Source organism: Polyodon spathula, chromosome 10 (assembly GCF_017654505.1).
Source record: "Polyodon spathula isolate WHYD16114869_AA chromosome 10, ASM1765450v1, whole genome shotgun sequence".
NCBI classification, from domain to species: Eukaryota; Metazoa; Chordata; class Actinopteri; order Acipenseriformes; family Polyodontidae; genus Polyodon; species Polyodon spathula.
Window position 1 is genome coordinate 37,031,369 of NC_054543.1, and position 288,358 is coordinate 37,319,726.

Here is a 288,358-nt window from a genome sequence, read left to right on the forward strand (position 1 = left end):
CATTTCCTTCAGTCAGGTGACAGAATCTACCACGGTGCATTTATGCAGGTGTATATATACTAGTTATATTATGATACAGCATGATGCCACATATGGCCACAGGGGGCACCACTGAAACATGCTCAGGACACTAAAGCATGTGCAGTCAACCAGCCCATTCCACTGCAAGACTTTCTAGCCAGTTTCTTCATTTTTTTAAATTAAAGAAATGTCTGGGTCTCCTGTTCCTGCATTAGAGCAACACACTGTCCTGGAGTCAGCACCCTGAACATGTGTTAGTGGCACCCCCTATGGGATTTAACTTTCTGTGTGACCCTTGTTGACCTTTTGGAGGTTGTACGTTTATATGGTCAATCCATGGTTATGGTCAGTTGCTATGCCATGCTAAAGGAAGAATGCTGGGGGTGCACTGCCATTTTACCAAAAAGCTTAAGAGCCTGGTGACTATGTGCACTCCTTTCTTGTTACATGCTTTACTTAAGATTTTTCAGAAAATCAGTACAGGTGGCAGTACATTTTTGCCTTTAAAGCATACTGATCTTCAAAATGTCTTTGCAGTTTAAAAAAAATAATACAAATAGTTTTAGGACAGCAAATGATTCCAATGACAGCAGCAGTACAATTTCTGTCACAAAGCATAATGCATACCCTGTTTCATGCTAGGCACCTGTGTTAATACCACCATGCTTTCTATCTGATGGAAGCTGAGAACACCTGTGCTGCCATGTGTCAGTATCTGACAACTCCTGGGGCACAAGGATTCTATTACTGTGCTCCCTCCAGCTACGTTCCATTCATTACAATCTTTTGTGATTTCCGTCTGGTTGTGACAGGTGCTTGAGGAAAGCCTAAAAGAAAACAGCTTAACCTCTATTGTTAATATCAATTTTCAGTGCAAAGGCGCTATGCCTAAACTAACTTACAAACCTAAAACCAATCCGCAGCAGCAGCAGGCCGTTTCAATCTAATAGATTATAAAAAAAATGTCAACGCGTTTATAAAGAGAAAGGAAATAGATTTTAAGCCTTTGTTTATTATGCATTTAATAAATGCAAATGTATTACATTTATTTATTTTTTAGATTGACATCTTTGGCTTATCTTTTGAATTGTCTATGTGTCAGTATCTGACAACTCCTTGTGCAAAAACAGTCTAGCAGTCTCCTCCTAATCATTTATTGAAGGCACTGCAAGGTGTGAGATCTCCAAGCAGTTGGGTTTCAGCTCTCTGCATGAGTATAAATAGCTTGGCTATCACCTGCAAGTGTGAGAAATCAGTATTTGGGTTTTCATTTTCACCAGTTAATATAGGGCTACATGATCAATAATAGCCCCACTATGATAACAAATAGATACAAGTAGCAAATCAGTGGTTAGTTAAATTAGTTACATTATGTAACTACTTGGTCACATAATAATATATATATATTTAGGTATGACAAACCACTCGTGGTAGGACGGCATAGCAAAATGTGTCTACAGAAGGTTTATAAAACAGTTAAGTGCTGTATGATGGGACTGGTGCATTTTTGCTGATACCAGGGTGAGTACTCACAGAAACTTAATGTTTTACAGTAAGGCTCAGCTTTGAGCGTACACTGGCCCACTTGAAGGAGTGGGAGGAGGGTTGGATGAACTGCCTTCCTCAGTGACAGACTCCACAGCTGACAATAATTTGTAGTACTCATCCTCTCCATCCAGTACTTTGATTTGGCTGTAATGAAAAACGAAAAGTTACTACTGGGACTGGCACATTAGGCTACAAAACAAGTCTACTGGTTTCCACCGTGTAATCACTATTGCACAACTACAATACAACATTTCAGTTCCAAAACTTAGTTCACTTAGTTCATCCAGATGATTGTGTTTCCAGATAAAGTCCCACACAATTGCAAATCTGAGAGGTTCAGACATGCTTGATTTTACAAACAGGGCTCGAGACTTTAACACTGTAATGTCATATGCATATAATGCAATAACAGTAGTCACAGTCATTCAAAGCAGCATTTAAAACATATTTTATTTCTGTGATCACGTATTTACTCAGATGAAAATGAAACAAGTTTTCATATTTTCAGAAGTTCACAGCAATCTGTAACACCAAAAGGGCCTGTTCTGTTTATAGTTGCTAAAACTAGGAAAGCAGCTATTTACCCAAGTTTTCTTGGCTTCCTCTTGCTCCCCTGAGTCCTCTGTGGAAAGGGCCAAGAGCACACAGTCAAAAGATGAGCAGCAAGTCATTAATTTTTAATTCAAAGTGATTTTGTGTTGCATGCAAGCAGATGCTGATAATATCAGAAGTCACAGCATAATTTTTTTTGATCAAAGGGTTCAAGTGAGCCTGATGAAACATGCATCTTGCTCAGCTTTGATAAACCACATCAATTATTCACCGTGAAGGCAGATATCCTGACATGAAAGCAACAGATAAAGAGCGTAAGCACATGTTCAAGACAAGAGGCAGAAAAGCATGGGGGTGGGGCTGGAGGGGCCGGCACAGGTATATTTAATTGTATTATCATCTGGAAACAAAGTCAGACAAAGAGCTTTATCTCTACTTTGAACTCACATTTAGCTGGTTATAGTACATGCTGTCCTCGGGGCTATTGAGCAGTTTGGGTTGCTGGCAGCGTCGTCGAGGTGTTCTCTGCTGCTTCTGTTCTACTGGCTTCTTCTCTGGACCTGCACAAAGGGTCACACTGTGAAACCAGCCAAACAGCACACGACAGTAATGGAGCCCTAATGCTAGTATTGCTGATGTCTTTCATATTAGATGAGGTCATCTGCAATAAAATAAAAGGGCATTTTTTTTGAAAATTATATAATATAATAATAATAATAATAATAATAATAATACATTTGGGTCTTACTGGGTCTAATACAAAGAAGGTATACAAATGGTTTATACATACAGCATTTGTAGTGTCAGGCATTTTTCTTTGTATTGTAAAAAGGTATTTATATTTTATAAGCTATATTGGGGGGATTTTCAAAAGCCAGTGTTACTGTATCAAACTTGTGGTATAGTAACGACAGCTTCAAAAGAAATGTGTTAATCAGATCAACCCGTTAATGCAGCAGCCAACTGGAAATAAAAAACAATGGGAATATCTATTGTGTGTGTGTAACTTGTAAACTTCATTTAAAATTGTGCATTTTGTATCCCAGAATGTATATTTATTTAGAACACTTCACATATAAAATGCTGATTTACGATTATCTGGTGTGTGGGTAAAAATCGGACAGCGCGGATTTAAAAAAAAAAACAAAAAAACTACCCTCATTCGGGGGGATATTTTGCCACAGCTACTATATACAACTTTTTTAATGCGCATTTTGCAATCTTTTTTTGGTTGCAAAGAAAAAAATACCTTTTTTTTTGGATGAGGTAAGCCATCTATGTAGGCTTCATTGGAATTAATTTTTTTGACATCTAATTTTCTATGTATTTTAGTATGTACTGTTATAGGCTATAAATCAATACGTTTTAAGTGCCATTTGTATTTGAAGTTTCTTATTATACACGTATACCATGTATGTAACACTTCATTATATATGTATTAAGCTTTTAAAATTACCATAGAACATTTGTTTATAATTAATTGTTCGGTGAATTCCTCTAATCATGCATTTTCTTTTTGTGATGAATAAACTCAACATGATTAGAAGTGGCCACTGAACACTTACAGTATTATAAGAACATTTTATGTGAATACAAATATGGAATATGTGGAATACTCTGAGGAGGCTCCAATGGTTCAAGACGAGATGCTTCTTCCTCCTGGATACAACATGCCATGAAGGTCGACGGTTTGGGGGTCACATTGAACAACCTGATTTTTAGTAAACCAAAGGTCTGCTTGATCACATTCCTAGTGGATCTGTGTGCCTTTGCACGCCTGTTCTTCATTCTTGTATGGATTAGACACAGGTGTTAAAAGGCAAGGACGCATTGCAAATACGTAATCACCTAAGGAAACAGTATATCATTTTAGCAATACAACAATTGTTCCGTAAGGTTACAAATGGTTAAAAAAGTGAATAAATCTCATTGATACCTAGAAAAGGCGAAAATGTTTTCATAACCACAAATACTGAATTATCATGGTAGTCTTGCAATACTGACCTACTAATATGCCTTCTGGTGTACTGGGTCTCTGAAATGATTAAACACAGCAAATTGTGTCAAAATGGAAGTTATGACAGGAGCCAGGGAAATTTGCACATATGCTCCAGATGTTAGAGGATGCATCACAAATCACTTGCACATTTAGTAAATGGAACCCCTTCCTGTTCACATGTATACATGCTGCTGCGGCGATTTAAATGCAACGTGTGAGATTGTTGGCTCCCATTACTCTGGGAAATCCAGCTGTCATACAACTCCCTTTTAATATTTTGTAGCTGCTTCTGATTAAGTGGGATACTGATATCATTGTTAATCCTCTTCATCAAGTCACCCATGACCCTTTGAAACGACCCAGAGGCATCAAAGGACAATACTGCCAACACCTTCATATGCAAGGGCACGGGCCCTTTTCATAGGCAATTCAAGGTCCTCCCACAGTCTGACAGAGGTCGACAATAGCCTATCCAGACACAACTGAGTTTTTAGATTGTCATCTGGTAAATCTAAGAAATGAACGCTGGTCCTGTACACATTCTCTCTGTATCGTCGGCATCACATTTGCTGCTACTGCTGCTGCAACTGCTGCTACTTCCAGCAAACCCATACACCAAGGAACTTAAATACTGTTTCAAGGTGAGTTATACACTTTTTCATTAATTAAAACCCTCATTTTCCATGTGCAAATTAACTCCTGATAAATTGTGACACAAGTAAAACACAAGAAGCACTGCTCGTTAAGACAGTTAACAACAACATTTCGGAAATCACATTAGCACAATTATTTAATAATGAAAAAGACATTACGACCGCTGGAAAATGTCAAAATCAATGCTACACACCGATTTGTTGATTAAACCTGGAATTATTGTTTCTGACCTTTTGAAAATCACCCCCATTATGTTTTAATAACAATATTGCAACTGGATATACAAACTTAAAAATAAAATTGAAATTTGTGATTTTGTGAACAAAAATGACACAAATGAAAATTAAACAGTTTGTTTTGACTGGTAATGGAACTTAACCGATTTTTACCAAATATGAATATAACAACTCAAAGTGTACAGTCTCTAGACCAAAGAAAGATATGAGACAGGAGACTTTGACACTGTGGCAGAGGTACATTTGCACTTTTCTTGTACAATCGAACTTGACCTAGAGAATCACAGTTGTGTAACGAGCATGAAACCAATATCTCAAAGTGTTAGGCCTTCATCATCTGGAAGCCAAAAAGTTATGTGCCCTAAAATGGCAACCATCTTAGTTCCCAGGTCAAAGTGAGGGGTACTGTTGAATTTTGCCAGATCTGAAAAGGTTAATGACATATTAGCAGTAGAGATAGTTAACCCCTACATAAAGCTTAAGCAACATCTTAACACAGACAGAAAACTGGCCACAGTTGCTGTCCCTCTAATAATATTTGGAAGGTCATTCCACCAAGAGATTTCTAGAAGACTGCAGGAATGGCCTCCAAAGTCGCAGCAGTGATAAAGTGGACTGCTGAGAATTTGCAGAACATAAAACTTGACGGTGACACATTAATCACCAATAACCTTGGTTCTGCAACATCATCTGAGAAATATCAAAATGCAAAGATGCAGCCAGGTCATTTTTCTTTACAGAGGACAGTGTTCTTATTGTCCTTTGTTGTTGTTGCTGGTGTTGTATTTCTCTCAGCTGGGCAGTTTTGCAATTGTTCTAAAACAACAGGTGCATGATGCTCAGCTAAAGGATGACAATGCTGCAGTGCGATTGGTTGAAACATTTTCAACATAACACAATAATCATCACAAAAACAAAAATGATATGATTTCAAACCGCAATACTTGGCTCTCTAGCATTTAGAAAGGTCACTTTATTATCCTTTTCCTCTTCTTTCTAACCTCCACTAAAACTGTGCATTTACTTCCCAATGCTTGAGACTACTTTGAACAGACCTCATCATATCTCAATCCTAAAACATCAAAGCTGACAAGATTTTTTTTTTTGAGGGGGGGGGGGGGGGGGGGTTATTTAACACCAAGTAGATTTTGCAAATCCTAGCTATGGATTGCTCAGGGAGTTCCCTGGTCCCAATAGCTCACACAGTAATAATAGTTATGTTTTATTTATTCACGATTATAGAATAGAGCACCCTTTATCTCTATTCATACATTTTTCCTTCTGATTTGGTAAAGCAAACCAACTGCCTTTAGTGTTAAAACTGCAATCCTTTTTTAAACTGTCATTGTTCAAAAAAGTATAACTTTCATCTAAAAAAGTGACTATTGTGCATAGTAAGAGTTTAAGGCAATCACAAAAATAAATAGAATTTAGAATTCTGGAAAAATATGAAATATGCACAAATCACAGAAAGTGGGATTACTGCGTATATGTGTTTTTTTTTTTGCCTGTCTGTCTGTTTGGGAATATTATCATAAAGTAGAGAGAATACCATCAAAATTTATATCCACCGTATTTAACACTATAGAAATTGACAAGGATTCATAAAGAGCTGCTGCTGAGATGCTGGATTCCAGTTTTATTAACAAACTACATATTCCCATGAAATCACATCAAAACACTCAATCACCCATAGGTTTACACGATCATATGAAACGTGTCTTCTTCTTGTGAACATTCTTGGTGTTTAGTCAAAACCTGTTTCTTTTTTATTGGACAGGAGAAAACGTGACTATTGTGGCTGGTAAAAAGGGCAGTGAACATTTTTAATTATGTATGTTTTTTTTTTTTTTTTTTTAATTTTGTTTGGACTTGACTTGTTTTATTCATGTTTTGTGAAATTATTCTTACCAATCAAAATAACATTTTCTTGTTGACTTCTTAAATAAATTGCTTTAACATGGAGGCACTTCTTATTTACTGTAACCAAATTTGACACTATACCAGTTTAATGTAGATGTCGGAGGGCTCTATTGGCTACATGTAGACATACATTTATCTCTAGGTGATCAAAAATATTCACACAGGCAAACTCAACTCTATTCAAGGCTTAACAGGTAAAGCACTAGTGTACACAGTAAAAATTCTAATCCACTGTTTTACTGTTTTACACTGTGCATATATTTTCTTGATGTGTGTACGTTGTGAAAAGCAAGCAACTGACAGCTCTGACTGAAGCACTCTCTCTAAAATCAAGTTGAGCACAGGCATATATAAACGCTGGACTTTCCCAGCTAGTTATCAAGAAGCTTCTAGTTTGACCTGTGTAGGGGTCCTCATATCATGGCTCCTGTTTCAAAATGATTTTCCTCAGTGCAAATCAACTTTGCATTAATGTGAAAGGGCTAAATCCACCAAACTTTTAGTCACTGTTTATTGCAACTTTTTATTTTTTTTATGACACTCCTTCAAAGTCATCTTAGCCTAGATTATTCAGGGTAGCAAGCTGGATACAAAAAAAAAAAAAAAAAAAAAACCAGCAGTGTAGCACTTTAATCAGAAATCCAGACTTCTGCAGTACTGTTTTATTAATGCAAAATTGATCTTCTTTGGTAGAAAAATAAACCTGCTGTATTTTGTCAGCCCTCACAAACACATAATGTAAATGTTTGCATTTCAAGATTTTTTAAAAAAGAAGAATTAATTCTTTTAAGATTTTCTTTAAGGTTTTCTTTCATTTTCAAAGAAAAGCAATCATTTAGAGTACATCTCTAAATACCATTTCTAAATCAGAACTCTCCTCAAAAACAACATAAAAGAGCTGCTGAAAGCAGACGTGGAAGCTATATTGATTTTCTTTAACAAACTATGTACTCAGATCACCTGATTTCTCCCAGACCACAGTTAACCGCTTGGGTTTTGTTTATTCAGATGGAGTAGGGCATTGCACCAAAAGGAATGGATTATAAGGAAACATCATCAGTGTAAGTCTTTGATGTCTAAATGAGGCATATGCAGCCCAGAACTCTCTTCCTCTCTCTCTCTCTCCCACTCCACACACACACACACACACACACACACACACACACACACACACACACAGTGGTTGTTTATTATTGCAAACAGAACTATTTACATGCATAAAAAGTTGAAAACAAGCAAACAAACAAACAATATCCACCAGAACAAACATCCTTCTCTGGCTCTCTGATTCATTACTCATGTCTTCATTTTGGACATTATTGTTAAACGGTAAACCCATATGTTTTAAATTATACAGCACACTAGGAAAAGCAAAAGGTTCTCAAGATAATGCTCAACAGGGCAGTCCCTGCATCTGTTTTGCACTAAAGCAGACACAGGATGTTGTTACTTAACAAGCAATATTTTACACTGAAATCAATCATCTCTCTGACTCGAGTTCGCAGTGACTTTGAAATCAATCATCTCTCTGACTCGAGTTCGCAGTGACTTTGAAATCAATCATCTCTCTGACTCGAGTTTGCAGTGACTTTGAAATCAATCATCTCTCTGACTCGAGTTCGCAGTGACTTTGAAATCAATCATCTCTCTGACTCGAGTTCGCAGTGACTTTGAAATCAATCATCTCTCTGACTCGAGTTCGCAGTGACTTTGAAATCAATCATCTCTCTGACTCGAGTTCGCAGTGACTTTGAAATCAATCAACTCTCTGACTCGAGTTCGCAGTGACTTTGAAATCAATCATCTCTCTGACTCGAGTTCGCAGTGACTTTGAAATCAATCATCTCTCTGACTCGAGTTCGCAGTGACTTTGAAATCAATCATCTCTCTGACTCGAGTTCGCAGTGACTTTGAAATCAATCATCTCTCTGACTCGAGTTCGCAGTGACTTTTCAACAATCCTTCATGTTGGAGAACGTATAAAACATTCCAAACATTCCCTCTGGCCCCCTGTCATGTTTCTTTGTAAAAAATTTGTATGCCTGAGAATGAAATTGGATGTATTTATTATTTGGAGGTGTTTTACATTGAAATAATGCTCTGATTGTCTGATTATCCACATGATGATAAGGATTCAAAATCAGCGGCTTCAAGTTAAAGGCATGCAATTATACTAACTTTGTTCCCACTTACTTAGTGTATCTTTCTAGAAAGGATTCCAATCTTCCAGACTGTGCTGACCAGGTACCAGGTGTTTGTAGTATAATGCCTCTCTTCAGTTCTATACTGTTTATGGGGTAGATTCACTATTCTGTGGTGACAGTGGTAGATTATATGTGCAGAACACAGAATGTATATGTTGGTAATTACAGGTTTATCAGCAATATATATATATATATATATATATTATATATATATATATATATATATATAATTTATTTTTTGTGTCCTTATAAAAAACAGGAAGGCCTCCAAACTAAACTATTTCAGTTATTTGTCTCTTTTTTACGTGTTGAACCTTGTGGTGTGTGTGTGATTTTTGGCTGCCAAAGGTGCACCAAATCTAAAAACCGACTTAGGTCTGGATGCAGGAGACAGTATAAATGATGAAGAATGAATTATTTTTTGTACGACACCACCAGAGAAGCACATTTACAATAAGATTGTGCAGTGAGTGAAAAATTTCCTTCAGATACCTGGTGAGCTGATCCATTCATTTCAGGGGTATTTATAGACTTCATGTTCAGCTCCTCAAAGAGGGGCAGAGAGACAGTAATACATCAACCCTAATTCTGCACTTAGATTGGCAAAGATGTTGTGATATGATTTCATATAAACATTTTACGGGAGACATTATGGCTAGCATCTCTCATCACACAATCATATTCAAAGCTGTGTTTACGTACACAGATTTCCATTCTCATTAATTTTAATGTTATAGAGTTGTCTGTTAATGATGCACACTGAAGACACACCAGCTATAAGCACAGTAACTGAATGTAAGCCTGGCTATTCCATGTCTTTGAAGAAACTCAGTATTTTAGATGTTGTATTCTTTGGTCATCTTTTGAATATCAATAAGAATTTTACGTACTTTAGCTATTTAAACCTGCTTCTAAAAAAACAGTCAGTTCGACATAGGGTTTTACCTAGGTTTGTTATTTTGAAGTCTTTTGGAATACTTGGAATTATTTTGGAACAGATGCAATTAAAAAGCTTGAAAGTGGCACGGCGGCTAGACATACTGAAGGAAATGCAACAGGTTGCTGCATAGTTCATATAATGTACTGTGAGTGGGTGAAAAGCCCAAATAAATGGCAAATTAATCTCACAATTAATCTCTCAAAAGGAAGGAAGTCTGACACCTAGCCAATTAAAGTCATTTAATTTACATAAACATTGGCTGTCGTACCCAGTATTATATTTTTCACAAAAACACATTTAACCAATATCTTTAGAAACGCTGAAGAATTTTAACAGGAATGTCTGATTTCAAAGCCTGTGGTCCTGAAAGGGTTAATTACACATTCTCTAGTGGTTCCTGTAGTCTCTGTGTGTGTGTGATGTTACAGCTGGGGGAGGGGAGGGGCTGACACCCTTCTAATTTCACATCTCAACACTGTGTAAATCAGCCTTATAGCTGTCTTCATTTATTCTGATTTACTATTTGTAAAGATCACTAGATCTTACATAAAGTTCCTCAATTGATGAAAAATGTAGATTTTTAAAGAACATATTATATCCAAGATGTTTGGTTATGGCAATGTTTAAAAAAAAACAAAAACAAAAAAAACATGCACACACATATTTGGAATTCCACTGCAAAGGTTTTTCGTTTCATAAATGCCCTATAGCCTGTACGGTACAGGTGGTGACAACAATTATCGCTATCCACACTCAGCCAATCGGAGGATCGCTCAGTACAGGGGCATCCAATCAGAATACAATATTAAAACAAATTATATAATAATGTGGCAGCCATGGAAACTGCTCTGCAATGCATTTTTTTTGGTCTCTAAAAACCTCAACAGGCTATAATAAATATCCTTTAACGCGGTCTAAAAAACCCTATTCTTTGATTTCAGTTATACCTTGGTTCAAATTTACTATCAAAAAAAAGATTGAAAGGGTTAAATTCCGGAACACGATTCCATTTCTGTAAACTCCTCTACACAATCCCATCTCCTTTTATCTGTACTGCGTGATCCCCAATGACTTATCTCTTTGTGAAGCAAGGTCTATCACAGTCCCTTTAGGTTCATTTTCTAGATAATTATGTTTAGGGGAGATTAGCAAAGTTCTGTTTGAATTATTATCATTAATGATAAGTAGTTCAGATGTATATCCTGTTAACTTCTGAAGCAGACATTAAGTGGATTAAGAACACTGTAATAAACCCAACTCCACACTTCCACACCCTTAAGTTTAAATCTTGCTATCCATTTGAAAGCAGATTCCTTCCCTCTCCCCTTCCTATTGTCCTTTCATGTAACTATTTATTCACCATTGAGCTTTCAATGCATAGAGAGTTGTACCTTCCTATCTATTCCAGACAAGAGGCCAAAACAGTCAAACCCTAGAACTGTCTTTGTCAGGCTTGTCCAATTTGCTTGCCAAAGACAAATTTACTGCCTTGAACATCATGCACAGTACTTCATATAGTGACATGAAAGGCGACCAATGAGATTCAGACTAATAATGCACCACTTTGTTTTGTAAATGCAGTATCAAAGAATGTTGATTTAAATCAATACTTAATTTACACAGATAAGTTAAAAAATACATTGACAGACAGATAAACACATCTGTCATCTTCCCAGTAATGAGGGTGTCATTCCAGTAGCATGAGAAAATTAAGTGCTTTACAGTCTGCTATTATGATGCCAGCAATCAGGACCCTGAGATGCTCCTGCTGTGATTTAAGGTAAAGTGCTAGGTTTGTCAGGCTTCCTGCCCAGAGACAGCTATAGGGCAACTGTACGCTAACCAGATACATTTGTTCTTTTGAAACATGTTGGATAGGGGCTGGTGCCTGTCTTGTTTAAAAGCCACAGGACAGAGTGATCTTCCATTGATCTCACCATCCTAGATATGCTTACAAGTGTCATTAATTGCATTAATAGTAAATGTAAACAAAACATTTATGGGTATGGGTCTCTCTGCTGAAATGCACTGATATCAGCTGTACTATTGAAACCAGGCCATTTTTTAAATAATTCATACTATATAATAATAAAAAATTAAATAAAATAGTACGCTTTGTTTTTATGGAATTGTTGTTTGGGTGATCTGACACTAAATGAGTGTTTATTTATTTATTTATTTTTTAAAGTATAAACTGTTTCTCAAAAGTAACCATGTATGTTTCATACAGATGGGAAACAATGATAAATCGTCACTAGTATACCCACTGTTGTGTTAAGAACTAGTAAAAGATTAACGTTTTACTAAAATAGCCTGGAGATACTGTAATTGTATAACTAAAAAAAAAAAAAATTTAATTTATTGCAAACATAGGAGGTTGTGTGTGTGTTTTTTTTTTTGTTTTTTGTTTTGGACCCTCACTATTTCGCAGCCTCACTTATTGCCCGTTTTTGCCCACGACCCTTATATATATATTGGACTCAAAACAACAGTGTTTTTCACTTGTAAACAAAGAAAACAATGATGTCCATGTTGAAATATTTATAATATTTATAGCAGAGGGCCAGTACAAGGTTACACAGAAGGCTTTGTTGTCACCAAATAAATTATTCACTTCGCTGAAAAAAAAAAACCCTACTATTTAACCTGAATAACATCTGCTGTGCCTCAGTCAAGCACAGCGTCGTTCAGTTAAAACTTACAAACAGGCTGCACAAATAAGTACTTCACTGATGTTTGCTGTATGGCATTTTATATTTATTATCTGTAAATATGGCTTCTTTTTTAACTATATTAATATTGTTGATTTTTCAGTTACAAGAATAATAAATAGACGTTAAGGCCTGTCACTGTAGCCCAAGGGAGCTATTATTTTTAGTATCTGATCATTTCATTCTGGAAACTAAAACTTGGCTATTTTGGACTTTGTTCATTAATTTCTTATACAGTGTTAGAGTAAACATTGGAATACAAAAAAAAAATAACAGTATACACTGCTTATGGTAATCATTTAGCATATACCATTTTTGCAAATGTAAAACATGACGCCTGTAACTCTGTAAGCTGTAGGCCCTGTTTCAACGACCTAAACAGAAGCTTATCCTTTTAACATCATTACAACATTCCTAAAATGAACAGCTTATAAATACATACATACATACATAACATTTGAGTGTAATAGTTTTGTTCATTTTTTCACTTTAATTATTGTGGAATCTAGGTTTTACAAGTAATCTTAATTAAGGACTTTAATATTAGTGGTAAAAACAATAGTGTTGTCTTTACATTTCCTTAAAACAGTTTCAAGACACTCTCTCTTCATAAAGGGTTAAAGCCTGTCGAAAATAGAAAACAGAAGCACATGATCGGATTTCGTCCACAGCCATCTATTTAATGGCAGCTGCTATTTTTAAGAGATAACGCAGATGTGTCGTTAAGCCCGAACAATTCTCGTCTATGAAGGCATGTTTTTAACGAATTGAGAGAAAGGTTAACCCTCATTAGCATAAAGTTTCCATCAGTCCTGAGCATCAACCTCAGAGTGAATGACAGCAAAATGCTGTGGATAACTAGGAGTTATTGAACGCTTTCTACAGTCAAGTCTAATATAATAACAGCCTCAGCAGACTATTTTTTTAAGGCATATTTTATTACTACACCTGCTCTGTTATACAGGTTGACATACCTGTGATATTTTGAAAACAAAAAAACAAAACAATCTGTAGCTTTATATGAAGGAACATATTTAATATAAATATATAGTCACACAAGAACATATTCTCTGGCATAATCATTTTGAGACAGCGCTGTGAAGCGGCGAGCAAGTGAGAGAATAGACAGTTATTTTATTATTATTATTTCTTTGCCGTCAGCTGACAGCGGTCCTTTTCTTTTTATTTCTTTTACCTGTGTCACAGTAACAGTTTAGAAGGATACTGTCTGTGTGAACCTGTTTATTTTCATGGAACGTTACAATATACAATATTCCAGTGCTGCTGATGCAGTCGGTGGGAAATTTGGGTTTGCGTGGAAGTTTTTTTTTTTTTTTTTGGTCCTGCAATTAAGAATGTAAATCTTCTGTGTGTATATGGAAATGTGTTTACTAGCGTTGCCAAACAAAACACAAATACAAAGTATTTATTTAAAAAATACTTTAATACTATTTTATTAAAGTATTATACTACTATACTCATACCATCTCCCAAGACTGGCTTCTCGGCCACTGTTGGTATCACTTCACCATTAATGCAGAAACTTTTATCTACTACTTTACCTTTAATTATAGAGATGCTCCTTGATTTAGTGGGCTTGAATTGCATTCATGCCCATTCAATGTTACTGGTTAATTAGCCCAATAACTGATTAGTGCAGGCTAATGTTGTAGTCTTTGTTGTCATGTCATCCATGTATGCTTGAATTGGTGGTAGTCTCATTCCAGAAGCCAAGCACTCTCCTCCCACTACCCATTTTGACGCCCTAATAATTATTTCCATTGCCATGGTAAAAGCCAGTGGAGAAATGGTACATCCTGCCATTATTCCAACTTCTAGGCATAGCCATGTAGTGCTGAATTCTGAAGTTGAAAAACTAAATGGCAAATCTCCAAAGGAGGCTTTCACTAAATTTCTTATATCTTACAACTTGTTTTTCCCATGCCACTTCCATCAATTTCCACAGGATTCGTAGAACTCTGAAGCACTCTTGTATACTCTGTACAGAACTCCATTAGGCCCCGGAGATGATGACGCCCTTGTTTTTTTCACAGCTTGCTCTACTTCTTTCCACTTAGGTTCACAGTCCTCCATTTGGTATTCTGGTGGACTGATAGGTGGGATGTCTGAAGGAATAGACAGAGGCTCCTGTCTTTTTTAATCTGTATGTGTTTCCTCCAAATATCTCTCCAGCTCAAACTTAGATGATTTTAGTGTGCCATTTTTCTCAATGGTGAATATCTTCTTTACAAATCTGAATGGATCTTTATAAAAGATAGTTCTTGCATGCTCTTTCTTTTTGTATCTTTCTATAGGCACTCAGCTCTGCGCAATGTTGCAAGCTTATCTTTTATGACCCGTTGTAACAGACTGAGTCCCTCCTTCTGACTTTGTTCTGATCTTCTCCACTGCTTCCTCAGCTGCCTCCTTTCTCTAACTAAGCGTTCAATCTCATGCTGCCGTCTAGACTTTCCAGGAATAGTTTGAACTTTTTCCTTCCTTTTTTCAACTCCAAACCTATCGCTTCCACATGCGTAAATGATGTCCCCAAATTTATCCAGCTTCTTTTCAACTGTTCCACTTAACCTTTACAAAGTAAAACAGAGATATGTGTTTACTGTGTCCCATGCAGTTTTCTCACAAGTTCTTGGCCATTTAACTCCAGGCTTGTGCCCGTTGAGGTTCTTTTCTCTCTCATGCTGGTTAGTCTGACCGGATTCACAAGGACTATGAGGTTCATCACTAGTTGTATCCACAAAAGTCCTCCTCACGTCTACGACAGGGGTGCTGATATCCTGCAAACTGTGGTTTGCTTCCTGTCACTGATTTAATTTGACTCACTTGGTAAGAAGTACTGATCAATGCGATACATGAATGACAAAACAGAACATTTCTCAGACATCTCCAGTATTAATATGCATGAAGAAAATAATGAAACAATCGTGAAGCATCTCTCTGTTTTTTTAATAGCCTGAAAGTGGATTCAAAATGCTTGCTTTTTCAGTGATACCCATACAAAAATGTTTATTACTATTACAATACACAATATTTCATTATTTTCACATTTATTAAACTGCTAAACTAAACCTGATTAGCACTCTGTCTACTTCCTTACAGTTTTTACCCATAAAAGAATGTAGTCATTAGGCTGTATTACAAAATCTACCCAGCGCTACACCCAGTAGCACAGCATTACCTCACTTTACTGCATTAATACTAATCCTGACCTATCCAGTCACTGCAACATTCACCCTCAGCACAGGGATACCTGTCTGTAATGCATTATACTTTCTAATCCAGATAATCCCATATGTATTGTTTAATACAATCCCATCTTGATCTCTCACCTTAAATCCTAATTGGCACAGACTTCTGACTAGTTTATTCAGCAACCGTGATCATCATCCAGGCAATAATGGAATGCAATGCCTTGGGCAAAACACAAACTAAACATATATTTTAACAAATCAGGGCTTGTATACTTGCATGCCACTGTTATTATGAATGTCTATTATAAGTGGTGATCAGATCTTTTGCAATAGGCATTCGTGCAATAGACTATGCTTGGAAAGCTGGTGCCATGTTAAACCTAGCTAAGACATTAACAAGGAGGAGACCCATCCTAATAAAGCACTATGAAAATGATCCCTCATAGTGCAATCGGTTGTTATTTTAAAACACTTTGAAGGCGGAAACATTTAATTAATTGATGAGTTTGGCTTATGGCTTCCTTTCTTAAGCCTAGATGTATCCTGTTTTTGATTTTACTGAACATGTTTAGTTCAAATGTGAATTTACCTTGTCTCAACTGTGGATTATGTATCTCTTCATAAACCATTACAGTCTCTTCAGTTTTTCTTCTGTTTTGGCTGCGTACTTGAACCTGCTGGTCTATGTTCTCTGGGGGATCCTTCAAAATAATAATAATACATTTTGCATGCAACTTTCAGTCAAACATGTTGAAGCAATTTTTTGAGGCTAGCATGCATTTTTGTCTAGCATTTCATTAATAACCACTAATGTGTTTTAGAGTGATAATCACATGCAAATGTATCAGCGCAAGCTTTCTTTTTGTATTCTTACCTATATGCATATGAAAATAACAGTATCTGCTGACTTCCTCTCATATTAAATGTTATCTTTGAATAAAAGAGCTATAGGAAAGTACTAATCTGCTTAAAATTTCTAAGTACATCCTCCAAAGGAATTAGCTTTTTTATTCTTACATATGCTCAGCAGAGTTACTGGCAAAAACTGTACATTTTCTTAATTTCATCCTTTCAACATCAAATGGTGAGCAGCAAAAATTGGATCAGACTTCAAAGACCACAATGTGCTCCAAGTCACAGAGTGACTCTTCTATTTCACATATTGAATTCAAGCAGGATATCAAAGTACTGCCAAAGAACCTCAGGTCTGTACTAAAAAAAAGGGGCTCTAACATCTGTAGAAAAAGAAGCGCAAAGACAAATCACCTTAGGGAACTGCTAGCATTTATTCTCAGCCATGAATTTCCAGCCTTTTGATTCTCTTATTCAGTGTACCACCCTGTCTCTCCACAGAACTTTTTTTTTTTTTTTTGTCTTTTGTCTCAAGGACTTCAAAACACAGCTCTAGCAGTCTCAAGTTGGAATATTTTGTCCAGACTGTAGCAAAGCTCAGCAGCATCCCACACTACAGATTCAATGTACTCTAAGTTAAGGTGTGAAGTTAAATTTAAAATGAATTTTACCTTTTCCGTTTGCCTGCTGTGACGGTCAGCTAAGGAATTGGTTCTGTTAAGGGTGTCAGGGCTGAAGAGTAGATAAAGACGCATGAGATTAGTTTCAATAGCTGTTACATTATATAGATGCTTTGTCACCAAACAAGCTGAAAGCGGTTACAGCACTGCCACTGATAAATAAATAAATAAAAAACAAATAAGGTACGGATAGTCCTACTTCAAATCAATGAGAAAATTACATTTAACAAATAGGTAAATGGTAATACAAGAATGCATTGAACATAGTAATACATTCAGAACGGTTCCTTTAAAAGATAATAAATAAATAAATAAATAAAATAAAATATGGTTTCGATGGTTGGTTTTGCAAATAGTATTACATTAGCAAAGTCAGCAAAAATAGCATTAAATACAATCACCTGAGCCAACAGGAAGTACCTTTATTTAGCTTTCAGATGTTCCTGTGTTTAATTCTAGTACTAAAAGATGTATTACAAGTCCTGATGCCAACAAGTATATTCTGAAGACAATGCAAATGGTTTATACAATACTTATTTTTGGCTGTTATAAGATTTTTTTTTTTTTTAAAGTATAGTACAAGTTGGCAGCATAAAACAGCAAAGCCTTGTACAAGTCAGTTGACAATTAATAAACAGCAGGCTGCTTTGTACTGTGAGGAATGTTCAATATTGTGTTCATAGATTTTGAGTCCCCCCTGAACATGAAGAAACACAAACTACAAGACCTCAGCAAGGTAACTAAGACAACGCTAAATGGAGTGCCGTCCACAATGTGATCCAGAGTGCACATCTGCACTACTGTTCATCTGTTGCCCTGCTTTCACATAGTGTCTTAATGACTACACAGCCCCATATGCTGAGAAAATAGACAATGAATTATGCTTTGACATCTGTGTTCTACAATTAAGCGGAGATAGTATTTATCAGTGAAGCAGTTCATGGAGAAATAATTTAACCATGTTATGTTAACCAGGAGATTTTCAAAAATAAAATTAACACACTTCTTTGCCTGCTTACTAATTAATGTTACAGCATCTAGTTTATCGAAAAAATGCAATTTAAATAGTTGAACATTGGTGCACTTCCCATTGGTATTAACAACTCACCAAACATATTGAATACTGGCTTCACTGGTTCTGTCCAAGCAGTGTGAACTCGCGGGTGTGTTATTACTTTGCTTCAGCAGCTCATAGTTTTTCCGAGCAAGGTGTCCCCTCATAGCTGTAAAATGACAGAATACAGTAATCAGATAACCTTAACAACACTAAAAAAGAATGAAACAGACAGGCGGCAATATATTTAAAATGCTAGTGACAGGTAAAGATCCAGTTTATATATATATAATATATATATATATATATATATATATATATATATATATATATATATATATATATATATATATACTGGGGTTTTTTAGCTTTAATCTATATATAAATATATATATATATATAATTTCACTGTTGTTCTGTCTTTTTTCATCAGTCTTGTGATAATTGTTACAACTGATAAAACAATTGAACAGCCTGGCCAACGTAATTAGTGAAACATCTAAACCTTGCGCCAAATAAAATCATTTATCGTGATTCGGTGAAATGTTTCATAAAATGAAATATAATTATTCAGTTTCTGCACTCTAAGTTTTACAATGGCACAAGTTAATTGAGGTTTCTGCTTGGCAAAGTCCATAGATAATAAAAAAAATATATATTTAAAGTTCAGTGAAAATATTAATATTTAGTGCGGTAAATAAATATTAATAGTCTCTTGAACATCACTTTTTTAGAATGAGCTTCTTGTGATTTTTTTCTCTCTTTTTCTATGTACAAGTAAATAAGATTGTTAAAGGGCTTTGTAGTATTATGTTTGAAATATTATACACACAGGAAGATAAATTTAAAGTACATTGTTATAAAAAAAAGAGACTAGTTTATCTGCTTTAATCTGATCGATGGTGTGTGAGCTCCCCGAGTCCACAGAGATCTTCAGGCCACCAGCTCATGTATCTGAAAGGCGTCTGTTTATTTTTTAAATGCAAATCCGGCCTGCCTCAAAGTAACAATTTGAACGAGTTTTCCATCAGGAGCAAGGCTTCTCTTTTTTTCTCAGATCTGTCAGTGTCACTTTAACAATACCCTGAGCATCAAATAAAGCCTCTCGGAAAGAAACACAATTTAAAAAAATAAAAAAATAAAAAAGCTGATTGAGAGCAAGTCATTACATAATATTCAGGTACTTGGTTTTTCACACTGTTTAGTGTCTGAATAAGGTAATTTACAAAAGGAACGAGTGCTTCTGAAATGTTTACTCTTCTAGACAGGGGAGGCCTGGAGCAGACCCACAGAAAACAGCTCAGGTCGGCCTTCTAACACTACCTAGCAGTCTTCGGAGCTCAGCACGATGAAGGGAAGGCCTGCTAAGGTTAATATGTCCACTTTGATCTCTGTCAAAGTGTACCGAGTAAGAATTAATTTACATTTCAGATGAAAAGGTTGACAGTATAAAAAGGCATTTTGTTTCTGGTATGCGAAAGCGCTATAATAGACCGGGAATTCGGAGAGGAAGTTATGAGGAAACAGAAGGGATAAGCCCCACTGCTGCCTATATTGGGAAAGAGATGAAAGGAAAAGGGATCTCAATATGCGCTGTTCTACTGAAACATGTACACCAAATGCTGCCCGTACTTTCAAAAGCTTTTCTTCTTACATAAGTAATTAATTATTACTGTTCTTTTTTTTTTTTTTACGGGAGGTTTATAGAGATCAAAAAAGCATTTTATCGAACCTCAAACTTTACAGCCCTTTACGCGTTTTCCTTTTAAGTTTGGGTTACTGTGAAATCAGATGTATGCTATATAGTTTTGTACGTTTTTAGCTCATTTATTAAGGTTTTATGTAATCAAACTTTTATTGTTGTTTCAGGTGTTTAATTACCTGCTTGTATGCGAATAGCAGCATCTTCTCTTTCTCTTTTCAGCTGTTTGAGAATTTGACGAGCAACAAATCCTCTCCAGACTATAGGGAAAACAAAAGGCTTTAGATGCACTTGTAAGTGATATGAACAGTAGTTCAATTAAATAAGTGATGCTACAAAACAGAAGCATATTTATAAAAAATACATGGAACAGCATTGCTACAACACATCGGAAGGCTCAGATTGAAGGTCACAATATTTTGCACGCTGGAGAATTTATTATTATTATTATTATTATTATTATTATTATTATTATTATTACATTCAAAATAACAACTTTGCTTTAACAAAAAGCTTGTAGCAGTCTGCCTTGTACCTGACTGAATGATGATGGCACAGCGTGTTCTTTTCTCTTTTACTCTCCTGTATCTTCTAGCCCCAAGCCAACCTTTTGTGTACGCCTGCATCACAACAACCCTGCCGATGACTTCTCTGAGCAATAAATTCAGCTGTTCAACATGGTAATATTTTAGAAAGACCTAATGCAAAAGATAAGCATTTGTTTTTTTTAAAAAAAGAGAACGTTTTAAACCCTACGTTGCATGCTGTACATTCATGTCCACTTAATATGAAATACAATCTATCAATAAAGGTTACCGTTTTATATTAAACTCCATTATATTAGATCAAGTAAATACAGGTTAAAATCAATGGACGGATTTTTGTTTAAAATAGTCTTCAAATAACTCTTGTTTATTTTTTTTTCATGGGAGAAAACACCAGTTAATTTTGAAATTACCAGAAGCAATTCAATTAGTAATATAATTAAGGAACTCTTGAACTTTACACTTGAGATTAAGACAGTTTGACTGTCAAGCCCCAACTAAACCATTTCCAGATACTGGTAATTATCTTTTGTTCAGATTCTATGCCCAGGATGATAATACTGTTCAGTCGATAAACTTATATGCAGTACATGAAAAAGACTGCGGAAAATAAAAGAAACAGAGCTTATAATATTTAGAAACAATACAGATTGAAAGATAAAATTGAAAAGAATGAAACAGCTCATCTCATTATAAACACTATAAAAACAAATCCGGGTCTCGTAATTTAGGGTCTAGTGTTCTGAATGCAATGGCATACAGGGTTTAGCCATGCAGCTCCCCTAAGAATTCAAGTATTGACAACAGCATGCACATACTATTGAAATAGCCAGGCTTAAAAGCAATGTCAGCAATTTGAAAATCTTAACAGACACTGATTCAACACCAGCTTGTACTGTTATGTGATAATTTTTTAAAAAGCGCCAACGTATTTACTGACTTTTACAAAACTTTTTTTTTTTTTTTTTAAGTGGACAGCAGATATGAACAAATCCCCTGAGATGTCACCACAGAAGAATGAATGACACTGAACAATGCCCCTAAATTGCTTTTACCTTTGTTTTTCCAAGCACCCATTTGTCTAGTCTTGCTTTCTCCAGAATGGCAGCGCAGTTTTCCTTGGTTGTTGAAGGCATCTGGTGTGCCCTAAAGGCAAGATAGTAATACCTAACAGACAGGAAGAACAAAGTTGGAATGGGTTTACTGCAGATGTAATAAAGGTTTTCCTAATTAAAAAGCAGGCCACCATCATTCTGACATTCATTTCTATCCCAAATACCTCATCAGCTTAAAGAAAGAATCAAGCAGTTGGATACGCTGACAAGCATCTTATTAGATGGCCATATTCTGATATTCAATGTGTTAAAGAATGTACTTCCCAAGTTTCTTCAAAATGGAATGACCAATTCTAACTGTATATGTAAAGCTACATATATTCTCAAGATATACGAAAAACTATATGTAGAATGCGATAATCTTGAATGTATGTGGGTGCCTCCACTTTATGCATGGACAGTCTAATTCCAACCCTTTTCCGTATGCCATTTATTGGAGCGTATCACTTTATTGTAATACTATTGGGCAGGGGGGGTGAATAGTGAACTGTTTATTCACAAACCAAAAATGTAAGTGAGTGAAGACATTACGTACAATGGACAGCAATGTGATCTATACGTCTTTAAATTACTCATGCAGGAACCAATGCCCTTCTTGTCTACAGAAAATTAAAACCACAGACCCGTCAAAAACCAATGGAAATAATTGGGTTCAGCAGTACTTGATTTAGCATGTATCATTCTACCAGTTTTCTTCTGATCTTGAAATGAATTTTTAAACTTGAGGGATATTAGATGATGGGGGATTCAACTTCACTGATCAAATTAATTCTCAACAATGTACAGTGTAATTCATTAGGGAGCTGATTCATATGAGCCAGCCAAAGATTCTGCAATAAAATGTTCATTATGATGGCTAGCATGTAAAATAGACGAACAGAGCCCCTAATGACATACAGACCCATAATATCTTTGGTTGGATTACTTTTTTTACAACTTAGTTTTTTTTTTAAACTGCTAAAGTAAAGTATTCTCAGTTAAGCCGGTGTAATTTCAGTTCTTAAGAGACTTAGTGAAGCAGCAAGACCCAATGAAGCAGGCACACTGTTTGCTATCTGTTCTACACTATTGTTTTTCATTGAAGTTTTTATTCAAACTTTTCCTGCAGGACAACACATTACAAAGAAGTTGGAACAGCTAGCTTAAAAGCTTGCTTTGATGACATACTGACTTTGTTTTTTAAATCTCCAGATTGCCTTTTATCTAAATGTATACAGGTGCTTCTGCGAAAGTTGCTTCACCATTATTTTTGGGAACTCTGCTACCTAATGGTAACAGTAATAGAAACCTGAAAGTCACTTACAACAACATCTCACCCAAAAGACGTTACACAAGGAGGTTAAGCGACTTGCTCAGGGTCATACAATGAGTCAGTGGTTGAGCTGGGATTTAAACTGGGGACCTCCTTGTTATAAGCCCGTTTCTTTAACCACTAGACCACACAGCCTGTGTGCATCAGGCAAAACCAAACAGCTTAAATCAGGAGATCTTCAAAGTCAAGAAAAGTTAAAAACAACTTGATCACGGAATTCCCCTCCTTCAAGGAACATGACATATCTTGTGAAGTTTTTCTGGCAGCATTGTTTAAGATGTTAATAGCTGCAGAGGTATAGTTCATTTAAAAAGTATGTGCATTAAATAATGGCACACAGTTAAAAGCATACTTTTGGTTATTTGCTACTTTACTGTTAATTTAAGGTCACAGACAACTGCGCACCTGCCAGGCAGCAGATTCCAGCATTTTAAAAGGCTAATTGAATGAAGAGACAGGTCTAATCACAGCTAAACACATTGTGGACTGGTACATAAAAATAATCACATATGTCAAAACATTCCCAACATTCCCACAAAATTCCCAAAGTTGCTGGTGGAAATTTACCACTCTTAAAATTCCCAGGAATTTTGCAACCCTAGTCTCAATGGTTGCAGGCCATGGAAAAATCCACTCTTAGGAAAAAGTCACAAGGACAATCGCTTAAAGTTTGCAAAACGGCATTTGAATGATGGATATGAGTTCTGGTGGAGTGATGAAACAAAAAATCTAGCTATTTGGTCACACTGATAGTCATTAAATTTGCAGAAAGTCTGGTGAGGCGTACAAAGAAAAGAACACCATACCTACTGTCAAGCATGGAGGTGGTAATGCCCTTCTATTGGGGTGCTTTGTCTCTAATGGCACAGAAAATGTACTTGATCCCATACATGGTAAAATGGATTCCATAGCATCCCAAAAGATACTGGCCAATCATCTGAAACCCTCTGTTACAAAACTTGGTTTAAAGCGCAACTGGGCGTTCCAGACAACGATCCAAAGCACACATCAAAATCTATTTCAGAATAGTTAAAGAAGAATAAAATCAAGGTTCTGGAATGGCCTAGTCAAAGTTCTAAATCCAACTGAGAATCTTTGGTATGCGCTGAAGAAGGCTGTGCACAAGAGAAATTCTCGGAATTTGAATGAATTGGAACAATTTTGTGTTGAAGAATGGTAAAAAATCACTGAAGAATCATGCCAAAAGCTCACTGATATGCATTTTTATTTACTTTATCAATGTGGAGTAGTTTGTGTAGATTCTACATGTAAAGTCTAATTTGAAAGCGTTGTGAGGTGCCAACAATGTGAAAACTTTGCAGGGGGATGAATACTTCTGCAAACCAGTGTGTGTGTACACACACACACATAAAACATAAACACATTATTTATGACTGTAGATCAGCTGCAAACACCAGTCTTCTTTGAATTTGTAAAAAAAAACAAAAAAAAAACACAAGAAACTTAAACCCTTTCATCCATTAATTTCTTCGGGAAGATTAAAATGATTTAGGAACTCAACTCTTAGCAGACTATCTTTGTAGAAACAATTTTGCTTATATTGTTCTAGGAGTTACAGTGATAGTAACAAATAATACATTTAGGTGCAACACAGACACTTCAAATGCTTTTTCATGTCTATGAAGAAAATCTAAATAAACAAAATTAAGAAGAAAGAAAGAACAGAAGGAGAATTAAAGTACGACTACAACAAAGAGATGAACTTGAAGTGAATTGAAGCTGATTTTAACTGTGGTGCTCAATTAAGGCTGCCAACTCAAGGGTTGCTCACACTGTCCTGCTGGCTGATAATGATTCCTAATGGTCACAACGGTGTTCAAACATTTAATTATTAACCAGCATGGATTTTGAAGTTAAATTTCTTCCAAAAGGATACAGTAGATTGTTATTCTATGCTGTTTGAAGCTTGACACATAGTCCATTTTTACTCATCCCATAATACTCACTGGTGAGGCTGCTTCCTATTGACTACATACTGTGATTTCATTAGCAGTGCCGGTAAACAGAGGATTGAAGAGTATCATCTTCGCTACACCTAATGTTTCTAAATCATTGTTAAGTTCATTCAATTGTCTTACTCTTCCTTGTAGTGTTATACAAAATACACCTGTATAGAGCAGGCTGGTGTGAATATTTGTTTAAGAACATCAAGGCTAAAAAAAGTGCTGGTTGATCCCCTTTGTTAAGTAAGTCAAAAGACAGAAAAACAATAATGGCTCAGGCTATGAACGTCTTTGATATTCCAAAGAGTTACTGTCTTTTCTATTAATTCCTGTTGATACCCGTTGGTCCTTTGATGATGAATACAAAGTGTAAATCTTGGCAGCATCAGAAGTGCCTTTTGAAATATGTGTATAATTTTAAAACGCATTACATTTAAAAACAGTTTAACTATTGCATGTGTCTCAGGCTGCATAGAAAATGAATAAATGCCACCATTTCATTAAAAAGGAAGCAGCAATGCTGACTGGATCAGTCATATCAAATCTTAGTTCTGTGTGATAGGCAAGAGATAACACACGACAGGGCATGGATTGTGCTGGATTAACATATGACTGTGGATTGGTTGGAGGCACAAAGTGAAGCTGAGCCCTAGAGTGTGTTATCTCACTTCTAAAACAGACACAATAAAACGTAGCTCCATGTAGCTTTTTTTTTTCCCCCAATAGGTTTTTCTTCAAATTCTAACTACTTGTCTACTGACATTCCTCCGAAAAGAACAAATGTGATGAAAGGAATCTCACTCATATTTAAAAGCTTTAAGAGACCTTTCATAACAACGTACAGATACTCATAGTGAGTTTAATATATCACATATTGATAACTTATTAATCAAACTGTAATTAGACAAAAAAAAAAGTTCCACCGTGCATTAAGCTATATTTACACACAGTTTAAAACCCCTCAGCAGCCAATCAGCATGCATCATCTGAACATTCTTTTTTTATAAGATGTAGGTAACATTTTTCAAGTAAAGTGCTTTGTAAATTAAAGCATGGCATAATTTAACATAGACATCTGGTGTCACAGACCCTGATTAACACTAGTCTTGGACTACCTTACATAAAATAACATCACTTAGTCCAAGATTAGTGATAATCTGGGTCTGTGACACCATACACAGGGTTAGAAATCTAGTATAATAGGGTCATGAATGTCCTACCAACCTACTATATATCTATATATATCTATATCTATATATATATATATATATATATATATATATATATATATATATATATATATATATATATATTAGAGAGAGAGAGAGAGAGAGAGAGAGAGAGAGAGAGAGAGGAGAGAGAGAGAGAGAGAGAGAGAGAGAGAGAGAGAGAATATAATTAAGAAAAAAGTTTAAAAGTCTAAAAGGTCACTCAGCAGCACAGGAGCAATAGTAGCAGTGGCAGGCAACTAACCAATACAAGAAAGGTCCTGGGAAAAGAAAGGTTTCAATGAGCAATCCAAAGAGAAATGTATTTGATTGATGCTTTGTGTATGCTTGTCGTTGTATCTCTGGGCTATTCGTTGTGTTGACTTGGAAGGCCAATAGTGTGTGCTCCAAAACTGAACTTCAAATTTCATTGAGAAATGACTCATTCTACAAAGGTGTGCTGATTCGATTTTGGAGATGATCTGATCCAAAGTGACTTACTGTTTACTGTCTTTGGCTTTTTATTTGGCAGATGGGTTCATCATTTTGTTTGCTGCTATCTATATTTCATACAACTGGAAAAAAAAAAACCCAGGACACGCTAACTAGTCTGGAGTATAAAAGTTCACACTTCAAATGTAATGCCTCTTTCCAATAAAATCATATCATGCTTTTCCTACTCCCAGAATACTTTGCATTTCTCAAAATGGCATGCAGTCTTGGTTGTCAAATGATTTGCAATTGGTAGTTAATTTATTTTTCTTCAAACTGACTTTTCAGACCAATTAAGAAATCTTTTATATTGTCACACAAAACATGCAAGTGGTTTGTCAGGCTCTCCAGAGGTATTTCAGAGTAAAGCAGCTGTCTTTCTCATTCTAACACAGTAGTACCTTGTAATACACAGCATTACCTTTTAACAAATTCTTCAAACGGGATGCGATGGGAATACCCTTGTCTCCGGATGCTCACTGTTTCCAATATGCCGGTGTAACGCAGCTGCACCAGCACTCTTTCCCTGGAAAATGTCAACGCCTGTCGATCATCGTTGGGTTTTATACAGCGGACAAAGTGAGGCTGTCCAACCACCATCTTAGACAGGAGATCCATGAGGGAATACTGTGAGAGAAGTGAAAGATGTGTTTCAAAGATTCTTCTGCTTCCTGTTGAAATGTTTTCTATCGTAAATGTTATCTTTGTCTCATATCTGTGGTGTCATGTGACATAAAACATTACATTTCCTCAAATCACTTCCTCATTAGTGTATTGTATGAAGTATTCAGTGTATTTTTGAAGACTTCTGTTGAAGTTATTAGTTTAAAAAGCTGGAACTCAAAAATGGTGTGTTGCAAGTCCAGGGCAGCTGCAGCTTTATGAAAGTTTAGAATTGTAAAAGCACAGCATAATGTAATAAAGCAGAGAAAACACAGTAAAACATAGGCAAGCATTGTAAAGAATACCGAGGTATGGTAAAGCATATTAATATAAACATGGTAAAACAAGGTAAAACCATGGGAAAAGCATTGTAATACAGAATACTGTTCCTCCTCTGCAAAGCTGTAAGGAATCTTCAATAATACTTTTCAGCCTTTTCAATTACTGCAATAATGTCAACTTCACAATCCACACCATCAAGCTCCAGAACATGTAATAGCAGACATAAGCACTCCAATCTCTCAGGGCCAGAATTAGTAAAAGGACCAGTATTAGTAAACCGGTGTTAAAGGAACACCAGTTTGTGTGTATACAGTACTTCACTCCAGGGTAAATGACATGTCGTCAGGAAGTGCTTCTTTTCTTTATTTTACCAGGAATGACTCACGGCTCCTTTACAGGAGTGCTTTAGTAAAACAGGGCTTGATTTTTATTTTTTTTTCTCTGTAAGCCTTTCATATCTTAAACTTTTCCAAGAAAAAGTAACCACATTATTTGTAGAATAAAACACTGCTGGGTTTTATTATAGTATTTTACAAAACAGAGGAATCCCCCTAGATTGCAAAATAACATCTGCCCGTGGTTTTCGTGGGATTACACCTAAAATAGGTGGTCACTGTAATCCAGAACAATTCTGCAGTGCTATAAGATGCTGTAATACAATTCAGAGATGGCTTATTTCAGCAGGGTATACAGTTTTCAAATCAACCACTATGTTACGTGTACTGTAAATGGTGGAAATATACACAAGGAATTGACTGTTAGATATATTACTTGATGCAACCAAAACAGTAGTGCACAGCTACGTTCGTATATGCATTCCAGTATAAAGTTCACAAATAAATAAATAAATACCCTGAAATAGGAGGCAACGGTCTGTCTCCGCATGTTAGTGGTTTCCTCAGGATGCCGCATGACCTCCATAGTGTCCACCTAAAAATATACCAGAATCACCAGTTACTTGCATGTATAAACATGCCCAAATAGTACACATTGCTGCCTCAGTGTGATTGTTCAACTTGATACAAATTCACCCAGACGTCAGGTGTCACCACTCAGTTGCCATGAGGTTGGGGGCTGTGTACTGTCGGAATTGGGAAAAATCATATTCTCTCCTATGTATACAGTTCTATGCGTTGGTGTTTGTTTCATCCCCAAAAGCTCCGCTGGCACATTTTTATTGAGCTATTTATATCACCACATAGCTAATGTATACTTGAAAGCTTCAAGGCATTTATAAAGTAGCAAAATAGACCATAACTGGGATTTGCCATCTTAAACTTCAGACTTGGCTCATACATAGTTTTAAAGAGGATACAATATTATCATTCTAATGATTTTTCCAGCTCATAACTTCATCAAATTTAATGAAGCAATTCATATTTTAGAGTCTATTCAGCAAAGTGCACATCTTTATATTGTATCTAATTCATCATTTGGGGGGGGGGGGGGGGGGGGGGGGGGGGGGGGGTTGTAAAGTAAAAACAATAATAACAATAACTGCAGTATTTATGTCCCACCTGGAATAAACTATAACTTGAGGCAGTAGAGGCTGGGGAATTTAATAGTGTCTAAGAATGATCCTCAGATGGAAAAACATAAGAGGATCGTTTCTAATGAGCGTGTGTCCACATCTGTTCTTTTTAAATGATTTGTTTGTTACTGGGTCACCTCACTTGCTTCACCCAGCTAAAGGTTTCAATATTGAAACTGCTCTTATTTGAAATCATTCTTATCCATTTATTGTACTTGCTCTTAATGGAATTTACTCTTATAACCAAATATTTTTTATGTTTAACTGCTCTTAGTCGTAATCACTCTCAAACATAATTATTTACTGTATTTTTTATTTTCTCTCATCTGAATTTGCTTACTACTGATTGTATTGTATTTTATAACAGCTCTTATCTACAATGTGATATGTTGTATTGTGATACTTTGTAATGTTATGCTTTCTAACAAATGTCACCCTGGATAAGGATGTCTACGAATTAATAAATAAATAAATAAATAAATAATCATCTACTATCATATAACACATTCAATACTGTATGCACATTTTTTATTAAGCTACTACAATGTAAGTGTAAATTCCCATCGGAGAAAACACTCTGGAATTGGTCAAAAATAGGATCATTAATAACAGTGATGACACAGCCTAAAAATACAAAGAGCTGACATATACCAACCTTGTAGCGTCCTGCACTGAGCTGAGGGGGTAGAGACCGAGATGCTGCGGTTACTCTTATTCTTGATGTAGCCAAATTACCTGTCCAAAACACAATACACATTCATCAGCATCATTGTGTAAGCTGGCTTTACCATAGATCTGGTGTAAAAGAAAAAGAAAAGGCAGAAAATCTACTTTGTATATACAGTGTGCAATTGTGTTAAAGCAGTTTCTATGACTGCGTTCATAATTTACTGTGCATTGTCTTTGGGAAGTGATACGAACTAAGCATGTGCAAAACATGCCGAACATTTCAAAGTTTTAGCAAGTATAGCACAAGAGGTCCAAATGTTTTCTCTGGCTATATCTTCTGAGGCTAAACTGTGATTAATAGCACTGAAAGAAGCCTTTGAAGCAGGATTGGTGACATCAAAGTCCTAATCCATGGGTGGCAGGGTTTTTATAATGAAAAGGAAGCATTTTAACACATTTCAAAGGGTTTATAGCATAAATAAACAAGACTGCTGCAGATGTGCCACACACCTTTACGAAAAACAAAACTGTAAAAATAGGGTATCCATATAATCCGCGGAAGGGGCTGTGATCCGTAAAGTGGGCAGAAAACCTTTTTGCTAACTTATCTTGACAGACCTGAAAGATGCGATACTACCCCACCATGCTTGTTTGCACCGTAAAGTGTTCATTTAAAAGTGCCTTCCCCCCCGATCACATATACATATATGTATTTAACAAAATGTACCCTCAACGCAATAACTGTCTTATTGAAGTCATTAAAGAAACGGAACTCACCCAGCACAATCAAAGATTTTTGGTTTTGCTCCTGGGGGTCACTTAATGTGTTCATCTACGTGTTGAGCTTCCTCTTGCATCTATTCTGCCCCACTCCTTTTCTGTATGTGCTTAATCAGAACACTATCCTGAAAATTGTTCTGTCATTCCCCACTTAGCTAAAACATGGAAGTATGTCATGTAATAACCAAAACCGAGCATGTTATTTTTCTTTATCTTTACATGGATCATTTCACAGAGGTACCAGCTGGAAACCGTGCAATTCTTTACAGTTATCCAGTAAGGAGAGAGGCAACATGCTATCTGTCACTTGTTTATTATGTTACAACAAGGACCTGAACAAGGCTCTGCTGTAACTTTTAGTTCTTTCTTCTTTGTGAATACTTTATTGTCAGAAGATGTTTCAATTTGCCTCTGGACAACAAGTATACCCGTTGTACTATTTGAGAACCTCTTGTTCATTTTGACAGAAATCCCTTAGATCCTAAATTCTGCAGGGGTGTCGTCTCTAACTTGAATCCTTGTGTAATCTGATAGTTCAACAGAAGCCTCATCAGCACATAGTTTAGTAAAATACAGGGCCCTTTATTTAATCTGCTTGAAAAAACTGAGTGGAAAAAAATATATAGAAAAACAAGAATGGGGAGTCTTATTAAGCTGCCAAGCCACTATTTATTTCTTTTGGCAAGGTCCTTTTCTATTAGAAATTCAAATTGATTTCTAAATTAGACTGGTTCCAAGTAGGTATATTAATCATATCGGAAGCACAGCAGGTGCTTTTTCAGCTTGCCACAGGATTTGTTTATAATCTCCAGGAAGTAAAGTAAAAAATAAAACCCAGAATGCTAACAACACAAAGATGAGGGAGATACATTTTCCTTAGCTGCTGTGAAATACCTATTGGAGGCCATCAAAACATGACATGCAGTCTAGCTATGGCTGGGGTCTTGTATATTTAGGGCCTGGTGTACACATATAGGGTCGTATTTAAGTTGGTTTTGATGAATAAAATATGCAATAGATTGATATTCATTCAATTTTATTTATTTGTAGCTCAAAAATGAACACGTCTTGTTTACATGTTAGTAAGATTAGTCACAAGTTAAAACACTTTTTTTTTTTTTTTTCATGACCACATGTCAAAACATTCACCTGCTTGACTTTTTATGGTCTTATCTTAACTATGTATGTTATAAACAGCATTGTTTCCCTTTTCGTTTTTTTTTCTACTGCATTTTGGGTCCTTATAACAAGCAAGGAAAATATGTAATGCATTTTGATGGCAGTCTCATTAAGAATAGGGCTCATAAATGTGTCAGGTGCTTCATTTGAATTATTCTAATTATCCAAAGTCTGGTAGGTTAATTGGAATCTTCCTTATTTTATCAAGTCAGTAAAAATATCAACACCAGTCTGACTCCTATTAGCTATTCAAGAGAATATATTATTGAGAACACTTGTCATGATGAAATAATTTCTTCGTACTATACATTTTATCTTCTGTGTTTTCATGGTGTTCTCACGAAAATGCAATCATAATGACAGAACAACTCATCTCTCTTGAACCGGCACTGGTAGCATTTTCTACTATTCCTAAAGGGGAAATTGATTACATGAGACCGAAATGATAACGCTAACTAGATTGTGAATCTCTTTCAATATGCAGTAGCAATTTCATTTTAAAATGAATAGTCTCTCGTCTAATCCCATTAAAGCACATTATCTTTAAGAATCTTGATTTAATTGATATTTGGAGGTTTGTATCCCAGACTGATACTAAGCAGTGCAGGCACAATTCTCAAAGTGTTTGCTCCAGTCTTTAAAAACTATATTTTTTGAAGGGACAAACTGGAGTGCTAAAGATACCTCAAGTCGATTTTAATTAGCTTAAAAGTGACTGATCTTAATGCTTCCACTCTTTATATCAGTACAGCTGGGATTTTCTCCCTGGGTCGATTTATTAATCCACTTCATTACAACATATAATAAAAATACAGAAATATGAGATACTTTTAAGGGTGGTGGTATTAAGATCGGCCGCTGTTAAGATCTTTAAAATACCCCCACTTTGAGTGGTATTTTAGTTGCCTGGTATGACTGAGATCAATAAACAAAGTCTCACAGAACAGTTTCATTTCAGTGTTTACAAATGCTGCTGTTGCCCCACAACACTTAAAACAACTACGATCATACTATATTTACAACTAACATCTAAAAAAGCAACCATTTGAACGATATTGGGCACATTTAGCAATGCCCTTTGTAAATACACACAATATTGCATGCAGGTGCACTGCATACTGAATCAGGACACACTTATTTTTAGATTAATTTCATCTTGAAACTCTGCAACCTAGCAAATAAGATCATTGCGGGATGAAATCTGTCTTTGTGTACTAATACTTAGCAAGTCTAGGGGCTGTCAGTTTAGTTACCGTCTATTACTGTCATGAGGGATCCATCATATAAAGAGCCATGGTATAAAAAGCTTTTGAAGAAACAACATACGCATGAATTATGCAATTTTAAGCTACTGGAGAGTGCCTTCTCAGTAAATTTAGTGGCCTGAACTGGTATTTTTTTTCACCCTGTCGGTGGGTGCTGGGGTAAGATTTTAAGTTTAAAATTGTAGATTTCTAGGCGTATCCTGCTTTTGAATACTGGAATAAATTTTTAGTTAGTGCTGCTGGCCTCTACTAAAATGGCTACAGAGCATGAGAAAAGATGAATAATTGAAGTTTTAAATGTTATCTGGGCATCATCTAATGAGTGGCTGTATGTGCAAGTTGATTTACCTGTTGTATCCTGGGACAAGTGGAGTCTAAGCAGTCGCAGATTAACTTTAGAGGACATAATTGGCAAGGACGATCCAAAATGTTTTTTTTTTATATTTCAGAGTAATTGTTACTCTTGCAAAGCACAGGCAAAGTTAAAGGCAAAGGGTAATCCTGACAATCTCCAATAAAGCGTACATCAAAGTCCTTTAACAAGAGCAACACAAAATAATAAGGGATACTTATTCTCTATCCTAATAAGGTATGGGTTATTATTGTATTGATGTGCAAATACTGGTGTTTTACACTGTATACATACCTTTTATATATCTATTTGCAAACTGTATTGCCCCACATTTATATTCCCAAATTCTACTGCTTAATATCTAAATCTAAATTAAGTTTGGAATCATCATTAAATGCATGCCATAAAGTATCAATGAATGTTTCACTGTTTTGTTACCTGAATAACGCTCTTTATTTTAAAGGGGTTCACTAGAGGTAATCTCTTCCCATCTGAAACATTGCATTTGTTAGACATACTTCACTGCAAATCTTTAATAAAGTCACTGCCCTTGAGGTAATATTTGCTGTGGATTGCTGTGGTAACAATTGCTGAAGATGTCTCCCCAGTTCCTAATTCATTCTCTGCATTCTACATAGCCACCTTGAGTGATGCTTCTTCCACGTGACATGAGTGACTCCTGATCATCACTGGGACTCGAAGAAGGTCTGTCTAGCCTTTAAATTGGTATAAGTTAGAAAAGGTTGAATTGTCCTCTGGCCTTCATATTCCCCTAAATTAAGAACTGAAACAGTTGGCCAAATGTAACACACTTATACAAGCATATTCTACAATTAGGCATGTTTTTATATTTAGAAATGGTATATAGGTATGGGTAGGCAAAGTGTTAAATTTAATTTATAGCACTAGAACACATACTGTGACTTTTTATAACATTCTCAGTACTTTAGTCCTGGGTACCCCATGTTCCCAGTGTAAATAAAACCAGAAAAACAATGTAACCTAGTGGCACTAGGTACACAACAGTGTGATCAACACGAAGTTCAAACTGTCAACCTGGGTTTATCTCAAAACAGTTCAGTCGTGGGGTAGCATTATGACTCAGAACATTTAGGTACAAAATATAATGTAATATCATTTAAAAATAAATGTACAAAAAAAAAGCACAGTTCATCGGACAAGTAATGGGAATGTTACAAAAATCACATGGTGTTATTAAACATCCCAGATATGTCTCCCCACTTTATAGACCTGAGAAAGCAGTAGTATATTCTGGATCTTGCATACCTTTTCATTTTAAAATGTGACATGACCTTGGGTTCCAGCCAAGACCTTATTACACAATTAGAAAGGCAAATAAGGCAACGAGGTATGTTTCTAACTGTGCCAAGAAACCCCAAAAAGATCTCTACCACAGCCTAAATATATATTTAATCCATGAATTCCCTGCATTTGATATCTGGACAAGCTGTACAATTTACACTGATGTACTGTGAGCTTAACAGACAGCTCCCTCGCTGGCATAAAATTGAATTTGCCTGATTTAAAATTTTTACAGCATATGCTATTATTAAATCATATTAATTAACGAACAACTTCGTACTGGTCTGAAATATCAGAGTTATCACAACTAATGTATTCATCTTATTGTTAAGAATGACTTTGTATATCATTCTGTTTAAGGCATCACATCTGTAGGTTTTAAAGCAGCTCTGTTGCTCTCACACATCTTCTCTTCACCAGAGTGACCCGTTAACCTGTCACCCTGTACACCCTGCCCAGAGGGACGTAAAAAACACATCTGTAAGAAACACCACATAGAAGAAATCTGGTACTTCTTATAACCACTGGGGGCAGTGTTGCTGGGTCAGGTTAATGGTTGCACTCTGGTGTCCTGGCTGCACTTGTGGGGAAGACATTTTGAGGTCTGCCTCATGCCTCTCAACAAGGCGTGCACCAATTATCCTTAATGCATACTCTGTTATGCATTCTGTTAAATTTCCGATTCAAACCAGCCTTGCAATGTTGGTTTTTATAACATAAACAATTAAATATCTGCCTGAGCATAAATCTTACCAACCGTAATCTTTACAATCTGCATTAAAATCAATGAGTTAGAACTAATCTCCTATCTTTACATTTCACTTCTAACAGTATGTGAGGTCATCTGCCCAGATCTCAACATTCATTTGAATGAAATTTACATGACGTTTGTTTCTCCCGGATAAGAGCTGTTGAGTTGATTAATTATGTGATCCAGATTCTGCACCAAGAGACAGTTATACATACAGTTTGCAAACCAAGCAAAGTTAAAAATTGTTTTAAAAATGCAGTAACTGAAACCACTTGCTGCTTTCATTATTTCTCATTTTTTGTTTACTGTTTTGTTTATTAATATATAAAAACAGATTCAGCTACTGGTGTTCATTAAATCTTTGAGGAAAGCATGTACAGTTGTGTATTAGATTACATATATTAAGGTCACTGTGTGATACTCAAGGCACTGAAATTAGTCCAGTATACTGTATATATTGTATTTGTACATGTAAACAACTTAAATAAAACATAAAGTAGTACACAAGACTAATATAATACTGGAACTCAACATCTGCTAATCATTTAAAAATGCAATTGTTACTTTGCCCAGCTGTGGGCCTTTTAGCACAGAACTCCCTGGCAGGAGAGCTACAAAGACCATTAACTTTTATGTGCTTCTGGCAGATGGACCATACTGACACAAATAATGCAATACTTCTTTGTGGAAGAAAGACTATAAACACTCGTAAGTCCCTTCCTGGCTTGCTAGTTAAAATATTTAAGATGAAATATTTAAAGGAAACTCCATCTTTCTACTGTCTATTAATTAAGCGGGGAAAAAAAAAAACACATCTTCACTGTGAACTGGTGTTTCTTTCAATAGAGACGTGACAATACTGGAGCCACTATTGTTAAGCCCTCATACTATAATGTGTCACCCAATAATGTGCCTGCCACCTGCATGCAACATATTTTGCAAATTTCTTTTAATCGTCAGAGGCCTTGCTTCAAATATAATTTCACTACCTCATCATTCATATAGCAGTCAAATAAATGTTCTGTTTTCCCATCTGAACAGCATATTAATGTGCGCTTATTTCCAAATATAAGTCCCTTCTAACCACTTCTATCGCTGAAATGGCAGGAAAAAAGAGCAACAGGCTTATTACCAAAGTAACCACACTCCACAACAGGGCCTTCAAATATGGTCCTGAAGTGTGTTACTGCGCTTATAAACCACCACGACAATACAAAGTGAATCTGTTGTCAAGTGAATCAGGCAGAGTGGTTCTTAAATTTCCAAGTTATGCTGCTATGGTGACATATGCACCCGTTGGAACACTTGTTAGCAAATGAGTTTTCTCCCATTGTTCTTAGCCTTAGCGTTGGAGTCAGAAGATTGTGAGTTCATATTCTGACATCCCCCGTGCAAAGTTGCAGTAGTGGACCACGTAGGAGTGGGATACCTAACCCGCCTCAGAAAAGCGGCTCTAAGCTGTAGAGAGTGACTATGAGATGAGGTGCTGTAAAGAGGGGAGGGAAATGTAACCTCCTGAGGTCACTGTATTTTGTATCTTGCTCTTAATTGTACTGTAATTCTTGATACGTATTTTATTTTGTATACAACTGTAAGTCGGCCTGGGTAAGGGAGTCTGCTAATAAACAAATAATAATAATAATAATAATAATAATAATAATAATAATAATAATAATAATAATATACATAAATGTTATTGTAAGTAGGAGACCTCTTGCATGTTAAATCACATTTGTTTGTTTTTGCATAAAAACTGTTTAAGATTTTTGATAAGAGATCATTTGATTGACAGCAGACTCCATAACCATAATTAAGTCCTGCAATAACTGATGGTTGCTACCATCCCCTTTTCATTCTGCAACTGTCTACTTAGAAAATATTTTAATTAAAGATATTACATTTGAAAGGACTAAAAAGAAATGGATTGTGTCATCTAAACATTTGGTTACATATGGCTCCCCCTATACCCACAGTCTGCACACATTCCTGATTCAGAGAAGTTACAGGAAAACACCAGTAAAACCAGTGCTGGTAATTATCCATGTCCATGAAGTAGCCTTGTTTCAGTCTCTCATTCACACACACACACACACACACACACACACACACACACACACACACATACTTTCTATTTATTTATTTCCATTTTCATCAGCTACTGTATGCAGTAAATGATAATGTAAACAACCGTGGGTCGATTAAATGTCAAAAAATAAAACTCAGACTCTGGAAAGTGCTGTTCTTTAAAAGACACCTGGAAAATGACAACCTGTAATATATCATACGCAGTATAATGTGTGTTAAATGGTCTACAAAGCACAAAAACCCCCCAAAAAACAATGCATGCTTGTTTAATAGATCAAAGCCAGGCTCTTCAGCTTCTTCAGTCTCATAAAATTGTCATAAAATCACACCTTCGGCCTCTTTAAAGACTCTTGTTTCTTCAAAAGGTATTAAACAGAGTCTTGTTTACCATGGCAGGAGCCAGCAGGTAGTGGGTTTTTCCTGCACAGTCCCACAGTGGGGGCTGCTGCAATTGTATCACAAGAACCCCAGACTAACATGCTGTGTAAAATTACACAGATTCCCCATTTCTTATTTTAGCAGGCCACCTTTTCTCTAAATATTGGAAGTTACTATACAGTTTTTGTTTTCGTATACCAGTACTTCCCAATACATTTAGAACAGTATATTATTTTTAGTAGAACATAATACAGATGTTTACTGGTACTTTATCTACAAGACTGCCATCTAATGGTTACACAAACACATTTACACTTCGAACACAGTGTAGTATCTGTTGGGAGATTTGCAGACAAAAACCACAAGGGATCGATTAATTTTAAACCTCAGAGTCATCTGTTATTTGGTAAGAAAACAGACAATTCATATTATATAAAAATGTATGCAAATTACAATATTCATATTTTACCCTGAAGAATAAAAATGACCAATTTCAGTAATTATTTCACATTTTAACAGGGTAATTTAGCCATTCCATCTTAATATGCAAAATGACATCTTAAACTTTATCAAGTGTCACTAGCACAGCAGGACACTGAAATCATCGGTGCATGTGACAGAGAGCGTTAGCAGTTATTTTGACCTGAAGTTGTAATTGAGGACCAAGCAGCTCACTCTAAAAGAAATTAAAACGTGACTTGAATAATATGGTTTACATATAAAAGTACAATAAAATGTAAATAATATTGCCACTTTACTGTTTTCTGTCTGCAATTTTAATAACAGAGTGTGGGCAAGTAGCCCAGTGCTGCTTTTTAAAATACATTTTTTTTTATTATTTTGAACAATATGTATTACAACAGCCACTTTGCTAAAAATGTACCTCATATAATGTTTAAGAACCTTGTTCGGGATTCCGTTTGTTTATAAATAACAGCCATTCCGAGCCTTCCTAAATATCGTTCGATGGAACCTGCCTTTAGCTGACATCAATTTAGAAACATCACTCCTTTGTAACCAAAAAGGACTGAATGATAAAAGTGAACATGTACAGCTAATGAAAAATACAGTGTTGTAGCCAGCTGGTTTGCAGTCAAGACAGCCATTTTCTGTCAGACCTTTAGCATTAGGTCTTTCACCCTGATAAGGACTTAATACAAATGCATGTGAAGAAAGATCGGCTGTACAGCTAGATGTTATGTGCTATGCACTTCAGAATCTGTGCTTGGAAAACACATTTATATCTATTATATTCAAATAATAGATACTCGGTTGCTATTATAAAACATAAATGCCTACCTGTTTTTGTCAAAGGATTAGAAAACAGCTGCAGTAGCAGCTTATTCTCTGATGTTCTCAAGACAACCATGATATCTGCTGGGAGAGTGTCTCGGTTCTTTTCCAGGAAACCATCAACATTGTACAAAACCTGGAAGAACAAACATTTAAAGCACTTGGGAAAGCAACTTCAACAATGGTAACATAAAATCATTAGGGTGGATATAACAAAACAGTGGCTTGATCTGACAAAAGAAGAGCTATTGAAAATAACAGCTAAGTGAAGAACACAACTTGTGTTGAGGGACACAAAAACTGCATGCAATTAACCTGCTTTTTATTGATGGGACTCGGGTAGTCGTTGTAGTGAAAACCAAGGGTGAGGAGTCACCCACCATCCAGCCATCAATGTAGATGACAACATACATACAAACATAATAGTTATTGATGGCTACATGGTGAAGCAGGTCAAATGAAATTACCTTTCCCGCATAATGCTGGATTCCAAAACAAAGCTCCACACGTTTTGGTCTCCAAAAGTACTTGTAGCGTAGATTGACCTCAAATTTATCTGTAATGATACATTTCAAAACTTTATAAAAGCTCATATAAAAAATAATAATAATAATAATAATAATAATAATAATAATAATAATAATAAATCAGAAAAAAACAAAAAATCCACTGCAAGTATTGTTTAGAAAGATTTTATTCTGGTTATGTTTCATGACAAGAGGATTACTTAGGTAATTTAATTCCTACCCACTAAAGTCTGGTCAGTCGCTTGTGGAAAGCGACTTTCTTCATCAAGTAGAGACAGAAGTCCCATGGGTTTCTGAAGAAACATATCTAAGATTGGTCGGTTGTCTTCATACTTCACCAGACTGGCATCAATTTCCTCATTTTGGTATTCAATCTATAAATAAAGTTATTATGAAAAAAAAAAAAAAACATGCAAATCAACTGTTCTGAATGCTAGCCCCTAACTCATGGGGCAGGTAAAAATGACTAGCGCAGTTTCCCATAATAAAATCATAGCCATGTAATAAAGCACAGGTAAACATTGTAAAGCACAGAGAGGTACGGTAAAGCATATTAAAAATCATGGCAAACCAGGGTAAACTACGGTAAATGCATAGAATAACCAAACGAAAAGCATGGTAAAAGTGCCAAAACACTGTGCAAAAAATGTTGTGGGAAACCTTTGTAAGGATCCTTCAAAGTGTTACACTTTTAGTAGAGTTTCAGTGTCATCTCTAGATTTAATAAAAACAAACGTTTCTCAATTCTTGTGTTCAATATAAAACAAACAGTGGTGAGATGCGAGCCTTTAAATAGCGTTAATAGATATTAGTGTTCATGTGTAATGTAATTTCCTGGGATTAAAAGGGAAGTGGTACATTATTTCAAAATAAAAACCATCATTAAACAGCCCATTGTAAAAATATATATATTTTTAAAAACGTTCTTTAATCCTAAAGGCAATATTCAAGATTGATTATAACTTCTCAAGGGGAAACAAGGCGACACTGCGCGACAGATAACAGTCGATTCATTTGCGGGAAGGCAGTGATTAAGAGAAACTATAATGTGTGGACATTACAATGTAAATAAGACTTTAAATAAGAAAAACAGTATGTAAAGTAGCAGTCTGATCTTAACCTCATAAAGAGAGATGGATAGTAAAAAGCAACTTGGTATGGATATAAATTATGACAGTTATCACAACCAATGTGTTCTTCACAGATTGGTGGCAACTATCGTGAAGTTCAAGTACATTTGGTACACCAAATGTTAATCACTGACCTATTCGCCAGTGGATGCAAGAAATATATCCGTAAACAGCAGGTAAAACCAATGAGGTATTTTTAGTGTTTCAGAGGGACAGGTCAACGGTTACACTCTGGTGTATCAACTGTTCTTGGAATTAGACATAATTCAGAGATCTCTTAAGAGAGTTCTCCTCAGAGTCACCGGGATGAGATGACAGAAACACAATTAATCTAAACAACAAGATGAATGGATTAGTTAAGATATCTCTTTCATTTTGCACCCATACCAAGTTGTCTTTAAGCTCCTTTAGTTTATTTTACCTGCTCCAGAGCAAAGATGTGTTGGTTGAAGTAGAACTGGATCTGTTCATTGGCAATGTTAATGCAGAGCTGCTCAAATGAATTCTTCTTGAAATTCTCAAATCCAAAGATGTCTAGTATGCCAACATTCATTCCACTCTCTGCAGCGCTTTAAAAAGAGAAAAAAAACACACACACAATAAATACGTTATATCACCCCTCGTTATATCGCCCCTCGTTATATCGCCCCTCGCTATCGCCCCTCGCTATACTACGGATTCGGATATATCGCGGTCCTGGAGTTGGCTCCCAATTTTTACTGTCTACCTGCGTATGCCTTAGCTGCAATACACACACAGGCACTTTGAATTACTGTTCAATTATTTCGTACTGCACATCACAAGCAACAATATGATTAAAATGGTGTTTTGCTTTTTATACGAACAATGAGAAAAAGCAGGTTGCGTAGAGGATTTATACTGGACCCTGAAGCACCCGGTAAAATGAGGGAGTGGTTGTACAGTATTTATTTGTTAGCCTACTTGTTTCTCTATGGGTCTCTCGCTATATCGCGGCTCTCGATATATAGCAGGTTTATAGTGGACCCCGACACCCACGATATATATCGAGTGGGGGGTGTATTTTACTTTTTTGCAAAAGACAAATCCAGAAACATGGAATATCTATTCAGTAGTGAATCAGATGAAACGTGAATGTGGGGAGCAGGGTAGAAATCACTCTGCACAGTGTGAGCAGCCACAAATGCAGTCCTATTGCCAAAACTGCATTATATGGCATATCTTTTAACAATAAGAGAAACCCTACACATAACGTATTAACACAATAAAATATTCACATAATCAGAGCCATCTCAAACCGGGAGAACCGAAAAACCTTACTTCTCTGGGGGTAGTAGTAGAGAAAATGTTGCTTTTGGTTTCATTGTCTAAGTCGTATATTTTAAACACCTACCATATATTTTTATCAGGCTGCAGCAGGGTATTGATGCGGTTTACTATCCAGCTGAAAAGCCGCCCATACAGGGCCTTGGACATGGCATCTCGCACGTCTGCAGCCTTGTCCACAGTGTTGGTGCGGATGATGGTCTCTCCTCGAGTCACCACACATTGTGAGATCAGGGCCTCCTGCAGCTCGTCTGCACCAATACTGAGGAGGGAGGCAGCTGGAAAACAGACACGTTCACCGGGAGCATGTTAAACCAATCGTTCCTGACCTCTGTCATCACAGATACACTTGTAATGCTAGATTTAATCTAGATGCAGTTGATTTTCATAAAAACTTGTAGCAAATACACCAACATTTATAGAATTTTTTTTTAATTGCCTGAGCAAGTATGAAAAGCACACTTGGTTCAGCTCAGCATCCTCACTGCAACACACAGCAGTCTGTAACTTTCTGAAAACAGATTTAACCAGGTGAATCTGAGGATTTGAACTCACTGCTATGTCATTTTACTGTTCCTTCAAGAATACATTCTCCACATTCTTGTACAATGGTTTACGCTATTTTTTTTTAAATGGCTTTGTGCCTGTTTTCTTTACCATTTTCTAAGGCTTCAGCATTAGGAACTTCACTTTTATCCGTCTGGTGTTGAGAAGTAATAGCTGCAAATTCAATGTTTCCAGTATTTAAGATGGCAGAAAGAATTCTATACACAGAATTGACTTCCTGTAAACAAGAAAACATACCAGTTAACATGCATAATTTATAAAATAACACTGGCAGGAAGTTACAAATAAAACTTGCATGTGTCAACCTCATACCTGCTCAGTGAACCCAATGATTCTGAAACAATGCTGGATGGCTTCAAACTGATCCTTGTATGAATTGTTGGAGATGATATCCTGCATCACTTTACCATTTTCATTGTCGATGTATCTATAAAAAAAAAAGACAAAAAACAGAAAAAACTGTTGACACATTTAAGATGTTTTTTTTTTTTTCCACTTCTAAGAATAAATAGTGCCAAGGTTGAACATATAATAGGAAGCTGAAGGGAGTCATTATATTCTGAGAGAAAGTAATGAAGTTTCAATGAAAATGTCTCATTAAAGTGACTGATAAAAGGACACGGTTCAATTCCAACAACATATGCAACATTTATGCAAAAATGGAAAAATATAAATGCAAACTTTGATGTTTAACATTCCATTTTCTCCATGTTATATAGCCTCCAATTTGATTTCAATTTGCAAAAGTAAATATCAACTAATGTGGTCTCGCTTCTAAAACAGAATGCATCAGATCTTAAACTAAACATGTACCTCGGAGGGTTCTTCTCCGATAGCCTGTATTCTGCCAGTTGTTTCTGATGATAAAGACCAGCATACATGTAATAAAATATGTGGAAACTTTTCTCTGCTCTGAAAAGAAAAGAATAAAAAAAACACATTTTAATCAATAAGCCACTGACTCAAATGCACCAAAACATGAATAAAACAGCCTGTAAAACAGTTCCTCCTGTTTTTCAGTTACATCCATTTGTAGACATTGATAAATATTTCTACCATTTCAATAAACAGGACCTCCCCATGTGTTTTATGTGTTTTAGTAAGGTTCTGTAATTAATATTATATTCAAAAGAATGAAACTGAATAAAAAGGCTCCACCCACATCGCTTGTTTAATTACTCTGGACTTTTCCAGTAGATACTCGGAAATCTTGGCTCCCATCACTGCCCCAGTTGGCGTGAACTTCATCTCCAGATACTTCCCAAACCGACTCGAGTTGTCATTTATAGCAGTGCAGGCGTTGCCAAAGGCCTCAACCAGAGGATTGACCTGGAGAATTTTCTCTCGTAATGTACGATTGTTTGCCTAAAAAAATCACACAGAAACCTTTCAGTAAACAGCATTTGCATTTGATCACGTAGACACATTAACCCTTTTAACCATTCTCTTTATTCTGATATATTCAATTAGTTTTGATACACGTATTTCATATGGCATACTTTAATATTATGAAATGCTGCAATTCAACCTCCAGTAATTCATATTATGGGCTCAAACCAATAAGAGAAAAGAAAGTTTAAGATTCTTGTCTTTGGTCAGTAACTCTTAATATTTCCAATTTCAATACTATAAAGAAACTTACCCAAGCATTATATTTTAATAATGGTGTCGCTATCCTTAAAGCACCTTTAAAAAGTGTTTTGTTATATGGCACATTTGAAAATCAGCTACATCCATAACGCATACATAACTTCTAGAACTGATGTACATACACTTATACTTTGGGGGAAAATCAAAATCGATGATGCACTACAATTTTAAGGAAAAACAAACGCTAATGGGCTTTTATAGTTAAAAGACTAAAATGCATTTTTGTGAAGAGAGTCCAGTAATGGAAAAAAAAAAAAAAACAGGAAGTGCAGCTTCAGTCAGCAGTCTTTTGTATCTTCTCCTTCCCACTTATATACAGACAACATCCTAATGAATACAGTACCTTTCCTAAGAAGGTCAAATGTTGAACAATCAAATGTGCGCTTTCTGTCTTTCCCGCTCCACTTTCTCCACTTATGATGATACACTAGACAAGAGAAATGAATAAAAAAAGAACACACACACACAGGTGCATTTTTTGAATATCGGAAACAAAATAAAATGTAAATTGTGAGCTGCTTTCTATTGCTATTATATGAGTCGATATAAAAAAAAAAAATTAATTGGTATATTATCAAAGAGGAACTGTAATGCAAATGAATATATAATCATTTCAATAGAAAACATGTTAGCTAAAACTTTTGATGCATTTTCAGCCTCTCCTTCAGCAGTATATCACATAAAAACCATTAAAACAAATTAACATCGAATGTATTGGAGCTCTCTTCCGTCATGCTTTGTGTGCCGTCCTGTCACTGACTCGCTCTATAGTCACAGTATTCTACTGAGTGGCTGTCCCGTTCCTATATTATGTAGCCATTGTTTTGTTATGGCCGCCTTTTGTTGGTTTAAAGTCTTAGACACATAAAAATACTTTTTGTTACTGTTTTTCCTTTTGTTATTTTTGCACCCAAACGTTCACTGCTGCGTTCACTGGTGTGGGTGGCTGTCAATGATATGACTTAACAGCGGCGCCAGAAAGGTTCCAATATGGCAACAGCCTGCATTTCCAGCTGACCCAGAAAGCTGACCAAAAAAATACTGGCCAAACGCTTGACTTTTTAACAAAATTGTCATAGTGAGATGCATTTGCTATGTATACAGAGCATTTAGAGAGCCTGGTTATTTTGAGTACAGTTCCCCTTGTTCTTGAGATTAGTAACTAAAAAAGAAAGAGCTACAGTTTTTATTTTTAGTAGAAACACTCAGTAATAAAAGTGTAATCTATAAGATTACTCTAAAAGCCACAAGTACAGTAGAGATCAAGCTTTGAAAGAGGCAAGGTGTGTAATCGTAATGTGTTTCAAAATTACAAATCGCTGGATGCAATTGACAAAAAGTCTGTTGTCTTCAAGGTGTACGAGTCTCTGGAATTAGACAATTAGATATTTGCTGTGTGTATCTAAACCATGGTGGCAGTGCCTCTCTGTCTTTGTTACCTGGTCTTTGCTGAAAGTTACCATTCCTTGGTAAGCAGCATCTGCCGTTGCAAAGATATGTGGAGGATTTGACGATCGCCTTACTCCATGGTACAACTTAGAAAACTGTATACAAAAAAAGTAAATAAATAAATGACAGCAGAATTGCTTCCAATTGTTTTCATTTTTAGCTATGTCAGTAACATTATATATATATATATATATATATATATATATATATATATATATATATATATAGAGAGAGAGAGAGAGAGAGAGAGAGAGAGAGAGAGAGAGAGAGAGAGAGAGAGAGAGAGACACACACATATATATCTCCCCAGAGGGTGAGTCATAAACAGCGCACCACAAGAAAAAAACATCATCATTACAAAACATGTCATTTTCATTTTGTTTCGTGGTGGACATGATCACATTCAGTGTTTATAAATGTGTGGACTTAATAAATGTGGGCAAAGTGCTCATAGGACAAAGGAGGCCTTCCCTGAAAAGTATTCAGACTATAACATTGTATAGAAGGGTTTTACATGACTATTGCAGACAGACTTACAGTATACTAGACCATACAAAGTACAACATTCATTCGGAGGTCACAATCATACTGCAATCTACCCCAGATGCCTTTTCTCCAAACCAGCCTCCAGCTATGTGTGTGTACAGGGTATTTCCACAGCAGTGTTATACAAAATCATGGAAAAACATATTGACACCAATGGAGTATACAAGGATCAATTACTCTCGCTTTTAAAAGTAACATGAAACCTCCTGAACTCTTTAGAATGAAACTAGAATGTGGCTATCGCAAAATGTGATCACATTCTGCCCCAGTGCCCTGCTTTTACACAAGCACGTAATAATTTAGCTATTCAACTCCAAATTTATCACAGGAAGTTTCCCAGTGACGTAATTTGTATAGATATGATATTTATTTTCACTAATAGCATTTGGGTATGGTGATATTAGTACATGCCGTATTAAAAAAAATGTACATGCTTCTATTAAATTTATTAAACTTACCTGTGGTGAGTAGATGTTAAGATTCTGAAAAGGGTTTAAAGCAATCAGAATGTCTCCAACATATGTGTAAATCTGAAGGGCTGCATACCGCTTCTGCAGATGAGCAATGAGAGTTTCCTACACAACAATAAACAAGGACCTGGTTTAGTAAAACATCCCACCTCCCCACCCCTTCCAGATATACAAAAAAAACCACTCGCTCACCTCATCTAAAACTTGGAGACTGACCAAGTCATCGTCTGGACAGCTTTCCACTGCATTTTCTTGAGTTTTTCTGGTATTGATTCGTTCATGTCTAAAGGGATTTGAAAAAGAAAAAAAAGTTTTACTTTATACGCTGTAGTTCCTTAGTCTCATGGTACATGTACAACAGAAATTCAAGAAATTCCATTTAAAAAAACAGTTAATCTGTATGTCAGGGTGCACACAACACAATTAATCTAATTTTTAACACTTCCCCAGGATTTTATTGATTATACCAGAACCCTTATTTACTACAGTGTAGTTTTCATTTGGCCAACAATTGACCTTTTATTCTCCTGTGTGGATTCACAAGTCACCGGGTCAGTGCAAAGGCAGCTGCACATTATGAATTTGTTCACGTTGCACCTCGATAGAATACACCAATACAGCTTGTCAAATACACCCTCAGGGTACAACAGTGAATAAAAGAAAACTATTGAATATTTGTTAGTGGTTTAGAAGTTTTGGTTTCAGGGGTATTTGTGTTGCAGTTGATGCAGAGTCCATTTAGATCCCTATGGTATGCTAGGATGTTTAGGTTTTCAGTAATGCAAATAGTAAAGTTAGGACTCCTATAGTAATATTACTGCAGTGTATTTTAGCGACTCTACAGTGACCTATATTGTATGACCACACTGTTGCATATACACACCAGCAACAAGTTTATTATTATTTATTTTTATTAGTGTATTTTTTATTGTTTTTTAATGTGCTCCATTATTTTCCCCCTAATTTTCTCCCCAATTTGGAAAGTCCAATTATTGTTTCTCCTCACCGCTAGTGGAGTAACGGACATAAGAAAATAAAAAAAAAATGCCAAATTAAGAAAACATTTCTTAAATACATCAACACTGCTACAACCAAAGCACAACATACATATTTCTCTAAAACTGATGACAAATTGAATCAGGGGTGCTGCAGTACAGTAGCACTGGCTTTGATGCCTTCCATCATATACAGGGCTTTCAGCACCTCCACTTTAAAAATTGTTCCAGTGCCACTAAATTGAATTGTAGCAAACACAAACTTGGCACATTAGTTTTTGTTTGCTTTGTAAAGGAGATGCACGTTAAACACATTAGCATTCACAATCAGAGTCCACCAGGTGTCCACAGGCAAAGACATGAAAGAGTTAAAATCATTTAACAGCAGAGGTATTATCTGCAGTGAGCTGCCTATCTCTTATCTCCTGCTGTGTTACAATTATCGCTGATCCCTAATGACCGCAAGTGTGTCGCATGAGCATTCCCACTCTGCAATAATGTAATAGGAACACCATAAAACAGATCGTTGTTGATTGCACACTATTCAGAGAATGTCTAGGATATCACCCCTCCCTCCCAACCACACAATAGAAACATTTTGTTTCACCTTTTGAAGGTTTATATTTTTAATGTCTACATTTCATTGCAATTTATCAACAATAACAACAAAACGCCACCCATGGTTAGGTAATTGCTTTTTGTGCTTATCGTGCATCAATGTCAAATGTATTGACAAGGCTGTAACAGACTACCGAACTATATTTTGCAATGTAGGATATTAAAATGTATCAACTTATACAGTGCAAGGAGCTTTTAATTGCATAAATTGCATAACTACTGTAGAGAGTAAGGTAAAATATTGTACTTAATTTAATTACGTTTAATCTCCTAGGTGAACGCACACAACACTGCTGCATTTATTACCTATTATAAACAATCTGGCATTCACTCAACTCACATCAGATTTCACATTAGGACTGTACGAGAACAGCAGCAGTGAAATATTGCCACCCACTGGACACTCATTGTTTATGTTTTTGAAGACAGCTGTAATGTGTACTGCTTCACTGAATATTTACAGTAAACAGTATATATATATATATATATATATAATATATATATTATATATATATCTATATATAATATATATATATATCATATATATATATACTATAGGCAGACTGAAGTAATATCGTTTAGGAAGAATATTGTTTGTGGGCAAAAATTTGTTAGGGTTTTCGTTCTTGCAAAAAAAGTTACGTTTAATGCAAATGTCCTGTTAGTGCATGTCGAGTACAGCCTATGTTGCTAGAGATCTCAGTTCCAGTGAGTCGTGAGAGCAGGTCACAGTTGCACAAATAAGAGAGTCACACTTTTATTCCGGTACCAAAACTGAATTCAGTTTCTATTGCGATCAAGTTTCTACGATAACATCATGCCTAGATACGTACTACTTACGTTAGCAACGGAACAGCATAGAAGTGTGTTTGACGTTGGCTCGTTTCACACCGTACTCCTGTTAGATGGCGGACACAAGTCTCAGAGAAAGTTTTTTTCAAGAGAAAGGACATCTAATTACTGCATTCAGCATGTAAGTGTACATTTTTTTCTTTTTCATTTCTTTACTGTTTTCTTTTAAACAGGGTGATTGCCCTGCACTGAGCATGGCCTTGGGATACATATCAGTGTTTGTGCTCCATAAACTGGCATCACATTGTTTTAGACAGTAAGTCATATATTGTTGTTATTCCATTAAAGTTGGTTAAAGACGTGTTTATCTCAGCCTAGTGAAATCATTTAGACTCCAACCAGCTTGTTAGCAGTATGCAAAGCTGTACAAAAACAACAACACAAATTCTAAACTAAAGAAGCACTAAATTAGAAAGTTTCAATAGAAATGGAAGTGGCCTCCCTCTCACAACCCAGAGTAAAACTTGCATCACAGAAACGTACTTGGCTTTGGATATACATCCTGACTCTTTCTGTTCCTGGATGAGTCTGGCCAGCTGATTTTGGAGAGTCATGACTTTACTATGGGTCTGTTTAATGAAGGGATGCTCCAAGAGGTGTGTGACCGAAGGCCGCCTTTCAAAGTCCTTGATCAAACACCTGCAAACAAACAGACACAAATAAACCAGATTAAAATCTAAACAAAATTGTTTTCTTAAATCCATACATTAAAGGAAATTGTCAAAAAATGAATTTAGACATTTGTACATTATATATATGTATATAATTGTACTTTTATATATGTACACACACACACATATATATATATATACACACACACATACACACACACACACTGTATATTACTATATTATTATATCCCTTTCACAGTATTGTAATGACTTATTTTTTATATAATCAACATATTATAATGTTGCCAAAGTCCCAGTAAGTGTAATACATGAAACAGGCAGAAATTGTACATTATTTCAATGGTTTTGTTTATCATATTACACTTTCAAGTGATGTGCACAACAAATACAGGAATCAAACAGTTTGTTCAACCTCTTAAAGTACACTCTGGATCCCTTTTGGATTTCAGAATCAGGTAACACTAGACATATTTGGTTTCTTGCTTTTAAGAATAATACAGTAGCCAGTAGAAGTTTTCTTCAGGGAGGTCCTTAACTCTCTTGTGTAATGGATGCTGGCGTACAAGTTTATCTTCTCTGCTCACCTTAATGATGCAGTTATCTCCAGAGAGCGCTGGTTCTACAGAGGCTGTGCCGTATGGGTTGTTATTGTAGTCTGGTCTCACTCCTGGGAGTAGTGGCCACCCAGAGCAGAAGCAACACCAGAACTATTTACATCACCTCTGTTCTCTTTCTCTCTCTCCAAGACTATAAATATCAGCTTGCCACGCTGGGCTATAAAATAAGTGTATCTCTGCCTGTCCAGCAGCACACTCTTCTACTCAAATATAGAAATGCTCGTTTCAGGTTAACATTGATTAACCTTTTTTTTTTTATTTATTTTTTTAATTTATCATCTGGATACAAAAATATAGCTATTCAAGTTAGAATTTTGTTTTTCTTCCACAGTAACATATAATTATATGAATGGTATCAATTACATTAAACCATTTAAAATGTTAAGTTTGTTTATGTTGCTATAAATTTCTTTATCACACGACTTTGAATTATCAATCAATCAATCAATCTATTTTATATAGTGCCTTTCATAGTGGACCCCCATCACAAAGTGCTTTACAAGATACAGTAAAAAGCAATGCATAATACATTAAATACAGTGAAAAACAATGCACAATACATTAATAGACTAAGATGTGAAAATTCTAAAACACTGTGTATGTCATATAGAATCATCAGAAGATGCCGTGAAAGATCAGAAGGAGCAGAGACACAACAGCTAATAACAGATACCAGAATTAAAGAGTATGGTAAGAAAGAGAGAACAAATGGGTCTTGAGGGTTGATTTAAAGCGAAGGCGCAAGATCAGAAGCACAGAGACGGAGAAGACTAGTCAGCCAGGGGTACAAGGGGCGTGTGGCAGTAGTTTACTTCAACAGTAGGCTGGAGACATCAGTACTGGAGAGAGGAGAGAAAGAGGAGAGAGCAGGAGGGGCAATTGGAGGCAAGTCAAGATGGCCAAGCAGTAAACTGGGTTTGTGGCAGGACAGCATACAATATATGTTGTCACTTACGGCATTATATTGTGTCTCATGGTGCATCTGTTTATCTGTATAGACAACAGACACATGTAGACAGACAACTAAATAGATCTGTTACACACAAACTGGTCCTCACATAAAGATAAAGCAAGCAGCCTGGACAGTCTGACAAGCAGTGCCTTATCTAGTCAGAAATTCTGGTACCTTCTATCAGGACTTCTTAGATGGAAATTAATTCCCAGAATTCATTAGTGTCACTACATTAACCAAAGGTTGCAGCCATTACTGCAATCGCACAGCCAGGCTTCTAACACCATTTCCATTTTGTCACAAAGAGCAGCTATTTGCTGCCACAATTACAGGCAATGATGAAGCATTTATTACCTGAGAACAACAGCAGACACCCACACATGCCGGTCTGCCTGAGAGGTCTTTTGAAATGTCTCAAGCAGCTTGCACAGCTTGATAACATTGTTCGCATTTCACCGCCACCGTGTTAGAAAATGTCTTTTTTTTTTTTTTTTTTTTTTTCCAACTGTTAATCTGATGGACAAAATAGGAGACTTTTAGACTAACACATTACAGTATGCAGCCATAATTTAATAAAACAGTTAAACACACCCCATCTCAATGGCTATGTTAAAAATAAGCACTATAACGAAATGGAAATCTAATAAAGCTGTTTTTGCTAATGTTCATCACAGCTGTGTTGGCTGTATTGGTTTCTATACTTGCTCAGAGGTTAACTGAAACAATTCCAATAATTGTGAAGTATTTTAGAATCTATGATATTCCTTATTAGATAATGAAATGATTGATTTGGGCAGCATGGTCGATTATCATGCTCCTAATAGAAATTCTACTTGGCAGAACACATTTATATCATATTGACTTGCCTTTAGCAGACTGCATCATAAATTACTAATCCTTTATTGCATGGTTTCTGCGCTTTCTCTTCTTTAACTGAAATAAAACACACTTAAACTGAAAATGTAACCAGGATACTAAGTAATTATTCTAATGCCCTGTTTGCTGCAAATTGTCCCTTGAAGTAAATTTATTTTAAAGAGCTATGTTACCTAAATTGTGAGAGTGGAAGAAGGAAGCTATTGACTTAATTCTAGATTAAATCACACAATAAAAGGTATTGTTTTGTAAAATAACGAACACTCCTAAAACTGTAGAGTAATGTGCTGTTAGTGGCAGTAAAGCACTTACATAATCTTGAAAGTTTCCATTAACAAAGTGTTTGTTGTAATGCTGTCTTTTTATGCTATAGTTTAAACACTTTTAATATCAGTTCAGTTGACATCAGGCAGAAAAAGTACAAAATTCTACAATAAACAGCACTACAGCCAATGATCACCAGTAGCAAGATTACTGATTTAATTATCAGAGATGAAAAGCAAAACAATAAGCATAAAATACACGACGTCAATAATAATAGATCATAATATTTTTTACATTAACATATCCCTTTTCCCACCCTTTCCAATGCAAGCACAACGACAGAGCCAAGGGCAGTGACCAGCAGGCATACACCACAGCCATTATCCTAAATACATAAACATTACAGCAATAATTCTAAATAAATAAACATTACAGCAATAATCCTAAATACATAAAATGGTGGTTGTGTAACATGGACCAAACATCGTCACAGATGCACTGAAACGGTGGTACTAGTGGGGTGGTTAGGATTAGGGTTAGGGTTAGGATAGTTAGTTCTCCCTCCTCTTGGTTTAAGCTGCATTGTAACCACTTGATAATAGAATTGATAGTAAAAGCCAGGATATGAAATGTCATGAAAAAAATGATTCACATTGTATTTTTATTCACATTTTTTGTCTTATTTTTGTTACTTTCAATCTCAGTCCTTGTGTGTTTTTTGAACCAAATATAACAAGAATGAAAGTAGCTGTGTCAGTTCACGGGGTGTTTATAGGGAAGTGTTCCAAAACACACCACACTGTTCCATATTTAACATGTCAAGCATTAGATAGTGAATGGACTGAGAGCATTTAAGGAGTGGATTGATTTAAATCCAAAATAAATTAAGATTATGTGTGCTTTAAACCCAACCACTAATGGATTTAAAGATGTTGGACTAACATCACAACTGTTCTCAAAAGGCTTTGAATTAAAGATAACATATTTATTGACCTTTTTAAATTCAGTATAATTAAATGCAATGCTCATTCCAAAGTGTACTGTAAATATACTTAGAACTATTAAATAAACACTTAGTTCAGTAGTGGGGACTAATTACATAATGTAAATGTTTCATGCTGTGGACCATCTATTACATTACTATATTATATAACATTACTATGGTGTTCCTTAAATGCAAAAATGCCATATATTAGCACAGTGCATCCTGGAGAAGCTCACGAATTTAGTCTAAACTAATGACCATTTGCACTTAGGACACTTATAATGTTTACTGTCAACCAAATAACTAAATGCCATCAAAGATATGAAAATAAAGCATGTAAAGAAAGGGTTACAACAGCATACGGCCACTGGGGGAATGTAAAAGTAAATTAATGAGTTTACATTGAGCTTTGTTATCAAACCAGAATTCCTGAGCATGGACGCGAAATGCTGGTAATGCATTGGAATGCAGGCATTATAACTATTCCAAGTCGTAAATATGAATAAAAAAATATGGCTGATGTAATGTATGGAGGAGTATTATAATTCAAAGTGGAGCACAATTCAACAAAAATGCTACCGATATAAAGTGTTTCAGAAAACATGCATCACAGGAAAACAAATGAAAATTATCTTATATAGAGCACTCACATTGTCCACGTCGGTCAAGTTTACTCCACTACTCAAGAAAATTTCATAGAACGTCCGGAGTCTTTTTTGCGTAAAATTAAAGTGATTTATCAGTAGTGCTCAAATTTAATTTAAGAAAAAAATTATACAATAAAAAATGTAGTCAATCAATCAATAAACCTAAATATTTATTTTGTGGCCAATATAAATAAACACAGTAGAGTATCACGTGTATTATACGAACAGTATGTAGTTATATCTTTTTCAGCTTTAAAACTAAAAGAAACACCTGCTTTTTTTGATGTCTGTCTTTGCTCCGAAAGCACTTACATAGTCATGTCTATTACTGTGCTACACTAAATGGTCACAATTAAGATGAAAGAGTTGAAGCAGACCCAGTGCAGCTAAGGTGCCTTAATGCTAATGGACCATAATGCCATGAGCATCAGCACTTGACAGAAAGATACAAGGATGACGTTAAGGCAGCATTGCCCTGCATGTGAGAGCAGAGAAGCAGAGGAGGGTTTTGCAATTCTGATCATGTCATCTGTCTGGGTCTCTGTAGGTGCAGTGATTTAATGCCATGACACAGAGGTAATGCACAACCACTCATGCATGTGCCTGAGGAACAGCAAACCAGAGAGACATTGAATAAAGGAAGTCAAAGAGGGAAGGAAGCATGTTGCCACTGGATACAGATGGTGTGTTAACAGGCAGGAGTCAGCAACTTCTCCATGCACGCATGTCCATGGCAAGAGTTATCTGTGTCTGTGGCAGTGAATAAGTCTAACACACACGTGCATGTAATTGTATATAACTTCAGTTCTGTTTTTGTCCGCGGACACATTTTTTTTTAAATGTCCGTCACCACTTGATATAGTGCCGACCCATATTAACAGGAATTTAAACAATGGAAAATGAGTCATTGAATTAGATGGATAGGAGATTTGAATGAACTAGCTTGTACAGTGGTTGGACACAGTGTTGAAGAATTCTGCAGTTAAGTATCAGAGATGAGTGTGATGTGTTGTATTTATTGCAAGTGCAATTTCCATCAAAGTACCGTACCGCTCCTTTTAGAAGACATTAACAAAAAGGATAACTGCCTGCCTGAACTGAACTAAAGTTTATGGCTGCCATTGATATATTTTACAATTATAATGACTATGGGAATGCTTTGTTTAAATCAAGGTCCAAAATTGTTTGTCGATCCCCCCGATCCCCCCCACACACACATACAGGTACAAAAGGGAAAATTTGATTCACATGCCCTTTATATGTATAAAGTAATCTCTTAGGTCTCTTAGCTCCAGTATCTACTGCATTTTCAGAAATTAAAATTACAGTGAGCAGTTGGTAACACTTAGAAATCATACTGAATTTATAACCCATGGTAATAACTTAAGTAAAATATAAAAGTGCATTTATTCCCTGTAAAATCAAAATGAGAGCTTTTAAATAAATGAGAAAGACTCCCCTTTCATTTAAATGGCCAACAGCATAAGGAAGGAGGTATATAATGAAATGACTGAGAAAATGACTAGATAATGAGATGACTATGCATGCAGCCACTCATCATACAAAATTGACATACGCCTACAAAAAAGGTTCAACCATATGGATAATAGATGGTATGGATTTTATGCATCCATTGCGTTTAATTTATCACAATAAAACCGACATGCTCTCTGCACTGACAAATGCACAACTAACACAAATAAATGAGCCAATTACCTCTAATGGCTGAAGGTTCACCGCTGTAAAGCCTGATGTTTTCATTATAAATAATGAAAAAAGAATTTGTTAATTTCAGTTCTGCAGGTCTATAAAATGTGCACTGTTGGTCCAGGCAAAAGTAGAAGCTCCAGCATCCACAAATAATCAGGTTAAAATTGAGTATTCCCTTCACTTCAAAAGCCCATTGCACAACAGGCTTAGCACTAAGAATATTTATTTTGTGCCCCACTTCATTGTCGAATACTCATTCTTTTTTTAAACAGTATGGATACATTGATTCTGAACTGATTTCTCATCTGCCTACATTAACTGTTGCCTCAATGTGGGACAAATATTTTCTTTTGACAAATTAAAGCTTGCAACATTCATAGTATATTTTGGATGCTGATGTTATCTTTAAATCACACTGATTACGTTGTTCCTTCAATACAATCCAAACCAACGAGAAAAAAAAAAAAAAAAAAGTCTTAAATTTATAAAGTTTACACAAGCTTGCACTGGAATACTTATCTGATTTGGTACAGATTGAATATAAATGGTGGTGTGATACACAGGACAGCAGCAATAGTATTTACAGTATAATCATAAATCTCGAAAAACTACTCACTTCTAAATCTTTTGTAGTCATTTTTGTATTACTTTTGTATAAATACATGTTAATTTGGATTCATATGCTGTTTTTTCTGACTTTATGTGAATGAAAGGATACACATTTGCCCGTTTTCCCATTGGAAATAGTGATATTTTGAAATATCACTGTCCTGGTCACAAAAGCAAAGTTTGTGGGGAATAATAGCCATTTTCTGTACTTCTGAGGCATAAGCAATTAGGAAATAACACTTACTACCCAGGAACAAAAATTGTGTTACATAGTGTAGTTTATGCTTATATCAAAGTTAACATGAAACCTGTAAAAGATAGCAATATTCTAACAAGGAGGTTTTTTTGATCTTGAATCTTTAACTTTAATATGTACCTCAGATTCCTGGTTTCACGGGAGAATCACCAGCTTGGGCCAAAGACTGGCCATTACCATAATGTCTATAAAACATAGAGACTAATAGGAAAGACCATAAGGTAAGTGCATTGTTTAAAAATACACAGTTTTTAAAATATAATAAACGTGGAAGGAAATGCAAAGTGACATCGGAGGATGTTCTTTTAGATGATAGTAAGCATAACCCTTAGGAATAAAAAAAACACATTTTATAAATCACCTTTCTAACAATATCATTTGTATACTTATTTCTTAGTATACAAATGATAGCTCTGTTTCAGAAACTGAAGATCACAAGATATGAAAAATTCTCCAGAAACTACCGTTTCCTGTCCGAAATACGTATTTTATTACAGCACCTAAATGTGGCAGTTAAAAACTATACAAAAGATATTTTCATTTGACCTACCTCTGTTATTGACAGTGCTATAATTAATGGAGTCCATACCTGTTCTCATTAGCATGTATGTATGAATGTATTCATATTATGTATTCTGTTCAATGGACTGTTCAGTTCATGACTATTTACGAAAGCTCAATGCAACAATAATTTTTAAAAAAAAATAAAAAAATCATAAATATACAGTACACAGAAACACATTAACATATCTTACATATATAAATATTTTACCAAAATTGTGTTGAAACTGCCATGGCTGAGACAATAAAAACTATTTTAAAACATACAAGGCAAAAATAAAAATATATACTGTGATAACTTTTTTCCATCTTTCATATAGTTTTTCTATAGTTTTTATGACCTTATTCTATGTTATTCACCAAATGTTTTAAAACATTAAAAAATGAACTCTATGGTTGATTAAACACATTATAACTGAAAATTACAAATTGAAATGTCTACTCTTCCCCTACGCTATTCAGCCATGTTTCACTGAGTCAATAAACTCCATCATTTTTCCATGTCTATAATGGAAGAACGTTTACTAATATGAATGTTTCTCTGTGACTGCATACTCTGAACAACCATTTTCTAGTGTACCTGTCTCAGGTAAACTTCAACCATGAAGTAGAATATGAAGTACTCACTGTGAGATGAAATGACTGAATCCTCGACACCACTGTTCTGGATTACGTAAGGTAGGAGAGGGGTTTCTGAAGTAAAAGAAAACAAAATAGAAATAAATCCGAGAAATAAGTGAAGGGCTGAAATAAGAAGAATCATCTTCATCACAAAAACATATGCAATGCATTATTCATTTTATAATTTGTTTAGTTCTGCAGTGAAACCAGGAAATCGCTCACTGCTGCTAATTTATTATTTTAGTGATGGTTTTGGAGAAAGATGAATTTCTGCGATATGCTCTCATCTTATTTTCCTGTTTGATCATGTGACACAGGAAAAAACTCCAGTAGACACAATCTGCATTAGTTAATACAGTCAAAAAAAAGAAACTTAAAGAAAATAATACTGAGTACTATAAGCATTGCGGTCCAAAACTGCTCAAAAAGATGATGGATGGTGACAGTGCCAAAGAGTTTCTAGAGACAAAAATATGGGAACAAATAACCCCTCTGTTGTCAGGATTTAATGCAATATAATTTATTTAAAAAAAAAAAAAATAATACGTTAGGTCAAAACTATGAGGGTTCAGCAACAGGCAACAATAAAAAAAAACTCCAATCTGTAGTGCATGTAACTATGGTAACGCCAGAGCATGACATCACCACATGAGCACTCACCAGTACAGTTTGAAAGCAGTCAAGGCTTAACATTGATGAAGAGATTGAAAGTGCAAGACCTATCTTTTAATTTCTAGCCTGCTGATTTTAATCTGTTACAGAAGTCTGGGATTATAGAATACTTTCGTAAGAAGATGTAAAAGGGTATTATTTATCAAGGGTTAAACTCAGGGATAATTAGTGATGGAGAGTATTACATATCACTGTATTTTACTTCATTTTTGTGAACTCCCTTACATTCCAAATAAATATGCAAAATTTATCAGAAATACAGTGTTGCTATATTTCCTATATTTAAGATCATAAAGCTTGCACCATAGTACAATTATGTTTTATTTTTGAAAAGTTGTAAATAGGCTTAGTAACATGAAAATGGTACTTGAAAAAAGAGAACTGCCATCCTGTACTACACAAAGACACAAAGCCACTAAACTCTTTGACAGGGATTCAAACAGACAATCCTTTCAGAAGCTAAAGATCAAAGTGAAACCCATTCACTTCCACGCGGAGTGTAATACGAGCACAATGCTTGCCTTGATGTTATATTGCAGTAATGTTTAAATGTTATAAAGTCAATGCACCATCACTGTAGTATCTGTGCTGTCAAATACCCCTTTGTACTTGGCAAACAGAAGCCATTTCTTATTCCATTTTAAAGGTTTCTCTGGCTTAAACTTTCTAGTTTTAACACTTTTTTCCAGCTGTTTTCCTCCTGTTGATGAAGTACTTTGTCTGATACAGGCTGATCTGCTTGCAGCAGAGTCTGTTTCACCAGTTCAAGGCTGTTTAGATTTACATCCTAGATGCTGTAGCGGACACTGCCCATCATTGACATTTTCAGATTCAAAACCTTTTTTTTCAAGATTAAATACAAACCAACAATAAACCTTCTCTTCTGAAAATAAACATTACATTTCAGCTGATTTGTGTAAATGTTGTTGCTTTTTGTTGCTAAATGTGTTTTTTTTTTTTTTAAGTATCTGACCTTTGCACTAAACAAAAAAAAAAAAACAATATATTTAAACACAGGTTGAAGCCTGTGTTCTGTTTTTAGACATCTCTTAGAATGTGACTAGATGAAGGATTTTGCTGCTAAAAGGGGGTTGGTGAGACTAACCAAATCCTAATGTGACCATTGTAAAATAATGCATATAAAAAATACAAAATAAACTGAATATACATCAAATATGTTAATTATACAAAATGAAAAATCAACATTATTGAAAAATTGACTACAGTCAAACAAAAAGTATTCCTGAAAAGTGTAAAATAATCTGCATATTGAAATATATTCCCCTACAATTGTATTGTATCACCTACAATGCCCTTCATCACATAGGTCCTGAGTACCTCCTCAACCTGCTGACCTGCTATGTCCCTGCCAGAAAGCTGAGGTCTTCTGACTCTGGCCTGCTTGTTATCCCCAAGCAAAAGCACACCACACTTGGAGAACGCTTGTTTAGCTTCATGGCTCCGACTCTTTGGAACTCTCTCCCAGCTTTGGTGTGTGATGCTCCCACCGTTGCTCGCTTTAAATCAACTCTCAAGGCCCACCTGTTCTCTCTTGCTTTCCATGCTCTTTAAGCCTGATATCTGCTATTAGCTGCTGTGTTACTGCTACTATTTCACGTATTATGTTACTATCATGTATTATACAATTTCCACTATATTTAATGTATTATGCTTTTATTTATCATGTATAATGCATTTCTCTGTATTTGAAGTATTATGGATTTTCTTGTTACTGCACCTTATAAAGCGCTTTATGATGGTGGGCCACTATGAAAGGCGCTATATAAAATAAAGATTGAATGATTGACTGATATTATCATTGTTGAAAAACACATGTTAAATGGAAATGTTATAAATGTTCAATGACCTTCTTAAAAAACATACTTATAACTTATCTTGATTGAAATGCTTCAGTTACTGTACTTAGTGTGTAATCTATTCACTATGGCATTTAAAAATGATACAAATGTGAGTAAATATGACTGTACCAATACACACCAGTTAGTTAAAGATGATGTGGTACTGTGACGCACAGCTATTATGTTAAACTAATAAGTAGTAAGTGACAACATTTCCATTCCAAAGTACTTTATTTAACTTGCCTATCTTGTGTCACACAGCCAGTCTCCAAAGTCACAGCTGGTAAAAATGAAATGGCTCATTCTATTCCAATGAGATCAGTAACACGGTTCAGTACCCAGCATTTTACTTCCCATTTATTCTGTGGCTTTAACTGTGCAGCAATTACACTAGTCTATTAAAAGTCTACAACAAGAATATACAAACAAAAGAAGAAAATATTTTAACAATTAACTTTCCTTTTCCCAAAACAAGAACCTGACAACCCTTCACAGTAACCTCTTTTATATATATATATATATATATATAATATATATATTATATATATAGATATGATATATATATATATGTCTAAAATTAACTGACTATACTGATGTCTAAAACTTTATGATTGACTATATACTATATATATATATATATATATAGATATATATATATATATATATATATATAGTATATATATATATATATATATATGCTAGCGATCGGAAAAAAAACCCTCTCTTTTGGAAAAAGGTGATACAGATTTCCGGTCCCAATTAAGTCGTAATGTACATTCTTATCGAGCTCCATTTACAAAGTGAGTGTCTTTTGCTGAATTTGACAGTATTGGGTAGGGTAAGAGTACAGATAGAGACAGAGCAAGCTGTTTTTTGTGGGGTTACCCCTCCAGGAGCAATGATTTTCTCCTCAATTAAAGAATTGCATCTCAATAACAAATTCAAACTTGTGCAGCCCAATCCTTTTGGAAATTATCTTGATACACAGAGAGCAAAAAAACATTTCTTAAATCCAAAGAACATCAAAATGCAAACTATAAAGAACAGCAGTTACACACTGGAGTCAATAAAAAGGATTTAGATGGGAGACCAGATATCAGCAGTTGACATTTCGGCTATAAAAATCTGTAGTATAGTAAAGAGTAATTGAGATATTTCTAAAAAATACCTTAATATGCGATCATGAATGAAAGAACACTGAGGCATCAGTCAGTGTTAGTCACGACCAAGACGGTGAAAAAAACTTCAAAGAAAACCAAAATTGTGAAGACATGTGCAACTGGAGATAAGAGTCGATGTATCAGAAAATCACTAGACAATGCAGTCTTGTGAATAATTTCAACGTTGATGGAGGAAAGGGAAAAGCCTTTGGACATGTCTGTATGTAATATTCTAGCAACAACAGGTTTAACAATCTTTGAAGAAGTGACCAGGGTAAACTTCTGAATGCTAAAACTACCAAAACATTGACACGTACAAAACTGCTCTAACTAATCAAAAAAATGTTTTTTTTTTTTTTTTTTTTTTTGACAAAACATAAATTCAGGTGCACTACAAGTGTACAACATGTTATGACATTAAATAACATTTCAAGCATATTTTGCTTGTGTGTCTTCTTACTGAGGGGGGGTGCAAGCAACACCCCAGGTACAAATATCCTCTTCATCTGGCTTTATATGCTTGGCAGAAGCACACTCTTGCAGTTGCTTGGCAACCCTACATTCAATGGACAACTACTTATAGTATGAGCACCCATAATTTGTGGGTAGGGCATGCTTGAAAGGTTGCTTGCAAAATGCTGCCTTTATCTTTAGCATGAAACAGAATGATAAAGAATATTTCTATTTTTTTTTATTTATTATCTTTTACAATTGACTATTGATAATATCATTGTTTTATATATAATTGAACACATCCTTCACAAAACGCTGCCTTTAAAAACCCCTATATTCCTATAGTACAGTTGAGAAAACATATCTTTACACCACAACAGAACCTATACCTTATTCTTAAATTGCTCAGCAAGCATCAAATAAAGTATGTAACACTTGTAAGGATGTATGGAATTGGAAGTGAGGTATAAAGCCAACGTTAGTGCATAGATAATATAATGAACCACTATTGAAAATGGACTGTTCCTGGTGACCTCGGGAAACAGCAAATTTCACCTTTGCGCTGCCTTTTTTTTTTCAGAAGGCAGAACATAATGAGAAACAGGGGGTTGAAACTGGATCATTATCGCACTGGCATTGTTCCAAACACCCCAGATGCTCAGAGGACTGTTTTCTTCTAGTTCCTAGATTATGAAACAAATGACAGTGATGATTACGTAGATTAAAAAAATGAAAAAAAAAAAAAAAAAAAAAAAAAAAAATATGTTGGGTGTGAAGAAAATAAACCACTTTTTTTCTGCCTAAAATACATATCCTGTGCTCTCAAATATGCATATTCAGTTGCTATTGTTACAGTAGACTGTAAAGCAATCACTACTCACTTTTGCCAAATGTGTTCACTAAATTGCTTCATTCAGTGCCTCCCATGTCCTGGCAGCTAATGCATTCACATCAAGTATCAGATAAGGAGGTCTGTTTTCCTGAAAAATTTAATTGCATTTAAACCTTTTCTTTCCATGAACATCAGGCTTACGAGTTGTAGAAGGCAAAAAAAAAAAACTGACAGAAATTAGAGCAGCAACAATATTCTTAATTATTTAGTTAAATGTAAATGTTGCCATCACTCAACCTATCCAGAACAAAGACCTATCTTTCCTGTTATTCAATTTACACATATATCAACGAGAATGGTAAATTAGCACAAATTAACAGTAATTATCAACAGCTGACAGCACTTTAACCTGTGGTGAGCTCCACTTTCTAAATTATTATTATGGTAAAAGTGTTTTCATCAATTTGAAGAAAAAAAAAAAAAACACTAACAAATCACAATGTAACATATCGCATTTCAGTCTGGGATTACTATTATATAACTTGTTTCACTTTATCAGTATGATTACATTTAGTGAAATTTAAAAACTTACAATGAACCTTAAACTAAGTCCAACTGTTCTGCTTGAAAGCATTTAGATTATCTTTGACTTTTTGCTAGAATATTGCATCTTAACAGGCCAGTGGTTTGGGCCTGTTCGGCTGTGGTATGATTTCATTAGCCTTTGCTGGGTCTGACAAGGCATTTTTTATTTCTGTCATTTGCTTCAGTTATCAGCTCGATTCAGACAGATACAAGCAAAGTTATATTTTGGTAATACCTTTGGATCTAGGTGAATAAACACAGCCTAGGACTGCACATTCCACCAATTATCTTCAACCTTCACAGCTTATTTACACTCTGCTACTGTACCTTGTGGCTCTGCACAGGACTTTAAGAGTTTGGCAAATACATCAAGTCCCGTGTCAACTCCAGAAATGAAAACTCCTCCACATTAATTCTCTGAAAGCGTTCTCCAGTTTCAGTAATTAATCCTCGTGTTAACGTTTTTACTACTTTACCCTTTTGTATGCTCAGTTACACTGGCTCTGTATTCATTGCCCTGGATGCAAGTGTGTGAGTATATTAGAGGCACAGTCCGAGGCCGTCTGATGATAGAAAAGATTCAGGTCATGTTTTAAATAACCAAGAGAGAGGCGCTGCTTTTATTTACAAGCCTATCTTTACTGTCACAGCAAGCTTATAACGCAATCGAATTCATCTTGAAAAATACTAAACGCACCCTTGAAGCATAATCTTGGCCAATTTAGTTTCTCCTGGCACAGCCCTGTGTATCCACTTTTTAATTAGCCTCTGAAAGTTCATTCTTACTAGGGGTGTAAATCGTTTACAGTTTAAACGTTTAAACGTTAGTAAAGTGTTAAACGTTTTTAATTTATCTTAATCGTTTAAACTTTGACAAAAATGTGCAATTCAAATATTAAGAAGCAGCTGACTGCAAATAACGGCTACTCTGTGTTTTCTGGGTTTTTTTTATTATTACTTCCTACCTTTGTCACATGGCATCATTGTCATTGGATATTCACCTCCCAATGCCCCGCATGCTTTTGGTCACATGACTAGTTTGCTTCTATGAAGCTGGATCTAGCGTGGAGGAGGTGGGGCCTAGACATGCAAGCGAAATGTTAGGAAACGCGATAAAATTTAGGTTGAAAAAGTAACACGGTTGATTTCTGAAGACGATCGCAAATGGCATGCAACCAGTTTCAATTGTGGAGGATACCAGATTCAAATTTAATGTATTTTGTTGAGCCAGAATAGGAATAAGGCTGTGTTGACATATTTTTTTTCCTATTCTGCGACTCACTCGATGTTAATACGTTTTTTTTTTGGTTTGTTTTTTTTAAAAAGAGGACTGCTTCCATTGTATGTATATTTTTTGGTCTTTTTTCTAGCAGGCAGTCAGATAAGTACAAACTACTGCTATTAGTATTATTATTATTTTTTTTTTTTACACAGAATATTTATTCTTTGAATTAACGTGATACTGTACTTGGAATAAAGTAAATAAAGTTTGATGTGAACATTACTAGTTCTTGTCTTTTATATACAGTAAATAGGAGAAGTTAACGATTTTTTCAGTTGTAATTGAAATTCACGAATAGATTAACTGGTGTCAATTGCATTTAAGGAGAGTAGAAAAGCCCATGTAAAAGACTTTTGTAGACATATATGCAATAGTTTATAGAAAGCTATTTATTTTAAAATCCTCAGAGCCCTTGCATCTAATGCACTTCCCCCAAGACGGCCGACTTCCTGTTTTCTCCTGCTCTCGAGACCGCACATACTGAACCCCTTAGATAGCTGCTTTTCAAAATGTTTTTATTTTAACGTTTAAACTATTAATTTTTGAAAGTTTAAACGTTTATTAAATTACACAGATTCTAATTCTTATAATTTGCGTCTATTAAGCTTTTAACTAAGATAAATATCCTCTCTGATAAATACGCTCCTCAACAAGTAACACATACATCCACACAAGCGTGGAAATAACAAAACCCACGTAGAGAATAACCAAAATGTGACACGTGGTTGCCAAGATATACAGGAAAAGAAAGTGAAGGACATGACACTTTTATCCTAGCTGTGTGCATCTTTTAAAGTGAAATTACTTTGCATAAAATCATATAAAGCATTAGAGCACACCATCTAGTATCTTCAATGCTGCTGTATAAATAGAGCTATTGGTTTTTTGAGTAGGTTCAACAAAAACGATGGGCAGATTTGGACTCATTCATGAGGAGTAAAGTTTATTTCCCAGAACCCTCTAGAGAGAAGGCTTTAAATAACATTAAAGTGATTTTAAAAAAAATGATCACGTATAGAATATGATCACTTCCAATAAATCTGCGCACGGGAGATAAGAGTACATTTTATTTTTTTAACATTGCATCATTGTTTGGTGTCCTTAACTGCAACATATTACATCCATAGCATCTCTTGACAAAACTTACTTGACATGAAATGTGTTTTTCTGACTACATCCCTGACTGACATATCTTCAAATAGCCAAAATAAAATGTGGTCAAACCGTCTTGTGTATTTCATTGATGTGATCAGAGAAGTTAAATACATCCCACGGGACTGTTTACGAATAATGATTTGCACATTTTTCAATTTTTTATAAAAACAGACTTGACATTAAAGCTGGAGCAGTTTAAAATGTAGCACGACAGACAGCACCAGACTATCTTTTATTTTTTTTTGTCTGACACTAAACATTTTTTTAATTGTCATTGTAATGTAGAATCCTACATTAATTTGTAATTTTTTTTTTTTGTTTAACTGTATTTTTGATCCCCATAAAAAGTGAGGAAAGTATTTTGCTTGTAAGTGTTCACAGTCAATTATAGTTAACTGCTATGCAGATTTTTAGCCATTTGTTTGTGGACTTCAATGTTTTTTTTTTTTGTTTTTGTTTTTGTTTTTTCTAACCAATTTATACCATTGAGCTTTCTGGGTCCTAAAAAAAACTGACACTAAACTAATACAGTAATTGCAAACACAAAATGCTGACTTAAGTAATAAGGCTTTTCATACTCTTTGGGTCCTTTTTAGTTATCTAAAGAGAGTCAGATCTAAATCCTGAGACCATTAATCCCACTGATGGTTCCCCATGGTTGGTGAGCAATATCACTAAATACAATACAAATACAGTAGAAAAAGGTCAGCATTAAGCAAGGTCATATTCCTTATTTTTACTATTTCTACAATGTTAATTTAGCCCAATTTGCAGCCTTTGCGCTCAGTGACTAATTGCATTACTTTTAGATTTTTTCTTTCTTTTCTTCCTCAAGACAACCAATTTGTCCACAAAGAGACTCAAAACTTAGCTTATTTAAAGTTTACCATCTGTAGGCTCATACACTGGCCTGATATCCCAATGATATGCTACCCTTTATTTAAACGATATGCTACCCTTTATAAAATTAAGGGGAGATCTGTATAATAAAATGTGGCCTCAGTGTAATGCTGTGTACATTTTTTGGGGGGCAATATTTTTGTTTTAGTTTTTAGTTTTTTACGATACACATTTTATTCTAAACTAGGCTAAACAAAAACACAGTTCAGTACAGTAGCTAACATGGAATGCAGTACAATGTAAGCAGTGCATGTGCTTGTTGTTGACGCTCAAATGGCTCTTCCTAGATGACAGCTGAAATCCAGCTTGAATCACTAGGGAGTAGGACTGATTGTTTCAATGTGGACTATTTTCACATCTCACTGGTCCCTCTCCCAGAGGAGTCTTTACAGTGAATTAGCCTGCAGACTGAACTAGTCTTTCACTCCAATGAGGGAGCTTCCCTCGGGCCAGGATTTACCTATGCTGGCAAAGCAATGGCTTGATTTCTGCTGTACCTACTAACCCAGCACAGGCACAGAAACTTTAGGTTCCAGTGACATCAATCAGTGTCACATTTCATGAGCACTGGATTCATCTCACACACACACACACCCCTACTGTCCTCACAACAGCAATGCAGGATTTTTTAAATGTAGGCGATTTAAGGTTGTTCTGCAAGATTGCTTGTGCACAATTGATATTTTAGGGCAACATTTTATGTGGTATTAATCAGACTGTAATTGCATATTAACTGCATATTATCTATTATTTTGAAGATCTTCAGCCTGTAGGACCATATTGTTTTGCCTACTGCTTAATGTATTGAATGCCACCTGTACTCTTTATATACACAGCCCATCGGGTGTCCTCAGTGGCTCACCTAGCAAAGGCAATCTTTTGTACAGTGGTTACAACGCTAGCTTGTAAACTGTCTATTCTCGAGGACATATGAGGCACTACTATTATGGATACTCCTTACCCTGCAGGTGAGAAAATGTAATGGAATATGAGCTTGAAGGTAAGAATGGTCGGAGGGGATCCATTCTGTTTACAGGGGTTGCTTAGGAGACAATCCCTCATTCACATTCAGGCACATAAAGTGCTACTGTTACTTCAGCTAAAAAGTCAAAGCCATCACAAGCATGAAGCCAGCAAAAGTCTCCTCTCTTCATATTATATAGAGCTTAGATCATTATCTGCCATTACTGCCTATTTCAGTAAAAACTGCCTCTGAAAAGACTCCTCACAGCTGATTGTTTGCAAGTGGGTTGGAGAAGCAAGCACGTTTTTGTGTCATACACTGAAGGCTATAGCTTTGCTTGTGCAACACTCTTATGCTCCCCCCCCCCCCCCCCCCCCAATTTCCCATTGCAAATTATGATCTAAGTAAAACAACAACAGAGAATACACAACACACATAACATGATATTAAACACGTCCACATATAAAGCCTCTGCTAAGCTGTACTACTTTTTTTTTTTTATCTGTTTTTATTTTGTAAAAGCTAGCAACTCCTACTTATTATCTCAATACAGTTTGCCATGGCATCAAAATTACAGTGTTAATATTTATTGAATGCATTACTTTGGAAAATGTACTTAAAACACACACTGCAAATAAAAAATATGAGCAAAGAACAGACTATATCGCTGTGTAAACTGGACTAGAAAATTAAAGGCTGGCGCTCAATCAGCAAATTGTAAATCATTACCTTTCTGGCCACTTGTTCAGAATCTCATTACCAGTCAAACAAGGCATCTGCATCAAGCCTAGTTTCTAGCACGGTTCTTATTTACATTAAGAAAGACAGTTTGAATACAATTAGCTGGATAAGGTCACATCAAAGGAATGCAACGCTGTTGCAGCAGCAAAATATTTCTAATCAAAAGTGCATCTGTTTATCAATCCAAATACGTGGAGACTGACGAATTACGTCTGTGCATTCGTCCAAGACGGAGAACTTTTATGAAACAAAAACTTACATAAAAATGAGGTGTGTAAAGGTTAGATGATTTGTTTAAGACTTTTACAGTAAAAACAGCTTGATATATAAAAAAACCATTAGTCTTTCCTGGGATTAGCCTACGCAGAAAAAAGCCACAATGCTTTAGATACCTACAGTACATACCATGCTGGGGTTTTACTTTCCATTAAATTATCAAATGCATTGTCAATATAAACTATTTATGTGAGAACATCAAACATGCAAACAACAGACACAGTGAATGTTTGCAAACCAATTGCAATGTTTCTTTTAGTTGAAAAGCAGAGTTGGCGTTATGCTACTTTTCACATCTGGAAACAGCAACTTATGCATTTAAAAACAATTTAAAAAAATGATTTGGGGGGCTTGTGTATTGTTGTATATCAGTTCAAAGGTAAATTGTAATTGTGTTTATTTATTGCTCTTTTGTGTCAAAGACCAATGGAGCTCTAACTGTGAGTTCCTTAGCATCTCTGTAAGTTCTTGTTTTACTAAGTGTGCCATTTTTATCCTTCAACATTTTTGGATTTAAGCAAGAGACTGCCTGGAAAGCACTGCTTGATATGCCTCACACATCCTGGTTGAAAGAAGGAACACCTCATTTACGTCACTGGCCGATGTGTCTATTATGACTCTTGTGGGGGTGGATTCTTAATTGTAGTCATTTGGAATGACATAGATAATGATGATTTATTTTGAGGTACAGTAAAGATTACCGGTACAGGGCATTAGAAGCATACCCTTCCATTCGGAAGCAAGCCAAAAAACTCTCAATATCTGCAACAGACGGGGCAGGTTCAAAGTATCAAATCCCAAATTGCCAACTATGTCAGACCATCTCCCCTTCATAATCTAGCCCCTTCTGTTGGAGATCTGAAAATATATTCCAGACAGATGACATGTTAACAGAATCATTTCATGGTTCAGTGTCTTCTCACTATGATTTATCCTCCATCTGCAGGCACTGAGGTCCCTATTCAGGAGATTTGTGTGTAAGGTCCAAAAATCCATTTTGATAAAGGTACCATGCCTCATAGAGAAGCAAAACATTACTGTCTGCTTAAAGATTGCACTTTTTTGTGCCTTGCACCAATCTGTCATTATTAAATAATCAAGTTTTACGGTGCATGAATTTAACCAATATTTCACGGCAAAGAAAAAAAAAAAAATTAATACACAGACTGCAAACATTGTCACCATTAAGAGCGTAAGCAATAAGTACCTACTATTAAAGTATCTAACCTGTGCACTTTGAAAAGATTTCAAAGATAGAGATATATATAAATTATGTTTGTTTGCACAGACAAAATTTAATGCTGACCTGTCACTTTAAGCACTTGAGGGCATTCATCTCTTTGACTAAATTTATGGTCGTCGGTTTGAAAAGCTGCACCCTCTCCCTGCTACTGTAATTGTGTGACCTGTCTTACACCAATGGAAAGGCAAACTGCTCTTGTGCCCTGAATCTTTTTTTGTGACACAGTGGCTTGATTCGCACCTGGGGTTGGAAAGATGGAGATAACATTGTGATGAGGAGCCAATGACAGCCTCATCTGAATATGAATAGAGCTAATCAGAAATGCAAATTACAAATCAGAAGGACACATTTAAAATGTGGGTGATAATTGTGTGACTGTGCAGATAACAAAAGGGCAAACACTTGTATCAGCAAATCTTTTAAATGGCTATCAGTCAGGATTAAAAGGTGTACATGAAGGAAACATTAAAGTAAGGAAGTATTTGCTGATCTACTGTATGAGACCAAGATTTTTGAGCCTTATAGTTTCCTGTGCTTCAAAAAAGTATTGTAAAACAGCCTTCTGCTATGCAAATTGAGACAAAACAGCTGTTTCCATTACAAAACTAGAACCAAAAAACACTTTCTTTTAAATCGTGTTCGTTTCTCATTATATCCCTCGTAGCTGAGCCATATGTCTGTCCCCCTGGCTTCAATCTGCCCCGACGTTTGTGGACTTCGCTGAACCGCTTCAGAACAGGGCAGGGTCAATGTGCTGCCAACCTCGTTCACTGGGGTCAAGCTACCGACCCTTCCTGCAGCTTTGGAGCCCGACAAACCATGTCACACATCGTCGTCGACTGCCCACTGACCAAGTTCCCCGGTGGACTGCCGGCTTTGCACCTTGCTGATGATGATGCCGTTCAATGGCTTGGCACGACACGCATACAATAGAATAGAATTATGTAACATTAACATGGAATTTCCCTTTGAAAATATGCATGTTATTTTATTAATACATGTATTTCATTTAATACACATTCCAATTTTCATAATTTTGTATTTTCTTAAAACAGAAGCCGGGCTGAAGCGCATGTATAGGCAGAGCTGAAGTAATAAGTCAAGAGAGCCATCTAGTGTCTTACCGTGGAATCTTGAATAAAGCTTTCACAGGGTGCATTTCAGATAAGGGGGGATCTCCATCACCTAGTTCAATAGCTGTAATTCCAAGTGACCATACGTCACAGCGAGCATCATACGAAGAGTCATACTGTTGCTCACAAGCAATGACCTGTCAGGTAAGAACAAAACAAAGCATTAAACCTTCACACGCCTTCAAATTTACTGCCCCGTGGGATGCATCTTGTAATTTATAGTCATATAATTCTGATAGCAAAGACACATACAAATTTGTTTTCTGCCATTTAACAGGACTGCTTTTATTTGTGTGACAGTAATAAAGTACTGAAATGCTTCTGTTCTAAAGATATTCATTTATTCGAGGGAATTCTAATTTTGTCATTAAAACACTTCTCAAGCTTAAAGAGATCTTTCTATTTATATGGTATGGAGGGGAAAAAAGTAAGTAAAAAGTCCCCTGATCATTATACATTTCCTTGACGTCTTTGTTATGTACCTCTTTTTAGGTTTGGAAAATCTCAATATAACCACTCAAGCAAAACCAACCCAATAATAATCAAAGAAAGTGGTCAAATATGGTCATCCTGCTGTAAAAGCGTACTCTTGTAAGGGATGTGAGTGAAGTGTGAACATCCTTTCTTTTTGAGTTTTAGATGAGAGCAATTTCACAAGCACAGTTTGTACCATAAACAAGTGTGCATGCAAACACTTGACTGAAGATCACTGTTATTACACATTACATAAATTGCACATACTGTAATCAGCAAGACATACTGCAGTGCAGATCTGCAATCACAGAGTAACATTATACATGTGTGTTGGTACTGTTTCTATATGGCTTTATTTATTTACAAAAACCAAATTCTATTCAATTAAAATCAACTGTAAATTATTACAAATTTGCACTGGGCTTTGGTACGTCAATAGTAATCCAGCAGACCGAATCTACACCAGCTACTACAATACCTTCTTCAGGTATCTTTTACAGATTTGCCATTGGAAAACAAATACGAAAAGGTTATTGTCAAATGTTAATTGCCTCCTGGCGACATTACCATTTAAACTGAGATTGTTTTGAGGGACCTTTTTTGTCAGAAAGCTCTTCTCTTGATTGCAATAATCAGAATTTACTGCCAAATTCTAACATCTTAATTGCTCTCCAGTGCACACCCTCAAAGTGTCAGACTGTTCTGAGCGAACTCCTGTCCAATAAGCTGAGGGGAAACAGACTCCTAGTTATTAACCTTGGGATAACCTTCATTCCCAAGGTACAAGCAGGGGAATGCTGAACCAAACCAGCAAGAGCTTTTTTTTTCTTACACAGTTAATTTGAACTATTCTTAATCTGTAGAAGTGAAAGAGCTTAAGTGTTTTTCCCCAGCCACAGAGTGTATATTAAAAAAAGGCTGCAGGTGGATAGTGCAATAATGGGCAGTCAATATAAATCATTTCAATCTCTCTGATTTACCCACCTCAGGTGCCATCCAGAATGGAGTCCCAACAGATGTATTTCTTCGTAACCGAGCACTTGTGAGTTGAGCTGAGACTCCTGGAATAAAAGTTAAGTTTATTTTTCTTATTTAAAACTAAGTACAGTTTGCAAATATATCTTTTGAACAGTTTTTTTGTACCTTTATTCCGTTATCAGCTTTACTCCCCAACCCAATACCAAAGAGAAAAGCACATTTAAAGACACTTCCATCTATTTAAATATATTTACAGCATTATTCCACTCTTAATAAACAGCAATTAAATATTCTTTATCGAAAAACACAATTTATTATTTGGCATGACAGCTTACCACACACCACTGTAAACTGGCAATACTAATTTGAAATTAAGTGGGACAACTTTTTGTATCTGCATGAGGCCACTTCAGTTTTTACATAGAAGGAATAAACATGCCTTAGGCAAGTTAAGTCATTTGCCAAAACAGCTTCCCTTTTATATGCAAATTAAATTTAAATTAGCAGTAATAGCAGTTAAGCTATTGCTGCTAAAAAAGTAAGTTTTACAGAGAGAAACAAACTCAGACAGCTTCTTTCCAAATATTTCCTGGATACAATTTTCTTTCTGTATAAAAATAACATTTTTTTTGCAGGGGAGGAAAAAAATAGATTATCTGTCAGAAATTCGTGAGGTGCTCCATCTGTTAAACCGAAATCTCCCAAGACTCAGACTGAGGCAAACACAGAGCTCGCAGAGCCCCAGAAACACTCAGGCTTTCTGAGCAGGCGATAAATTGCTGCCTTTGGCTAAACTGCACACATCAGAAAAATAAATGCAAAGCAGTCATTACCAAAGTCAACGAGCTTGACTCCTCCTTCTGTTGTCAGAAGAATGTTGTTCCCCTTGACGTCACGATGAATGATTCTGTTACTGTGCAAATGCTGAAGACCCTGGACCAAAGATCAAGAGAATAGCATCTTATTTAGAATCAATTACCCTGTTATTAGAGAACCTAATTAGCACAATCTGCAATTCTATTATAGGTACAGCTGCCCCCTGTATCACATGTTTAATATACCCCTGCTGTTATAGATGCAAGTCTATTATCTGCAATAACAGCTCCAATGCGTGAAATGTATTCAAAAGGAAATTGCACCCTCTACTGTCATTATAGACTTGATGAACATCCTTACCAAGAGAGCTCCATATAAGACGTATGAGATTACAGCTTCATCCAACCGTTTGCCACGCTTGAGCAGTCCTGTGATGAGATCGGTGACAGAACCCCCATTACAAAGCTGTGAAAGAGTGAGACAAAACAACTCTTGCATTACTCACCGCACTTGTTTATGGTACAAAATTCTACTCCAGGCTTCTACTAAGCTATAAAATCCCAGCCAAAAATCTGAAAACATCTGCCACACCAACTTCTGCGTATATGGTCTGAACTAATAAATTGTTAAGCAAATGCCACATGTATTCTGGAACTTAAAGCTGCGTGTCCTCGTTGCAAATTGAGGCACCGTGTCCTTGACAAACAATTGTAACAGCTGGCAAACTTGTCACATGGAATCATTGCCGGGCTGGCTGCCCGTGTGTGCCCTACTCCTAATGACAGTATTGACACAGGCATTTCAATTTTTTTGTAAACCCTGTAAATTCAGAGTTGCAGATACCAATTATCTTCTTTTGTTTCACACATGCTTTTTAAACTGTTGTACTGAATGGTACCCTTAAATTAACAATAAGTCAGAATGGTAGTTCACTGTAGTGAGATGTAGTGAGGTGTCTTTTTGACAGTTTTTATTTTTATTTTTATATAAACGTCTTAGACATTTTGTACATTTGGGGGGGGGGGGGTGGTATACTACCATATAATCAACCCAAGCCATTTACAGAACATCATGTCACGTATACATTTTAATTATTAAAAAAAAAAAAAGTTCTACTTCTACTTTTTTGGACACTCCTCCTCCTCCTCCTCCTCCTCCTCCTCCTCCTCCTCCTCCTCCTCCTCCCCCCCCCCCCCTCCCCCCTCCAACCGTCCGTCGTATTTTAAAACAGCAACCATATTGGTATAGACTATCACGGGAACAGATGTTAGTCACATGTCTTGGAGAACGGTTGTTTCCACAACAAAGAGATGAAACATTCTGATCAAAAAATGCACAGCTTGTCACAATCAGTTTTCACTAATGGACTGCTATGCATCAAAGGTGTGTGTGTGTGTGGATAACAGACATTGTAAATGTGTTTTGAACTACAGTATAATTTAATCATTTACAGGCTTTATAAGGCCTTTTTGTCATTACTTTTGCCACTCTCTGAGTATGTATGATACCGAAATCAATTTTCTGAACCTGATTCCTTCTCCATCTCTTCTATATTTTGGTTTGGGAAAAGATGAATCCAAAATGTAAGCTGAACTCAGCATTTTTTTTGTGTGTTTTCTGCCATGCAGCCAAATCCGAAGGTTTCTATGGAAACCAGGTGAATCAGAGTCCTTCCTATGTCCTTATCATTCACTGTACCAAACAGCTGGGATGTGTATTTCTAAAATCCATCACCCCTGTAGTGTGTTTTGCTATGGCATTCACAATCTTGTTCTGTAGGGCTGCTTGTCTAAAAGCACACACAATGGGGTGCAGGGGTGCAAACCACAGAGACATTTTTTTAAACATTTAAATAATATTATTAATATGATGTAAATAAAAACTCACCTCCAAAACCAACCAAAGTTGACCTCCAGATAGAACGTCAGCCTTGTAGAACATCCCATAAAATTTGACAACATTTGGATGATTAGAAAGGGAATGCAGGATGTTATACTCTGCTTCAATCTCCTCATCAACATCCTTCAATAATTTAAAATAAACAATTGAAATATAATATACAGTACCCCCTTTGAGCATGCATAACAATACCAAGTATGTCAGTGACATCCATCTCCTGCCACAGCTCTGCAGTGCAGCCTATCAGTAAGAGGGGAAGGTAGATCACCATAGCCTATATTGCATGCACTTGCATAAAAATAAGTTAGACACAAAGCCAGGCAAACAGATTCCTTCCCATTCTGTCAAATACGGGTATATGGTCTTTTTGTGGTTATGGGGCTCAGCAAAACACATTCAACTGCAGAGCAATGAGATGGAAATGTCCATCAGTAGATTAAATGTAGACTGGAACCTGGAGGTGGATTGCTTCATCTCTCACATGGCAGTATTGCTATGGCCACACAACATATACAAACAATCACATTTATTTCAGAGGCTTGGCTAGAAAGGTGAACATTGACTTCTGTAAGTATGCCCTGCAAAGTGAAGTAACCCAGTTCAATGTGCTTACATTTATAGGGTCCAAAACCTTTACAGCAGCCTCACTTCCATCTTTCTTGCTATTGACCTTGTAGACTTTACCATAGGTGCCTTTCCCAATAGTCTCTACAATTTCCCAGTGATCCGATGGGTCTGCCAGAGCTTCAAGACCAATCATACTGGACTTGTAAGGGAAGAGTCCATACAATGACCTCCTAAATGAATAGAACACCAATTAGAATGTATTACTCTAAAGCAAAACTCACTCAGGTGTCGTTGTCCATCAAATCAACAGTATGAAGGTCACTCTTGAAATCAGGACTTAAAGGATGTGTTGCAGTAAGAGTACCTCTGTTAAGAAAGGGGAACAAGACTAAAAGGCTACAGTATGCACAAGAGCTCAGAAATTGGGCTATGGAACAATGGTCAAAGGTGCTTTGGACTGCTGATGGATGGACAACGACACCTGTGCCTTCTGCCAGTTCTGTTGTCAATTCAATGTTTGTCTTCTTTCTATTCCTTAAGGATATTATCTTCAAGTATTGCTTGTTAGATAGCTTTTGGGTCTTCCCAGTCCTAGGTTTGTCGATTACAGATGATGTTTCTCTATACTTGCCGATTATGCTTCGGATACCACACCTTGAAAATCAAGTGATACGAGCTACTTCACTCAATGTTTTTCCTTCTTTATGCAAGTCAAGGTTTATTATAATAGTAGAAAACACTAGTGGAGGCTTTGAGTAAATTGTTGATGCTCATAATGCAAATGCAACATGTCTAAGACTTTTACACTTCAGCAGTGTATATATTTGGCAAAAAAAAAAAAAAAAAAAAAAAAAAAACATATTCAAAAGATTTTCAGCAATTGTCCACCAATTGTGCCCTTAAAAAAATACTGAGATGCACTTACAGTAGGCGAAGCCCAAACTCCAAATCTCAATCAATGATGAAAATTCACTTGTTTTTGTGGAGTTGAATTATACCATCACACGACTGCCAGTCCTGCTTTCATGGCACCGTAAAAAGACCACTACTATCTGTAATCATTACAAGGCCGGCTATTTTGCCTCAGAAACTACACAATTGAAGAACAACCACAGGAAAAACTAATTTATTTTTCAAAGGTGTAAAAGTTTTACTTTTGTTGCTCTATGACTGTTTTCAGAATAGTCTTCTCTGTGCCCTGCTGGAGGATGACAGCAGTTCTGCAGTAGTAAAAGCTAACTAGTGCCATTTCAAGATCAACAACTAGGCGTATTGTCAAAGCCAAGGGCAACACTACAGTAGCCCTTTACTCTAAAGCTCTGCCTGGTTCGTGCTATAAACTACAAATACAGAGGGGCAATGCATTCTAAACCACAAAGCATTTCAAACTGACCATGAATTCAGCATATTTGTTCGTGGATAGATAATTCTACAGCACTTATCAGTCCAGCTGTAATAATATTACATTATAATTATTATGAAAAGCCAGTTTCCCATAATCCTTTCTCACAAGAAAGCATGTGTTGGAGGTATTTATGTTTGGTGGTACCAAAACAGTCTGAGTCAGCGTTTATAAACACATGCAAACATACACACATTTATTTGTTTACTATGTGTGTGTGTTTTTTTAGTAGGGGGAGAAAAAAATACCTTAATGTTTCTTTATTGATAGCGACATTTATTCGAGAGCGTCTTTAATTCGAGGGCAGCGCCAAATTGAAGTAATACGGTATATATATATATATATATATATATACAGCTTTAATAACAGCAGATTTAAACATGTTCACAACAGAAAACAAATACTTACATTTCTAAGCTGTGTGATATAACATTTTCTTCCGGTACAGTCTGAGCTAATTTTTTTTTTCAAATTCAATTCTTTAGGATTGAAATATATCAAAATATCCTAAAAAATCTACCTAAATTGAGAGAGCACCTTTCCTGCATGGTTTACATGCTGACGTTGTATATTCACGGTCAGCCTAGGCCTCCAGTCAGTGGCTAATTAGAACAGTGTAATCTGTTCAATCTGAAGTGGATTTATTCAAGATTAACGTGAGACTAACGACTGCCTAACCCTTTGATGGATGGAGATTTTGAACCAAACATTTCACAGGGAAAGCAAACTATGTTTGTACCGTAGCAGTATATCAACGGAGAACAGTATTTTAATTATAATTCAGTACAAATAAGCACATAAATTGCCTCACTCATCTCCTACAGCAACATTCAACTGAACCAAGCAGTTATCTCAGTAGGCTTTAGTACATGACACCTGTAGTCACCACAGAGTGCCTGACAGTGTTTCAATAAATAAGGTACTGTAGGCTCTAAATTTTCATACGTATCGTTATACATGGCCTGCCCCACACATTTCTTAATCTATACTGAAAAAAAGGTGTGTAGCCCCATTTGGAATAGGCCACTTACTGCACCTTTAATGTGGAGCACATTAATGATGTTTATTCTGCAACAGTACTTTGTCACCTTTCAATGGTACTGACGGATTTATTGATTGGCTGACACGCTGAATGATGAATTAAACGTGTGTTTATTTTACCTTGCAAGATGAAATATGGTTTATTTCAAGCATGTGCAGGGAGGCATACAAGGCATCAGTTATGTGATCACATACTCACAATTGCACATATATACAAAACCAGATAATCTGGAGAGCAGTGCTGGGGGATTTTGTTTTGGTCCTATGCACTGATCATTAGGGGCATACACATGTTTTTTTGTTTGCCTTCAGTTTACAGATAATGACTGAGAACTGTAGTCCCCAGGCAGCAGAAAGAAGATAATTGCATTGAGATGCAATATAACATAAAACACATGGTTTCCATCCCCAGAACGTCTGCTGGAAAACCACAAAATGCCAAAATACATATGTACTAAAAAGCAAAAAACTGAATTTACGATCGATTAATAATAATAATAATAATAATAATAATAATAATAATAATAATAAAATAATAATAATAACAAATTACTGCCCATGTGAAACAATGAGAGGTCTACTCAATTGATCTAACTTGCAATGGATCTAAATACCCATGAGATAATCAGCCTAACACGTGTGTCACAAGGTTATGAAAATCAAACACCATTTCTGTAAGTAAACGTAAATCTTCAGGGAGGGTCCTATTGTGTGATTTAAAGGACACTGGTATCTAATTCACCATCATCAGGATCAAGGGAACTGACCCCAGTATCTTTAAGGGCACCATTGTACTAACAAAAGTACAGCAAGCAACATTCGATACAAGTGCTTGTTAAATCAAAAGACTGTAACCATTAAATCAACAGCACACCTCATTTAATCAACAGACTCCTGCACACTGCAAACACTCTTAAGAGATTGTAACCTTCAGCTAGTGAAGTATTGGTTCATTTCCAAATAAGTGCAATTAATTACTCCTGGGTTTTTTTTGGAACTGTTTAACAAATGCTTGGAAATGTTACATAAATTTAACACTTCCTTTAAATTTTGTTTGAACAATGAAAAAATATAAATTCAAAACGTACCTGAATATGATAAATAATAAAAGTAACACCAACCTGCAGATGTATTAATAAGAACATAAGAAAGTTTACAAACGAGAGGAGGCCATTCGGCCCATCTTGCTCGTTTGGTTATTAGTAGCTTATTGATCCCAGAATCTCATCAAGCAGCTTTTTGAAGGATCCCAGGGCGTCAGCTTCAACAACATTACTGGGGAGTTGATTCCAGATCCTCACGATTCTCTGTGTAAAAATGTGCCTCCTATTTTCTGTTATGAATGCCCCTTTGTCTAATCTCCATTTGTGACCCCTGGTCCTTGTTTCTTTTTTCAGGCTGAACAAGTCCCTTGGGTCAACACTGTCAATACCTTTTAGAATTTTGAATGCTTGAATTAGGTTGCCGCGTAGTCTTCTTTGTTCAAGACTGAACAGATTCAATTCTTTTAGCCTGACATGCCTTTTAAGCCCGGAATAATTCTGGTCGCTCTTCTTTGCACTCTTTCTAGAGCAGCAATATCTTTTTTATAGCGAGGTGACCAGAACTGCACACAATATTCAAAATGAGGTCTTACTAGTGCATTGTACAGTTTTAACATTACTTCCCTTGATTTAAATTCAACACTTTTCACAATGTATCCGAGCATCTTGTTAGCCTTTTTTATAGCTTCCCCACATTGTCTAGATGAAGACATTTCTGAGTCAACAAAAACTCCTAGATTTTTTTCATAGATTCCTTCTCCAATTTCAGTATCTCCCATATAATATTTATAATGTACATTTTTATTTCCTGCGTGCAGTACCTTACACTTTTCTCTATTAAATGTCATTTGCCATGTGTCTGCCCAGTTCTGAATCTTGTCTAGATCATTTTGAATGACCTTTGCTGCTGCAACAGTGTTTGCCACTCCTCCTACTTTTGTGTCGTCTACAAATTTAACAAGTTTGCTTACTATACCAGAATCTAAATCATTAATGTAGATTAGGAATAGCAGAGTACCTAATACTGATCCCTGTGGTACTCCACTGGTTACCACACTCCATTCTGAGGTTTTTCCTCTAATCAGTACTTTCTGTTTTCTACATGTTAACCACTCCCTAATCCATGTACATGTGTATGTACAATCCCTACTGCGTTCAGTTTGAGAATTAATCTTTTGTGCGGGACTTTGTCAAAAGCTTTCTGGAAATCTAAATAAACCATGTCATATGCTTTGCAATTATCCATTATCGATGTTGCATCCTCAAAAAAATCAAGCAAGTTAGTTAGACACAATCTCCCTTTCCTAAAACCATGTTGACTGTCTCCCAGGACCCTGTTACCATATAGGTAATTTTCCATTTTTTGGATCTTATTATAGTTTCCATAAGTTTGCATATAATAGAAGTCAGGCTTACTGGTCTGTAGTTACCTGGTTCAGTTTTGTTTCCCTTTTTGTGGATCGGTATTACGTTTGCAATTTTCCAGTCTGTCGGTACCACCCCTGTGTCAAGAGACTGCTGCATGATCTTGGTTAGCGGTTTGTAAATAACTTCTTTCATTTCTTTGAGTACTATTGGGAGGATCTCATCCGGCCCAGGGGATTTGTTTATTTTAAGAGCTCCTAGTCCCTTTAACACTTCTGCCTCAGTTATGCTAAAGTTATTTAAAACTGGATAGGAACTGGATGACATGTGGGGCATGTTGTCCATATCCTTCTTTTGTAAAAACTTGTGAAAAGTAATCATTTAATATATTTGCTATTTTTTTTCTTCATCTACGATTTTGCCATTTGTATCTCTTAGACATTTAACCTCCTCTTTGAATGTTCTCTTGCTGTTGTAATATTGGAAAAACATTTTGGAATTGGTTTTAGCCCCCTTAGCAATGTTCATTTCTATTTCTCTCTTGGCCTTTCTAACTTCCTTTTTGACTTGCGTTTGCAGTTCTGTGTACTCTTTCTGTGTACTTTCTTTTTGGTCCTTTTTTAACGCTCTGTAAAGTGCCTTTTTTCGCTGAATATTTTTTTTAATTGATCTATTAAACCATTTTGGCAATTTAGTTTTACATTTAGATTTGTCTACTTCAGAGATTTAATTGTTTTGTGCCTCTAGTAATACATTTTTGAAGAACAACCATCCTTTTTCTGTGGATGTTTTCTCTATTTTACTCCAATCTACTTCTGTTAGTCTCTGTTTCATACCTTCATAGTTTGCTTTTCTAAAATTGTAAACCTTAGCTTTAGTCATTACTTTTGGGGTTTTAAAAAACACTTCAAATGAGACCATGTTGTGGTCTGAGTTTGCCAGTGGTTCTCTGACCTCTGTTTTAGTTATTCTGTCTCGTTATTTGAAAAGACTAAATCAAGGCATGCCTCCCCTCTAGTCGGTGCCTTGACAAATTGTGTTAGGAAGCAGTCATTTATCATTTCCACCATTTCAATTTCATCCGTCGTGCTACCCACTGGGTTTTCCCATTTTATATGGGGGAAGTTGAAATCCCCCATTAGTATGGCTTCTCCTTTGCTACACGCATTTCTAATGTCATTGTATAACAGATTATTTTGCTCACCGTCTGAATCTGGCGGTCTATAGCATGCTCCTATTATTATGCCCTTTTAATTTTTGTCCGTTATTCTGACCCATATTGATTCGGCTTTGTTTTCTTTGTCCAGGTTTAACACCTGGGCTTCAAGAGTGTTTCTTATGTATAGCGCTACCCCTCCTCCTCTTCTGTCCTACCTGTCTTTCCTATACAGTGTATACCCAAAAATATTATATTCGTCCCCATCACTCTCAGACAACCAAGTTTCTGTAACACTTATCACATCATAGTTACTTGTTAGTGCAGTAGCTTCAAGTTCTAAAATTTTGTTTCTGATACTTCTAGCATTTAGATAAATACATTTACTGGTTGTCTTACCTGAGTTGTTGTCCTTGTTTTGATGCGGTCTCCCTTCTGTTTTTTTGTTGATTTCTCCCCCCTTCCTTTCTAGTTTAAATGCTTCTGAACCTGTTCGAGGATCTTTTCTCCAAGTAGACTGGTTCCCTTGTTATTTAAGTGCAGTCCGTATCATAGCAAAACAGTACATTTCTAAATACATCTCTCAAAGTATAAAAGTAATACAAGAATAACTAACAATGTGCATAAAGATTATATTTATCAATTTATGCAAAAACTAAAAAATTGCTACCACATATTTCAATTTACATAAATTTAAAACTTATATATATATATATATATATATATATAATATTTCTTTATATATTAAAGACTCACCAGGTGTAATCTTCTACTTGTTATCCTTAGCAGTTAAGATGTTGAACATTGTGCCTTCTTTACTGTATGCAGTAGCACCTCACTGCTGAATCCAACTACTACACATTTCTGTAGTAACAGTTGTTCCTGGATAAATAATGTTAATTGGCCTCAATTAATTATTTATTCAGTTGTAATCTGTAATCTGATCCAGTTTTTTTAATTATTCAGACACCAAATGGATCCGGTAATGGTGAAGTCCTGCACCAATATCTGAAATGCGAAGCTGCTCACCTTACAGATCGGTAATCGGGGAGCTGGTACTGCAGGTGGTGCAGGGCGAAGGCGGATGATCAGTACAGAGATCAAATCATGTTACTGTAAATACTCATGAAAGTAGCACGAGAATGCAGTCACTAAACATTGCACTAGAGTAATATCCCTGTCATCATCAACAAACTAGACGTTTTGCATCACTCTACAGAACAGCAGATGTGGCTTCATAAAGTCGAATGACACCTGCTGAACAATGTTTCGTTAACATTGTCCACATACTTAACAAAAAACCGACAAAACATGAAAAATGTGACATTTCGAAATCTAACATGAAATACTGTACCACTATTATGGCTTTTGGTAGACTTCTGCGATATCAATTTGTGTGTGTGTATGTATATATACATGATTACATGATGCTGAATAAAACATCAAAATTATATATATTTTTTATTATGTCTAATCCTAAAACTGTAGGTGATGCAAAAGTGTTGGCCATAGCTGTACAATACTGCTCCCCAGCAGCTCCTTAACCAGGCTACAGAGGCAACACTCTGTACAGGTTCAGGGGAGTAATCCAATCCCTGTGCCCATTCATCCTCTGAACAAAGATGACCAGCTGTGTTAAACCATGCACACAGTGAGTGGTGGCATTGTGACACAGGCCCGTGACTCTGCCTAGACCACCACTGTCATCACCATAGTGACACTGCTACCTGTTTGTTTCTGTCCATACATCCATCATCAAAAACTGTCATAACAACCTACTGTACTTCATAGTGATGCCTAGAATACCTCAGCCCACCCTTTTATTACCTGAGGCCTCTTCAGGACCTGACACACAAAACGACTGGCGTGCCCACAATACATAGTTTATTTTTTATTTCCATTTTCAGAATTTGTATTGTAGTTTTTTAAAGGAAACGTCAATTGTAATTCCTAGGGCAGTGGTTCCCAACCTATAACATTGTATGAGTAAATTGAACTCTGCAACTGTTTAAGCTGAAAACAATTAAAAAGGTCTAATTAAGCAAATTACCATTTCAATGAATGGTCTAGTTAAGTCATTGAGAGCTTGGAATGAAAACCAGCACACACAGGGTTCCCCAGGACCTAGGGGGCAGCAAAAAGGTTGCAAACAAGTATTAGACAGACACTATTCACAACTGACTCCAATTGCAATTTCGATTCCGTATTATAGAATCTCGTCATTCACAGTCAATTCCCACTTCAGCTCACAAAGAGAATATTCATAGGCATACACACTGTTATCTTTAATCTGGCCCATAGTCTAGGTAAGGGGGCTCCTGTTTTTGAAAGTAAAATGACCTGTTTGTCTACTTAGGCAAAGCTCTGAAAAACACTGGGAAATTCATTTCTTTCTTACAAGCATTCCCTATTCAAAGATACAGTAACTATGATGAGATAAGCGTTACAGAAACTTGGTTATCCGAGAGTGATGGAGACGAATATAATATTAGTGGGTATACACTGTATAGGAAGACAGGCAGGACAGAAGAGGCAGGAGGGGTAGCGCTATACATCAAAAATAGTCTTGAAGCCCATGCCTTAATTTAGTCTTTTCACATAATGAAGACAGACTAACTAAAACAGAGGTCAGAGAAGCATTAGCAAACTCAGATAACAACATGGCCTCATTTGAAGTACTTTTTAAAACCCCAAAGTAATGACTAAATCTAAGGTTTACAATTTTAAAAAGGCAAACTATGAAGAAAAGAAAACAGAGACTTGCAGAAGTAGACTGGAGTAAAATAGAGAAAACATTCACAGAGAAAGGAAAGCTATTTTTCAAAAATTTAGTACTAGAAGCTCAAAACAAATACTTCCCAAAAGTAGACAAATCAAAATCTAAAACAAAATGGTTTAATCAATTAAAAAAAAAAATATTTAGAGAAAAAAAGGAACTTTACAGAGCATTTCAAAGGGACAAAGGACAAAGTACACTGAAACAGTACTTGCAACTGCAAGTATAATAAGGAAGTTAGAAAGGCCAAGAGAGAGAAAACTATTCTAAAAGGTATTGACAATGTCAACCCAGGGGACTTTTTCGACCTGAAAAAAAGAAAAATGGACCAGGCGTCACAAATGGAGATGAGATAAAGGGGCATTCAGAACAGAAAACAGGAGGCACTTTTTTACACAGAGAATTGTGAGGGTCTGGAACCAACTCCCCAGTAATGTTGTTGAAGCTGACCCCCTGGGATCCTTCAAGAAGCTGCTTGATGAGATTCTGGGATCAATAAGTGACTAACAACCAAATGAGCAAGATAGGACGAATGGCCTCCTCTCGTTTGCAACCTTTCCTATGTTCTTATGTTCTTATACTGATGTTACGATACATTTGATCAGACTGCTCCCTTGACTGTGTTATCACTCTGAAAGCTGTGTAGTTGTACTTATTTCTTGTTTCATTGATGACCTTTTTTATAGTCAATCAATACAGCCCACTTACAGGACAATATGTCACATGTAGGGCAGATTAGGTCTGACCTATGGTTCAATTCATGAATAAATTGAACCCAGGTTCATAAATTAATAGGATGATGAACAGAATGGGAGACTCTCATGACAGACATCTAAAACACATTTCTGTTGTATAATAATCATGAATCAAAAGCAATTTGACACATCATCCTTATAAGATAAACTTAATTTGGTTTGGATGCAATCTAGTAGGCTTTAATACTAGTAGATACACCAGTATCTTAAAACCACCCGGACCATTTGAAAGCATCGTAAAACGACTAAGACACTGTTAAAGAGCACATTAAAATTTCATTCACATGTGCGTTGGTCTTTAACCAGAGTGTGTTGGGTTTACTGAACCCATTAAGCAGCACTAAAAATGGGATTCTAAACAAAGTACTTCATATGAATAATGATCCTGAACAACACAAAGGAACGTGATCCTAAATAACACAAAGGATTACACCAACCACAAAACAATATATTTCTTCAAATATCACACATCACAGCCTGATCACTGCACACACACAAAACCGTTATGAAGATAAACATGTTTACCTATTCACTGCTCTTGTATTTTTTACACTGTTACACTGGAGCAAAGGGATAGTGAATCCCCAAAAAGTAAGTTATATGTGTTATTGCCAGACTCCTCCGAAACATAACCAAGAATACTTTCAAGAAACATGTGTAGGGTAACTGCCATCCCAAACACAGTACAAAACAGTTCATGAAAGGGACAGATCAGGATGTGAAACAGATCCTTTTGCTGCCTGATGAAATATTTACATTTATTTGTCATCTTGAAAAGTCAGCACTTCCTAAAGGCAACAACATGACATGAATGTAAAGCTACACAGCACAACTAGAAAGAAACAAGAGTGGCATGAACCTGAATTCTGTTTTTAATATATTCTACTATGTTTACAAGAACTGTTTTTCCTTCCTCAATAGTAATCACTGTCAAATAGACCCCAGACATGTCTCTATTGCAATAAAGATCTGGTTTTTCAACATATGTAACTGTAGAATGGCCAAAACTAACATACAGTACATGCTTCAACTTTGAATCCTTCACAGTCCTATATCAAAAGCTAATATACACATACAGTACACAATGTTCTGTGTATCTTTACTGTGTATATAATGATATATGCTATTGAATATTAGATGATGAAGCATTCAAATAAATCTCCCTGTCCTCTCACCAGATCCTCCCGTGCAGGTTGAACAATTCTTTTGCCTTTTGGTGGCTTTCCTCTTTGGTTTCTCTCTTGATTCTCCTGAGCATTGAGGAAAAACAAGAAGCTCATTCAAGTTGTATTTGTTTTCCTGATCACGACACCACGTCACACACACCATGCAAAAAAAAAAAGAAAATCCTTAGTGCTGTAGTAGATGTTGCTGACTTTGACACATTTTCTACATGGCACAAACAGACTTGACATAATTTCTTACAATCTGATATATTAGACGCAAGAGAAATTATCATGCTGAAACTGTCCATTTCCTCTTACTACATTACCAACTACCAATGCTTGATAGATAGACAGCGCCACACCAGTCCAAGAATACTTACAGATACTACACAGACCACTGAGGCTCCTTCCTAAGTTATTTATATCATGTAATAAAATACAGGACTAATGTGCATGTAATATGGTACTAGCTGTGAATCACAGGTTGAATGAGACTTCTCTCATGGTGTATGGTGTACCTTAAACTAAACGAAGGGACAAAAGAGAGCAGCACACCAGTCTAGCTGGTAGAGTTCATAATAAGGTTGGAACAAATATATATTATCACATTTTTGCATCTACTGTTTTGTATTTGATAGGTAAATACCTAATTGTTATATATTTAAACTACATTTAATGTCTGTATTTTAGGAGGACAATCTTAAATTATTGTTGCTGAAATAAAATACTTGTCCCATTTGTATTGTTTACTACACGTTTACTGTTTAAGTCAAACCTTTAATTCTAACGTCCAAATTAAACGCGTAATCACCTCCTGCAATTGTAGAATATGGAGTATGTAGTCGTGGTGATTCAAAGCACTTCTTTTAATAGCCAACCCCTTGTTAAATATTAACCTGTACATATATTTTACATGCTGCACGTCTTTAGCTGGAGTCTACTTGACGTTTGTTTGTTTGTTTGTTTGTTTTTTAAGAATCAATACAGGAAACCTAACCCAAGGAGAACGAGAACGTGGCTGAAGCTTTAATAAGGAACTATGGAGGAGTTCAGAAAGAAAAAGACTTCAAGTTTAAACACAAGAAAAATACTGTACAAGAAAAAAGACTGCGAGTGTCAAATCGCAATTTCAACTTTCCCGTAACATCCACACAACACAGTTGTCCCAGCTACTTTTACGGTTTTGTTTGTTTATTGTATTTTTAAAATGCTGCCTATTTTGTATTACTACATTTTTTTTTTTTTTTTTTTTTTTTTTTTGAGAGAGAGAAATTAAGAACACAAATTGCTGAAAATTAACTTGAATTGAACGTTTTAACAAGAACTCGTCCAAGAGCCAAACTTGCGGATAAGTTAGTTACTACATTATGTATTTAACTTACCCCTTCTCTTTCTCTTCAGAATTCCCAGCAGTTTTACTTCCTGCAATTTAAAAAGAAAATTGGTATACGAATTCGATACGAAGGTAGCTTTCAAAGTGCTAAATCATGCAGCCAGCGCTACATACTGTAGGCTACGTTACAGAAATTATATATATATAATTTACAATAACAATTTGTAATCCCAATTGTACTTGGATACCACATTATTGCATGTTGTATTTAAGTTGCAGTTGAAGACGCCCTGCCCACACAACTGAACTTACTGACTTTACTAGTAGCGGTACTCACAAAGAAACTGCATGTGAACAACAAGTACAGCACTTTCCAACTACAGCGAACATCATTAGCTAAACCAGACCCCTAACCCCGAACCACCACTCTCGCAAAATCTTACCCTCCATTTCGGCCGTTTGCAACACACTCGAACTGATTTTCCTGGCTTCTATATAACCTTACACTAGTAGACTGACACGGGATTAATTATTAACAAGAACTTGATAAGCGCTCAACACAGGCAATTTCTAAAAGTACCTTTAAACCGTGCGGTGTAGAAGTCCTTGCCAAAATAAACAACAACAACAACAACACAAATAAGAAGTGGATTGTACCGCACCAATATTGAAAAAATAAAAAATGTGGTGACAGCAATCTTTTGTGGACTTTGTGAATATTGTGTACAGAATGGTGTGTTCGATTTTACTATAGTTTTACAGCCTTTACCATAGCACTAAAAATGAATAAGGCTTAGAATATTGACTTTTTTTCTTTTTTTTGTAAACAAGGTCGTCTTGTAGTTTTCATACATTCTCATTCTATCAAAGGCCGCCAGTGCTACTGTCCTTACTGCAGTGACTGAAACGGACCTCAACAATATACATTTACAGGTAGGGACCTAATTTGCAAGACAACTCAATCAGCTATGCAAAGCATAGTCCATTTTCGCGTGTACTACATTTTGCATAAATGTATGACCCCTGTATATAATTTTTATAATTTTTTTTTTACTGCAGTTACACTGTTGTCTGAAAGTATTTTGGCAAAACAGCAAATTATTAAAAACAGATTATTATACTCAATTACAACCTTAGAATGAAAAAGTAAAAAAAAAAAAAAAAAAACCCTGCAATTCGTTGACCCTGTAATGACAAATAAAAAATAACAGCACTATAAATTAAACTAGTATAGGTTCTGTAAAAAATAAATAAAATATAATAAAGGTTATTTATTCTGCACTCAATTAGGAGCAACAATGTCCTCTTCACATCTTGACCCAGATGTGAGCTTACAGTAGCTAGCTGATAAACGATCTGTATTCCTGCAGTAAGGAGCAAAAAAAGATACATTGCTGTGGAGAAAACTAGAGTATGAAGTTCTTTCATAACATAACTCCATTGAAAGTAAGGACATTAATGTGGTTGAGGTAACTTTCTTTTTTGTCTAAGAAATCACACTAATTAGTTATGATGTCCTGATAATAGGGCTTTTTGTACTGGTCACTGTATTGGAAAGCTATTCGTTATATAAGTAATTTCAGTCTTGTTTTACTCTGCTGCACAAATATATTTACTGCATATTTAGTTTCTGGGTTTCTGCAGTGATGCATATGAAATAACACCACCCAATAAAACTCCAGATCATTCAGACCAGGAGCAGAGGAAAAGCCTTGTATTATTATTTTCTTCTGCTAAGCCAGCACCAGAGCAGAAAAAATAAAATCACACTGGGGGAAAAAAAAAACACACATCAATATATGTGCTTGTGTTATGTATGTGATGCATTCATTTTTAAACAAGCTAGGAATTACTATGGACATGGTTGTGTCTATGATTGGGCCACTCCTTAGTGTTTTTGTTCTTGTTAAGGATGGCTTTCAAGATGCTTTGAATCCGGAATCAAGGCAGGACTGATTTCAATATGTACTGTGGCTTACGATTAACATAATGTAGAGGAGCATGTATCAGCGGGTAACATTTTTTTCCTATATTTTATCACACTCTTTGGGTCCTACATTCTTGCAAGCACTGCAGTTATCTGTATTATTCATGTTAGGCAAGTCGTCAAATACTTGAACATGTCTGACACACATTCAAGGGCTAAGCACAGTTAAAATCTGGGTATCTAACATCAAAACTAACTAGCATGTGACACCCCCAGCCAAAACAAGGACATTCATTAATGCCAGGTCCATTCAGCTTCTTAACAATTTAGGGGTCCAATGAAGGTGGGCTGCTCTTACCTTTAGTCAAAGGGCTCAGTGATCCCCTAGTGTCTCAATCCCAGACTGGTGACTGTGCAGAAGAATCCAACACCGAAGTGAGATTGTGCAGCGCTTCATGAGACTGATTGTGTGTATACAGTAAATACATTTTTTTAAATTTTCTTTGTGGATATCATATCAATATTAAAATTATTAATTCTGATTTACATCTGTGTTTCTACATGTTTATACTATAAATGGTGGTTTTACCGATGTGTTACCAATGAAAGAACTACATTATGCAAAAATAATGGTGTTGCTGTTTCTATGCATAATTAACTTGATTACAGTTATTAAAGTCTAGGCAGTTATCAACAGGGTTAATTATGTTAATGTAGTTCTAGGCTGTGCGTACTAGACCAGAACCTAATTGTTTTTCACAAAGGAATTTAATATCTTCTAGTTAAATGGCAGTACATTTTATATGAATCTGATGTTTAGCTTAGGCCCTGTTGAAAAGCTAATCAGTTTTCATTAAAGGACACTTGCATATTATTATTATTATTATTATACAATTGATATTAATAATTCTAAAATGTTGACACCAACTCTTTTAGAACAACATTTTTAAAAGTCCATCCTATGAATGTGAAAAAACATTTCAATTGTTTAAACAGTTTATTATTATTTGTTTATTTAACAGAAGCCTTTATCCAAGGTGACTTACAGAAACAGGTGTATGAACTATGCATCATCTGCAGAGTCACTTATAACAACGTCTTACCCGAAAGAGAGCACAAGGAGGTTAAGTGACTTGTTCAAGGTCAAACAATGAATCGATGGCTGAGCTGGGATTTGAACCAGGGACCTAATGGTTACAAGCCCTTTTCTTATTTAACCACTGGACCACATACTCTAAAATGCTATTCTTTCATTATTCTGATTTTAATGTTACCCTTCACTGAAATCCCATAGAAATCAGTTAATGCAATCATTATTTTAGGTGTTATGAGACATGAAACTGGCACTTAATTGCTACTGTATAGTACAATAGATATTGATATCATCTTAGAGAACAAAGGTAGTTTTGGCATACAGACAGTCGCTCAGACTAGCCAGTGAACTTGTCATTTGCTTTTAGGGAAGCTTGCAGGATTGAAAAAGCCGGTAGCCTGTACAGCAAATCTGGATGTTGACGTCTGAATGCCTAGCAGCGGTCTGCTGTGAAACAATGGAGCAACGCCAGCCGACAGAGCATGCCACCAAACCACTTCAGTACTGCCCCCAGTGTGCTTCAGACAATAAACTGCTTACGAACTGGAAAATACACACATCAGTAATGAAGCTAACAAATTAAAATAGAAAATTGAATCTGTGGAAATAAGTTGAGCTGTCAATTAATAATTTGTATAGGTCTACTATAACAAAGAGCTTTATTTTAGTTTCTGAAAGCTATTTTTTTTTATTTTTAGTAGTTGTGAATTGCCCCAAAGTGAATTACAATATAAACTAAGCAAATTGATGACGAGGATGAGGATGGTGGTCCAGTGGTTAAAGAAAGGGGCTTGTTACCAGGAGGTTCCACATTCAAGCCCAACCATTGACATAGCGTCACTTAACCTCCTTGTTCTCTGTTCTTTGGATGAAATATAAAACTATTGTAAGTGAATGTACAGCAGAAGTTGTGATGTGTAGTTCACCCCCAAATCTCTGTTTATGTCACTTTGGATAAAAGCAACTGCTAAATGACTAAATCTTAACAAAAAATGGCATGATAATGCTAGTACCATTACATTTAACAATATATTGAAATAACTAGAATATACAAATCAATACAAATTTGAACAAAAACTCAAAACTTCAAACTGATAAATAAAAACATAAATCTGGTGCCTTGAAATAGAACGGGCTGAAATGCTATTTTGGTTTCAGTGATTTGAAATTGTGAGTTGATTCTGTTTTTGCTTTGTTACGGTATACCACTAATATTGAATAATGATTATGAGGCTAATACTTTATAGCTCTCTCTTCATAGATATATTCACACAGCTACATCAAAGCACTGTGGGCAGGGTTTTAGATTAGAACTATAAATTAGAATTTTAAAAAAAGTGAAAAAAAAGAAACAGAAACTGCTTCACAGAAAGCAGTTTATTTTTAAAAAGCCACTGATGAGATCACAGAATGTGTTCCTATCGTCATCACAATTAGAACTTGTCAATAGCTTCCAGGCTATTGCATCAAAAAGCTAATTATGTTTCGGCATTTCTCCCTGAATCTCTTTTCTGGCAAAGCCTTAACTGACTTAAATAAATAATGTTAGCTTTTCCAATATGATAGGCCTAGACCTATCGTATTGACCTGAAAGATTATTATGCATTTCCAATAGGCTCAAAATCTTTTTTCTTGTGAAATCAGTTTTGGGTACCGATATGTCTCTATCTTTCAGTTCAAAACATAACAAACAGCAGACGCACCAATACAATAATGATCCGATTCCGCAATCTGCTTCCATAGTGAGACACTTTCACTCCGGTAATTAAAGGCTTGTTCAATAAATAGAATCAGAGACAAAGATGTCTGAAAGAATGGGAACAGCTCATTAAACTCAAATCCTTATCTTGACTGACAGCTGGAATTGCACAATGGCTGTAATAACAGCTGCCTGGCCATTCCGTATTTGAATAGTAAAAATTAGATACAGTAGGATGTTGGTGTTCCTTCTTTCTTATCTCTTCCATACCGTTGAGACAAAGGTTCTGACTGACTTTTCCATTACATTTTTTTTTTCTGGTTAGTTATTTAAAAAATACTGGAGCATGTTCTCATTATGAAAGCACACAAAGTAGGGGCATTGATAACATGAATTCAGGGAGAACACTGTCTTATAAATGTAAATCTTCATATATTTGACATTTCATTTAAAATCTTTCAAAGGGACAGTGTCTGATTTTAAGTACATTAGGTTCTTGAAAGGTGAGGTACTTTGTTGCTTAGCACATGGAATACCACCAGCAGTGAAACAAGGTTCTAGATAGTTCAAAAGCTCTAAAAATAGAAGAGGAACCATTTCTATTACCACAAGTATTGATTTGAATCAAAGATAACAAAGTAATATTTTAAGTAATGTTTTACAAAGAATAATGCTGTTATTTATTTTTTACCTTGTTTAAGAATTTCCTCCAAGAAGACAATTAACCCATTATAGAGAATTTTTTTTTTCTGAGAAGGCATACATAGTTTAATGAATACACATTTCGTCAGCACTGCAGGACGGTGGGGCTGAGGTGAAATTCAAGGTTCTAGAGCAGACACGGTTTGACATTGTATTTGTCAAAAAAACCTGAAAGTTAAAGCAAATTTTTAAACAGGCCTTTCCATTTACTACACCTGCATTTTTTTTTATATAATGGTTATCCATCTCCAAACATTTAAATCCATCAGGAATCATAAAAGGGTCACTGTCAAAAATCACTGTCATTTTTAGGTCAATTTATAGTACTGTATTGTAGATTACACCAAATTTGTGTGGTCCAGTGGTTAAAGAAACAGGCTTATAACCAGAAGGTCCCCAGTTCAAATCCCGGCTCGGCCACAACTCGCTGTGTGACCCTAAGCAAGTCAATTAACCGCCTTGTGCTCTGTCTTTCGTGTGAGATGTGGTTGTAAGTGACTGCAGATGATGCATAGTTCACACACCCTAGTCTTGTGTCTTGTAAGTGCTTTGTGACTAAAAACATTCTGCTTAAATTGTCCTTTTGGAATTCAAGGCAACCTATCCCAATCATGCTTTGTATTAGAAAGCGTGACAAGGAAAAAAAAAAAACACAGCAGTCAAGTTTCTAATGCAGTAGTATGTATGCACATTGATGTTGATGTTAAAAACAGATACAAAACACATAGTACACAAACAAATCAATATAATGTAATGTAAATACCAATTGATGGAGAGATCAAATTAACGAAAAGATTCTGATATACATTAAAACAGACCTACAGTAGTAGCAGCACTTGCAACTTTAAGACCAAAACGCTATTAATAATACAGCAGTATTATTCAATACTGAAGACAAATAACTGTATGATCACTGCCGTCCTCATGCAGTAATCAGAGGTTTTGTTTTGGCGGAAGAGGATGCATCATGGCTGGATCATGCTTGTTAAATAAAGTATACTCTAGAAAATTGTTACCTTCCTGTCTAAGGTTGTTCTTCACTTTTTTTCCCCACAATCAAAGACATAGTTTAAATGGATGCTTCCTGGTATTCATCACTTCACTTCCATGGTGTCAGAGCCGAGGACAGTAATGATGAAAAATGAAAACGCCCCAGGAAACTGCAGTTTAAACCTTTAAATCAATTGCGGGGTGATTAAATGATCTGCATACACAGAATTAAAAGTAATAAATCAATAAAAAAAAAAAAACACAACACTAAGTAAGAAAACTGATTTAAATGCTTGGTTGTTACATCGTTAAGATCCGATTCGCAAAATGAAAAACAGCACACAAAAATATTGCGTCTCTATATTTTATTAACATATCTTACAATTTGTAATGTGTCTAAGTCACACTTTCTGATATTTAAATCAGAAAATCTGATTCAGCACCTACAGTAATGTACTGTATTTATATTGTTCATTTATACAGATTAACACACAAAGAAACACTCTGCTTTCAATTACAATATACATACATCACTCTAGATTTTCTGTGTGAATGTTATTACACAAAGTGGGGCTTACAAAAATTCAGGGGGAAAAAAATAGATGAACAGCAGCATGCATAAATTCAAGTTTTTTTTTTTTTTACCCCTCCCCACCCAAAAAGAAGACACAAATGACAAAAGGAGATTTTTTTCCCTCATCTCTCATGTGTACACCAATAAAAGCGATTAATTTTGGATAAACTATATATAAATATATATATATATATATATATATATATATATATATATATATATATATATATATATATATTATATATATATATATTTTACACCGAATTTAAATGTGTTATAATGTTAGAGGTTCAGAGATAAACTTGGCATTACTTTGAACGTTACTAAACCAGAAATGTTAAAAGTAGATACAGAATTCAGTAACATTTCATGTTCTATTGCTGTTACAGCTACATGATTTGCTTGAATTGATTTTTAATTCTGAAATCATATTTTTATTATTAGTTAATTGTTTAAGAATGATGCTGGAATGGTATCTTGGAAATCCATCTATTCAGCAGTAACATACACTTCCCCTGCAGTAACCTTAAACCTGTGCAGAAAGCACTGCTTCCTGTTGGCATGCAGATTAATGCCAAGAGTAAAGGTGGGTTTGTGTCCATAAAGATGTGGGATGAAGACTCGTTCTACTTTGGCCATAAGCAGCCATCAGATAAGTGTTTTTTTGGGTTCACTGGAATATAACCAGCAACCAGCAAACTATTAATGCATATCCAACCACCTGGTCATGAATCTAAAAACAGAATTCTAGAAAGAAAACAATGGAATCCATCGCTACATCTAGTAAGCATTAGATAGGTAAATACAGGAAAATATATATTCTGGATCTTTAATTGTTATTCCAGGCTCTTCAGCAGTTACAATGGTGGAATCCAACTAAGCATCAGAACATAAATCATCCCCATATTTAAAGGCGATCACACCACCATTGCACGGCGAAATCCACAGATATTTAATAGCCACTCCATTCTCACCTGCTTACTATACCGTATGTACTCTGGAAGATACAGATGCATTAATCAGTCACTAGAACCATCTCTTGGATTTTTTTTTTCTGTTTGGGAATTCATGCAGAAAAAAGTAATGATTGCACTGCACAAATACAATACAGATGAAACTTGAGAGATGACAGGAAAATATCTGAATAAGAGTTTCATTTACAGGACAGTCTGCACATTTCCAATTAAATAACTCTGAAACACACATCGCAGTAATTAGGACCTGCCATGTTCGGTGTCTTACAAAAATTGGTAAATACAGTAAAACCTATATGCTACTATCACTAATAATTAACCAAATTGTTGTGGTAATTCATTTCTTAGCAAGAGAAAAAAAATCCTTTACAAAGACAAAATGCATTGTACAACATTAACAGCAGCGTGCTAAAACTAACTAACAGCAAACAAAAAGACATTTCCTGAGGATGAATTACAGTTAGTTCTTTATGTTAAGCCTTTATGATTTTATATAGTTCTGCACATGTGGTATCCACCCAATTTTCTACTGAACCACCTCATCAATATAAAGCATAAACTCCACACACAAGCTTGTCCTTCAATATCATTTCAGCTGGGGCTCACAAACGTAGATTAAGAATAAAAAGCACTTCAATGCAAGCTAAAAAAAAGTCAAGAAAAGGGATATATATTCCTAATAGAAGGAAACATGTGAATAGCATTTCTTCTGACACATTTAACGCCTAATCAAAACTCTGGCTTTCAATGTAACCTAACAGTGTCTGGGTAGAGTGTCGGATCAGAGTATTTGCTACAAAACCCTTTCCACTCCTTTAAGCAAGATCTTAAAAATCAGCACATCTGGGCAAATTTAGTTCTGGTTGCAAAATAACAAAAAGCTGCTGGTATCAACTTTTATCTAAGACTGTAAATGTGGGTCTACCTTATTAAAAAAAAAAAAAAAAACATCTCCCATTTTCTTGGGCACGTACAGAACAAGCATCTTTATTACTGGGTGTCCTTTAAAAATTCACATGGCCAAGGGGGGAGGTTGTGCTTAAAACATGTAATTGGTTACTCCCACACCCCTTCGTAACATTAAGGTTTAAATTAAACATTCAAACCCACTTTATATGCATGATTGCACACACGATGATTCCTTCTCAAGTGCTATGGCTATGGTAGTAGCACCTCATGGCTATGTATATGGTTCACAATATTAGGTATGTAAAAGGATTTCAGACAAACATTTTATTTTTCAATATAAATCATCTTCCCACAGAAGATGCACTACAATCCGTTGTAATGAGGACCCCATCTCTTATTGATGTGATCGAACGTGTGAGAAACCCACTGCTGCTCCAAGACCTTGTACCTTTCTTCACATAAATACAGCGGCTTGCCCCGTCTAAAAACATAAAATGATTTTTAAAAACACACTCAGTTACATACATAATTAAATTATATTTTAAACATCGCTGCCTAAATACAGCAATCTTATACAGTACATTACAGCACGTAATTTTATGTGCATCAAACTGGGAAAATGATTAACACTGTCTGGGTAAGTGTCCGACCATTACTGGAGTTACAAAATAGACACCAGTCCTCCTTAAAATGTCATAATTTTGAAGGTTTTAAAACTATACAAAAAAAAAAACTACAACTACAAATTACAACGTATATACAAAAAAATAAATAACTCTGGTCATTTCTAATATAAATTGTAAAATGTAAACTTTTGTTAAATATAATTTAATTCAATTCTCATTCACGCATACAGTACCAGTCAAAAGTTTGAATACACTTGCTGGAAACTAGGTTTTTTTCATAATTGACAATGTTTTACGTCGTATACGTTTCTGTAGATACTTGAAAATGAAAACACATGTTACAATATACAAAACAAAACATAAGGAGTATCAAAGCAATTTTCAAGAAGATTGAAAATTGTCTCTAAATCATTATTTTGCTTAAGAATGAAGTACTGCCCAACTAGCCGTAATCCTGATAGAATGGCATGCCTCTGAAGTATGCTATGATAGCCATGCTGGTTGAGCTTGCCATGGACTTGGTAAAGACCACCAACTCTGTCACCAGCAAAGCAAACCCCGACCATGACACTGCCTCCTCTGTGCTTTACAGTAGGAACCACTCTGCGTCTTACAAATACTCGGTGGTTGGGCCCAAATATTTAAAATTTTGACTGATCGGTCCATAAGACCGACTTCCACTACCCAAATGTCCAGTTTCTGTGTTTTTTGGCCCAGGCAAGTCTCTTCCTCTAATTCTGCACTCTTTACAATGGTTTCTTTGCAGCAATTCTTCCAGTTAGGCAGCGTCACGCTATCTCCTCTGAACAGTTGATATTGAAACATCTGTACTTCTAGTAGCATTTAGCTGAGCTTGTATTTCAGGGGCAGTTAATCGCCGGTTTCGCAGACTTGTGACTCGAATTAACTTGTTCTCTGATTCTGCGGTCACCCGTGGCCTGCCTGACCTTATTAGGTCCTCATGAGTGCCAGTTTCTTCAAGTCGTTTGATGGTCTTGGCCACAGTAGTTACAGACTCTTGCAAAGTTCTTGAAATTTGTCTTAAAGATTGACCATCATTTCTTAAAGTAATTACAGACTGACTTTTTTCTTTGCTTAACTGAGCGTATTTTGTCATTTTCTGCTCCCTTACATTCAGGAATGACAAACTTGTGCCTATGCTACCTATATTTATAGTAATCATGGACCCTCACCTGTTAACAATAATTAATGACAAAAGGTTAATTAGGTAACAGGCTAGTTAACTCAGAGAACATCTAACAAAGACACTTATACTTAGGCCAGTGTTCTAACACCGTGTTAGACACACTTCACACTTTTAACTGACTTGTGCTTCAGACTGAAATCTCCTTGCTTTGGGTGGCCATTTCATTGAAATTAACAAGATTTACATTTTCATTAATTTTTTTTTTTTTTAATGGAATTCACTTATGATTATCACCTTATATAAGTACACGTCTCATATAATGAAATATTAAGTGTTTATAGACAAGTTTATACAGTTAAAAGCATAGATAAACATGAAAAAACTGGTTTTAAGCAGGTGTACTCAAACTTTTGACTGGTACTGTATATTTGAAATTGGTTCAAATTGTTACTAAAGTAATGTTTAGCAAATTAAATCAGGTTTTTATTAGCGGGCGTCTTAACCACAATGCAGAACAGCCGGGCTCGTCTGCATTCGTGGTTATAGAACTTTCAACCTCCTCTCACCGAATCTGTAATGGCAGTGCATCACACAACACTGCCCACTACATAGCTCAAAATGAACAACGTTTATTAACAGTTAATAAACTACAAAAGTGGCTCTTAAAATAAAGGGTGACCTATTTTTTTTTTTTTTAGCTGGGTGGTCTTCAACCCCTGCTGTGATTCAGAAGACATTCCAGTAACAAGTAATTGCTTCTCTTCTTTGCTTGTGTGCACACATTGTTTTCAGGTGCATAATGTGTCAAAGAAAGACAGCTGATCTTTCTCAGGACATCTGCATGAATTCTCTTGAAAGAACAATTCAACCTAAAATGATGGACTTACAGGAATTTTAAATTAATCTAAGTGTAGAATTTTTACCATGCACTGAGATAGCACTTAATGAAACTGTCTGCTTTCCAGTTCTCACACTGCACCTTACTGTAGGTTTATGTGACACTATATTTATTTTAAAGGATCCTAGTTTTATAAAGGAGTCCACCATGGTCACATGTCTGTAAAGAAAATTCAATGAAGTAAGCAGCATTATGTTGTTTGCAATGATAACGGGTAAATCATCGTAAAAGGTACAGCTTTTACCTGAGGTCTCTGTCCTCTTCTCCATGGGCATCAAGGTAGACAGCTCCCCAAATGCAAAAGCGATGTCCTCGAATGATAATGATTACCGAAGCATTGATCAGCAGAAATATTCCTGTTCCTGCCCCACAGTTCTGGGAGTGCTAAAAAAAACAACATTAAAAAAAATGGCAGTTAAAACACACATTAGTATAGCATTAAATAATATTTCACCTTTCAAAATGTATCTTGTAAATTTAAGGAAAGCTGGCTAAAACCTAAAGGTCACGAGTGAGTATGTGTGTAAAGTATGTTTTCATTGATATTTTGATATAAACACATCAAATTTCTTCTGGTACCTGAATGGTAATTGCTAATAAAATGCATTGCCATTGATGCTACAATACTTTGTATGCAGCACATTGTTTCACAAAGTACAGTACTTACCAGAACACATTCACAGTAATTCTGTTGTTTGCAACAGGGTCCCTTCAGGCACACAAAGGTACCACAAACTAGACAGAGTGCAGGATCCTTGGGCACCTTATTGCAGAAGGTACAAGCCTTTCTGTGATAATATTGGAAGATGGTGTTGTAATTCTCAGGTAAGTGGAGGAGACGTGGTGCAGTCCAATGAGGATCCTGGACAACCAAAGTCTACAGGAAAGAACATACATAGCACATGCAGGGTTATATTTCAACTGACAATTCTGTAAATAAATAATAAATAAATAAATAAATAAATAAATAAATAAATAATCTACCAAAACACCCGTGATAGTTGCAGTAACTATATCACTGATGCCCAACCCAGTGTCACAATTTCCACATTTCACAAGGTAAAATTTATTGAACAGATTTTTGAAAACACACCAAATCTCTACCAAAGTACAATCATGTGATCAAGAAATCCTGCTCTACTTGCCCTTTATTCGTTGTCAAATACATACTACAAATAAGATGATCTCGGAAGATAAATATACCAGCCTGTCACAGTCTACCTTGGGTGATTATTACAGCAGTACTCTGACAGGTAATAAAAAGTCTCTTGTCTAGGAAAGGGTAATTTAGGCACACTGATCCAGAGATCAATACAAGTGGCAGCTAATTTAATGTGAGAGTTAACAACTGGATCCTAATAACTTTTGACAGATTCATCTTTTTAGATTTCTTACCTTTTTCTAGCCAACATATCCTTTTTTTACAGAAATTAGAAGTACATTTTGTATCCTACTTTTTCCACTCAAAGTTCAGGCTTTGTTTTTAGAGCATTCTATGCTGATAGATGTCTTTATACAAACAAATGTTTTTCTACACCTTTCACTGGGATCTGTCACAGCTCAAGCTGTTAAGATCTTTCATTTACTCAAGTGTCACTTCCACTGTTCTCTTCACCCATTTCCCATCAATCTGTGTGAAAGCCATGTTAATCCACTCTATGCCTCAATTAGTGTTGATTTTATTCACTGCCTCTCTTCTCTAAACCTTCAACCAATTGATTTTGAAACCAGGTGACAAAGGCGTCTGTGACTGACTGGCTTTCGACTGCCTTAAAATGGCAATAAATCCACAATCCCCAAAAGCTTGTTTTTTTTTTAGGTCTCAGACACTATTTTCTAACAACGATTTTAAATTGTTTTTATAGGAGATAATTCTGTCATGATAGCAGAAGTAATTTAGTATTTGCTGTACACATACAAGCTTTGTAAGACACACACATTCAGATGTAGGTTTTCTTTTCAAAGTTGGTAACTTGAATTATAAAAGCTAAGTAGTGACTAAAATCAGCCAAGTAGTTCAGTATAGTTTATAGATTTTTAGCACAAACACAAATTAAACAGCAAGGAGCAATTTTATGTTAAGATTTTTGGAATGCTAATATACAGCAGGATATTTAAACCCACCTCTGCTTAGATTAATGATATACAAACCTACAGTATGTCAAAATTATCCAATATACAAATTACACAGAAGGCAACTTAACTAAATGAAGATTTCTTCTGTAATTTTACAGTAATTTCATTCTAGTTGCCGATAAAAGATAATGTTAAAACGGTTTTATATAAAAGTTCTTGTTCCAATAAACACATGCTCCTTTTTGTTTTCTCTCATTACTCTTACCACGGCATGCTCTGCATTGATGTCTGCAAATTCTGTTACTTCAGAGCACCACTGTGATATTATCTCAAATGCCGAGACTGACCAATCAAGGCAAGAGGCACTGTGTAACTGGTTTGATGGCTGAAAAGCTGATGGCAGTATCCCCAGACAGTTTGCCAGCACAGGAAATTCCTCTTCACTCTAAAAGATTAAACAGGATTACATGGATTTCAAGGACCTTTCATTAGCGGTGTCTTATTTAAGTTTAGCTTTTTACCAAAATAGTCTATCATGGATTTTATCATTTTACAATTTGTTCAACAAAGTGTATCATGACCATCATATTGTAGTAAGTACTGTATTGTGAGTTTAGTGTAAGTAAGTCATACATTTAAAGAATTATGATATCTTATAGTGCAAGTAGAATTCAAGATGCATTGCATGTGACCCCAGTGTCTGACACCAACTAAGACGACATATTTTGCCAATGTGGCAACCCTCTTTAAAAAAAAAAAAACTGCTGAGCTGTCTGTACGCAGTCACAACAGGGAAAACCTCTGAAGCAAAAGATAAGGTGTAATAGAAACCAACCATGCACCAAGGTGTGTTCATAATAAAGTAGCCGATCCCATGAATTTGAGGTAATTATGGATATAGGACACACTTCAATTAAGATTTAACTGGAAAAAAATGGATCTAGGAACACACAAAAATGTACCAATTTATTTTTTTGATTTGTTGTCAATGATGTTAGACAACTTAAAAGCAGTCTCCATTTGCACCATCAACTGTATGAATTCATAAATACTTTTCCCAGCTCTAAGTGAACCAAAGAAACAAAAAGTACCTCTGACTGTCTGTCTCTCTTGCTGTTTTACTAACATAAACAAACATACAACTTTTTTTGTGCGACACCCATAATTGTATTTGAGCTTGGGAACTGTAGAATAAAGATATAAGGCAAGAAATATGAGGCCAATACCTCAGTGGTTGGTCTTTACTATATGGAAACAAAAAAAAGTCACATGACCCCAATATGGTAACCACACCTTTCTGCAATTGGGGTGTATGCAACTCGAAAGGCAAGGCTCATTTTGAAACTCCAAAACTATTTGGATTAATAGTCAGTTTTGGAATGAAAACTTGCACACTTGTTTGTACATAACATGTTTTGCAATATACTGTACCAGGCAACTAGGTAAATCATCCCCAAAGAGATGGTGCTGAAGAAGGCTGCTGATCCTGAGGAACGGTAAGCAGAACTGCTGAAGAGCATACTCTATGGACTGAGGGGACCATACACTGGAACTAATCTTTAAAAAAAAAAAACAAACACAAACAATCAATAACTAAAGAAAAAAACTATATCCTTAGTGCAAGGCACATGCAACCCATTTTATGAATACAATATACTGTAAATATACTGTGCGTACTGTAAATATAACATTAGAGCAAGAGTATCAATATTATGAAATGCAGATCATAATGACCTATATATATATATATGACAAAACTATGGGGATATAATGGGTGACTTACCATTGACATTTCCTCAGTGGCCACTTCGTAGAGACGATTCCCTTTGGACAGTTCGCTTATCCCATGACTCAGTAATACCTCCCAGGACTTTTCTGCATCTGGTGTATGCTGTGGAATATATAAACACATTAACTCCATATTGGACATAATAAATCATCAGAGCCTAACATACATTTAAAACCACAAGTCCTTTTTACAGAAGGGGTTGCAAAATGGTTGCAACATTTTTTTTTCTTAAACTAAATAATAAAAGCATATTTCTTATCATCAAAGCTGCTTTTAATGATTCATTTCAGCTGTTTGCTGAATATTTAGGTCTTGACAAATAAATGGCATTATTTAATAATGTAGGCAAAGGCATTGGCTGCAATAACTCTTTTATACAATAAAATATTTGACTATAGATAAGAACTGAAACATTACTGAATAAGTGTTCAGATAAAATCCAACTGGTTCTACTAATATTTTATGTGGGGTATAGCAGCCAGCATTTATCAAGCAGACGGTAAGAGAATATAAACTGGCAGCACTCTTATCTCTCTCTGGGTTTTCTGTCATAGATGTATAGCCCAAGAATGTACTGTCACTGATTCTTTTTCTGGAATACAGAGAAAGAAACAGTCTTTGTTAAGACTTAAAGCTTTTTTTTTTTTTTTTTTTTTTTAGTAGCCAATAACTTTTACCCAGTTTTCTCCCCAATTTAGAAATTGCCAGTTGTGTTGTTATTAATCCTGGTTCACCGCTGCAACCCCCTGGCAACTCGGGAAATGGAGGCTGAAACGTGTTCCTGCCAAGCCGTCACTTTTCACACTGCAGATCCACAACGAAGCCATCAGACCTATAGTGCTGGAGCACAACACAGATCTGATTGGCTCAGTCTAAAACCACACATTAGCATTACCTTTTTAAGTGCTCCAGAATTCTTCCATGCCAATCTCTCTTCTGCACTGAATTTAACTGAAAGCGTTGCAATGGCATGAATGTACTGTAATGTGTATAATACCTTCACAATGCAGGTGAAGTGTTCTAAAAAAAAAAAAAAATGCATATAAATACCAAGCACAATATCATAATAACAAGGTAAAGATCTTAAATAAATACATAAATAATAATTAGAAATGTACTACAAATTCATTCAATATTTATTCAGCCTTTTGATAACCAGAATAAATCCTACATTACATAGGGGTGTGCACGTGGATAACATGGGAGTGACACTATTGCTCCACGGTCCCCCTTTGTTAGCAGCCAGATATTTACTGGTAAAACATTGCATCTACATTAACTGGAATGCCTTTGGTTGTTCTGAGCAAGGTATACTTGGAAATTAATAAACAAATAAATAAAATAAATTAAAGAAAAATACATAAATGAGAGTAAACCTTTGTATAAGTTTTTTTTTTTTTTTTACTGGTTCAATAAATTGCCCCTGGAGAAAAACGATGACATGATAAATATGGAGATAAAGGGCGACATGTTTTTTTGATCCGCTGTGATTTAGATAAAAATACACTGCAACGTCTCTTAGCATGCATGTAAAACAAGAAAACTAGCAGCAGTTTAGAAAAAATTATTTTCTTGGCCTCTGCTAATCCCAATTATAAAACCAAATAATGTACTGAAAAAATAACAAAACTCAGCATAACAAAACTGTGCTGTTCGCTCAAGCTTACATGACAGCATAAAACAGACACAGGATAATGCGAGGACAATCCAAGCTGGAGATGACTGATGTTGTGTGCTGGGAGAAAGGCTGTGCTTCCAGCAGGCAGCTCTACACAACAGCATGAAAGCAGCAGGCAGGGAAAAGTTAATGGTAAATGTTTTTTGAAAAATCTGAGGAAAAAGTATGCCGAGCTAAAAATCTAATTTTTCAATGCACTACTGTCATTTTATGAGACAGATATTTCAAGATTGCAAACCATCAGATTTAATTTTCTGAAAACAAAAGGTACTCTAATGGATTTTTGGTTTCTGTACATATATTTTAACCTTTTACTTTGGCCAAAATAAAGTGTCAATTACACTTTACTGCAAATGACAACCCTTGTGTTGATAGAGGAGACTGACAGTTTAATAAGGTTTAGGCATCTTAATTCAGAAACATGGCTTTGATTATTTCACTCATTTGTGGCAAGATAGGCCATTCCCTGATAAACTAATATTCACAAAACCAAAATAAATATTTTTCAAGTATTTAAGACTTCACTGGTACCAACAGTTTCTCCTAAACTTCATTCTCCATTTCATATTCTAGTTGCCTAGCAACACAGAGCTGATTCTGTATGGTTTATTTCTAATGGCTTACACAAGGCTTTCTGCAAAATAAATAAATATATAAATAAATAAATAAATGATTAAAAAAAAAAAAAAAAAGAAAAACCTTGCTGACACATTGAGGTGGGCAATGCAGGAAGGGCTGTTGCCCCATCACACAGCTTACATCTAGGGACTAAATTAGTTAGTGCAGTGTTACTCTTATAAAGAGCAACACTACAAAACAAAGGAGCATGTAATAATTGTGTTAACGTCCACAAAACTAAACCTAATAGAATGTACAATGCTGAGCACGCCAAGGCATATTGTGTTGAAAAAAGAAAAATGACTTCAGTCAATTTAATTATGGACTATGGAGTGTTCTGGAATACTGAAGTTTAGCATGTTCTGACAATCAAGTCGGCTTATTTACAAAGTTTCCCTCACCTTTTGTCTTTAGTGTAGGTCATGCAATTAAAACACTTACTGTAGAGAGCCATTCAGAACCACTTAGCCATCCTACCCTCCAACCTTCAATAAAATCAAGGGATGTCCTGACCTCCACCATGAAGTTCTTTTGTAATAAAAGATTCCATTTGAGGCAATCTTTCTTTGTGATGGACTGAGATCAATTTTCCATCTTGGAATGAACAGAATGAACAGTGTAACTGCATTTATTCAGGCTTAATCAATGTGGAATTGAAAAAGAGGCAAAGTGCATCTAAAGGCTAATAAGACCACTAATGTTGTTCTCAATGTTGACTCTGAAGGGCAATGAACAAAAGTCTGGTATTCTATGTTGATATAATGTGAAGCTAAATGTGTACGTTACAGAATTAAGCAGTCAAAGTGTTATTTGATTTGCTAAGGTTAGTATCCTAGATTTCCTCATATGCACGAATATGACTTTTTGACTTTTTTTAACCATCACTGATTAGTGTAAGTGTAGCCTAGGCATTATCTTTTAGAATTTATTTTGCCTACCCTTTTATTTCAACAAATGTTTATAACAAACATAACTATTATTTAAATTTTTTATTGGAAAAAGGCCATATGAGCAATAATTAACTTGTTTATTTTCATTTAAAATCAATTTTTTTTTAAATCAAACCAATCTTGAAGTTCAGAAAAGTAATTCTCTAGTGTCTTGGTTAAATCAGGGACACTGGCACAGCTGTAATAAACCATTGTCATCCACATACATATGCAGTTTTTCTGCAGGCAGTAGGTACTTCATTAATAAAAATAATAAATAAAAGAGGTCCAAGAATTGACCCCTGAGGGTCAATTCTAAGAACCTATACCGTTACTAGTCATTTTAGAGAAAAGCTAACCTAATGACAAAGTATCAGTGTTTGAAAGACATGTTACTTCTATTGCAGTGAGCACATCTTGATTCCTGCAAGTCTTTTGAAAAGAGTGTTATTTCAAGCTGACATTGATGGCTGGAATTTTATTTCTGGGATGGAAATCTAAAATGCATGAAGGATTCGCTCAGGTAACCCAACAAGGAGGCAGGCCTCTCCGAAGTGGGAAAGTGAGAGAATGGCAAAATAAAACATAAAACTTTAACATAAGGTCAAATGGTTTATAATTAAACAAAGAATGACTGTACAACACTATGAAGGATATATTATGACACCTGATCTTTAAGGAAAGGAAACTTTGATTTATTAAACTACTTTATGTGCTTTTGGTAAATACATTATTACACAAATAATATGCTTGTTTTGGGGGTGGAGGGTGGGTTCTCGATGATTATGCAGAAACAAAAAAAAACTTGTTATTGAAAAAATATCGTAAAGTTAATGAAATAAAATATACCTTGCTTAATCCAGGAATATCGAATTTACATTAAAAAAAAAAAAAAAAAAGTCACCCCCACAATAAATGTTCACCTGTTTTGTTCATACACTGATTTTTCCTAAGAGGAAGAAAGTGTAAAACTAAACTACTACTAGGTATAATTTCTGCAGTACAGTATGTCGCTAACAGTCATCAAGAAATTATATTTTTCTAAAAAGCATATAAGGCAGAATTACCAAAATGCTTTACACACACACAACCAGTCAAAAGTTTGAGTACACTTGCTGTGTGTATAAAAGTGTCTTTGTTAGATGTTCTCCGAGTTAACTAGCATGTTACCTAATTAACCTTTTGTCATTAATTATTGTAAACAGGTGAGGGCCCATGATTACTATAAATATAGGTAGCATAGGCACAAGTTTGTCATTCCTGAATGTAAGGGAGCAGAAAATAACAAAATACGCTCAATTAAGCAAAGAAAAAAGACAGTCTGTAATTACTTTAAGAAATGATGGTCAATCTATAAGACAAATTTCAAGAACTTTGCAAGTGTCTGTAACTACTGTGGCCAAGACCATCAAACGACTTGAAGAAACTGGCACTCATGAGGACCTAATAAGGTCAGGCAGGCCACGGGTGACCGCAGAATCAGAGAACAAGTTAATTCGAGTCACAAGTCTGCGAAACCGGCGATTAACTGCCCCTGAAATACAAGCTCAGCTAAATGCTACTAGAAGTACAGATGTTTCAATATCAACTGTTCAGAGGAGATAGCGTGAAGCTGCCTAACTGGAAGAATTGCTGCAAAGAAACCATTGTAAAGAGTGCAGAATAAGAGGAAGAGACTTGCCTGGGCCAAAAAACACAGAAACTGGACATTTGAGGAGTGAAAGTCGGTCTTATGGACCGATCAGTCAAAATTTTAAATATCTGGGTTCAACCGCCAAGTATTTGTAAGACGCAGAGAGGGTGAGCGCATGAGTTCTGCAGGTGTGGTTTCCACTGTCAAGCATGGAGGAGGCAGTGTCATGGTCTGGGGTTGCTTTCCTGGTGACAGAGTTGGTGATTTTTGCCAAGTCCGTGGCGAGCTCAACCAGCATGGCTATCATAGCATACTTCAGAGGCATGCCACTCCACCAGGATTACGGCTAGTTGGGCACTCCTTCATTCTTCAGCAAGATAATAACCCAAAACACATCTCAAAGTTGTGCAAGAACTATCTGGCGAAGAAGGAAAGTGAAGGACAACTCAATCTAATGACCTGGCCTTCCCTTGTCTCCAGACCTCAATCCCACAGAACTTTTATGGGACGAACTGGACAGAAGAGTCAAACCAAAGTTACCCACAAGTGCCCTACATCTCTGGGAATTGCTGCAAAAGAGCTAGGAAGATATGTTCGGTGCTTTCCTGCTGAAACTTTTTAACAGAATGCCTCATATTTGTGAGGCTGTTATTAAGGTAAAGGGTGGCTATTTTGAGGAATCCAAGATTTAGAAACAATTTTCAATTTTCTTGAACATTGCTTTGATACTCCTTATGTTTTGTTATGTATATTGTAATATGTGTTTTCATTTTCAAGTATTTACAGAAACGTATAAGACATAAAACATTGTCAATTATGAAAAAAACCTAGCTTCCAGCAAGTGTACTTGAACTTTTGACTGATACTGTACATACACACAGTGTGTGTGTGTAATATATATGTAAGTTTTCACTGATCTCAGTCACTCTCAAATGTAACCAAGAGCAGATTATCTCTATAAAAATGCAACACTTTACAAAATAAAAATCAGTTCCCTTTAAAACAGAAAACCACATGGGGAGCACATGTGGGAGGGGATTCGAAAAAACTAGCACCAACACCCAAGATAAGTGGGAGGGGGTAGAAACAGACACAAACAAGAAGGAGAAAGACAAAGGTCTTGAACAGCCAATAGTTTTACAGCCAGTCACGAAGCAAGGTTTTGTCCTCCCCTGTGGCTGTATTTTCAATTTTCCTCAGCTATTTTCAATAATACTTCACCCTGATGACTAAGGCTCCAAAATCCTCAGGGCCTCTGTATGCCTCTTGCATCCCTATTCTCCACACAGCAATCTTGTGTCACTGTGCATGCATCTATTGAGCATTATAGCAATTATCATCTTTGAATACGACCTCCTATCACACATGATTGCTGCAATTTGAACTTCTAAAATTCAACATAAATTACTATCCTTCCCCTCGAGCATCCAGTTGAGCTTGAAAGAACAAGCCGCCCCTGTGCAGTTAAAGGATGAAGGTCGTTTAAAAGGACATGATTTCTTCCATAAAAGACGACGGTTTTTCTAAGCCTTGTGTCGTTTCGCTACTAACTAAATGATAACAAGACGAGGAGACAAGGGACATTGATAAGAATGTCAAACCTACACAAGAGAATTTCAATTCAGCATTGACTTGCAAAGATAAGGTGCTGTCATTGACATTGTGCATCGGAAATGCTTCAACCTGCGGTTTCATCCTGTCAAGTTGACAAGCCAGCACTACATGTAATTTACTTATAAATAAATAAATAAAATAAAATAAAATAAAATTAAAATAAAACCAAAACAGCAACATACCTTTGTGCAGGGGCTGTGGCATTGTTAAGACAAATATAATCAACAAAGATGGAACATCTCTGAAAAGCAATGGGACCTCTGGTCGTTCATCATTGCATACACTACAAAAGAAAAACAAGACTTTAAAACATGCAACAAAAAAGAGGGTTTAAATACATATTGCATAATACATTACATAAGGATTTAGTATTTAAACTACAGTGTGTGTGACAATAAATCTCATGTGATAAACATTATCTCCAAACATGTGATAACATATTGCAACAGATCATTATTATGGCAAAATCAATCAACAGTCACTAAATAACTTCTTATATTTAAACCAAAAAATACATAAGATTCAATGTAGTACCATCACTGGAAGTACCTTTCAACATGGACAGAGGTATGCATAGTATATACATTATGTAGTCTTAAATTTAGACATAAAAAGTAGTGTAGTTTTTATATATAACCTAGTGACCTAAATTCTGAAATGCAAGTCATCACTAAACTTTCATTGATTAGTATCTTCTTTCAAATGCATTCCTTTGTGCAGAGTGCTTTCAATCTTTTTTCCACCTTGAAATGTATGTCTCTCGGGATTAAGGGATATAAAAGAGCAATTACCATACAATAATTACTAATTTAGAAAAAGTGATTTAATTAGTCCCCCTATGCAATGCAAACAAACCTCTCTCTTACTGGATTAAAGTGTCCTTTTCTAATGTGATTAGCCGTATTTTTAATATCAAAAGATATCAGCTGGAGTAAAGGGTCTGTGAGGTTTATCCATATTCAAATGGCTGACAACATGAATGACGCAGTGGCACAAAACCTGGTAATACAGGGACCGGCCAGCACTCAATCTACATTGAAATGATGCACTTTTTGGTATTTACCCCCAGATAGACATAAATGTATTGTGCAAATTAACAATCTTTAAGAATTGCCCCAGAAATCACTTGGTTCAGTAAAAACATGTGATTTACTCACAGACCCTTCAGGAATCGTTAATGTATTGCATCTCAAAAGTTATTGATTATAGCTTCCAGCAAAATGAGTTGCACATATGGCAAGAAGAATATCAGGGGGTGGGGTGTGTTCTACTACTCAAAGCATGTTCTGTAACGTTCCAGATGATAAAGCTAGCAATGGTAATATTTTTATATACAATTTTTTCTTTAAAATTTTAAACAAACGAACAGCTGGCTCCCACACGAGGTAAACAAGTAAAAAGATGAAAGCACTGTTCAGTGAAGGTACATTTTTACGAAGCACTCACTATGAATCTCTTTTCTGAGTCAACTGTGTAAGCCGGGTCCACGGATTGTAGGCAGAGTCAATGCTGTAAAGACGCATGTGCATTGCAAGCACATGAAACAACTGATCTGAAATGGCAATACAAAAAAATATGATATTATTCAGTAAACTGTTTTTATAAATAATACAAAACACTGTTTTTCTAAGCATCACCTATGGAATTAAATCTGTGTTGAAGAGCTGACCAACATAATTAAACAGCATATTCAGCAGTACAACACCTCTTCGACATCAAATAAAACAAATGAATTGTATTACAGCAGACACAGTGACAGGTGCATTAGATTTAACTCCACGCCTGTTATTTAAACCAGTGAACAACAATCCTTTCCTGTAACGTTTCACAGATATTTTTTGATTCTCAATGAAATTTTACCGCTAGTGGCAGCTAGCTGATATTAAACCGTCTGGGATAAAGAGTTGAGCTAGCTCTGCTTCTAACTCAGGAGGTGACCACACTGCCTACAGCTGAAAGAACTTTCAGAAACAACTGTGGGACACTACAGCTTTTAAACTGCTTTATCCCCGCGGTTTGTAACTGTTCTAAAAACACATGATGACATGAGTGCCTGTAACAAGAACGATAGATAAACAAAAATGATCATCATCAATAAACCATTTAATACAAATATTAAAAAAGACAGGAGATCATTGTTGTCACTGTCAGTAAAGATCAGGGAAAAAAAACAAAACATTTTTTTACAAAATAATATCTGTGCTCAGGGGGCTATAAAGCTATGTATGGAGATGATGGTAAAGGTAGTAGAGCCAACAGGTCCATGTTTTCAAAGTGTTATAATAAATAAATAAATAAATAAATAATATATATATATATATATATATATATTGTAAACGATCCTCGCACTCACGGAGTTCGTTGCCCCTTTAAGATAGACCCAGGACACAAAAATTGATTTTTTTTACGGCGCTGACGCGCACTTTTTAATAAACACAGAAATGAAAAAACAAAACAAACACCTAGCTCCCTCTTGGAGCTCTGACTAAACATAGACTGGTTCCTCACTAAACCACAGGACGGCTAAGCCGTTTACCTGACAAACACCAAAACGGGCTTCTCTCAGCACTCTCTTCCATACGACTGGACACACACGCAGTCGGGCTCTTCACTCAGCCGCCCCGATCAGTCTGGCTGCCTCTCAAATACCCTGCACCTGTCTCTAATTTATAATTACGACCAGGTGCCGAGGATTAACTAAATCATTAAAACAATTACAATTAAACCCCATAACACCCAAATGTGCATTCTCACAAGGTTTTTAGCAGGGAAGGATTTTAACCCCCTCCCTGGTACCTTACACATCCTCCGCCTCAAGTGTGAAACACTGATCGGCCATACCAAGGCCACCCCCTCCCCTAAAACACAACCACCCACCCTCAAGTCCCGAAATGTCCATTTCCGCCCTCTTCCACGGGCGGACTTGAGGGTGGGTCGAACCTTCCGGCACTTCCGGGAAGGGACCCTGAACCGGCGACAAGGGACCCCACCGGGATGACAGGGCCGACCGAAGTGACGACCGGGGAACAGGAGGATGCAGCAGTGGACAGAGATCTTCCACTGGGGACCGGCGCAGCGATGTCCGATCACCCAGGGGGAGCGAAGCAGCGAACAGGGGGAGCAACAGCGACGTCTGGCAGCAGCCCAGCGACGTCTGGGTGCTCGGGAAGAGCGGAGCAGGGAACCAGGGGAAAAGCTGTGGCCAATGTTGCAGACTCCTGGGCTCCAGGTCCAGCGCAGGAAGGTCTGGGAAGACCGGCAGGGTGTCCAGGAGCAAGGGGCAAGGGACCGCAACTGGCAGTGCCGGACTGGTTCGCTGGGGTGATGGAGGTGGGCACCTCACCTCCTCCTCTTTGTTCATCGCTTCTCCCTCTCTGGGCTCTGGGAGCGGCGGCTCCCCTTCTCTGGGCTCTGGGAGCGGCGGCTCCCCTTCTCTGGGCTCTGGGAGCGGCGGCTCCCCTTCTCTGGGCTCTGGGAGCGGCGGCTCCCCCCTCTCTGGGCTCTGGGAGCGGCGGCTCCCCTTCTCTGGGCTCTGGGAGCGGCGGCTCCCCTTCTCTGGGCTCTGGGAGCGGCGGCTCCCCTTCTCTGGGCTCTGGGAGCGGCGGCTCCTCCTTCTCTGGGCTCTGGGAGCGGCGGCTCCCCTTCTCTGGGCTCTGGGAGCGGCGGCTCCCCTTCTCTGGGCTCTGGGAGCGGCGGCTCCCCTTCTCTGGGCTCTGGGAGCGGCGGCTCCTCTTCTCTGGGCTCTGGGAGCGGCGGCTCCTCCTTCTCTGGGCTCTGGGAGCGGCGGCTCCCCTTCTCTGGGCTCTGGGAGCGGCGGCTCCCCTTCTCTGGGCTCTGGGAGCGGCGGCTCCCCTTCTCTGGGCTCTGGGAGCGGCGGCTCCTCCTTCTCTGGGCTCTGGGAGCGGCGGCTGGGCTTGTCTTGCCTGCTCCCATTTTTGGAGCAGCAGATCCAGCTCCGTCGGCTCTGGCTCTGGCAATCCAAGTTCCAATCTCCATCTCTTATTCTGCTCAATCTGAGCAGCAGTGTTTCTTTTGATCATAGCGATCAATTCCTTTAAGCTTTCCATTTTTACTGGGTCATAGGGCCGCCCACACACACTTCTGGTACCATATGTAAAACGATCCTCGCACTCACGGAGTTCGTTGCCCCTTTAAGATAGACCCAGGACACAAAAATTGATTTTTTTTACGGCGCTGACACGCACTTTTAATAAACACAGAAATGAAAACAAAACAAACGCCTAGCTCCCTCTTGGAGCTCTGACTAAACATAGACTGGTTCCTCACTAAACCACAGGACGGCTAAGCCGTTTACCTGACAAACACCAAAACGGGCTTCTCTCAGCACTCTCTTCAATACGACTGGACACACACGCAGTCGGGCTCTTCACTCAGCAGCCCCGATCAGTCTGGCTGCCTCTCAAATACCCTGCACCTGTCTCTAATTTATATATATATATATATATGTTGCTGCAACACTGTAGAGTGAATGATAAAATACATACACTGTGTTCCATAATGAACATTTCTGTCCCAAAGAACGATCATTCTTAGTCATTCAACATAAAGGACCTTTTTTATTTGTGAATTTCTTTTCTGTCTCTAAATGACTGAATTCAAGGTATTTTATTGCACTTTCCCCAGATTCGCTCCTCGGATTCCCTGAATAAAAAAAATGATCATAATCTACAATAACTCCTGCTGAGGCTTTAATAGTCAAACAGCAAAGGGATTAACTTTGTATGCATATGTGAATTTAATATGGAAAGCTCGACAGAATAAATAGCAACATCAAACACTGTCAACACGAACCTACCCTTGCCAGCATGGATTTTGCCTCCAAGTAATAAACCTGTGAAACTCAGGAAGAAATATTAGAAAGCTTTCTTTCATTGAGTTAATCACACTGAACAGCACCTAGGTGCACACACAATTAATATCCTCGTCATGAATTTCCAAAAGCCAAACCAGCTGTTAATCATTATCGTCTCCTGAGGGAGAAAAGGAAATTCAGTACATAAGATGGCAGCGAGATTCCACTTGTCATACTATATTATGTCCTGTTATCCTGCAATAAAACAACATTGTGCAGTTTGTACAAACAAACGTTGCAGAGCCTCACACTTATTCACGTCCCACTCAGAGCCAAAGCAGGACTTCCCGTCCACTTGGATTTTATCCACTTGGAAGACTGTAACCTCCTCATATACTTGAAGGGCCGTGTAATTATTGCTCAAATATTATTGGGATAAAACTATACAAAAACAATCATGGTTTATCTCAGAATTTTGTTGTTTTCAAAAAGTGATGGCGGCACATTACATCTGTAATGTAAATAGTGTACACACTGCAATAAACATTCATTTGCAATGCAAATAGGGAAACTTGGACAATGTTAGTTTGTCGACAAATAATAATTCCATCATTTATACGCTTCAACAACTTGGCAAATCGGCATCATTATGACAGCCATGTTTTACCAACTCAATGTTTAGACAGGTCTAAGTAAACCTAACCAGGCATGTCTGAAACACAGTATCCTAAATTTACTCAGGTCTTCTTTTTATATCTGCGATGTATTGTGGACAGTTATCTGAATTATTTTTACCAGTGCCTACATTTTTCTAAAATATGTTATTACTGTACCAATTAAAAGCCACCCCAGCAAAGCAAACTGACTGGACATTTGTAAACAAAATGCAGTCTTTACACTTGTTGCTTGGGCAACTGCGTCTGGCTTTCATTTTAGTTTCTGACACATTCAATCTCTATATTTTGAATGAAGGGCTTTATAAAATTATTTCTGCTGTTTGTGTAATAGCTAAACTACAGCCTATGGATTATAAAACGTTATCTTGATTTTGGAATAATGTCTTTTTAAATAATTTCCCCATTATGTCCCAATCTCCTTGACTTTTGTAACCTTTAAGCTTTCGTTTAGGACTAAACGCCTCTACACGCCGGACGTGACGAGACAAGCGAATGGGTCTTATGACCACGACAAAAAAAATTAAATAAAAACACGTAAAAGCACACTGCCTGCTATGCGACAGTTCACACTGAAGCGATGCAATAAAATTCGCTCAGCAGCTAGGTAACTGACCAATGACAAACAGCTTCCCTTGCGCACCTTCAGTAAGCAATGCCAGAAGAAAAGAAAATGTTTGCAGTATCAAAACACCAGGAATTGACCCCATACCTGCCCGCAATATGATCCTCAGAATCTGATACAGTCAACAATGTGTTTAAAATATACAGAGGCCTTTATCTCCAAATACAAGCAGCTACCTTCTGCTGGTGAAAGTTGGTGCTATAAGAGGGTAATTCAACTCCTTTATTGGTGGAGCAATATGGTATTTTACCACGGTTATTTAGATTTCTAAAACACAAATCACTATTCTCCATCTGTTTACCAAGACAAGTGAAATGCACTCTAACCTGCTGTGATGGAAAGTATTTTAGTACTGGTTGACAATAAAAAGATACAGTATATGTGCATGAAGAATATAAACAGATACATTACAGGTGTCAGAGGAAAACATGTTTAAACATAACCTGTGTCCACAGCATAAAAAATCACTAAGAGTTGCAAAATAGTAAAAAAAAAAAAAAAAAAAAAAAGGTTGCCAAGATTCACTTCAAAAAGTATTTCTAACTTAATGATCAATAAAAAAAAAAAGATACAGTAATGTACTTCAGTGCAGCCACTCTTTAGATAATCAACAGATCTGGAACAAAGCCTGCAATGAACAACCATAAAGAGCTTCGTCAAATTCATCAAATCATCTCAGTCATCAGGTGCCAGTAACAGAAGGAAATCACCATAACCTTTTTTTAAACCATATTACAGTTACATCACTAGTGATGAGTGGAGTGGTTCTGAAGACATAGCTACAAATATAACATATAATACGCAAGTGTCTAATAGTTGCCAGGGATCTTCATCCCATGCAGGGGATAATAAATGGCAAGCTGAATAAAAGGGACTGTAAAAAAAAAAAAAAAAAAAAAAAAAACTCCCTTATCAAAATGCCTTTGGCTTTATATGTGATACACACAGGCAGATGATCACAAAACAGTTAATCAATCTGCATGCAACATCAACCTCTTAATCTTGGTAAGAACAGAACACAATACAAAGGTCAAAACTAGAAAAACATTATTTGCCCCCAAAAGAATCACATGATAATAGTAGGATTCCTCTAAAGCATCTAAGTTAAATTACAAGGATTATTTGAACTATGTATTTATCAAAATGTGTGTTAATAACAATAGCATTGCCACTCTACCCAGCAGCACTAGCTTTACAAATCACTGCACACATTCCTGTAAAAAAAAAGGTCAAACATGCTCATCGGTTTTGAGCCATACAAAAAATGACAGAAAAATGGTGTCACAGTTATTGGCATTATCCTGAAGAAACGGCATCTACATTGGTGACCTTATCAGGGTTGAAAAAAAGATGGTATGTACACACACACACACATTTCAAAATGTACCATTGTAAATTAAAAATAACAGATTAGTTATTCATCTGAAATCATGTTCATGTGCTCTTCATAAAAAAAAGAAATGCAAGCTCCATTAACCTACTTTTTTTTAGCAATTACCTTAATTTCAGTATATTTTGTAACATCCATTAGGACAGTCCGTTTTTAAATTGGGTATTAAAATTAATTTTCCAAATATTCCGAGAATTCTATCCGATTTGGAACACTCTCAATGTTATTTTTGTTTTAGTTTTTTTAAAACAAATTCCATAAATCAAAATGTCAATGAAGGTATATTATCTATACGATTCTCTATATATCTGTATATATATATAATATATATATCTATTATATATCCATTCTCACTCTCAAAATTAACATATTTTCTAAAAAAATCTTCAAAATATTTTAATAAAAGATGGTCTCCTCTTTAAACCCCTAGTTCAAATATCTGTTAAGAACTTTACATACTATTCCTCCCGTGACATTGCTAAATCAAAAAGCTAGTAGAGACTACCATAAATCCATTCATCCATCCATTATCTTTAACTGCTTAACCCTTTTAGAGGGTCGCGGTGAGCCAGAGCCTAACCCGGCAGAAGCAGGGCGCAAGGTGACAAAAAATAGATATTCTTCCGATAAAGGCTTATAAATAGGGTCCAGCATTATTATAATTTTTTTTTTTTTTTGACAAGGAAGGATTTCAAAAGATGAATAAATAAATACATTCAATTTAAATGTGTAGCTTTGTGTGTTATAACAGGAGAGCATGTCATTTATCACGTTGTATTTGTAAGATATTTTTGGACTCAAAATCAAATGGACAAGTCTGCTGACTGCCAACAGCCTCAGGTCTATAATCATCTCACAGGGCTTCTATAATGATTGGAGACCCAGCTTTCACGGTTACTGATTGCTGTCACCTGCTTCTTGAATAGACATACAATGAAGGCAATACAAGTTCTGGCAATCAACACAACAGGACAGCAGGCTTTTGCTTGAAGGATGCATAAATCTCAAAAGTGTTTGTAGTATAATGCTTTATATTGATTTCTAATTCATATTATATAAAAAAAAAAAACCTGCAAAAGAGACGGTAGAAATAATTGTGTGCAAAAAGATCAATGATAATTTACAGTTTTCTGCCTATAATTATTTACTTTGGAAGCTTTTATTTTTAATATTACTAAGTTAAATAATGTAATATGTATATCACAATGTATACTGTTTACAAGCAATAAAACTACAATATAATAAACACTATAGTAAGATATTTTGTACTGCAACATCTGGTAGTAAATACTTGTTCTCAAATTTAGAACAATACTGCCATCTTATGGCAAATAGACTTAAACTACAATCATCAATGGAAAGATTTAGCATAACTTCATGCTGAAATATTCTTGGGTTTCTCATGTAATATAACTACAGCTTCTGTTTTTCTTGATTTTATTTTTCGGTGCTTATTTATAGCTAATTTTCAAGATACTCCTAAATCTTTTTTTTTTTTTTTTCCCAGGGCTTTCCCTTTTTACGTACTGTATGAAATTATTGTTTTCGGTTACTTTCCAATATGTATAGTAACATGACACTACTTGTACCTTCTTTCTTTTGCTGTCTTCCTCAACAAAATCCTTATGGTCACGGGCATATTCTACTGGGGTTTTTGTATGCCTAGGCATTTTTTTACATTTCATCATTTTGCAATTTTGTTTCACATCCTCCTTATTTAACTGGAATACAGCTTTAAATCCCACGAACAAGTCTCCGTTCCTGTAATCTCGTTTTAAATATTGCAAGCAGAGTCTCCAATAGAAATGTAGGAATGTGCTGCCACTCAGTAGTTGGGATGGGTTTAAACTAAAGTATTCAGATCGAATTAAATGATAGATAAAAGCAATGAAGGAGAGACATTGCCCTTTTTTGTAGGTATTTTTTTTTTTTATTATATGTTTTTAACTGGGAAAGGGGTGAAGTCAATGTGAATTAAGTAACCATTTCCAGGGTGTTCTGGTGTTTATTGGCTATCCACTGATTTAATTTTGTATCAGGGGTGTTTTATCGTTGAAAAGCTGAAAATCAGAAACCCTAAATATAACCTTAAAGCAATGAACTATGCTAATGTATACCAGTATAACTAAATTATACTAGTATAACTCAAGTCTTAAAACCAAAGTTTAACCCAATTTATATCAATTGGTACATATCAGTTAACTGGTACAAATATTGTCCAAAATTGTTTCACACAAAACCTTTAATATTAGGTGATTTAGAATCAAAAGTTTAATGAATTTCCAAATCAAGATGATTTTTGGGTGTTGACAAGTGTATTAAACATATGAACAGTAAAAACAGGAGCAAATGTATAATGTCTTTGTAGGGGGTTGCTTCTCTGCCAAAGACTTCTTTTCAGTATGACACTCATACTCGGCTGGTTTCACAGACCCTGATTAAAACTCATCATGGACAACCTTACTTAAGGTAATATTAGATAGCATGATTAGTGCTAATCAGGATCTCTCTAACAAAACATTTATACCTACTAACATAACATATTATATTCTATAGTCAACATTAAACAGCCCACCCATAAAACTAACATATGTTACCTGCCCACCTCAGACCTATGCCTTTATTGTTGGTCATTGTATATATATAAAAAATAAAAAAAAACACTAGAAACAATTCAGTCACACGATTCTCTACTTCTATGAATGGAAAACACAAATGTACTGCAACTGGAGTAAATCTGGCCATAAGGACTGCTACACACTTAATGTTGCTCAAAAAAATTACAATTCTCGTGTGTGAAATCACTATCAGCCTAATCAAGGATGACAGGGATATCACTTGTGCTGAAAGCTGCTGTAATTTATATTTCCGAAAAAAAACAGGAGATACACTGCACCTTTTCACTTTACCAAAGCTTTCTTTCCTGATCATGTTATGTCAATGTTTTACTCAAATGCTTTTAAAATAAAATAAAACATACAAAAATATACATATATAAAATAAAACAAAAGATGTAACACCAAGTTGCTTCAACCATTTTCACTCGACCAGTGCTCATGGGTCGAGGGAAAAAAAATCCAGTCCAGCTTAATTAACCATATAACCATCTTCTAGATCCTGACCACACACTAAGAGCAGGGGAAACAGGTTCACATAGAAACATTTCGATTCTTAAAATATACATTTCTAGTCATGTACAGATGAACTTAGCAAGTTTCTCTTTTACACATTAAAGTCCAAAGTTTCCTATTATACATTAACAAAACTTCCGCTCTTTAGTGTTCTCGTCACACTAGCCCAGTCACTTGTACAGACAGGAACATCAATCACCCCTAATTTCCATTCCCCAGGAGCAGATGCCCTCGCAACGCAATCTACTAAAACAGCACTTGACCTATTTGTTCCCGTCGTCTCCCTCGACGCTTGCTGCTGTAACAGCTCACGTGGGACACTACTTTCCATTTTCATCAATAATCTAAAACAAATCGACAGACTTTACCATTGTTACAAGGGTAATATGGACAGGTGTGTTTAATCACACAAGACACCTCATTAACCAGGTAGTGACAGACCAACTGAAGAATCCCACCACCACTTCTTGGTTGAACATTGAACTACATTTTATGGAAACAGTCTGAATAAAATATACTGCATATGTGCTCCAGAACTGTTTTATAATACAATGGATTGGTATAAAATGATGAAAGTACAGTGAATTATTGTTCAAGTAACACTTCACAGGATTCACTGTATAACTTATTAAACCACAGACACTGCTCCAAGAATCTCTTTTAATACTGCTATCAATAACATTAACTACAAGTGCATTTATATAGTTAGAAAGTTTAGCCTCATTGGAAAATGGGTAACTTGCCGATAATATTTAAATACTTAAAGTGGATAAAAAATATTTACATATTAAATCTGTGGTACACTTATTTGCTATATTGGTTAGAAAAAATGCAGTTTTTACAGAAACAGTTACAGTAAACATTTAGTTTAAAAATGATATCTAGTCTTACTAGGTTAAATAAAGCTGGTTGCAGCAACCATTACTTTAGTTAGTCTTTCCCCCTCCAGGTGAAATGACAATGGAAGTGCAACTGTCCACAACACTATTTCCTGTCTTTAACCAACCACTTGCTTCCTCTAATGACCACCATGCTTTGGCCCCAGATACACTGCTGAGGTTAAGTGCCCTAGGAAGAGAATCAGTAACGAACTACCTCAAAAGTAAGGTAAGCAAACTGATAACTTTCTTTAACCTAGTAGAATCTGTTTTCTAATGAAAATAAATGAATGCATTTTATAGCAGCATACACAGAGATACCAAGAGAGAGAGCTCAAAACAATTTTTGGTTTAAATTAGTAATACTGCTACAGTAGAACCTCAAATGCAGCACGTGGATTGGTTGATGTAGCACTCATTGCTCCATTAGGTTCATACCGATTGTTATGATCCAGTGGGACACATACAAGTGAGACACCAGCTCACATGAACAAAACTCTACACACCAAGTAGCTAAATAAATTAAATAACAGTATGCTGCATAGTAACTAACTATTTCAAAGGTACAAGGCTTAGTTCTAAAATTACATTCACTAGAAAAAAAGGGATGAAACAATTATTTATTTTTTAAATGTTTAACATTGGTGTGTAACCAATATGATATTTTATGAGTTCCTCACTTATTTGTTATTTAAGTCTTTTATTTTAGATTACATTTCAAATCTAGAATTATATGGTATAGCTTTTTAAATACTTAAATCTGGCCTTATTGAGGTTGAAGATAGACAGTGTAAAGACTTACTCAAGCAGGATCGCTTAGCAGTGGCACTTGCGCCACCACAACACAGATTTCCTCCCCGATGCACCAGCTCCAATTCTAGATTTGTCCTAAAAGTGGAAAAAGGATTACAATGCTAATTTACCAAGAAAAAAATGAATACATTTGATAACTGGAATACAATTCAATTAAATTCTCTCTCTCTCTCTCTCTCTATATATATATAGATAGAGACACACACACACACACACACACACACACACACACACACACACACACACACACACACACACACAGCCATTGTATTCAATGATTCACATAAGCTGACGTACTCAAAGATAAAATTTGTTTTAGGCTTTTGCTATGCTGGAGACCATTAGTTTCAAAGGTTTATACTAGTCCAATTCAATGTGATTACATTTTAGTGAATTATTTGCTAAGGTTCATGCACAAGTCTCAAAGAATAGTGGTCAATGTTCTCTAACAGATTCAAACAGCAAAGAAACCACAACGATTATTATACTTTCTTTTTCTTTCTTTTTTTTTTCAGCTGCTCAAATTGAAATCAGTGACTCCTCTCCAAGAGATCACAACCAACATGTAGACAGTCATTTCCTTCTGTATTTAAATGTGAAATTCAGTTAACGCCTATTTCTATTAGCATATCAGTCAGGAGAATAGAAAAATCATCATTTAAAAATACTCAGAACATGGTAGTTAGAAATATCTACTATGTGTTAGAAAACACTGTACATTGGATAAACTGCATTATCAGGTTTCATAGAAACAAGCATACAAACGGATAGGTGTGTCAGGCATAGTACTGAAATAGTTTGAATTCTGTTATTCATGCCATCATTTGAAGGATGCAGTAAAAAAGTCCATTCATGTGATATAAATAGTTGTGTGCAATTAATACAGACACACAAATATTTATATTATGGCTGCATGGGCACTTTATTTATTAATTACATGGCTGAAAATTTTTGACTCAAAATATATTTTTTAAAATAATTCAAATAAATTGTGTTTCATGGGAGTCTAAAAATAAGAAATTCAGAAATGTTATTATCCCAAAGTTAGCAGCTTATGCCACCAGGCTCTGAAGCAATGCTTTAATCCTCTCCCTTGCTCAAAGAAAAAGCAATTTAACATTGATAATGTTCCTGCACAGGGCTCCATCTGGTTGCTGCTGATAAGGGCACCTGTGTTACAGGGGAATTTTCCACTCTTCAGGCGATTTGCTCACTGAACGTCTAAAACCCACCAGCATGGAAGCAGAGGCCTAGGCTTTCACACCAGTGGGCTGAATACAAACGTACATCACCATGCCTTAGTTCATCAAAAGCATATAAATGAGGCAGCAATTTTAGACAAAAACGAATGGCTCAATTGACCCCCTAGGATGTATAGATTTTTCATATAGCCTTACGTTTAGAACAGATAAGAACATAAGAAAGTTTACAAAAACGTGGAGGTCATTCAGCCCATCTTGCTCGTTAGTAGCTTATTGATCCCAGAATCTCATCAAGCAGCTTCTTGAATGATCCCAGGGTGTCCACTTCATCAACATTACTGGGGAGCTGGTTCTAGACTCCCACAATTCTCTGTGTAAAAGAGTGCCTCCATCTTCTGTTCTGAATGCCCCTTTATCTAATCTCCATTTGTGATATCTGGTTCTGGTTTCTTTTTTCAGGTCGAAAAAAAGTCCATTGGGTTGACATTGTCAATACCTTTTAGAATTTTGACTGCTTGAATCAGATCAGCGCATAGTCTTCTTTGTTCAAAACTGAATAAATTAAATTTTTTTAGCCTGTCTGCATGTGACATGCCTTTTACACCCAGGATAATTGTGGTTGCTCTTCTTTGCACTCTTTCTAGAGTGGCAATATCCTTTTTAAAGCAAGGTGACCAGAACTGAACACTCAGATTTTTTTCACAGGCTCCTTCTTCAATTTCAGTATCTCCCCTATGGTATCTATAGTAAATGTCATTTTCCATGTGTCTGCCCAGTTTGAATGCTGTCTAGATAATTTTGAAGAATTCAGAATCTAAGTCAGTAATGTAGATTAGGAAGAACAGAGGGCCTAATACTGATCCCTGTCGTACTCTAGTGGTTACCTCGCTCCATTTTGAGGTTTCTCCTCTAATTGGTAAATTCTGTTTTCTACATGTTAACCACTGCCTAAGTCATGTGCATGCATTTCCTTCAATCCCTGTTATGTTCAGTTTGAGAATTAATCTTTTATGCAAAAATTTGTCAAAAGCTTTCTGGAAATATAAATAAACTATATCATATGCTTTGCAATTGTCCTCAAAAAAATCAAGCAGGCTAAAACCATGCTGACTGTCTCTCAGAATACTGTTACCATACAGGTAATTTTCCATTTTGGATCTCATTATAGTTTCCATATGTTTACAAAAAACTTTTAAACGCTTGTGAAAAGTAATCATTTAGCACTAGAACCGCCATGCGGGTCACTGTAACCCATTCTGCACTTAAAATGTTAATTACTCTTCTGTTGTAAGTCATGTGTGTGTCCATTTTTTACTTTTCCTAAATATATGAATTAAACATCCTGACAGCGTGCGATAGCCAGAATCGCAAAAATAATACATTTATAAAACAGTTCTACCTAAAAACACAACGCCATTGCAATACATGTCTTTTTTTAATATAGCACACTATTTTTTTTTTTCCCCAAGCCTTTGTTTGCAGACTGACTACGAGACAGTGATTGCTATGAATGTGGATTTGTCAAGATGCCAACTCAGTGAAAGCCTAGTTGCTTATTTTTCAATGTACCTGGGAGACAACAATCCTTCCTTTTGTTCCACAAATGCAACTGGGAATATATCAGAAGGAAATATTTAATCTTGAAAGTGGTCATTTCAACTGGAATATGGCAAGCTGAAATAACAGGTAGGATAACAACTTATGTGCCTAATATATATATATATTTTTTTTTTTTATATTACTTTCAGAAAAAAAAAAAAAAAAACATTTTGGTTTTACAGGTTTGTATGTACCAGTTTACACAATAGTGTTCAATGGAACTGCGTCTGTGTTTATAACACAGCTCCTGGATGCAGGCACAGTCAGCTGGCAGACGCATACGCTCCTCCATAGAGTACAATGCAGCCCTCATACCGGAAGTAGTGTTATATTTTATTTTTATGTAGTATTAGAAGCAATGATTTCAGTTTTATAGTTTTGTGTGTACATATACTCTTTACACCTGTACACGGGTATATGCACATACCCGTTTCTTTTGAAATTAGTATTTTATTATATTTTTCATTGTTTGTAGTCGTGCTGTATATGGGCTTACAAAAATAAAGCAATTCAAGTTTAATTTTCCATTTAAATATTTTTTATATGTTTCTGCGATGCAAATGTTAGATATGATGTTCATGAATACAACTTTTCAGTTGTATCTGATAGTATGTCCTTTTTTCATAACGAAGCAGTTTAAAAATGTATGGGTCAAAGTGACCCACTCGTATGGCTTCTCCCTTGCTACATGCATTTCTAATGTCACTGTATAACAGATTATTTAGCTCAGTGTCTGAATACGGCACACCCCTATTATTATGTACTTTGAGTTTTTGTCCATTATTCTGACCCATATTGATTCTGCATTTTTTTTTTTTCCAGGATTTAGCACCTGGGCTTCAAGACTATTTTTGATGTATAGCTACCCCTCTGCCTCTTCTGTCCTGCCTGTCTTTCCTATACAATGTATACTCACCAATATTATCTCCATCCATCACTCTCAGATAACCAAGTTTCTGTAACACCTATCACATTGTAGTTACTTGTTAGGGCAGTAGTTTCAAGTTCTAACATTTTGTTTTTGTGCCTGTTAGGAACAGCTCTGCCACTTACTAATCAAGTACAGAAAAGAAAAATAACAAAAAAACTCAGTAAAACCAAAACTGAGGATAGATGTTTACAGCTTATCAACAGCACACTATTTTGCTCTTACGTTAAGAGTCCTTAATCTGTATAGGCTAACAGGCTGTCTAAATACGAAAATAAATACAATTTTAAGACAGCCGTGGTCTGAGAAGAAAACAGTGCAAGAAAAGCAGCTTTTAAGCTCTACACACAAGAGAGCAATAATGGCTGGGTACTTGTAATTCTTAATCAGGTTTTGAGTATGCCATAGATAGTGATTTATGTCTGCTGGCAAAATGTTAGTTTTTAGTTCTTGGATAGTTGGGTTCAAAAAGACAAATCCTGGAGATGATCCCTTTAGATGCTACAAATGGCCATCCATGCTGTGAGGTAACATATCAAAGCCACTCAATCTGTCCCAAGCATTTTCTCTCCATATGTGTGTATCCGTATACTGAACTATTCAAAGCTGAATCACAACTTTAAAAACAGATGGCATGAATAACTGAACTGACTATGCACTGAGATACAGGATCCTCTGTAGGAAGCACTAGAAAGTACAGGCTCAAAACTGGCTTTTAGTGAACATGCATGCTAATGTTCGTCCTTTAACACTGGCCGCTGTAGTGTTGAAGGAGACACAGCATACAAGGTATTCTAAAAAAAATCCCAACACAGTTAATCATGAGGTAACAAAAAGTCGATTTGTAATAAATGATGAATGCTTACACCCTTAGATTAGAATATTGAAAACTTGGGAGACAGAACTATAGGGATGTTGGAGGCAAAGTCTCTGTTCAAGGATCTTAAAAGATGCACTTGTTTGCACTTCACAGAACACTGTACTATACAATGCATAAAATAGTAGGGCTGTGCCTAGTGATCGATTATAACTGAATACTGTTGTGTAAATAAATACAAAATAAAAAAAAAAGTTTTTATTTTATCTTATGAGGCATTCATAAGATAAAATTGGCATTTTGTACTCATTAATAAAATGTAGGACACATTAATAAAATACATGTGTTTGACGAACCTGCAGGAAATACAACTATCATCTCTTGCAGTACATTTAATTGAGCTGTGAAAATACACATTTTAACTACTACTGATCATTGCTTTAAGAGTTACAACTTATTAAATATACATCTATTCTAGTTTTGTAAAAAATAAATAATAAACCAGTGTATGAGAGGCAATGTACTTACCTAGCTACAGAGTACATGAAGAGAAAATCATTGTCAGGGGAACCAGGGGTTTTGCTGTAGTCCATGTATTTCTTCTGTGTAGTGTTCTTTATATCCTTTATCACAGACTCCATCTCTCTACTAAGATTGGTTTCCGACTGCATAAACATGGTAAGAATACAGTTAGTACCCTTATGTTGTACAGTGTACACACTTATTTATTATGCAAGCAATCATTCCTCCATAAACAGTGCATTTCACAATCTTCACAACCTTTTTATTTAAATCTTTCCAACCCAACCAATCAGTTATGAATTGGAAAATTAAATCCAGAAAATAATTTTACTGAGAGAAAATATTAAAAATGAAACATATAGAGAATAAAGAATGTCATATAAATGTTCAGAGAAGGAGAGGCGATACCTTTTATTGGACAAACTAAACCATAATTAATCTCAAGCTCTCAAGATCTCATAGGTTTATGTTCAAACATCAATCTCTCTCTTCTACTTTCACCTGAAGAGACCTCCGAGGTCTTGAAAGTTTGTGATTAATTATTGTTTAGTTAGTCCAATAAAAGTTATCACGTCTCCTTCTCTTTGTCTCTGGACTGATACGTCTACAATTTCACCTGTCAACGATCATATATTATTTTCAATATTTGTGAACCACCAATCAAGAGTCCAAGAGTGACCTTCTCAAAACACACGACAAATGTAAAAAGAAAACAGCCTTGTCTGATTTAACAAATTCCTTTTGCAGAAGTAATGAAGCGAAACTGGAACAAATAACAGTCAACATTGATTATTGATTAGAAGAACCAAATACAGTACATCTATTAGTTCTGCACATACCTACAAAACCTACAAAAGTAAAGGAGCGGTTTCTCTACGGTTATCATATTTACATCATGCACTCAGGGACACATGAGAGATGGGACGAGGAATATAAAATCAAATTAAGAGAGTTCTCTCTGCCATACATTGGTGCTTACTGAGAATGTTCCCATCTGTTCTTGCAAATCTTCTACCTCTTTTACAAGAACCGACAAGTTTTTGTTGCTGGGGGTCTGGCAGTGGGCTTTCTCAACCCCCCTTCCTGGGTAACAGGGGAGGACGCTGTTTGCAAACTGTCTGCAGAGGGGGCATGTAAACTCTCCTTTGTCTACAGAGAAGCCCTGAAGGACCTGGTCACTCTGAAGAAAGACAGAATTTATGAACAGAGTAAGAAATTACATTACAAAGTCAGACATTTATAATATTCATATTATACATTATATTATATGTCTATATGTAACCCCTCATACAGTGAACATTAAAATAGCTATTTAACATAAACAAATTAATAAATAAACACAACACAAATATAGCAGTCAATGCCAAACACTACATGAAACTATTCTGATATTATATATGGTAATTTCTTGATTAAATTCCATTTATTATGAATTTATAGTGCAGCTTTGATTGACGTATTACAAATTACCTGTCACCATCTATGACGTGTTATAGTACTTTTCACCTAATAAAGTTTGTACTTTGACTGGTGACATTGCTAAAAACACCTCTCATGAACGCCCCCCCAAACCCCAACAACGGTTGCATTTTGAAAATAAAGTTGAAAATAAGCTTTGAAAAAATGAAAGTCAAAAGAAGAAACCGAGAAGGACACTACACTACTCAATGTGGTGTTTGTGAAACTAAAGCTCAAAGATGTAATAAACACAGAAAACTGTATCATTGCATTCAATGATGGAAATTCTATACAGTTTTAAAACATAAAAATCACACTGTATTTTAAACAGGAACGGAATTAGCTACTTTCCAAAGTTTTTATTTTCATTGTATCAGAAATTCACTCCATCTGTCAACTGATAACTACTGGTATAGCTTTGGTCTACTTGTGACATAGCTCAAAAGGTATTTCGCAGTATAGTATATGCATAAAAAAAACAAAAAAACAACTACAATAGGTCACAACAGACTGTCATTTGTGTTTGTAGGCGTATAAGTTAGTCATTGCTTGCAGAGATAGCTGTGACACATCTTCGACTCACCCAAAGCATGCAAGGAAACAGAGATGTGTTCCGATTGCTACAAGGGGTTATCAGCAGTTTGCAGAAAACAGACAGCTTAACAGAGGATAGACAAGTTTTCTACCATTCCTGAGGGTCTAAAATGTATACTGCAGATGTCTACAACCCAAAAAGTCATTCTACCTATGCCTCATCCAATACAGATATTATTCCACCACAGCTAAATTAACACTTAGTGTAAGCGATGTATTGCCATCCTTGCTGGAATAAAACTCTCCACCCACCCCACCCCCACCCCCAATTGACTTTCTCATGTTCAAAAAGAAACTTACCCGCAATGACTCCATGTAAGACTTGTGACAATCTATGTGCAAAGTATGGCCACAGGTTTGCACATACACACCTCCTTCCCAGCCAATTGATACAGACTGCAGGCATGAACTCTAAATGAGAAAAAGCACAAACAAATGTCCAGGCAACATCAAAAGTAAGCATATACATGAAGCTGACTACATGGATATAAGAAAATGGATTATAAAATGTAACAGACACTAGAATGTTTATACACACACATCACAAACCTTGCAAAACATAAATTCTGAAACCATATCTATCCCTGCTGGTTCATGTTTGCACAGTAACCGAGAGCTGCATTATTTCGGTGGGTCTTGAAGTAACCAGGAATCTGACATGGATGACATTTATTTATTTATGCAGCAAAATAAGACAAATCATACTGTAATTGGCAATAAAAGCCTTTGAGGGCTAAATAATGCTTTATTAAAGAAATAAACCACTCAAGACTATTTATAGAGGTTTTCTAAACTTAAATACTATTCATAATTTTGTTTAGCTGCAATCTTCAAAAGGTTTGGGAAAAAACATTTAGTGTAGTGATTTCTACAATTTCTAATTGTTCTATTGAAAAAGATAGTAATTAGAGATTCAGCTTTATAATAAAACAATACATTATTACATAACATGCATAAAATGAAACATAACATGCAAAAAGTAATTTCATACTTTGACATTAGTATTATGTGTGTCCACCCTTTGCCAATTTACAACTTCTTGTTTTTTCTGTATTTTGAAACCAGTTCCTGGCATCTCTAATGTATATATTTCAATAGAGTACAATTAGAAATCCTAGAAATCTTTGTGGGTTCAAAGTCCAAATACTTTTGTCTGTGAGATATAGATATATATATGTGCGTGTGTTTTTTTTTGTTTTGTTTTTTTTTGTGAATACTACATTTCTAGCAAAGCTTTCACAGAGGTTTGTTTTTGCGGCACCACTAAATCTTTCCACAGGGTTCATAAAACAGCTTCAGCAAAAGGCATGTGCTCACGTGGGTGGCAGTTCCTGGCACAGCTTACTAGGAAATTTAAGGGAAGTGAGAGAGAGAGACGAGATGGAACAAAGCAGGTTCAACCATTTCAGGTGTTGAAGGGAAAGACTTGGCGCAATAAAGACAAGCATCTAAAATTCTGAAAATACTGAATGAAACGAGTCATGGTTAACCAAACTTTACCATAACAATATATTCTGGGTCAAACAAATGTCATGTTTCTTCATATAATATTTCTGGAGTATTATGTTACATATCATATACATTTGAAAAGGTCCTCACACAAAGAATAGATTTATATGTATAAGTTTAACGCACAACACTGATTACTCTGTTTCTAATTAATTGTCAAAAAATGATTATCTACTATAGATGTGCTTACCAAACTTAATTCCTAAAAAACAATTTAGGATTTTTTTTTTTTTTTTTAAATGTAAAAAAATATATATATTAAATGGTTGGTTGACAAGAAAGCACAAGGACAAAGACAACACAGCAAAACTAAGAAACACTTTGCTAAGCTCTCGCTAAAGAAACATATAAAATCGAACGACGGATGCCAACAAGACTTCAAAAGTACATAAATCTGCGCTTCAGCAAAATAATTTTTGCTGTTGCAGTTACAATGCTCTGCTTTCTAAGCTTGTCAGACAGATATTAAAAGGGGTTCAGAAGAAAATGCTGAATGCACAAAGTAGAAAAAATAAATAAAATCTATAAATTAATTTTTAATCGTGCCAAAAGACCACTTGTATGGAGACAACTCTGATGAATCCCTAGACCCCGTATTATTCACATGTTAAATGATCTGCACAGTGTTAAAAGATTGTACTTATATGGCCTCTTGAGCACCCATGTTATATCACGCTTAGTGGTTTTCTACTGAATTAACATAATTCTTCTGAAAAACACAAATTATAAATTAGCAACGTTTATCTTCTCATAACACAGTCAAATGTTTCTAATTTTAGGTCAATAGTAATATGCACTTTTCTTCAACGAACAGATACACCATTCTTGACTTCTCACTTAAAAGGATTTCAACAATTAACAGCCACAGACAGGTGTAGATTAAAAGGTTAAATCTGTGTGTGTATGCATAAACGCAGAGGACCTGGCTGTAGAATGCAGAGCAACAGCACATCCTCAGAAAGTATATGGGCAAACCTAATATTTTACGAACTGCGGCAGCAATCACTGAAAGGCAGACAGGATGTCAAGCAAGGGCAGATTGAAAGTGACTGTACTTCTAGTTTTTCAATTCAAAATATACAATGATGTTGCTTTTACACCCAGCCTAAAATACCTGTAAAACCGCTGGTGTACTGGTTATCTAAAAATTATATATATGTGCAAGAAAACAGATCTTTATTTCAATTTGTTTTAAGCAAACAGCTAGGAACATACCTGACTGTGTGTCTGTTTAATTGCTTTTTTTAAAACCCAGTGACATACTGGATCTATAAAAGGGATTAAGTTGGCAATGTTTTGAGCATATGAGAGTTGAAGAAATCTATAATCTTCTTAATAAAAGGTTTTTTCCTTATTTATTTATTTTAATACCATGCTGGCCCAAGAAGAAGAGGATTTGCATCTTATGCAAATTACTCACGTCATTAAAGAAACGCTGCAATGTTGTCAGCCTGACGTCATGTGTAGCTCCACATGTATCCACAGGGTAGATGTGCTCCTCATCGCTGGTTGGCAGCTTCTTTGGCTCAGTGCTCTTGCAACGGTGCCCCAGGACTGAAACACATTACGTATGCAAAAGCTTGAGCGGATGACAATGATATGGTAATGAGCCATCATCATTTCCATTTAATGTCTTACTCTTCTGACACAATATTTACATAAAATAATGAAACCCAGACACTTTGACCAGAAACTACATACATTTTAAGAATATAGATAGAGTTATTATGCATATTTTGCAACTTCTAAAATACTGTATTATAAGTTAATATATGTACAAAAACATCAGCTCGTGCCATTTGGATGCTGGCTGCTGAAACTGTGCTGATGTCTGTTAATAAGTGACACTCTACACACACCGTAAGGACCGTACAAATCACGAAAACAGATATTCTACCCAGAAACTACTATAATACTACAATAGTGCGGTATGTTCTACACACGGAGTGACATCTGTACACAGGATAAGCTGTACTGGAATAGTGAGAAAAATTTACTGTATATCTGTAAGCAACTTATGCTGAACTGATACATTAGAGATTAAAAATGATATAACAATGTAATTGACTTATTTGTAAGAAATAGACAGCAATGAAATGAGTTACTATTGCTACTGCAATAACAAAACTTGTGTTTAACATTTGTGTGCAGAGTTAATATATATGCAATCTGAAGTTATTATTCCAGCCTGGATACCAAACCACTCAGACTACTGCCAAGTATGAGACATTTGTCCTGACCTTTAGTGCAGGAAAAAGGGAAAATGGATTTACAGAATTGATTCTTAAGGGCATCTCACCTCTGCAATCAGCCATTTTATCTACCCAACATTGTTATACATTTTCATACTTTTTATGAGATATATACACATATATATTATATGTATATAATATATATGAATATATATATATATATATATATATATATATATATATATATATATATATATATATATATATATATATATATATATATATATATATATCATATATATACTATATATATATATATATATATATATATATTATATATCTATATATTATACTATATACTTATATCTATATAGATTATATTATATATATTTGATATAATATATATCAGATACTCACCACACACACCACACAAACATATATATATATACACATATATATTTTAATACACCACAAAACACTAGGCAATAAATCTGAGTGAATTTTATCAGTCAAACTTGAAGATTTTGACTGTTTCTTTTTAACTTACCAGACGAGGCTTGTAACAGAATTACTAAGCCAGTAGGCCGATCTTCTGTAGATGGACCACTCTGCCCACAAATGACACAGTCATAAAGGATCTCAGAATCCTGCTGCTCTGATGATCCAAGGTCCATGGCAACATCAGCATCAGGCGACTCTTTAAATAAAAAAATATATAAAAAAAACTTAATTAAAAAAAAACACAACACCTACAGGCTACACATTCTTTATTCTTGATGGTTTGTAATACACAATTATTTGGTTTTTCCGTACATTAAAGAACTTCAATGTTTTTTTTTTATGCTGAGCACAACATAAATTACATAATCCACATCGGATGCACTACAGAGAAAGAAACAAAGAGAAACCTGATGCTTCCCGTACAAAGTACCAGCACTTTCAGCACAGCACCTTCACAAAACCTGTGAAAGTTCTTGGCACACACATTCAATTTAAAATTATGCTCAGTTCAATCTCTATGATCAATTCTTGAAATCAGTTGGAGCAATTCTTTACCTGGCACATTTATACATGTAGCAAAAACCCAAAACATCCAATATACAATTAATATTAAATGAAAATACACTGTACTTGATATTACTAAGAAATGGATTGCAAATAGTAAAATGCATACATGAAGAGACTTCAGAGATTTACCTACAGCAATTTGTTAGAAACTCCACAGCTACACGTGTTAACTTAATTATTATATGTACCACCAAAACAATGTTTGACAAAATATTTATATAAGAAATATATTAAATATTATATATATATATATATCTAGTAAAGTAATAGCATCAACTATATATATATATTCTATATATATATATGTATTATATATATATATATATCCCCTAGTACTGTATTGGGTTACATTGGTTGAAAGTTGGCACCATACTCTGGGGTTTGGCTTACATGCACCTAAATCTGAATTCCTGTCTATTTTACAGAGACCATCCTTCTATATTATGACACTGCAACAGACTTGGTTAAAGCTGTCTCCTTTTTCTTCCCTCTGCTTCTATACTAAGCAATTTGCTTGCTTCCCATCATCCCTGCTTTGTCTCTCAGACATGACAGTAGCACACTGAGCTCCGGGAGGCGTGTGGAGTTAGCAATTCAGCTAAAAGTTTCCATGGTAACCAAAAGACTAGCTCTTGGCCTACAATGGTCTGGCTGCATCAAAAAAATCATCAACATTTACAATACATATTAACATGGGAAGCAAGACCTTTTCACAAAGTACGCTTTATAGAATCCCTTCAACTCCTAATCTTCCAAACCCTGATATAGGCAGAAATGTTTATATATAATTCCCACCATTTCAGAGAAAGTCTTGCCTTATAAATCAACACTGGATTGGGCACACTGCATTAATAACCAATCCGTGTTTTTTTTTTTTTTTTTTTCTTTCCCTTTGCTGGAGTGTTTAACCCGCCAATAACTCTTCAAACAATGAGCCAATTTAAGCATTATCGGTGGAGGCTGCAAACGTATTTAAACAAATGCAGTTAAACTTACATACTATAAATGAAAAAAAGAATCGTCAGACAATCCATTAAGCTGTGATAAACTGTGATAAGATTTTAGTAAATGACTACATTTCCATTTCTATTCCATTATTTGAAAATAACGTCTGAGCAGAGTCTCAAATATAACAAAAGTGTTTCCTCATACCAGTCACAGATTTGGTCTGGACCATTTGAAAGCCTACAAAAAAAAAAAAGGTGACATCAGAAGTATACAACAGTACAAATCTAATAATTTCAGTCCACTGGCATCATTAGAATTGTGTTGCAGGGCCCCAGTATTGGTAGGTCACTGGTCACCTACATGCCCGATGAATTGTCTCATTTTGTTTGCTTCAGTAGGGTATCTTGGGTTTCCTTTATGAGCACCAGCAACATCTGATATAGTTCCTTCATTATGTAAAGAAATCTTAGGGAGCCTTATAAAAAAATTACAATAATGAATTTACACTGCCAGCAAAGCCAATATACCCATTTGAAAGCTAGGCAAAACATGTGTGGTCAGTTGCAACATCCCTGACAGAGATATGTTGCAAACCAACTAAAACTGCAGCCTGTTCGAGTAGCACATTAGAAGGACGGTATTAGATAGGACCTATGTTTTGACAGACTTGAAGGGTCCATGTCAATGTAATTTAGAAATGCAATATTTCAGTGAGTTCAGTAATGCAAACATTTTCATAACAAATGTTCAGGAGATCACTAATTAAGTTACTGCTGCAATGAATATACACCAAGAAGCCAGATTAAGGGGAAGTGCAAGCAATCTGGTTGGTTGATTTTATGGATAACTGACCCCCACCATAAAAACTAGACTGTACTAGAACAAGAAAAACAAAAATCATATAAAACCACTCCAAACTGAATTTTGTCACAGCAACATGCTTTATTTAATTTCAAGAGTTAAATAACATTTGTATTGTAAAGATTAATGTATTATCTGTGTTTCTGGATTTGATTTCAGTCTCATTGTGAAGAACACATCACTGCCTGTGGACAGCAATACAGATGTTAAGGTTAAATTAGAAAAATCTTTAAAATTTCAAACGTCATCACAAACATTTCATTACTGACTGCAAACTGAAACAGGATGATGCCTATGTGGAAATGAAAATTCTTCTTGCCCTGCAGAAAACTCTTCTTTAAATGAATGCAGATTATTCAGAGAGCTTACACAATAAATTCTCCTGGCTCTGAACCTTGCCTTGTGTTGCTTATTACATGAAACTTAATTAAGATCACGACTCTTATTGATTGCCACAGGAGTCAAATATTAATTATTTTACAAATATGTCTTAAAATGTCAAGTCAATTTTATCTAAATAAATTTGGTTTTTGTGCTTAAGGTCACATATAAATAACGTTATTATTCAAAAGCCAATAAAACGTATTAAATAATAAAATCTTTCATTATAAAGCCATTGTAACAGCGGTAGCTCCAGTCTACAAGTAAATAATGGACTAAGCATACAACATTGGAAAGGCTTAAGAACAATGAACCCAACTACTGTTCATCTAATACAAGCCTTGTTCACCAAGATCAAGTTGAAACATCAGTTTTTCAGGGTTACATTACCAAACTTCAGGCTACTAGGAACTAGAGGTATTGCGAAGACCAAGGTTAAAATCCAGACTTAATAAAATACGTCAACTTATGATAGATTTCAAAAACACACACACCTGCAGTTTTTATTACATTTGTAAATCTTAAAAACAGATGCTTGTTAGTACTAGTAGTAGGTCAGTTTTTAAATAGTAATAAAAGTATGCTCATTTCACTTCAAGACTGACAATACTACCGTTGAAATGGATCAGCTTCTTAATTTCACAATTTATTTCTTAAAAAAATCTAATAACTACATTCTTAAGCCTTCCCAACTAGCTTTATTGCATTATTACAGATGTATAACATTTCAAAAGGAGGCACAATATTGACAGTATGTGTGTTGGTGTATCTCCTGCAATTATTGTGAACCGTTTTGTTTTTTTGCATTGTTAACTTTGGATAAATTCCCCATTGCAACAGATGTCTTTCTAATATGTCATGCAAGGACATTAATATTTGAACAGATGTTTCCAACGCTTTCCTATTTCACAGATTCACACAGTTAATACCAGGCAAATATTTGTAATCTCTGTAACCTTTGGTTCAATCTAAAAGACAACAGCAAGCCTCCAGATTCTATTAACATTTTCAGATCATTAAAATGAAAAGGCACACAGAGGAAAAACCAAGATCAAAAGGGCCGTGTTCAGAATGCATCGCTAAAACGAGTTAAGCACGAAAAACACAGACCTAGCAAGACTATTATTATTTAAGTAATACTAAACAAAGTCCAATTTTAATGAGGTTTCTTACTCCAGGCATTTATTCATATGTATTTAATGGTTTACAATCATTGATACATGAATTAATTCTCTTAGAATACTAGAGTACTGCTGAATGCAGCTTAAATTTCTAATTGTGGACAACATTTTTCATTTACTAACCACTATGTGTCAGGGTGGTCCCCTGGAGTCAAAACAGCTATTAGCGGCCCAATATCATTTGCCCTGAACCAGCATGCATAATCCCAGAAGACCATTTGAAGCTAATTTCTTCTTCTAACAGGGCTCTGCAGATGAAAGACGCTAGGAAATGTGTGTCACCTTGCTTTATATTTTTTTTAAAGGATGTTTTGCCTGAGGCACTACTATTTCAAGGACTCTGCAGAGTGTAAGGCATCCTACTGAGAAGCATGGTTGTTTTGTGAACAGTTACATAACTGTATATTTACAAGATACAACAGGCGTTCATTACCCTGGCATGCGTGATATCAAATTGATTGAGATCAATGCATAGTAATTAAAATAAACTTTCGTTACAAAAGGTATTCTAAATTTATTCTAAATAAAAGACCATTTGAGCTGAAGATTCCAGCAATGAATAAAACACTGTATATGACAATGCTTTTTCATGTTTATATCCCTTCACCTAATTAAACTAAACATATAAATTTCACAGTTAGGTCCCTCATAACTAATATTTAAAACAGCAGTATTTAGCTCCTTCAACACTGCAGACATGTACAGCATACAGCTCTTGGAAACTCAAAACAGACCATTCAATGTATTCTGAGGCAACTTTGCATTAAAATACTTGGCATTCTGTCATTCTTGTTTCAAGGTTCACATTTTAGTTAAACGTATGTCATTATCAAGGGTCTTGAAGAATCAGAATAAAAGTATTTATGCGTTTAATTGGACAGTCCACTCTGTGTCTGGAGCATACACAATTCAGCACTGATGTTTATTTTTTAATATTGAAATGCCTCTCCTGCTACACACAATCCATGTATACAGTATGCTTCTTTGTAAGAATGAATTGCACACTGTAGAAAGCTATATTATTGATAGAAATGTACATGTGTAATTACAACACCGTTACACCAATTGTGGTTTCAGTTTTAATGCGATGGAACGTAGCGATTTGATTCAGACTGAGGTTTATTCCTTTGTTACAGCCCCATCTGGTGGTGATTTTTAAATACAAATTTAGGTTCAACAAGATTTTATGGTTTTATAAAAGATGGAATCCTCGACCCAAGGCTTTGCAGAATCTGAATCTGTCTGGCGTTTCTTATGCTTTCACAAACTTCACATTGTCAATGCATGTATAGCACAGTTTACATAACAAGATTCCAATATTGTAACAGAAAACAAAATGAAGAAACACACTGTGTGCGTACTTCATTGTTTTAATTGTCTTAAATAAAGAAATATTCCTCTACTTACCAACATCCATTGCAGTTTCCATAAAACTCTTCTGCCTTGAAGCAAATTCAGCAAGTAACTTCTGCTGTCTCTCTCTGGCTTTTTGTCGCCTGCATTATACACAATGAATAAGAAAATGTGATGTTAGCAAAAGAAACAGAAACTGTATCGCAGTACAAACTTTGCTAAAATGTTAACCGTACTTTTGCATAGAAGCTCTCTACTTTGATACTTGTATCTATATTACAAAAAATAATGCCTTGATGAAATTATGCAATCCAATCCATGCCATAGACAGACTGATACTGCACTTGCAATACTTTCACTATGAAATTAACGGGAAGAATTCTAAAATTTAAAAAGGTGCACTAAAAGAACACTTAATTCAGTGTAAGTAATCACTGTGGATGAATTATTATTATTATTATTATTAAATCAAAACTCACATTATATGCAAAAATAATTACAAATGTATGCACATTTAGCACACATGCATATTCTAAACTAATTTGCTTAGCTTTATCCTTCCCAGGGTAACATTTTCCAGTCATGTGACCTGTGTGAATACTTGCAGAGCACAATTTTATTAAACAAACCTGCAAGTCAGTTTGTATTTCAAAATATCTCCAAAGCGCAGCAGTGCACAGAATAGTCTGTTACAGCATAGTGTCCAGAAACCACATCTTTTTGAATAAAAAGAGACTTCAATTGTTTAGTGTTTATTCTCATTTGAATCATAGATTGCATTCTATTTATTTAGTAGTCTCATTATGAGGTTGCTATCAACCTTCCAGTGAATTTGGAAATGATGTACTCACTAAATGTGTAAGCACATGATCAAATACAACATGTATTCACATCTGCACCCTAGTGAAATATCTGAATTATACTCCATTCTCTCAAAACCTACAACATGTAATTTGGGGAAACAAAAGCTAAACAGCACCAAAATAAGATAGTACGTTTGTGTGCTCTGCTTTCCCTGTGTCTTACAGTTTGGCCCTAGCTAAGGCTCAAACAAACCAGGCTTGACTGTAAATAGAGACCCCTAATAAGAAGGCATGAACAAACTCTGACAGGTCCAGTGCAGCTCTGTAATTTTCACTGACAGCTTAAAGGGCAGAGACACTAAGGCTGGAAAATATCACAAGCGATTCTGATTCTCGTCTATCGCTGGACTGCCGTTTCTATAGCAACAGCCTATCCTGTGGGAGATGCTACCTTTGTCTTTGTCTGCAGGTCGAGTCAACCAAAAATAGGTCATCATTGAGTGCTTATACCCTATTCAATCTTCATTACTACAAACCAGGACTTAAACAAAATAAGAATTGAATCTGACTCATGTGTGCAACATCCCTTTATCAAAATAGATTCATCTTAATTTTAGGCTGTTGATAAATGTGTTTGCTGACTATCATTTTCTGTAATGTTTTAAAAACAACTATTAAACCCAGAAAATTATAGTTCAGATGCCTAACTGGATTTGTCTCAGTATTTACTTATAAATCTGGATTATTATACATTTTGCAAACAAAGACATGTTTGTAAGGATGCCCTACAAATGTCAGTCATGCTGTAATACACAGCAGCAGGTGAAAATGCTCTACTGTAACATAAACAAAAATCTCAATTGCAGCTGTGTGCATCATAAATGCATTACATACCTCACTTCGGTTCCCAAAGTGCCTCAGATCATTTAAAACATAATGTTGCATCAGAGGCAAAAAATAACACAACAACATATTAAAGTGCCAGGAATTATTTGATGGGCCTAATAAAATACTAACATTTGTTGCAGCTTTTATTATTGAAGTATTTGGGATAGTTCAGATTATTAAAAAAAAAAAAAAAAAAAAAAGTTTAACTTAATGTAAGTGTAATAGTAGACATTCCTTACCTGTCATGCTACAATACAAATGGTATGCAGAGAAAGGGGAAACTATTTTCTGTATGATGTACATTTTTAAACCTCAACCTAAACCCAAACTCATTTGCCAGAACACTACATCACAATGAAAATTATCAGAGCGCAGCTACAAAAAAGTGGCGCTGTTATCAGAGTTTACTCAATGCACATGCACAAGACTGTCATGGCAACTGTGGACAAAAGTAAATATTCTAACACATACAATTACACACTACCAATGTGGCAATTAAATGTTTAACAAACCACTACACTATCTCATTCATTTTTTTATACTTATTTCACACACAAAGGCAATGAATAGAAGGGAAGCGAGTTGTTCAACAGCTTAGTACATACCTTTCCTCTTTGTCCATTGTCTTTTTATCTGCTGGACCATTTTTCTTAGGAGGTACAGGTGGTGAAATCTTCATACAAATTTCTTGTATACAGCGCTTATTCTGTCGAGCTCGGAGGGCGGCTTTTGTCAAGATGCGTTCAATTGCACTAATACCATCGCCATGGGAGTACTTTACTGAATCAAGTCTTACAAAAGCCTCTGGGTCTTCTATCCAAGGGGGGCAGAAAGAGTTTTGTTTTGCTGACAGTTTGTGATGCAGTTTGATTAGCAGGGATATCATGCTTTCTCTGATTTCCAGAATCGCAGTGGTTAGCTGGGGAGTCGAGCCATTGGGTATCCACTTCGTCGCCGAGGATTTCGGTCGAACAGCTTGACTGGCTTCTCCACTACTGCGATTGATGATCTCCTGAAACTTTCTTCTCCGTTCAGCAACCAAGCTAAAGACCTGAGCTGCCCCAGAATTCTGAAAAAAATGTGTGAAATCTTTAAAAAACACTGATCAACATTGTATAATATCCTGGTCATTTAAAATGTTATGAAATATCTGAATCTATCATATCAATTAATCACAATTATATAACCTTCAAATTGCATTATATTTATTATTAAATGATTTATGGTCTTTGAAATGAGCCAATAACAACCAATCCAAGTGTAAATCGGGCACAATGGATACTACAAGGATTGTCTTCTTCTATTGGTGAGGGGTGGGCTGAGTGGGGTGCAGGGGCTCATTAAGAATTAATGAAATTATAGGTGCTTGTCTAATTATTTGTAATAATAGTCACTGATTATAAAAGTAATGGTTTTATAATGGTTTTACAAAAAAATGCTCTCCTCTGCTGCAGCAGCTTCATAGTTTTGCTGCCATATAAATCCCACCAGCTGAAAAAGTAAATTACATGTTAATTAGTGGCAATTGAGGTGGTGTAGGTGTACTGCACTAGACTTAAAGCAAGGCCATAGAACTGAGGAGACACTCAGAGAAAAACAGTACAAACTGCTGTAGAGCGTTCAATGTCAAATTATAACATTTGTACTGGAAACCCCTACTACCAACTCTGACAGGAAAGGGCAAGATATATAATTATCTGAAAATTATTCTGTTTAAACACAGCCAGAGGTTTAAAACTAAATCCTTATTACGAAGAACTGCAGCTTTTATTAGAAGTCATGAATTTCAATACAAATCAATAGCATCATTTAGAAGAATTACACAAAAGATATTTTTGCTGTACAGCTTTCAAAAAAAAAAAAAAAAATTAAATATAAATCAAAACACAGCAAATTTCAAGGCAATATTAATCATTCTGACATGCTGTTAAAGGTCAGAAATGCATGCACAAAAAGTAATAAATAATACTTAACTAGTTAACATTCAGAAAGGACATGTATTACAATGCTAGACTATACATCAAGTGGACTGCTATAAATGCAGCAGCAAAATACCCCACCGAAGTGTTTGGGCAGAATGTCTTGAAAGACTGTCTTTCTAATATCTATTCTAGAATGCCTTAAATCATGAATACTGGAGAATCATGCAAAAGGGTTTTTTTAAAGCCATTCCCGATGCTGTTGAAACTTAAAAAAACAAACAACAAAAAAAAAACAAAAAAAAAAAAAACAAAGACAACTACCTGTCTTTGGAGACCAGAAAATCGTCTGGAAGTCTGCGATACAAAAAGCAAGGCAACATACATAAAAGGCATGGCTTACTATTCAGTGTAATTCACTACCCCAAATGATGATAAATATTCGTACATTTTAAACAAACCCTCCAATTTCTTAATATTTGCAAAAGCTACTTTCAAAATGAGTCTGATGAGTGCATATACTAACCTGAGCAAAGGAAGAGGAGTCTGTGCTTGTACTTGCAGGCGGTTCCCTTTTTACCTCCGGGGCCGTCTCTGGTACCCTCACTCTCACAAAGTTAATAACATGATGCAAGTTGGATAGCAAGTTAGTGCCAGGAAACCAGCTATCGTGGCAATGTTCTTCAATGCAAGGTTCCTATGATGATTGAAATCAACAATCAAAACATGAATGCAAACATCTACATACAAGTACATCTGCAAGTACTTTGCAGTAAATGCGGTAATATTTCAATTTTACAACAAGAACCATGGTTTTGAATACAGTCATCCTGTAATATCTCAAGTGCTTCTGTAAAAGATCACCATTCTGGACGGAACTAATATTTTCTACTAAGTAAAACCTAATAAAATTGTCTTCAATGGCTTTAAACCAACCTGATATTAAACAAAATGAGCCAAGTTTTGTCTGACTGGAGCATTCAAAGTTCAATATCGACAACTGATTACCTACACTAAAACCAATCCAGTCAGACAACCACCTTCAGAGCTACATTCATATAACAGTTAGCCATAAACCTACTAAAGACTTGAAAAGGCACCATTTGCACAACACACACACAACAAGTTGCCAGAGCAACCTGGTTAATGCTAAGTATGCGAATGCTGGACAATTGCATGCATACAGTATATATTGCCTGTTTTATTTTGTTTCACATAGAGTAATTTTATTAAATGTCTATTATTAATGTATTAACTACTTAAACTGCAGACAGTTAACATCTGACAGCTACAAATCTTTAACACTGTTACAAAAGTCTACAAGCTGTAGGCAACATTGATCAGCTGTACTGTTCAATTTCATTGCACCAGCTTGTAAAGCGCCAAATAGTTGCAAGCTCCACTGGTAAAAAATAGCTTCTAGGCTGCACCTGCCACTATTCAAACCTGCTGATACTGTACCCAAGGCTGTACCCATTTCCCAATGAAAAGAAAGGATGATAATAATGGTCTGGTGACTTCATTTATCTTTACATTCTGCTTTTTCACAATGATGCATTTAAAAATACTTTTATTTCCGTGTTTATTCTTTTTATCACAAGTAAACCAATATTTACCAAACTACCACAACATACTAAGCCACACTTCATGATTTGCATAGGAGCATTTGTAAGGAGAAAAATGACATTTAATACATTGTGTTCAGATCAGCATACACATATTCATGACTAGATCATTTAGTTAAGCCATGCTGACAGAACTATACTTTGCTGAAAAACAGCCATTCACTAAATGAGATAGCAACTTTATTCTTAGTATTGGATTTTAAGAACACCATACCTCTTCTTCAGGTTCCTCTTGAAGCACATTATCAAGACCCAGTTCAATCAAGTATAAGACCATGCAAAGCACATGTTCGGACATGTTTTGATGATCCATTGAGATCTAAAAATAAAAGATAATAAATAAAAATATACTGGGATATAGATACATCAAAGTATCCAAAAAAAACAAAAAAACGAACAAACATTAGCTTTTTATGTTATCTTTCATTAATAGGATATTAAGGCTATACTATACCTTTACATTTCTAGACCAATAATGTAAAATACAGTTTCTTTTTTCTTTGTACTTTTTTTTTTTTTTTTTTTTTAATGTTATGTGAGATTCATTTTCAAGATTTAAAGTTTTGGAATTACCTTATACAGAAGGGTGAATAGCACAATGTGTAATGTTTTACAGTGCAACAGCCTAACGAGACTTTTATAACATGGATGTAAAGGTGTTCTCTCCTTATAGGGTGGCCATGGGTTTCCAGAAAAAATGTCAGACTCTTTCAGACTGTTAAAAGAAAAAAGAAAATTAATGCGTAAACCAATGGATTCTTTCCTGTAGAAAAAATAAATAAATTTGATACAGTATCATTATATATATATATATATATATATATATATATATATATATATATATATATATATATATATATATATATATATATATATAAGATGTGTAATAGTTTTAAAACAACAGCTACAGTTTATAATCTTGATGCATTTTCTTGAAATATTACCCATAAATATAAAGCTGAAATATTTGTAATAAGTTAAAAGTATAACCTTCCATCGTTATAGTTTTGCTTCGCATTAATAAACAATTACCGGTACAATATTAGGAAACGTTCAGAGCACAGCCCACAGACTTTTTTTTTTTGCCCAGCGTTAATAGCCATTTATGGTCCAAGGGATAAGACTGCTCTATTTGTAATTAATTTGTTCCTGAAAACAGGTTATGTAATATTTAGTCAGACTGGCAGGTCACATATCATATGCCAACAATGTGTTTAAATGTGCTTTAAGTGAGCAGTACACAAACTAACACAGAAATGTCAGGTACATTTCTTGACTAGCAGCCCTCCAACCTGCAATATTCATAGTCTGGGTTTTTCCTAATAAGACTAAGTGCATTTCAAGAAGACACTTATATGTTCAGTAGCTAAACAGCAAGTCCAATTTACAGAGGATCTGTCGTGTTCTTTCAGGAACAGGGACCATGCTGTACAATCCAATTCAGATCAAATGTGAGTAACAATATTAAAACAGTACACCCTTACAGGCAGGAAAGCAAATCTCTTCACAGAATCTGTACTTATCAGAACAATCTTGAAGTTACTCTGTGTGATGAGTCAAAGGGGTTTCGGTCTGCAATTCAGCCTCCCAACAGTAGAAGGCATCAAACCAACTCGGGACTTCCCTTACCAAGGTCTTGTGACCATGACAAAAGTCATCTTTTTGAGGGGTGGCACCTTGGTGAGGGCGGAAGTACGAGTATGTAAATTCCAGCCACTGGAGTCAAGTGAAATTAAGGACACCTGTCAGTTTGGGATTGGTGATCCACTGACTACCGAGGCGGGGTTTGCATACTAAAGGGAACGTGCTACTGTGTTTCGGGGTTGGTCCTAAGGAATAGAGGCGGGGGAAAAAAGGCTGGAGGGAAGTACGTGGGAGTTTGGACTGTGTCACGAACAGAGGCTTTACTAACTTGGCTCTTTTCTGTTTTTATTCCTTTATGTTTTATTTTTGGATTTAAGCAGAGCGCGAAGAGGACTAAGAGGCTTCCGTTCCTTTATTTTTGATTACTCCAGCACTCCCTCCCTCACATCCTTCTTTATTATTTTTCTTTTTTTCCGTGTAATATTAAATAAAATTTAAATAATTTACACGTAAATCACTGTCTGGAAAATCCATTTTTACTCACACGCCTCACACTCTGATATTCAGGAAATTAATCTAACGCTATCTTTTTCACCTTAACCAAAACATTTCCCAAGATGGATTTAGATTTCTGTTAAATATGGAAGCCTTGTGAAAGTCTTTTAGGGTTAGGGTTGATATATCGATTGCAATTGACATCTAACCATATCCATCTCATCTCATACGTAAATCTTTCCAAGGGCAGATAGAGATTCTGCTCCTAATGACACCATATGTATTACATGAATACTGCTATATTGGGCATGCTGCTTGTAACTTTTTTTTATTATTACTGCCAATTGTAGCAAATGCTGTGTAAGATCACTTGTGTTTAAATGGCAAAATACATTATTTTTAGAAATGAATAAGAATATATTTATTATACTTGGAGTCAATATGTAAATATATAATAATACTGATCCATTTCCATTCACATGCACCAGACCTGGTTGCTAGAGTGTTTTTAAACACTTACAATGCTGTATATCTGTCCATTGCCGTCTGTACGTCTCTGCGGTAAACTGTTCGGAGAATTACCATGATCGGGTCAAATTCTTTTTCCCAGACTTCAGCTAAAAAAATAGATTTAAAAAAATCTTAAGCATACATCTTGAAATCATGGTACTATTAATTCTCAGATAATGTATGTTTTTTTATAATATTAAATCTGAAAATACAGAAATCTAACCATAGCCTGCCCCCTTTTGGCTGGTAAAAAAACAACAGTGCTGAAAGAATGGTGAACTGACACTATTCAATGTGACGTTATACTGTATAAAGTATTGTAAACAGTGCCTTTATTTCCAATGAATCTAATGAAGTTTACGGTTTTAATTGTAGAGTCAATGCACGAATACAAAAAAAAGTACTCCTATTGGGAACTACATGACAAAAATAAGTGAGAAACAAAACCCTTTATATTCCAGTTTGTTTCTTTGTTTTTTTTTTTAGGAAATTGTGCATTTTGAAAAGATGATTTGATCATGTAAACATTACCACAAAAGCACTGTCATTAACTAAATAGGTCTCACATTTTTTTCTATTTAAAAAAGACACAAACAAATGTGTGTTTGTAGAAAAATAAATGTAAACACCCAGAAGTGTTTCCAATTTCGAGCATATGAGGTCATTAGCTATAGGGCCCTTAAGATGTTTCCTTGTTATATTTGATAAGATGCAACAGCTTTAAAACATGAACACTAAGCAGAAATTATATCAACTCCTGGCAGAGACACCAAGGTCCTGAGAAAATGTATACATACGGTCAATTATTCTTCAGAGCTAAATGGCAAGCCAAGAAATAATACAGCAGTTTGGCTGCATCTGCATACAGCTTGAGCCATTACAGTTCCTCAGTTCCCCCCCCAAAAATAAATTTAATTCCTTGTCTTTCATACCCTACCTTTAGGTGTGTACATTCCTTGTTGCATAGAACCTCCCGGTTCAAAAACAGGAGCCTTAAAATCAGCAACAGCTGAAAGCATGGCTTCAAAGCTAGAACTGCCAGGAACAATACCACTTTTTGGATTTGGATTTTCAGGAATGTAAACACAATGTTAAGGATTTTACTTTAATTACAGATATACAAGAGACCTTTACTGAACAATGTTAGGAGGCTGCAGTGTAGGGAGGGTATGCGGACGTCTAGATGTGTCTGATTATCCGGGAGGTGGGCACCAAATTATTTTTTATTTCAAAGAAAAAAAAAAAAAATTTAATTAAACAGTATATTACTTGAGACTTACAGCAAACACTCTTCATGAAGTGAAAGTAAACGCTGATGTTTAATGCATTGTTATAGTTATTTAAAAATAAAAACTTGTAAAACATACACTACAGCTTTTAAAATCGGAAGAAAAAGATGAAAAGGATATGAGATCCAATAAGGCGCTGTGTGTCCGATCATTCATGCACAGCTGGGATACCATCTCTGCCCTGAGAATATCATCATCTGCCATTCCTACAATACCAAAACAGAAAGCATCAGTCAGTATAAATATAATTTATTTATTGGACTATACAGTAATAGGCAGTGTGAACCGAGATGAAGAAAACAAATACATTCACATCTTTGCATTAACACTGCATTATCAATTCACTGTTCAGTACCAGTTCTGTTCTATAAAATCCACTTCTGGTACTACAGGGAACCACCAGGGAGCAAAAATGTATTGCCTATGTTTTACACTCATAGTCAGGATTAGGTCAATGACCGTCAAAAATAACCATTCGCGATTTGAGCATTGACAAATTATCAAAGCAACGAAATGAAAGGTTATTTCGGTCTTTGAGCAAATTATTTAGATTAAATTGCGAAATGAAAAACATCAAACAAGCAAAGAACGAAACGCAAAAGAGCCAGCTTATTCAATCTTCAGTCTAATGGAGGATACAGTCAGAATGAACTTCAATTGTCTGATAGTTCATTCCTAATTTTAACAAAAAGAAAACAAACGTGCTCTTCGTACAGCAGCAGTAGCTGCTTCTGGGGCTATGCAAGGTTTCATTTTTGTCAAGCAAAGAAATGTGTGTGTACAGGAGTTCAGTGTAATTCTAAATGCCTCAGCAGCAAACCAATCCAATGATTTGTATGTTAAAAAATAAAAACATTTAAGGCTTTTTTTTGTTGTCAAAAAGCAGTCTCTGTCTATTCCACAGGCACGCGTCACTGTCTGGTGCTGATCGGGTCTGCAAAACCTGTTTTCTAAAAAGTGGTAGTTAGATTTATAAGAATATTATAAATGTTTAATAAAAATACTTTTCTTTCTTTCGCTTAAAAAACTGATTAGACAAACATGGATTGACATTTGAATTTGCAGTTTAAATACTGTGTATACAGTAGTCTTATGTGAATAAAACAATACATTTTAACTTTTTTCCTCAAAAACTGTATTTTCTAAACAAGATGAGAACATTACAAACGTTATTTCAAACTCTCTTGAAGTTTAATGGTTTGGTGTCCCTATCCTCCCAAGTTGCACAACACGACCCCCTTGCAAATGAGGCCACGGTCTCAATGGGTTAACTTCCTGCATAAATAACGAATCAATGACATGTACATTATAAATTTACTGCTTTTATGTTAATTCAATAAAAAATATATATTGTATTAAAACGTTTGTATTTCATTTGATGCCCATTTTTAACACTCCGCAATTAATTGCTAATCGTAGACTGAGCAGCAACTTTAAGATCTGTTTGGGAACTGTGCCTTTGCCTAAAGCACATTTCACAATTTGAGTATATCGCTTTACTCAAAGACCAAAGAAGCTGTCTCTCTTGCGTTTTGCTCTTTGCTTGTTTGATATTTTCCATTTCGCAATTAGAGCAAAGTAAATTTGCCCAAACACCGAAATAACATTTAATTTCGTACGTTGATAATTTGTCAGTCCTCAAATTGCTCATGGTTATTTTTTAGTTACTGACCAAATCATGAACATTAGTGTAACATGCATAAAGTACATAAACACTTATAAACAAAGGTCTAAAGGATCAAGCATGTATTCACATGGAACACTTACTTTAAAGTTGGAGTGCTATCCCTCAACAAAGATGATGTCATGAAAGAGCTTTTGTTGTGATCAGATTAAAATACCACTTCAGAAGTGCATACCAATTTTATGAAAACATCTTACCCTGCACATAAGTGTCTTAACAATTTAGGTCAACAGCCATTAAGAATAAATAGACCTATGTTGACCCAAGGCCACAAGTTAATATGTCTTCCCATATAAATAGGAAGCAATCAATATGAGACTGTGAAGTTGCCACGCAATCCAGCCTTCACAATATGGTTTCTAAAAGGTCTTAGCAGATGATATTAATCAATGAATGTTCTTGTGCTTTATGATCGACTGGAAAAGTTTGACCTGCCAATTTAAAAAAAAAAAAAAAAAAACCACACACACACTGCTTTTATATTTCAAAATTCAAGAATTGTACTTTAGGACCACCTGACCCTCTACTTGTGTATCAGTTACATTCATTGTCCTTACCCAGGTGAATGCGAAGGCTCAACAACAGTACAAGAAATGTTAGGGATCCTTCCAACATTGGTCTTTCGTGTTCTGGATCAAGCACTGTGTTTTGATGCTGTGATGCCATTGTCAATAAGTCCACAACTTTAAATCTACATTGAAAATATACAAGGTTATTTGGTAGCACAGAATAACACTTGCTACATTTTCTTTTCTGCACCACACAATGAGATTAATAATTAAAATAAACAAAAAAAAAACTAAAACTAAAAAGTAGAAACAAAAACTAAATTCTAATGAAACTGATAGAATACAGTTTTTACCTTTCAAAGACTGAAGAAATAAAGTAATCTGGATCTAACCGCGATGCACAAATCTAGAATAAAGAACAGAGTTGTTAAACCAAAGGATTTTTGTTATTTTTTGACAAATATATTTATCTATAATAAACTACTAGCCGTTACCTGGAGGAGATAGATGTCCGGGTCAATCATAGAGTTACAAAAATGGGACTGTACGTAAGTCATGGCCTGACCTTTAATTTGTAAGCCATTCCGGACCCACATATTACTATGGATTTCTGAAAGGCTTGCCTGAAAAAAATTAAAAGGAGGATAATTCAAAATGAGGAACAAGTAATCCAAGTTTTTTTGACCATCAGCTAGTAATGACGAAAATGGCACCCATTTTTAAATGTAGTGTTCACACTGCAAAGTTTTCAAAACACAGGTACTTGTTGGCCTGCTAGGGGCTCAAAACTTTTGTTCTGAATCCATCTCTATCAGTTGATCAAACACCACCCTAAAATGACAAAACATTCCACTTGTATAAGACACCCCTAATGTAAGTGATGCTCCACGAGCACCATGATATGACAAAGGAAATGCAGTCCTTGGTAGAATTTAAAACAGGTCCTGTGTGTCATGATCAGCACAACTTTAATAGCTCCATTAATTACAGGGGCTGCACACTAGTGGTAGCCTGGTATATGGAAACCCTGTAGGACATAATAAGGAGTGTGCTGTAAAGAAAGCAGTAATCAAATACGTGCTAGAAACTAATGTATTGAGCTCAGACAGAAAACGCTCATTCTACATTGTAACATGACGACATAGGGCTAAAAATCTGCAGTGCTAAAATCAATAATTTTAGAAGCAATACCTTTACTACATGTATTCACACTCCCCTGAGATTTTTGCAGATGGGTAATAATTTATAAAAATGTTACAATCACATTTAGAACCACTACTTTGCAGTTATCAAACATATAAATTAAATAACAGAAAGAATAACCTACCTGATTTTTAGATCCCCAAGTTCATCATCTGTTTTTCATAAAAAACATGTTGAGGTCTCATTTTTACAAAAGCCATTTAAATCATGATTCGCGCAGGACTAGAAACCATGTATCCTCAGAGCTGGTCAAAAGCAGAGGACCTCTAGTAACCTCCCAGACGTGGATTACTTTTTTTTTATCAACGAAAGTCGGTCAATTCAAAATGAAATGTGATGTTGTGGCCAGAGAAGGCTCTTTTCTGCATGATTTGTAAACAATGAACCAGGTTTAAATCACTAATTTCGTTGTACCTTATTTTCCAAAGGCTACAATTACCATTTGGTCCTTTGAGCAATAAGTATTTCTATACATATCTTCAAATGCACCGTTAAAAGCCAATTCTGTTTTGTATAGGCCATAATTTCTATGTTAATCGTCGACCTCCCACCACACGTCGGATTGAACAGTACGTGCACTCTCGTTGTCAAATCAAAAGGAGTCGAAGGCTGAGTCTGGTGTAAAAATGACAGGACTCTGCCCAATCACAACTAGATATGTTTTGCTTCTATTTATTTATTTATTTATTTTTAAGTATGCTAAGGCGGGCAGCAAAGCAAGCAGCTCACAGGTCAGCGCTTACATTGGTTGGGACAGGGGTTAACATTGCCACAGACGGCTATTTTTGAAAAAGGATCCCCCCTTCTCGAGTCGGACAAGGATGTGCTTGGTATAAAGGAAAGCATTTTAATCACGTCATGATATCCCAGGATCTTCAAAGAGTTATGAAATATGTTCATTTTAAGCACACAAGTACACTTGCATCCCTTGCTGCTGAAGAAGGGTTAATGTATACAGGACATGTGCATGTATGCCACTTTACAAACAATGACTCCATCTCCATCACCAACCATCTCAATACCTGAATCTGAAGTGGATGAATCATTATCTTCATAAGCATTTCTTGATCTGGTAAAAGGCTGTCTAAGTCCAGTCCCTGGTACTTCACAGCCTATTAGAAAATTAAAAAAAAAGAACATTCTTATACATCAAATTTATCCAACTACTGCTTCATATAAAAAATTATAAAACTGCATCTCATCATGCACGTTCAGTAAATTTCATTCATGGGGGGGGGGGGCAACTATGTACAAACACATCTAAAAATGTTAGTTAATAAAGTTCATAATAAATCTCCAAATCAAGTTGGCATGCACTTTGTTTAGATGTCTGAACTTCATTTGAAATATAACCAACAGTTCACAAGATACACCTTTTTGACAAACTACCTAATAATTTTTTTTTCTTGACAGGTCAGCAAGTTTTTTGTAAAAATCAAGGCCTTACACTTGGGAGTCAACTTACCTTGCTCAAAAACATAGCATAATAGCGATGAAGGGGCAAGTGAAATGACACTTGGTGGGGGGTCGGCTGGAAAAAATAAAACAAATTAGTTTAATGGAACAAGAAAAAAGTATATGACTCTACATTTAAAATACATAAAATAAACTCAAACCAAAAAGATGCCATCTTTAAGTGTGCATGCCTGCTGTATTTAAACCCATTGAATATTATCTACACCAATGTGTTAACCAAAGAAAAAATACCTCATCCACAAAGTTGACAGAATCAAACCAGATCTGTAGTGTTTCCAGACAGTACCGAACCACAGTTTTTGTATACTCCTGTGTTTCCTAGAACAAGGACATACAGAATTAGGTCAGGCAGTTAAGGTAATACCACAAAGAATAGTTATAGTTACTAATAAGCAGAGATAACACTTATGACAACTGAAGGATTAGGGATAATATTGTGAAAATTCTTTTTTTTAATCTGCATATGAAATATAAAAAAATTCAAGCGATCCAGCTCGATATACAATTTAATAATTTGTTTTCAACATTTATGGTGAAGCATTTAGCCTACCTCAAATGCAGCAATACCTATTTTCAACTGTGCAGTAAATAAGGCACAACTTTCTTTAACTACACCTGTTTGTATTATGCTTTTACTCTTCAATAACATTTATTTTCATAGATCACATATCCATTAAACTGAGAATATTAACATAAAGGAGCAACCTTATGAGGGAAAGAGGAAAGTCCAGCCCAACATCCTTACCTTGACTTTGCAATGTGTTAAGAGTCCCCACATTGGTTGAGCACATGCTTCCAACTCTGCTGCAAATGCTGCATAATAAGTTTGTGATTCAAACTCCACATGTTCATTTATCTCTCGCTTGTTTAAATTCATTCCTATAAAAAAAAGAAACAATTCATCATGCACAACACCTCTCTGTGAATCTTGCAAAGATATATATTTTTAAACAAGTATTTATACCTTAGTCATATGACGGTGGCAGACAAAAATCTTCCAGTTTCATTGTTCATTTTATGTTAAAAAAATTCAACACAAAATGTTCCTGTTTGTTCTTCTTTTCACATAGCAAACAAGTCATATGAAGAATCAAATGGGATATTCATAACCAGTCCATTTAATATAGTGAAAGGTAGTAAATACAAACAACAATGTAAATAAAATAAAACAAATTGCAGTTTTCTTTTAAACACTCAAAAATAAACAGTACTGCACCAGCAGAATTGTCAAGATTTTTTTTTTGTTTTTTTTTTTTTAATACTAGCAAAATTCCCACATTAATTATAATTTTTTTTAATTTATTTGCCCTGTCTTGAGTAGACTTTGCTCACCTTGAAAGAAGGAAACGAAACTCATCCACAACATTAGCAATGACTGATCCTCCAAGAACTTCTTTGCTACACTTTGATGTGAGAGAATATTAATAAAATCACTAATTAAAGGCCAATATGTGTTGTTTTTCAGCAAAGCTTCTCCACAGTTAACCACCACATGGCGATTATTTTCTTCATCTGAAAAAAATAAATAAAAGAAAATGCATTTCACTTTCTTAAAGGAAATATCGAACAATTGTACAAGTAAAAGAAAACACTATATTACTTCAATTTGTCACTGCCCTCGAATTCAAGATGCCCTTGTATTGATGCCAGTCATATACCAGCTTTATAATAGAGGCCACCCTTGAATAAATACTGCTATCAATAAAGAAACATTAAGGTATTTTTTTTCTCCCTCTACTAAAAAAAACACACACACAGTAAGCAAATAAACACTATGTACATGTAACGCACATTTTATTTTAAGGTAGTACAGTTCTGAAGGAAAATGCAAGACAAACTACGTACTGAACAGGTGGTTTTGTTTTGTTTTTAGTTTAACTGTAATTCCCGTACTCAGTCTCGTACAAATAAAAACAATGTGCTTATTAGCTATGAGAAGATTTAGTTTTGGTTTCTCTTGCAGAGAAATTACAAACAAGCAAGTTACAGTGAAAAAAAAAAATGGAGTAGGATGATTTTCTGAGGAAATTTTATGGTGCATAAAAACATTGCAGCGTTTGAAAATCGTAGTATTATTAATAAAGTTCGCCCTCTTTTAAGTGCCGCGGTCATTTTGATCAATTTAAAATAAACGCTGTGGCGCCAAATTGAAGTAATAGGGTAATTCTCATTTAGCTGACACCTCTTTATCAACCTGTAACTGCCCCCATTTTGATGCCTATTACTCAGAACTACAGTACATGCAAAACAGAAAAAGAAAAACACAAATTGAGTTGGTATGCCCTGTACATAGACTGACTTACCTTGAAGTTCACTCTTTACAAGGCAACTTTCCATCATATAAAGTAGAACTGTCACCATTATGTCCAGTAGCTGACATTCCTCTGTTACATGACGCGCTAACTCTTCATTGCTAAATAACTGCACACTAATATGTACAATTCTGTTGGACATGGTATCTGATTCATGGCTTTTCATTAAAGTTTTCATAATGAATGCATAATGTTGAACGAAAGTCCTAGTAAAAGAAATCTGCAAAAACAAAACAAACATATTAAAAGAATTATAGTGCAAAACACCAGATTTAATCAATAACATCAAACACTATCACAATGCACACAGCAGTATTAATTAAATAAATACAAAATCTAGGGATCATGTTTTTCAAAGGGCAGTTATAAGAAACTAGTACTTCAAAAGGTAAAAAAGGCGGCCAAGTGAATCACCAAGTCTTCCATCATGTCACACAGAAGCTGTTACAGTACCTTGTAGTCTTGATCTGGCAACATGTTCAGTAGAAAAGTAACCATCTTTTGCGGGAACTCATATTTTACTGTCCAAAACAACAACTCTTCTAAAAAGCATTTGTGTTTCAGGACATCCATGATGGATGGATCTGCGAAGAAAAAAAAAAAAAGTGGTGGAATACTACAAGTGTGTTTTCTTAAACAGCTCCCTACTACAGTAAATACAAGAAAAGTATTCCCTAATTTGGGGAATTTGGTACCTTTGGTGCTACTGCTTAGTTTCACCCTCTTTCTTTGTCCAACTCCTTGGCTTCCATCTTGGTCATCCTGAAATTTAAAAAGATTACAACCAGTAAGAAACAAAAGTCCTTAAATTCTTAAGTTATTTAACAGTTTGCAAATTTCACACTGAAGCACAAAATAGACATGTATGTAAAATCAGGCTGGCTTTCACTTACAGATCAAAGGATTTATCACTGGTACTGTTCTGTGTTTAAGTTTCTTAAAGGATTTGTGTCTTGTTATTTATCTGCTCTGGTTAATAGGTATGATACCAACTATCATCTGCATTCCTGTGATTCTGCCAACCTGGTCGTTCCAAGGGTTTGCACATATTTGGGTAAAATGTCCTTTGCCTATGAGCTTCCAAAAACTTATAGCCAGGATATAAGGAGTAAATTTGACAGTCTCTCTTTTAAATGTTTTAAAAATGATCTCTAAGTTGTTTAGAGCTGTTTCGTGTAAATGTGTTGATCTCGATTAAGGATCCGTACATGTTCAGGTGAATGTCCTTTGCTTATGATGTCTAAAATGATTAAGACAGTACCACACATGACATTGTGTTGCTTTATTGTACATGTTTGTTGACAGGACCACCCCCCCCCCCCCCCCCATGTGAATAAGAGAATAAGATATAGGTCCCAATAAGTTAAATTCCTGTATAAATAAATAAAATACAAAAAAGACCAATGTTCTGTAACTGAAAATAGACTAGTCAGAATAACTACACTAATCAACTGATTTCATCGACTGTGTTATTCATCTCACATGTGAATGCTATATTCAGAGTTTTTTTTTTTTTTTTTTTTTTAATAATTAAAAAGTACCCACTCATTTTATTGTTTTTTCTTTTTCAAAATTTAGCACAGATTACTGAAACTGTGTGACTCAAACTGACCTCTATAGAAGACTCAACAGGGTCTACTGCTGCTGCACCTAAAACAACAAGTTTAGAAAGTTACTTAACCATTCTGCATGGTGTCTTGCAGTTGTTATCTTCAGCTGGAATGTTTGGTTCTAAAATTATGCTTTCCACCCTGATACTACACACACAGGTCTGCAGAAAACCTGGGGCAGTAGCTTCATTTACAAGCATGTTTTTGCAACAGACTGAGGAAGTAAGAGGATAATGCCCGTTTCTTCTACCATAGCTATTAAAGTGGTTATAGCGAACAAACGAACATGCTTAGTTAAAAGCAATTTACCATGGCTTTAAAGATTTTGTTGTTCTGTTCATGTTGAAAGATATACTATTAAACTTGGTCACTTTACACTTACTTTACTATGAGATCTTGATAGGTTTTCCTACATGATCATAATGTAAAATCCTTGCATTAAGCAAAGCAATAAGGCTGTCTCAAACATGAGAAGTTTGTGCTTACCTAAAAGCTTCAAAGACTGTCATTAAATATAAAAGTTAAGGGAAATAATTAATAAATAAATAAATAAAACCTCACCTAAAATACTTAGGGCACCAGCTCCTGCAGCTAGCTCGATTACACCTGACACATTCTTTTCATCCAATGACACCAATCCAGAGCTTTTAAGGGCTGAAAGGTACCTGTCATAATTTTTCTTCGCATGCACATTTTCTTCTTGTCCTTTAGAGAAAATGCATTTTTCAAACATTAGTTGTCAGAAATGTTATCATAAACTTTTTTTTTTTCTATTCAAAGAATAACACCCGCAAAATACAGATTCTATGTAGGTCAGAAAAATATTCCCAGTTGTTAGGTGCTACATCAGTAAATTGTAATGAAGTTTAATGTTGTGATCTTGTCACTACATTTTTTTGTACTAAATAGACAATGTAAATTATAACAGCAGTCTCAATCCCTCTGTTACAGTTTTTCACTGTAATACTATATATTTTAGTCATTTCAGCAATGACACAATCTCTGAAGAACAACAAAGACATCAGTAGAACTGAAGTTTTCAAAGGGCAGGGTCTAAAAACATCATCATAAAGTCACTCAAATAAAAAAATGCACGCAAAGCAGCAAAAATGACATTAAAAAGGGGGACACAGATGAACAAAAAAATGGCAATAGTACATTTTTGCATTTATGTGTTAGTCAAATACTAAAATAAATGAGCACTGCATTTCATTTCATTTTTGGCCATCGCTTGTAGACAAAATTGCCATCCTATAGACCTTATACACATCCTATACACTGCCCTTTGTGCAGTCTCATATCCACTCACAGAACACTGGGTATGTGGAAAAGGAAACCTAATGAAAAGCAATTGATAAAGTTACCCATGGTCAAGTCTTTGTAGCTTTGCTGGTTTGTTAAGATCTTTGTAAGTACTGTTCGCATGGCTCCTCCCATCTTGGTTAATTCTTCCAAAAATGAAATCTGCGGTTCCAGCTGCTGAAGAACCTTCTGAAGATCCCTCTCTGATGCCGGACCTGATGTTATGGACATAAAAACATATACTACTACTTAAGCAACACTTATGCTGAGCTTTAAATCCTAAAGATCTTCAGTTTTTTTCAACCTAATATACTACATCTTCAAGTCTTAAGGCCACGATACACTATGCAATTTCGGTGCAATCCGATTGCGTGATTGCATGCAATCGATCACATGCAGTCGCGGCTGATGTCTCAATTACAAAATGTTAAGGATTTATTTATTTGTTTATAATAAATACATTTAAAAAAAAAATCATTCATTGTTATTTTTCCATAAATTTCATCAAGAGCACTCACACTTTCAGTTTAGGACTGTTTTGGTATATCCCTTAAAAAAAGTAATATAGGCTACTAATATACACCCTGGGATCCTTCAAGAAGCTGCTTGATGAGATTTTGGGATCAATAAGCTACTAACAACCAAACGAGCAAGATGGTCCGAATGGCCCCCTCTCGTTTGTAAACTTTCTTATGTTCTTATGTACTGATGAATCGAGTAATATAGGAATCTTACAATACAAATCCTGAAAGTTCTGTTCAAAATTATTTGTTTGGGCAAATTACAAGACATTGTTTCACCTGAGTGTTGCAATGACATAAATCACATTTATTCTCAGAGTCTTTATATATGCAATAATGGACACTATTCTTGATTATTTTCTCAAAATAATAGTTACTCATTCCATTATTATCAGTAAGAAGGAAAAAAAACATACCCGATACACCTAGACCATGAAACAGTATCTGCTTATATCCACTCATTTCTTGATATTTATAAATGTTGTAAACAAATGCACACATATACACAGACACACACGCATATATATATGTACACACACACACACACACACACACACACACACACACACGACAGAATAAATGTTCTGATATAATTATGAGTCAAATACATAAGATTTGCAGTGTTTCCCCTTTTTTAATTCGCTCTAAACAAGTTCCTGTGATGTTTTGTTTCTGCAGGCAGCTGTAAAATGTCTGCACTTTAAACACTAAATGCACTTGAAGAGAAAAACCATCAAATAGTGAATGTCAGTCCCTCCCCTATGCAATGATATGTACTGTTTCAAGTCTGTTTACACGATCGCGGTCCTAGAACCCCACTTCAGTATGATCGTGTTAACACGATCCCGGTCCTTAAAGGGTTAATCATTTACTATTGCAGAATGTAAGTCTTCTAATTTTGGTTTAATATTAATAATATCAAATGTGGAGAGAATCCTCATATTGTAAACCTCAAACTTACTGGGCTCTGCTACTTTTAATAACTCAATTTACAATTCCTTAATATTCCTTATATATACACAATTCCTTAATATTCCTTCCTTAATATATTGTAGCATCACAATGCATGATTATCAAAGAGGTAAAATGCACCAAGGTGTAATGCATCCGAGTAAGTAAACAGTGTCGTAAGGACATATTTCAAAACAGCAGAAGCGTGCATCTGAAATCACTGGTTTTTGCCAAGCTAACTCCTTACCTGGTTCACTGTATCCATCCCTCAAATACTGGATGATATATATGATGAATCGAGGGAGAACCATTTCTGACATCAACAACAGATCTCTGGGGACTGAAGGAACATTTGTCCCAGTTTTTGATCGGTGTCGTCTACAAAACCTAAATAAAAAATAAGAAAAGGATGACGTTCAGTATGCTTTTTTGGCTTTTATTTGTCTAATTATGGGAATTTGGAAGAATTTAGACAAACGAACAGAACCACAGAAAAAAAGTGATATAATATGAACACTTGGTAAGGGGAACCGCAGGTCATGATCCAAAACAAGGGCATGTATGTTTTACTCATAAGATGAGACCAAGAAAATCACGACACGTTCTTACAACCAACAGCTCAGGCCCTGGTCACAGGGGACCTGGAGCCTGATCTCCAAGGGCAAGCAGGTCTTATTACGAATGGAACAATAGGAAAGAGGAAAAAACAACACTGCAAATGGAATGGGTTAAACTGTACTCTCATACACAGCCTATAAAGTCAACCTGTAAGTTAACTACAGTACATGTGATCTATTTACCAAAAAAAAAAAATAATAATAATAATAAACCTTCGAGATAATCCCAAAATGCCAGTCCATATCGGAATATGCTACAATGTTATAAAAAAATATGATCAAGACTATAACTAGTTTGATAATACAATATTATTATCAAGCACTAAAATTGAGTTACTGTTGCATAGTAAAGTCTCTCCCAATACTAAAAAATAAACCGTCACAATTTATCATCAATTCAAATCCTGTTAGCCGATATGATGACTCCCTACGAATTCTGATATTCAATATGAAAAACACCTTTATGAAACTAGCAAAACTTTTATTTCCACAATTCACTGGCTTGATTAGAAAAAGTCAAACATACAGAATAAGGCACTACAGATTTACCAGTCTCACAACAACTGTAGCAGTCACTAAAGGAAGAGGCACCCATTAAGTTCAGCGAGAAAGGGATTGGGGATCTTAATTTCCAGTCAGTTGTGTTAGTAGTCACCCTCACTCACATTAGGGTGACAATACATAAATTGTCACCATCATCTAATTTAAGCATTAAACAAGGAGATGAATTGTCCACTGCCCTAAAATATACAGTGAATTTTCATAGAGCACAGTGCGCTTCAGCTCCAATTCAACAGAATTGGCAATTGACCAATGAATCGATCTTGTTTACAAACACAACCTTGAAACTGGTGGTGTTTTTGTGTGTACCCACGGATTGCCACAGTTCTGTAGTTGCTCAACACACACCCAGATGTAGCTCCCTGACATGGGGCTAGTATATACTAAATAGGAAATATCAATAGCATTTATTTCCTGTAAGGATGCTATACATCTAATCCTACTGCAGTGTAATGAAATCGTCCAACTGAAAAACTAAAATACTGTCTCTATGTATCCTAGCAAGTATGCTTGGATTTGGCCTTGACAGGACTACATGGCATTTACAATATCACGCGTATATGTGATGGTTAAAAATAAACTGGGTTCAACACAGAAACGCAAGAACACTTACGTTCAACTCCCGAATATAGCCTAGTCACTCAGACTGCATGTACCCTTAACTCAGCTGTACCAACACGGAGCTGTGAGGTGGGGTCCTATGTTGCATTAGTACTAACTAGCTGTCAACCCGATACGGGGTTGCTGTAATTAGTATTATATGTACCTATTAACTTACTGTACTTACCCACTTTCACGCATGACATTGCTGTCACCACAATCACAGGCCCCACCAGCCTGGCTTCTAAACATATTGAAATCATGTCCTGTGTGGTCCCCGCTGTTGAAACACTCGGCGCATAAGGACATGCATGGGGAAATGCCACAGGTCCGACATCGGTACGCCACAAAATTGGCTGTCCACACCAATCCGCACAAGGTGGCGTTATCATAGGACCGAACGGTCTTGCAGAACTCCTCAAATACTTCACCTCCGGCCAGCAGGCATTTGCACCATTCCAAGGCCCCGGTATCTCCTGCCGGCCTCTCCGGATTCAATACGCTGTCCAGCAGCTCTTGCAGCTGGTGGACCCCTGAGCTGTTGTCTGTCCGGTTAAGCTCGGCCTTTAGATGGGCTGCTGTGGATTTCTTGTCCCGGCGCAGTAGCGACGCCGCCATCACGTACTCCGGATTGTTATCCAGGTTTTATTTTTGTTGTCTTGTCGCTGTGTTCTCGGTCTTTCTCGCGGTATCTCACCGAGATGATGTCAATGCCTGGAGACTGTGGTGTATTTCGCAAAGAAAGTCAGTAGTCACTAGGGAAGCATGTTGCTACCATTTCATTCCTGTGGTATGGCTCACGTTTTCATCTCAATTAAAGAATGGCCAGACACTGCCGGCCTAGTGGTGAATTTAGTCTAGTGAAGATGCATGCTACTCCTTGTCATGTCAGAGATGCAAAAGACATCTCATTATTGCATCATTAAACCGGCGTCTCCAAGATTATGAACTCAACAATCCTGTAAGAAAAACATTAGTTTAGTGATTGCAACGCCTACAAAATTTGAAGGCCTAAATTTAATCAATCTATAATAATACCATTTCTACAATACAGACCAAATTAGTCAGGGATTTAATGACAAATGACCTGATGTGACAGTGTGTCTTTCTTCACAGGGAAAGGGGGTGTAAAATGAAACATACATCATTTTATGTATATTACCTCACGGGCACTCGTTGTTGTTCAAAGTTGCCCAAAATAAATAATATCAACTGTCACCTTTCCAGCGCGTAGCTTTTCAGTAAATGGCACAGTGAACTCTAACCGGACCCCTCAGCCTGAATATTACTACTGTACAGTGATAAATAGATGTGGCTGCTGTACAAAAAAAGTAAATAAATAAATAAATAAAAAACACTATAACCGAATTGTACTTTGTCCCGAAAAGAATTGCTGATTAAATATTCGCAGCTGTCCGAAAGATAATGGAAAACAGCGAAAAATGATTACTAAAAAATGGTTTTGTTGCTGTTTATAAATAACAAATGCATTACCACAGCTTTACTAAAAATATCCTTAGCCTAAACACCGTTTTACTCTGTCAAAAGCATAACGTGAATCGTGTGCTTTTAAAACATATATCTAGACCATTTCCCGTAACTCGTTTAATCGCAAGGAAAATGTTAAAATAAAAGAACACCTTACTTCCTTACATGTCTTTTTTCACAAGGTGACAAATGACAAAAACAAACTCAGGAACTTGTTTCTGCGACTCTTCGTTTGACTCAACACGGAATGTTTTCGTGTTACTCCCTATTGGCGTGTTGCAAGAACACGCGTCTTATTAGTTCCGTATGGGGCTTACGGATTGATAAAATATATTTGTGTTTATCGACAAGATATAACCTTTTTATTTTACATAGTGTATTCGAACTCGATTCACGCAAAGACACAATTGTGTATGGCAAAGGATTGAAGACAGCAAAAGCATTATACGTGAAAACATACAGCCAGGTTTCGTGAAGTTTTTAAATCGACTTCCGGTAAGATATACAGTCTTTGTAAATATAGGGTCAGGTGGGGCCTTTTTCACCTCATTTTGACATTTGCCCAAAATCTTTTTACAACTCTACAGCACACTGCCGTTCACTTAAATGGAATTACTGTGAAACCTAAACTAAATCATAATAACTCCCTTGTTGCTAGCGGACCTTATTAAAACGATTAGACCCCCCAACAGAAAACGGAAGAAAAGGCCACTAAAAAAAAAAGCAATTCAGTGAATTCAATGTTTGATTATCTGTAATTATCGCAAGAGATATTTTACACACAACAACTGACCACTTTCATACATTATAAAATAAGGTGCTTCACAAAAGATTGTCGAGTATTTTCTACAGACCTGAACGTTTTCTTGGCAGTCCCAGTTTGAGAATCACTGGAGGAGCCGCCTATAGCCTGCTATTTTATCAAAGCCTGACTTATGGATTCTGCTACGCTAATGTATTGCTGGCGATCATGTAATCTACTGAAAAATATATAAGTTTTAACTGATATATTCATTAACCATAGAGGACCCTTCTCTCTAATATTTGAAGCTGAATCTGATTCTTATCCTCTACTTGGGATGACTTTTTCCATATACAATGTATCTGCATAATCGCTTATCCAGTTGCCATGAAACTTGGTATTAACATCATGTAGTAGAAGTCATTGGGAGTATCAGATTCGGGTGATATCGGGGGTGTCTGGTGTATGTCTGTCCATCCATCCATTTGTTGTTACCCTAGCATTTTTACAAATATCTGTAGAACCACTATATTGTCAATAAACATCATTTTAATTTGTCGTGAGTATGATATTCTGGAGATATATGGAGGTGTCAGTCTCTTTCATCCATCTGTCTGGGTGTCTCCATTTATTGTACATGTATGCATATATCTGGAGAATCACTTATCAACATTGTGATTAAACATTTAATTGCTATTTTTTTGTTTGTTTGTAAATACGATTGTATGTCATGGTCATCTTTTTTTTTTAATTATTATTATACTGATAGCTCCGATTTTGAATATTCAATCATTGCAGGTGGATGTGTGTTACTGACATACTTGTTGTTATTCTGTTTTAGGCTGGCAACTGCTAATAGTGTTTTAATGACAGTATTTCTAACTGACCAAAACCAAATCCTGCTTCAACAATGAAAAAGATGAAATTGAAAGAGCTAGAAAGTTGCTTACAACAAGTAGATGTTTTTGAGGAACCAAAATTGCTCTTAGAACAGTATCCAACAAGACCACATATTGCAGGTAAGAACCTTATAATATATATTTAATAAATCATTGATTAAAAAAGCATTGTGAAAAAAGAAGCGATTGTGCAATCAAGAGTCATGTTAAGTGCCCAACCGGCTTAAGTCAATGACATACAAGCTTTAGTGAAATTATTTGTCTAGCTCATTCACCAGAGAAAAATTAGGTGGATAAAACAAGCTGTTTACATGAACTGTTTTTTGTTTGTTTGTTTGTTTTTTAGCCTGCATGCTTTATACAATCCACAACACATTTGATGATATTGAAAACAAACTGGTTGCAGATTTGGGATGTGGGTGTGGCGTTCTCAGTGTTGGAGCAGCAATGCTGGATGCTGGGTAAGTGCTGTAACTTAAGGTGATCATCCAGTATATTACATTTCATAAAGGTGGTGAACACACAAAGCCCACACAAGTGATCAGTTCAGTATAGAGAGCATTTGGGAAGTCCTAATACCAGTATATAGACGTGAAGGGAGAGCTGTTCTACCGTTTTACATTCAAAGAACAATGGGTAGGAAATTTGATTTACCCCATTCAACGTTACCTACAAAATTATATAATAATATAAACCGGTCATAATCCTTACAAATCTTTAAACAGAGGTTTTACCAATACAGAAGTTGTATATCCTAAACTAGTAAGATGGTAATGTGTTCTTTTTTTCTCTCTCTTTCCAGGTTGTGTGTTGGATTTGACATTGATAAAGATGCATTAGAAGTATTTCGCAACAACGTTGAACAATTTGAGCTTCCAAACATAGATATGATTCAGTATGATGTGTGTTTATTACAGTCGGATAGATTCTCAAAAAGATTTGATACAGTAATAATGAACCCTCCTTTTGGAACCAAACGCAACAAAGGTAAGTATGTAAACGTCACAAACTTAATTTATACAATATTCTTTTTTCTACCTGATTTTACATTAAACAAAATATAAAGAAAAAGCTGTTGAGGACAGCAAAGTCATAAAGGTGTGTTAAATTTATGAAATATCAGATCATTCTGTAAGGGAACACTTATAATCTGTTGCTGAAAAATTGGTATCTTTGCCAACTAATTGAATACAGAAAATACTTTTAAGGGAAGATAAGGTGTTTGTTTGTTTTTCCTATGTAAGTAACCTTTAATTCTGAACAGTAAAATGAACACACATTTTACCCATTTTTTTCATCTCTTGGGAATGTGTTTTCTCCATATTTACTTACAAATCTGGTATGGTTCCTAACACATCACAACATTTTGTTTATATAAAAAGAAGTATACATATATATAAATATAAAATGGAGTAAGTAGTTATTTCACTGTTTTTTTCTGAAAAAGGACAGAATGGTGAATATGTTTATTAGGAGAGAGATGTAAGTAACCTTTTAACAATTGTGTTATTGACAGGTATGGACATGCAGTTTCTCAGGACCGCATTAGACATGGCAACAGGTGCGGTGTATTCTCTACACAAAACTTCAACACGAGAAGTATGTTTTACACTCACTTACGTGAGGGAAGGTTTTGAATGGTGAAGTTACTTGCAATGCTATACTGATCTGGTGTACATGTTTTCAGCATATACAGAAGAAAGCACATGATTGGAAGGTGAAGATGGAAGTAATAGCAGGTGAACAAGCTAAAATCTGTTTGGTTGATTTTTAAATTTAAAATAACTAACTTACCTGAGTACACTACCTTCAATACTAAAAGAGACATGTGTTTTGTCTTTTTTTTTTTTTTTTTTTTTTTTTTTTTTACTAGAGCTGAGATACGACTTGCCAGCATCATACAAGTTCCATAAAAAGAAGTCGGTAAGGCTGCATTATAGTGTTAGCCATATATAAACACACATTAGCCTAGTCCTGTGGTATTTACACACACCAAAAGATATTTCACTTTAAAAGGTAACTAATTGGTAAAGGTTTTATTTAGTATCTACTGTACTGTATAATCAAAATGAAAAAAGGCTGCATGCAGAAATATTCAGCAAGGAATGCTATTTATGCAACACATTACAAACTTAACTAGCTGACCAAGATTCAAAACAGTTCTACATCACAAAATGCTTTTTAAAACATAAAAATTGGCAAATAAAAGCTACACTACAAGTTGTGCGATGGCACTTCAGATGCATGCACATTTAAACAGGTGCCACAAAATATAAAAGTTCTTTAGAACATAGCTTTTACAGTCCTGCAATTTAATGCAAGGCTCATTAAATAACCCATTATAGTATTAAATGTGTTCACAAAGCAGCACTTCCTTGGTTGTACAAAAGACTTGGGCACTTTTTGCAGCAGCTAACTTATCACAGGTTAAAGATGGGCATCCATTTCTGGACAATAAAATATTAAGTGCCATGGAAACCTGCAGCTCACATCCAGGAGCAGTGTTATTTCTGCTCCAATACATTGGAAAGACTATTTTCTCTTGTTTCTTTCTAAAGTGTTTTAACACTGTCTTTATCATTGCAGGTTGACATTGAAGTGGACTTCATACGATTTTCTATGAAATAAAGGCCCAGACTGGAATGGATTAAAACAAATAATAATCCATTTTGTGTTTGTTTCTCTGTGGTGAATTACTGCTTCCCAGAGCCATTTTCTGTTTTCATTTGTTTTGAAGCTGGTTCACCAACCTCTTCAGCCTTCACATCATCCAAAGCTCGCTTCATTGGGCTTGCAGGTTCTAGGTGGAAAAAAAATATTACAGCTCTGCATCTATCCAAACATGTGCAGTATATACTATATATAAAACAATAATAAACCACCCAAAAGTGAAGTTCAAACCGATCAAGACTCAAGTTCAACTTTGCCTGCATAAGCCACACCGTGGACTCCCATTATCATGTTCTGTCATTCAAAAAAAAATTATTCCAACCATTTCAAAAAGGTGACTAGTCATAAAATGCATTAGCCTGAAACCCAAAGTGTAAAAAAAGTAGAATTGTTGACAATGTAAATTTAAGTGATCCAGCAAAAAAAAAAGTCACCTATTTTTGGTTCATTTGAGACTGGTGCCTTGGCTTCCTCATCCTTTACTTTCTTCTCTGCACTTAACGTTTCTGGGATGGTGAAAGCAAGGTTTAAGACATACTAGGTCCAATATTCAACATTTAACAAGCATGTGCCTTTAATGACTACATTTTTTTTTCTTGCATCCTGTTACCTGGATCACATTCATCATCGCTTTCAAATTTTGTCTTCTTGCCTTGGTACTGCAGTGTTCCCTGATCTCTTCCACCCCTCTCCCATCGGCCACCCTTTCCTCCAAACTTACGACCTCCTATTTATATTTTAGGAAAAAATAAATAGAAATATAAAATAATAGAAACTTGGTATTTGATGTTGGAAATGATATTAAACGTGATCCAAAAGCAGCTAGTCTATAGGATGCAAGTGTAAACTCATCTTGTGCATTTAGAGCAGCCCATGCCTGTCATGAATGCATTTCTGAAAAGTTTCCACAAAGTGACAAAAAAAAAAAAAAAAAAAGTCAAATTTTAATCCTATGGACACTGATTTACTTTGAGTAAGACTGTAAGAGACTTTTTTTTTTTTTTTTTTTTTTTTTAATCTCTCATCATGAACAAGGCATTGTAAAAAATGATATGTCCAAGCTGTATTAAGAGACCACTCAATGGACAGTCTAATAGTGACCTCTTAACATAGATGGTCTCTTAAGAGGGCCCAAAATGTTCTATTTGTCCGACATGCTTTCCTGTAATTATGTACGTCTTACACACACTATAAAAAGTGGTCGTTTAGACCAGGTGGTCACATGAGCAAATTTGACTGTAGTTCTGACAGAAGCATAAGCCTTTTTCTGCAAGATCAAGGCATATAAAACGTTACTGAAATACACAGTTACATCTCTATAATCGATCTCATTACCTCTGCCTCTTTTTCTGTTCAATGACTGTTGCTGGTCTTCAATTATTTTCTTTAAAGTCTCCTTTTCATCATCACCCTCCAACAGCTCCCAGGTCACATCCTTCTTGTTTATTTGCAAGTTGGCTCCATGAGCTGCTTTGGCCTTATCTAGTGCTTCTTTAGCATTTGATTTAAAAAGAATGGTACCCTGTATTTGGGGGAGGGGGGGGGGGGGGGGGTTAATAAAGCACACACACACACACACACACACACACACACACACACACACACACATATATATATATATATATATATATATATATATATATATATATATATATATATATATATATATACACACACACACATATATATGACACACACACACTCTTCCACAGTACTAAAGTGAAACCAAATTAAATCCCATGGAAGTGTTTGCCAAATATGACCGATAGGCACTGTATAAAATATTTAAATGCAATTCAGAGCTCTATATAATCCCAGATTAATCTCAATAACTCATAATTGAGTGCTTAATTGTACAAGCGCTTCTCTAAATATGCAAAAGGTTAATACTGCTACCTCCACTATACCCATCACCAAGGATATGTGAGGAGGCAATCCATTAGAACACACAAGACAGTAAAGTCATTTGGATGGTTAAGCTGAGCTCTGGTTCTTTAAAATTGTTTTGCAACAAAAGGTTTGTCTCACCTCTTTAGCACCCCTGGTGAAGTCAATCCATTTGATCATTCCATGACCAGAAAATAATTCCTGAAGGTCTTCCCTGGAAGTCTTATCCTCAAGTTCACCAGAAAACTTCAGCAGGCAGCCAGTCTGTTCATCCAATGATTTCTGTAAAGGGAGGGGGCATACAGTAACTTCACAAAATGAAAAACTCCTGAAATGCAGGCAAACTGTTTAAAATATCCAGACTCATGTACATATAGTAAGAGTAAAAGTGAATTATTAATTAAGAAAATGAATTCCTGATAGCTATGCTAAAATAACATTAATGTGAAGGTTCTGTACAGTACAACAAATTGCTCAAATGTATATATCAATGTATAACAAGTTATTAGTTTATTTTCCTATTCAAGTGCATTCAATCTGCAGTATATTAAAGTAAACATTTGCATAACTAAAATTCAGCAGCATTCCTTAGCCAATTAGTCGCCCTCTCCTACCAAAGTATAGGGACTATTTTGCACTGCAGTGAGGATATAGCATTTGGTTTTATTTTTGCTAAATATTGAAGCCATTTTATAAGCGCAATAACACACTGGAGGGTGTGGGTTGTACCGATACAACCAGCTTCAGGTGGTTGAAAGGGGTGGGTTGTGTCAGTACGACAAATGCCTTTGTGTGTTATTGCTTACATACAGTCTACCCCATATCCCAGTCACCAGGGATATGCATTGCCAGCAGGACACAATCCCCATTCCTTTAAAGGAAAAGGAAATGCACTTTGTCAAGATGCGTTAATATAAAAACTTCCTGAACGGAACCCAGTATCCTCCTACCATTCAACAAGTTAAGCATGGCCCATTCCAAGTTTCAGGCATTCTTACCATCTCTTCATCTTCTGCCTGTTTTTGCTTCTCTTCTTTCTCACTAAAAAAAAAAAAAAAAAAAAAAAAAAAAAAAAGAGGAAAACATTTTTATATACTGGATGTTGCCCCCCATGAATAGCTGTTCGTTAGATCCTTGTACTTTAAAAGGATCTGTGACTAAACAAGCTTACTCTGTAAAAGTATGAGACTAGCTATCTAGTGATCATTGGACTGGCTGGCTATTAACAAGTGCTTTTTAGAACGTACTTACTGCTTTGCTTTAGCCTTGACTTCAGCTCTGTGATGTTTTCTGTCTTCATTTTTCTTTGTAAAGTAATCTTCTCTGAAAATGAAATTCAAGTTAGAAGGGCATTTATCAGTATTTAAAAAAATAAACAAACAAAAAAACCCTATTGCTTTTAAATGGTACCCATTCAGGGTAATCCAGCATTGGTGTCACCACCAACAGGGTACCAAATAGCATGTTCATCCAGCAGGTAGAACTGGATAAGACAGCTGCAACTATTGTATTACAGGACAATGCAACACATTAATTTGTGTTTATATTAAATTAACTTTGCTTTGTAGTATTTATTATAATTCTAGCCATCACAAAAACTCAATATTTAGTATTCCCAAATAGAAAAGGACAAGTATAATACCTACTTTAGGAGTACAATCATTTCTGTCTCTTTATATTTCAGGTCCTTTTGCTCCACAAACTTCTTGGCAGATTCACCAGTGTCAAACACAACAAAAACTGAGCCCTGAAGGGGGAGGGGAGGGGAGGGATTATCAATGATGACCATTAATAAAACAAAGGATTTTAAAGGGCAACTGATAAATAAGAAAAGCATCCTTACCTTGAACTGCCTTTGCAAAGTCCTTCTCATTTGAATATTCTCAACATTGCCTTTATCATTAAACCATTCCTTCAACTCATCAAGGGTTATGTCTGTGGGAAAACCTTTCTGAAATGTAAAAAGCAGATGGTCACCTCCCACTGGCACCAATAGTCTTATTTAGCTTTGTATACAGGTGTTGGTATATATTTCAAGAAGCATCCGTTGGGAATAAAACTGCTCATATTTTGTCTATAAATATTTGTTTAAATTTTACTTTCACTGGTTGCTTTTGTAATATACTTACAACATAGACCGATCTGTGCTTGATTTCGTCCTTGTATTGGTCATTAATTTCAGGCAGGGGCTTGCTTGGAGACCTTCTGATCTTGGTTTTATCTTCACTGATTTCTAGGAGCCCAGTTTTGGATTTGCTCAGAGCTTCCAGGATTACTTTGAAATCTGTTGTCAAACAACTCAATCTGAAATTTGTAAAAAAAAAAAAAAAAAAAAAAAAAAAAAAGTTTGTTTTGTATTTCCTTTGCCATCTTTCACCTGAAGAGACCTTGAGGTCCTGAAAGCTTGTGATGAATTATTGTTTAGGTTTGTCCAATTCTGCCATCTCATTCTCGGTCTAGTATTCCCAAAAGAAATGCAATGTATGTCACATAATGTGTTAATCCACTTGTGGAGTGTGTGTGCACAAAACTTTATATATTATATTTTAGACACACACACACCTGTTAAATTTGATCATGGTTTCTAGTGGCACCCATCCATCATCAAGTTGGATCTGTTCTTTAAGGAATTTGTCTCGAGGTAGATTGTGGTCACCAAAGTAATACTGACAGAAAACAAAACAAAAAAAAAAATACAACACTTCAAAACATTGGTACTGTACACACAAATGCTTTCCTGCAAAAGCAAATTGAAAGTTTCCACCAAGCAAAATTGTGCTCACCTGAATTTGATCATCGATTTTCTTTTCGAGAGGAGTCATTTGTTGAACACCGTTTTCTGCCATTTTCTGCAAAAAAGAGATAGTTTAATTCATTGCAAACCACATAATACAGCAGATGGTGCTCATATTTCACAACAGTCGCAAGACTGTAAATTCGGACGCAATCTTGAAAGTATTGTTTAACCAGCTGTGAAACACATCACACTTTAAAATTTTAGCTCACTTTTATTAAGCTATAATTATAACTATCATATAGACAGATTTAACATCAGTAACTCCACAGTATTGACAATTAATTATTTTTTAAGAGCCTACTAGTCAAATATAAAAGTTACGGAATCCAAGCTTCCTTTTTATAAAACTAAGTTATAATAAAGTACACAGCACATTCCGACTCCCCCCGGAACATGACATCTCCACATTTTTGTGGAGTACGTACACTACCGAACCTACCACCCTGATTAACACTAATTTTCAATAAAAAAAATATCAATTATAAATTACAATGACCATAAACAATACTGTATTTACGACAAACTAGTATCAGCTTTTTTTTTTTTTTTTTTTTTTTTTTAATATCTTCGGGGAAAAAAAACTCACCGGCCATGTGTATAACAAAACAAAGTGCGTTAATAATATCACCCACAAAATATAATACATATATACATATTTCTACGAGTGCAACACACATTTTTCACCGCAGGTCTTTTATAAACACAGCAACAAAAACACCAAATAGCTCCTGCCACTTCACCTGTATACTTTGCGCTGACTAACCCACACTCTCACTTGTGTTAGCTTACGTACATGTACGCCTCCAGCACGTTTATAAAGATACAACAAGCCCAGCAGCCACCGCGGAACGGAGAAATGTATCCTGGACAATGTAGTTCCACCTACCCTACTGTTATTTCACGGGATTAGAGCAGTGTAGCTGTCTTTGCGCTTATTTTGCTTAGCTACTGGGTAGATTATCAGATGTTAAAAAGAACCCACAGACCGTATTCTGTGGATTCTAGTTTATTGAGTAGGTACCGGCATTATTTTTATATACATTACATTTAATAATGTATTTAACTGTACTATGAAATGTGGAATGCATTACTGTGGTATGCGTAACCAGATACATTAAGGTGAAGGGGGGATTCATTCATAACATACTGTTCTTTGGCTGTTTCAATCAAACGTTCTAACTGCACATTATACATGTTTTAAATTAGGGGTGTATAGCATTTCATAGCATGCTATTTGCTTTTTAAAGAAAAAAACAAAACAAACGAACAAAAAAGTCGTTTAGACTATAATACATCTGGATAATAATCTCTGTTTCAGGTCATTTTAATGACAGTATGGCCCAGGATTGCAATGTATGTTCAAGTCAATTTAATGGTAGTATGGCCCAGGATTGCAATGTATGTTCAAAAATGGTTATTATTTACACACACATATACACACACACACACACACACACACACACACACACACACACACACACACATATATATATATATATATATATATATATATATATATATATATATATATATATATATATATATATATAAGAAGAATACCACCTACATATAAAAATAATAACACCCTTAATATACAGGTATTTATGTTTTACGTATAACTAATTGTCAAGGTAAAATATGAATGTAAAATTATATAAAGTAAAAAACTTTATTGTAAGACAAGTATGTAAACAACTACTATTAACATTAATTAAACAGATTTCTAAAAAGTTCAAAGAACATCACCTCAAATATATAGTAAAAAATCACGTAAATGATGCTACCACCACCATACTTCACTGTAGGGATGGTGTGTCTTGAGGCATGGGTAGTGTTAGGTTTGCGCCACACATAGAGCTTTGAGTTTTGGCTAAAAAGCTCTATCTTGGTCTCATCTGACCACAAAACCTTTTCCCACATCGCAGCTGGGTCACTCTCATGCTTTCTGGAAAACTCCAGACGTGCTTTCAGATGGTACTTTTTGAGTAACGGCTTCTTTCTTGCCACCCTCCCATACAGGCCAGTGTTATGCAGAGCTCTTGATATGGTTGACTGTTGCACCATTACTCCACTCCCAGCCACTGAACTCTGTACCTCCTTCAAAGTGATTGTTGGCCTTTCTGTGACTTCTCTCACAAGTCTCTTTCTTGTTTGAGTACTGAGTTTTGAGGGACAGCCTTTTCTTGGCAGTGCCTGGGTGATGTGATGCAGCTTCCACTTCCTGATTATTGATCCAACTGTGCTCACTGGGATATCCAAACACTTGGATATTATTTTGTACCCTTTCCCTAATCTATGCATTTGTATTACTTTATCTCTAACTTCTGTAGAATGCTCTTTGGTCTTCATTTTCCTTCAGATTCACAGCCTTACCAATGATCCTTCAACAGTGGGGTTTTTATCCAGAAAATGTGACAGCAACTTTAATGGTTCACAGGTGGAGGCCAATGGTAAGGTAATTGTGTCCTCGTTAGGGCAATTTCTTTAATCGATGCAAACTGGGAGCTTCCACAGCACAGGGGTTGAATACTTATGCAAGCAAGATATTTCAGTTTTTTATTTTTCTTAAAAATATTTCCCAACATAAAACCAATGTCACCTTACAATAATTGATTCTGAGTTTCAGTGTTTAAAAATAAAATATCAAATTTCAATGTACCATTTGTAATTCAGTAATATGAGAGAATTGGTCAGGGGTCTGAATACTTTTGCAAGGCACTGTATATATATATATATATATATATATATATATATATATATATATATATATATATATATATATATATATATTCAACAGATATAAACAGTTACAGATCTAAATATTGTTATTTTACTTCCTTTTAAAGAGAAAAAATACACTAGGAGACTCACACATTTTCTTAGAGATGTTGGTTTGGTCAAAGTCCCCCCCTTATTAAGATTTAAACAATGGTCTTACTTAGATCTGCCACTGATTAATTTGTATAGACCATATGTACTTAAAAATCTCTGTATTCATAAAATAAACAACATTGTGGTTAAAAGTTTGTAAACATATGATCTTGTAATAATTTATTGTTTTGTATATCATCTACAATATTACAACTATATCTATTACACATTTATTCATGCAAAACGTTTTTTTCTTTCTTCTTAAAGGCTGACTCGTTTGTTTTATTAGAATTAATGCTTTATAAAGTTACCAGGCTGACACTGAAAAGGCTGAATTCTTTTGGCTTCCACAGCGAAGGTACATCAGTGACAAATTGAGCTTCCCCACATTGTGCTGTCAAAATAGTTTGTAACAGTCCCAGCTTGTCAAGAACAGTCCCAATAAATAAAGACTAAAGGGATCAATACTCCATTGCTTCTGCACTGCAAGATTATTCTTTGGGGCAATTCACTCACTCTACAGCTGTCATGTGCTACAGAACATACATTCACAAAGTTACAATATCACAAAATTCCTTCAATAGGAAATCCTTACAAATGTTCTCATGCGCAAAAGACTGAACAACTTCAAACGTACCTGCTTAGGAAACTGAAATCTATCGATTATAGTTTACGTCTCAAGTGAAATTGCACAGTTTAAACAGATACACATTGAAAATCCTACAAAAAAAATGTCCCAGTACAAATCTTCATATCAAATATCATACCATATTGAGTAAGATATCAGAAACAAATGTGATGTGTGTGTCCAACTGCTATGACAAATGCTTCAGTGTTACAGAATCATCTTTGAGCTCCCAATTCTTGCCTTGTCACAACCCCCTAGTGAGGAAAATAAGCATTGCATTTTAAAATTTACCAAGATCACAAAATGGTGCTTTGGGATTGTCCATTTTGTAAATAAACATACTATAGGCTTTTTATTTTATTTTAAAGTAAACTTACTCAGCATACTTAAAAGTATTTACATTCAAATATAAAATCTGTAATGTAAAATGTTGTAATTGATGCACTGTAGTTTCTATGAAAATTAAAAAGTTAAGTGATCTACTTAACTCTAAAACAAAATAGTCCGGGTCTGTACCCCTGTATAAAACAGATGGGATCTTACACAACTTCTTCTGAATGTACTCTGTGTGGTTTTCATGTGACTTTAAAAATGTTGCCAAACCCAGGTAGGTGTCTTTCTCATATTAACATACAAAACTTATTTTCTTCTTCCTGAGCCCTGATTGTAAGAGACTTTATTGGCACATGCAGGGATGAAAAAAGGGATATTTGTTTGGTAAATGTTCTTTGAATCAAAACAGGAGTGGGTTCTTCATTGGAGCAATATGTATTCCAATTAAAATGAACACTAGCATACTGAAAGAAGCTGTCCACTTGGTAGCATTGTATCAACTGCATGTTATCCTTCTGGGTGACAAGGAACAGTGCAGTAGTTTACATCTCATTAGCCACTGCTCTTTACAGCACATCCTGTTTGTCTATTCCAGCACTTCATAGCCAGCATTTCCTGTTGGGCAGCAATATAGAACCAGTTCACAGCATCCTGTCTACACACTGTAAAAACAAACACAACCGTGTGATCGCATGGCACTGGGAAGGCTGCCCACGATTTCCCACTTGTCTTGTTCTGGGTCATATTTCTCTATGCTCTGAAGATAGGTTCCTTTTGAGTAGGAGTACCCCCCTGTGACATAAATGCATCCATTCATGGCAACAGCCCCACATTCCATCCTCCTCTCCATCATCGGAGCCATCTGTCTCCATTCGTCCTTTTCTGGGTCATAGCAATCAGTGATGGTACTCTGCCCACCGACTAGGTGCAGCTTGTTGTTTAAAGCCACAGAACACAGCCCATACTCTGAGAAGAGTAAAAAAAAGAAAAAAAAAGGTAACCAGTTTAAATAATTAAAATAATGTCAATTATTTGTTGTTGTTATTTTCCAGAAACACAAAAATGGTAACATGGGCCTGAAGATTTGTAAATGTACCAGGCAGAATGAATTGTACATCCTTATTTGTAACATGCAAAGAAACATCCCACAAGAGTCATTCTATCAAACTGCTTCTTTTTCAGCTCATTTAATGTAAAACTGATTGCTGGATGCTGCATTTACACGCTGGAAGATATCACAGCCCTGATTTGAATAATCCCAGCTGCACTGACTGTGTCTACCATGCAGTCTGGATTTACTGCAAATGTGGACGTTTCCACGGTGCCTCATTTGAAGCAATTTAGGCTTTGTCTTTCAACTCCCATGTCTTCATGAGTTGAGTTTTCAATTATGGCGGTCTGTTGGAGGTAGGTGTTTATTTTGCCCTAAGCATTCATCAGCCATAAGATAGCTTATTTTATAATAATGACTGTATTGTAATTAAATAATAAACCCTGTTGATTCATATCTAAACACTCAAACATTCATTCTAACTATATGTAAAATTGTTATGCAAAATGAAAATACAACAATTTAAATAATAAAACACATCAAGTTAAATAAACAACATAAACAACTATATGTTGCATATATACACACATTACAATGCTATTTATTTTAGTATTTAACTATTCAGAACATTGAAATATACAATCAAAGAGAAGAGATATTGTGGGAAATGCTATGGTAAGTCATTTTGAAATGTGCGTTACCTGTCCTCAACATTATAAAATCTTATTTAAGGCATCATAGTCTACTATTCTTTAAAAGCTACCAATTACATTAATTAGCCATCATAGTACATCCTGAAAATGATCCTTACGCTGCCTACAATGTTGTACAAATAGTGTAGCCCACATAATTTCTTACATCAGATTTCTATAAGATTTGTGTTTAGGATCATCATATATTTGTCTTTTACTTGATTGCATTTAACTGTGTTAGCAATTGGGTTGTTTTTAACAGAGTCAGGGTTATACAAGGATATACCAATGATATGTAGACCAGTTTCCTAATGTTCTTTTGCTTTTTAGCTCAAGTTACAGAGCATGCCTCCAGACTAATACATCAGTATCCAAGAGAGAGCAGAGTCATCTACAGTATCAAATTATCTTATCCTAGGATCACCTCTTAATATTGAATACACTGGTGGCACTCATTACATGACTTAACTAGAAATTCAAGACAGTGTATGGACAGCCCCCTTGAAAAAGGAGAATGACAACATACATTTCAGTACCATTTTATAGTTAAAAGTTGGTTATATTTAATTTTACAAAGGCTTGCACCTTTCAGACTCATGCAGTGCCTCCATCACAGTGGCTGTGTATTAGCTGCCCAGGTCCTATCCTGCTCATACTAAGGATGCTAAGTGTTTTTTAAATATATCACGCATGTAGTAATCCAAAGGTTTACAGGAATGAGCTACGAAGATAGGCTGAAAGAACTAAATCTGTTTAGCCAAGAACAACAGAGTTAGGAGGACATACAATCTTAAAAGGAATTGACATCTTAATCTAATCAATACAATCGCAGCACAGAAACCAGAACCAGAAGACACTGGCTTCATAAGGTTTACAATAAGGGCGTAATACAGTTTGCATACCCTTTCATTGCAATGTTAGGCTAATATAGAAAAAGAAAGTTAAAAATCAAAAGGCAATGTTGAACAATATGAAATACATTTTTAATCTAATAACAACCTATAAATTGTACCTGGATGTGGACTTATTGTAACAATGCTCCATTCATTGAGATCTGGCTTGTATCTTTGAATTTTGTCATAAGTGCAGCTTCCCCTATAGCCATAGTGACCTCCAGTTACGTAGATTACATCACGCAAAACACAGGCTGTGGCATTTCCAACACCTGGTCAGAAGAGTAAAGAAAAATGATTTGTGTTTCTTATAGAAATCGGTTGTGTAATTTAATTTAACGATGGATGACATAGCATAAGGAATATGTTTTAGTCAAAAATAAGAGGAAAACAATAATAGACATCAAAACAAAATCTTAACATACAATATACCAGTATGCAGTACCACTATAAGAATGCACAACTATACATTTTATTGTAATTATATGCATTTAGCAATAAAACCCTATATATAACACTGCTGGTAGTAACGATGTGGGCTACTTATAAAACTCACACTTATTCAAAGGCTGTATTTATAAAAGTGTTTGTAAACATTCATAAATGCTAAGCCTAAAGCAATTTAAAAAGGTACCGTTTCATAAATAGGCCCCAATGCTACATTTTACTATATATTTTCACATCTAGATCAGACATACTTGTATTGAAGGAGAGAATGCTGAAATACCTTGTACCATGTTTGCAACAGGGGTCCATGTCTTCTTCAAAGGGTCATAGAACTCTGCCTCTCGTGCAGGCGCTCCCCCTCTGTACCCTCCTATAGCATACACACAGCCATGCAAAGTGACCGAGCAATGATAATATCGAGCATGAAGCATAGGGCACCCCTCTGTCCACTCATCGGTGTCTCCATTATAAACCCACACTGTATCAAGAGCTTCAATGTTGTCTGTTCTGTAACCCCCTGTTACGTAAATGTTTGGTCCCAAAAGTGACACGCTGTAGCTCTCCCTCGTGTGATCTGGCATGTCGGTTCCCTGGACCCAGGTATTAGTAAGTGGATCCCATGCATTTACCTCTGAGAGTGGGTGCCAGTAATATCCCCCAATAATGTACATGCTAGAGGTCAACTTTTTAGAATTCACAAAGCTCCCTCTGCGAGTGGATTGTAAACCATGGCAGATTAAGGAGTAGACTTTTTTCTCACTGCCCAGTAAACATCTTTTCTGCAGATCGAGGGCCGTCCTCAGATAGATTTCATCCAAATCCAGTTGGATGCAGTAAAGCAAATCCTGCACATAACCAATCCGAGTTTGGACATCATGGGTGATCCATTTCACGACAGCTTCCAAAAGAACTTCTTGTCTCCAGACGTTGAGGTTTTCTCTAGACACTACATAACTTAACTTCTCAAAGTCCAGTTCCAGGAACTCCTCCTGCATTGTGACCTCTTCAAACCTACACAATATCATCCTCCTGGCCTCTTTCTCCAGTTCAGGGCAGACATGAAACTCGGCAAAAGAATGCATCCCTAAACAGTTGTCAACATCCAGGTGCCTGACCAGAAACTCCTCACAGGCTTTCTTTACAGATACAAACTGAAGGAGATCAGCTGCTTCCCAGAGGCTCTGGACATTCTTCTCTGTTATTCTCAGCTGGGATGTATACACATAATTCACCAGAGCAGTCAATACATCACTGTCTATACCTGAAAGCTTGATCAAGTTGTTGGATCTCTCTCTCATGTCTGCTGTGAACATCACTTTGAAATAAGTGCTGCATGCAGACAGAGCTGCTTTGTGACACTGAAATATCTGACCAGTAGCACACTGGAGAGTAATGTCTGTGAACAAGCCATCAAGGTAAAATTCTTGGAAAGCATCCAAGAACTCTGCTGGGTGAGCTGGGTTAGCAAAGTCATACGTGTAGCATTCTTGCTCCTTAATTGACATGGCTGTAAGAAATTGCAAATGGTTTAACTAATTTGTTCTTAGTCATTGCCCACATTAATTAATTACTTAAGTTCATCAATATTTAATGGTGTGGCTGTCACAGTAACAGTATCTTATGGATGGTGGCAGGACAAAAAAAAAACTGCAGCTGATTAAAAAAAACTATCACTATCCTTTTATGGTGCAATGTATCAATGCTAATTATTTAATTGCTGCATTTGATCACCAAGCTAGTCAAGCCAACAAATAATACATGGAAACATTAGCTTAAGATAAGGTGTCAGAAAACGATCAATCACTCTTGGGTGGCTTCCCTGATTTTAAAATACATTATAATTATACTTGTAATACATTATGAATAATAGTAACTTTGAAAACTATGAATTAAATTATATATATAAAACACATTTGAATAATAATATTTAATCTGTAAGTGCTTGAATATGATTGAGTACATATTATATTTATTAACAATATAGAATGCAAATTTATAGTTAAGCACCAACTAGCAGAAATGACAAGTGGAGACAAATGTTTTTTTGTTTTTTTTCCAGCTCACTTTAAAAGTAAAAGTTCAATTTGTTAAACAAATTATGTTATGACTATTTTTTTTTTTTTTAATTGCATAAGTGTATATCAAATACAGATCACTTTGCATTTCCCCAATATGGGTTTTGTTATACAGTATATAAAAATACAACATTGTGTGTCTATTCAGATAACCAATAAAAGCTTCACTATACTGTAGATACCAAGAATAACCAAAAACATGTTGCACTACTATGCAAAACAAAGGGAAAATAGAAGTAAGCGAGTCTCCATAAACAAATTTTTAAAATCGATGGTCAGGCTTTGAATTAAACATTTAGTTGTAGGTACATATCAATTAAAAACAAAAGTGTAACATTAAGTTAGTTAATTGCATAGGTATTGTTGCAAGATAACTGCGTTTCAAAGATTCGCGTATCCATAACAACGTTCTTTGACGCAAAGTTCTAAGCGGTGAATATATATATATATATATATATATATATATCATATACTATACCTATAGAATATATAAGTATAGGGCTATATATATATATATATATATATATATATATATATATATATATATATATATATATGTGTGTGTGTGTGTGTGTGTGTGTGTGTATAATATATATATATATATATATATATATATATATATATATATATATATAGATAGATAGATAGATAGATAGATAGATAGATAGATAGAGACACACACACAATGCACTACTCTGGAAATACTGGGTCAATATTGTTCTAGATCAATGTAAAAGGTTATGTAATTAACAACATTACTGTAACATTGATATGAATCTGGACGTAGAAACCAACATCCTAGGTGTGCAGCCTGGTCATAACTAACAAACATAAAAGTCAAACACAGACGATAGCCTTCCTTACCTGGTAACTTGGCACACTGCGTGTTGAGTGGATGTATTTTCAGTGCTTGAATTAAATAAAATACATCATCATCATCATTTTGTTTCCAATATTGCATACGTCTTGGCTGGGTACAGCGATTTTCGATGACTGCCTGACTTTGCCTGCCTGACGGAGAGGAATTAATCGTAAGACTGTGAGAACCGCAGTCCTATTTTGGTATCTGTGTATAGTTGGGAGCTGCTTTTAGCTGTCATACTTCTCTGTGTATTCTGGGCAGTGTTATGCCTCTGTGATTGGTGCTGGTTGTATGAAGCTGGAGTGAAGCACCATCGTCGTTTCAAAAGTCCCCCAGGGAGAGATTCTCCTGCCATATATAAGAAAAATGGATGGTCCAAACAAAACAAAAGCACACGATTCCCCTAGTGAGCTGCTTTGGTTACACTACAAGATGCTGCAGTTTACATACATTGAATTGCAAATGCCTTATTTTCTAAAAGTGAAACCACTGTCACAATTATCGAAGGGTTTTATTTAAGAAAAATATTAATTGTTGGAAAGTTCATAGATATCAGCCTATGCACACACTGGCGGTGGTATTTCACATTTCCTATTATCCCAGCCTTTCCGTTTCGTTGCCATGGTATTTTCCCCTAATCCTATTATGATTCAAATCATTGCATAATCTCTCTCTCTCTCTCTCTCTCTCTCTCTCTCTCTCTCTCTCTCTCTCTCTCTCTCTCTCTCTCTCTCTCTCTCTCTCCTGATCTCAGATCTCTTCTGTTCTCATATTGGACAGAATTTAAACGTCTATAATGCCACTTTGTGTATTATTATTATTATTATAATAATAATAATAATAATAATAATAATAATAATAATAATAATAATAATAAAATACATTTATAGTCAGTTTTAATACGAAAATGTCATGAACTAGATAGATGGATAGATAGATAGACAAGCACAAGGGTGACATGTTCATGTGGGTTTATAACGCAACAGCGTTTTTAAATATAATTAAAAATAAAAACACACGGGACACTAAACTACATTTTCTTAATGCAATTCTGAAAGGGTTTCTATGCTGCTTTTTTGTCATGTCAAGACAAAGCAATAGACCTGTTAGTTACTGGTAGTGCTCAGTGGATTACAAATGGTAATAACATAATCAATATTCTTACACAGATTACCCCTAGGTAGATGTTACTGATGCATTCCATTCCGGTTAGTTTACTCCTTTCTTCCTCAAAATATTTAAGGGTGTTCAAAATGGTTCTGTATCAACCACACACTCTTATCATTCCAAGAATAAGTATTTGATCCTCTTTGATATTTGCTGGCATTGATAGCGCTTGTATGAACTTCATGGGTCTACTCTAAGTTACTTCCTTTGACAACACGTTTTCAAACTGCACTCAAACTTTTTGAACATGGCATTTCAATGTTTTTTTTTTTCTGATTTCAAAGGAATGTAATGGTGTTGATAGAGTAGATGAAACAAGTTTTCACATCTGAACTGCGGAAATGCGCCAGCCGCACTCTCAAGTCTGAATGGCGTTAATCTGAAAGGTCTGTTTTGAATGCAGTCTGGGAAAAAAATCTGAACACCACTCAAGTAAAGCTAAACTAATTTTTATTAATGTTTTGGTATTAACACTTAACATAGTACATTCTTCAAACATTTAACATTGGTAGTCATAGTAACTTTGTCTGGGGTGAAGTCCTTTCTCCTGCCACGTCTATGGTGTCTATTTCAGTGATCAAAATAGCAGATCTAAATATTGCTGCGGCCTACTTGTAAACTTGGTGTCTTTAGACAGACATGTCAGTTTAGATTATTAAAAAATCATTGACGGAAATGCTTGGTTTACTCACGCCCACCTGACCCCACATAGCTTCCAATGAGATAAGATAGAAATGTATAGCGACGTGATAGGAACCAGTGTAAAATCTGTACATAAAATCAACAGACTATTAGGTTATACCCAAAAGCAATTTGAAAGGTTTACAGGAGGCTTGGGGTCTAGGATAAAAGTCCTGAGAAGATGACAAAAAAAAAAATTCAATGCATTTATCGGTTTTGCCATGCAGAGGATGACAGACAGACAATTTGAATGACGACCCTAAAAACTGACCCAAGTCAAAGTGAAAATAAAGCCTGGAAAACTAAAGCAAAGCTCTAAGGGACTTAGCCACGGTTCATGCACATTGAATTACTAACCAAACCAAGGAATCTGTCAATCAAACAGCACTATTAATGTGTCACGGAACATTAAGGACACCTATGGAATGATGTGAAAGGCACCACTGGAATCTACAGGGATAGCTGCAGTGCTTCTTTTACATGTACTTTCAATGTGTTCAGGTCTCCTAATAACGAAGAAACTCCCACACTGCACCACTGCTCTCCTGCGATTGCTGCAGAGGTGCTGAACAACTCCACCTGAAGACCAGCAGCCGCTAGCACACCTGGGAGGAAAGACATTAAAGATCAGGGACAGCTCTGCCATAATCTGCTTGGAATGGGTAACTTCTTCTCAAAAGAATGACATAGCTAAGTTTATGGTAAACATGAAATCAATGTATTTTATGTTTTATTTGTCAAATCGCAAAACTTTGCGTGGATTTTAGGAATGTGTAGATAATGAATAGAAACTGTATGTTTTTATTAGTATTATTATTATTATAAAACAACAGTTGTTTCTCAGAGAGTACTTACCTGCAACAGAAGGCAGAAGCTGAGGGTTTGCCAAAGCCTTAAAAAAGATCAGGTTGCCAGTGAGAGGGACTGGCTGTCTGAAAAGCCCTCCACTGAGCTCCAACAGGACAGGAACATCTCCTTGAACCGACCCCACTACTTTGTGAGAGACACTGTTTGCAGATATTTCTACTGCACATGCACTTTGAGCCAACATCGGTGCTGCATCACTGTGGTGACTGGCGATCTGTAAGCAGAAAAGAGAACGCTGAATCCTGGCGACAGTGCTGTTACACTGCTCACAACTTGATCATGACTGCTTTTTAGTGAATTACCCTTTGCACTGCCAGTGAAATTATGACTAGAGGATAAGAAAGACATCAACACTATGATAAAGTACATAGACACTATTCCAAAAAGACTGAAATCATGAGTTTTGCCAGTGTTTTGAAATACATTTACAGTACACTTAAAAGTGTTTATTTTATTATGGAGGAAATAAAAACCTGTTTTGCTTGGAGCAACAATGGCTCCATTGTCTATAAGTGGTACCTTTAAACAATTTACTTTTTTGGGAGGTGGGTGGGGCTTAGATCACTGAAGTACAATAGGGGCATGGCCATATTCATAGGTGGCAAGATTAAATAAATTGATTTCCCACCTTCCCCCTCCTCATCTAGTTTTATTTTAAATCAGTTAACAAGTATGAACTATCTGTTTTATTATGTATTCATTATTATACAACAAGGGACACTGCTCTCCCATTGTTTTCTATGGAGGTTTACCATTCCGTTATTGCTCAATAACAGAACTGATGAGACCAATTAATGGTACTTGTTCTAAAATGACTGCTTACTGATGAAAAGCTTCACAAAAGTGTCCTCTTTCAGTGGACTAGCAGATTTCAGACAGACAGCGGTAAACAAACAATTTTAACAAGCTGAATTATACTAGCCATAATAACATTGTTGCAGCGTGTTCCCCGGTAATAACGGAATTCCCTTGTTCAAATAATGACTTGGGACTTCCAGTATTACCCTGTAACATGCCTCGGCTACGTCATTGTCTCTTAAATGGACACTGAGAAGGGAAAATCTCCGGTCCATTGAATTTCAAAATAGTTGTTCAGGAAAGATTTGAAAGACACACAACATACAGTTAATCCAGCTTCCTTTGCCAGGGGTAGTGCATTCACCAGGTTAACAGCACTCTTTGAGCTATCCTGAAGCAGTCCGGAGACCACTGCAGCGCTCAGATAGCCAGCCGCATTCTTTAGGGATTGTCCTGTTTGAAGGTATAACAGAGAGTGAATTAAACACGTTGCCCTTTTCTGGACTGAGTTTACCTCATCACAGTAAATCCTCTTTCCCAATATGCAGATGAAGGGCTGGTAATAATGTATTAGTTTCCTTGGCAATACAGAGACTTTACCCCATGGAAATGACTAACCCTGATGTGGTTTACAGCCCTTCAACCAGGCTATAGGAACTCATGCCAGTTCTTTCTTTGGACTGGAGTCCTACCACAGTTAGGTGCATTGTTGTTAACTTCTTACTATTCTGGCCGTGTGCAAAGACAAACTGCAAGGTATTGTTCTTCTCAGGATCTGTGTAACTTCCAAATAAATATCAGTATTACAAAAGAAAAAACACATAAATGAGTCAGAACAGAACCAAGCTTGTATTTACTTTACTAGCTCTCCATTTCAACCTTAATAAAAACTTACCCAATGTTGTAATCTGTACTTGACTTTTCACTTGTCCAGTGCAAGCTTTGGCCACTGAACCCAATGCTTCTCCCAGCTTAATCCAAGGCCTAGATTCAGGAGCTACAGCAGCTGTAAGGGCCTGTGCATTCACCTGTGTTAAAAACAAAACAAACAAACAAACCAAAAAAAACATATTTAAGAATGTATTCATTTTGTGTATTTAAATCAAGACCAGGATATGTCCTTGGTGTTTACGGAATGTTTTCAAAGATGTTTCATGTACTTTAGCGCAACATTTTATAAGGATCCTGATTAACTGAAAAAGACCATAAAACCCTAAGCAACACATCCTGGCTATATCTGCCCTCACACTGCTATTTTGGTCACCTTGATTTCAGTCAGATTTATGTATGGTGGAAAGTTTGTGCACCGGTGATGTTCAGCTACTGTATGTTCTCTTCATAACCTGCAAAACTGCAGTAAAATGTAAAAAAGCACAAAATGCAATACTTACAGCCCCGATTAAGGATTTGCCCTGCACCATTTCAACAATCTGTGTTGCGATGTCTCTCCCGCAGCGAATTTGGGCCTCCTTGGTGCTGGCCCCGAGGTGAGGGCAGCTAACCACACCAGGGTGGTTTACAAGCGACCAATCCTTAGGAGGTTCCTGAACCGCCACGCATAGGGCAAAAACAAGTTCAAATACTTGAATCAATGTTAAAATGTTTAAACTGATCACTTACTACTGCATTGCTATACTTTCATCAACTTCCAGTTCACTTCATTTGTATTTAATGGAAAAAAAAATAACTTAGTGGTAGACAGCTTTTCAGAATGGTGACGCTTTATGATTTGGAAGAAAGAAAAAAGTGGGAAATATGATTTTGTTATTCAAGTACCTGTAATTGCAGCTTGAAGTTCTTGAAAATAACCCTTAAGAGTATTAAACAGAGGGAAAGAAACAGCAATACAATACTTCCCTCAGAGTTCTACTTTCATTAAACGCTCACATTTTGTTGCTATATTGCTACAGTAAACTTTCTTTACAATGACACATGCTTATGAATAAAAAGACAATGCTCAACCAACGTCAATCTCTTCTACTCACGTCAATAAACACGTCCAGTCCTGCTCCGCCACACTGCCCAGACTCCAGAGCTCGCAGTAGAGCAGCCTCGTCTATAATACCGCCCCTGGCACAATTAATGACCTTTACTCCCTTTCTACATTTGGCAAAACTTTCATCATTTAACAACCCTGGAAAGAGGACAGAGATGTATAATCAACTAGAATAAGAGGGTAACAGAAAAGTTACTAAAATACAAAATTCATAACTCATGTCATGAAGATCTTTTGGTTCTTTGCTTAATCACCGCAAACAACTGCTCTGAAATCATAAACCCAATTTGGCAATAATATTTAAACAATTCTGCAATGCAGGAATTGAAATAAGACTCCCATTCCAGAGCAGTTTGATCCATTCTTGGTTTTACTATGAGTTTTATAAGCATGAGCTTGTTAGCTATACACTGTGGCTAATCAAGCTCGAAGTAAAACCTGGAATGGGTGAAATGTTATGCACAGTCTTAATTTCATCCCTGCAATGGCTGCTGCTTTTGACTGCAGCTGCACGGTCATTTATAAAACCATGATAAACTAAAGTACCTGTCGTAGAAGGCATTAAAGGTGTGTGAACAGTGATATAATCACAAAGTGGCCACAGTCTCTCAAGGGACATCTGTTCAACTCCAAATGTGGAGGTGACTTCAGGAGGAATTATAGGATCATAGCCTATAGTCTGTATAAATAAACCAAAGCCAAACATGATGTAGCATATTACTGAAGGTTTACAATGTGGTAAAACTGTAATCACCACATATTAGCACACTATTTGTTTTAAGAAGTGGGTACATGGTTTAAATTAACTATGCTTGCTGTCAGGACCAAGAGCATAGTCATTTAAGCTACAGTGTGAAAAAAAATATGTTGAAGAACATAGTAGGTTCCCAACGTCTCTGCGGGCACTTCTGAATGAAAAATGCATAAAGCATATACATAACACAGTGAGAGAATTATTTAATCAAAACCAAAGCTACACAGAATAAAAAAGTGTCTCAAATCAAGATAATCCCTGCAATGTACTTCTTAGACAAGGGAAAGGCACAAAGGTGTGCACTGTAGGGACTATCAAGGTCTCCCTTGATATTCCACACAGTGCAGCACACCACTCTTACCTTCATTCCAAAAGACTGCATTCGAATAGCTACTTCCTTTCCAATTCTCCCAAGACCCACAATTCCAAGAGTTTTGCCATATAGCTCTGCCCCTATGAACTACGATCAAAACAATCATATTTATGTCAGGTTGGGTATTACCAAGTCTAGCCATTAGAAATGATTTAGTCTGAATTTAAATTAATTTATTCACATAAGCAATACAAATATCTGTAATTTCACCTTTTTACGGTCCCAGTTTCCAGTTTTCATCGACATAACAGCTTGCGGGATTTGCCTAAAAAGAGTAGAGCAGTACAGTATGTTGCAGTAATACACGTTTACCAAAAACTACTCGATAACATTTCAAAAGAACTTATTTGACTGAAACTGAAGGATTTTTTTGTATTGCTGAAGGAAAAGAAAATGTAGGAAATAAAACATGGCATGAACAAAATGTTTCTAGATTTGAAAGATGAGCCTGTCTTACCTGGATAGACTTACGATCATTCCACAGGTCAGCTCGGCAGCACTGGTGGTATTGCCACTGGGAGTACTTCAAAATGGACAAAAGACGACATATGCATTTCAGGCAGCTTTTTTTGGTGCACAGTTCAGGCTGTAATTATACTATCCATGCATATAAAATACATACAATTCACATTTTCATCAAAACAAAGAACAAATCATGGTTTATGAGCTGCAGCCCCTCTACGCCATCTTTTAACTTCTGTCTGAGAACATTGTGATATTAATGCAAATGAAATTTTAAATACCAATTCAATGTATTGTGCCAAGGACAGCAAGTTTAGTTGCAGTTGCTAACTGCTTGCAGGTGGGAGATTTGAAATCTGTGCAAGGGTTGTACAAAATAAACCTTGATAACTAGTGCCATTAATTACAACACTACAAAGTTTACAAGATCAGAATTTGTTTTCTTACTTCATGACAATGATGCCTTTCTTTGTTGCTGCCTCCACATCCACATTATCTACACCAGTCCCTGCCCTGCCTATGATCTTCAAGTTTTCGGCAGCATTGATGACATCAGCAGTGACCTTGGTGGCAGAACGAACTATAAGTCCCTCATAGCCCTGAAACAAGATGCAATTAACAGTTGTACAAGTTGTATTTATACCTTAACAAAACAAAACCTGGTAAATATTACTTTCTTTAAAAATCCATTAAATATTATTACAAAATCTGTATTTTTTATATCCATGTATACACACAGAAAATAAATCTGCATTGCTACTCCTTTTATTTATATATCAAAGAGCCAGCTGCCCAGCGTTTTGATGTTGTACATATCTTTCTCTAGGGAGCGTGTGTTTGTATCAAAACATTGGAGGTATTTATAGGTTTTTGAAGGCATGACAATGACTTGTTATTGGTTATACAAATCCATTTAATATTTATTCTTACATGATGTAATGGTGTTCTATATATTGTGACATAATTTTTAGATCTACTGTTAAATCTGTATTAATTCAAATTAACATTAGTTTATATAATTTTCTATTTATATTATCATGCAATGCTGGCTCTGAGGATCACCAGCGCGTGCACAATTTTTGAATGAATTCTGTGTATTTATTTATTTATTTAAATATTATATACTTATTGGAGTAACTTAGTTAATTATTTTCTGTTGAGTCCCGCTGGCATAATCGTATTCAGTCTATTTATCCATGTACTTTCTTTTATTCTTCTATATGTCGCATTGTCTAATTTTAGCTGTTCTAATACTACAAACTTTACATCATTTATGTCATGTCCTTGACTGGTGAAGTGCTGTACTATTGGTTCATTCATTTTCTTTTTTCTAATTAGTGAAAGGTGGTTCTGAATTATTTCATTTAAAGTTGTTCCAGTCTCTCCAGCATACTTTATTTCATCACATTTTCCACAGGCTATTCCATAAACAACATTGCTATTTTTACAGTAGGTATTTTTTAGTGGATATCTGTTGTTCTTATGTTTAATTATACTTTTACTTTTGTCAATGTATTTACACACTTTACATGTACTACTGCAAGTATTTGCAGAACCTATTCTGTCAAAAACTCTTAGATATTTATTGTGAACTAAATTAGCTTCTCTTTTGAATGCTACAACTAGGGGCCTTAACAAATACGTTTAAAAAAATGTTCTGTAGAATCCTCAAGTGTTTCCAAACTATCTTAGAAATATTAGGCAACAATTTATAGTAAGTCATTACTAACGGGCCTCTTTTTACCTTTTTATCGCTATTTGTATAGATCATTTCTTTAGTTTATCCACTTTTTAAAACTCTGTCTATAATTATTTCTTTGTATCCTTTTTTAAAGATTTGTTTTTAATACATGTCTTTGTTTTACAGTCACTTTCTTTTGAGCATATTCTTCGTATTCTTACAAAGCCCCTTTGAGATTGCCCTTTTAGTGTGTACCGGATGCGCAGAGGACATGTGTAAATACTGGTGCATGTCAGTAGGTTTACAGAAGAGGTCTGTCTCAATTGAACCTTCTTCAGGTTTTACCCTGGCATCTAAAAATGATATTTCTTTTCATGTCCCTCGAAGGCCCATCTTAATATATAGCGTACCACATGTTGCAAGTAGAGATTTTAGTTTAATGCAACCGGTAAATATTGATTACATGTGCTGTCTGAAATCTCCAGGTATTGTTGCATCAGATTGAAAAAGGAGGCGGAGATTCCAACCCTAAAGTTCCCCTGCTGTCGCCGGGAAAGCAAACAGCGTCAAACGAGAACTGTCAAAATTAATTTAAATTCAGCATGCAGCCCAAATGAATAATTTAATAATAATATATTAAAAAACTACATGCTAAAAAAAATCAAAAGGATTGGAGAAACTTCAAATGTGAACTTCATATATTATCTTTAAAGAAGTATTTTTTTTTTTGTAATTCTGCTGAAATATACAATTGCTGTAATATACATGCAGGCGTAAATCAGAATGTATTTTAAAAGCTGCAGGTATCCATTACGATAGGCCTTTGAGAAAGAAAAAAAAAAGGAAGAAAAAAGTTAACACATCAGTTACAATTTATATATTTAATTTCTTACTCAAAGCACGGTAAACTTTATACCCCCACCTTGATTTCAGCAATCAGTTCATCTTTGCTCAGATTTTGTTTCTCCGTAACTTCAATGCCATTTTCTTGCAAAATCTGCTGGCAACAAGGATCAACAGTTTCACTTATTAAGAGTCTTCGGACTGTTGCCAAAGCCATTTTACTGCACTTTTAATTCAGTATTTTTTTTACTGAAAACTTAATAAACTTAGGTTGGGCTCTTAAGTTTAACAGCTTCCTTGTTCTGTAACTTCGTGCAAGCACTATCGAACTGCGTGAATCTCTTGATTTTTGCCTCACAGGATGCTACCATCCACCGACCAAGGACAACCCCCTCAGTTAGGAATAACCCCGCCTTTTCAGCAATTGGCTTTTCAGTGGTTTATTTCTGTTCAGTTGTCTGATGAAGACATGTCAAAACGTCTTTAGTTCAAAAAGAAAATATTTTCAGCTTTATTTAGAATTAAAATAAATGAATGCTCATCTGGTACAGTAGAATGTATGCCCAGTAGGGTATTTTTAATTTTTTTTTTTTTTTTTATTTAAAACCAAGATTCAGAATCTCAGATTCCCTTCAAATTACACTGAGTAGATCGGGAAAGCATTGATGGAACCATGTAAGATACTATGGAGCTATCTTTCCGAAATCACAAAACGGCTCAGCATCCCTCTACAAACTTATAATGCATGCATGTTTCTAAGATTTTGTAGTGCAATCTAATGTAACTTTTTAAAATGAATGGCAAACTTAATTTGCTATAATGACTTAATGACTAAAAAACTTAATAGGGCAAACATTACTCCGCACACTTCCCACTGATTTCACCACTTTTCAGTATGTAGTACCAAGTGATATCCCCTTGTCTAGGTCTTTGTCAAACACTGGCATTTGCTGCCTTTAAATTGTGTTTGAAAGCAGGCTGTTCAACCCTCATCCCTTCTATGAATCTTATGAATGACCTGTAGTCAAGGGCAGACCTACAAAGGGCAAGATTTGTCTCAAGCTTACTGGTCTACACTATTTGACAGCTGTCATATTCATCAACAGCACTGTAACAACTTTGTAGATTTTTATGGAGGAAATAGATTTTATTCCCTATTTTATTTTCTGACAGGGGGACAGGAATTGACAAAGGGTCAAAGGGTAAAACAATAACTAAATTATAACAAAATATTGAAGGCCCGTGGTAGGGTGAAACTGTTCCACTTCCTTATCTCAAGCCCTTAGTTACCAGAGGAAACCATTGTGGGGCCATCGCTGATCTCTGTTTATTGTTACCAGTCATTACTAATGTTTACTCTTCAACAAGGAAATCTTTGAACACACTCCACATAAACAACTGGCTGATTCCTTCCAATAATAGTATATTCTGTGTACTGGAGTGAAAAGAGGTAGGCCTAGATTAAATAAAATCAACTTGTTTTCTTGTGAGTATTTTTGCAGTCACAACCCTTCCTCAGATACCTTGCTTAAATAACACCATTCTAACCTTGCTGCCTATTGCCGTACTGTCATAGACGAGCGTCTGTCTCACACCAATGGCACTTTTTATAATATAATTTTATTAAACTGCATACCATCTGTTCCTTATGTATCTATTTACAATCAATGTACACTGATTTAACATTTACATTATGTGTATACTGCCTCAAGAAACTCACAATGCCAAGTGGCATATCAGATTTAACCTCAACAGTACTAATCTTTCTCACTGATTTGTCAGTTGCCTTTTGAGGGCAGTGCTATGGCTGTAAAAGTTGGTTTATATCATACTGTAATAAACAGAACTCTGCACATTTAAAGTTATACAGCATTTGTATTTGTTTTACATGTCAATTATAAACAGGTGCATTCAAGCATTTAATAAACAAGACACAAGGCTTAAACACATTCTTCAAGTAAAATACAAAATATCACTATCATTATGATTGTTATTTTTTGTTTCTCAAAAGAGTCATCTCTTGTTTGGTACAATTCAATTACATTTGTGCTAATTTGCTAGAAAAGTTTGAAAGGGTGAAAGAGATATATGGATGTGGATTTTACACAGTTAAAAATCTCAATAGTGAGTGAATACATACAGATCCCAATTACTACAGCAAATCCCAATGACTACTGCAGATACTGTATCCATGGCTTCCTGGGGATTGCGAGTTACGTGGAAAGAAAAATCGAATTTGTTTACTGAACACATTCTTAAGTAGACAAGACTTAATGTTAAAAATAAAAATATATTTTCATGCATACGCTAATAACCCAGAATTACTATGGTCTAAAAATGTGGACTGATTTATGAATAAAATACAGCTTAGTATTCATTAAACTGTTGTAGGACGTTATGGGCTTCTAACAACTGTCTAGATAAAGTTTGCTCTTTATAACTTTATCTGAAAAAATAAAAAAATAAATGGAAGGCCCATGAGTTAAAGCTTTGTAAACAGGACAAATATCACAAATGCACTACAAACATGACTGTTTCATTAGTGAATTCATCTCATTGAGGATATCTAGACCTGATGACCAGCCTAGAACACGAGAGTCAAGGCGTCTTGAATCAGCTGCATTTAACTTAGAAATCAGCCTTTCCAACGAATACCCCTTTCTGGGCATAGCAACAACAGATTTCTTTAAGCTTTTAATGGGGCAAAGGTCATTCCCTCCATCACCAATGTAAACGGTTTGTTGATATTGCACACCCGCCATTTACTGGCTCTCTAAAAAGTCTTCCAGTACTTTTCTTTTGCAAAGATTAACAGGGCATTGTGCACAGGAATGAGAATGTAAGTGCTGGACATCGAGGTAACCTCGGTCATCAAAATGTGCAGGATTTGTAAAAACCGTGTCGACTGCACACTGAGTATCAGCCGCCTGTAAAATCCAGTCAATGAAAACTGTGCTGGAGTCTGAAATTATTATGCAGTCCACTCTTTCTTTGTTTTGCCAGATGAACTTCAAAAGATCAATCATCCCAGCTGTATGAGGCAAAGATTCCATAACAGTTCTTATTGCATCTTCTCTGATTCCTTGATCTCCTTTATAACAGAGAACCCTTCCAATATACTCAGCCCAGTGCCCTTTCTGATAGGTGTTTTTGAGCCAGTCTGGTAAATCCTGCTCAGGAGGGCACTTAACAACCCAGGTGTCACTATTATCATCTATCACTGTGTGGTCAAAGTCAAACACCAACAGAGTTTTCATTGTCTGATGGAAGCAAGTATTCTTGTTTTAGAATCTATCCTTCCTAGAAAAAAAAAAAAAAAGATAAAGTATAGATGTGACATATTCCCATTGTTGTATACATCTGTGTAACAGCAGATATCTGCAAGATTAGTTGGCTCTAAATAGAATCGTTAACACACATATGCTCTGTACCGGTATTGAAGATGTTGCAGTTAGACACAATATCAATATCTCATTGATATTGATATTGAAGTATTAGGAAAACAATCATCGTAAACTAGAAACTGTCTAAGCAATCTTGAAGATATACACAAATACTTATCAGCCAAGGCACCAACATAGCAGAAACAATCTATATAAATTACGTTTAAAAATAACTTTACCGTTTATTAAACAACCCATGCTTACCTCAAAGCTTAATAATAGTCACAGTATGCGTCCTAGGCATAAACCACGTGACAGTTCCTAACATTAGCTCCGCCCCATCCTCTGTTTTGTCCCTTGAAGCTTGGTAACCAAATGCTACGTCTGTTGAATTTCTGGTACTTACGTTGCTAGGAGACCATACACACACAGTCCACACAAAGCCGCGCTGCATGTTCTCTTAAGTGACAGTTTTTAGTTTTTTTTATGTATCAATTAATTTAAAAACTAGAATCCAGTGTTAAATTATCTAAATAGTTGCTTTTGAAATGGCAACTGCGTCGGCATCTATTGTGCAGTACGGCAGGAGAAAGGGAAGCAGCAGGACAAATACACGTAAGTAGACAAAAGGCGAACTTGTTATAGTAATGCAATTGATTTTTTAAAAAGTATATTGTAAACTTTGAAATTTTTATTTCGTCTTCGTTACTGTCGTTTTTTATTGTGCGGCTACGCATAATGTTTTTTTTTTTTCTGACACAGCTACTGTCAAAATGGGTTATTTTTGGTAAAGTTCTACTACATCTGGAGATGTGTGTAGTTTAGCGGACCAAGCAATTAAAGCGGTGGCGATTAGTGGGGGCAGGAGGGGAAGGACTGCCATAGACAGGGAAAAGCAGCAAAATAACCCAAAGGCGCTTTTCGGAGCCATCCAAATATTTCTAAAATTATGATGAAACTCGATTCCCGTGCAGCTGTGAGGCACATGCACGTATTTTTGTGTGAGCTTAATAATCGCCACGAATACATGTATCTGCTTCATTGACAACAGGCGGGTGAAAATCGAGTTTGAAATAAGATGTTATCCCGCAGAAAGGGGCGTAGAGGTCAGAATTCCCAGTTAGGAACTGTTGGTTTGAAAATGTGTTTGAAAATGAGCATCAGCATTCTCAGATCGGAACAGATGATGCCTGATTTTCCTGGCCCACTAAACTACACCTTTGCCCACATTTGAATGTAAACGTAAATCTCTTTCTACTTTCACCTGAAGAATAGACCTTGAGGTCTTTAAAGTTTGTGATTAAAGACTGGTTCACACTTGGCATACGATTCATACGAACGTATCACCTTGCGTTCTTCTTAGCGTCAAGTTGGTGACGTCACTCGCGTTCAGCCAATCACACGCCTTTCTCTTTCCTTTAGAATTTTACAAGTAAAATACAATTTACCGTTTATGATTTGAAATAAATTATACCTGTATACTTTAGAATGATTTAGTTAGTCCAGTAAAATGTATCATATCTCCTGCTGTAGTTAATATCAAATATATTCATAGTCTAATAACGTGATCGTATTGTAAAACCCAAGTGGGATAAAACTATTGTCAAGCTACTGGAACAATAAAAAGTGAGCAGACGAGCTATGTTTAAAAAGTCAAATTAAGTTTGTCCAATTCTGTTATACGTTTTGCTTTTATAACTAATGTATGTCCTATGATTGGGTATTATAGTTATGGATAATAGAATGAAGTCCAGCTCTAAAAGTTATCGTCAACGTGTTTAATTTATAGATTTAACTTATTGTGCTTGTTATTTGTACAGTTATTCTTTTCATGATACAGTAATTCAGTTAAAAAGGGGGTAGACAATGTACATGACTGTCAGATGAATGATGGAAGAAGCCAATACGTACAGGTATAAGGCAAAAACGTTTGGTATTGATATATTATGTATTCCTTCTTTTTATTTATTTTTTAGCAATAAAAAGGTCAGAAGTGGCAAATGTACCAATGCAACTGCCTGATCTTCGCCAGGTTCATGTTTTGCCAAAAGCAGAATGGGAAAGGGTGCAAGAAAGTCTTAACAAAATGAACAGAGAGGCACAATTAATCCAAGAAAAAAAACAGGAAAAGGAGGCTCTGCATTTGCGTTCTAAGGAAGTGGTTAAGCACTGGTCTAACACCATTGCTGTAAGTCTTGCATTGTATGTCTAGCATACTCCTTTTTGGAGTTGGACTAAGCACAAATCAAGTAAGATGTAACAGTTTATAAATACATTAAGAAAGTGCCTTTTAACTGTACTATCAACCATTTTTTCAATGTAATAGTACTTTAAATAATAAGTTATGTTTTAGGATTACTTTAATTGGTATTTATTTGTATGTTGAATATTTAATAATGACTGTCCTGGTTTTAATTCATGTATTCAGGGTCAAAGGCAAAAGAAAATTAAAGCAAAAAAGCTGCAGGAAGAAATTGAAGAACAAGAGAAGAGAAAGATTGATTTTGAAGAAGCTCAATACCAGGCAGAGAAACGAAGAGAAGCCATTGAGAGAGCAAAAACCCTACAATACTACCAAACTGACAGAGTGAAAGGATTTCACGTATGCATTTTAATTTGTTATTTAGCAGAAAATCTTTCGATTTGAATTGCAGTTTACTGCAGTATACCATGATAAAAGCATAGGGAAGTATGATAAAGATGAATAAAACACACAGTAAGCCAGACAAGCAAGATCGGTTACATACATGCATGGTAAAGTCATTTGAAATGCGAGAGATAAATTAAACATGTTTAGTAAAGCCCCATATAGGGCCTTTGCTAAATAAGTTAAAATATTAATGGCATTTTTGTTGCTAAAATGGCTGTTACTAAGTGATAGAATCTTATTTGTTTTGTGTATTAATCATTGACCATTTAAAATTGATTATCTGTATTTTGTATCTAGTGTATTTTTCAAATAAGTTGTAAAAGGCTTTTAAATTACATTTTGCAGAGTGCTCTTGTGCTTACGGAAGTTCTTAAGGAACGAGACGCCCAGATTGACCTGAAACACAAGAAGCAGAATGCTCATGAAAATGTGAACAAAGATATAATGGCTGAAATGCAGCGTAAAGAAGAGCAGGCTATTATTGAGGATCAGCACAAAGCACTCCAACGATTCCTGGAATGCAAGGCTGTTGCTAGTGGTCAGATGCAGCAGTATGTATTTCAAATATTCATACTACAGTAAATGCCTACAAACTAAGAAACACGTTATGTTCATATATAGCCATTGCCTTGAACTAAAGTTAAATTAAACATATGTCTTGGCAAGCACACCACTGGAATAGGGATTTGACCTCAGTTGGGCCTTCCTGATGTAAATCTAAAATACGGTCATCTGCTTTAAGACTGGACTAAAAAGCTCAAATTGGTGTAAAAAGGAAACAATGCAGTAGTAATAATACTATATATTAAATAGTATTTTGTTCAAGTAAATTGCTGTTTGGTTACCTCCTATTTTAAATGTTTATATTAAGGTTTTCACAAATAGTTGGTATTAAATGTTTTATTTTGTTAATGCTAGTCTGTATATACAGTGCTCCCTCACTATAAGGCTCTCACTTATAACGCGCCTCGGATATAACACTCCTCTGTCTCCCAATTCCCTATACTAGTGATTCATGCAATATTTCTACAGTATATACAGTAGCAGTGTTATTCAAATTGTAAACAACTTCTCAGTCTAACTTTAATTTCTGTCTCTCCCTTTTGATACAGTATCTGAATAGAAGAAGAGCTGCGCTGACACTTTAAAACACAGACATCTTATTCAGCATTCATTTTATAACTAAATAAATATAAGGCCGATTAGGTGGTTATCTTTCTTAATATGTTTACTTTTTTGCTATGAGAGGAGCTTCAGCTTTCTCCAGGAGACGAGATGCTTCAGCTTCGCTTCAGCCCCACTCTGGCAGCCAAACCTGGGGCGAGCCTATTCCCTGTTCCCCTATTCCGACCAGCTTTTTTCTCCCACCCCCTCCAGTTTATAACGCTCTTCGTTTACAATGCTCATGTTGTGTGTCCCCCAAGACAGATTTACATAAAAATGGTTAAATATTCTTGAATTTTCATTTTAGAGTAAAAGAACGACAGCATGCTAAAGAGATGGAAAAGCTGGAAGGCAAAAAAGAGGGAGAAACAATTCAACGCCTCACAAGATTATATGAGTGGGAAAAGAGCAAACTGGAGGATCAGAAGCATGAACAAAAGAAACAATTGATGAAGGCTTATTTGGTAGGTTTCTGACTAGCAGTATTATTAATTAGTTATTTAGCAGATGCTTTTATCCAAAGCGACTTACAGAGACTAGGGGGTGAACTATGCATCAAGTGCTGCTGCAGTCACTTACAATAGGATCTTGATTTTACGTCTCATCTGAAGGACGGAGCACAAGGAGGTTAACGGACTCACACACAGTGAGTCGGTGGCTGCCTGTATATGAACTGGGAATCTCCTGGTATCAAGCCCTTTTCTTTAACCACTGGATCACCAAGCGTAAACAGCCAACAAGATGTATATGATAAAATATAAGAAAAGTTTTTCATTTTAGTTGTTCATACAAAATGCTACTATTATAATTTGGATTACTACTCTCAAAACCTATTAACAATGGTGGTTAGTGTGATATCATTTTCTAATTAGGAATTTCAGTTATGTCTATGTTTTAAAATAATCGGGAATATCTGAAATGCTTCTTGGTGCTGAATAATACCAACCTCAACCTTGTGTTTGCTGAAAATAGTTTTGATTTCAATGATTTCAACATTTCCTTATATTATGTTCTTCATTGTTTTAAGATCTGATTTTTAAGTCTTTCTGTATAATAGCATGATTTAACTAAGTACAAACAATTGGTAAATATATTGTCTAAAATAAGAGCTTAATTACAACAATTGAAGGAAAGGTTTGTTTGTCTGTCCAAAAGTGCTCATAGGGCCACTTTGTAGAGATGTAGTCTACTGCTGATTTTTGCCCAAGACTAACACACTTATTTAAATGTTTTAGGACCACATGTCCAACAGGGATATCCTCAAGGCAATTGAAAAACAGAAGTATGAGGAAGAACAAGAGTCAATTAATCTTTTTTCCACAGCAAAGCAAAAAATGATCAAAATGAGAAAAGAGAAGGAGGCAGAGTTATTAAGGTTCGTGTGTGTTTTATTTGAGTGTAGTGTGACTCGATTCTGAGACTTATGGATAATATGTACTGATGGATGATGATGTATCAGAAGAAATTTCCTGGTTTAGGCTTGTTGCAATTAAAACAGTTTATATTTTATTAATATATTAGCACTATATTATATTGGGAATTGTATCTTGCCTTATTTCAGTTTACTTTTTATTGTAGAGAGCAGCTGCAGCAGAGAGATCAGATAATTGAACTGTTAGCTAAACAGATGCAGGAGAAACAATGCAATGAGGATGAAGTCATTGCTAGAGCTGTAGCAGAGCAGGAGGCAAAGGAAGAAAGAAAACTGAAAGAAAAAGAAGAAAAGAGGATAGCTGAACTGAAATCCATTGCCACACACAGAGCAACAATGGTAAATATTTTTCATGAAAGTACAGTAAGAAAAAAAAATTTAAAGTGGTAACAAAATATTGGAAGTGAGCTTGTAGTGGTAATTGTGTGTACAGTAAATATGACCTAATACAATTTTATATACTGTGGATATCGGCCAAGGTGTTGTTGTTTTTAGTTATATTGATTTTGTACTTACAGTCATACTTGTTTTGTAAGATTTCTATTAGGGACAGTTTTCTGTTACTATTGTTTTACTCAATTAATTCTATGGTTGGGACTGTAAGAACAATTCCTTAATTGATAATTTAAAGTTTCATCTAGGTTGATTAGTTCTCTTATAAAAATATTTAATTGACGTGTTACAAAATCAAGGATTTACTATGAACACACATACACACTAGACACAAGGAATGTTTAATCAGTAGTACTGTTTTATTAAGTACATAAATATTAAACAGAAATCACAAAATAATGTTTAAGGATATAGCAAGTTCACGTTAAAACAAGTTCTTCATACAATAATATGAGGTAAATTACTTATAGTTAACTTAATCAGGTTTCACTAAAAAGTTATTTTACACACAAGGTGTGCACACTAAACAATTAATAATTCAGTTATATGTGAATGTGCTACAATTAATTAATTTAGTTCCATGAGAAGAAAATGCAACTGGAATTATACACAGTGGTTCCTTGAAGCTTAGACTCTTAGTCAGCTGGTTTCGAACTCAGTCTGTTAAGGTGTCAATGAAAGGCTCTTATCTCTGCAACACAGACTTCAATCCCCAGTAGGATCAATAAACAGCTGCAATGAAGTCTTCTCTCTCCGATAGGATTAATAAACAGTGTCTGTCCGCTCTGTCATCTTCGCTGAATCTTTAGCCACGCAGGTAGCCGGGCACAGTCTCTTTTATACTGTTTTTTATACTTCAGACTTGTTTGTTTGATATAGTCTATGTTAGTTTTACGGCAGTAGTTCTCCGGCCAGGCCTCGGTTTCTTTGCCTTTGGTAATTGACTCGCATGAAGCTCTCTACCTCCTTGTTTCTGTCCTTGGTCGGATTCCCGGAATTACGGATTTGCTTAGCAGTGACATGACCTTGTTTAGCAATTGATGTTGAGCGCAAAATGTGTAGTTTTTCTTGGATATGTATAGTCTTTTCTCTGCTAAGTAACTCTCTGCATGAGGTCATTTATGTATATTGCATCTTAAGACTCACAGTCCTTTGATGTTTAATGTCCTCTCCCACTCAGGACATACATGCTTTATGTCTTCCTTGCCGTCAAACAGCTTGTTATTGCAGTTGTGATTTATCTGTACATAAGTCAACTATCTTAATCCAGTCCAGAGGCCACCTGGCCCATGTCACCTAGGTCAGTGGTCACACAGTTCAGTATGTCTGCTAGAAAAGGGGCCCTACTTTCTCAAGACAGAGATTGCATTAATTAGTCCAGTTACATTTGTAGTACATTTTCAGGTATTAATATCATATTAAGGGAGTGTGCCCCACAGGCCATTAGGATTTCACATTATATAATTAGAAAATTGTTTGGAGTTGACTGAAACCATGTAATAATCATCCACAGATTAAACAAAAAGAAGAAAAGGAAAAAGAAGAGAGACTGCAGGCTGTGGAATTGCTTCATGCCAAACAAGAAGCTGCTAAGGTTTTTTCCACTAAACAATGGGAAAAGCAACAAAATATGAAAGAGATGAATAGAAAGATTCAAGACTTCCATGTTCAACAAATGGTACGATGTAAAGGGACTCACGTCTTAATTGTCTATTTTAATAAGACTATATTGTTAGATTGTGATCAGAATGACATTACTTGGCAGCTGCTTAGTTGTCTGAATGCAAAGTGGCAGATCTATAAAAACCTTCAATGGTACTAATTAGCATAATTTACTGGTGACACCACCATAGCTACTTGTTTATATTTGATTGAAAATCCTATTATTTTACAGATAATTTAAATGGAATAAAACAGTCACATGTAGTTTAAAAACATGTTATATAGGACAGTAATCATGTTTTTACAATTTCAAAAAATATGTTGTTTATTTACATGTAGTTGATGCTTCTTGCAATATATACAGTAAGCTTGCATTGCAGCAGCACCAACTGCATCGGACTTAGGCAAAACAAAGCAGGTTATCAGTAACATTTTACTACTACTAAAAATATTAATAATAATACTACTAATAGTATGAACTTACACTTGTCAAGTGACCCTGGGGATTAGTTGTGCCTCTGATACATCAACAGTCGCTTGCACAGTTTGCATTCAACTTTTTTTTTTTTTGTCTGGGCATTGAACAAAAAAAATCCCAATCAGCACAGGGTTTCAAGACATTTCTTTAAATGCAGCTTATGCTGTACAACGTTTTGCTGTCGAGATGGTGAATGAAGAAATTAAAGGTTTGCCTCTGGGTAACACAAGCTCGAGGGGGTGCTGTTTTCGAAAATTAAAATTATTCGTGTTAGCGAATATTTTGTATGTTTCAAACATATTCTACCATACCACTTTCCTTACATTGTTTTGAACACTAGGTATTCAGTATATTTTACTAGCGCACTACAACCGCTGTAGGTACCCCCCACTGCTTTGGATACTATAACCAGCTCTATACATGGCAGCGGCGCCATATCGAGTTGCTACATATACTGTAACGATTTGGTAGTGGATTTTAATAAAACTTTTGATTTATAGTATTCACACATTGTCAAACGGTTTCTGTTAACAGAGAAAAAAGAAAAAAAGTGTGCAAATGCCACCTTACAAACCTTCAAAGGTTTAAAACTACCTTCGAATTCCTGGCTAGCGAACGCACCTTCGAACACAGCCCTAATACGCACCAAAATTAGAGGTCATCATCCAAGTCATTGTCTAGCTCCACCTCCTCTGACAGTTCAAACATTTGGGATGGCAGTCAGAGACCACAACAATAGTTTCTGAATGTTTAAGTAGGAGTCCAGATTGCTGGTTATTACAATTTTTAACAACTCATCACTCATTCTCTATTTATTTCAATATCCTACCACTATATTGCCACCCTGGGATTCAAAAGCAAAAATCCAAACACTTTGTCACTTTATTAGTGTTGTTGAACACATTCGCTTGATGGTGCAACAGTATTTATATAAGGATACAACGGAGGGAGAAAAATGTTATTTTAAGTAGAACGGTTAAGTAAATGTATTTTTTTAAACTCACATTTAAATGTAACGGCTTTCAAACATCCGCTACCTCGTCACTCATGCTTAGTTTGGAAAGTGACGTGTAAGTGAGCTAAACATCCCTCTCCTCTGACTGGATGGCTTAATAGATTCCTGCCATTTAAAGAAAGTTCTTGATCTTCTGAACTGGTCCACTTATCACTCTCAATTTTTTAATAAAAACTTGAAGCAGCCAATAACGCTAGCAGGGAGGGACTAGTTGGAGATCATTTGAAAGCCTGGAGACAAAGCTTTTGGGAAAAATCCAGCAGTCAGGCAGGTATGGCTCACCTTGCAAGTGTGAGCATCCTCGCTGCCTTTATAAAATATGCTTTCATGTTAAAAATGTACTGACAGTACCCCTTTGCATCTTAAAAGAACAATATGGAAGTCTGCATTTTTCTTTATTAGTTATGTGAAGTCCTGCCTATAAATCTAGTCTAAATGTTGTATAAAGACAAAGAGTTAACGTATTGATATGATTTGCAATTTTTTTTAGGCTGAAAATCATCAAAAAGCATTACATGAAAAAGAAGCCCTATTGGGGTATGAGAAGCAGAATTCGTCTCTTATTGCCTTGGAAGAGAAGCAGTTCCAAGCATATGCAAGTGAAGTCATCGATTCAGCTGTGAAAGCTAAAAGAAATCCATATCCTCTCCGTAAAGCTGCCAGAATGGGCTTTGGGGGTGGACTTGGGCCCATTTTCGGAGGCTTAAGGCCAAGTTACTTAGCTCAAGACGTCACTGGTGTTGAACTGCCCAATTATAATCGTAGCACTACTCAAGACATCAAAGCTATTTACAATACAGATGACATCCAGAAATCTAGGAAGAAACTAGGCTTTACATGGTAAAACTGAGTGTCTACAACACACTGATTATTGTCTCATTTCATTATTAGAATATCATTGTCATAGTGAATGCTACAGGTATAAAAGCCACTAGTTTTTGTTTTGATGTTGAAAAAAACACCCTGTTAAATGAAAGCGTAGACTTCCACTTCACAATCTTGATTTACTTGTTTTTTGACATGTGGTAGGCGCTGAAATATATAAATGCAACCTCCATCTTATTAATTGTACTTGTCTTAATTGTGTATTTCTTTTTTGCACCCGTTCCTAAGATATGAATGTTAATGCAACCGTTTAAACTTGTACTGAGAGGTTGTGCTGCATGGGCATATTTAGGTTATGCTAGTAAACACTAATAACTGAAAAAAAAAAAAAAAAAAAAAAACTTTATTTTGAGCCAAGTTTTCATACGGATGAAAAAAAAAATAGAAAACTGTTCTTTCAAATAAATGGGAGTGTCACAAAATGCACTTTTCAATTCACAGTGAGCTGCAGAATATTGGTAATGGAAATAAAGAAATAAACTTGTATGCATATACAAGGAAGACTTTTTTTAACAATTGAATTAAAATTACAATGATAATATCACAGGCAAAAACTGGATACAGCAAATGAAAATATGCAAGCAGTCAAGTGTAGAGATGACACATGAATCCCCCCTAAAAATAAAATATACAAGGGAACAAATATATGCATTTAATACCAGAAAATTCAGAACGAACCTTGCAACTAATTTATGCCCCCCCCCCCAAAAAAAAAAAAAAAAAGTAAAAGCAGTTTCTAAAAACTGATTCATAGCATCATTATACTGTACTAAAAACATTTTGGAAAATTGCCTCATACCAATATATGAATTTGCACATTTACAAATATCTCAATCTAGAATTGGTGTACAGATCTTCTCCTGAGAAATGGCTAAAATATAATAAAAATCATATTACTGTCAAAGTAAATTATATGAATTTTATGAAATGGCACACAAAACCAAAACCAATTAGTTTAAAAAAAAAACAAAAAAAAAACACACACCCTAGCATGCTAGTGTTACTGTGTGCTTAATCAGAACTGGAGGGTTTCTGCTGACTATGGGTATTAGTATTTCAGAGATCCAGATGTAGAACCCAAATCTTTAATATAGGTTCGCTGCTGTAGCATGTTTATAGGTAGTAGCATGACGGTACTGTATACAATCACAGCAGACAACAAAAGTACAAATATTGTAAGGAATTTTAACAATACAATAAAGCTGCCCTGTTCAACAGTTGATTCTAAAGAAACCGACTAACAGTCCATACTACTTTGTGGGCCACATATTAAAACAAAACAAAAAATAAATGAAAAAAGTTAGAGCCCTGCTATTGCTACACTTCAAACAAAAAAACATTATTCTTAGGTCACATCTTGCATTCAGACTTTACCTTGGGTATTTACAGTATATTTTTCATGTTACAAAAATATCTAGATATGGACACCTTAAAATTTAGAATCAGGTCTCAAAGAATTCCAGTAAATCAGCCCATTCTTAATGTCCACAGATAGTCCTTCTGTATACTTTAAAATAAATGTAGCCAGGTAAAGCATTACCAAAAATAACTTCAAATCTACAGTATCACAGGAAAAAAAAAAAAAAAAAAAAAGAAGTTCTCCCTAACATTTTAAAACTTCAGTAGTACAAATATTCCAAGCTGCAGATTGTCTAAAGAGCCAACTGAAGTATATTAAAAAGACATGTCTGCAATGTGCCTGCAATTATATTATAGACAAGAAGAGACTACAGGTCCGTAAAACACAGTTCATCTCGGTTAATCACTCTAATCTGCACTTAAGCTTGATTCACGGTCATACTTTTCTTTGCTATGGTTTTTATCTTTGTCCTTGCTCTTAGACTTTTGATTCCTCTCTTCACTGGAGGCTTTCTTTTCTTTTTCCTTACTTTTATGTGAAGATTCTCTCTCTTTACTACTTTCCTTTTTCTTTGAGCTGGGACTTCGACTTTGGCTTCTTCCATGTTCTTTATTTTTTGCCTTTCTTTCATCCTTACTGTCAGGACTTCTGCCGTCTCTGCTTTTGGATCTCTTCTTTCGGTGACTTTCATCATTGGTTCTACTTCTTTTATGTGAACTTTCCTTATTTTTATTCTTTTCTTTATCAGCGCTTCGGGTTCTTTCACGTTCAGAACTCTTTGATTTCCTGCTCCTCCTCGAGTCCCTTGTTTTGCCCTTTTCAGGCGATCGCTTTCTCTCCCTACTTTTGGATCGGCCTCTTCTTTTTGCCTCCTTCTCTCTATTTTGCTGCCGATCTTTGCTTTTGCTCCTGTCACGGTCTTTGCTCTGGGATTGAGCTCTTTTTCCTCTGTCTCTGCTTCGGCTTTGTTCCCTGGTTTTGCTACTGGATCTTACATGTTTCTCTTTGTTGGAGTCTCTCTCTTTGCTTCTTGATTTTGCACACCTGTCTTTACTTTTGCCTTCATCCCTTTCTTTGCTTTTACTCCTCTCCATTTCTTTCACTCCCGATTCAGAGTTTTTTTCCTTATCTTTTCCTTTGGTGTTATTTCTGCCTTTGCTTTGTGACCTGGCTCTCTTTTCATCATCTTTACTACGTTTTTGTTCTCTCTCCTTACTCTTACTTCGGCTTCTTGATTTTGCTTTCTTTTTAGATTTGTGTTTGTCATGTCTGTCCTCTTTATCTTCGTTTTTCCTCGATTCCTTGTCTTTGCTCCTGGATTTGCGTGCCCTAGCTCTCTTATCCCTTTCCCTGCTTTTGCTGGGGCTGTCCGAGGTAACAAGTTTATTCTCAGAGGTCTCTCTTTCCCTTCCTCTTATTTCAGGCTTTGGTATTTCCTTCTTGCCCTCCATTAAGTCACTCCTGTAACATTAAAAAAAAAAGTAGTTGAGTAACTTGGTGTTAAACATTTCTTCAATCATTTTTTAAATAAATCAAGTAATACTGGGTATATTGGAGACATCTGTCCATCAATCTGTAGTCAATAATTTTACTGGACATGTGCATAGCCCAGTAAAAGTACTGGTGTTTTCTTCTGGGCACCAGGGGTGTAATGATTAATTGTGTATCACTTTCTTTACATGATAAATCATACTGTAATAGAGATCATATTGTGACTTGCATATCGTATCATGACATTAATGTATCATTACACGCCTACTAGGCACTAGGTTATTACAATATTTTCTACAGTTGGATTATGAACTGTTCTAGAATGCATTATGAACCATTGCTCTAGTCTACAACAAACACAGACCCAAACAAAACTCCATCAAATCTAAATGTGGAAACCTGGTACAACAATTAAGTTTTAAACTTACTTGTCTCCTTTAATCCATCGTTCACCACTGGGCGCTCTCATTCTCCGAGCTCGCTGCATCTCTTGCCTCCAATGGGGTGGCGTTTCACTGCGTCGGAAACGATCTCTAGATCTTGACCTGGATGGTGTTCTGTAGCGCTAAAATAATGAACATGATCAATTATTTTTTTTAATAAAAAAAAAACGCAGCCTACCAAAACATTTTGTTTATACTTATCTTTGTTAGATTTATTTTCACCTATAAAATCAGTTATGAATTTAAATAATAAACACTTACTCTTGGTCCTCGTCCTTTAATTTTCCTGCCCGACCTGGTTACCAAAAGCCTTCTCTGATATGACGATGCCTGGGAGTTTAAAACACTGCTAAAAAAAAAAAAGAGCAACAAAGTTATATCCTAAAGCAGTTTTACTTCCGAAGATTAAAGAACATACCCTACCCACGTCCACTAAATGACTAATGCATGGGAGCCCCAACATGAATAAGCTTAATCAAAAGGGTTCACACAAAGCTATTACGTATTTTTTTTTTTTTTTAACAGTCAAACACTTTATTTGCACAAATATTACAGGTGTGCAATTATTTATTTTTTAGTGAGCTGTAGCCCAAAGTTTGGCCACCAATTAACAAGTGGGTACATATGTAAATTCCCACTTAATGACTAACTAATGCACAAAGACAAATGGAGTTAGGAGTGATCCCTGAAGAGTTCTCATGAAGGAAGCTCCATGTATGGATTTCAACTCTGCACTTCAGCCTGAAATTGTCTATTTTTTCTATTGTAGTGATAAGAGTTGTTTTTAAATGGATTAAACAAAAAGGTACTGGACAAAAATCTTAAAATTAAGTCACGCAGCAGTGTAACAGTAGAGTCAATTATCCGATCTTTGATCAACCATACTAGAGCTGCTACGATTAAATTGAAAATCGATTTTTCGATCGATTCCATTCCTCATTATGTACATTGATATAAATACTGGATAATCAATTCAATAATTACATTTTTTGAAGTGCACATAGTTAATAATATTAAGTTTATCAACGAAAATGCACTGAATGCCCTGCTATTTACAGCATTTCTGCCAGACAACCAGTGGGCATGCTCTTTTCCTGCTCGTGTTAACTAGCATCCGATTGCTCGTCCCATCCTACTTGCAAATAAGTTTTGAAAATGTTTGGAAGTACACGCCTCTGTGTGTTCGATGAAAACAAAACCAAAAAAAAAAGAGCCCCACCTTCAATCCACAGCAGGATGACAAGCTTGTATTCCTGACAAACAGTCTGTATATAAATTGTGCACCACTGAAGAAAACTGACTGTATATAGTTTGCGCTTCTTTGGAATTTTAAAATTAACTGTTACATAAGGAATATTTAACAATATTCAATAATGTTAAAATAAATAAATGATTGGTGGCGTTAAATGCAATTTTGGAATAACGTTCAGCTTCACCTATAGCGGGCGTGCAAGTTGTGGTAAGTAAATCAATTTATTTGTATTATAATTCTGATGATGATGTTTTAGGTAGGGATTTCCACATTGTGTTTCACAGTTGCAATACGCGAGGCTGCAGCTGTCACTGAATAAATAACTCATATTTAGTTTATACAGATTACATTCCAATCTGTTTGGAATAATTTTTTTAGTAACACCCCTGTAGTATGTTAAACTTGCTTTAGGCTTGTTGCGAATGTTGTCTTTTTTTCCTCCTGACTCTACCAAGGTGTAATTACCCCTCACTTTAAATTGTTGTGCACAAACTTTTACTTTACAGCAATGATATTAAAATAACACTGCGGATAGAGGAATGAAGCGAAAATGTATGTGGGCGGTACAATCACTGATATTTATTCAAAACGATTATATTGTGTGCCCAAATAATCGATTGGTATTTTGAGACTTAACTGACAGCAATAAACCACACTGCCTAATCAAACGCACGTTATCACGTGATGAATTACGTGTGGTGTATTACACACACACAGCTTCTACTGCTAAAACGGCTACGAGATTTAGCTGCCAAAAAAAGGACCAGCAGACTGAGGCAAATGAAAGTTAGAATTATTCAGACCACCAAAACCTTAATTGGAACTTTAAATTGTTTTAATTTGCTTAACTGCAACAATCACCTCATTCTTGATTTTTCTATTTCGTCAGTACGGGCTGGAGATCCTGTCTATGTTATTGAGCTGTTATTACAATGCCTTAACAGCAAGTATAGAAACATTTTACTGAATTTTCGAAGTTTAATCTCTTCTGTGCTACGGACCTAACTGGTACGTCAGGATTTAAAAAAAAAAAAAAAAAAAAAAAAGCTGGATTGCCGTTTTTTCACTCAGGGTCCAGGAGATATACAACATATTAGGTCGGTGGCTTTAATTTCATCATATTACACGGATAAAATATATTTGATGTGACGCAGTTGTTAAATTTAATTAACAGCCTATTTGAATGCAAGTGGTGGTTCTCTTTGGCTTGTACTGTGAAACAACCTGAATGAATTTAATGCAATCTGTGTGTAATTTTCGTTTTCTTTTCAATGAGAATTGATAATAAAAAAAAGTTTAACTTTGATTAGTAGCTGTTTTATCGAGCTGTGCTTCATGAAATTAGCTTTGAAGTAACATCTGACTTTGTCTACATTTTGTTTATGTTAAAAACAATGATTGGAGTTGTTGGTTTGAATTTTTCTTTTGCTCCATTTAAAAAATAAAACAAAACATTATATATACATATACAATATATTGTATTGCAATTGTGTAAACAACTTGGCTTTGACATTTGTGTTTTTTTTTTAATTTATTTTTGTTACCTCCTCTTCCCTCACAACGCATATAATTGTATAGGATATAAACTAGGATATAATTTTATGATGTAATTTTTTAAAAAATATAATTCTACCATGACTTCCCAAAAAACCTTGATTAGCATTTATTGATTTATTAGGTTATGTTTTTTTCACCTCTCTCCATCTCTCTAGAATTTCACAGTAATTAAAATAAACCACACGTGTGAAAACCGGACGTGCCTGACAAGCACCGAATAAACGGACTGCTAAGGTTTAATTAGAGTATTTAATTAACTGTAAGTGTTACTTTTACTGAATTGCAGTAATTTCATGATTTGTAATTTTGTATGCTTAATGTGATAGATCAGGTTGCTAGCTACATCTCAGTTAATGTTAATTGATTATACAAACTAGTATCGGTCCCAATTAGTTTGGATAATTGACCCTACTGAATTTTAAAAAATGTTTGAAATTGTTTAAACATACCAGCTACCTACCACCTAAATTCCAAAAGCCAAATGTTCTGCAATACAAATTTTAGTTCATGGGATGCAGATTCAACACATACCTCTCTCTTTCTTTCTCTTTTTTCTTCTCCTTTTCCTTCTCCTCTTTCTGTTGAGGGCTCCTTCTCATAAGGAACCGGTTTTCTGGGATTGCAGGGATCTCCTCAGGACGTACAGTGGAGAGGGGATCAACTTCTTTTTTTTCATCTTCACTCTCCTCTCCAGAACTACTCAAGACAAAGCATTAACAGTTAGTAAAAAAAAAAAAAAAAAAAAAAAAAAAAAAAAAAGGCTGTTGGACAGACAGTATAATGTCTATATAACATCTTTAAAAGCTGCAAGTCAGTTTTACTATGGCAAATCAGACAGTTTGACTAGCTGCATGGCAAGCAGGGTCTTCCGTATCAAACTGTACAGATTGACGAATCCTAAATGTCAAAGGAGAAGACTGTTCTGGAGAACCAGCTCAGTTGCAGATTTCCACCCTCATATACCCTAAAGAAATTAAACGTGCAGATAAACCAAGCAGGTGCACACCCTATGTCAGTCTTCTTGCTGATCAATATTTCTACTTTTTATGTCCAACATTCATATTTATGTAAAAGTAAGTGACAAATAGTTCATCCATAACAAAACACTTCATAAAGAGAGGCGGTAAGCCCTACATCCATCAGTTCTGTTTCAGGAATAGTTTCTCAGTAGCTTTGGCAATTAAACAGCCAACTCACCTTTTCTTTTCATCTTTCTTTTTTTGCTTTTTTTCCTTTTTTTGTTTTTTAGATTCTTTCTTGCGTTTCTTTTTTTTTTTCTTGGACTCCTTTTCTGAATCACCCTCGGACTCAGATGAGGACTCTGAAGAACGCGAGTCACTGGAGCTCCCGGAATCACTTGAAGACAACTTCTTTCTTTTCTTCTCTTCCTTTTTCGCTGACAACAGAAACAAAATAAATAGTCAGCAGTTTTAAAAAGTCCTAACAGACAACAAGTGTGTTAAGTGGCTGGGAGAGTTGCTATATAGAAAATAGGCAGTCTGGTAAGGTTCTCATGCTAAAAATCACATCTGCAGTATTCACAATAGGCATGATTTTCTGAAATATTAATTGGTTTTGCTGTCATTTCCATCCAGTTTTATTGAAATGATCCAACACAAAACTATAATTTAACACCTGCCTTTAAGCAACCCCACTGCTTTTTATTTCAAAGCAAGATCTGTCACTCAAAGGCACCCAATCACAATATGCTTTTCAGATGAGGACACACCCTAAAAGCCATGGGAAATCCCTTGCAAGTTCCTCTCACAAAGACCAGCATAAGCGCCACTTATTCAGCGATTGTCAGGTGCGTCAAGTCCAATTTATTTTCACACACGTTGTTTATTTTACATGCACGGTTTTCATTTTTAACCCCCCCCCCCCCCCCCCAAATCCGAGCAAAACGTGTTTAAAAGGCACCGAATCGCAAAAGTACACTCAGTACTGCATCTCCAGCCAAGCCCCACCCCTTGTTCGCTGTATTTATCACATACCTCTTTATAGACGTGCATACTGATAAATCCTCTCCTGATCACTTGTTTTATCACCAAACTCAATAATGCAATCCAAGTCATTATTTTATTACTATAGCATCTCAAAAATCTCTGCAAATGTCTAATATTCTTTGAGCACTGGATGCAGAAGCTTTTTTTTTTTTTTTTTTTTTTCAGCTTCATTCGGCTCCTATTGGTCTCACTCGGCCATTGAATGGTTTTCTCAGCTTTTTCCGGAGAAAAAACGACTAGAGACCTGTGCTTTGTCTTTTTGATGATTTCGGATAGTGTCCGACATCAGACTGGAAAGGGAAAATTGTAATGTCAGACCACAAGGGGTTAATAAAACTGCATACAGAGACACCTAACCACAGCAGGGGTGTGGGGAGAGAAAAAAAAAAAACTTCTTGTCCAAGAGACAAAATGCTAGAAAAATCTAATTGCCCCCTCCCCGTTGCCCACAACACACACACAAAAAAAAAAAAAGTAGGATGTAACTTGAAAGGATTTTGGTTTTATTTAACAGTGAACACAATCAACTAGTGATTAACACAAGCGGATTTAGGCTTGTAGCTTGACTGGTTCACTAAATTCTTCAAAAGACACAATAGGCTCCCTGTGACCCCACCTCACCAAATTTCTAACATTTTAATTAAATGTTCCTTTCAGTGCAGTATGGAACACATTTGCTAGTAAATTTAAGTAACATACTTAAGAGTACAACTAAACAATACTTGGAGATATTCAAATTACTATTTTTTTTTTTTTTTTATAAAATGTAGTCGTCGCCAATGATTTTTACCCCGGTTTTCTCCCCAATATTATTTTTATCCCGGTTCACCGCTGCAACTCCCGCACTGCCTCGGGAAAAGGTGGCAGACACACATGTTCTCCAAAATGTGTCCTGCCAAGTGGTCTTTTTTTTTTTTTTTTGCTCTAAGCGAAGGCACCATAGTGCCAGAGGACAACACAGATCCAAGTGGGCGCAGGTGCCCCATCGGCCACAGGAGTCGCTGGTGCGCGGTGAACCGAGGATTACCCTACCGACCTGAACCCTTCCCACCCAGGTGGTGCTCGACCAATTGTGCACTGCCCCCTGGGAACTCCCGACCACGGTCGGCGATGGCATAACCTGGGCTTGAACCAGCGATCTCCAGGCTATAGGGTGCATCCTGCACTCCACGCGGAGCACCTTTACTGGATGCGCCAATCGGGAGACCCCAGAGATATTCAATATATAAATAGCTTCTGCCTGTTTTTCCCCCCCACTGTTTCTCTAAGCTGAATTAAACTCCTGATGTACAGGTGTTTTAGTTTGTTGCATCAGATACAAAATAATTGCCAACTACTGTTGCTGCTTTGTGGAACTCAAATTTTTCTTGATGTTTTATTTCAGTTTGGTAACTGCTGAACCTGTGATTTTTAAAAGACTTGTGTACAACCTGTCTAGTTTCTCTGCATTTGTTACTGTTTTTCTATCAACATTCTTTCCCTGCACTACTCTCACTGAAATATAAATACATGAATTAATACATACACATTCCCATGAGATTTACAGTAGGGGTGCAACAATTAATCATTGCATCAATTATTGATCATCTGTCCTTAAATTTTACCAAGCTTCGATTACATTTTGGTGAATCAATGCATCAAATTAGTACCCAGTTGTAAGTCTCCTGTATCCGGTTTGCATTAAAACCTTGAGCGCGAGTGCACTGCTTCTAGTGCTAGCATGGTAGATCAGCGCATTCTTAGGATATACATTTCAAGCCTACATTACGTGTTGGATAAGACAAGTAGGCCAAGTATTCATGTTTCTTTTTTTTATGTAAAAATTAAGGCAACACTATCTATTAAATCTACCAATTTCCTTGTTAAAGCACGACACAAAAATAGGAGTGAGAAACACTCTTGCAGCAGCAAAGGTCATTCAAAATGATCTAGACAAGATTCAGAACTGGGCAGACACACGACAAATGACATTTAATAGAGAAAATTGACTCAAATGCTTCATCTAGACAATGTGGGGAAGGCCAACAAAATGCTTGGATACATTGTGAAAAGTGTTGAATTTAAAATCAAGGGAAGTAATGTTAAAACTGTACAATGCATTAGTAAGACCTCATCTTGAATATTATGTTCAGTTCTGGTCACCTCACTACATAAAGGATATTGCTGTTCTAGAAAGAGTGCAAAGAAGAGTGACCAGAATTATTCCAGGTTTAAAAGGCATGTCATATGAAGACAGGCTAAAAGAACTGAATCTATTTCAGTCTTGAAGAAAGAAGACTACGCAGCGACCTAATTCAAGCATTCAACATTCTAAAAGGTATTGACAATGTCGACACAAGGGACTTTTTCGACCTGAAAGGACCAGGGGTCACAAATGGAGATTAGACAAAGGGGCATTCAGAACAGAAAATAGAAGGCACTTTTTTATACAGAGAATCGTGACGGTCTGGAACCAACTCCCCAGTAATGTTGTTGAAGCTGACACCCTGGGATCCTTCAAAAAGCTGCTTGATGAGTTTCTGGGATCAATAAGCTACTAACAACCAAACGAGCAAGATAGGCCAAATGGCCTCCTCTCGTTTGTAAACTTTCTTATGTTGACTTAACTAAAGCAAAGAAGCACCCCCTTGTGTTTTATGAGTAATAAAAAAAAAAAAGAAGAAAAACATAAAATGTATTGAAGATTACCCTTGGATTTTGGAATAAGTTCCCCACAGTTGAGAACTTTTACTTCAGCATACGGTCTACTGCTGGCATCTGTCTTCTGGTTTTCCATGTCTTTGATCACTTCCTGGCCAGAGATCACTTGACCAAAAACCACATGAACTCTAAAAGGTAAGAGATGACATTCTATTTGCAGCGTTGCATCTTCATCCGTGCATTCTACTGCTTTTAGATAGGAAACTGAGTGGGAATCAAAGTGATCTGACAGTATTTGCCATCATACACTTAGACACAAACCTAAGTGATATTCCTTGTCTATTTTGTTTTAACACTATTATATATTTTACTAACATAGCTATGTAAATGATACATCACCTAGAAAGCATATTACAACCATGACCTGCATCTACAAGATGTGGCCTCCTGTAACAATGTTCAACAGAAAAAAATAAGGTCATGACCAAATTGCAAGTTTCAATCATAAATGGCACCTATAATTCCCCTATAGCCTCTAACTGGGAATAGTTGTGTAAAATATAAAGTACTTACCCATCTAAATGAGGAGTAGGCTTTGTTGTTCTTTTTAATTTAACATCAAAAAGGTAGGGGTTTAAAACATGGAATTAGAAAAAAAAACACAGAAGGTCAAAAAAAGACAATTGAAACTTTAAATTAATTCTGATATTTACATAATCAAATCATTAAAAGCAGACATCTGCAGTATTATTTACTACAAAACAAGTTTATATATTCTGTGCATCAATACTGAATGAAATTACTTCAACTAAAACCAAATTGAATGAATTCAAAATAAACACTTGTCTTAAATATTATTGGGAAACGCTCTATAAGAGTACAATAGTTATCTGGATTTTAATTAATATAAAATGCAAATCTTTTCTACTTACACTGCTATGAACAGGACTAGTTATAAACTTAGGAAATACTAGCTGAAGGCTTATGTTAGTCATTACCCAATAAAGTACTTACATGAAAAACTGTGAACCATTTGTATCTTTGCCCCTGTTGGCCATAGACAGCAGGTACTCCTTGTTGTGCTTGACAGCAAAACTTTCATCTAGATAATCACAAAACACAAATCTTATTTCTCATTGTGAGAACTGAAAAAATAAAATAGGTAGGATTTCTACAAAATGGATAACATTTTGGGTACCAGTGCAGTTAACGTTTTTGCATGTACTTTTGTTTTTTGCCAATTAATCTGTATGGATCTTTAATGGTTTGTGTGTCATATACAGTGCCTATAGAAAGTCTACACCCCCTTTCAAAATGTTCACCTTTGGTTGCCTTATAGCCTGGAATTAAAATAGTTTCATACCCCCCCCCCCCCCCCCTGCCAAGTGGCCTCCATCTGTGTTAAATTGTAGTGATTCACATGATTTCAGGATAAAGTCAGCAGTTCTGTAGGTTCCCTCTGCTGGGTAGTGCATTTCAAAGCAAAGCCTCAACCATGAGCACCAAAGCGCTTTCAAAAACTCCAGGACAAAGTTGTTGAAAGGCACAGATCAGGGGATGGGTATAAAAAAATATCAAAGGCCTTGAATATTCCTTGGAGCACGGTCAAGACGATTATTAACAAGTGGAAGGTGTATGGCACAACCAAGACCCTGCCTAGATCAGGCCATCCCTCCAAACTGGATGACCGAGCAAGGAGGAGACTGATTAGAGAGGCTACCAAGAGGCCATGGCAACTTTCAAAAGCTACAGGCTTTTATGGCCAAGACTGGTCAAAGTGTGCATGTGACAACAATATCCCAAGCAGTCCAGAAATCTGGCCTGTACAGTAGGGTGGCAAGAAGGAAGTCATTACTCAATAAAGCCCACCTTGAATCCTGTTTGAAGTATGCAAAAAAACATTAGAAAAGAAGACTGGTCAAATATTGCCAAATCTAGGTGTGCAAAGTTGGTTGAGACCTATCCCAACAGACTCACAGCTGTAACGGTTTCCAAAGGTGCTTCCACCAAGTATTAACTCAGGGGGGTGGAGACTGATCCAATTATGATCTTTTAGTTTTGTATTTAAACAGTGTGGAGTATGGTGTGTAGACAAGTGGAAAACAATTATCATTTAAAATGCATGAAACTGAGGCACTGACAACAAAATGTGAAAAAAGTTCACGGGATACAGACGTTCTATAGGCACAATTTATATATATATATATATATATATATATATATATATAAACCATACCTTCAAAAAAGCCTCCGTAAATGGATTCACCCCCTTTGCCATTCCCTATAAAATAAATACAAATAAAAAAAAAACTTAAGAAAGAAATTCTAAATACTTCCCGATACATAGTACAAGAGGATTTGGTTATACCTTCACTGAAGTCTCCTCCTTGAATCATAAAATCCTTCACAATTCTGTGAAATAGACAGCCTTTATAATGTAAAGGCTTCTGGGTGCCTTTTCCAATACCCTTTTCCCCTACAACAAAAATAAATAAATAAAAATGAATGTGAAGAATTCAGTAAAGTGGTAAATTTAGTTAAACAAATATTCAAACTACAAGAGTACAGTACCTGTACAGAGGCAGCGAAAGTTCTCACATGTTTTAGGACATATGTCAGAAAACAATTCAACCACAACTCTCCCCACTGTAAGGAATGAAAAAAGTAGCACAAAGACAATGATTCAAAGTACATCCAGCTTACTATGACATAAAAAAGCACATTTAAAAGTTGTCTGTTTTTCCTTACCAGGCACATTGTTGAAGGCTATATCGAAAAAACAGCGGGGGCGTTGTACCTTTACTCCCATGGTTTCTGCAAGCTTTTACCCCTGAAAGAAGATGCAAAGTTTCATTATGAAATTGGGTTTATCTTGGTTAAATTTAGCCCCCCCCCTTCCTTAAAGAAATAGTGCTGTGATGTTTGACAACCCATCTAAAACTGGAACTGTTTTAATTAGTCTTAGAATTTTGCAGCACTGTAAAAGTTACTGGTTGAATATTTGTTTCACAAATAAACAAAACAAGATCTTACATCTTATTTAAGACACATACATTGCATATCAAATAAGTTATACGTTTATTAATTTTTTTTTTAACATAAGCTAGTTTTGAATAAAGGGAAAATCAGTTTTGGCCTAGAATACAGCTTAAACATAACATCCAACTGTTGAAAAAAAAAAAAAAAAAAAAGACTATTTTGCTCAGTGGCAGCGTGTTTCCGAAAAGAAAAGGCTTGTTCCACCTCCTGTAAAAAGCTAGCTTTGGCATGGTGGGTAACTTCATTTAATTTGTAATAGTTCTCAGTTCAATTTAAGCCACTTACCTCTTTGCTCAAAACACAGGTAACAATAATAAAGTGAGAGGAAGCCAACTGGTTTAGGAGGTGAAGGTGGCCAATTGTGAATATATAAATCTAATTCTACAGGCCTATGAGGCTTTATGATGGTTAACTTCTGGTGCAGTTTGTATAGTATATTGATAATATAATCCGTCTTTCACGAAATGCAAAACCATTGCTTTAACTAAATAACACTGTGCAAGTTACTCTACGTACATAAACAACTCCCAAACCCGAAATGATGGAAGATTCCATTTGATAAGGGAGCCATCTTCTTAATGTGTTTCATAATCGAGAAAAAAAGTCGTCAATGTTTTTAAAATATATACATATAGATTTTTTTAATATGGATCGTGATGTTAACACCACAAATACATCGATACGGCGACTAACACTACCTGACAACACTTTGCATCGAACCGTAGTTATCTGTGACGAATCAGTGAAACATTTCACTCAATCTTACTCGCGCCTTTGCTCTAACTAATGGAGGTCTCTTTGCACAGTCGCTTTCTGGATGGTTCATTCTTCAATCCATTTTCAAAATGCACCCGCCCCCTCGAGGTCTTTTTTTTTGACCCAGAACGAGTTTCCCAGATACCGAATCTGGGGCTCATTCAGCAATTGCGGTGTCTTGTTCACACTAGTCCCCGGATCATGGCCTGCGCCTCGGTTTCATTTTCAGCACAAGTCAGTCTCCTCGTCATCTCGCAAAACAACTACACCAAATATATATTAAACAACAACCCCCTCCCCATATAAAATGTAGTTACGACTGTTTCTTACCTCGATAGTTTTGTGCCCACCGGTATCCTCAACCTGCTCTAGTCCACGGCCGAAGAAATAAAACGAAGATTATTCAATTAGTTTCTCCTTCAGTAATTTCTAAAGATGGCGCTAAGACAGACGTCAATGCGTTTCGGGTGAATATCCACCAGTCAGCGCGCTGCTGTTTGCGTCCTGTGTACATGTGTGCGTGGGCGCGCTCATTTCTTTGCCCGTGGAACTGCAAATTAAAAGTGGGATGGACTACCACTAGACTAATTAATGCACCGGACAGCAAGACATTTTGCTTTGGTGTATCTGTCCATCATAAGCACAACCTACAATTACAGAATGTAAGACACTGATTTACATTTTTTTGGATGTTTTGAATTATTTGAAATAGTTTCAAGATGTTGCTCTAATATTGATATATTAAACACACTAACTGTTCTGCTTTGCTCAGTCCAACTAGGTATCTGGCATCTTGCTTGCATGACCGTGTTGTTTTACCACGGCCAGGATTGTTTTCTTTCTGGCTCTGTAACGTTTCAAATTTGCTGACTGCCAGCTTTATACTATTGTGTTGACACACGTTTGTAAACATGAAAAAGATGGAGGGACAACTCTTAAATTGTATTTGTCGCGTCCTTTACTGATGTATTTTGCGAAAGGGAAGATCCTTCTGAGATTAGATGCTTTAGACATACAATGCTGTTACTAATGCAACAACTTGGATCACAATTCAAGCCTAAAGCCAAGGTCATGTTTTTGTGGGACGTGTATACCAGTAGAACTATGGTAAACTGAGGGCGTAATGTAAGGGATGATCAACAATTTACAACTTGCTTTAATATATATGGCTTTAATAAAAACACTTTCCTGAGACCCATTGTCTATAGAATTTAAATGTTACAGACTAGCTATACACATGTCCTTTGAAATTTCTGATAGATTCAGATATGGGTATATGCATTCAAGCATTACGGGCAATAGAAATATGCTCAAAATATAGAGGATGCCTAAATGGCAGTTACGTGAACAGGCCATTTGCTAACACAACTGAACGTTTTTCTTACAGTACAGTTGTAGGTTGCAGTATGAATGAAATTTAACTTTTTGCCTACACTTAATGTAATAAAGCTATGTAACACTGATACACTATCCGGTTATTGTATCCCGACTGTAACATTTTAAGGGATAGTTTCACACGTGGGATACGGGCGCACACACAGACTTTACAATCCAACACAATACTGTGAAAGTCAAACTCAGCCAGGCCTGTGCTGTGTGATCTCTCTGGTCATGAACTACTGAAGGTAATTATGTTTTGTTAATTGTACATTTAGGAAACGCAATATTGTACATAATTTAAAAAAAAAAAAAAAAACACCTTGTCTACTGGCCAAGCATCACATGCTTATTATTGTGGAAGTTAGTTATGATCATAACTGTAGTTCATACTTACTGATGTTTAAAATGCTTCGTATAATCATATATAGCCTATTGCCTTTCCCGCCATCTACTATGTTCATAAAAAAAAAAAAAAACAGCCTCCCGTTGTCAGACGTTATATTTTGTAATATTTAACACTTCAATGAATTTTAATGTTTGGCAGTTTTTAAAGTGGTACAACACAGTTGAAAAATATTGGGTGCTGTGACGCATTCAATTCAGTATTCTGTTTTTACCCTGGAATTGTGAAAAACAGCAGACTGTGTTTCTTCACGAGTCGTCTGTTCACCCCAATCATAGCCATACATTTATTTTTCCTCTTCCTTGCAGATGCCTTCCAGTACGACTAAATTGTTGTTAGTTTACATGCTGATTGATTGAAGCACTCAAACTTCTGCCTTCAAACCACAAAGTCTAAACAATGAGGACTTCACAATCGATTTTCTGTTCATACGCATACGTAGGGTGCAGTTGACTGTTTTCCTGGAATGTTTCGGCTGAGGGGTTTGTGCCATGCCTCAAGGAGGCTACTCCACTCTCGGGCGACGGGCAGTGATCAGCTCCTGGACCAGCTAGTTAGCTGCACAAGTGAAGATCAAGTGTTTGATGTTGTGGGGAAGAACAAAGCCAAACTCTCGGAGAAGCACGTGGGCTGTGCAATGAGCCTGCTTTGGCAGTTTCAGAAGGAGAAGCCAGAGATGCTGCGGACAGTTGAATTTGTAAGAACTCACCCACAGTTCCTCACCTTGCGTGTGCTGGCTGAAAATAAGATTCAGCTTCTGGATGACGATACTCTAGTGGACCTCCTTTACAATGCACTGAGGTAAAATAAATAAATAAATCAATCGGGGTTGCTATACAGCTTAATGGTTCTAGGTTGTAGTGTAAACACGTTCGACCACTTAGTGCCACTTGCTTACTAAACTAAAACTTAAGCCTTCCTACTGGTAAATTAAGATGTTCATATAGTCATTTGCATTAAAGCTCTTCTGGTATTTACTTGTTGGTGCATGTTGAATGTTGATGTAATATACCCAAACGCTTGTTTCAATAAAGGTTACATGTGGAACCTTATGATTCCCTGATTCAAGAGCTGGTTACAGAGGCGTGGGTAAGAATAGAAAAGTAAGTAAATACTTTTTAACAATATTGAGTTTGTTCAATTTGACAGTTTCAGTGGTTTGGTGGTAGTTGTATGGTGTTACTGAGTTTCAGTGTTTTGGGGGTCTAGTCGTTCATGAGTGTACAGTACATGGATGTAACCCACAAGACACACATTTGGGTGTTTTGTTTGACATCAGCAAACCTTTTTCTAATTATACAGTTGGACCCAAAGGAGAAAGCTTCAGCGTCTGGTAAGGCCCACCTTGTGCAATTAAATGCCCAGACAAATGCAAGGACAAGGGCCATACCACACGGTAAAGTCAGGACCCTGTTGCACTGTTTTTGGCTTAACTTTCAAGTAAATAAATGTACGCAAATACCAAAATAATAATGTTGTGTTGTTTTTTTTTTTTTTTTGGCAGCTAAAATTTTAATAAAACAATCCTTTTACTTCCATTTTACAGATTCAGTATGTCCACACTGTCAAAGTTCGCTGTATGCATAAATGACCAGCACATGCAGCACAGTACTCTAATGGGTAAAATCACCGATATTGTGAGCCAGAAACTAGACATTGTGCACGATGCCAGGTAAATATCAAGGCCACATGCTTTTAGCTTTTTAGTACAGACAGTGGTATAGCTTCCAATAGCCCCATATGTTCTTTACACCGATCAAATGCCTACTGTAAAGGTGCTGAAACTCATATTGGCTAGAATAAAACTAGCACACTAGCATTGACAGCCTGAATTTCTTCCTGTGTTAACAAAAGTGAAGTAGTCAACTTGGTTTGATGTTGCTTGTCACCAGGGAAAAGCCTCAATTTCAAAAGCCAGAAGGTGAATCTACTAGAAGTCAGTTGGTTGCTGTGCATATTTGGGTTGGGTATTCATATTGAGGCTAGTAGTTATCTTATTTTTCTGATAGCAATGTAAGGTTCTGCTTTGAGTTCATGGACAAGGCAGATAAGGTACTGTATGCATGCTCCAATGTGAGCTTGTTTTAAACCTCTAGCAGTGAGTTATTTGTCTGTGGTAAAAGAAAAGCATTGCTGTATGTGATTCTCTGTAATGTGTGTTGTGGATGTCTGTGCAGAGTTCTTTCCACGCTGATGATAAGTGTGTCACCCCTTGCCTCTCTGCGGCTCCGGGACAGATTGATAGAAAAGGCTGAGTCTCTCCTAGATACCATGGATCAGTCCCGCTTCAATAATACCCGGAGAGTCGTGCAGTTTCTCCGTAATGTCAAGTACAGTTACAGGCCCTTGCTGGAAAAATGCAACAGGGTCTTTCTTCTCAATCTGAAAGATCTGGACGCAGAAAATTTTAGCATTATCCTGGGCCTCTATCAGTCTCTCCAATTCAATAACTGTGACTTTCGACTGGCTGCTAAGCAGAGGCTGACTGAGCTTATCGACACCTGCACTGATCCTGTTAGTTTTACCAAACTCTTTGCTGCACTTGGACCTATGGCTGCACAGGAGACCAGAGAAAGGTACAGTATACATATTAAAAGGGGGAGGGAAAAAAAAAAGAAATGGGGTCCAAATTGTGTTTTTTTTTATTTTCTTGTGCTGAAAGCATTTACAAATACAGTACTCTTAAAAAAACATTTCTTGATGAAATATTTATTTGAAAATAGGCCATAGTGTGCTTTAAGCTTCTGTTGGTGAGCAGTTATTCTGTTGTTTGTTTGTGGTTTTTTTTTTTTTTTGCTTTAACATGCCCAAGATGTTGGTTCCCGACTCCCACAACTACACCTTACCAGAGGATTCAGAAACCAGCTTCTTACTGTAAAAAGATGAGTTATATGTCTACCATTGCCTGGGCTAAACTTTTATTTTTAATTTTTTTGCAGACTGGAAAGTGCTGCATTATTACTGGCTGAGGAGCTAAATTGTCAGCAGGCTCTAGCAGTAGTAGAGACGATGGAGGAAATGGAATGCAGAAACCCACAGCTAATTAGCAAGTAAAAACATTGTATTATTAAAGCAGCTTTACAATGGGATCTTGGGCTTATGCATGTTTTAAATGTGTATGTCTAGACTTAACACGTTTCAAAATAGCTTCCCAGGATCCCGTAGAATTGGTTAAGTCCTAACTAATGCTTTAATTTACTATTATTATTATTATTATTATTATTTATTATTATTATTATTATTATTATTATACTTTTATTAAGCTGTTACTTGTCCTCCTTTTTCTTGTGATTTCTTGAAATATCTGCATATTTATATTGTATAACTTACTGTTAAATATCTCGGTTATTGATCTACAGTATAAGCAATTACAAAAATAGTTCTGTAGAATCTCCTGAACTGAGTTTGTTCCTTGGTACTTCAAGGTTACTGTAATGGGACTTGGTTCTTATTTTTCTCCTATAAAACAGATTGTGTCGCTACTGGGTGACTTTGCAATGGCGCTACTCATCATTTGAGTTATGTGGTCATCTTCATTCAGGGGTTAAATAATTCAACTTCTACACAGGGTAGCGTCTGCAACTGTCTGTCTCCCCCCATAGATACCAACTATGTCAGATATTTTTGGAGTACAATAAAATTGCTGTTTTTTGTTATTTTTGTAGTGCCTAATATATTGTTTTCACTACAGAGTTGCAGCATTTTTCTACAAGAATTTAAATGCTTATAAACCTGTGGAGATAGCAAGGTTGACCCAAGCCCTGATACTACTTCACTGTCAGAATCCAGAGCTGTTCACAAAGCTGAGAAGTTTGCTGGTGAGGTAAATGATGTGTTTTCTCATCTAGCAGCAGTTATTGTCAGGCTCTTGGATTTTTATGGATAAAATTAACCATGTAATGTATTGAAAACACTGTGATGGAAATAAGGCTCCCATTGCATAGCAGTTCAATCCATTCCGTGCTTTACTGTGGGAAAATTTATGTAACCGTGTCTAATTAGCCTCAAAGTAAATCTAGAATGGATCAAATTGCTATGCAACGTGACAATTATTTCCATATTTTAAACCCATAATAAAGATGGTGGTCTTTCTGCAGCAAGCCACTGAAACCATGTGGCATCTTATTCCGATACAGATTATACATGCTGTAGAACAAGCAACATTTTTGCAGTTCTACTGTACTGTTTTCCCTAAATAAAATGAAAAATTGTATCTGGTTCACTTTTGTATCTATTCCACTATTGTTTTGTATTCCAGGTACTTGCAGGTCAGTGTTGTTCCCTACGAGGTGACCATGTTGACCCGGGTCCTCTCCATGCTTCCTTCCCCTCGGGTAGATGAGGTGGTGACCTCCCGAGTGGACGCTGTCTTGCCTCAGTGTAACCTGAGCGATTTAAACGCTTTTGCTGTGGCTATTGCCAAGTGGGTTCGGAACGACCCCTCCTACCGGCACACCACCTCCAGCGTTTATGTGAAACTGCTGCAGAAGCTGAACAGGTGTGGCCTGGACCGGCTGCAGAAAGCCGACAGTCTGGATCTACTCTTGGAGGAGCTAAAGTACGCCTCTGGAGAGTGGTTTGAAGAGATACTTCTCGAGGAAACGATAGTCACTTTGCAGAGGTTAATAGATCAGGTGACGTGGACTAATGTGCCAGAGCTTGCCCTTTTCTTAACAAGAACCAACCATCTCTGTACCCCGCTGCTCGACAGAATCGCCACTGTGACGCTTGAACACATTGATAAGGTTTGAAATGGGCTCTTCATTCCTTGGAACATATTGTTGGTGTATTGTGCTCATGAAAGGTGCATTTTGTGCCTGTAACATTTTGTCTCTTTCATCAGATTCATTATTCAGCAACATACGCCACACTCCTGCCCTTCGCTGTGCTGGACTATGATCCACCCCAGGGTGATGAGTTTTTCGAGACCTGTATTCAACGCTTCAAACCTCATTTAAGTAAGCTGTGGGGGGGCGGTGGATACAAGAACAGAAGGGAGAGCAGTACAAACACAGTATCAGACAGACAGGATGACTCAGTAGGCCTACAGCAAATCCCAACAGGGACAGTGAGCTATGAGCTGTGTTCCAGTTCTCTGCTGTGTTTGAGAGGAGTATAATTAGAAATGTTGCTCTAGCAATCCCCCCCCCCCCCCCCCCCCCCCCCCCCCCCCCATTACACAAATGAATGATTCGTTTGTGTCTGAATGTCCATTATCAGAATGGTATGGAAAATACAATTCAGTTTTTGCTATCAGTGCGTTACACAAAGACAAAACACTGAACATAATGCTCTGTTATCTTAGGTTCGTTTGATCCCCACCTGTTGGTGCTGCTGGCATACTCTCTGGCTGTTGCAGACTGTTTCCCAGAGGAATTAATAAGAACCATTTTCAATGTGGATTTCCTATCTAAGCTGGATGCTCAGCTTGAAAGTAAGTAGATGGCGTAATCAAATAAAACAGACAATGCTTTTTGAATGTATACAATTCAGTTGGCAGGCACAGCTCAGCGTACAAAACCCTCCACCCATTTATAAATTGTCTGAATTTAATGATAGCTCTTCCTGATGCCTTGAACATGCGAATCAGATTACGGCTGATGGAGCTAAATAGAGCCGTCTGCCTGGAATGCCCAGAATTTCAGGTCCCTTGGTTCCATGACAGATTCTGCCAGCAGCTGCAAAGGAAAGGTAAGTATCCCTTAACATCTACTGTACAATAATTTGATTGTTTTGGTAGATTAAATACACTCACACAGTGCGATAACAAATAAGAAATACAGAGTGATTACAGGTATCTCCAATTAATAAGTGTTTTGGTCAGTGCTAGGGTTGGGGAAATACAAAGTAATGACTTAACATTTAGTAAGAACCTTTAGAAGCCAGATTATTATGAAAGACTGGCCCCTGTCCCCCCAGAACCTGATTAGCTCTGTCCTTTTAGTTTATTTTAGTTTTACTACATATTCTACCATTGAGTGTTTTATAGTCATAGATGAACTACCTTGCCTAAAGTAACATTAGATAGTTCAGGTTTTGTGTAAAACCATTACTGTGAAGATGTCATTGATATTAATCTTTATAATACAATCAGTACAGCAATCCAAACTCCCCCCTGGTTACCTTTTCTTTGTATTGTTTTTGTGTTATTTGATAAAATTTTTGAATGAAATCCTGGAAGGCTGACATCTTTGTAATTTTCCTAAATGCTGCTCTTTCTTATAACAGTGTTTTATGATGGTAGCTGAATGTTCAAATTCAAGTTTTTTTCTTCTTTTTCAGGCAATGGTAATGCAAGTGCAGTCCAGCAGCAAATTCATAAAATGCTGGGGGAGATTCTGGGAGGGATTAACTATGCCAAAGTCTCTTTGCTCACGCCTTATTTCTATGCAGTCGGTACGTTGTAGAGATGCGTTAGCAGACTGATCAGGGCATTTATGTGCTTCGTTAGTTTTAATAATAAGCTTATTGTCTGGTATGACTTTTTCATGGATGTTGTATTTTTTTGTTTTAATTATGGAGCTTCTGCTATGCATGATACATTTTACTTGATAAATTATATTTTGAGAATAATTTCTTCATCATAATACTAATGTAACTGTGACAGCGTTTACATGGACAAGTCATGACAGTTTTCCTCACTAGGTTTTTGCCATACTTTTCTGGAAATGCGTTGCTATGCTGTTCTGATTTAGGAAAAAAAAAAGTCGTCCGTAGCAATGCAGATTACTCAATTCAGCCATTTAGGGGAGGGGATATTTAAATGTGTCTGCCTAGTAATTAGGAAAAGAACAACTCTGAATATCGAGAGGAGAGCTCCATGCATGACTCTGAATATCGTGAGGAGAGCTTCATGCATGACTCTGAATATCGTGAGGAGAGCGTCATGCATGACTCTGAATATCGTGAGGAGAGCTTCATGCATGACTCTGAATATCGTGAGGAGAGCTTCATGCATGACTCTGAATATCGTGAGGAGAGCGTCATGCATGACTCTGAATATCGTGAGGAGAGCGTCATGCATGACTCTGAATATCGTGAGGAGAGCTCCATGCATGACTCTGAATATCGTGAGGAGAGCGTCATGCATGACTCTGAATATCGTGAGGAGAGCTTCATGCATGACTCTGAATATCGTGAGGAGAGCGTCATGCATGACTCTGAATATCGTGAGGAGAGCGTCATGCATGACTGAATATCGTGAGGAGAGCTTCATGCATGACTCTGAATATCGTGAGGAGAGCGTCATGCATGACTCTGAATATCGTGAGGAGAGCTCCATGCGTTGCCATGAAGATTAAAAAAAATTAATAAGAGAAAATAATTAACTTGTTGTTGCGCACATTCCGAATTATCACGCATTACTTCTTTGTGTCTTGATACCTTTTCAACATGCAGACACACACAAATATATAAAATAAGTACAAGTTTTACTACTTAAAAAATAGATATGCGTAACATCTAAAAGTTTTATTTAATTAAAGTAGTCAGAATGATTTCTTAGGCCTATATGAATATAAGATTGAGAACAGGGGGATATGTAAAAACACATACGAGGTTCCTGAGTAGCTTCATGTACTGGCAGTTCTATAGGCAGAGTTCTATAGGCAGAGTACCAGGCTGAGCATCCTAATGCTCCTGTATCTGCCAGTCCCTATACCCTGCCTCTGCTCTGAGAAGCCAGTGACTGCTGGTCTGTAGCTGCGGTAGAAGTGCCAGGCACAGAATCCACTAAACGCACACACATTATAATGAAAGGTGGATGTCTTGTAACATTATAAACATTCAAACAAAAGTCTTTATTTAAAGTGATACGGTATATTTATGTTGTTTGTTAACTATACCCATTACTTATTGCACAATATGCCAGTTGATGCTAACAATTCATTCCAGTTCTGTGCGGTGGAAGAAGAGGTTGTTCCTGGGACATCTTAAAGGAATTATAGAAAGAAAATATGATTACTACTACTACTAAATTATTATTATTATTATTATTATTATTATTATTATTATTATTAGTAGTAGTAGTATTATTATTATTATTATTGTAATAGGCTAAAAGTTCGGTTAGTTGTGCTTAACAACATGCATTTATACAAAGAATAATAGGCTATACGAGAGGTTTACATTTGCTGCGTCTTTTGCGTTCTTTCTTGCGTGTGTGTGTGTGTGTGGTTTGGTACGGCTTTGCTGAGGAATAACATGAGATTCTGCTGATTGTTTGTCTGGTGACACAAATGTATTTAGGCATTAGGAGCTGTCTGCTATACAGAAGCAACTACTTTGCTTTTTCTTTCCTTATTTATAAATGTACATAGTAATATTTTCAGCAAGCTCACAAAACATATTAACCTGTGCCAACAGATTTTGAATGTGTTCTTGATAAAAACAAAACTCCTCTCCCATATGTGGAGCAAAGCCCCCTTCTGATAAGCGAGGGGAGGAAGGTGCAGTGGGGAACACTCACTCAGTTAAAGGAAAGAAGAGAACTGCCCCCAGGTGCAGAGCGGTGAGATCCCAGTCTTTATTTTATGTAGTTTTTTTTTTTTTAATCTTAAGAGTATTTATTTATTTATTTGAATACATTTTAGTGATCATCCTTGGCATGTGTACATACACAACAAACAGCTTAGCTTTCCATATTGACTAAAACATACATTTTTAAAACCTCACGTTTTCTAGTATTAGTTTTTCACTCATTTTAAAGTGTATTGTTCCAAAAGTAAATTGAACCAAAGCAACTTTGGAAGATGATTACACAGATACGGTCAAATATACATTTCCATTGAGGACATTAGTATGATTTATATACTAGCATTGTTGTGCAGAAGTGAGTCAATGTAACATTTTTATTCATATTTTATATATATATATATATTTTATCTCCAGGGTTACCAACGTCACCTTAAGGAACTCCTTGATTCCAAAGACATTTTGTAAAAAGTCCCATTTCCTCTTAAAGGACTACTATGATCTGAGAAAGAGACTCTAAGACCCGATGGTACATGTAGTTCATACACACACACACACACACACACAACACATATTTGTGTGTATGTAGTATATATATATATATATATATATATATATATATATATATATATATATATATAAAAAATTACATTTACATGTGGTGTAATTGTCACAAATGAGTTGTTACTGGCCAGCATTTTGTATGTTTAGGAGTATTCTGTTTATATAAAAAGTACAAAATATGTATAGACCTAAATCAATCAGCTGAATTCCAGAAATTACTGAAATCAAGCTTCACATGTGCTGAACAATGCAGCATAATTTGGAGAAAAAACAGTCAGATCTGTTCCAATGTTTAACAATTGTTGTAGGTTTATTGAACTGCAATGACTACTTCACAAACATTCAGAATTATGGATTTAAAAGTATTCCACATTTTAGACAAATAAGGTTTCTGTGTAATCAGAAATAAAATCATATAGTGATTGATTTTAATTGAAATACTGTGAACTACATGATTTTCTCACATTATAGGAAATTGTGGTAATTTTGTTTCAACAGATTCCTCACTTTGAATGGAACTCAATGGAACTCTCAACACAGGATGCATGGAAGGAATACCTACGAAAGAAGCTGTTTACAGATCATTTGTAATGTGAATGGCATTTAAAAAAAAGTTTCATTATAAATAACTATTTAATATGTATATTAGATAACCATGTATATTAGATAACCATGCCAGCCTATTACAATAGAGTATGTCACACACACTATATATATATATATATATCTATATATATATATATATATATATATATATATATATATATATATATATATATATATGGCCAATTGCATTGTGCTCCAATATTCTTCTGTGTATTCTTTCACAAATAAATAGATTATTGGATGATGCAGTGCTGCTTTTTGGAATGGTACCCAATACTGTTGTTATTTGCAAGTAGGCTGTTTGACATTTTGCAGAACAGTATTTGTTTTTTAACATTTGACAAAAATGAATGTATAAAATGGATAAATTAAATGTTAAAGTTAGATAATCAAAGGATGTCAGGCTAAGTGTAATAAATTGAACAGATCAAAACCATTTAATGTAATCATTTGTTCATTTCATTTATTTAATTTCTAAACTGAGATGCTTCTTTTACAGTTTAAAAATGATGTGTGAGCAAGGATTCCTTTTAAAACCTAGAGATGCTCACACAGCACAAACACCAAGATAAAAACACTCTGGCACAGAAATAATTATATTGTGAACAAAATCTGTTTGCAAATATTTAGTTTTTAAAACACTGCGTTATCATTACATTTTAATTTTAAATATCAGAAGCCTCTTATAATTTGGTGAGTTTGAACATATTGAGGCGCGTTGAGAGGCAGGAGGCTCCAGAGGCATAGGGGAGCTCTCTCAGAATGCCAGCCCATTCTTTCTTGTCCTCTTCAAACCTGAGGTGAAAAGGAAAAATGTGTTGGTCATATACAAATAAACATATTGAAGGGTTACACTAGTGGCTAATCATCAGCAAACCTAAAACCAGCTTTACAGTACTGCCTTGTCCCAGCAGGTGGTGGTTATTGTGATATTCTTGTACTGCTGGCTTTCGTTCTGAAAGTGGCAAATTATTGTTTTTGAACTTGCAAGTTCTGCCCAGTTACGGAACACACATGCTGCAAATGGATGCAATAAAGAGCGAGTTGTCTGCTTTTTCAGACGTATGAGTAAGACTAAAGAAACGTTCAAGGCCATCTCCCAAACAAAGAAATAAAGGTACATACTGTACAAAAGACAGCAAATGGCCATTATATATGTGGAGTTTGTTTAGCTGTTTGCACATACACAGTATCATGATGTGCTGGCTGTTTCAGATGCAGGGTAAAACATGCAAATTGCCAGTAAATGTAGACAGTTTTGCTGACACAGTTCAAATATATTCTGACAAAACAACCTCTCAAGTAAGAGTTTAAGGACATGCAAACTTACTTCCAAACGTCAGGAACTTCTGATGGTGCAAATTCTTTGTTTTCAAGCTGAACCATGGCAAATCCTCCAATGGCATACAGTGACCCACCACTGCTAATGAGATTAATGGAGCTTCTCTCCTGTGGAAATTCCGTTGTTGCTTCCCACCTCCAAAGCACATGTCAGTTATTACGTGCACAGTTTAATTTCTCAAGTACACATAAAAATATCTGCATTTGTTTTAACACTTAAGGCATTATTCATATGTTCTCTTTTTAGAATGCTGATTAGAAACACTTTTTAATTAATTATTTTCTGGATAAGGTTGGTACAGAGATACTATACGTTTCTTTACAATATAGCTTCTAGTTAAAAAAAAAAAAATCCCTTACTTGTTAGTGGCGATGTCATAAACTTCAGAAGCAGCAGTTAGGCCCTCTTCGTTCACACCTCCAACCACAATGATTCTGCCATTGTGAACCACCGCTCCAAACATAGCACGGGCTGATTTCATGGGAGCCAGCTCCTTCCACTCAGACTTCTTGCAATTGTAGACCAACAACTTGTTGATTGTTTTTCTAGGGAAAATTAAATGAATGTTGCATTAATTCTATTTTTAAAGTAACAATTTCTCTATATAAACACATTGTAGGTCATAATACTACAGAACATTTACTTCATTGTGATGTTATACTGTATTAAATACTGGCTGTGCAAAACTTAAAACAAATGTTGCGTGTGTGTTATTTAACAACAACAACGTTCAATAACTACAGAAAATGTTGAGGAAACCCCATTACATTTACAGTCTCCACAAACTCACTTGTCATCAGTCTTTCCTCCAATAGAGTATACCAATCCATTGTGTGAAACCACAGAGTGACCATGGACCTTTGTTGGTAACTTTTTGCTTTCACTCCATTTGAGTGACCTAAAATAAAATAAATAAAAGTAAAATATATTAAACATGCGCGAGATCCATCTTCTGCCACCAGAGGGACTGACTGAAACAGTCCTTATATTGTCTCCAAAACAAAAGGGAACAGCAGTTTTAAAGTCCTTTTATCAAGCCGGTCAGAAAGATGGTCGACTGTATAATTCACACACATATATTTTGGCGTTTACCATTAGAAGTGCAATTGATACAGGCTTTTCTAGCTTCATCATCACAGAGTTGAGAGACTTTTCTTACTGCAACCAAATATATTAAACCTTGTAGCTCTGTGACTCTCACCACACTCATATTTTAATGATGAGTAAACTTACTTTGGATCAAAGCATAGTACTGAATCAAGAGCTTCTTCAGTCTGAAGATCTTTGCCACCAACTGCATATATGAGATTATCATTTTCACCCATCCCAAATAGACATCTTGGAGAAGGCAGTGGGGGGAGGGCAATCCACTCACCAGTAAGACTCTCAAGCTGAAACACAATACAAGGTAAGTAATGAGTTCCTGTAATATCCTAGACTGTTTACTTTATTGACAGGAACATTATATTTTAACTTTGAGAAAGAGCTGAATAAGTGCTTCATTTAATTTATATATAATACAATGTATTCTATTATATAGAAAATACGTTCCCTTAGACAGATGAAGGCTTGCAACATGACTGGGAGAGAGACATTGACCGTTGCCAGTGACGTCACTTATTTTAGTATTTTTTTCTATTAATGCATTAAACAATTTTTAGTATGTATAATTTATACCACCCGTGGTCTGGCGATTACAGATTGTTTACTTTATTATATTTTGTAATTTAAGGACCCAATCTCTCTTTGGTAATCAATATTAATCTGCTTTCCATCAAATATCCTGCATTTGCATTGCATTGCCTGTTAAAAGATGTCATTTGATTTTTTTTACCTGGTAGAAATATGACTGCAGAGGGATTTCTTCATTTTCTTCATCCACAAATAACCCTCCAATAACATATACTTGGTTCTTTTTGGAGATCATGCTGACATGGTTCCTGGGGATTTGTTCAGTCATGGCTGCCAGATAGCATTCATTATCATTTGGATCATATGCCATTGCTGCTGTGTCACTGATCATCAGAACAAAGTCTTTGACAAACATGCCATATCGAGGAATGTCATTCAGGTAACCAGGCAGCAGATCTTCATCTCCTACAGAGCCATTCACAACACCCTCTCCAGATTCATCTTTCTTTTTGCTAGTCTCAGGAAGCTTTCCAGCAAAGGCATCTTTAATGACTTGGACTGTTTTAAGAAGGTCAGGGTTAGCCTTGATAATATCATCCTTTTCAACATGCTCTTTAAAGTATTTCTCTGGCATTAAGCGGAAGCGGATGCACTCAAAAGCTTCATTTAGACTCTTAACTCTGTTCTGTTTGTCATGTTTAGCCCACTTCATGACTGCTTCAAACACAATTTCTTCCTTCTCTACATTTAAGGAGTCATTTGCAATAATGGTCATAAGTTCATGCGATGCAAGCTCAATGAAGTCCTCTTGTTTTGAAATTGTCTCAAAACGGTCAGAAATAAAATTCCGCGCTGTCAACGCCAATCTTGGGCAGTCCAGGAGAAGACCTAACCTGAAAATAGCCAGGCAGTTATTAGGTGCAAGCCTTTTCTGCAAGTAACTTACACATACAGTGAACACCGAGGGAATCTGGAAACGGCTAGCCACAGCAAAGATTTCCTGTACATTTTCATCAGTGAGATCTATTTCTGCTGAATACAGATACTTAATGATCACATCCATTACTTTGGCATCCACATTTTCAAGGACAACCTCCTTTATATTCTCTTTACCTTCTTCTGAAAAAAAAAGCTCCCGAAAATAGGGGCTGCACGCTGCCATGATGAGTCTGTGGCAGGGTAAGCTTCTGTCTCCAACTTTGAGTGTGCAATCAACAAACTTGTTCTCATGAAGGAGTTCCTTAAGGCCATCTTGTAGAAGCGTACTCTGGTACAGGCGCGGTTCTTCTATCACGGTCTTTGAGGGTTCCATTCAGTGGACAAAGTGGGCTTTGGAAGGAGAAGAAGGTCGTAGCTGTTCTCGGCTCACAGGTCTGTCTGGAAAAAGGCAGATTAAATGTGCAGTGCCTAGACTAAAGCCCCTGCAATTTAATGCTACCTTTCTAAATATAGATTCACACCCCAGCATTCTGGAATTCAGGTTAGCCAATTTGGAAAGTAGTTCCACTCTAGCAGCTGTCACAGAGTGAAATCAGCAACTGTGGCCTTTGGTCACAATGGGAATAGATATACAGCAGTTCACAGTCTAGCTGCCAATCAAGAGTTTGACACAAAAATGTTAAAACTGCATTATCACAACAAAAAATAATATATTCTCTTTTTTTGTGAATAAATGAATCAAGTCATTTCAAGTGCTTTTTGTGTGTGAGGGATAGCTCACACACAAAAAGGATAGGATATAAATAACTTTGAAGGGTTTGCTGATATTAAACCAATCTCATAATGATTTACAGTTCAAAGCAGTTGAGAATGAGGGTGACTGACACAGCTGTGTAGTATGTACTTGCTTTTGTGACCATCCGTTTAAAAATAAAAACACAATCACTGCTGATTAGAGAAACTTTCTTGGAGTATTATATCACTCACAAATCAAAGGCTGAATTCATACAACAGTCCATTTTAATGTAAGGAGGTACATTCAGGTGTTATAACATTTAGCAGCCTGTTTCTATGTAAGGGGTGGCATCCTGGTGAATTGGAGGAGCAGCTGCTAAAACAACAGCTGCGATATTTATATATCCAATTTAAGAATAGTAGCACAATTCTGGTTGATATGTAAATTGCTGCAGCATCATTATTCTTCAAGCTGCTGAAGAATACATGACTCAGTGGTGTTCCCTTCAAGTGCTTTATATATGTTTGTCAGTGTCATGTCATAAATATGATATCATTTGTTTTGCTCAATGCTGATTTTCTTTTAAAATTAGATTCTCATTTCATCCTACAAAAGTTGTTACAAGTACACACATAAATATAACTTTTGAAAACGTAACCAGGTTTTAAATGATTCTACATAAACGACACAAACAGTTATATAGTATTACATACAGGATCTAAAATGTACTAATTTAACACAAAAAGCATGTAATAAGAACAGTTGTACTGTTTTGTTTACTCCATCTTTACAGGAATTACAATTTAATGTACAGTATCTTACATCAATGGTGGATTCATAAACCATCAGAAAATAAAATAACTAAATGCCAAAACCATATTTCTTCCAACACCAGTGACTTGACTTAAAGATTAACCCACGACTTCCCAGAGCCCCTGAAGAGTAAAGCCATCTTTCAGTTTTTCTATTGCAAGTCCCAGTTCTTCCGAAAACACAGGCTCACGGTCTTGTTGCTTTTAAACAAACAAACAAAAAAAGTGTGATTTTTTTTTTTTTTTTATCTTGGAAAAGATTAAAATGTATCTAATATACACACTGGAATAAAAACAAATATATAATTACCTTGCCGCCATCAGCAAAGTAAGCCTGTAATTGAAAAAAACAAAAATAATAATTTATAGAAAATAACAGCAGCTATAACAATCAACAATAAGTGTCGACATGATTATTCAACCGCATGAAATTAGCTAAAATCTCTATCTGACAGATGCTCTCCTATAACAGGTGATCTTTAAGTTTGTGTTTTCGATTTATTAAAAGCGCACTACTTTCATAACAGTAAAATGTTTACCCTTCAAATACAATATACCTTTCTGTAAACCTTGCTCTTATAATGAAAATGAAATTTCAGTATATAAACCTTAGTCATAAAAATGAAATTACTTGATGGATGCAGAATATTTTGTAAAACAAACATAGCATCTAACTATTTATTGTCGATAAATTAGAATATATGAAATTAATAATAAAAATAATATTATTTATGCAATCATCAGTGTACGTCAGAACCTGTTTGTTGAAGCTTAAGGCACAATATTTAAGCTGCACACTATTTTTAGAGAATGAAAAAGACTAGAAAGCTCTCCAGGGATAAAATGACATTTTGGTAAGCTGGACACTCACCACAAAAGCATCAGTCTGCTCATCAGGCTCTATTTCAACGTCATTCTGAGCCTGTTCCACTGCCAGCTCTTCAAGTGGCGGAGGCTGAAAAGCCAAGAGCACATTACATTGAAGTAAACAATCCTGTTATCCGAAAATGTGGCAATAAGAAAAACTTGTATAATTCAATGATTAGTTCCAGTATTTACAACCCCTTCATTTAATTGCACAGCTGTCTTTTTCATGACACATATAGTAATACTGCATTTTGATATGTTGAAAGGTCATTACAGGCAAGGTGGAACACAGTCGGTAAACTGATTTCAGTTGAGAGAATATGTATTTTGACACAATCAGTATTAATCCTGGTACAATTGTATTAACCCATTGCTTTTCAGTGTTTTCCCCTCATATAAAATTTGTCAACATTTAAACAACCGACAAATATACTTGTGGTAGTCACTGACCTTTTCTTCCATTTCATAATCCATACCAAAGATAGGACTTGCTGAGTGAACTCTGTGCAGTGAATTGATTTCTTTCACAGCATCCTGCAGTTTTTCAAGAGGGTCTATCTTAAAGCCAAGCACATATCATCCACTCTAGGAGAGAAAATATAATCACATAAAACTGTATATTTCTAAAAATGTCAGTTCTTACACAAATGTGGGTATATTTACCTGCTGGGAACTTTCTATTACCAGTGCCAGTCCAAACTTTGAATCTCTGATCTTGATTGAGCGCTGGAGGAAAACCAATAAGAAAACATTATTCAGAAGTTTCTAAAACTTAACAAATAATTGTATTTTCTATTGAGTTAAAGTAGGTAATCTGAGTTAGTCCAAGTTAGAATAAAAATGTACATTGTACATATAGAACACAATATTATTGATACTTACAATCTGTAAGTAGGGTATGCTGACATTAAAGCTGTCATTCATGTTGGCATGCCATACTATTCGTACATTGGTAATAAAGAATGTTCACAAATTACCCTGTAAAAAACAGAAACATACATTTTAGCACAATGTAATATATAGTACCTACACTAATGTAAACAGTTATAATATATATTTTAAACAATAAGTTTATATAATTACAAATAATTTGCACTACTTTATTATTTATTAAGTACAGTTTACTGACCCTTGGATTACCAATTAAACTAACGGTATGTTAAATTTGAAGTATTTCTATGCAATAATACAGTATCCCCTTTGTAATGTTGTGCACTGTTACAGTGGTTTAAAAAATGGTACATTTCTAAGATGTGTAGTGGGCTGAAAATACTCCTATTTAAAATATGATACACCAGATAAATGATTACCTGGTCACTGGATAGATTCCAAACTCCATTAATTTTATCATACACTTGCTCCTTGTTCAATTAAAACAAATCTTAATGGACTGGGATTCAATTTTAATTTAAAAAAAAACATACATATTAAAACAGCAAGTCAAGATTAATCTACTGAATACATTTAATTCTAATAATTATCATGTCCATACCTGTGTACAGCAATGACAGATGTGAAAAGCCTTGGACTTCCAGGAACCACACTGGTAAATATGAATTCAAATCTTGTGTTACTACATTTAGTCAAGATATAAAGTGCTTCAGTCTGGCCTCTCAGTTTCTGAAGCAACAGAAATAAGAAAATACATCATTTAAAGAAAAACAGAGCAAAAACGTCACATGTATATATTTATGTCAGTCGTTCACTACAGCATGCCTTAACAAGGGAATACAGCATTCGGATCAGTATAAAAAGGAATACATATTTATGAACATATTTAAACGTCTTACATACTGCGTAGGAATGACCGACTTTAGATAATAAGAGGGCTCCCTTGAGAAAGATATGTACAATATATCGAAACGTTGGGCAGATGGCTCTTTGTGCTAATATATAAATGTCAAATCTGACATCCCTATCTTCCCACAGAGCATCGAAGGCTGTCGCCATGATAAGTATCGTTGGTTTATTTTGATATTAGTCGCCCTGAAAGAGGTGGATTTCTTCGTAAAGCTTCCTGACACGGCGTCAGCACATCACCCTGGCAACATCTAAACGGGTAGAGGTTTGGACAAAGTTAATAATCTGCCCAAGTCAACAGGAGGGATTTATAAACCCAGTTACTCACATCTGAATTGTGCATTACTTTTAATTTTGCAGTACCCAAACCACGTGTTAGTAATATACAGACAGAAAGCAACGTATGTGTTTTACTAAGCGTCTGTGGGTATGCTGATGTCGTAATTAAAATAGATTTTATTACAAGAATCTCCAAGCCCTAGAAAACATGTCAGGTGCCGTATTTTGGACTACAGTTCATTACTGGTAAAATATATTGTTGTATTTTAATATAGCAATATAAAGTAGCATGTTCTTACATGCATGTGAGGTTGTATAGAGAAATACCACTATGAAGAGAAATGACCATCCAACCGTCAAGATGCTTATAGACTGATTTCTTGCAACTAGACTTCTTGGTAACAGCGAATGACATTTTATCAACTGACAAAATCCCTTTAGTTTATAATGTAGCAATAACATCATTTTGGAGGACTGTCCATTATGAGCGACAAGGGCTACTCTGGGCTAGATTGTCCTGTTGTACAATTCCCAAATTGTCCATGGATTTACAAGTTAATGTAAAGCTGGCTATATTGCCCAAACTAACAGTTGTGACATAAGAAAATATTTAGTTTAAATGTATAAGCTATATGCCTTGCATAATTGATTTTTTATTTTTCTGTGAAATGTGTTAGTACAGGGTGATTAGAAAGTAAGTTTACCACATCAACGCACCATGTCACTGAAGTGGTAAACATACTTTCCAATCACCCTGTATATTGCAAGGTGACTGACATCAAATAACCCCCAGTTATGGCATAGCAGTGGCAAGCCCCACGTTGTGAGCATACTTTATACCCATCAGTGCCTATTATTAGGCCAAGTTGTGTTTTATGTGATCCACTGTTCACTGAGCTACATGTTTTTTTTTTGGGGAGCTGGAGGCAAAAGCTATCCCCCCACTGTCCTTGGCCCCCCTGTCCCCTGTCCCCCGTCTCCCGTCCCCTGTCCCCTTGCAACCTTCTGAAACTTGTCATCAGCATTGAAATGGTTCAGTGCTGGCTGGGGCTGGCTTGATATGGAATTGCTACCAACTAAAACATAGATGGCAACTGTGCTGATCCTGACAACCTTTACTTACAGGGGGCGGGCACACCTGCCAGAACACTGTCAGTAGGATGGAAGATCACCCACTGATTCAAAGCAATAAGTGTGAAAGTGGTTTAAATGGTTCCTGACAGGTTTATGACCATTCCTCAATGTTTATCACCTTCAATTCATCCATAAAACATGTGGAAAGCTGCAGCAAAGTCTATCAAACTGCTCATACCGTATCTGCTGAAGTCTTGTCCATTGTTTTTTTTTTTTTTTTTTTGGAATAGCCTAACAGTGGGGTTAAGAAATTAATTCATACGATACATTGAAGATTAGAAACTTCATGAGCGCAAGTTTCCAAATGCAAAGAATACAATTAGGAGCACAAAGAAGAAAAATAACCAAATTAAGAGATTCTTGATTACATGAAATGCTGCTAAAAATGTAAAATAAGTTTCAATGTTTAGGGTTATACAAATTCAAGTTTCCATTGATAAACAAAACAATACAAATTAAAAATCCATGTATTTTATTTATACAAAATGAGGTAGAAAAACTACCATAACAAAGCTCATGAACCGTACAAACATGTACAATAAGGCAACTTTCATATGCGAATGCAAATACACAATGTGCTTTTTGACATCGTAGCTACATCAAATTTATGTGCTGTCCTACTATACTAATACACATTGTATGCACACATTTTAAAACCATCCTGTTCAAAAAAAATCCACAACAAATCAGTAAATTTGAATGTGTTGATTTAATTTTAGATTTAACTTTTGACATTGTCAATAACTAATAAAATCACATCTAATAAAGCATTTTTTACATTAGCTTTCTAATTCAAATAGTCAAAGTCATGTAAAGCATAATCTAATTTTTTGTCTCGTTGAAGCAATTTACCAATTAACTGTGGATTTAAAATGTAGAATCCTTCCTCACAAAACCTGCAGTATTATAAGGCCATTGGTTCAAACACCATTCACGTTCTAAAATTTTTAAGGGGTGGATTAAAAAACTACAGTGCTGCTTTACAAAACCACATATTGTCCTTGTTCTATGGCACCATGCAGCACACTCCTATATCTGGTGGATATGTCATGAACTTGCTGCTGTGTTAACTGATAGACCATTTGTTGTGTTAAGATTCATTAGGACCTTAATTGTAAAGGGTAAATCATATTAGTGCTATAGTTTATTGACAACCTCTTTGAGTTATGGTCCCTGAATTAAATATATATATATATATATATATATATATATATATATATATATATATATATATATATATATATATATATATATATATATATATTCTGAACCTGAACAAAAACAGTTTTACAATATTCATTTGAAAATAAGCCCTGAGAAGTGTCTGTTACACAGACTATACATTGAAAGTAAGTATAATTAAAAGTTTATCGCTTGTGAAATAGTACCAAGGTATACAAATATTGTTTATAGCAAAATAGATTGATAGCAAAATGTTTTCTTCAGGTGTGTCGCTTTATTTCTGTTTCCATGATCTGCGGATCCACTTCAGTTGTCTGTTAAATAAGTAAGAAAGAGAGAATATATATTTAATAAATTATCAAAATCAATAAAAAAAGAAAAGTATTTTGTTATACTTATAGATCCAATAGCAAACACAATGTAGTTTAATAATATTAAAAACGCATTCATAATCAGGCTGTAAACTACTTTAAAACGAAATAATTATTTGATAGTTAAATTGTAATATTATATCACGATATTATTTAGATCAGCATTTCATTATACAAAACTTATAGTAAAGTACTGTCAAAAGGTTTTACCATTAACTGTTTACCATTATCAGTGGAAAAAAACATTATACATAATCACCATATTTTACAGCATACATATTTCACACGAGAGATGATATTTAAGGCATTAATAAACATGAAGAGTAATTAGCTCATAAGTGACTCATCCACAAATTATCCCTTATAAAAGTTTCCCATTGTAAAATTAGAGCGAAGTGTAATAAAGCACAGTGATAGCAAGGTAAATCATAGGTAAGTATTGTAAAGCACAGAGAGATGTGGTGAAGTATATAAGAAAAGCATGGCAAAGGTATACGAATACCATTCAGAAATACAGTGAACACTTTCATTGTATAAGGGATAATTTAGATGTGATGTAAAATCATGGGCTCATTAAAATCTATAATAAGATCCTGAAATCATACCTCCTTGTGTCAACACACACGTTTTCTTGCATTCATCTTCAGTATTGAAACGATTCCCATTTCCATTGCACCCACCAAACCAAAACTGAGCACAGGCATTAGCTTGTTTGTCATAATACCATCTGATATTGTATTCACGACAAGGACCCTGATCCAAACCTAAAGCGCAGCGGGGATCCAGAGCTGCAAACTCTAATACAAGAATGAAGTGTTGACATTTTAGGTAATGGTGCCACACAACTATCCACAAACAATAATTTAATACACATAGTAAAGACAAGAACGAATGCAAAGATAATGCACTACAGTACCTGACAAATGTGTGCTAGCCTACACTGTTACGTTTTACTGTTTCACAGCTGTTTAAGGTTGGTTGTTTTGTATTTTATTTTATATACCTAATGAAAGCCTTTGTAAAAGCTCTGTAGGCTACCTCCAAATAAACCATATTCGTATTTCACTAGATACTGGGGTTTAAACAGTGGTTGCCACTGAGACATTTACAATGTATGTCCTAGGTTATGAAAATCTACCATGATGGTTAGTCTTGTTATATATTTCTGTCTGTAAAAATATGTAAAACACCAGAGAGGGTTCTAGCTAATGATTTGAAGGACAGCTGTATTTAAATCAACTGGATTGACTGCACTCGAATTATTATTTGACATGTTTTATTAAACAGAGCCCCTACCTTTAGGTAGAACTGGCTTCAATGTAGGTTTAACTTTCACAGTAGAAGAGGAGCCCAATGATATGACAACAGAAGAAGAGGAGGAGGAGGAGGAGGAGGAGGAGGACTGAGGTGAAGACGAAGATTGTCTCACGGGAAGGACTGGAGATCTATCGGCGGCTGAAATGCTGCTGTCTCTCGAATTGTCAAAGGAGCTCGATTGTATATGCACTGGTTCAATCTCCTCATCATAGTCTTCTTCATAGTCTTCTTCCACTTTGTTCTACATAAAAAATACAAAACGTTAAGGATTCCCAAAACATAGTAATATTTGAAATGGTTGCCAACTGCCAACTGTTAAGAAAGGACAGGGAATATGTATTTAACAAATAGATTAGAAAGTCACCTAAAATAATAATAAAAAAAAACCAAACAATAAATGTAACACTTTGCAAAGAAATTGATGAATACAGCAAATTGCTGTTTTACTACAGTTATATTCTTTGTTTATTGAATATATTCAAATAAAATGATCAATTAAAAAAATGGCTTTATGATCATAGGTGTGGTGCGTTACCTGTACTGTGCTTTGTGGAGACCTGTCTGTGTTGACAGATACAGCTGGGAGTGGGTTCACTGGTACAGGCTGTACCCTTTCTCCTCCTCCTCCTCCTCCTCCTCCTCCTCCTTGGTTGGAAACTCTTACATTCACATTATTTTGATATTCATCGTAAGTGTAGCCCCCACCGTTGCCATATCCATTTGTAATGCGATTGTAAACCAGAGCTCCATTTTCATCTTCACAGAACTGGCTGACAAGTTTGGATTCCAAAGCTAAATAAAACAACACATTATTATTATTATTATTATTATTATTATTATTATTATTATTATTATTATTATTATTATTATTATTATTAATAATAATAATAATAATAATAATAATAATAATAATAATAATAATAATAATAATAATAATAATAATAATAGTAATTAAACAGAAAATAAGAATTTTTGTTTTGAGTTATAATTTTATAAAATTAGAACTCTTTTACAGAAAGAGCTGAATTAGAATGACTCCATCTTGGCTTAAATACCCCAGGAATGAACTATATGATGTCTATTTCTCTGTGGGGTAAACCAAGCAGTTAATGTCTCATCATTATGGTTACTCTTCTTGAACATACCTGGCAGAGTATTGAAGTCATCAATGAGATACATGTGCTCACTATCAGGATCAGAAGCGATCAGGTTCAATTCACGTAAGAATTCTGCTTGTGTTGGGTCTGTGGTGTTCACAATTCCTATGGCGTACATCTCAATATTAGCTGCCTGGGCCTCCCGCACGGCTATATCTAGTTTAACAGACTCTCTCTTGTCTGTCTGTCCATCTGTCATGACGATGGCTACTTTCCTCACGCTGGGCCGGGCGCTGTAAAACCCTTCCTGAGTGGCTTTGCGGATAGCAGTTCCTGTGTAAGTGCCTTCTCCCATATACAGCATTTTTCGGATTGCCTGTTTGACATCTTGTTTAGTCATGTACCTGGCAAGGTTAAATTCTAAATGGACTTCCAAGCTGTAAAGGACAAGACCTATTCGTGTTGCATTCCTGCCCACAGTAACTCTGTCGACGAGGGCGGTTACAAAATCCTTGATGATCTCAAAGTTTTCTGGTCCCACACTTTCTGAACTGTCAATCACGAACACAAGTTCCATGGGTCTTTCTTTACATTTCACACCACAGCCTGTTTAAAAAAAAATGATAAAAAAAAAATAACAACAGTAAATCCTGGATTATTATGAGGCACAGTTAATCACAGTAAGCATAGCTGGGCCAAGTACCTGTTTATAAGGAAAAATTTCAAAAAAAAATCCACTTACCGCAGATCTCTTTAATCAGTTTAATGATGTCTTCCCTCTGAAAAACACATTAACATTATTAGAATGTTTTTAACTTTTGCTGGCAGTTTTGTGCTGTTCTAGAACACTATTAAAAAAAAAAAAAGTCTCACTCGTGAGATTTATTTCGAACTCTTCTATTACCTAGCCAACATGATACATTGTAAAGTTTCCAAAAGCTGAACTGTAAACTTGGACGCATGCATATAGAGGTCATTATAAATCATTTAAAAAGTATCTGCCCCTTATATTTGATACCATATTTGTAATTACACCCATACATACATAAGGAATATGTGACATGGGAATTACCAAATAATTCACCTGAACTTGTTTTCAGTATCTCTTTAATGGGAGCATGTTTCCATTCAAGCACGGCAAACTAAAAGCCCATTTTTTTTTTTTCTTGTGAGCATAGTTTGTTGTATCATTCCTTTTCTAATGAAAAAATAAACTTACAGTGAGACCAGCTTCACCTTTTGCACCAGGTCTGCCCTAAAATTACAAAAATCATAAACAATTATTAACAATGTGTGCATGCACACTTATGGGCTTACATACTCTTAAACTTCACAGCATTTATTTGTGTAGCAATCTGAATAATAACATGTATAAACTCTCATGTCTTGCATTTGCCAAAGGAGTTTATACATGTTGCAGAAAATAGTGAATACCCAAGTATAAGCCAAGTGCCTAATTTTACAATGAATTCACATCCCTAATAAAGTTAATACATACAGAGTCACCAGTAACTCCAGGATCACCACTATCTCCTTTATCACCCCTTCTTCCTCTCTCTCCTTGGGAACCACGATCACCCTATAATGAATAATAAAATGTTCAGTGAAAAACACAGATCGTACCACAGAACTAACATATTCAATTGTGCTTCCTGTTTGCTGTGACTGCTGGCATCCTTTTAGTTCAACAATCCAACCAGATCTGAGTACCTGACATATGTTCTATTGCATGCAGTACCACAGTGCCTCATATTAATTCAAATGGACTGTACTGCTTTATGTTGATAATGAGATCCTGCCCTGTCCTAGCATCCTACCGTCTGTCTACGTGCAACAGGAAGTTGCATTCATGACTTCATTTTGAAGGGCAGAGACTCCATGCTCCTTTCTCAATTATGACTTCAGTATGCAATCCACCTTACTCACTGTAACATGCTGTACCCAGATTCAGTTTGATTTGATATTTGATATACAGAACACACGATGCATTAACAAACATGGAGCACTCACACTAAAGCTCCCATGTGTGTATGAATTGTATGAACTGCAAAGCTACCAAAATGGAGCTATATTTCCATTTAGAATTATAGAGTACTTGCCTTAGGCCCAGACAGTCCTTCCCCTGGAGGCCCCCTTGGCCCAGTGACTCCCTGTGGCCCATGTTCACCCTACAATGATTAAAAAAAAACACCATTTAAAGTAAGTAGATCAGCAGAAAAATATACAAGAAGATCCTGTAAAACACACACACACACACACACACACACACATATATATATATTTATATATAAAATGTCTATATACTTAGCAATTCATATAACGTGTGTTAGAAAAAGGTGTTGTTTTTAAAATATTTTAAATGTTGCTTTGATTTGTTTGTGTATTTCCTAAAACTCAATGTAAAGGCAAGCTTGTGGAAGTTACAGATAAGGACACATTCCTTATTTGGGTATGGTATATTGAGGTTGTTGGTGTCTGGTACTCTTCTGCTGTAATCTCCTATAATAATATATCTTATTAGCTGGCTGTGTGTGTGTGTCAAATGCATGAATTGTGAGTATGTTTAATTGAAGGACCAAGAGGATACCAAAGCTGTAATGGAGAAAAGTTACAAAAGAAAGAATTGTTGAAGAAAGATGTCACCACAGGTTAGGTATAAAAAGGCTTGTTTAAAGATTCTTCTTGGACCAGAGGAATGAAGACTGCGTACTCTGTTGTCTCTGAAATGTGTATGCTGAGTTTGATGTTTATTAAAGAAGAAATATTAAACTGACTAATTGCTCCATTGAGCAAATCATTCTGGGTTAAATCACACAATAAGACTCATACCAGTGAGCCAGAAACAAAAGTTATTTGACATACCTTAGGTCCCTGTATGCCTTCCCCTGGAGGCCCCTGAGGACCAGGTGGCCCTGTTCGTCCAAGAACACCCTGAAAAGTAAAAAGAGAAACGTATTCAATAGAAACAACATTGAACAGGGTGAACATCAAATTACAACATTAACATACTGCAAGTTTGTTTGCAAAAGCAAATTTTGGTTTCAATAAAATTAAACCAAATCTGTCCTCACTGTCTTTGATAGTTAAGATTACAAAAATAAAATAAAGATTCCTGCTTGACAAACTGTTGATAATATGTTACTGATGTGCTGCTATTGTTAATGTTAACATACCTCGATTGAGATATATATTATAAAAAAAAAAAAAAAACAGGAATTAAGTTCTTATGGAAAGATGATCACTGTTTTAATTTAAAACAGCAATCTTCCAGATCATCTGAATTCTGATAGATACAATACAATGCAAAACAAAACTTTAAAAAACATGCCTATTTAAATTGAACATATTTTTCTATGTGAATAAATGAGCTGTTAAAGAAACCAACAAAACCAACACAGCACCCTGGGTTTCGGTCAGGCTCCTGGAGTTACGTCTGCCCAGTCCCTGTGTGCAGTACGGTAGAAGAGTTTCTATGGTAATGGAACAATACAGTATAATACTGTGCCATATTTGTGGTTTACCACGCTTGCTTGTGCTATACTGTGCCACACTTTCAATGTTCTGTTTTAATGCTTTACTTCACTTTGCTTGAGGCCTACCTTTGGTCCTGGAAGTCCTTCACCTGGTGGGCCAGGAAGACCTGGAAGTCCTCTGAAGCCAATATCACCCTTTAAAAAAAAAAAAGAAAACAGAAATCAGATAGGCCAAGAAGAGCCTGATACTGTAAATAAAGAAGAAAGGATAATCCCATCAGAAAAGGAATCCATATTAGGGAGAAATATTTAAAATACCTGAGTATTCAAACAATATTAAGGGCCACAGATCACTGTCTGTGTTCACTATGGGGATTAGAAGTCATTTATTTAGATTGATAGACCAAAAACATATCCTAACAAAAAAAGAGACATTAACTGTAAATTACGCAGTACCTTCCATGAAAAGAAATGCAGTCAAAATCAAGCAATGCATATTCTAACCTTCGATCCTGGTAGTCCAATTCCTTCTGGTCCCTGTTCCCCTTGAAGACCTGGAGGCCCTGGGGGTCCCTGGGAAAAGAAAAATGAAACTTTATTCACTGCAAAAAAATAACACTAATACAGAATTTAGAATTGCATTTTATATTAAACTGCCAAATTCTGTGAATAAACTGTATACTTACAGTTGGGCCTGGGTATCCTTCCCCTTTGGGTCCAAATGGCCCTATTGGCCCAGGGTTACCACGGTCACCCTAAAAAAAATCCCAAATAGAATTTCATCCATAACTTTTAATGCTTGCAGTAACATACTTGACAACATTTGGAAACTGTTCAGCGGTGTAGAGTGTGTGTGTGTGTGTGTGTGGGTGGTGGGGGGTGTTCATGCGCATCATACACATGGGAGGAGTCATACGCAAAAGAAACACTCATTACACTATGTAACACAATTTTTGTTCCTGGGTAGTAAGTGTTATTTCCTAATTGCTTATGCCTCAAAAGTATAGAAAATGGCTATTATTCCCCACAAACATTGCTGATTTTATGTGAACGAAAAGACAGACATTTGCCCGTTTTTCCATTGGAAATAGTGATATTTTGAAATATCACTGTCCTGGTCACAAAAGCAAAGTTTGTGGGGAATAATAGCCATTTTCTATACTTTTAAGGCATAAGCAATTAGGAAATAACACTTACTACCCAGGAACAAAAAAAATAAATAATTTGTTACACAGTGTTATCATATAATACACATATCCTCCCCAAATCAACATGACACGACCATCATGACATTAAAAATACACATAATGAAGCATTCTTACCTTTGTATAAGTTAGTGATCAGCAGATGTGTCTCAGCCGCACCAAGAACAGAGCGTGTGGTTTACACTAACTCTACTGTGCAGAATATATATTTTTTTCTATGGGTAAATATTGGGACTTTCTTCCAATGCATCGGGACGCGGGATATTTGCTAGGAAATCAGGACTGTCCTGACCTTATAGTGTCAGTTGGCATGTATGCAGTAATATACAGTGTCATTTACAGTGTCATTTTAACAGCAAGTTACAAGAAATAAAACTGTAAAACAAACCTGTGGTGTTTGCGTTTCAATTTGGCACAGCTCTATCACACAGGCAGAAAAGAGGGTCTATTTCAGATATGTAAGAGCTTACATTTTCAGAAACGATTCTTACCTTGGGACCAGGAAGTCCATAGCCTGTCTCTCCTACAGGGCCTGGAGGACCATGTGGGCCTGTATCTCCCTAGGGTTAAAGAAGAGAAATGATGATACAGATCTTACCAGAGGTTGTGAATATAAAACTACTCCCTGTTCCCAGTATGTTCAAAGTTTAATCATACGTGGCTATAAGGCATGCAGACAACCGCTGTTTCAAATTATTAATGCAAGCAGAAGACTTTAGTGGCGTACAACATTTAAATTGTTTATAAAATCGTGTAGAAAAGAAATGTATTTGTTCCATTTCACATCCTTTAAATAAATCCAAGGTTGACATCCACCCATCTCCATTTCTTATCTATGTTAATGATGTTTTGGAATTATAAGTCTAAACACATGACTTTAAAATTGGAGGACCTGTGTGGTTTGGTACAGTGTCCTCCACTAGTCTTCTAGGGGAGAGATTTTCACAGTATTGCTTTTTCATTGAAATACTTCTCATATGAGTTCTGAAACATTGCTGGGTATGACCCTGTAATTTCCACTAGGGTTTAATGAGCACACTGCACTACCTTTGGTCCCATAACAGGACGTCCCGGCTGGCCAGGCATCCCAAGACGTCCCGGAACGCCTGGTTCACCCTGTGAGGAGCACAAGCAAAATGTTACACAGCCACTCTATTCAATCTGTAAGCAGTTTTTTTTTTTTTTTTTTTTTTAATTATCATTATTAACGAACTAATGTACAAAATCCATGCAGTATTACAAAAACACTTTTCAATATAATTTTGGCATAGGTGCAGAAAGAGGCTTTTCAGAATTCGAATACTGAGCTTAAGATTTAAATCACCCTAACCCTAACCCTATGCAATAATTTATGCCATAAAATGCTGTACTTCTACTAATTAAAAAAAAAAAAAGTTCTGATTATTGCCCACTGATTTATACAGTTTACTTAGATTTTAAATTGTATCTATAGATCTATATTATTTAAGCATTGATTATATTGAATCTAGTTGTTACCTTAGCGCCTGCTGGACCGGAAATTCCTGAAGGGCCTGGCAACCCACGGACACCCCTCTGACCTTGATCGCCCTGTTCAGGACGGACACGGAAATGCAGCAAGCGGTTATTATAACAATTTCATTTTGGTATAGGACAATGCTACTGAGCTCACAAAATAAATCCTCACCTTCTCTCCCGGAATTCCAATTCCTGGATTCCCCTCAGGGCCTCTGATGCCAACCAAACCCGATTCGCCCTGCATCAAATAACCCAACATGTTTAGGAAACTGTACAAACATGTCATCACTAACAGCAATATTTAAATTGATACTTATTCTACTTATCACCACTAGGGATATAAATTACACATTACAGCGAAAACTGGAAGAGTGATTCTCAAAATGATATACATTGCTTTAAAATACTGTGACGTCATTGTGTGATTTACAGTAATGAGCCATATTATCAAAGCCTTTACTTCAGCCTAATCAACTACTAAGTTGTATGTTTGAAGTCCTCTTAAGCACTGTTAATGTGGTTTGTTTTTCATTTTGTAACACAAAATTAAAGAACTGAGGAAACACTTTGAAAATATGGGCCAATATGTTTTATATATGGTGCAAATTAAAACATTACATTTTTGCTGGGCTACATCTGAAGAATACCTTTTGCCCAGGGGCGCCATCTTCTCCTGGAAGACCTGGGAGACCTGCGAATCCCGTCGCTCCAGGTTCACCCTAAATTAACGTTAAAAAAAAGAAAGGTTAATAACCCTTCAGGGACAATACTTTTAAAAACAAATCTTCTTCCAGTAAGACCTGGGTAAGCCTATTATAGTAAATTGATGTCCTCTATAAAATATAGCCAGAATCCATTATTTCTAAAGTGCTCCAGGGACATTGCATTAATAAACATTCAGATAAAGGGAAGTTAACATCAAACCCATCAATAGCATAGAGAATATGTTGAGGTTCACTGTCATGCCTCCAGTGCTGATAAGATGGTGGTTCAGATAAAGGCTCTACAACAGCAACAGTACAAATTCTAGTTAAACCCTTCTCCCTGCTGATGAGGGGTGACAAGTGCATACAAAAAATCTGCTAAGCTTCCAGAGAGATCTATTTGTGCTTGAGATCACAGAGCACCCCAGCTACAGATCGCACTGTTCCTATAACTTTATCTTCAGTATAATTGTACTATTTACCCTCATTATACAGTTTTTCCTATGCCCATTTCCTATGTCTGTGTCTTTATGTTTAGGTCGTACAGCTAAACATGTGTAACATAACACATGCTTCATTTAAATAAGAAAAGACCACACATACCTTTGGTCCAGACTCTCCAATCCCCCGTTCTCCTGGAGACCCAACTTCTCCTGGCAAACCTTGATCACCCTAGAAAAGGTTATGCTTTACAAACCACTGTATAGCTTAAATCACAGCAGCCTAATCATTAGGACTTGATGTAAACAGTTTAATAACATGGTTAATGATTTATAAATCCAAATAAAACCCATACCTTTGATCCAGGAAAGCCTTCCCCTGCAGGACCCCTCTGACCAGGAGGCCCCCTTGGTCCTTCAACACCCTGGAATCAGAAATTAAGTTTGTGGCTTAGTGAGAAAGCTGTACCCAGCCTAACTAACAGCAGTGAAAATCAGCTTAGTGAAGGAAGTTACCTTTTCACCCTGAATTCCCACTCCTGGTAAACCAATAGGCCCTGGTAAACCCGAAGGCCCAAACTCACCCTAGGAGAAAAGGAAACAAATAAATCATTAAAGGAAACTAGCTATCTGAGGCTGTTCATGATACAATTATTTCGACTGAGAATTACCCTGTTCAATTTTACAAATGTAAGCTTAAATTCATTTCTTCAATAAATACAAAAAAACAACATTTTAGACATGTATAAATTGTAAAATAAACTAATAAAATACTTTGACAAATTTCATTTGGAAAGTTACAGATTGATGTTAAACAAACATCTTTTATCAAACATGCTAACTTATTTTTATATTTGATTGATTTTTTTAAACCCATAAAATGACACCGGTTATAAAAAGAAACAACTTCACACCTAATCCATACCTTTCAAAGCCGCAGGAACTTTGTAAAATAGACAAAAGAACTAAAGAACACAGAGAAGGTGTTCATGAAAACAAAAGAGACTGTTGAAAGAAATGGTGGCAATAAATATAACTGAGTGGAATGTTGCTGAATGAGGATGGTGGGTACAATGTTCTCAATGTGTACTAATAAAAGAGGGGACTGACTAGGCTTTCTAAGGACATGGATGCATACCTCTCTCAGTGTTTGTTAACTGTTTCATTGATTATTTTGGACCTGGGAAGTGAATCTGACTCATACGGTTGCATGAACATGACCACATTATATTGTATTATTATGAAAATGTATATAATACAGTATCTCTTTAAGTTTATAATTCTTACCTATTTAAAAGTGTGTTTTATATTATTTTCTGTTGTTGTCTCTGCTTAGATCATTACTTATTATGCTTTTTTCAACCGCTGGTTGAAAAAATCAACTATTGATTTAATTATGCCTAGGTCTACTAATGAAAAGACCTCTAAGGCTGTGCAGATGACATTTTTGTTCCCTCTGTAATTTTCTATACAAAGGGTCGTATTTCCAAAGCGTATCCTCCAGTTTTTAATTAACTCCTATTTTTTGAAAGGAGAAAAATCATCATAATGTTAAAAAATTACAATCATAAACCTTGAGAGTGCGTAAGTGAACTAGAATGTAGATTTTATAAAGTATCCCTTTAAAAATGTAAATTTAAATATACACGTGTGTCTTCCGAAACAAAGAATTGCGCTCAAGAAATTTGTCGCCAAACATAGTTATTTTTATTTAGTATTTTTAAAGCCTTTTTTTTTAAAGAAGGAGAACATTTATCAGCGGATAGACAGTAAAATTTTTTTTTTTTTTTTCATGTATCAAGTTTAAACTTTCCTGCAGAGTTCAGTTCCCAGCTGCATTCATGAAGAGAAGGAACAACCCTGTTGCTATGAGGACCCAATAATGCAGAGCACTCTAGTGCAGTTATTCAACCTCCTGAATTCTTTCCTTTCCCTCGCTGCCTCTTTTGTTACAGAGACAATACCGATTGTTCACATTGTCAAGAGCGCCATTCACAGGCTGATGTATTTACACCCTACCTTTTCTCCTTTGATACCAACGCCTGGCTGTCCACGGGTTCCCCTTGGTCCCTCAAACCCACGGTCTCCCTGCAACACAAAACAGAACACTCTCATCCTGTTCATATCTTAAATATATAAGAGACCCATGGGATTAGTCCGTTTCATGGGGATGCTGTCCGTTTAGGGCTTTCATTGGCTTTTACATTGAACACTGCTTCCCCAGTTTCAGTTTTTTTCTAGTAAGCTACCATGATTCTGTCTGTCAGTGATCTCTTTTATTTGTTCTCGCAATTCTATTCTAATGGAAGCGCAAGTATAATAATATGGAGAGGTGCAGCAGCTGCTGAAATGCTTTAAGATAAATAGCATTAAGATTAGGCCTGTTTAACACATATGAAGTGTGCCAAGGCTATGTAGCTCAGGGTTGTGTTAGAAGCACTTTAGTTGCCATGACAATACTACAGTTCTTATTTATTATATCTTCGGGTTCTGACTTGAACCCAGTGAAATATTTCTCTTAAAAAAGTGTTTCATTCTCTAAATGCTCTCCTGTAATATACTATATACCTCATGGTACAGTAGTTGCTTGTGAGATGTTTGTCACGAATTTGCATTTCATTTTAATACAGTGCTTTACTCCTAAGGTAATAGTCACACAAGCTGGGTGGGAAATTTGTTGAGAATGTATAATATATGTTTCAGTAGTTTGTAAAATAATTATTCTACTAAAAGTAAAACAGATGTTATTACTGCATGGTTACCTTGTCTTAAAAGATTTGTGTTTTTTTGGTTTAAAATATGTACTAGAGAGGTCATTTTCCACAAAGGGCTTGTAAAATGAAAACTGTAACATTTCACTAAAGCAGATGTTTAACTATAGTCTTTAAAACTATAAGGTCACAGCTCCCAAACGGTCAGCTTGCATTAACATGCAACCCTTTATAAATGAACAATCAACACGGTAGTGTTTGTCTGAAGGCTAAGTTGATTTGCTATTAAATGAAAGGCTGGAGGAAATGCATGGCAACAGAAGTACATACTGACGGATTAAGAAAAGACAGAAAAATGCACAATATTTACAACTGGATAGCCCATAGGCACTTTTGCCTTGTAAATATAGATAATTTTAGAAAGATGAATTTGTCTGTGAAATTATACGTCTGAAAACAGAACCTTTTACACAATAAGGTCACGCTTTATTTTAAGGGCCGTTTTTTACTTTATTAATTGTTAACAAGCATTGTTCATTGTTCATAGCTAAGGGTTAGGGTTAATATAAACCTGATTTCAAGCATATGATTGACTGGGTATTGATTATCCATAGGGCTCTGATGTTTGATCATCCATAGGGCTGTGGTGTTTGCAGTGTTAGCTGGCCTATTATATATTATCAACCAACAGTTAACAGAAAATAAATAATGTACATTAACATGTTTATTAGCTGTTTCTTGACAGTTAATAAACAAAAAAGGCCCTTAAAATAAAGCATGACCCACAATAATACTGAATTCCCATATGTTTCATAAAACATACCTGCTTCAAGGATGGTTATTTATTAGATTTAAATAAATCAATAAATCATGGCCACATAATAATACATATGCACATTTTCAAAGATTAATACAATAATCTGAATGGTGTAAAACTGGATGTATCAGACAATCCTAGCTCTAACACTAATCAACCGAAGCCCTTTCCCTAATCCTAACCCATATCAATACTACTAACTCTAACTCTAACTCAAACCCTAGCTCTAACACTAATCAACCGAAGCCCTTTCCCTAATCCTAACCCATATCAATACTACTAACTCTAACTCTAACTCAAACCCTAGCTCTAACATTAATCAACCGAAGACCTTTCCCTAATCCTAACCCATATCAATACTACTAACTCTAACTCTAACTCAAACCCTAGCTCTAACACTAATCAACCGAAGCCCTTTCCCTAATCCTAACCCATATCAATACTACTAACTCTAACTCTAACTCAAATCCTAGCCCTAACACTAAGCATAACTCTAAATCTAATCCCCTGTCATCTCCTCTGAATTAAAAAAAAAAAAAATAGAAAATAACACAAGTAGCTCATAGAATTACATTCATCCTAACCCTAACCTTAACACTAATGTATTATTATTAAACACTTTGTCTTCTGTGAAATGTCTGGAAAAACTAATGAATTCAGTGATGTGTTCCATACAATTAGTTAAAGTGCAAGAATAATCTGAACAACCCCTGTGTTGGCTACTACTGTATATACAACAAAAATGTCACTCAAGTATTGGATGTCTGGAACGGTAGAACAGCCATCTAACTGGAGACTTTCAAAAGCCATCACTGAAAAGGAATGATCCGAGTACAGTGTTCCTGTCATTCTTTGTCCCTCATTAGTAAGTCCTGCATGGTTCCATACCTTTGGTCCAGGTAAGCCCTCTCCTTGTTGCCCTCTCTCTCCCTGGACACCCTGTGGCCCTGGAGGTCCCTGGGTTCAAGCAAAGCGACATTACAAATGAAAAGTCAAAGTGCAGTTAAACATGACTGTTCATGTCAAACAGTGTTGACTATTTAATGTCCCCAACAATTCAAACCACACATTTTCATTAATATTCTTTTCTTTTTTTGTGCAATTTGACTGCTAAAACAGCATATCTAAAAAATAAAAAGATTAACACCAATAACAGTAAGATAGTAAGAATAACAAAAAGGCAAGTGCTCTGTTTGCCTGGGTACCAGATACTGCTTTCACTACACATCTAGAACATACAGGCCAGTACCCATGACAGGGCACTGTTAGTTAACACTGCATAATATTACAATTAGAATTTCAATCAGAAACCTCCATTAGAATCTAATTTGCATGATTTAGATGAAGACGTAACTTAATATTACATTTTTTTTTTTAGAATGTTTTAAGAATTGAAGTGGGTTTACATGAAAAAAAAAAACAAAGTTTATTTAACGATTGCTTACTGGTAAGCCAGGCTCACCAATGCCAGGTGGACCAACTGGGCCTGACCGGCCTTGCAAACCAATATCACCCTGTAAGGAAAAGGACAAACAGAGGATGAGTGGAACATCTACCAAACTGGGGGTGACTGCAATGCTCAACACGCAGGGCCTTGTAACAATAGTTTCAATATGTCTTCTTTTTAATACAGAGTTTCAGGTTCACTACCTAGATCATACATGAATATGTAAGTTTTACCTTTGGACCAGGGAATCCGATTCCTGTTTCCCCTTGAATTCCTGGCGGCCCAGTAGGACCCCGCTCACCCTACGAGAGACACAACAAAGTCAACGGTGCAGACGCCCATTTTAAAAATCAATCAATCAATCAATCAATCTCTATTTTATATAGCGCCTTTCATAGTGGAATACAGGTATGACTTTTGAGATGTACGATATCTGGATTGATTTTGTACTTCAGCTTAAATGAGTGTTCTGTTTAGCTCCTGTGATTAAATGTGTTAGTCGTACAGAACTGTCTTGCCAGAGATGTATTCAATGTAAGTAAACTTTAAAACTATGACCCAGTGCATACATTTTTCTCCAAAATGATTAATGTTTAATACAAATATCAAAGTCTTGGGTCCAGATGTTGGCTATATCTATTATTTACATTCCCACCTTGTAAGCTTTTTTCAGTACATTCTTGTCAAGGTAGTTCATAGTGAATCAGCTGTTACAGCTGGTTGCAATACCAATGGAAATGATGGAATTAAGATGTCATATTCAGAAATCTGATAACTGTCAAAACAGCTTTGTTCTGTCCCATATGGAAAAGCTCAAAAATAAATTCTAATGTCAAAGGAGTAAAAATATGTTGTACAATTCTTGTTCATACCCACTATGCAAGCTACAAGCAGTTTAAAATGTTCTCAAAGTTAGTTCAATTCTTAGCTTGGAAATAATCAAACATTGAAAATTAAACGTTCAGGTACAGTGCAACTAAGTAAGTGTTTTTGAAAATAAAAATGTTCCTAATGTGTCTGTGTTTCTTGCCCATATTCAATTCAGTACTTATACATGTCAATGGAAATATGAACAGATAACGGAAGCATGTGCCTTCATCTCACATACTGGTATTTAAAAGAGAAAGTTTACCTTTATCATTCTAGTTACATCGTTCCCTGATGATCACATTTTAATAATAAAACAGAGCTTACCTTTCTTCCTAGCATTCCCTCAGGTCCTGGATCTCCAAGTGGGCCTGGAGGTCCCTTTAAAACAAAAACAAAGTCTTAAGAAATGTCTCCCTATTGACTGGGATTACAAATAATTGGCATCTGAAAAAGAACACAGTTTCAAACTTGTTCTAAACCATGATGTTTTAATAATAAAATATCACCATGGTAACAAAGCAATAATGTGATGTCTGAATGATAAATGTATTTTGCATATTGTAAGCTTACCTGTAGACCTCTGAGTCCTCTTGGACCAGCTGAACCTTCGGGGCCCTAAAAAGGTATAAACCCTGCATGTTAATTAAGCCAATGCAAAATTGTTGTGTGTCCAAAACTTTTTTTTGCTAGATTTCCTTTTTATCAACTCATTTTCATTTGCAGGTTTGACTGATACAGGATAGTGAACCGCACTGACTGACAGTTACATTTTACTCTCAGTGATTTAGGTCTTGTTCTGCTGTGGGTGGTATGACTTTCTGCTGCTATGCATTTAGTTTCTACAACTCCAGCTCCTTTATTCTCTTTACAAATAGGGTGGTAACCTTATTTGCATAATCAAAAAATATTGTTTTGGCTTTAGGATTGTAATATGAGTAGAATGAACTACAAATCTGAATTTCATTGGAACATGGCATTGCCTTGTAAAACTCCATTCTCTTGGCTCAGTTTCATCACTAAAGAAAAGGGGTCGACAATTACACTATTGAAGAGAGGTACTACCTGGCTACCTACGTTGTTTACAGTCACATAATCTTTAGTACAACAGCAACTAATATGTATAAACTACATGAAATAAAAATACATACTCTGTCTCCTTTAATTCCCGGAGTTCCACATTCTCCCCTTTCACCCTTAACAACAAACAAAATGCATTTCACTGAGTTATGGGTTCACGATAACTTGTGCTTGGGAATATGATATTTTAAAAATAGTAGACTGCAAATAATGAATATATGACAGGAAGTAAAGTTTAAATGGAATTCTAGATAAGATATACAACAACATGGTCTGCCCTTTGTTGGCTCTTGATTTTGGCATGCTTCAACATTTTATACTTTCAATTATAATAATGACTAACACAGGCTCTGGAAGAAAATGAATTGGCAGCCAGTATAAAATACAAAAATGAATATAAAACTGACAGTAAGAGATGTGAAATTCAGAAATAAAATATAGGAAAAACAAATTGACAAAAAGGGACACATTATGACATCCCAGTAATTATTTCTATATACATTTTTTTAATGTAAAATAAACCAAATTAATTTGGAACGACAATAAATGTAATATGTTTACAAAGAAATATGAAAAGACATACCGCTTCTCCTTTGAAGCCAGGTTTGCCCTGCAATTCGGTAACAGAAAAGTAGGGTTATTAGGAATTATAATACAATAAATCATTTGTGAAACGGAGACTGGTGCTAAGTACTAAAACTCATTAGAAAAAAGGAAACAAATAACACTTTAAAGGGGAGTTAATTTTACTTACAATACTCAAGACATACACTTTATTAGTGGGGTTCATTTTCATCATCAAAACTGAGAAAACTGCTCTCATGTATAGAGCGTGCTATATACCTGCATTTAGTGCTGGGGTTATTGAACATATAGACTTAGACCTCTCAGATATCACAATCCTCTGCAGCTGTCTTCTTCCCATAATCAGTCGCTGTCCCTGTCAAGTTTGATTTTTAGTTTTTTTGGTTGAAGTCTGCTTTGACTACTCCAATCAAGTTTGCTATGACTTTTATCTTGATAATGAGGCTTATGTAATGTTTCAGAAGATTATTTGTATTAGAGTGTGGACATTACCAAAAGCAGTCTTGAAAGAATAGTTAGGGCAGCTAGAACAGCTACAGACTGCTGGAAGCAATATCAGTTATAATGACTTGTATTTAATACACTTTATAAATAGCACACAGCGTGCAATCCGACAGATTTCCACTAATGTACAGAATATGCCTGCTCAAGCTGTTTAAATGCTCTTCTTGATATAAATTACCTCTGCTCCGTCTCGTCCTGGAAGACCACTCAATCCTCCATCACCCTGACATTAAAAGAACAAAACAATAACTAGTAGGCAACAATAAAGCATGCAGTTTGATTGACTTTGAGTAAGAGTATTGGGCAGTGATGGGTTTGCTGCCTGTCATTACAGCATCCCCTCACATTTGATGTGAATCTCTTATGATTTATACTGTGCTGTCATTCTCGTGTTCATCTTTGTGAATGTTTATGGAATAGTAGAACTGAGGATTTCACTATTTAATTGCACCCATTGAGAACATGTAATTTACATCTTCCACTACACTGCATTGCCTAACGCTTTATGCAGAACTTACTGAGAAATATGCAAAAAAATTAATTAACTATTTAGTGCTGAACCACTACATTGTTTCAAATTACAAAACCATAAGCAGTATTGGTCCACATCATTTCTTCCTGACAGGAGGAGAAGATTTCAATGTTTTTTTTTTCCTATAACAGGTATCACATTAGGTCCTAGAACTGTTTAATAATGCAAAGACATTTATTTCTTTAAAAAATGTAATTACCTTTTGTCCTTTTGGACCAGGGCCTCCTTCATCACCTTGTCGACCTTTTTTCCCCTAAAACAACGCGAGAAAATGTTAAGAAATGACATAACGAGGTCAAAAGTAAACAAGTAAAGAACAGGTCAGTGTTCTATAAGCTAATAATTAAAGAAATATACATCATTTTGGATTGAATAACACCATTGAACAATACAACGAATAATTTCATAAACATGAGGTTAACTTACAGAAGGTTGTTTTACTATTTTGTGATATAAGTTATTTTTTCTCTGTACACCTGGAAACTTTACTGACTGGAAGTGTTAACATCTCAAGGGTACAATTACACAGCCACAGAGGCTTGGGTCAAGGCTACAATGGCTGGAGGCGAGAGTGAGATTACAGATAGTTCTACTTGGCGCAGGTGAAACTGACATGTAGGGCATGTTCTGACATGGTAGAGGAGAGGTTAATAAGGGAGACACACAACAGCCCCTGGATTGAAAAGGAGGTGATTCCCCCTGCCCTCACTGGTCACTCACGTTTTGTTTCTGGTCATAAAATAAATGACAGGGATCTTTTCGCAAAACGTTAAATTGCATCCCTTGGCATGTGAGGAATCTCTCAGAAAAAAAAAAACCTAGTTTGTGATCTTACAGTTGTATGTCACCACAGAACTGTTTGCCAGACTCTTAATAGTGCATGGATGCTGAAAATGATTTGGAACGGGTCATTGCAATTCTGTCAGGACTTGAAGGGGTTTGCTAGTCCATACTGGACCTTTTGTCCTGACAAGAGACTTCATATAAACCAGGGCTACTCAAACTTGGTCCCGGGGACCCCCTGTGTCTTCTGGTTTTCAATCCAACTGAGCTCTCGGTTACTAAACTGAACCCTTAATTGAGCTAATCATTTACTTAATTAGACCTTTTTATTTGTTGAAACAGATGACAATTTCAAGTTAGCTGTAATATTTAAAATCTGCATTTTTTTTTTTTTGGAGCTGAGAACAATTACATATTTTTAACTGCTTGGTTAGCATGCTTCTTAAAACGATAGCATTCCACTAAAATCTTAAAATTGCCAGTAAAACACACATTAACTTTTGTATAGTTTTGTAATGTAAATCCATTCAGAAAAAGTACCTCAAGTAGCGGGGTGCCGAAAAATATAACATTACACGTCCCCACGTGTTGTTACAACTGTTTAAATAAAGTACCTGTAATTTTTCTTTTCATTATTAACACCTCGACAACTTTTTACACATATAACTTTAAAGTCTGTTCCAAAGATCTTTACAAAATGTCCGCTCTAGTGCATTGAATTATTGTCCACATTGTCTAACAGGTAACACAGTAATAATGATCCATTTTTTTCTTTTTTTTTAATCGCTCTTCCCGCAGTGATTTAGAAGACAAATCTCAACTCCCAATGTTCTAGAGCAGACATTTTGAAACAGACTTTAAAGTTGTAAGTGTAAAAAGTTGAAAGGGTGTTATCAATGAAAAGAAAAACACAGGTACATTATTTAAACAGTTGTAGCAACTTGTTCTTTAAGAACTATGTGGCTGCCCTGTAAGGAGCTCAATGCCAATTCTTTACTACCAGCCACAGAGCAGAGGTGACTGTTTTTGCCAGCTTTGAGATTCTTTCAAATGATAAGTTCTATTTTATCCCTTAATCTATGCAATACATTATTTATTCAGCAGAATTATAATTTATGAGCATTTGAAGCTTGCAAATACTGTCACTCTCTCCGAAATATTTTTCACCTCAAAATGCTAATGTACCTAAAATGCTCCTGGAAAAATGAAAACTACAGTATACAGGCTTCACAAGAATAGACAACTGATGTTTAAAAATAACATGTAATAAAGCATGACACCCTGCATGATTAAAGTTGTTCATTGTGCACTGTGTCGTGACAGAAACAAATGATAATGAATCAGCACAAACAAAACATTACGATGCATGCCTTTTGATGAAGTAAATAGATACTTACAGGTGAACCACTTGGGCCTCTCTCTCCCTTATCACAGGCACATTTCTGAGCTAGTGGACACTAAGGAAAGAGAACCAGATTTACATGTTCTATATATTTTTACATATACAATTATATATCACTGTACAAGACAGATAAAACAACTTACCCCTTCATTAGCCACTGTTACCTGTAAAGATAAAAAAGAAGCATAGTTAAAAAGTGACCCAATTCATAAAGAACTTAGAAACATGTAAACCAGTCATGTGGCACAATAACCATGAGCTTTATATCCACACCATGTAAACATCTGATGATCTTCTTTGAAATAAATACAAACATCACCTCATCAACTGTATATAGATGAAAAAGAACCCCAAACTTGTATCACACAGTATCATTTTGAAATATCGTGGTCTATTCACATAATCTAAATGACAGCTGATATAAACACTTCCATCCATTTAAAGGCAATTTAGGGATGTTGTTTTCATAATCTACGTTAGTGATCTAAACAGTGGAAGTATTAAGATCAGAAGATCATGTAGCCAAGTAGGCCAATGTATTTGAAACCCATTACGTATTTACTGTATTTACCTTACCATCATTATTAGGTTGCTCTATTACAGGGGTCTCCAACCCTGGTCCTGGAGAGCTACTGTGGCTGCTGGTTTTCGTTTCAACCAATCTCTCAGTTACTTAATTGAACCAATTGTTGGCTTAATTAGTCAAGATTAACAGGTGTTCCAGATCTTTAGCCACGTATGAGTATGATGATGATGTAAAGACACCTATAAAACCTGCTGGATAGGGTCTCTCCAGGACCAGGATTGGAGGCCCCCGCACTATAATATAAGTTTATAAGTGTTCGGTGGCTAACTGTAATATGTTGAGAGTGTACTTCTTGCTCACTCTTTGCTTTGTCGTGTGCATACAAAGAGTACAAATCACAACTTGATTAGAGGTAGCCACCGAAGACTTGTAAACATTTAACAGTCGGTGACCCACATTATGTCTCTGATATGACCAAAAGCATGCATATAGTACTGAGGTTTGCTAAGTAAAGCCTCTGCCATAAATTAAATGATCATGGACTGAACCTCTTTCAGTCCACTTTACAAAGTCTCCTAAAGATCACACAGTGTGTTCTACTGTGTTTATTCATTTCAAACTGTGTATTATTATTTTGGGACTGCAACCCATTGTTTTGGAACAGCGCTATGCACAATGCTGTGTATTGCCTGGGATTATTCTTTGTGGTCACCAGACCAGGATTTTACAAAATAAAACCTGTTTGGATTGTGAACATTGTTGTCTGTCTTCTGTTTCCTAATCACCTCACCACTACACCTGCACATTGAAAACCACTTTGCCACAAACCCACGATCACAAGTCCATACAAGACACAACCTTCAATAAGATAGCCTTAATATTCTTTAAAATGGACCTTTTATAAAAATAAAAGAATGAAATTCGCGTTGTAATCTTACACTAGAGAGCTCCCAGCAAAAGTGCATTTCGATACTAAGTCAAAAAAGAAACGCCTGCAGGTACATTGCAAAAAGAAACACAATCAGAGTAATGTGAGGAAATTTCTAAACTGAGTAGAAAGATACAGAAAGGTGGTGCAGGCTAATTAAAACCTAATTTACTGAGTTCAATAGAACACCCATGGGTGTGGCACTTGCCACATGATGTTTTGGTCACTGTCCAAACAGTAGGTACAGTTGGAGGACACAGATGCTAAAAACAAATGATCACTGTGCCAAAAATGAGCAAGATGCTTAAACCATGACTAAATTGTTTAGATTATATATGTAAAAGTTTGCTGAAAGGTGAAAGTTGTTTGAAAAGTTCTCAACAACATGTTGCGTCAAAAAACTAACCTGGAAGTTGCCTAATGCTCCATGGCCTTAGAACTGTATTCATGACCCTTAGCATGCATTTAAGCAACTTCCCTAGTGTTTTCAGAAACCGTAGACTATTAAAAAAGACTGGGATGACTAAAGATGTTTTCTTAGCAGTTTTTTTTTTTTTTTTGGCTCACTTTGCATTTTTTTGGAGTTTTATCAAGGCAATGACAGATTTGGAATGAAAACCCTAACAACCACAGATGAATGCGTATCTAAACCTGTGTATTAAATTGCTGGTTAGCCAAAATAAAGAATCCATTTTAGAACACAGCTGGGTCAAAATTTTACAGTTAAAATATCCACAGCAGTAGTTTGGTATGGAGATGAATTTTCAGTTTATATTAATTATGTGATTAAAAAAAAATAAATAAAAAAAAATAAAACAGGGGCTGCAAGTCAAGCTTTCTGAATGAGTAATTACAGGGTACTTACACAAATTAATATTTCTATTACTACTTAATAAAATAATAAATGAACAGTACAACCTAAAATGTAATGCACAATGCAAATACTTAACTACATGGTAATAACACCAATTCCATGTACCTTTATTGCGGACTACCTATACCAGGGGTGACCAAAGTTGGCCTGTTAAAGTTGAAATGCAATGGCCCTCCAGGGCTGTGATAGGACATCCCTGACCTATACTTTGAATGCAACTCTTAAACTAGTGTGACTCTGTATTTTTAATTATTATTTATTTATTTATTTATTTGTTATCTCAATAATATCTATCAGACTTACATTTCTCTTCATTCTCAATTTTATTTTAAGTGGAAGGATCCCACTCTATGATAGCTACATCTGTAAAGCCCTCTAGAAATGTACAGTCTCTTGGATGATATACAGATATTTTTAAATGTTAAAAGCCCAGAAACAATGCATAGACAAGTAAATATGAACCAGAACTCTGTGGTCTCTGAATGAATCACAGTAGGATATAGGAGGTCAGACATGACAACATTTTCTTTTGTATGTTCATCAAAGGATTTGGAGAAATGGAGAACAAAATAGATGCTAATTGACCTCCATGCAAAACTAAAGTCAGTTGTCAAGTATAAACTATTAGTAAAATACAATCAGAGAAATAAATCTTGCTTGCAATGGCCTTTAGACCTCTATGTTCCTATATTTAAAATGACAAATAAATAATGGGAATATAACTGGCTAAGGTGGCCAGCAGGTTAACTTTCAATTAGTTGTAACTGAATTTTGCCCAGGCTTTCTGTTGGGTATCATAAAGAGCTTAGACTATCAACTTACAGTATATGAAACCACAAAACCGCAATGGTATCAAGCAGATAATTAAATAATTATTGGATAACATATTCATTGCCTGCCAGTAATTTCACTGGCTTGTAAACTATTTGTCTTCTTGCTTTCACTTACAGTAAGCTAGCCCTCCCTGTATGTTAGACAAAGAAAATCATCCCTAGGAACTTATGTTGAACATCTAATGATAACTATGCACAATACTAAGGGAGGGTCTGTAAAGTCAGTTTATGTAGAATAATGATGATGATTAGGGATTGGCATTTGGGAGATCCTGGACCTGAACACGTCTGCTACCAGCTAACTGCCTCCACTGCAAAACAGGGGGGGCAACAGGACCCCAATTGAGAGAATTCATCTTGTGTCATTTTAAAGAAAAGAATTCTGAGCTACACCTGAATAGGTTTGGTTGTGGTCGTAAATAGATTATATACCGGTATGAAAGGTTATGTAATTACAATATATGTTAAAATGCATAAAAAAGTGTCGCTGGGTCACTAACGTAAAACAAACAAAAAAACAAAAAAAATATGCTGAAAGGAATGTCTGAACTTTTTAATGACGTCAGACTACGTTTGAGGTGATTCCCTTGTAGGGGGTGTGGTGTAAATGGGAGCAGTATGGGACGAGTTGCATGATTGGTAACATGTTTAGTTGACAATGGCAAGGTTGCTGGCTTGATCTTCATGAACTCAGCTCAGATAATTTAATTGCTAAAAATTTAAGGGGGGAATAAAAATGCATTCAGTTTGTAATAGTTTCTTTGTTTAGCTCATATAACTACACTTTACGAATAAAAGAGTTTCACCACTCACCACTTCACGGACGATTTTATCCACAATCCCGGCATCTTGGAGATTGAGGAGGAATGTGGATGCTGGAGAGCTGGCTAATAAGCGTAGCTTAGCAATGTTAGAAGGCTCATTAGCTATTCTTGTGATCCCAACAGTGAAGAATTTGACTCCCTGGTTCTTGGCGTCGGCCGTGGCAGAGAAAATATCAGGGTTCCTAGGATGGTACACACCATCTGTCAAAAGCACTGCAATCTTCACACTTCCCTGCGTGGCCTCATTTGAGTAGATCTGGGTGAGATTGGTAATGGCATAGGTTGTGTAGGTGCCATGTCCTATAAAGACAATAGGTGCAATGCGGGACTTGAAGTTCTCAGGCCCTCTCCATTCTCTGAATGTTTGTTCAATGATGACATGGCTGCTGTATTGGAGCAAGCCCGCCTTCAAACTCAATCCACGCCCCGAACTCAGTCTCAGGCCGTGGAGTTTATCTACCACCTCTGTGGTGAATCTCTTCTCCTGCTCATGGTTGTCTTTGGCACTCTCAGAACTGTCCACCAGGAAAGCCAGCTCTACTGAGCAATCTTCATCTAAAAGAGCTGAAACAGTTCAACAGTGTTTTATTGGAAAGTTAATTCAGTGTGTGTTCTGGACATTTTTCAGAGTACAGTCATGCATCATTTAAGGGTCAGATTGAATACGTTTTGCACAAGGAAAAAGTTTGCACAACTGTCAATGCTACCAGACTAATAAGAAACACACAATGTACCTGCAGATGGACTTTTACATTATCAATCTATAAACTTGATCTATATTTGTTCTTATTGTTGCTTAATCAGAGAGTGTCCATCAATTAAAAACCTAGTCAGGTTCCTTACAAAAAGTGTGTGGTTTATACCAATGTAATACCAATGGTAAGTTCAAATATGAAAAAGTTACCACTGTTTTACTATTCTGCCTGGGCTTATATACTCCCTTTGTGTTGTCAATACCTCTTAGCACAGGACCATTGCATTGCCATTACCTCTACATTTTGTCTGGGGTGGCCCAGATAAATACATACAAAACATTTTCTTCTGCATTAATACGCCAATTCTGATATAAACCTTCTAAAAATAATGGTTTTAAGCTTGGTACCAGTCTGGAGTTTATGTAAAGAAGTTTAAAATTCTCTTTAGTACACTTTGCACTTACAAGATCCGTCTGTCTCTGTGACCTCCTATTATCTAATTCATCTTTTTTCAGAAGCATAAACTGAAGTCAGACAGCTTGACAATCTATAAAATCAATTCTACCACACCTAGAAGTGGATTTAGACAGTCCTTGCCTCAGGTGTAATCTTATAATAACACAAAGAACCAAGAGAAATCCATGTAATGGAATGCAATTGAAGTTCATTCAGGTTCCACGTGGTCCATATCATTGCAACAGAATCCAGGTGGCATTACTAAACACATTTTACCCCCTAAAATTGTTTTTGCATTAATTCACTGAGACTGAGACACAGAATCACAGTACTGTCACAGTGTATTACCGTATTCCTTAGCATCTCATTTTCCGTGCCTCTAAACATGCTAGGGAAGCACAAAGCGAGTTACAGTGACAGCTTAATAATAAGACATTAATAAAACTAAACTTACCTTGGCTGTTATGCTTTTGTACTGTATTTGAAGTCAGTTTGTTTTTCAGTTTTTTGGATAAATCTCTCTCCTCATAATAGTCCTGTGTAAAAACTGCCTGAAATCCTGTTAGCAACAGGATCCATGCAATTTTGAGGGACATTGTATTTCCTTCTGTAGAAATAAATATAAATATAAATATATAAAACTCCCTGACATTATAATATATATAATATAATATCTATATAATATCTATATCATATATATATTATATGTTGTATTAATTACAATACACTACAATACTACAGAAAAAAAATCCTTTCTAGGTTCACTAGAAAGATTTGTATTCAGTTTGTAAATAATGTTATTTTTAATTGCAGGTAGTTATCTTATGTAAGTATGCATGACATTCTGAATTCTGTAAGCTTTGAAATATGCTCTAGGTTAATTTAGTTGGTTCCCCTGGCCTCCCATATATATAAACAAGATCCAATGTGTATTTCTCATTTGTGTCCATTTGTAGTTAAATAAGCACAATTGTGAATACTACATTATGCAGGTTGCAGTATATTTAAAGCAGGCACTTAAATATCTTGCCAAAATTTAAAAAAAATGTTAAAAAAAAACCCTAAGGTATGCCACTATTTAAAATAAATTTGCTAATCTTACCAAGAAATCTCCCACACACAATGCAATTCAGAATCCAGCTGAGAACAAAAAATAAAGTGCTAGTTGTATATTGCTAAAGCAGTGAGTTATCTCTCTGATCCTGTTTCAACCATCCTATTGTAGCAGAGTACAGCTCGCCTTCTCTGAGCTGGCTTTATAAAGGTAGGCGGTACTGGGAAGGAGCCAGTGTCTGCAGTGCACTGGGTGGGACATACAAACAAGCTGAAAACTTAAAAAAAGAAAAAGAAAAGAAACAATGACAAAGGAGTGAGAAAGACCAGGATAAAGGCAGGAAGAAGGGGGACGAAAAAGACAGTCCAGCTGAAAGGCAGTATGCTTCATTTACCAAAAACAGTTCATAAGACTTCTTAAACCGAGTTTATTGCCGGACACATTCAAGCAAATTAACATTGCAAATACAATCTACTCCAATTATAGCATTTACTTTTTATTTCCCCAAAACATGTTACCAGAATCATTATGACATTTTTCATTCTGACTGTCCTGCCATGCTAAATGTATTCAAGCCTTTTTATGCACATTATGGACTCCAGTTTGTATTTGCAAATCTTCAAAGAGAAATTTAATATCCTAATATAATATAATATAATACAATTTCACCAGCACATGCACGCTGGTTAGAAGGCTGAACATGCATAGCACAGTCTCTGTGGCTCCTGACTGTAGCATTGTACATGTAAAGTAATGCTAGAAGAAACCAGCCAAAATCTCTGATATATGTTGATACTGGTTGTATCTGCATTATAAAAATGCTGTTTTGCAGACTCTTTCCACAGCTTTTTATTGTCTTCTGAGACGTGAATAATGTGGTCAATAACTCCCACCTTGGGCGAAGGTGTAGAGTTATATGATAGCTACATGCTATTTCATTGGTTTTGTTTTCTATTTTTAATTCAATGGAAATGTTACAGTCTCTAATGTTATTTTCACCTCACAGCCTGGTAACAAGGCACTAAGTTCACACATGAATGGTTTACTTGTTGTTTTTTCTTTTGAGCATGATTGTTCTGAATGTTAAGGATTTGTGACAGAGATCAAATGACGCTTGGTGTTAGATCTCCCTCTCGACCTGAGAGAGTACTAGATAAAGGGAGAGGAGTACCCTGAACTAAAAGGCATGACACTTTATTCACGTGGGTAGGTGGAAGACGGCCGGCTAGAAAAGGGACTGAGCTACGGTACCCGAACTCAATGACCCGAACGGAAAATGGTGTGGCATCTGCGGATTGGAGAAGCGGATGCGCTCGGTAACCAAGGGGTAATGAGGGAGGGTATAAAATAGGGGCGTAGCAAAATACACGCCGCTGTATCACGCCAACATTTATTATTTACTCGTGTTTGCCTTTGGGCTCTAGATATTATCATTCATTAAATAAACATCCTTGCTTGTGAAAGGAATTGTCTGCATGATTAATCTGTACTCACCTGTACTCACTCACCACTTTGCCACAGGTGTGTAACCACGCTAGAAGCAAAGCGAATTACCATCTGAAGTATCTGAAATCAGGATTCGGAGTTGACCTTTGGAGTAGGTGTAAAGGAGAGGTATTGTTGTGTTGCAGGGAAGTCAAAAGGCTTACTCCTTGGCAAAATGCACCCAGGAGGCACAAAGAGGTTGCTGTATCTATGTAGCTGGGTTCATTCAAATCATACTGTAATGGCCCAACTGAAGCTTACCCAGAGTTGGTATTTTATAAAATTTTTCCTTGCCCTGCCCCATATCACCTTTCTGAAACATTTGAAAATACATGGCAGCCTGCTTGTAAGTGTCCCTGTAGATGATTTTAGCAAGACCATCTTTAACTCTAGTCCTCAGGGCATATCCATTGCATGCAAATACTAAAAGAAAAATAAAGCATTGGAGTTGAGGTTACATTCAATTCAGTGTACTGTGCTTTGTTAAAAGACATTTAAATGCAAAGGCTTACTCCGGTGCTGTGTTATCCTATGCTGTGCTATGCTACAAGGATTATGGAACCTACTGTGCCGTGTATTATTCAAAATGTAGGATGTCCTGTCATGTTAAATCTTGTTTGGAACTATTTAGACCATTCTAACACTTCCCTCTAGACTTGTGTGTTTCATTCTAATCACACTCTATAGAATAAAAACAATGTTACATACATACTGTATATATATACATAATTATACACACATTTGTACCTATATTGTGACAACTGCTTATTCTAATGCTATTATGCTATTGATAGATCATTTCAATAACTAAAACATTTTGCAGTGTGTATGATCTTCAAACAATATGTAGTCATCACATTGCTTATGAACCTTATTATTCATAGTAGTGGTTCCTTCCAACAAGACCATGGCGTTTATTTTAATGATCTAAATAGCGGGCGCTGATCTAAACAGTATTTCCCTTTAACTCTGTATTAATCATACAGGTGAATTCCTCCAGGGGTGATATATTAGTCCACTTGTTAACATTATTACATACTGTATAAATACAGTGAAATTAGGTGCACAAAATAGCTGGTTTAGAAATTATAGGACAGTGGTATTAAGATCCACCACTGGATCATTATAATAGACCCCCCCCCCCCCCCCCCCAAATGAACATTTTTATAAAAGGATGATGGGTAAGCAACAGGGAATACAGGAACGTCTTGTGGCGACTGGTTAGGGAAACGTAATATTCTGTCTGCAATACCTGAGCCAGCTGTGCTCTGGGTAACTTTTTATTTGAAACCTGGAGGCAGAAAGCAATCAGAGTGATGGGGCTGTCAGTGAGGAATGCTGTGCTGAAAAGTGGCACCGTGAACATCTCAGCTTCAAGTCCTCCCTTTTTTCATTTACTTTTGAGATCATTTTTTTGTTCTACTCAGTTTTTTTTTTTTTTACAGTTTTTTCTTTTTTTAAGAATCCTGGAACTTGCCAATATTTTTCTCGCAGTTGCTCTCTTGGCTCAAAACTCTGGTACCACAGAGGTACCTTGGCAACAAAAATCTAATCTATACCTATTTATGTTTTATAACATGTTTTTTTTATGTTATATAGCAGGAACATTCAAATCTAAATATACTTTAGCAAATGAACACCCTTCATTGCACTTCATTATAAATATAAACTAAAATAGAGTAGTGGTGGAATGTGGGAAGAGACAGATGTTAGAAAGTTACAACACAAAAAATAGGCAAACATGTAGTACAATGTACAGCTACTTGAGAAAGCTACTAACCACAATGCCAACAAAACACAAGTATATCTTTCTGTCTTTGTTATAAAATTCACACATGCATCAACTGTATTTTGCCATGGAAGAATGACAGTGCTTTAATCACTTCTTTCCACATGGCAAACCTAAGCAGTGTGTGTTGCCATGATACTGAGACCTGGAGGGTTAACTGGTCAGTATAGTACAGGTGAAGCAACCATAGATAAAAGTTTTGGCAATATCCTGTAAAGTGCATAGATTCCTCATATACATATCTCCCCTCTATACACATGTAATTCTAATTTCACCTCTTTCCATTTTTATCAAACATCTCTGCAGATCAAAGTGCATCAGATTTACTGTATTTAATAATGCCACTCTGGAATGCTAGTATAAATCAGCTAGAGATCTTTAATTTAGATAATCTCAAATTAATCTTACTTCAACTTCCAGCCTTGCTAATAAATTCAGAAGCAATCCTACAAAAGACATAAACCATGCACTTTTAAATATCAGATTCCTGTCTAACAGTTCATTATTTTAGCACGAACCTGCCAGCCTGATTGGTCTTATATTTAACTGTAATTTTAATTTAATAAATGAATTGAGATCAAACTATTCAACATTAGTGATATCCTTGCTATATATTTACTGTTTCTTTCTCTTTAGAATTTAGGAAATAAGATAGGGACTAGTGGTCACAAGAGGTTGCAAAAGGCTTCTATGTTTCTAAATGGCTTGCCAGCTCGTTACAATACATTCAAACTTTTATTCTTGTTGATCAAGCCAAGTGCAACGAACTTATGTGATTTTGCTTTGCTGGACACAGTTTTTGAGAGTGTTGAAGTTACTGACCATTGTATGTGATTTTACACTGGTAAAAAACACATGCAGGATTCATATGAAAGGAAGGGCAGACACACCAGGATACCAGCCCTATACCAGGTTTTATACTTGTGTTCTCTTGCTGTTTTTAATTAGTATTTTTTTATTTACTAGTCTTATGAGTGTGTTTTTTTTAATAAATAGATACACCAACATATGTTTGCAAAATTAATCCAATTTAAAGATTCTATTAAACTGCAACCATCATTTAAAAAAAAAAAAAAAAAATTTACATCCCAATCCCTCAATTTTAAACACAAGAAAACAGTGATGATATTTTGATATGATGAACTTTACACGATTATCAGCAAAACGTTTTGACTTGCATGACAGAGAGATAAAGATATGACTCTACAAGATACCATGATGTGTTCACTAGATGAAAAAAACTGAAAAGCTAGCCATGATCTCTCCTTCAGTGAGTTCAGATGTGTTTGCTGTGTAGTCTAGTGAATCAGAAACTCGGTCACCAATTTGGTCTGGATTGTATATGTTCAAGGTAGTGCTGCATACTGTAAATTCTGGAATTAACAGGGTGGTATAGCAAACAATAATTTATCAAGTAGCAGAATGTTTTTTTCCCCCATCAATATGCAAAACCATACATTTACTGATAATTTTAGATATGTTTAAATTCATTCCAGCCTATCTGATATTAATGTAAATGCAGGAATTATATATCAAAATCCAATTCACTAAGCATTTAACCCAGTAAATACTTTCATTTTACTGTATCTTGGATTATTTATTGTTTGCAAATACTCAAAAGCAGTTTTTTTTTTTTGTTTTTTTTTAGATTGTCAGATTACAACAAGAAACATATTGATTATATGTATCTTCTTTACTTTGCCTACCTGTTTGCATAACAGCTAAACATATGTGGACTACAATAGTTCAGGGTGACTGAATGTGATATTGATTTTTTTTTTTTTTTTAATTGCTGATCTAGTTTCTTACAAGCCTGTATGAAGTAAAAAAACACAGATCGCCAACAAACTCATTGTAGGGTTAATAAGCTTTCTCATATGTTAGAGTAAAGAACTGAAGTGCAGGTACCAATCTGATAAATTCAGTCTGGAACCAAGGAAATCAAACATGTTTAAGCTTCACATTGAAGCATTCCAGTAAAACATACTATTTCACTCAAGACAGATGATTATAGCACTAGCATATTGTGCATTTGATGGGAAACATTAATACCACCCAGTAGTGGACTGGATTAAATGCTCAGAATAATGACATGAGGAATGAATTTTTTTTACATGGAAAGACCATTGCTGTAGAACTTGGGGGAAAGTCAATAATTTGATGGCGGGTAGACAATAGTTATTACACAACCAATAAAAGTAGAATTTTCACACTGTATTGTGCTAAAAAAGATGTGCTACTATGACATTCTAAGTGATATCTATTCTTATTCTGTTACTGCCTTCATAGAAGGCACTTTCCTGACTCTCTAACCACGGTGCTCTGATCAGTAAGCTTTAAGAAGAGGTAATCAAGGAGCACTGATTCCCAATAGAGTGCAGGAGTGTGGGTTGAAAATGCTAGCACCTTCTGATTTTCCCACACACCCATCAGACCCCTGCTTTGAAGAAATACCTCAAAGGTCTTTGTTTCGACTAACACACCTGGAGAGTGGGCCAGTCAAAAGACTTTCATCTGCACATGTGCCCAATGTTGTAGGAACCGTAGACTGGATGCATAAACTTAAAGGAAAGTATGTAGCAGATTGTGACAAACTACTTTACGAGCTGGTGAGGCTAAGGACATATTGATCCTGACCCATAATTTTATATTTTATTTGGAAATTACAACACGCTGGGTTATATTAATTCTTTAATAAACAAAAAACTATAAACATATTTGATATATAGGTATGAATACTGTATATGTTCCACTATATCTTAGACCATGTTACACATAATGTTGTTGTACTCGATCAGGACCACCACAGGTATCTTGATATATATGACAGGTACTGTATGTATTGTGATCTTTGAACTGCATATCGGCATATCATTGTGTATACAGCACATTCCTATTAGGAAGAATATAGAAGTTTGATAAAGGTTTAGTTTTTGGCTTGTAAGGCTCTGTTGTTTATTCCATAAACATTAATACATTCGACAACAAAAAACAAATGCCAATATTCTCATTTAATTTTTATATGATCTTCTAATTAGTTGAAACATTAGCATTTCCCTAAAATTACTGCTTTCATGGAAAACTCTACAGCCTTAAACTATTCCAAGCATTTTGCTTGATCTTGGACTCTTGTTTGAACCTTTGGGTGTCAACATTCCGTCTTGGATGTTTTAGATGTACATGAAGATACACTTTTGTTGAAACATTAAGACAGAAGTTATTACTGTCTGGACTTGTCACACATGGAACATTTATGAATTGACCAGATTTTTTCTAGATAGTCAGATAGTCAAGCCTTGCTGTAGGGTACATGTTTCAGCGTCATAATGACCTACATGTCATCACCTTAAAAATCATTTAAATATTTTTTTTTCCTGATATAATATGTCAAAAACTAATTTATTTGCATATATCTTAATTTACTAATAACTATGGTAAGCTTCTTTCCTAATTGCTACTAAAACAGTGTTTAACGGCATTAGCCTTGAGAACCGTAATGAAACTTAAAAACAGATGTCACCTAAAAAATAACCCACCATGCTGGGCCATTGTTGAGCTGCTGAAGCATGAATACCCTGATTTATTATTATTATTTATTATTATTATTATTATTATTATTATTATTATTATTATTATTATTAATTTTATTATTATCCAAATGTCATACAAAGGAGGTAAACACTATGGTGACATTGAAGTATTACATTGTCACTAGAAGGAGGGTGGAGAGGCAGGGTTGTTACCATAATGACCAATGATGGGGAGCAAGGCGCATATGATGTAATCAAATGCTACATTTTGCCATCAAACATTGAAAAATGTAAAGAAAATGCACAAGTAAAGAGAAAAAAGAAAACTGAAAAAGATGAAAAATGTCAAGCTATATTATACAGAAATAAATCGCTGTGCTTATATGACAAACGTATTCAATTGTTATAAATAAACTAATTTAACCTGAAAGGAATTACATTTTCTATTGTCATTTCTAATGTTGATACAATTCCAGAAGTATTTGTAATATCACCCTTGGGCATAAACATGCAAAGAGGAGAAAAGGTCAAACAATGCAAGAGAGGTAGGGAAATGAAGGTATTTGAGTTATGATGTTCAGAGTATTTTCTTGTTATTCAGTATACAGCAGTCATATTCATGTCATTCCTTAAAATGTGTGTGTGTATATATATATATATATATATATATATATATATATATATATATATATATACTCACACACATTTTGTTATAAGTTAATAATGTAGATTATACTCTACCTGTTTGCAGATGCTCTACTGTGAGCATGACCAGAAGATATTTCACCTTTCCTAATGCTGGGAGCAATATGTTAATTTGCTTAATGACAGAAAGTCACCAGATTCCAGAATAACTTACTATTTTCAATTACTATTTTTCAATAAGTTCTGAGGCTTTATGGCAAGTCTTTTTTACTGCAGTATATTAGCACTGGGTTAAATATCAGTTCAGTTTGGGGATTTGTGGTAAGATGGCTTGGTGGTGACGTCAGACCTGGAAGAAACACAAAGTATTGTGAGTCTATGAATGCGCTGGTGCGCCGATTTATTACAAAACAAGTAGTTTCCACAAAACAAAACACTCAAAATAAACTGTACAACGCCAAACAAAACAATCATGGACCTACAAGACGTATCGTGCTGAACTGTTTCAGAATGAGTAGCAATTGTTATCCTTTATGATTCTCAGCTCCATATAGATTCCGTTCTTTCTTCCTGAACGCACACTCCCTGTTCAGCAAAAGCTGCAGGTTTTTTTTTTTATATATTGTGGCCAAGGGATTAATTGGCTGTCAATTACCTAGTTTATCCCTTGACCACATTTGCCACAGGTTTTATCATATGCACGGTCAACAGCCAGTTTGTCAGTAATCGCTTGCTGTTGACCATGCATTCTAACCCCATCTATGGTGTCCATTTTAGAACGTCCTCAGTCGTCTCCCCTCCTAAAAGTCAATCATCAGGCATCAGTCATCCTTTTTTTTTTTCTTCGGAGAGAGTGAGGGGTTGGACGGAGTCATCTGAATCACCCAATCAAACAAAAAAACTTTTGGTGCTTCATTTCACTTTACAAATGTCAGCAGAAACCCAGATAACAAGAAGTTACATTTAAGAACAGTGCTATGAATTTTGTTCAGTTCTCACAGGCAGCATAGCACAAGGTTGAACTACAAGACTGGTGATTGCAAACTGCTACTGTTCACCAGCTATGCACGCTTAATTTTAAGAGTTTATTAACCCTGCGTTGATTCAGAGCTTACATTAAACACAGGAAAATCACACAATGTTTACAGTTTCAATGATTTCTCACTTCTTTCAAATGGGAAGCGTTAGTAACAGCAGTATAATGAAAAAGAACAGATGGCTGATGAAACCTAATGATACATTTGTATAGTGTCTTATTATTAACTAAAGTTATAGCATGTCACTTTTAACAAAAGTAAATGGTTTTAGAACCACTTTTAATTGGTTTGATTGTGGTTTGTACATAGATGCAAAACAGTTTACTAAGCAGAAACAAAGGCTTTGTCATCCTTCCAAGGTCACAACTGCACTTGCCAAGTTATGAAAAGCTAGTTACTACCAACAAGGCCAGGGCAATCCATAGGCAAGAGTTTAAAAAATCCTTACAATGTGTATTATCAAATAATTCTCTTTTTTTTTTTTTTTATTAATCCACATTCCTAACATCTTAATGATTTGTGAATAGTGAAAAGTGGTTAAGGGTTTATGAATAGTGGCCATTGTTACATTTCCAACTCTTATTTTAAATTCCCTTTATATCAGTAATGATTAATCAAGGAAGTGTTTTCCATAGTACAGTACTTCTATACCGACCAAGTCTGACTCTCTTGTCTTCAGAAATGACAGTTTTGAGACAGTCCTGATAAACTTAAAGAGAGCATTGCATTTCTGGCATTTAGGCAGTCGGCTTGAAACAATTCATCATTCAGATAGCTGAAGGTACACTTAGTGTTGGCAATGCATACTGGGAGCAAGTGTACACAAGTGATTCTACAATCCAAAAAATGCAACAGAATGACTTACTACACAAGTTAGATAATACTCTGCCAGAGACAGACTCTAATAAATGATATGCTGCCAACACCCCCAGTTCAGTGGGTTTGTTATTAATCATGAAATGAAAAGGCCTCAAAAACTAACAGACCTTTGATGGTCTTCAAGATCAATTGCAGTTTGCTACAGCCTACCTTATCTCAAACCAAAAGCTACTGAAGTTAGGAAATGGCATGATATGCTTGTTTTGATTTTGGAAAGCAATGTTAAAATCTCACTATGCCAGCATATTTTACAATAATACTCAGAGGCAGTTTGCAAACAGAATAGAGTCCTTGGGGAAACAGAGAATACAATGCCAATGAATCATGAAGAATAACAAATGGATACAAATTGCACATAAGAGCAGAACCACAGGATAGAGTGGTTTGTAGAAGTATTCACCCCCTACCAATGACATCACATGTTATTGATTGATCTGTTTTTCTCTGTAAATCCTACTTATATTCTATATGCATTTTTTAATTATCAATGTGGAGTAGTTTGTGTTGATTCTACATGTAAAGTCTAATTTGAAAGCATCGTGGAGAATACTTCCACTGTATATCAGCATACATCGACAAGTGATCTAAACCGCAGGTCAAACAGAAACAGAATGGACAGTGATCCTGAAGCCATGAACTGATTTACTACTGTGATAAGAGTCTGCTGTGGTAGAGGTCAGGGACCAGAATGAAACATTTCAGAGGTCAATCCAAAGTTCAATGATCTTGACTACAAATGGCAAGAAAGAAATCAGCCTATAGCCACTCTTGACAACTGGGTCTAAGGTAGTTTAGTTGTAGACATGACTGGACAAATATCTGGAAGATAACCAGTGTAAATACACTTGACCAATTTATGAACTGTGAGCTGCATTGTTTTTTGTTACATTACAATGACGGTTTAATGTTTGACCTTTTAAATGCAATGTAATTACGTTATGTTTTATGTAAACAATTGACATTCTAGTGGGCTGAAAATTACCTTTAGTAACCTGCCTGAGACCACACCAGCAAGATAAAAGTAAAAACAAAACACACGCGTGTACAACCAGAGCAAAAACAAAACAAACAGAAAAAGGAGACAGAAATAGACATCCACAGTTTAGAAAACCTTTAATTTCATCAGCTGATCTATTAAGAACAGATAAACCCTAGCAGACATTTTTTAAGAACAGGAAAAACACAAATTAAATTTTCTAGAAACTTTCATTGCAATTTTGTTTATTTTATTTTCATTGCTCTGGGGTTACTAAATATAATTCCCATCAGGTAATTCAAGTCAATATGTGCAAAAAAAGTAATGCAATTAAAGCCCTAGTATAGGAAAATACAAAGAATTCCACTTCTCCAGGTTCACATGCAGTATTTAATGAGATTTTTAGGACCCTTTTTCCATAACCCCATAATCCTTAAAATGGCTAAAAAAAACCTAAAAAAAAAAACTAAAAAAAAAAACATTGAGCCACAGTTATTTTGTCAGTTGAATTTTTAGAACAAGTCTTTGCGGTCAACTTCAAGGAATGTCTAAACATTACAAGCCACTTTGATTTCAGAACCTCTCTTCAGGGCGATCGTCATTCTTACCACTGGAATTTAAATGCCTGTCTCTGTAATTCACTCAACAAGATGTAACTATGATCAGTGTCTGGATTTTGAAGAGGGTAGTTGAAATACCTGGACCGAGACAGGTTTGAAATTCCTAACAGATTAACTGATGAGCCCCGTTTTTGGCTTACCACAAGTCTTCATGATCTGAACAAAATGAAGCAATATGACCCAACAGAGAAGTAGGGATCAGTAGGATCAGCCCTACTTCAGTTTCTATAGTTTTTTAAATTTTTTATAATGAACTGTTATAAACTAATTTGGGGATACGGTTGCCATAAATGCCTGATTAGAAGGCCATACCATACATATATCCTTTACTGTAAAGAAATGCTAACCAATTATTTAGCAATATTATCACAGCCCCCCTTTCCTTGAGCCCCTGAAACCAGCAACCACTCTCACCACCTACCCCCCCTCCCCCACTACCACCACCTCTATGCATTGCATATATTTTACATTTAAATTAGGTATGTGCAGTTATTTTAATAAGACTGGTTTAGATAAGGTTACGTCTACATACCATAAATTATCTGTATTTCAGGTGATGATTTAGATGTAATCAGACCATTATGACCTACAGTAAAGGTACTGGAATGCAGAACTGTACACTATACTAATATATTTGAAATATATACACCCTGCATTAACTTAGTTCGTAGTGACAGATGCTGTCCCGTATTACTGGCATGTTCTTTCCAACTGTTCATTTTTGCTCATGTAAAAAAAAAAAAAATCTATACAGTACACAAGATATAGCCCAGGGTAGTGTCTCGTTTGTTTCCTGAAAAATGTTTTTGATATTATAGTACAACCTTAGGGCACCTGTTTTGTCTCAGTGTAACCATAAGCAGCCTTTAGATGTTATTAAACACTTTAATGCATATATATATATATATATATATATATATATATATATATATATATATATATATATATATATATATATATCAGTAGTGGTGATTACAATATATAATCCAACATGAGTTTTTTTTTTTCCCTTTGTTATTAAAAATGAAAAAGAATGCAGTGGAGACCCACGATAGAGCAGGTATAGGGGGCAGAATGAGGCTCTGATGCTATTTTGATCATTATAAGAAAAACTGCATTACTACTTTTTTTCATTAATTATGAATGTCTTTATTCCCTAAAAGATCTATGTGATAATTTACATCACTAACTTCAAAAACGGATGGACCACAACAGGAAAAGTTGCATGCAAATGGGCTGAGCTAGGATTGAACCCAAAGTTTCTGCCTTTAATTCTAACCAACATACACAATATTGTTTTACAAAAGGAAAAAAAAAAGTCTAAAAACACTTTGTTTAAAATGCAGTGTGGGATGAGTAGCCACAAGTCATTAAACCATATAAAAGATGCCCTCGGGAAAACCAAAAGGAGATTATTACAATCATTATTTTCTAAAGTTATGATAGGAATTCTGAACTATTTGGAAAGCACTTTTTTGAAGGACAATGGCAGAGAGCAAAACTTTCTCTAAAACGGCATTACTGGTCATATAAAGAGTGCCATTTCATCTTTTCAGCACACGTACAAATGAAGAAACATGTAAATCCTTAACCTTATCTACCCTTTCATTGGAAAAAGTGCTGGGAGCTATAAGGGGTCTAACAGTTGGAATGGGAGCTTGTGCCACAATTGATAGCATGTTCACGCCTGTTGCTGCAGCAGACTGCTGTGCTTTAAATGAGAAGCCCTTCCACTGTGTGTATTGTGTATAATGGTCTAACTATGTATTAGATCTGCAAGAACATAATCTGAGGTATTTTTCAATTTGCTTTCTTGGATTCTTGCCAGCAAAAGCTTTAAATCAGCTCTATATTAGTAGGTCTTGGACCAAAGCCAGACCAAAACCAACAGTAATCCAAGGCAGTACAAAACACATTTGCTTGTTTTAATCTAGTGAATGAAGTTCATCTCTGCTCTGATTTACGAAGCAATCTTTGTATGCCACCTTCTAAGAATGTGCATTCTATTACTTATATAATTGAAACAAACAACATGCTGTTTCTCTTGAGGTACTTCCCATTGTAATATATATGATTTAATAAACATGCTGTAATCATGCCAGTTTATTTAAAAACAAATGAGTAAACCCACTGTGGCTTTCATCAGTTTCTTGGTTGTTGAACTTGATAGGACATGCCTGCAGTAGCTAATCCCTTTCCTGACTAAGCTTGTAATATGTTAAATAACAAATAACACAAAGATTCAACAAAATGACTTCTGGAAAATTACTCTGGGGCATAATCCACGGATCTAAGCAGTGACATATCTCGATACTGATATCTAAAACAAGTTTTGGTCCTATTTTAATATTTCAACAGTGATGGTTTTTAGACATGACACTGTTTAGTTCAATTGAATAGACCCCTTTGTGCCTGTCATTGAAGAAAAACAATGAGTTTGATTTTTGAATAAATATGCATTGCTTCTTTAGCTGTTTTTTTTTTCATTTATTCTGTATGTGTACTACAATGATTTGCAGTGTTGCCTTTACCCTTAGGAATCCTCCTTAAAACACCTCATTGTGCCTTTAATAAACAAACTCCTGCAAGAAATACCAGCATATATACCCAAACATACTTTGATCATTTTATTACTTTTACAAGCTTTAGGGAAATTATTATGGGAAAACCTTATAACACACAAGCAGTTCTGCTAATGAATACTTGTTTTTGATTTTCTACTCCAGCACGAATATCCCTACCGTTGATTCTGTGGTTGTCAAGTTGTTTATATATTTTTCAAAGACTACACAGTATATTCACTAAACATACAAATATTTAAATATGGAATTAAATGGGAACTTTATAGGTCATGTTTGCCCCACGTTTACCACATACTGTTACATCTCTGTCCTAATAAGCAATACACTCCTAAAAAGAACAGAGCACTGCAAACTAATGCTAAAACCGTGGTAATTGTATATCAGGAGTATTTGTTACAGTGACATACCAACTTTTTGAAACTGTGTGTTGTATTGTTGTACACTAGATCCACCTGCTGGGGGAAAATCAACTGACAAGATGTACCTTTCCCAAGAGGGACACATGTCTAAAGAGGTACATGTGGAGGTACATGTGGAGACCTCTGCTGGTAAAAGAGAATTAGTCAGGCACACAGCAACGCCTTCTTCATCACTGCTGCTGATGTATATTCCTGGCGACATGAGGCGGTGGGCATACATATCTAGAGAACGAAATGGCCCATTATGAGGAGAAATCTCTGCATGAAAGCCTTATTTGCAACTTTGCAAGTACTCTGACAATTACTTTTACCTGACACAGACAGAGAGAGAGAGAGAGAGAGAGAGAGAGAGAGAGAGAGAGAGAGAGAGAATTAAAAAAAAAAGATTGAAAAAGATTACAGGACTGGATCTCTTAGGGGAGTTCTGTATCCATTCTACAGATAGGTGTGCTGGGGAACTTAAATGTTCGGGTGTGTTCAGTTTCTGTAGGAAAACAGCAATGCCTTATTCCCATTTATTACAAAGGACACTCTCAGCAGCTGCCCAAGTAACTTCCTTACAGTATGGATGGTCATTGACATACTAAATGACCTTCTCAGTTGTCTTGACTGCATACTGTGAAAGTTTGCACTGACATCTAGTGGTAGGCCTTCAGAGACCTTCAAACTAAGACAGAAGATGGCAAAGGTCAGTAATCTGATGGATGGATTACCTGCATTCAATTGAAGCGCATGTGTAATGAAAATCACATATACTGTAGGTTCTTGATAATTTAATATTTTGATGTATTGCATAGTCAAATGGATAACAGCAGCGTCATTTTTTATTACAACAGTTGTATCCTGACAATGTATTTTCACCTCTGCAGCTTTTTTGTAAATGTGTAAACCTGTAATACTTTTGATACATAAACTATATGTATAAATGCACTTCATGATATTAGAACTTCTGGGCTGTCTTTTATTGTGCTTATAATATTTTGGTACCATTGCTTAAATCGTATGGACATGGAGTACTAGGAAATAGCAGCAACCACGTATATAACATTGTCTAATATGCATATACTAAACTCAAATATACAGGCAAATAATCTAAATATATTTAACAGAATAAAAGGGGTACAATGATATATCTAGTTCGAATAATGTGTAATAAAATTTATTATTATTATTATTATTATTATTATTATTATTATTATTATTATTATTATTATTATTATTATAAGTAAGTTGTGGCAGGAAGTTTAAAAAAAAACGTTGTTGTAGGTTATCAAATCACCCTTGTTTCTAAAGTTGTCATATCCTTTTGACTGTGTCGTCAATCTCGCGCATGCCCAATGTTCCTTTTTTCCCCCCCGACTAGTTGTCAAAGCCGCGCATGCTCAGTTTGGTGTATAATTTTCATATATATAAGATAACCGGCTCTGCCTCTTACCACCTTCTGCCATTTTAGACATGTTGGGAGCTGTAGGACGCTGCTGCACCGGGGCTCTGCAGGCGCTTAAGCCTGGGGTTAGCCCCCTGAAAGTCATCAAAGGGGCTCCTGCAGCTTTATACTCGCGTAAGTTAATCATAATTCTGATTAAATACCGCGGTAGAGTATCACGTTGAGTTTTTACAATTAGTTAGAATGTCATAATGGCTGCATGATGACTTTGCCAGCTGTAGGCCTGATTATTTTCTAATTTAGTTAACAAAATAGAACTTTATTAGAATTTAAGCAACGTGACAAAGACTTTGTCAACCGTGTGCCTTGTTTTAAGAAATGTGCAGCTCAGCTAGGTAGTTGTATTTGAAATACGCAGTGAAAATGTGAATGACCTTTATTTGTCATGAGAGCGAGTTTAGCCTCTGCTGAGAGCAAGGCCCAGCGCAGCTTATCCACACTGCGTGTCTCTGTAGTATTGCTTCGGTTGAGAGATTTTACATTTTATAGGCTATACTTTTTAATAGTACACTTTTTTTTTTAATTTTTTTATTTTTTTTATTTTTTTTTAAACTTGCCTCGTACTTCGGCAGTCGTTCATTTTAATTAGGTGTAATATGTGTGAGGCAATAATTAATAGAATATGTAATTGTGCAAAAAAAAAAAATTTACAGGAGCAGGCATATACCATTTATCAGTCAAGTTAACTGCAGAATGTTATGTTTGCTTCCTGGCTTGTGCCATTACTGTGGCCCATTGCTGGACGTGTCGCATGCCCGTTCATAGGCAATATAATGTTAGTCACAATTTTTTTAATTTCTTAGTCGCATGATAAAAACTGACAACCAGTGTTGCCCTTCAGTTTGGTCTGAGTGTAAAGCATGTACTGCAGCTAGTTCACCTTGACCAACAACATGGGACGTCCGTCTGTGTTCATACATTGCACTTCGCTGGCATATTTCGTCTATTTGAAGTGTGATACTGAAGCATTAAGTGTCCTTGAGTTTTTTTTTTTAAGCATTTAATTTTTTTAGCATTAATTTGAGCTAAATATAAACGAACATTTATTCTCTTCACAGACAGAAACTATGCTGCACAGGCAGCTCCATCTGCAAAGCCTGGCGCTGCCAGAGGCCACATTGTGGCAGTCATTGGGGCTGTTGTGGACGTCAAGTTTGATGAGGGCCTGCCTCCAATTCTCAATGCACTGGAAGTAAGCGGTCGTGACACAAGACTGGTCTTGGAGGTGGCACAGCATCTTGGTGAGACTTGGTTTGTGAACTGTCACATAACGTTGCAAATGACTCTGTAGTGTACTGAAACTTGATTTGATTTAACTTGACAGTAAATTACCATAGAATCTAATTCTACACGTTCTCTTTAGGTGAGAGTACTGTGCGTACTATTGCTATGGATGGTACAGAAGGTTTGGTCCGTGGACAGCAAGTTCTTGACACAGGGGCTCCCATCAGAATTCCAGTCGGTCCTGAAACCCTGGGCAGGATTATGAATGTCATCGGTGAGCCAATTGATGAGAGAGGCCCAATCAGCACCAAGCAGTAAGTATCAATTATGAACTTTTGAAAATGCTATTAAGGACACACTTGTTTGTGTTCAAACAGTTTAATGTCTGACAGAATTTCTGCCAATCTTTTTTTTATATATATTAACCTCCTTGAAGTCAGCTACAGTACTTGAGGGTTGGTTAATATGCATTTGTACATTTATTAGTTTTATCCTTTATTTCCAAGCACTGCTGCAATCCATGCTGAAGCTCCTGAGTTTGTAGAAATGAGTGTTGAACAAGAAATCCTGGTAACTGGTATCAAGGTGGTAGATCTACTGGCCCCCTATGCAAAGGGTGGTAAGATTGGTGAGTATTGATTAACCCTAATTCCTTGCATTGTAGATGGATATTGGTGATGTCAAACGAGTTAAGATGCAAAGTGATTTTGGTCATTTTAGTCAGGCTTCCAAGTAGCGTATTGGTGGTTTTTAACAGGTTTGAAAGAGGGTGTTTGTGTAGAACTTACTGGCATGGTGCACATGGGTGTATTTTTTATTTTTGTATTTTACACTAGTGATGGTACATGACTTGATTGTGTTTACTTAAATTCTACATGCAAATTATTTTTTGTTAGGTCTTTTTGGAGGTGCAGGTGTTGGCAAAACTGTACTTATTATGGAACTGATCAACAACGTGGCCAAGGCCCATGGTGGTTACTCTGTGTTTGCTGGGGTGGGAGAACGTACCCGTGAGGGCAATGACTTGTACCATGAAATGATTGAGTCTGGCGTCATCAACCTGAAAGACACCACTTCTAAGGTACAGGATATTTTGGCGAGATGTGTACTTGAGCTTGTTAAATTAGCAATGTAATATCCAAAGTTTCTTGATTTTCACTTTGATATTGATTATCAAATAATGTTAGCTTTCAATGCTTGTCACTACTTGCAAATCGGTAAAACACACCTGACATATCTGTAGTAGTAAGAGTTTTGCATTTAGTGTACTTGTCCATTGTTTCTGGCAGGGTCTAAATGGTATTCTGTTACAGGTAGCGCTGGTGTATGGTCAGATGAATGAGCCCCCTGGTGCCCGTGCCAGAGTTGCTTTGACTGGTCTGACTGTTGCTGAATATTTCCGTGATCAGGAAGGACAGGATGTGCTGCTTTTCATTGACAACATCTTCAGGTTCACCCAGGCTGGATCTGAGGTCAGTTTTCAGCTTTTTAAAAACAAAAAAAACACCCCAACACTGCTACCTGTTACAGTATGTGTTGCTTATTCAGAAATGTAAAAGCTTTGGGATTTAACATTTATTGGCAGAACGGAAATAATATTCTAGTGACGCAGAGTTGTTCTCTTCAGCTGTATCTCCTTTAGTGCGACTACCTGGGACTTGATTTTTGTACTAATTTTGTTAATTCTTCCCATATTCTCCAGGTGTCTGCCCTGCTGGGTCGTATTCCCTCTGCTGTGGGTTACCAGCCAACCCTGGCTACTGACATGGGTACCATGCAGGAGAGAATTACCACCACAAAGAAAGGTTCCATTACATCGGTGCAGGTATGTAAACTGTTGCACAATGCACCTTGTAGTGAAAGACTTATCAAGCTAACTACTTTTAAAACCCTTATTCATGTATCTTATTTAGGCTATCTATGTGCCTGCTGATGATTTGACTGATCCTGCTCCAGCCACTACTTTTGCTCACTTGGATGCCACCACTGTGTTGTCCCGTGCTATTGCTGAGTTGGGCATCTACCCAGCTGTGGACCCTCTGGACTCTACATCTCGTATTATGGACCCCAACATTGTTGGAAATGAGCACTATGATGTAGCCCGTGGTGTGCAGAAGATCCTTCAGGTAATTTTTTTTCCGCAGTCATCTGTCAATTGGAATGAAATTCATAAATTAAGTTAACCTTGTGGTTGACAGAAGTAAAACATGAATTCTGTATTTTAGGACTACAAATCCCTTCAGGATATCATTGCTATCCTGGGTATGGATGAGTTGTCTGAAGAGGATAAGCTTATTGTTTCTCGTGCTCGTAAGATTCAGCGTTTCCTGTCCCAGCCCTTCCAGGTTGCTGAAGTCTTCACAGGTCATGCTGGAAAACTGGTTCCCCTTAAAGAGACCATTAGTGGGTTTAAGAGCATTCTTGCTGGTAAGTGTGTAAAGTTGTTGTATTCAGCCCAAGTTATTGCATTTCCTAACATTGCTTGCATGTCTGGGCCCCACCTCCACGCTAGATCCATCTTCAGTAGAAGCAGACTAGTCACATTACCAAAAGCATGCTGGACATGGGAGGTAAATGTCCAATTACAACAATGCCATGTGACAAAGGTAGGAAGTAATGAGTAGTCGTTATTTGCAGATGCCCGCTTTAATATTTGACCTGTACATTTGACAAATTTTAAACTATTAAGCTAAGTTTAAAAACCTTTGACGCTTTACTAATATTTAAACTGTAAACGATTGACATCCCCAGTTTGTACAAGTATCAAAACAATCGTACCACTTGAGACAAAAATGTAAGGCGTTTCTAAAGGGCTTCTGTCTTTTTTTTTTTTTTTTTTTTTTTTTTTTTTCAGAAATTTTAGGAAATGGATAACTATTTGCTTAACAATAAAGTGGTTAGACATGCATCTCTGCTAATATGTTTTGAAAAAACTGTTTGGCTTTCTAGGTGAACATGACAGTCTGCCAGAGCAGGCCTTCTATATGGTAGGTCCTATTGAAGAGGTAATCCAGAAGGCTGAGAGACTGGCTGAAGAACACTCATAAATGATTTTGACTTTAACCCCCAACCCGCCTCCGGCTTTCCCTTTCAGAAAAAAGCACTTTGCTTTGTAACATGGTATAATATTCCAAACTGTCTCAGATGTCGTCATGAAAAAATGTTCTATTTAATGCTCCCATTTAAATTGGGTAGATGGAAATACAAAATAAAATCTGTCTTGTGATAAATGTTTTTAGGTTGTGGATTTATTTATTTTTCTTACTAAAAATCTTTGGGTAAAATAAATCAAACTACTAAAGCGATTGTTTGTCTCCCCACCCACCCCAAAACCTTTCCAGGCAGTAACATTGGCATGATCTAAAGTCTGCCATACTGCAACA

At 35.8% G+C, this 288,358-nt stretch overlaps 14 protein-coding genes across 25 annotated transcripts in view; 4 read left to right on the top strand and 10 right to left on the bottom strand.

Annotated features, from left to right (window-relative positions):
* The window catches only part of LOC121321473 (myosin-IIIb-like), an 83,005-nt gene extending 6,479 nt beyond the window's left edge, over positions 1-76,526 (bottom strand). Inside the window, exons 1-33 of the mRNA XM_041260438.1 lie at positions 76,347-76,526; positions 75,722-75,856; positions 74,195-74,299; positions 73,852-73,951; positions 73,025-73,101; positions 71,558-71,703; positions 58,318-58,383; positions 50,065-50,220; positions 47,309-47,399; positions 47,105-47,221; positions 46,091-46,195; positions 44,995-45,078; positions 44,164-44,366; positions 43,815-43,913; positions 43,314-43,428; positions 43,092-43,218; positions 42,502-42,712; positions 41,551-41,698; positions 40,220-40,373; positions 39,940-40,028; positions 39,479-39,608; positions 30,053-30,132; positions 28,719-28,796; positions 27,343-27,548; positions 21,886-21,997; positions 20,821-20,983; positions 20,465-20,545; positions 18,638-18,752; positions 17,521-17,581; positions 16,587-16,698; positions 2,569-2,681; positions 2,154-2,191; positions 1,555-1,713 (exon numbers count right to left, since the gene is read on the bottom strand). Of these exons, the coding sequence (XP_041116372.1) occupies positions 1,581-1,713; positions 2,154-2,191; positions 2,569-2,681; positions 16,587-16,698; positions 17,521-17,581; positions 18,638-18,752; positions 20,465-20,545; positions 20,821-20,983; positions 21,886-21,997; positions 27,343-27,548; positions 28,719-28,796; positions 30,053-30,132; positions 39,479-39,608; positions 39,940-40,028; positions 40,220-40,373; positions 41,551-41,698; positions 42,502-42,712; positions 43,092-43,218; positions 43,314-43,428; positions 43,815-43,913; positions 44,164-44,366; positions 44,995-45,078; positions 46,091-46,195; positions 47,105-47,221; positions 47,309-47,399; positions 50,065-50,220; positions 58,318-58,383; positions 71,558-71,703; positions 73,025-73,101; positions 73,852-73,951; positions 74,195-74,299; positions 75,722-75,856; positions 76,347-76,493 (3,897 nt within the window). The 5' untranslated portion in view covers positions 76,494-76,526 and the 3' untranslated portion in view covers positions 1,555-1,580. The remainder of the gene's footprint in view (positions 1-1,554; positions 1,714-2,153; positions 2,192-2,568; positions 2,682-16,586; positions 16,699-17,520; positions 17,582-18,637; positions 18,753-20,464; positions 20,546-20,820; positions 20,984-21,885; positions 21,998-27,342; positions 27,549-28,718; positions 28,797-30,052; positions 30,133-39,478; positions 39,609-39,939; positions 40,029-40,219; positions 40,374-41,550; positions 41,699-42,501; positions 42,713-43,091; positions 43,219-43,313; positions 43,429-43,814; positions 43,914-44,163; positions 44,367-44,994; positions 45,079-46,090; positions 46,196-47,104; positions 47,222-47,308; positions 47,400-50,064; positions 50,221-58,317; positions 58,384-71,557; positions 71,704-73,024; positions 73,102-73,851; positions 73,952-74,194; positions 74,300-75,721; positions 75,857-76,346) is intronic.
* A 19,122-nt stretch (positions 76,527-95,648) lies between these two features.
* On the bottom strand, positions 95,649-163,334 carry LOC121322236 (E3 ubiquitin-protein ligase ubr3-like). 5 transcript variants are annotated; one of them, XM_041261906.1, is made up of 41 exons: positions 163,263-163,334; positions 161,797-162,568; positions 160,079-160,218; positions 158,422-158,574; positions 157,619-157,762; positions 157,060-157,097; positions 156,143-156,209; positions 155,901-156,031; positions 155,439-155,667; positions 154,468-154,647; positions 153,881-154,014; positions 153,367-153,453; positions 153,125-153,190; positions 152,682-152,771; positions 150,951-151,079; positions 150,810-150,862; positions 150,505-150,638; positions 148,384-148,469; positions 147,912-148,053; positions 146,985-147,081; positions 144,959-145,100; positions 144,600-144,704; positions 143,287-143,457; positions 143,085-143,117; positions 141,447-141,910; positions 139,205-139,293; positions 133,906-134,055; positions 132,587-132,720; positions 129,958-130,068; positions 128,573-128,785; positions 127,612-127,748; positions 122,527-122,612; positions 111,660-111,765; positions 110,396-110,496; positions 104,637-104,761; positions 103,736-103,843; positions 103,384-103,509; positions 102,218-102,397; positions 100,544-100,753; positions 100,121-100,260; positions 95,649-97,686 (listed from the first exon to the last, which is right to left on the bottom strand). In XM_041261906.1, the coding sequence occupies exons 2-41, from the start codon at positions 162,225-162,227 to the stop codon at positions 97,569-97,571; spliced, it is 5,580 nt and encodes a 1,859-aa protein (XP_041117840.1). In that variant the 5' UTR covers positions 162,228-162,568; positions 163,263-163,334; the 3' UTR covers positions 95,649-97,568. The 5 variants fall into 5 exon arrangements, with proteins under 5 accessions (XP_041117840.1, XP_041117841.1, XP_041117838.1 ...); XM_041261907.1 differs by having other exon boundaries at positions 128,585-128,785; positions 163,255-163,334; XM_041261904.1 differs by having other exon boundaries at positions 163,255-163,334.
* A 32-nt stretch (positions 163,335-163,366) lies between these two features.
* mettl5 (methyltransferase like 5) lies at positions 163,367-167,409 on the top strand. The gene is made up of 8 exons (XM_041261916.1): positions 163,367-163,592; positions 164,681-164,858; positions 165,085-165,199; positions 165,541-165,725; positions 166,255-166,337; positions 166,426-166,477; positions 166,612-166,661; positions 167,325-167,409. Exons 2-8 carry the CDS (start codon positions 164,750-164,752, stop codon positions 167,364-167,366), a joined length of 636 nt encoding a protein of 211 aa, XP_041117850.1. The 5' UTR covers positions 163,367-163,592; positions 164,681-164,749; the 3' UTR covers positions 167,367-167,409.
* Positions 167,410-167,431: 22 nt separating this feature from the next.
* On the bottom strand, positions 167,432-172,927 carry ssb (small RNA binding exonuclease protection factor La). Of its 5 annotated transcripts, none has more exons than XM_041261911.1 (13): positions 172,833-172,927; positions 172,079-172,144; positions 171,858-171,961; positions 171,425-171,599; positions 171,139-171,246; positions 170,942-171,042; positions 170,547-170,618; positions 170,294-170,336; positions 169,437-169,577; positions 168,744-168,930; positions 168,019-168,135; positions 167,843-167,914; positions 167,432-167,538 (listed from the first exon to the last, which is right to left on the bottom strand). In XM_041261911.1, the coding sequence occupies exons 2-13, from the start codon at positions 172,139-172,141 to the stop codon at positions 167,432-167,434; spliced, it is 1,290 nt and encodes a 429-aa protein (XP_041117845.1). In that variant the 5' UTR covers positions 172,142-172,144; positions 172,833-172,927. The 5 variants fall into 5 exon arrangements, with proteins under 5 accessions (XP_041117845.1, XP_041117846.1, XP_041117844.1 ...); XM_041261912.1 differs by having other exon boundaries at positions 172,768-172,848; XM_041261910.1 differs by lacking the exon at positions 172,833-172,927 and adding an exon at positions 172,679-172,826.
* Positions 172,928-174,895: 1,968 nt separating this feature from the next.
* On the bottom strand, positions 174,896-182,483 carry LOC121321567 (kelch-like protein 23). Its single transcript, XM_041260572.1, has 4 exons — positions 181,947-182,483; positions 179,288-180,514; positions 178,680-178,832; positions 174,896-176,890 (listed from the first exon to the last, which is right to left on the bottom strand). The coding sequence occupies exons 1-4, from the start codon at positions 182,041-182,043 to the stop codon at positions 176,580-176,582; spliced, it is 1,788 nt and encodes a 595-aa protein (XP_041116506.1). The 5' UTR covers positions 182,044-182,483; the 3' UTR covers positions 174,896-176,579.
* Positions 182,484-183,544: 1,061 nt separating this feature from the next.
* On the bottom strand, positions 183,545-191,930 carry LOC121322335 (D-3-phosphoglycerate dehydrogenase-like). Its single transcript, XM_041262158.1, has 12 exons — positions 191,646-191,930; positions 189,490-189,641; positions 189,038-189,103; positions 188,791-188,845; positions 188,569-188,667; positions 188,000-188,132; positions 187,443-187,591; positions 186,849-187,001; positions 186,353-186,485; positions 185,783-185,910; positions 184,648-184,873; positions 183,545-184,397 (listed from the first exon to the last, which is right to left on the bottom strand). The coding sequence occupies exons 1-12, from the start codon at positions 191,781-191,783 to the stop codon at positions 184,243-184,245; spliced, it is 1,587 nt and encodes a 528-aa protein (XP_041118092.1). The 5' UTR covers positions 191,784-191,930; the 3' UTR covers positions 183,545-184,242.
* Positions 191,931-193,434: 1,504 nt separating this feature from the next.
* Positions 193,435-195,288, bottom strand: LOC121322241 (probable phosphatase phospho2). The gene is given in 2 exon segments (XM_041261921.1): positions 193,435-194,866; positions 195,214-195,288. A coding segment is annotated over 1 exon segment (738 nt). The 5' UTR covers positions 194,824-194,866; positions 195,214-195,288; the 3' UTR covers positions 193,435-194,085.
* Positions 195,289-195,337: 49 nt separating this feature from the next.
* ccdc173 (coiled-coil domain containing 173) lies at positions 195,338-204,809 on the top strand. Its single transcript, XM_041261920.1, has 9 exons — positions 195,338-195,564; positions 196,926-197,137; positions 197,378-197,551; positions 197,945-198,150; positions 199,071-199,227; positions 199,999-200,138; positions 200,342-200,534; positions 202,102-202,266; positions 204,234-204,809. Exons 1-9 carry the CDS (start codon positions 195,498-195,500, stop codon positions 204,585-204,587), a joined length of 1,668 nt encoding a protein of 555 aa, XP_041117854.1. The 5' UTR covers positions 195,338-195,497; the 3' UTR covers positions 204,588-204,809.
* Positions 204,810-205,120: 311 nt separating this feature from the next.
* Positions 205,121-219,669, bottom strand: LOC121322239 (peptidyl-prolyl cis-trans isomerase G-like). 3 transcript variants are annotated; one of them, XM_041261919.1, is made up of 13 exons: positions 219,503-219,669; positions 218,126-218,207; positions 217,949-218,023; positions 217,746-217,853; positions 217,614-217,658; positions 216,392-216,479; positions 215,951-215,980; positions 215,426-215,565; positions 211,929-212,127; positions 211,263-211,427; positions 208,184-208,268; positions 207,908-208,044; positions 205,121-207,449 (listed from the first exon to the last, which is right to left on the bottom strand). In XM_041261919.1, the coding sequence occupies exons 2-13, from the start codon at positions 218,184-218,186 to the stop codon at positions 206,396-206,398; spliced, it is 2,187 nt and encodes a 728-aa protein (XP_041117853.1). In that variant the 5' UTR covers positions 218,187-218,207; positions 219,503-219,669; the 3' UTR covers positions 205,121-206,395. The 3 variants fall into 3 exon arrangements, with proteins under 3 accessions (XP_041117853.1, XP_041117851.1, XP_041117852.1); XM_041261917.1 differs by having other exon boundaries at positions 208,184-208,271; XM_041261918.1 differs by lacking the exon at positions 219,503-219,669 and adding an exon at positions 218,702-218,811 and having other exon boundaries at positions 208,184-208,271.
* Positions 219,670-220,322: 653 nt separating this feature from the next.
* fastkd1 (FAST kinase domains 1) lies at positions 220,323-230,643 on the top strand. The gene is made up of 15 exons (XM_041261337.1): positions 220,323-220,797; positions 221,264-221,756; positions 221,990-222,058; positions 222,502-222,627; positions 223,133-223,531; positions 223,895-224,005; positions 224,647-224,778; positions 225,214-225,700; positions 225,799-225,913; positions 226,261-226,389; positions 226,515-226,646; positions 227,238-227,351; positions 229,320-229,464; positions 229,638-229,677; positions 230,463-230,643. Exons 2-15 carry the CDS (start codon positions 221,422-221,424, stop codon positions 230,580-230,582), a joined length of 2,454 nt encoding a protein of 817 aa, XP_041117271.1. The 5' UTR covers positions 220,323-220,797; positions 221,264-221,421; the 3' UTR covers positions 230,583-230,643.
* A 400-nt stretch (positions 230,644-231,043) lies between these two features.
* LOC121322417 (kelch-like protein 41) lies at positions 231,044-234,975 on the bottom strand. Its single transcript, XM_041262349.1, has 6 exons — positions 233,774-234,975; positions 233,173-233,330; positions 232,730-232,837; positions 232,299-232,484; positions 231,928-232,074; positions 231,044-231,392 (listed from the first exon to the last, which is right to left on the bottom strand). The coding sequence occupies exons 1-6, from the start codon at positions 234,881-234,883 to the stop codon at positions 231,281-231,283; spliced, it is 1,821 nt and encodes a 606-aa protein (XP_041118283.1). The 5' UTR covers positions 234,884-234,975; the 3' UTR covers positions 231,044-231,280.
* A 495-nt stretch (positions 234,976-235,470) lies between these two features.
* On the bottom strand, positions 235,471-239,026 carry LOC121322180 (Bardet-Biedl syndrome 5 protein homolog). 2 transcript variants are annotated; one of them, XM_041261765.1, is made up of 7 exons: positions 238,418-239,026; positions 237,808-237,903; positions 237,589-237,651; positions 237,376-237,510; positions 236,930-237,013; positions 236,369-236,392; positions 235,471-236,259 (listed from the first exon to the last, which is right to left on the bottom strand). In XM_041261765.1, the coding sequence occupies exons 4-7, from the start codon at positions 237,397-237,399 to the stop codon at positions 236,158-236,160; spliced, it is 234 nt and encodes a 77-aa protein (XP_041117699.1). In that variant the 5' UTR covers positions 237,400-237,510; positions 237,589-237,651; positions 237,808-237,903; positions 238,418-239,026; the 3' UTR covers positions 235,471-236,157. The 2 variants fall into 2 exon arrangements, with proteins under 2 accessions (XP_041117699.1, XP_041117700.1); XM_041261766.1 differs by lacking the exon at positions 238,418-239,026 and adding an exon at positions 238,236-238,275.
* A 2,381-nt stretch (positions 239,027-241,407) lies between these two features.
* LOC121321431 (collagen alpha-1(XXVIII) chain-like) lies at positions 241,408-268,499 on the bottom strand. Its single transcript, XM_041260375.1, has 36 exons — positions 268,391-268,499; positions 267,743-267,895; positions 266,127-266,701; positions 262,296-262,316; positions 262,148-262,207; positions 260,167-260,220; positions 259,614-259,658; positions 258,930-258,956; positions 258,418-258,462; positions 257,840-257,884; positions 257,594-257,647; positions 256,633-256,701; positions 256,398-256,466; positions 255,841-255,909; positions 253,444-253,512; positions 251,941-252,009; positions 251,781-251,849; positions 251,588-251,656; positions 250,928-250,999; positions 250,450-250,518; positions 250,281-250,352; positions 249,831-249,899; positions 249,275-249,343; positions 248,265-248,333; positions 248,083-248,151; positions 247,705-247,773; positions 246,968-247,036; positions 246,205-246,273; positions 245,604-245,684; positions 245,325-245,360; positions 244,848-244,884; positions 244,154-244,711; positions 243,544-243,800; positions 242,988-243,249; positions 242,297-242,488; positions 241,408-241,634 (listed from the first exon to the last, which is right to left on the bottom strand). The coding sequence occupies exons 2-36, from the start codon at positions 267,882-267,884 to the stop codon at positions 241,627-241,629; spliced, it is 3,678 nt and encodes a 1,225-aa protein (XP_041116309.1). The 5' UTR covers positions 267,885-267,895; positions 268,391-268,499; the 3' UTR covers positions 241,408-241,626.
* Positions 268,500-283,732: 15,233 nt separating this feature from the next.
* On the top strand, positions 283,733-288,030 carry LOC121322243 (ATP synthase subunit beta, mitochondrial-like). Its single transcript, XM_041261924.1, has 10 exons — positions 283,733-283,865; positions 284,810-284,992; positions 285,115-285,289; positions 285,482-285,603; positions 285,872-286,056; positions 286,289-286,447; positions 286,678-286,800; positions 286,889-287,101; positions 287,201-287,402; positions 287,925-288,030. The coding sequence occupies exons 1-10, from the start codon at positions 283,760-283,762 to the stop codon at positions 288,020-288,022; spliced, it is 1,566 nt and encodes a 521-aa protein (XP_041117858.1). The 5' UTR covers positions 283,733-283,759; the 3' UTR covers positions 288,023-288,030.
* The last annotated feature ends 328 nt before the right edge of the window (positions 288,031-288,358 follow it).

What these genes read in the sequence shown, in the direction of transcription:
- fastkd1 (XM_041261337.1), top strand. Translation starts at nt 221,422, where the DNA reads ATGTTTCGGCTGAGGGGTTTGTGCCATGCCTCAAGGAGGCTACTCCAC. An exon ending in GCACAGGAGACCAGAGAAAG is followed by an intron (nt 223,532 to 223,894) that starts GTACAGTATACA and finishes ATTTTTTTGCAG; the next exon opens with ACTGGAAAGTGCTGCATTAT. An exon ending in CTGAGAAGTTTGCTGGTGAG is followed by an intron (nt 224,779 to 225,213) that starts GTAAATGATGTG and finishes TTTGTATTCCAG; the next exon opens with GTACTTGCAGGTCAGTGTTG.
- mettl5 (XM_041261916.1), top strand. Translation starts at nt 164,750, where the DNA reads ATGAAAAAGATGAAATTGAAAGAGCTAGAAAGTTGCTTACAACAAGTA. An exon ending in GCAGCAATGCTGGATGCTGG is followed by an intron (nt 165,200 to 165,540) that starts GTAAGTGCTGTA and finishes CTCTCTTTCCAG; the next exon opens with GTTGTGTGTTGGATTTGACA. An exon ending in GAAGATGGAAGTAATAGCAG is followed by an intron (nt 166,478 to 166,611) that starts GTGAACAAGCTA and finishes TTTTTTTACTAG; the next exon opens with AGCTGAGATACGACTTGCCA.
- LOC121322239 (XM_041261917.1), bottom strand. Translation starts at nt 218,186, where the DNA reads ATGGGAGTAAAGGTACAACGCCCCCGCTGTTTTTTCGATATAGCCTTC. An exon ending in AATGGTTCACAGTTTTTCAT is followed by an intron (nt 215,981 to 216,391) that starts GTAAGTACTTTA and finishes TAAATTAAAAAG; the next exon opens with AACAACAAAGCCTACTCCTC. An exon ending in CCTACTCCTCATTTAGATGG is followed by an intron (nt 215,566 to 215,950) that starts GTAAGTACTTTA and finishes CTTACCTTTTAG; the next exon opens with AGTTCATGTGGTTTTTGGTC.
- LOC121321431 (XM_041260375.1), bottom strand. Translation starts at nt 267,884, where the DNA reads ATGTCCCTCAAAATTGCATGGATCCTGTTGCTAACAGGATTTCAGGCA. An exon ending in TAACAGTGGCTAATGAAGGG is followed by an intron (nt 262,208 to 262,295) that starts GTAAGTTGTTTT and finishes CTCTTTCCTTAG; the next exon opens with TGTCCACTAGCTCAGAAATG. An exon ending in TTGGAGAGTCTGGACCAAAG is followed by an intron (nt 251,000 to 251,587) that starts GTATGTGTGGTC and finishes ACGTTAATTTAG; the next exon opens with GGTGAACCTGGAGCGACGGG.
- LOC121322236 (XM_041261906.1), bottom strand. Translation starts at nt 162,227, where the DNA reads ATGGCGGCGTCGCTACTGCGCCGGGACAAGAAATCCACAGCAGCCCAT. An exon ending in AGGAATGTACACACCTAAAG is followed by an intron (nt 147,082 to 147,911) that starts GTAGGGTATGAA and finishes CTATTTTTTTAG; the next exon opens with CTGAAGTCTGGGAAAAAGAA. An exon ending in TGCAGCGTTTCTTTAATGAC is followed by an intron (nt 130,069 to 132,586) that starts GTGAGTAATTTG and finishes TTTCTCATTTAG; the next exon opens with AGTTCATGCCTGCAGTCTGT.
- ssb (XM_041261910.1), bottom strand. Translation starts at nt 172,738, where the DNA reads ATGTATTATATTTTGTGGGTGATATTATTAACGCACTTTGTTTTGTTA. An exon ending in GAAATGATTGTACTCCTAAA is followed by an intron (nt 170,619 to 170,941) that starts GTAGGTATTATA and finishes TTTCATTTTCAG; the next exon opens with AGAAGATTACTTTACAAAGA. An exon ending in TCACCAGGGGTGCTAAAGAG is followed by an intron (nt 168,931 to 169,436) that starts GTGAGACAAACC and finishes CCCCAAATACAG; the next exon opens with GGTACCATTCTTTTTAAATC.
- LOC121322180 (XM_041261765.1), bottom strand. Translation starts at nt 237,399, where the DNA reads ATGGATTATGAAATGGAAGAAAAG. An exon ending in AGCAGACTGATGCTTTTGTG is followed by an intron (nt 236,393 to 236,929) that starts GTGAGTGTCCAG and finishes TTTCAATTACAG; the next exon opens with GCTTACTTTGCTGATGGCGG. An exon ending in ACTTTGCTGATGGCGGCAAG is followed by an intron (nt 236,260 to 236,368) that starts GTAATTATATAT and finishes TTTGTTTAAAAG; the next exon opens with CAACAAGACCGTGAGCCTGT.
- ccdc173 (XM_041261920.1), top strand. Translation starts at nt 195,498, where the DNA reads ATGGCAACTGCGTCGGCATCTATTGTGCAGTACGGCAGGAGAAAGGGA. An exon ending in AAGCAGCAGGACAAATACAC is followed by an intron (nt 195,565 to 196,925) that starts GTAAGTAGACAA and finishes TTTATTTTTTAG; the next exon opens with CAATAAAAAGGTCAGAAGTG. An exon ending in ACAGAGTGAAAGGATTTCAC is followed by an intron (nt 197,552 to 197,944) that starts GTATGCATTTTA and finishes TACATTTTGCAG; the next exon opens with AGTGCTCTTGTGCTTACGGA.
- LOC121322335 (XM_041262158.1), bottom strand. Translation starts at nt 191,783, where the DNA reads ATGGCTTTGGCAACAGTCCGAAGACTCTTAATAAGTGAAACTGTTGAT. An exon ending in TTTAATGCCTTCTACGACAG is followed by an intron (nt 187,592 to 187,999) that starts GTACTTTAGTTT and finishes TCCTCTTTCCAG; the next exon opens with GGTTGTTAAATGATGAAAGT. An exon ending in GACTGGACGTGTTTATTGAC is followed by an intron (nt 187,002 to 187,442) that starts GTGAGTAGAAGA and finishes GTGGCGGTTCAG; the next exon opens with GAACCTCCTAAGGATTGGTC.
- LOC121322243 (XM_041261924.1), top strand. Translation starts at nt 283,760, where the DNA reads ATGTTGGGAGCTGTAGGACGCTGCTGCACCGGGGCTCTGCAGGCGCTT. An exon ending in TCACCCAGGCTGGATCTGAG is followed by an intron (nt 286,448 to 286,677) that starts GTCAGTTTTCAG and finishes CATATTCTCCAG; the next exon opens with GTGTCTGCCCTGCTGGGTCG. An exon ending in GTTCCATTACATCGGTGCAG is followed by an intron (nt 286,801 to 286,888) that starts GTATGTAAACTG and finishes TATCTTATTTAG; the next exon opens with GCTATCTATGTGCCTGCTGA.
- LOC121321567 (XM_041260572.1), bottom strand. Translation starts at nt 182,043, where the DNA reads ATGCAATATTGGAAACAAAATGATGATGATGATGTATTTTATTTAATT. An exon ending in GCAGTGTGCCAAGTTACCAG is followed by an intron (nt 180,515 to 181,946) that starts GTAAGGAAGGCT and finishes AATTTCTTACAG; the next exon opens with CCATGTCAATTAAGGAGCAA. An exon ending in TACAATAAGTCCACATCCAG is followed by an intron (nt 176,891 to 178,679) that starts GTACAATTTATA and finishes TACTCTTCTCAG; the next exon opens with AGTATGGGCTGTGTTCTGTG.
- LOC121322417 (XM_041262349.1), bottom strand. Translation starts at nt 234,883, where the DNA reads ATGGAACCCTCAAAGACCGTGATAGAAGAACCGCGCCTGTACCAGAGT. An exon ending in TGCAGTCATATTTCTACCAG is followed by an intron (nt 233,331 to 233,773) that starts GTAAAAAAAATC and finishes ATTGTGTTTCAG; the next exon opens with CTTGAGAGTCTTACTGGTGA. An exon ending in TATGACATCGCCACTAACAA is followed by an intron (nt 232,075 to 232,298) that starts GTAAGGGATTTT and finishes TGTGCTTTGGAG; the next exon opens with GTGGGAAGCAACAACGGAAT.